This window comes from Lemur catta, chromosome X (genome assembly GCF_020740605.2).
Source record: "Lemur catta isolate mLemCat1 chromosome X, mLemCat1.pri, whole genome shotgun sequence".
NCBI lineage: Eukaryota > Metazoa > Chordata > Mammalia > Primates > Lemuridae > Lemur > Lemur catta.
Genome location: NC_059155.1, coordinates 10,248,623 through 10,536,980, shown reverse-complemented (window position 1 = coordinate 10,536,980; position 288,358 = coordinate 10,248,623). Strand labels below are relative to the sequence as shown.

Below are 288,358 nucleotides of genomic sequence, written 5' to 3'. Positions count from 1 at the left end.
CCTTGCTAGTTTGACATCCTCAAAATCCATTCCAACATATATTATCCTAATTCATGCTAGTATATATTAGCCAGTTCCTGTAGTTCCTTTGGAATACAAGGTATTTTCCACCTGTTTAGAGATTGTATCTTGCTCCTATCATGATACTTTGCCTTTGTCATGAGTTGGAAGCAATAAAAATGTTAGTGCTGGATGTGGAGTAAGACAAGCAACTTCTTTTGAAGTACTTGCTTTAGATGAGGTTATTGCTTTGTCTCTGGGAACAGGGAGGCTGCTCCCCAATAGCATGGGTTTAGGGGGCTGCTTCTGTCAGGCTGAGAGTTCAGGGGACTGTAGGTATTCAAGATTTTCACACTCATCACCACTTTAGATCTCAGGGTTCTAATCTTCCCTTATCAGGAGATATTATCCTGATATATATATATATATATATATATATATATATATATATATATATATATATATATATATATATATATGAGAGATATAACCATATATATATTAGACATACAATCATATATATATATATTTATAAAGAGAGAGGACGGGGGTGGGGCGGGGAGAGAGAGACCTGTAAATATTGTGCATGCAGTCTCTAAGCCTGATTAGAATCTGGGCCTGACATTTAGCAGCCTGCCTTATGACTAGAGATGAGTGTCTCCTTAATCCAATAGATTAGGGTGGATGACAGGTCAGGCTTTCCTATCAGACACAAACCTATGTTAGAGATCCAGCTTAGGGCAATCTTAGAGCCTGCTTTAACAGCCACTCAGGCTGGAAGGTGTCTGAATCCACACTGAGTTGGAAGGCAAACTCATCATCCACTTTCACACTCCAAATGTCATTCAATGACTCATTCAAAGAGGAGAAGAGATGCATGCCTGAGGCACACCTCCCTCCCTTCAAAATATGCCACAAGATAAATAACATCTCAAGAGGGATCAGGTGTCCAATCTTTGCCCCAAACCAAACAGACATCCAGGAACTCACAAATGTGAGGAAACCTGGGGCTCTGGTTTTCAAATTCAAGCAGTCAGTTCAGAAGGTTAATAAATATTTCTCACTACGATGATATAGTACATCCTAGTCATCTTAGAAATTAAATTGTCATCTGGGTCACAGAAGTCTCATCTTCTTTCTATGGCACCTGAAATCTATCCCCAGAACAGAGCTTCAAACCACACATCACTTGCTCTCCTGACTCACAATGTTATCTATGAATGAATGAATGAATGAGGCCATATAGAAAATATTAGAACCAGGAGATGGAGATAGCTCCACTGAGAAAACCAAAGGTGGGTAATATATTGGAATCAGAAGGACACGGTATTATAGTAAATAAAGTGTGTTTCCCAGGGTATAAAGGCCACATGTAGTGTGATGATGGTCTGTGTCAGTTACTTCATAGGGCCATGAAGAAGGTGTATGGATTCTGTACGTCTGAGAAGTACTGGTCTTTTTGAGGCAGGGTCCAGAAAAGCTTTTGTGGCATATGCAGCTTATAAAATTTGGTAAGCTTTCATTGAAAATAATACAAAATCAACCATGAAAGTGAGTCTTTATTTAGAATGATAAGACAGTTTTTAACAAGTGTTAAAGTGATGGTAACAGCAACAAGCAAAGATTCCAAACAAATTATATATATCATAATATATCATGTGTGTATACATATATTTTTAAATTTACAATAACATCACTTATGTAGCTACAATCTGAAGTATGATGAACTGAACATCTAGATGAAGGATATGATGGTTTTACTGCAAATCAAAACACCAAACTTTTGCAAATTTTACATAAACATGAAGCCATGGGAACACACAACAAGAGCCCAAGAGTGACAGTTGTCTCACTCTAAGAGGCAAAAATGACGTTTCATCTTAAGCCTTTAGCATTTTTTCACCTCAAGTTTTTAAAATTAACTTTTCTAACATTTACTCTCATAAAAAGTTTGCTTCAAGTTAGAATAAACCACTAATTGGCTTCAGACTTTTAACTATATATATTTAACCATATTCAGGTTAATTGTCATATTTAGCCAAATGAAGGCTTTTTCTGTGACCTATTTTCAAAGGCCCAGATTCTGGTCCATTTACTCCTTCCAGCACTTTGGAATGACTTACCACCAGTCATCATTTATATTACTGAAAAATATTGGAACTATTTCTATGAATAAGGCAGATGATAAAGCTTGCTTGGTTTGAGACAAACGACTATATATTTGGAGATTAAAGACTCAGAACAAAGTGCTTACTTTTTCTACAGTTTACATCAAACTATAATACATGGGCTCTTAAGCAGTCAGCCTGGACTCATAGGCCAAGAGTGGCCAGACTATGAATACAATGACTATAGCTGCCTTCCACACATGACCAGACAGCTATATTAAGAAGATCCACTCACTGTTAGTTATGAAGACAGCCAGAAGGCTGTTTTAAGAAACTATTCAGACATCGAAGGATAGACACTTCCAAAAATGGAATTTCAAGAAAGTGTAGAATGAACAATCCTGTTCAAGGCTGCCAAAATTATTTTCTGCATGCTGAAATGTTGTTTGCATTCATATAGACAACATGCAGATAGATAATCCATTTATTTTTGAATTTCAGGTTGTGTTATTGCAAAAGCAATTGTAGTTAGTTATACTATATAGCAAAGCATATCTATCTTTGGTTCTATGTCTCAGAGATTTTTTTTCCAAAAATAAATAGGCATGGCAGGAAAAATAATTCAACTATCTTAAGAGAAAACCCAATATTTTATAAAAATTAAGCAAAAAAATATAATCAATGTGTCTTTTAAACTTTTTTCTAACTATCTTGCTTAATATCTAGTACCAGTGCAACTTTAATATTAAAATAATTGTGCCCAGTGTATTTAACTATACAGCACAGACACAGATATGTCATAAAACAAAATAGTACTTTCTCTTACAAGTCACGTAGGAATTATGCATTCTCAAAATGTATGGGAAAGCAGAAGTGCTGAAATATGTTGACAAAACTGATTTTGAATAAGTGCAAGAAAAGGAAATAAAGATGTAGTGATACCCACAGATCTTAGAGATTGCAAAATAATTGAATACGTTACCTAAAGCCCTTTTTCAAAAAATATTTACATGTTAGAGAGAAACTTTCAGAGATTTTTTTTTAAAACTAGTATCTACGAAAGCTCCCTGTTATGCTTTCAACTCTCAGTAAATTTAACGAGCTTCATTTGTTAATGGTCTCCGTCTCTTTTCGAATATGATTTTTGAATCATATAATTCTCTTTCCCTGTAGCCTAAAGATGGTCCTTTTAGATACTTTGCTTCAGCTGCCTTGTAATCTAACCCATCAACAGCAGAGATTGAACAAATAATTGCTTCTGGCAGAAGAACTTCCAGGATAAACTTAATTTTATCATCTTTTATCCGAGTCAGCATTCTTTCATCTATTTGTTTGTAGACTTCTTGTAAATATTTCACCACCTCATCCAACTGATCTTCATCCTCAAAGTATGTTTCAATACAGGGCATGAACCTGTTTGCATTCAAAAATGATTTCAGCCATCTGGATCCTTTTTTGCCTTTTAAAATAGCCAGAAGATGGCTCTCTGTTCCCTTTGCATTCACAATGAAGTCCACTAGGTTCTTGTTAGCTCGGTCCCGAGCAGCCTTCATCCGATCAGGGAGAATTTTCTGGAAGGACATTTTCTTGGTCTGGGAAGTCACAACCATGGATTCCCCAGTATTCTCGTTATGGAGCTTTGGAAACATGCTCCTGAAGGTATCCTTTTTGATTACTTTCCTAAGTGGATAGCTAATGTCAGCAGCATAATACTCAAGGAAAGAGCCTGAAAAGGAGCCACAACCTATTCTAACTCTGTAGTCACAAATTAGTGAAATGCACCAGTCAATACTTTCACTGTACTCCTCCCTGGCTTTATCCACTAGTGTTTGTTTCTCTTTACAATCAAATTTCTTTAATCTTCTAAAAGTTACTCTAATGCCTTTCTTTTCAGAATTCATGTTTGCCTCAACAAAAAGCACACTCGCTTTCCTCTCTTTTCGTCTGATGCTTTTTACCACTGCTGGCCAAAATGGGTATTTTTGATATTTAAACCAGACTATCATTCCTGTTTCAAATGAACGTGGCTCATAACGCAAAAGGAAGCGTGGAAGTTCTTCATCTTCCTCACTGTCATCTAACAAGGAAGCATTAACAGGATCTTGAGGCAATGATGTGTCAGAAGCTTGAACTTCTTCCCTAGGTTCCTCAAAATCTGGTCTCTGAAGATTTCTTTCATTATTCGCCGGAAGTGAATAATCCAAGACAGGATTAGAAGCACTACAAGAAGGCTGGCTTTCCCATGAACAACTCTCAGTGGATGTCGCAGCACCCATCTCTGATTCCATGGAAGGTTGATTGTCGCTGGCATCAAAGCATGGATTTGAGGGACCCTCTCCAGGATCCTCAACATTCTCTGAGAGCACAGAGCATGGATTTGAGGGACCCTCTCCAGGATCCTCAACATTCTCTGAGAGCACAGAGCATGGATTTGAGAGACCCTCTCCAGGATCCTCAACATTCTCTGAGAGCACAGAGCATTCAGAGGAAACAGCCAGGGTCTCTGGGCAGATAGCTTGTGTATCCTCTTTCAAAGCTTTGGGCACAATGAGGATATCTGATGGTGAAGATGGAACAAACTTTTCGTCTTTAACACATGTATCCTCCTCTTTGACTGGGGAGTGTACAGACACAACTGTTGAGATACTAATCTTTTTCTTGTCTTCTTTCTCATCATCATCATCTGAAAGTGAAGGGAAAGTCTGGTACCAGCTAGAGTTTTGTGATGACTTTGTGTCAATTTCACCTGTAATAGTATCAACGGTTGTATGTACCTTTGATTTGTCATCATACAGGGAATCATCACTCTCTGAAGATATCAACAGGTATGGTGAGTTTTCACTCTCTTCAAGATACTTTGGTAAGTCCTCTTCATGCTTTCGATACTTTTTATGAGGGGGTGAATCAGACAGTTTTTGTAGTGCATTTTCAAACAGTATACTGGTCTCCTCTTCATCTGAAATGCTTGATTCACTCAAATTTGTTTTCTCATTCAGAATATCCAGTGCCACTTTTAGGGCTCTTCCATAGGCCGTTTCCTCTGCAGGTGGAGCACTGACCTCTGACTGTACTGCTAGTGAGGAGGCAATGGCTTCGATTTGAGATTTATTTAGGATCTTTGTTTCTGTGCTCTCCACTTTAATTTTTTCATCTAATGAGAGTATTTGAACTTCTAGGGAATATGCCTTTTTTCTCTTACTGTTTGATGAAATTTCAGATCTGGACAAAACTTTTGCTGGCCATAGTTGGTCTTTCCAATTGCATAGGACATACTCGGCATCCATTATGATTTAGATTTGTGTGCCAAGGGTTAGTATCAGAGGTTGAGGTGGCTAGCTATTCTTGTCACTGCTAAGGCAGGTCCTACCAAAACCAATACTTTTACCAAACCCCCTTTTGTCTTAGAACTACAAAGCGTTTACAGTTTGTGTGGTCTGTTCTCCTCCACTTCAATTTCCAAGGATGCTTGAGTGCGTTGTATGAGTAATACTGGAAGATACTGAGATAGGGAAAAGGAAAAGAAGAAAAGTATCAGCAAATAAAATCATTTTGCCAAAGTAAAAGGTGAGCAATTGCAAATAGAGAAGAGATAAAAGAAAGAACAATGCACAGTGGGGCATCAAACAGAGGACGGAAATGTAGCATAATGGGGGCATAAAAATTGGAAAAGTCATTTTAAAATACCTCAAATTCAAGAACTTGCCCTTATGATTGTACATGCTTATTAAGGAGTGAATATGTGTATATAGTGGCAGAGGTGGGAGAGCTTGTGGTGGTGTGTCAGGAATTCTATTTATCTTATTAGATACTTTGGTACTTTTGTGCCTCTAATATTATACTTACAGCACTGGGCCTCCAAACTTAGGATGCATCAAAATCATCTGAAAGATGTTTTAGATTTCTAGGCCCCATGCTGAGAGTTTTGTTCAGAAGGTTTGGACTGAATTCACAACTTTGTATTTCTAAAAAGTTCTTAAGTGATTCTAACGCTACATGTCCAAAGAACTTTTTGAGAAGCAGTGTTCTGGCTGAACACACAGTAATTTTTAAGCTGCAAGAGCAAGATTAGATTTCTAATGCTACATGTCCAAGAACTTTTTGAGAAGCAGTGTTCCAGCTGAACACACAGCTTTATAATTTTTAAGCTGCTATTTTTAGCTTGGCCACATTATTCTGGGTGAAGTGCTTTGTTCACCCAAAGCAGCCAAAGACAAGAGGATCTCTATCTCCTGGACCCAGAAACAATACAATGACCTTTTTAAAAGCATAGGCTTAGAAGGCAGAGATTCAGAATGGCTGCCATGACCACTTATTGGATAGTGTAGTTATCAAGGATTGGAGAGTCAGGCCATTGGCTGGAACCTCAGGTAGATACCTGAATAGCTTCTTGCATGATTTCTTCACAATGGTTTAACACATGAGATCCTTTCCCAAAACCAGAAGTTATGACTTTTAATTATAAAATGTCATGGCTGTAGAATAGGAAACAAAATGAACTATACCCCAAATTCTCAACCTAACATGATTTTAATAAGAACTGTGGCTTTTTTTGTTTGCTTTTTAAATTTTTTTTATTTCAGCATATTACTGGGGTACAAATGTTTAGGTTATGTATATTGCCTTTGCCCCATCTGAGTCAGAGCTTCAAGCATGTCCATTCCCCAGACGGTGCTCACCGCACCAATTAGGTGTGTATACACCCATCCCCTCCTTCCTCCTCCCATCTGCCCAACACCCGATGAATGTTATTGCTATATGTGCACTTGAGTGTTGATCAGTTAATACCAATTTGATGGTGAATACATGTGGTGCTTGTTTTTCCATTCTTGTGATACTTCATTTAGTAGAATGGGTTCCAGATCTATCCAAGGTAATATAAGAGGTGCTATATCACCATTGTTTTTTGTGGCTGAGTAGAACTCCACGGTATACACATACCACATTTTATTAATCCACTCATGGCCTTTATCAAAAAGTCCCCAAACAATAAATACTGGTATGGATGTGAAGAGATGGGAACACTCATACACTGCTGGTGGGACTGCAAACTAGTACAACCTTTGTGGAAAGCAATATGGAGATACCTCAAAGAGATATAAGTAGAACTACCATTTGATCCAGCAATCCCATTAATGGACATCTACCCAAAGGAACAAAAGACATTCTACAAAAAAGGCAACTGCACTAGAATGTTTATAGCAGCACAATTCACAATTGCAAAGATGTGGAAATGTGGCTTTTAATTTAAAATGCCATAGCTGCAGAGCAGGAAGCAGAATATGTTATTCCCCAAGTTCGTAAAATATTTTTAACGTGAAGTGTTTTGTGAAATGGGAAGAGTCTTACCTACTGTCACGCAGATCCTGGAAGGTCTGGCACTATGATCCAGCTGTCTTGATTTTTACTCCAACTGCTTGTCCAGAAGGGCCTTTATCCTGCTTGGCACTTCTGTGGTTGCACTGACTTTCTGAGGCTAACCTGGCATCATATGCAGATTGTCCAGGTCACGTGAATCTCTGATATTAACCTAGGCTGTCCAAAAGGAAGACAGAGAATCAAATCAACTAAATGGAAAAGGTGTGAAGAAATTTCCCTACCAAAGCTCTAACAGGCATGTCATTCTGAAACACATAAATGAGGCAAAATATCATCTGTGATGTAGATGCTATGTATATTTTCCTTCATGTTCTTATAGTATGAAATGCTCTCTGGGACACAGTTCTGTCATTTGGTTCATGTTGATATCATCTATCAGGAAAAGCATCAGGTGGATTAGGAGACAGGAGAGAAGGAAGTTGCAATTACCTTGTGTCTACTATGAGCCAGACTTTTAGATTTTTCTGTTTGAATCCTCACATCAGTCGTTACATAGATTTTTTCTTCTTTACACATATGTATTTTTTCAATGAAATAGTAGTTACAGTATACATGCTGTCTCACAGTCTACTAATACAAAATAGTTTCATTGCTTTGTTTGCCTGGTTCATAAAAATGGTCGCCTGAAGAAAATTTACGAAATTTGGCAAGTGCCATCTTGTAATGACAACCAGAACTGCAGCCTACCCATGAGTGATTGAGGCAAGACCTCAATCACTACCAGGTCCTTTTTAGGGGAGAAGGATGGGAACTACATCCAGACAGCCAGAAGCCTACTCAGGCTTCTAGAATTTTCTATGCTAGGTTTAAGGGTCTTGTTCTGTGGGATTATAATTGGACCATAATGCCTTCAACTACAATATTTCTGATTATGAAAACATCTAGAAGCTTATTAAAAATTAAGAAGATGCAGAAAAACATGCAAAAGAAAGTACAACTCTATACAAATAACCGCTATGAATATTTTCTATATATCTTTCCAGAATTTTTTATATATATAGATGGATGTATATTATTTGAGACCAGCTTCAGACTCCACTCAAGAACATGGCTTGAACATCATTCTACATAAATATTTTCCACATAATTTTTTATAAATTAAATGAGATTTTCCCCATGTGTGTAACATTGTATCTCAATATTTCCCTGAATATATAAGAAACAAACAAGTATATACTAATATTTTTTTAAAAATAAGAAATATTAAAGCCAGCTCTGTCTCTCCAACTATACAAATAATCCTGTTAATACTTTTGCAGATAATGTTTTTTCCAGATTTGGTTGTATATACTGTGGTAACATATATAGGTATACTAACATGCATATTTATTCTTAAGTGAGATCATATGATATCTACTATTCTATAATTTTCTTTTTTCACTTTATATTATTTCTCAGACATTTCTAAATCACTACATGTAGAGGTTCATGTTTTTATTTGCCAGATACATAGTATTTCATTGTATGGATGTACCATGCCATGTAATATTTTAAAAACTGCTTATGGACATAAACCAATTCATGTCTCACTCTTAAACTTAGATGATATAGAAAAAATGGTTCTTTCTGACCACAGCCCTATCTGTTGCCTGAAAGAATGAAATGCAAAGAAGACATATGCAGGGCTGTAGTTGACACAGCAAACAGGCTACCCATTTGATCAGGTCTAGGAAAATTTCCACTATCATCAAAAGACAAGGGGAGCATGGGAACATGTTTGTATGTTTATGTATTTGAAACAAAATGGGTATGCTGTTTCAGCTTTATTTTCCTGTCATGACTGTAAAAATAATCATTAGGAAATCTACTATAAAGATGCTGAAATAGGTTTAAAAAGTAACCTGACCACACAGAAGTGCTGAACGTTAACAAGGGAGTTTATTTTCTTCCAGATTTTTTTCCAATTATATATATATATATATATATATATACACATGCATATATTATGTGCAAGTAGGTAACTTCACTCAGCTACACATTTGATCCCTTCTCCATGCTCATGTACATGTGACACATACATAGTCTTTCCATGTATCAATCAACATATAGGAGTATTCTCCCCATGCTGTCAAATACTTCTAACAGTTATTTTGCTGTGTAATTTAATAGATGCTTACAAAATCAAGCAACAGAATGTCTAGCCATATAAACATGGAATGCCAAGTCAATAAATTAGCATGAACAGCCATGCTGCACTGAAGCCTTAATATAGAGGCTGTAATCTGATCACCCCTTCTCCTGTGGACTTATAAAGCATTGTAAGATACAAAAATTCCAGAGGATTAATTCCTTTAAAATGCCAGCAATTCTTTCAAAAGCACACACTGTTCCCACCACTCCAAGACCGCCATCCCTATTTGTCTCATCCATACTACAGTGCCCTGAGAAGTCACTAGAAAATAACTAGCTTTATGACAGCCATTACCTTGAAGCTTCTTGTCAGCTGCAGTCTGGTGAAAGGCAGCTCCTCCTCCAAGACTGGCCAGGCACAGCTCCTTTCCAAGGGACTCAGAGGAGGCTCCACCCCCTGGCTGTGATGAAGAGCAGAAGGCTCCTCCCTGAATTAGAGGAGGGGGAATTGTCAAGAGAAACCGCTGAAGTGTTGAAGTCTAGGGATGTTCTTTTTAAAAGAACTTTAAAGTGAAATAGCAACAGGTGTGTTTAATTTCCATTCAAACCCTCAGGGTACGTGATTGCTTGAAGAAAAGAGGTGGCAAATCACTTTACCATATAATAAAAAACCAGTTAAAATATTTTATATGTTTTTTTTTCTTCCTTTCTCTGGCATCTTACCTCTACAGCTGAATTTAAACCCCAACTGGTCAAGCTCCATTAAAGTGGACCACTAAGGATACTGACTGAGATTGCATCAAAACTGTACATTCTTTGAGGGAAAATTTGCTTTATAATTTTTTTTTGTTTGTTTACAGAACATGGTTCGTCTCTCCTTTTATTCCATTCTCTTAAACTCTTCAGGGAAGTTTTAGAGATATCTTCACATATGTGGTTATTTCTGACTACAGGCTAGAAGTCATTGGTTTCGCAGGAAAGTACCCATTTCATATACCCTTATCAATAATTGGCAATTCCTTCTTCTTATCTTTTGTTGTTTTTCACTTGGGCAACTAATGTGAGGGGAATTAATTTTTGAAATTTTACATGTCTTATTACTTGTATGTATGAATATATTTTGCACATTCTCTTCATTAAAATGCTGTGTTAAATTTAGATTCCTGATTTCACTAAGAAAGCAAATTTTAAGTATCATTAGTGATAATTTTTGGAAATGTAGTTTATTTGGCCTCTGTATCACATAATATGTAGTACTACTTCTACATATAATTTTTAAAAATCTACCTTTATATAAGCATTAATATTGGAATAATAAGTACCAATAAATTAATGAACATCATTTCTAGGCTAGTGTATTACTGGGGACTCTAACAATTAGAGTATGTAATGCTTTGTGCTATGAACAACCCCTAAATCTCAGAAGGTCAATCCTGGAAAACTTTATTTTGCTGATGTCAAAGTTCAATGTAGGTCATCATGTACCCAGAAACGGGCAGAGTTCTCTATTCCAAGCAGTCATTAAGGGATCCAACCTTCATCCATCCTATTGCTCTACTATCTTCCTGGGCCTTGAAGTCCTTTACTGCATTTTTTTGCATCTGGCTAGTAGTCTAAAGCAGAGGGAGGCTAGAGAGTCCTGTGGAAGGTTTTAGGGGCCAGGTCTGGCAAACACCACTGATGGCCACAGTCCACTAAGCCAGAACTCAGGCATGGAGCCCCAACTGCCATAGAGCCTGGGGAATGTAGTATCTCTATGACTCTAGGAGGACAATGAAACAGTTTGGTGAACATGTAGCACTCTTTCTGCCACAGGAAGTTTTCCCTTTCAATCTTTTATATACTACTGTTATTTGTTTAATGCTTTTTTACAACTGTACATGATATTTATAATGAATGGGACAGTAACTTCTAGTCGCCCACCTGAAATCCACTCTTTGCATTCCTCCTTGTTAGCAGAACCTCAGTTGTATTCAGGGTGGCAGTGTGAGCTCCTAAAATACTACTTTTCTCAGACTCCCTCACTATAAGCCATGGTCATGTGATTGGAATTTCTTGCCAAAGAATGCAAGCAGAAATTGCTGTGAAGATTCTACAGAAGTCACCTCCAAAGAGGGATAAACAGCCAGATTGGGCTTTTTTTTCACTTTCCTCCTTTCTCTTCCTTCCTAGTTGACCATGGTAGAGTTCAGGCAGCCATTCTGGACCAAGAAATGACTTAGAAAAAGGATGCAATTCACTATAGCTGTGTGATACTGAGCCCCTGAATAATGCTATACCACTTTACCATTTTCCAAACAAAATGCAAAGGAAAAGATTAACTCCATGGATAATATTTTATATTTCACTGTTTCGTAGGAGGAGGTGGACAATAATAACCAATAATAATAAATGCTAATACTATACTATTATTATAATGAAGATAGATAATATTATATATATATAATATCCAATACCTATAAAATTTTTCTATATGCCAGGCAATGTTCTCAACACTTGATATATTATCTCATTTAATAATCACATGGTTATTTTCTGGAGGAGAGGCTCATAACCAACTTATTCTGCATAACAACATTAATGTTATTCATAATACTGATGATGATAGAAGGCAAAAGCATTTTCTTACAATGTGCCAGGCACTCTTCCAAGTGCTTTATACATATCAACCCCCTTGATTCTCATAAAATCTTGTTAAGTGTATATAATGAGTATTCCCATTTTGTAGATGAGGCATTAGAGAAGTTAATGAACTTTTACAAGGAATCTAGAGAGTATTTTGCACATGGGGTTTGAATCCAGATACTTTGACTCCAGAGTCCACACTCTCAATCACTAAGATATACTGTACCTACCTCATTGCAAACAGAAAATGCTCTATAAATGTGTGCTGGATGAATGGGTGAATTAATAAATTTGCAATAGTTATGTACTGGGAGCCACTGGAACTTAAAAGAAAATGCTGTTCCTGGTTCTGCATCTAACCTTCCTCCCTCCATATCTCCCATTCTCTTTCATTTCTCTCTGTAGTCAGCTAAGACAGAGTGTAATATAACATAATGTAATCATGGGAGTGCATGACATGCCATCACCTTTGCCAAATTCTATTGATCCAAAGACACAGGTTTTGCCCATGCTCAAGGAGAAGGGGATTATACAAGGCAGTGGGTCACCTAGGGTGTGTCTGCCACATACTGTATGATTCCATTTATATGGCATTTTCAAAAAGACGAAAGTATAGCTACGGTGAAAACATAAGTGTTGCAGGTGTTATAAGTGGGGGAGGATATGGCTGTAAAGCACAAAGAAGTTGTGAGGGTGATGAAACTCTTATCTTCTGATGAGTGGTGGTTATATGAATCTACATATATGTTAAAATTCAGAAATACAAAAAAGGTCAAGTATAGTGTATGGTATTTTAAATCATGATTTTTATGTGTAGCAATTCAAATAATAAAAATTTAAATGGTAAAATGGAACAATAACCATTATACAAAAAGCAACTCATCATTTATGAATATGCTTTAGAAACCATCTGCTTCTTCCTAAAGCATATTTAATAACAAAAAAACAAAAGTAAGACCCATACATAAATTTATTAAAAAGTGCCAGTTCCACTTGCACTTAGGATATAAAAAGCCATGAGAATGTCGCCCATAACTTAATAATGATAAATCTCTAGATAACCTACAAAATCATAACTTTCCTTGAGCCCATCGGGGAACTGAGTTAAAGTGAATTCCAAAGGGTGACCAGCCCCTTTAAAAAGAGACAAGAGGTACGCATCATTTCACCTTTGTCAGAGCATGGAGACAGTAGTGGCTGTTATAAAAGCTGAGATTTTAATGAACTCTTAAAGGTAAAGCATGGGCTAGCCGTGTTAGTATGGAGTATCTGGAGCCCCAGAAACTTACACATTCACTGCCAAGTTCTTTCTCATGGTCCTTAACCAGAAGCTCACAAAAATGAATGGGGACAAAGCAGGAGGCCTAAAAAAGTCCATGTCACTGATTCAGATATGCAGGAGGCAATCAGCTGTTGCTGAGCGACAGACATACAATCCCACAAACTTCTATCCAAACCCTCCTAACATGAAGAGCAAAAGCCTTAAGCCATTAGGGGAGAAGCAGCAAACTCTTTCCTTCTGGACCCAGACAAAGACCCACTGCTTCTGAAGGAGTGGCAGAAATAAAACTCATTCACCTGGAGAGAAAGAGAGATAGGAAACTCTCCCAATTCCCAGACAAAAAAACAGAGATCCACTGTTGCTGGGGGAGAAGTAGAAGCAAAAACCCCCTGCCCTTGAGGAAACCCTCTCAGGTCCAGGCCCCTACATGAATAAAAAGCAGCCCCACTATTGGGTATCTATCCAAAGGAAAATAAATCAGTATATTGAAGAGATAATCTTCACTCTCATGTTTATTACAGCACTATTCACAATAGCCAAGATATGAAATCAACCTAAGTGCCCATCAACAGAGAAATGGAGAGAAAAGGTGGTATATATACACAATAGAATACTATTTGACCATAAAAAAGAATGAAATTATGTCATCTGCAGCAACATGGATGGAAATGGAGGTCATTATGTTAAGTGTAATAACTTGGGCACACAGGCACAGAAAGACAAATATTGCATGTTCCCGTTCATATGTGGGAGCTAAAATAGTTTATCTCATAAAGGTATAGAGTAGCATGATAGATAGTAGAGGCTGGGAGGAGTGGGTAGGGATGAAGAGAGGTAGGTTAAGAGGTACAAACATACAGCTAGATAAAAGGTATTGGTTTTACCATTTGACAATAGAATGACTATAGTTAACAACAATGTATGATACATTTAAAAGTAGCTAGAATGGAGGACTTGGATTACTCTCAACACATAGAAATGACAAATACTCAAAGTGATGGACACCCCAGATACCATGACTTGACCATTAAACATTCTATGCATGTAACAAAATATCACATATACTCCATAAATATGTAAAATATTATCTATCGGTAAAAAAAGAAAATGGAAAATAATCTAATAAAGTTAAGCCATTAGCACACAAAAAAATCACTGGTTAGCTATTGCTGAGGAAGGGGTAAGCAAATATCTCTCATCAAAGACCAACCACAGATACAAACCAGAGGTTAGCTGCCATGGGGAGAGAAAAGAATGCTGAGAAAACTCCAACTTCATGGTCCAGGTGCACAGGGCCTCCCTAAGGTTGAGGCTAGACAGGACAACAGACACTTCCTGCCTCACCATAAGCCTATCACCTAATAATAACAGCAGCCTACTGATATGAAATGGGCAAGAGCATAAAGATAGAATCTCCTCTGCTGACAAAGATATGAAAGGACTACTGAAAATTTAGGGTAGAGAATCGCAAGAAAAATCCTCTATCACTCCAGGCTCCAACTAATACACAGATAATTTAAGTTATGCAAGTCAGGTGACAATGAAGAGGGAAAAATCTCTAACATATTTTATACCACCAGCATTAACCTGATACCAAAATAAAAAACAAACAAGTAAAGAAAACTACCGGCCAGTATCTCCCATACACATAGACACAGAAATCCTTAACAAAATGCTATTAATCAAAACCAGGGATACAGAAAAAGGATAATATCTCACAACCAAATGGATTTTATCCTGGGAATGTAAGGATAGTTCAACATTGGCAAATCAATCAGCGTAATTCACCCTATCAACAGACTAAAAAGGAGAAAAAAATGTGTAAGTTGATGCAGAAAAAGCATAAACATTTCACAAATATTCATGATCAAAAACATTCAGCAAAGTAGGAATTAAACGAATCTTCCTCAACTTGATCAAGGGCATCTACCAAAAGAGAAAAAAAAAAACACTACAGTTAACATTATACTTAATGGTGAAACATGAAAAGCTTTTCCCCTAAAATCAGAAACAAGGCAAAATCACCACTTACATTCAATGTTATATTGGAGATCCTAGCCAATACAATGGTGTCTGAACAATAAATTAATGGCATACAGATTGGAAGTGAAAAAGTAAAACTGTATTTGGAGACAACATGATAATCTAGAAAATCCCAATGAATCTACCAAAAAAAAAGCTATGAGACCTGATAAGTAAATTTAATAACATCACCAGATATAAGATCAATATAAAATAATTGATTTTATTTCTATACGAAAAAATTTGGAAGTTGAAGTTTTTAAAAAAAAGTATAATGTATGTATAATATCATCAGAAACCAGGTGAGGATAAATGTATGCAAGATCCCTATGCTGAAGACATCAATATACTGAGGAGAGAAATTAAAGAAGACCTAAATAAATGGATAAATATACCAGGTTCTTTGAATGAAATACTAATTTTAGGATGCAGAATCTCCTTAAACATATCTCTAAAATCATTGCGGTCTCAATCAAAATCCCAGTAGGCTTTTTGTAGGAATTGAGAAGATAACTCTGAAATGTATATGAAAAAGCAAAGGAACTGGAATAGCCAGACCAATTTTGAGAAAGAAATATAAAAGTCAGAAAATTCACACTATGTCATTTCAAGACTACAGTAATCAAGGAAGTGTGATATTGGCATGGGATTGACCTAGCGATCAATAGAACACAAATAGACCAGCAAATATGGTCAATAAATTTTTGACAAAGGTAATTTAATGAAGAAATTATGGTCTTTTAAACAAATAGTGCTGGAACAACTGGAAATCATATGCAAAAATATTCACCTTGACCCCTTAGCTAAGACCATATACAAAAATGAACCCAAAATGGATTATTGACCTAAATGTAAAACCAAAAATTGTAACTTGAAGAAAACAAAGTAGAAAATCTTTGAGACCTTAGACTAGGCAAAGATTTATTAGGATACAAAAAGTATAGACTATAAAAATGTATACACTGGACATTAAAACTTCTGCTCCTCAAATAATAAAATGAAAGGAAAACCCACAAAGTGGGAGAAAATATTTTCAAAACATATGTCTGATAAAGGACTTGTAACCAGAATACATAAAGAACTTTCAAAATTCAGTAAGATTAACAACCCAATGAAAAAAGAGACGATTTAAATAGACACTTCATCTGAGAAGATGTACGAATGGCAAACGTGAAAAGATGCTCAACACTAATAACAATTAAGTAAAATCACATGAGACACCATTAACACCTTTATAAGAATATATGATATTGAAAAGAAAAAAAAATCCTGACATTATCCACTTCTGGCAATAACACAGAACTGGAACTCTCACACATTGCTGGTGCAAATGAAAAATGTCATAGCCACTTTGGCAGTTTCTTATGTAGTCAAACATACACTTACCATGAAATTGAGAAATCTCACTTCTAGGTATTTACCCAAGAGAAATAAAAACTCATGTACACACAAAGACCTGTTCTGGAATGTTTAACAACTTTAATCATAATCTCCAAAAACTATTAAATCTACTGGTGAGTGGATACTAAAATTGTAGAACATCCATACAATACAATACCTCTCAGCTATATTAAGGAATAAACTACTGATACTTGCAACAGGGATAAATATTTAAAAATAAACTGAGTGAAAGAAGCCAAATGCCAAAGGCTATATACTTTATTATTCCACTTATATGACATTCTGGAAAATGAAAAACTGTAAGGACAGAAATCAGATCAATTGTTGCCAGGAATGGGAGTGAAGAGAGGGGCAGAAGGGAACACCTTGAAGTTTTGGAAATGTTGTACAGCTTGACTGTATTGGTATTAATAGTTACATAATGGTATATTTGTCAAAGCTCATCAAACTGTATACCTAAAACGGTGAATTTAATTCTATGTAAATGACACCTCTTTAAACCTGAGTCTTAAAAAGGCATCCAATCAGAATACGACCTACATAAGACACTTGCATTTACTGTGAGAGTAATGGAGATAGATACAGGGATTTTGATTTGTATTTTGGATCAATGATAGCCAAAGAAGTTTACGGGTTCCACAGGTATGTGTAAAAATATCCACTGGAGTGTAGAAAGAATATATTAAAATTCAAATTGTTAATCTCTTTAATTTTTATTAACTTCCACTTCTAAATCTGCTTTAAAGCATGGGAGGAGCATCTAAGGCACTTGACTTTTGATGCAGTTATAACTCTTTCAATAAATATATATCTTCACTAAATTTCTCTTTCATTGAGAGTTAGCACAGGACAAGTATCAAGAAACCAGATGACATCAGCATCCTACACTGCATGAAATTTATCCCCATTGGGAGGATCTTCAACCACACTAATGTTCTCACATGCCACTCAACCACATGAATGGAAGGAGAGGAAGGAGGGAAGGAAAAGGGGAGGAAGAAAGGAGTAAAAGCCAAAATGCTAAAATCTGGAGATAGCAATCTGGTTACAATCACTGTCCCCAGTGATAAGCGGAAGCTGAGTAACATATGTGAGAGAGAGAGAGAGAGAATGAATAAATAAATGTCAATATTTTTACTATATAAGGTCCATATAAAAAGTAGAAATGGTCAATTAGAACACTCCCAAAGACCATGAGGGGGCCATGGGCATTGGTAAAACAAGGAAACTTAAGACATTTAATGGACATTCAAAATATTTAAGGACCCCCTAAGGCAGAGGCACAGACAAATAACAACTGAAACTGGAGGTAAACAAAGAGTTCAATCTTATTTTCGATGTCCACTGGCTGAATGTCAGCCCACCTAGAGAGGAAGAACATCAGAGGAAAAGTTAATAAGAATGAGAATCCCAAGTCCAGAAAAAGGCAATGCAGATAGTGAGTCACTGCTAGGGCCAAAGGGACTGCATAATCTCTGATCAAGTGTATATGAACATGATAGAGAGGGGGAAAAAGAAAAAAAATACCAACCAGTGACCTAAAGGTCACAAGGGGATAAACCTGCCACTATTAGAGATTTTGTATTTCCCAGGCAATGTTAAAATCTACACATACCAATGGATAAAACTGCTAGGAGTCAAGACTCAGGATTATGGGATGGGAAATATTTTAAAAGTAATAAAAGAAAAGGAAGTTTGATGAGGACCTCACACCCCCACCATTACAGTGCATAGACAAACAAAGCTCTACCACTCTCTGAATATTCAAGTAGAGAGACTAACCTGTTGTGTTCCTACTGGCATAAACAAGCAAAGAGGAAGACTTATCTGGGATCTGCCTTGGGGAATTTAAAGAAAAAAGAAGTCCTCTCCCCACCTCACCGTTCTGAGGTACCCATAGGAAAAGATCTAGGCAGGACCAAAATTATTCCTGTCACCACTTTAAATAAAGGTACTTATCGGTTCTTTAGTGAGGAGACCTGAGAAACTGTTAAAGATCCAATGTCTAAACCGCAGAGTTTCTCAGGCAAGTATTATGGCAAGGTTGTTAGGTGTTCCAAGTTCTCAAACAGAAAGATATACAGACATAGTTTAAGACCTAGTTCTAACTTTACTAGTGGACTGGAAGAACAACTGGTACTACCAGGTATCAAAAGATATTACAAGGTTAAAGTAATTTTTAAATCTCAGTAATAGTTTAAGTGTGTTGCAAGAGGTACATATAGACGCAGGAAAGAAGGGGAAAAGAAAAAAAAAGTTCAAAACAAACCATGTAAGATCTGAATATACACATGATTCACTGGTACATCTTGATACAGACTAGAAATTGATCAGTGAACTCTCAATCATCTAAAAAAAATCCTTAGGTCAATGGACTGTGTTTGACTGTCTGGTTTAATCAGAAAAGCAGTGATTTTAGAGGCCCCTATTGCCTTAGGGCTATAAACAGTTTTCTTCTTCAGTGGCTTGTTTATATTTCCCCCTAAACTCACAAGGAGGCTTAAATAAATAATTGTGAATGGGCAGTGAGAGGATACTCATTCAATGAAAAGGGAAAGAAAAAAAGAAAAAGCAAAGGAATTTTTTTCTGTGAAAAGAGAAGGAAGGTGGACAATGAAAACTGAGAAGATACACAAAAAGATGAATAAATACTGGGCACCAGAGAGAGAAACGTACTGTAGTTGGGGAGAGACTATATGAAAATTCAATAAAAGAGAAGTAGTTCTGTAACGCCCCAGTCTGTAGCTATTACATTTAGGAAATGAGTGTGTGTGTGTGTGTGTGTGTGTGTGTGTGTGTGTGTGTGTGTGGTGGTGTGTGTGTGTGTGTGTGTGTGTGTGTGTGTGTGTGTGTGTGTGTGTGGTGGTGGAAGATGGGCAGTGAGAGTTGCAGAGTGTGTTGGGGATACTATTTCTGCTATTGAATTTTTTTTTTACTTTAGGGCCTCTCAAGGTTTATTCTAGGGGAATCATTTTTTAACTCTTCTAAGCTGCCAGTGCTACCTTATCTATCCAAGGCAGCCAGACACAGATACTAAGGTCTGTGTCTCCTGGACTGACCCTGACAACAACACAATGACATTGTTCAGAGGATGAGCTAAGGTCTGTGTCTACTGGACCGACCCTGACAACACCACAATGACATCGTTCAGAGGATGAGCTCAGGAGGCAAGAGATTTGGAATGGCTGTCATGGCTACCCATTGGACAGGATTGTTTTCAAGGATTTCTTGAGAGTCAGGCAATTGGCTGGGACATGCGAGTCTTCCATAAGTAGACATCATTATGACTATGTGCATACTTTCTTTATAGGGGTTTAGCATATTCATGCTTTCCCAACTCTAGAATCTGTGGTTTTTAATTTAAAATGCTATGGCTACTGAGCCAGAAGCAAAATAAATTATATTTCATATTCTCAACTTAGCATGTTTTTAACATGAAATGTTTTGTGAAATGGGAAGACTCTTACTGTCATGTGGATCGTGGAGGGTCTGGGCCTGTGATCCAGCTGTCTAGATTCTCACTCCAGCTGCTTGTCCAGCAGGGCCTTTCCTCTGCTCAGCACTTCTGTGGCTTCACTGCCTTTCTGTGGCTCAACGGGCACCACATGCAGATTGCCTAGGCCACGTGCATCTCTGATACTAACCTAGGCTGTCCAAAAGGAAGGCAGGGAATCATACCAACTATATGGGAAAGGTGTAAAGAATTTTCCCTACCAAAACTCTAACAGGCATGTAATTCTGAAACACAGGAATGAGGGCAAATCTGTGATGTAGATGCCATGTTTATTTTCCTTTATTTTCTTATGATATGAAATGCTCTCTGTGTCACAGTTATGTTATTTGGCTCTTGATGAAATCATATCCTTGAGGAAAATTATGACATGCAGACAGGAGAGAAGGGAAATAACAATTGCCTTGTGTCTACTATGGGCCAGACTTTATGCAGCAGCATTTTTTTATGATTTCTGTTTGAGTCCTTACACCAGTTCTTGGGTGAGGCTTTTTCTTCCAGACACGTACAATTTTTTGAATGGAATTTTAACCACACTCTACATGCTGTCTCATGGTCTGTTAATACAAAATACGTTTCATTGCTTTGTTTGCTCACTTCATAAAAATAGTTGTCTGGAGAAAATTTAGGATATCTGGCAAGCGCCATCTTGTGACCAAAACCAGAACTGTCACTACAATGTCCTTGTAGGAGAAGGGTGGGAACTACATCCTGCCAGCCAGCAGCTTTCTCAGGCTTCTAGAATATACCATGTTCAAATCTCGAGTTCTGTTATGCATTACACAAAAAAATGGAATCTGAATGTCTTTATCTCCAAGGTTCTGATCATAAAAAAATAACTGCATGTTTACTGAAAATTGAAAATATGAGAAAGATATATAAAAAGAAAGTATAATTCAGGAAAGACATTATTTCCTGTTTATCTTTCCATATTTTTTCTTTACATAAATACATGAATCCATATCATTTCAAATCAGCTTTTTACCCTGATCAAGCTCGTAGTTTGAAGATTTTCCCATACCAATAAGTACAGGGTGTCCCAAAAGTCAGCATACATAGGGAAAATGGGAAACTGTAGGTAAATGTACCTTTATTTACAAAATATTCATTACAGAATTTTACATAATCTTTCCTTCGTATGGAGACTTTTGGGAAACCCTGTATTTTCAATGTGATTTTTCGTGAATCACTTCAAATGCAATTTTCCCCTAACTTTGCAACTTTTTATCTCAATCTTTTTTTCTGATATTGTTAAAATGACCATATATGTATTAAGGACTATTTTAAAATAGAGATAGTAAAGCCCATCCTGTCTCTCCAACCACATAAGTAACTCCATTCGCAGGCTGCCTTATATTATTTCTGATTTGGTTAAACATACTGTATTGACATAGTCTTTTAGGTTTAAATGACATCACATGATGCTTGCCATTCTGCAATTTGCTTTTTCCATTAATACTACTTCTCAGACATCTTTTCAAATTACTACAAGTTCATACTTTTATCTGTCAGCTATATAACACTCCACTGTATGGATGCAGGATACCAGCTAATACTTTTAAAATTGTTTATAGAAATAAACAAAATCCTCTGTGTTTCTGACTCTTAAACTTAGATGATATAGAAAAATGGTTCCTGCTGACAACACTGTACCTGTGGCCCCAAAGGATGGTTGCAGAGAGGACATACGCAGGTTTGTAGTTGACACAGCAACCAGGCTACCTGCTTAATCAGGTCCAGGAAAAATTCCACTATCAGCAAAAGGCAAGAGGGTATACTGGGAGTGTGTCTGCATGTGTGTCTATGTGTGTTTATGTATTTGAAACAAAATGCATACAGCTTCATTTTGTTCTCTAATTATGAAAATGATTATGGAATAAGGCAATTCTAAAAATGCTGAAACCACTGCAAGCAGATTTAAAAGACACGCAGTAATCTGAACACTCAGAGATACAGACTGTTAACACAGGAGTCTAGTTCCGTCCGTAAGGAAAATGAATATATATTCATTGAACAAGTGTTATCACTCAACAGCATATCTAAATCCCTGTCATGTACATTTGTATTTGTGTCAGGATGTGGCGTTCACTTTATATGTTTACGTTTTCCTCTCAGTTCTTTTTTGGGTAGAGTTAATAAGTGCTTAAAACATAATAAAATCTGTAATGAAGCTAGAAACATGGAATGCCACGTAAAAAATTAACATGAACAGCATGCCTCGCTTAAGTCTTAACTTAGAAGCTGTAATCTGATCGCCGATTCCCACACTGAGGACTTTAAAAATATCGGGAGAACCCAAAATTCCAGAGGATTAATTCCGTCCCAATAACAGCTATCCAACCAAAACCATATTCCGTTCCCACCTCTCCCAGGCGATCATCTCTATTTGTTTCTCACTTTAAAGGCCCGAAGAAATATCCAGAAAATAACTGGCTTTAAGACAGCCATTACCTTGACGCTTCTCCTCGGCGGCAGCCTCCTGAAATGCGGCCCCTCCCCCAGACTGGCGGGCGCAGCTCCCTTCCGAGCGGCGCACGGGAGGCTCCGCCCCCTGCCGGTGATGGGGAAAGCAGGGGGCCTTTCCTTCAAACAGAAGAGACGCGCCGCCAAGTCAAACTGACATTCCCTTAAAGCGAAAAGATGTTAAAACACTCGATTTATATGTAAAAAAAAAAAAAAAAAGGATTTTAAAGCACTTGACAGAGGAATGGCAACATGTGTCCCTTTAATTTACATTCAAACCGCAAGGGTAGGTGATTTCCTGGGGAAAAAAAAAACACAGAAATGTTTTTATCATATAATAAACACCCAGTGAAGAATATCTTTTACATGTTTTCTTGTCTATTCCGGCACCTTATTTCTACAAATGATTTTAAGATCCATCTGGTCAAGCTCTGTTAAAAAGCCCTGCTAGGTCCTTGTTTGTGATTGCAGTGAATTGATAACATTATTTTATGGATAATTAATTTTCTGCAATTTCAATACTTCTGTCCCTGGGACATGACATGTTTTTTGATTCAGGTCCTTCAGAAAATGTCACAGTTTTTCTCAACTAGAGTCATTTCTAAATATAAAACATCAACTAAAATCCTTAAAGAGATAAGTATTTGAATATGCCAAAATTGGAAACAAAAAGACTATGGTAAAAACACATTAAGTCAAATTTGAAAGCAGAAGAACAGACTTGACAAAAATGTTTTCAATGCAAAAATATCTCTAACCTCAGAAGTTTGAGGCAGGAGGATTGCTTGAGCCCAGGAGTTTGAGGCTACAGACAGAGAACTGTGATTGCTCCTGTGAATAGGTACTGTACTCCAGCTTGGACAACACAGCAAGACCCCATCTCCGGTTTTTTTTAAAAAATTGCTAAAGTGTTTTTCACATATTAATAAGAAATGGCAAAGTAAAAAAAATGGGCAAAGGACATGAATAGATGATTCACAATATTCTGAGGGAATAATTTTTCCCCACTCTTGCTATTTACTTCCTTGAGAGCAAGCTCATACAGTTCAGCTGCAAGTATTTCTGTCCTCTGTACAGTTGCAAACCTCTAGGCTGTTTGATCAGATTTGCTTAACTTTGGGATCTTGTTCAAAGGCCCATCTGATTCTCATAATAATCAATGACCTGCAACTTATCTTCTCCCTGCACTAAATGTCCTGTAACTTATCTTCCCCTTGTACTAAAGCTGACATTTTGGCTTCCATCTGCAACTCCATTTGTTTTATGTCAATTTATTCAATTTGTTCAGTGGAGAAAGAGAGTTGCTACTTATTGGGGCTTTTCAAAACCCAAACATTCAAAATAAAAGTTAAAACTGACATATATAAAAGATATTCCCCTTCCCTAATAATCACAGAGATGCAAATATAAACACCAATGAGATGTCATTTTTCTAATTTGACAAATAAGGAAAAAAATGATTCAATAAACAGTTAGTAAGGGAAAAAGGAAATGGGCACTCTCACTCATACCCAAGGTCACAAAGCTGGGAAGAGGGCAAGATAAAAATCACAGTCAAAATCTATCTGACTCCAAAACAGGAGATACGCCCTCTCACCACCAGTACTCATTGCCTCCTGGACTTGGAATCCTGTCTCTTTGATAAAACCAAAGATGAAGTTGTTCACTTTCAGATTGTGAGAAAACCGGTGAATAGAACCCCAGAGTAAGTATTGGCTTAGTCTCATGTCCTCTTCAGTGAACACACTCGTGAACTACAATCATCTTTGGTATTTACCATACTCATCCTTGAACTCTTTTCCATCTCTTATATACATCTAGATTCCTACATAAATTTAAAAATATTTTTGTGCACTATGCTTTTGCCCTGACCATATCTGCATGATAGTTTTCACTTGGCCTTAGAGCAATTATGTCAAGTCTCTTTTGTGTTATAGGAGCATGGAAGTAACTACCCTTTCAGAAATGGCTATTCCTGGACAGGGACTGAAAATAATTTGTTTACTCAGAGAAGTCCCATTTTCACTCCACTCTCACTTAACGATCGTCAATTTCTTGTTCCTGTGCTTTGTTGTTTGCAACTACCTATTCAATATGGGAAAATCATATTTCTACCCTCTTCTACTGAGCTTTTCTATTCATAAAATACTCAAGAAATTAAAATTAAAATTTATTATTTTCTATTGCCTTTAACATTGAGGTGTGACTTCCCAGGAAGCATTAAAAGCTATACATTGTGGTTGGATAATGATTCTGACAGGTCTCTTAATGTTATGCTAAGCTTAAAAGCAAAAATTATAAAACATCAGCAAGTAAAGTTGATGAGGCCCTCACAACCCCATCCGTTATCACAGTGACTATGTAAACACATCTTCTGCTACATTCTAATTATTCAGGTTAGAGAAACAGCTGTGCTATGACATAGCTTTTCCTGTAATGAAAAAAAAAAGGAGAAAAAGAAAACTGTCTGCATTGGGAATTCTAAAGAAAAAAAGAAACTATCATTCTTCCAGAGACCCATAACATAAGGGGCAAGCTGGGTAGAAATTATTCTGGTAACCAATCTGAAAAGGATGTCAAAGGTTCTTTGATTAGATACAGATTTGTTGACAGGACCCTTTAAGACTTTGTCATAGAGGCATTATTATAACAGACTTACGTTTTTGAAGTTTTCCAACAGATAGCCGGGAAGTCAGACAGTTGTGAGTTTGAAATCTTTATTATTTTATTAGCTCAGTAGAGACAAAACTTTCAAATCCTGGACAACTATACTACATTGTCATTTTCCACATCCTAGATAACTAGTTAACAAAGATGCACAGGTCTTGTGCATCTCTGATATTAATCTAGGTTGTCCAAATATCAAATATTAAGCTATATTTAAAGAAACAATAATAAAGAAGTTTAGCTGCCTGGTTGTCTAGAAAAGCTGTTTTTTTTGAAGAAGCCTCATTCTACGGACCTAGGGCTAGTAAATGGTTCTCACCTGTTGTATCCTTTTATTTCCCCCCCCCACCAAACTTCACAAAGTAGCTTGAATAAAGTGTTTTCAGTGGGTGATAAGTAGATTACATTAAGCCATGATAATAAAGAAAAGAGATGATAGGAAGTTTACTTTCTTAAGTAGCAAGAAGTTGGGCAATGGGAATGGAGATAAGATAAAAGCCAGAAGAATAAATTAGTGGGTATCAGACAGAGGGGGTCAGAGACATGGAACATATTTTGGGGAGGGAAACAAAAACAGAGAAGTATTATAACATAAACCCAAGACCCCATGCTCATTTTTTTCTGTTGTCTAATAAAAAAGAAATGTGTGGCAGGGCACGGTGGCTCACGCTTGTAATCCTAGCACTCTGAGAGGCCGAGGCGGACGGATCGTTTGAGTTCAGGGGTTCAAGACCAGCCTGAGCAAGAGCGAGATCCCGTCTCTACTAAAAATAGAAAGAAATTAGCTAGACAGCTAAAAATATATATAAAAAATTAGCCGGGCATGGTGGCACATGCCTGTAGTCCCAGCTACTCAGGAGGCTGAGGCAGGAGGATTGCTTGAGCCCAGGAGTTTGAGGTTGCTGTGAGCTAGGCTGATGCCACAGCACTCTAGCCCGGGCAACAGAGTGAGACTCTGTCTCAAAAAAAAAAAAAAAAAAAAAAAAAAAAGGGAATGTGTGTGGGATGGGGCTTTGGTGGTATCAGGGACATAATTTGTGCCTTTTGGACCCCAATGGATTGTCTTAAGTGAATGCTGTGTTTGAATGGTTTACTAAGTTGCTACTGCTGCCCTGTCTGCCCACAGCAACCACAGGAAAGCTCATGGACACAGTGGGGTTCAGCATCAACAACCTCAGTAAGAGCACAATCTTAGGAGTCAGAGATTTGTGATAGTTACTGGGAAAAAATTAAATGGGTTAAACTACTGCAAATTATTTTTCAAGAGAGTACAGTAATGCATTTCATAATGATGTTTCAGTCCAATAGGAACTACATGTATCATGGTGGTCCCACAAGTTTATAAGGGAGCCAAAAAAATCCTATGACCTAGTGACATCCATCGGAGCTGTCTTAACATTGCAGTACAACTCATTGCTCACGTGTCTGTGGTGATGCTAGTGTAAACAAACCTATTGCACTGCCAGCCATATAAAAGTATAGCACATACAATTATGTATGGCACATAATACTTGCTAATGACAATAAACTTGAAAATAATAAATGTTTTTGGTTTGTGCATTTATAATACTATACTTTTTTATTGTTATTTTAGAGTATATACCTTCCACTTATTAAAAAAACTGTTAACTGTAAACCAGCCTCAGGCAGGTCCTTCAAGAGGTATTCCAGAAGAAGGCATTGTTATCATAGGATATGACAGCTCCATGTATGTTACTGCCCATGAAGACCTTCCAGAGGGACAAGATTTAGAGGTGGAAGACAGTGATAATGATGATCCTGACCTTGTATATGCCTAGGCTACTGTGTTCGTGTCTTAATTTTTAACAAAAAGTTTAAAAAGTAAAAAAAGTTAGAAAAAAAATTTAAAAATAGAAATGAGCTTATAGAATCAGAATATAAAGAAAGAAAATATTTTGTACAACTATACAATGTATTTGTGTTTTATGCTAAGTGTTATTACAAAAGTCAAAAGTTAAAAAACTTTAAAAGTTTATAAAGTAAAAAAGTCACAGTAAGCTAAGGTTAATTTATTATTGAAGAAAATGATTTTCATAAGTTTAGTGTAGCCTCAGTGTACAGTGTTTATAAAGTCTACAGCAGTATACAGTAATGCCCTAGGCCTTCACGTTCACTCACCACTCACTCACTGAGTAAGCAATTTCCAGTCCTGCAAGCTCCATTCACAGTAAGTGTCCTATACAGGTGTACCAGTTTTTAAATCTATTATACTGTATTTTTACTGTTCCTTTTCTAGATTTAGACATGTTTAGATACACAAATACTGATCATTGTGTTACAACTGCCTACAGAATTCAGTACAGTAACATGCTACACAGGTTTGTAGCCTAGGAGCAATAGGTTGTAGCATGTAGCCCTAGGTGTTTAGTAGGCTATACCATCTAGGTTTGTGTAAGTACACTCTGTGATATTTGCACAACCACAAAATTGCCTAAGAACACACTTCTCAGAATGTGTCCTTGTTGTTAAACAATGGGTGATTGTGTACACATATCTAAGGAAGGTCGTAAGACATTAAGCAGATCCTAAGAAATCTTTGTAACTATGATGGTTTGTGGTAATGATAATCTACCAGAGTTGTCAAGAACTCAAGAGTCAGGACACTGGCTGGAACTTCAGGCAGACACCTGAATAGCCTCCTGCATGATTTCTTCACGGTGGGGTAATACATGAGGGTCTTTACCAAAACTAGAAGTTATGACTTCTAACTACAAATTTTATGGCCATAGAATAGGGAGAGAAATGAACTGTACTCCAAATTCTCAATGCAATATGATTTTAACATGAAATGTGGCTTTTAATTTAAAATGCCATGGCTGCAGAGCAGAAAGCAAAATGCATTATTCCCCAAGTTTGTAAAATATTTTTAACGTGAAGTGCTTTGTGAAATGGGAAGAGTCTTACCCACTGTCACGTGGATCCTGGAGGGTCTGGTCCTGTGATCCGGCTGTCTTGATTCTCACCCCAACTGCTTGTCCAGCAGGGCCTTCACTCTGCTCAGCACTTCTGTGGTTGCACTGCCTTTTTGTGGCTAAACTGGCATCACACACAGATTATCCAGGTCACATACAACTCTCATTATAACCTAGACTGTCCAGGAGCAAGAAAGGGAATCATCAAACCATTTACATGGCAAAGGTGTAAAGAAATTCCCCTACCAAAGTCTCAACAGGTGTGTCAGTATGAAACATGAATGAGGCAAAATCTTATCCATGATATAGATGCCATGTATATTTGCCTTCTTATTCTTATAACGGGAAATGCTCTCTGGGACATAGTTGTGTTATTTGGTTCATGCAGAAATTAGCTCTCTTAGGAAATGTATGCAGTAGAGACAGGAGAGAAGGAAATAACTACTGCCTTTGCCTTGTGTCTTCAGTAGGCCAAATTCTGTCTAACTACTTTAAAAAAAGCTTCTTTCTGTGTGCGTCCTCACATCAATCTTCATGTGGAGTTTTATTGTTATACATTTGCAATTTTTAAACAGAATTTCAATCACATTCTACATGCTGTCTCATAGTCTGGTAATACAAAATATGCTTCATTGCTATTTGTCCATTTCATAAAAATGGTTGCCTAGACAAAGTTTAGGAAACCTGGTGACTGCTATCTTGTGCCCAAAACAGGAACTGCAGACACCCAGGTATTTAGTGGTGAACAGTGGGAACTATAGCCTAACTTAGGCTTCTAGAATTTTTCATTCTCAGTTTAAGAGTTGTGTGCATATGTTATACAAAAATGGGATCATAATGTCTTCATTTTAATGTTTTTCATTATAATATATCTCATGCATATTGCATATCTTTCTTCATCTTTTGAATTTCCAAAGAAGAAAGCAAATCCACACAATAATGGTCAAAATATAATAGTTTGCTCTACACATTTCTAGATTTTTTCCTATAGATATTTATAAATGCGCATGTTTTTTGAAACTAGGTCTTTTATTCTTCTAGTAATATATTTTAACATCTTTCCATATCAATAAACATTTTCCACATAATCTTTTTGTGAATTACTTTATAAGATTTATCCATATTACTAAAATTTTGCCTCATTTTTTCATAATGAAAATCATTCAAGCTTGCTCTTTTCAAAATAAAATTTTTAAAATGGGTAGATATAATATATAGAAGGCTAAATTTCTCTGTTTCTGTATACTTACATTTCCAATTAATAAAGTAGCATGTATATTTCCAGATGTCTCTTGCATGTACTGCACTAATGCAAACACATTCTTTTTTGTAAAAGATGGGTTTATATGATAAAGAACATTTTGTAATTTGCTTATTTTTAGAATATATCTTGGACATCTTTTCTTATCATTGCATTTAGAGTTAGCTTATTATTTTTACAGCTGCGTGGTAGTCAACATTATGTATGTACTATCCTACATGACTATTCCTAATATGTTTTAAATATTCTGGATTCTTTCTCAAGAGTATACAGATAAATACCTTCTGCTTGACCCAGAGCTGGACTATAGCCTAAATATTTTAATTGCAAGAGAAGCACATGCAATCAGGTAATTAGCGTTCTCAGATCAGATCCATAGAAAAATCCAACTTTAGCTAAAGGAGATGGAATGTATGTGGCCATCTGTTCAAATGTCTATAACAAAATGGATTATTCCCTTTTCAGTTCCATTATCATTTCCAAAAGAATCTAAAACTACATAAAATCTAAAGAAGAAAATATACATAATCAGTCCCTGAGTTGTTTACTGCTTACATTTGAGTCTAATCCCTTTGGCTTTTTTCCTCATCACATATATGTCTGACTATGCCATTTGAAATTACATTTATTCACTCACATATTTGAACATATTTCCATGTTTATATATGTTTAACAGTACTTGGGGGAAGGTAGGTTGCCCCCCCTTGATTTTAAATTCCCATCTCAGTTTTGATAACAGTTTTTAGCTGACATAGGTGCTATATGCTAAGTGAAATATGGAAGAATGAAGTGGAAAATTTCCTCTTTTTTTCCCCCTTGACATCCTTTTTTACTAGATATATGGTTTGTTGTTTTTTATATTAAGATATATCTATTATTTTTACGATCTTTCAGATTTTTTATATTACAGTACAAATAGGAATATAGCATTCTCTTGATAGGCACAGATGTAGACAAAAATTGTCTTTTGCACATCATTAAAGCAGCAATTATATTAAGACATTGAGTATTCCCGATAAATAACCAAACTGCTAATTCTCACAGGTACTTGAATTTGCACAGTTACGTATTACTTTAGATTACTAAAAAAACTCCCCCAAAACAGTAATATTTGTTAGAAACACAATCAACACATCCAAAGTAATATAAAAAACGAATATCCCTACCTAACAACTTAATTTTTCATTCAGGATTATTACAACCTTTCCCCCCCCAAAAATAAGGAAGATTAATTTCACAAGTTTTCTTTCATCATTTACCTCAGCCACCACTGCTTTTTGATTGAACCATAAAGTGCTCTATTCAAAAGTTAGCTTTTGAAACCTTATGAAAAATTTTTTCCGCAGGTGTTCTGATCATCACCTCCCCCACTGTGGACTTTTAAAATATCTGAAGGAACACAAAATCCAGATATTAATTCCCTCAAGAGCCAACGACTCTCACAAAACAATACTCCTTTCTCGTTACTCCTAAGCAGCAGTCCCTTCTTTTCTCACCTTTACTTCAAATCCTCAAGAAATCTCCCCAAATAACTAGCTTTTACGACAGCCATTACCTCCAAGCCGCTTCTCCTCAGCGGAAGCCTCCGACGAGTGTATGTAGCGCGGCTCCTCCCCCAAGACTGGCCGGGCACAGCTCGCTTCCAAGCTCCTGGAGGATGCCCCGCCCCCTCCTCGTGATGGGGAAAGCAGGAGGTCGTTACTTCATCTAGAGGGAGGAGAATCACCAAGTTAAACCGAAATACGGTCAAAGGGAAGAAATCCTTCTCTTAAAGAACTTTAAAGCATAATGGTAACATACGTCTGTTTAATTTCCATCCAATACCCTAGGGTGAGTGATTTCCTGAAGAAAAAAAAAAAGAGGCAGCAGATCTCTTTTGCATATAATAAAAATGTGCTTAAAATCTTCCTTACATATTTTTTTCCTGGCCGTCTCTCTACTTTATTTCTGGTTAATTTAAGACCTACTGGTCAAATTTCACTAAAAAGCATGTTAAATATCTTAATTGTGATTGCAGTGAATGAATATTTTAGGTCCAATTAATTCTTTACAATTTTGAATCTAAACCTGGGACGTAATATGTCTCTCCTTTTATTCAAGTTACTTATACTTCTTTACTTAGGTCATTTCTAAAGAAAAATCCTCAAAATCTGATTATACTGAAGTGGGAAAAAAACATATATATATCAATGGTAAAATCACCGTAGACCAAAGTCAAAAATCAACCACGCACTTGGGAGTGCTTTTCGAGTGCCTTCGTTTATTCATATGATTTGATAAGCAAAAATATCCCTAAGTTAGCTCTTATATTTCAATAAGAAAGAAATGAACAACAAGGTAGAGAGAGGGGAAAAGGACACAAACAGTCAATTCACAAGGCAATTCACAATTCCCTACTCCTGATATTTACTTCCCTGTGAAGAAAGCTCAAGCAGTGCAACTTGAGGGCTCTCTGCTTTTATAGACTAGAAAGACACACTTCTAGGTTGATGCATAGTTTTGCTTAAGTCTGAGGTTCTGTTAGTTCCATTTCACTCTCACAATAAGCAATATCGTGCAATTTATCTTGCCTTCTTAATAAAGCTGACATTTTTATTTCACAGTTTGTTCATTGTTTTCAAGATATTACAATTGTAAACTTTTATGCACCCACTAAGTTACCTCAAAATGTTTCATAATGCAAAAATGGATAGAAATACATTATTGGGCAAGTAAGAAAATTTTTATTAGCTCTAACAAATGGGGAGAACTGGTAATCAGCACCTCCTAAAGCTCTTTTAATATACAAAGCATTTTTCTCTCTCCCAGATTAAAGTCTGTTTATTTTAGTCTTGTAGTATCTTATATGGTTTATCCCTTTTTTCTGGATTTATTGAAGTATAATTAGCAAATAAAAATTATATATCTTGAAAATGTACAATGTGATAATTTGACAGATGTATACATTGTGAAATGATCACCACAATCAAGCCAATTAACATATCTATCACCTCACATAGTTACCTTTTTTGTGGTGAGAACATTTCAGATCTATTCTTTTAGCACATTTCAAATATACACTACATCGTTATTAACCACAGTCTCCATGCATATGTTAGGTCTCCAGAACTTACTCATCTTGTAACTGTAAATGTGTACCCTTTGACCAACATCTCCCAATTTTCCCCAAGCCTAATCCCTGGTACCCACTTTTTAACTCCATGTTTCTATGAATTCAACTTTTTTAGATTCCACATCTAAGTGAGATCATGTGGTATTTGTTTTTCTGTGTCTGGTTTATTTCACTTACCATAATGCCCTTCAGTTTCAGTCATGTTGTTGCAAACGGCAAGATTTCCCTTTTGTTAAGGCTGAATAATATTCCATATATATATATATATATATATATATATACACACACACACACACACACACACACACACCACTTCTTCTTTATCCATTCATTCATGGACAGACACTTAGATTGTTTCCATGTCTTAACTGTTTTGAGTAATGCTGCAATGAACATGAAAGTGCAAATATCTCTTTGAGATAGTGATTTTATTTCCTTTGGATATATATCCAGAATTGGGATTGCTGGATCATATGGTAGTTCTATTTTTAATTTTTTGAGGAACCTCTATACTGTTTTCCATAATGGGTATATCAATTTACATTCTCACCAACAATGTATAAGGGTTCCCTTTTCTCTACATCCTTCTCAACACTTATTTTTTGATTTTTAGATAATGATCATCCTAACAAGTGTGAGGTGGTATCTCATTGTGGTTTTGATTTGGATTTCCCTGATAATTAGTGATGTTCAGCACCTTTTTATGTACCTGTTGATCATTTGCATGTCTCCTTTCAAAAAATGTCTGTCTTTTGCCCACTTTTTCAATCCGGTTATTTGGGTTTTTTTCTGGTGTTTTTTTTTTTTCTATTTAATTGTATGAGTTCCTTATATATTTTTGGTATTAACCCCTTATCAGATGCACAACTTGCAAATATTTTCTCCCATTTCATGGGTTGCCTTTTCATTTTGTTGATTGTTTCTTTTACTGTGCAGAAACTTTTTATTTTGATGTAGTGCCACTTGTTTATTCATATGATTTCTAATAGCAGGTTCTCTCAAGGGCTCTGAAAAAAATTTCAAAAATCAAATCTTCTCATAGTGTGACTCTATAAAAACAGTTTCTATTCATGAGAATCTGCAAAATTGTGCAACTTTGCTCATTTTTATCAAGTTCTGCTCATTTTTATCAAGGACATAATACTAAGAATCATTGTTCAGTGAGACATAGCAACATTAAGAACAGAGAAGTGATAAACTTTGTTTTCTAAAATCACAAGACCTTGAGAAACATTGCTAGTCAGAATAAAAAGGGTCTACTCTGAGGAGTTGCTTTTTAATTGTTGCTGGTATTATTTTTACTTTCTCTGGTATTAAAAAGGGCTTTTAAAAAAACAGTGGATGTAGAACATAAACATGCCAAAATATAAAACACTGAAAACACCAAATATTTGTGAGGATGAGGAACAACTTGAAAGTTCATACACTGGTAACAGGAATGTAAATTGGTACTAACATTTTGGGAACTGTTTTGGCAGTATCATCTAAAGCTGAATATTATAGAGGTTAAGAGAGAGCCATTTAGGGCTTTAAACAGCAGAGTGGCATGTCTACATGGGTAGTAGAAAAACGGTCTCTACAGAGAGCTATGGGTACCCAGAGCACACATAAGATGATCCAGTGGGGCATAGGAAGTAAATGTTTGAAATTTGGTGTTTTTCATTTTGATTTATTTTTATAAACTTCTATTTATAAATATGATTTTAAATGTACAAGATAAATTATTAATACTGTAGTACATCATATACTTTATAAAAATATTGAACCGACGGGAGGGTGTCAAAAATTTTTTAGACCGGGTACGCTGGCTCAGGCCTGTAATCCTAGCACTCTGTAAGGCCGAGGCAGGAGGATCGCTGGAGCTCAGGAGTTCAAGATCAGCCTGAGCAAGAGCGAGACCCTGTCTCTACAAAAAATAGAAAAATTAGCCAGATGTGGTGGTGTGCACGTGTAGTCCCAGCTACTCCAGGTCAGGGACTGAGGCAGGAGGATCGCTTGAGCCCAGGAGTTTGAGGTTGCAGTGTGCTATGATGACACCACAGCACTCTAGCCCAGGCGACAGAGCGAGACTCTGTCTCAAAAAAATTTTTTTTTTTACAGTGGTGATAAAAAATATGTGGAAATCTCTGCTTTATAGGACTCATGGCCCACATAGCCCTCCTACTTGTCTTCTCCCAGATTTGCATGGTTTGGAATCATTATCTTCTCGTAAAAGGACTAATCTGAACTTCCTAAATTTCGTATATACTGATTTTGCTGCTCAGGGAAGCTAACATTATTCCCATTAATGTTTGAGCTAATAATGAGAAATGGAATTATAACAAGCCATGTTCTCTTACAAAAGGATTGGTTCTTGCAAATTTCAGACAATGCTATAAAATATATGCGCACAGTTATTCCATTTGGATTATGTAAATGTTTTCACTGTAATATTATAAATTTTAATACCAACAATAATTGTGTTTTCCTTTAATGTCAACCTAAATTTAATTTCTAAGTTCTCTAATTGACTTTGAGACCTTGAAATTAATGAGTGAATATTTTTGGAATACTTGGAAAATTCCTAAGATAATCAGAATCCATAAACACAAAGCATCAAACATACCAAGTTGCAGTGCAGCACGTTTTATTTGGATTCTTACATATAAAAGTATATATTTTTATAAAGCTCAAATTGAAATAGTAAAGTCAATATCCTATATGTATCATCTTCTAATATGTTGTGAAGTTAATTATATTTTCAAGCTCAAATTTAAACCTTTTTATAATATGTATATGTATCTGGATCCAGATGTTTAAATATGCAATATAATGGTACATTAAGTAAGAGTAGCTTAGGGACAATAGAAAGGAGAGGATTAAATAACTAAAATTAAAAATAATCTTAGAATATTTAATCTGTCTTGAAAATGAAATTATATAAACTTATTTATTTTTCATATGTTCTATTATGATAGCAAAAATTTTAATATGCCTCACCTGCATGTATATTTTCAATTCGCAAAAGCTAACTTGTATCCTTCCATGCTGCATCTTATCGTGCTCACAGATTCTTCATTTATTTTTGTGCTTCTTTCTGCTATATTTATTTTAAATATTGTATTGTCACTATAGTTAATGAGGTATTCATGGATAAAATTGTTCTTTGCTCTTAGGTCCCTATGTTCTGATTTTAATTGAGCAGCCAGTTGCCCCTAATAGCCTCTTTTGTGATTTTCAACCCCCAAATCTGACCCTAAATTTAGAATAGTAAGACTTTCAAGGTGTCTCTTACACCTAAATCATCTTTGGCAGTTTCCGGATGGCTAGAAAGTAACACAAAAAGCATACACCCTCACTTTATAAAAGAAGGGATGAAAAATATACTTAAGTATATTTGGCGTGCTGTGTATTTTATAATTAGACCACAGTATTAAAAGAACTGCTGTCTTTTTCAGACATACATTATAGAAAAACTATCAAATCATAAAGAGAAAATCAACCTCTCCTAGATTAATTTTGTATAGTTAAAGGGCTATTAATATAAATGTGTTTCAGTGATTGTATCTTTTTGGGACAGATATAAGCATGCTTTTATTCATGTGCGCAGGCTGACACAATAACATTTCACAAATTAATACACAGTATAAGATTTCATTCCTAGGTTCTTATTCCTTGTTTGTTAGTGATAATTGTGGCCCACAGCTTATGGGAAGGTTTTTAAAGCCCTAGAGATTTGCCAATCACAGTCCTTAAAACATTCTTACACTTACTTATGGCAATTATTCCCTAAGTTCTTAAGAAAAGGTCATGGTTAGGTTCATGTGTTTATGTATTATACCCAATAGGGAAATCCATGCTCCTCCATCCTGATATATTCAATCACGCTAATAAATTAACTGAAACCTGTCAGTCTTGCATCTTCCCCACTCCCTGTCACATGACCTTAAGGGCATCTGTCACAAGCTGCAGGTCAAAGATTGGGTATTATGGAAGAAAGGTCTAAGAAAGTTAGCCATAGAGCCACAATGAAATGTATTGTACAAAGGCCCCGAGATTCAAAATTTCCCAGACTATTTCAACCCAAAAGAAGAGGACTTCAAGAGACAGATTTCTGATCCCAAGACAAATGGAGCAAGAATTGGTTACATGAAAGTAAGGGAGGACTGAAGGAAGGGATGAAAAAAATCTAATTGTGATTGTTTGCATGGGGATGTTTTAGGTATCGTGCTTGGTATTCTCTATTCAGCCTTGACAGACTTGACATTCTCATACTAGGACGTTTTTCTCTTTCTCTTTCTCCTCATCCTCCTTTCTAAACTCTCAAAATCACAAGCTAACGGGAATATCTCACTCTTTAAGTGGTATGAAATACATGTGATCTCAAAAAATTCCATGGAAGGAATATCATGGTATAGCACATATCATCTAATTTTAAGATGCAACAGATTAAATTCTTCAGAATGTTACAGTACATGGTATACCCCACCAAAATACAGAAACACATAAAATTTCCTATATGTTTATATTAAGAAATTTTAATGTAAAAAACACCATAAATATGAATATTTGAGGGAATAAAAAACTGGGATGATGACTCCAAGATATATAGGAGACTGTTCACCAGGCCCACTGTTTGGCCTTTATATATTATTCCCAGGAAGGCATATGGCAGGATGGGTATGTATTTGGTATTTTCAATATGACAGGTAGTCTGACAGATATGAATTTATTTCCCAGCTTTGTTGCTTATAAGTTATATAATCTTAAATAAGTTCCTTAACTGCTGTGTGCCTCAGTTTCTTCATCCATGAAATGTGTGTCATGTTAATACCTACCTCTAGAGTTGACAAAAGTAATCAAAACAATATTGTAGTTCACCAGAATCAAATTTGTATCTGTAACCGTGTCAGAAATGTCACAAAGGTAAAGCTACCTAATCAGAACTGACAAGCCTGCTACCAAAAAACAAGAACTGTACTTGATGACAATGACTGAAAAGACCTCTCAGGCCTCTGATACTTGCTCTGTTGCCCAAATAGTCCCTGTTTCACAGGTAGTAAGGAACTTTTTGTCTGCAGGTCAGGAGACTTAGAAATTTCAGGGGGACCTCTGGAAATGTGAGATTACCCCACAGTAATAGGTATTGCAAACAGATGGAGTTGAATTTCCTGGTCTTTATTCTCTACCTTTGGAGAAAATAGGCTCATAAAAATGGTAAAGGAGATTTCTGGAGTAATAGGGACCATTTAAAATAGAGCTTCGGATTCTTTTTATAATCTTGTGACAAAAGTTATCAGGGCTTGGTACTTTCTCACCATGAAAGGGTTGGTAACAATAAAATAAGCGGGTGTGGGTATGGTTGGTAACACTTAATTCACTTATGTAAATATATCAAGATATGTAGAAAAAGAACACACCCTAAAAGCCCAGATTCGTGGACAAAATTAATTTGTTACCATTAAGATTGATTTACTTTGAAATTTTATTTGGAAATTTTTCCTAGATATTGGAAACTGAGTTAAATAAATATTATAAATAAGTACAAACCTTGCCAGTAATCATGGTTCTAATAACAGTGTATAAAGTAAGCCTGTGTCTGAGTTTCACTATATTTAAAGTTACCAAAATGATTAATCAAACAATAACTTAAAATGTGAATGATTATTGCTTTTTGGGAGAGGAAACCAACAAAAGGGATGATCAAAAAATAAAAAAAGAAATGTCACCTAAGAAATGGGCAAACTGCATATTCTGCACCTTTGTTTTCAGTTTGAAAGAAAACCACTGGCAATCACTTGTTTTTTGGTGCTCTACTTCCAATCTCTACAGACTTGGTTTCATGCTTTCTCTTTAGATGTTTTTATTAGACACTATTGCTGAAGGATGAAAACTTTCAATCTCAAGCAGATATATTCTTAACATTTGCTGCTTAAATATGCTGTTTTTTGTCTTCTGACTGATAGCACGTACCATAGTGCCACATGCTTGCTTTGTAACAACTGGCAAGAACATTATGTCTTTAAGACTTTGTGAAAGGAAATTTTCTTAATTACTACAAAAAACTACTTGTTTATATAAGCACTCCTAGTCCCCAAATTTGTAATAATTCCGTTTCAACACCCTTTCTGACCTCTCACAATCTCTTTTAAATGTTTGTTATCTTGCTGCTTCCCCTGCTGTTTAGTTGATAAAATTTGATGCATGCTAGAGAAAAATTTGTCAAAAGCAAATTTTATCAGGTGATATACAAAGTATGTAACAACTCCTAAGGCATAAGCCTTGCCCAATATCCAATGCTGGCTGTAAACAAGCAATATGGCCATATGAATGCCTACTGGCTGAATGTCAGCCCACCTTAAGTGCAAAAGCAAGAGAAGAATTTACTGAAGTTGAGCTTTTGGATACTGAGAAAGGCAAACTGGTCAGTGAGTCACTACCAGGGCCAAAGGGGCCTGAGTAATCTCTGGTCAAATGTGTGGGAACAAGGAGGAAAGGGAAAAAGTGCTTTTGGTAAAGATAGATGAGCTCTCATGGAGAATTAGGCTGGTACACATGGCAGACAGGGATACAAGTTTGAGTTTGCCACATTTGGGGATTTTTTGCTCCTAAGTCAATATTAAAACCTACACACTGCCGATGGCTAATGATACTATGAGCTACCACTTATGGTAATATTATACAAAGATTTTTTTTAAATGTAAGTGATGTCGCTGAAGAATTGAAAACTGCATCCTCAGACTGTACGGGTAATGAAAAAAACAAAGAAACAAGCAATCAAAAAACTTCAGCTCTTGCCACACTCTGAGATCACAGGTTAGAGAGACAGAGCTGCAGTGTGACACGGTTCTTGGGATTGACAAGGAAAGAGCAGGACCTTCTGTGTTCAATCAATCATGGAAATTTTAAAGCAAGAAGAAGCCATCTTATTCCCTAGGGGACCCATCGAAGAAGGACCAGGCTGGACCAGAATTATTTCTGTATCTACTCTGAATAGAGGTCATCATTATTTTCTAGCAAGGATATATAGGAGATTGTTCACAAGGCAGGCTGTTTAGCCTTTATAAATTGTCAGGGAGGTATATATCCACATGGTTATGTATTTGATATTCTCAATATGACAGGAGGTCTGATAGATATGAATTTATTTCCCAGCTCTACCACTAGTTCTGTCGTCTTAAGTTCCTTAATTTCTGCATACCTTAGTTTCCTCATCTATAAAATATAAGTAATCTTAATACCTACCTCTAGAGTTGATATTAATAGAAGTAATCAAAACAATACCATAGTTCACCTGAAATAAAAATGTAAGAATTTCTAGGAAACTTCTAAAAAAGAAGTTTAAGGAGAGAAAACTAGCACTGCCATATATGAAGCCATATGAACAAAATTACAGTGATTAAAAATGTTTAGCATTAACCTATGTAGACATGTAGCAGGCAGCTAATGAAGACATAGTGAGAATGGGGGAAAGGGAAAACGAAATCCAGATGAACAACAGAGTATCTGAAGCTACAGGGTCCACTGATGTATAGTCAGACATTGCTTAATGACAGGGATACAGTCTGAGAAATTCATCATTAGGCAATTTCATCATTGCATGAACATCGTAGATTGTATTTAGACACACCTAGATGGTATAGCCTATTACCCATATAGGATATCTGGCATACCTGCCTGTACATCAGGTTACTGTACTGAACACTGTAGGTAATTGTAACACAATGGTAAGTATCTGTGTATCTAAACATAGAAAATGTACAGTAAAAATACAGTATAAAAGATTTAAAAAATTACACTTGTATAGGACATTTACTATGAATGAAACTTGTAGGACTGGAAGTTGCTCCGGGTGAGTGAGTGAGTACTTAGTGAATGTGAAGGCCTAGGACATTACCGTACACTACTGTAGACTTTATAAATACTGTCCACTTAAGCTATATGAAAATTTTAAAAAATATACTTTTCTTTCTTCAATAATAAATTAACAGCTTACTGTAACCTTTTCATTTTATAAATGTTTAAATTTTTTTAAACTTTTGACTCTTGTAATAATCTACACGTTTTGTTAAATGTAAAGCTATGTATTTCATTTACTTTGGAGTGATTGTAAATGATATTGTTTATTTTGCTTTCCACGTTTGTCATTAGCATGTATAATATTATTAATTTTTGTACATTGATCTTTTATGTGGAAACATTGCTGAACTCAAGGAGTATCCCTAGGAGTTTTTGTAGATTCATTGGGAATTTCTACTTAGATAATTAAGTCATCTGCAAACATGGCCAGTTTTCTTTCTTCCTTTACAGTATGTATGCCTTTTTTTGTCTCATCCTTGCTTCATTGCATTGGCTAGAACTTCCAGTGCTATGTTGAATAAGAATGGTGAGAGTAGACACCCTTGCTTCGTTCCTAATCCTGGCGGGAAAGTATTGTTTTTTTGTCATTAAATATGATGTTAATTATATGGGTTTTGTAGCTTTTTTTCATCAAATTGAGATAATTCCCTTGTATTCCAATTTGCTGAAAATTTTATCATGATTAGATGGTAGGTTTTATCAAATGCATTCTCTGCATCAATTGATATGATTGTATAATTTTTCTTTTCAGCCTGTTGAGATGCTAGAGTACATTGAATAATTTTCAAATGTTAAACCAGGCTTGCATAATTTAAATAAGTTCCATTTGATCATGTTGCATAAACCTTTTCACATATTGTTGGATTTAGTTTGCTGGCACTTTGTTGAGAATTTTTGCACCTAAATTCATGAGAGATATTGGTTTGTGTATTTTGTTTACTGTGTTTGGTTTTGATAGCAGTGGTAACACTAATCTTATAAAATGAATTAGAAATATTTCTTCCTCTTACTTTGTTGGGAAAAGATTGTGTAATTTTGTGTAATTCTTCTTTAAATGTTTGAAAAAATTCTTCAGCAAAAGCAGCTGGGCCTGGAGATTTCTTTTTCTTGTGCTTTTTAATTTTAAATACAATTTATAATGGTCACGGGACTATTCTGAATGCATATCTCATCTTAATTGAGTTTTGTTATTTTATGATTTTTTAGGAATTGGTCTATTTCTTCTTAGTAGTAGAATTTATGAGCATACAATTTTTCACAGTATTCCCTTATTATTCTTTAAATGGCTACAGAATCTGTAGTAATATCCCACATTTTGTTTGTGATATTGTTAGTTCGTGTCTTCTCCCTTTTTTATCTTTGTCAGTCTTGCTAGAGGTTATCAATTTTATTGATTTTTTTAAAGAACCTGCTTTTTGTTTCATTCATTTTTCCCCTTGTTTTCCTATTTTCAATTTCATTGATTCCTGATCTTTATTATTTCCTTCCTTCTGCTTGTTTTGGGTTTATTTTGCTCTTTTTATAGTTTATTGAGGTAGGGAATTAGATTATTCAAGATATTTCCTCTTTTCTAATGAAAGTGTTTTACACTATAAATTCCACCTCAGCATTGCCTTAGCTGTGGCTTAAATGTTTTATACATTGTATTTTAATTTTTGATTCCTCAAAACATTAAACATAGAATTATCATATGACCCAGCAGTTTTACTCCTACATATATACTCAAAAGAATTGAAAACAGGGAGCCAAATAAAAACTTGTACAAAAGTGTTCATAGCAGCATCATTCATAACAGCCCCAAAGTGGAAGCAATACAAATACCCATCAAATGATAAATGGATAAACAAATGGAATGTTATTCAGTCATAAAAAGAATGAAGTACTGATACATGCGTGGTACAACATGAATGAATGTCAAAACACATGATGCTAAGTGAAAGAAGCCAGTTTTCATTTTATATGAAATTTCCAGTATAGGCAAATGACCTTTAGAGACAGAAAGCAGACTACTAATTGCTAGGGGGTGGGGATAGGGAAAAATGGTGAGTGACTGTTTAACGGAAATGAGATTTTCTTTGGGGTGATGAAAATTTTCTGGAACTAGATAATGGTAATGGTTGCACAACATTGTGAATGTACTAAAAGTCACTGAATTGTACACTATAAAATGGTTAAAATGGAAAATTTTATGTATGTGAATTTTCACCCCCTCTAAAAAAACTCATTTCTTTATGCTTTTTAACCCTGCCACTATTGCTCTTGGCTGAAAAAGACATGCGTAGTAAAAATTAGCCTGTACTTGTCCAATCAAAAGCCTTACTAGATTCTTAGATTAAAAAGTGTAATCTATCATCACTTCTGCCCATGTAGATTTGAAATACACATACAGGGGGAAAATTCTGGTAATGAATTGCCCCCAAATAATAACCTTAATCCTGACCCCAAATATAAGCATGATTCCAATACAGCAGTTTCTACTTTTTCCCCTTTGATCCAGTGCCCAAAATGTCCTGCTAGTAATTTGACTTCTTATGAGCTACATACTTGGGAAAAGCAGAGGTTGCCCAGAGAAATATTTTCTAAAAATAAGATTTAGCATATTATTTTATTATAATAAAGACTAAGTTCATAATATTCCCTTTAAAATTATGATTCTTGGTTCTTGATGTACTTTTACTTTGACATATAAATTGTAGAATAGCTTGTCAAATGTTGAAAATAAGAAACCACAAGAAGGAAAAATATAATGCTATATCAACTTACAATCAAAGATTTTCAATATATAAAACAATGAGCAATAAAAGACATATCTTTATAAGAAAATAAAACATTACAAACAAAATTATGTAAGAATACTGATGGGTAGAAAACATAAGTATCAAATGTGATCTAATACAAATATATAGAACTTTGTATCCAGGAGAAAGATAATACACAGAGAATACACATGCTTATACATATGTATTAGGATATAGACAAAATTTGATAAGACATTTACAAAATATATCCAAAATACCAAAAGTTTGACAGCATCCAGTCTACCATTTTTGACAGAACTTGTAAATCAATTCTCAACCATGAAATGTGATCATTGAAAATTATATATATGGAAATGTAACAAAATAATATTTTAACACAGAGAAAATAAATTATATACACATACAAATAAGAAATATATAGCATATATTGTCTACAGCCCAAGTGATCATGAATTGGAACAGTTTAAAGAACAATGAGACTATAAATTCCAAAAAGAAGTTCAATAAGGAAAAGCAAATGCCCAAAGAGTGCAGGTAGTTTTCCTTTTTTACCTGTAAATATACTGCTAAATATTTCTTCTTCCAGAATATACAGGCATAAGCCAAGTGCCATAGAAAGTTGAATGTCATCATAAAGTTCTGATTGTTGTTAGATTTCTATGGATACTGCAAAATGTAAATTCATCCTTAGAGATAGGCCCTTAATATAGACATCCCCCATTTTTAGCCCTCCTTATCCAATTAATGAATTAGTAAACAAAATATTGGAGGCAATATCAGCAATTCTCAAAAAAAAATCATGGAATGAAAAAAAAACCTTTTCAGTGTATTACGGAGGGCACAAAGGAACATTAACAGGTTTGTCTTTCCCAACAGACACACCGACTGGGGTTTCAGTTCCTTTTCAGGATTGCCATAACAGGTACCTAGGATTGAACAGATCTCAAAATCCACAAAGCCCTAAATCTAATACCAACAATCAGTTGCCACAAGTGACCCCGAGACTCAAAGATGGAGAGAATGGAGGCATGTCTGAGACATATTTTATGACCTTTCCTAAAGGCCTAAGGTCTAAGTCACTTGCCATGGGGTATCAGGCCCTCAGTCTCAACCTCCAAGCAAACACAAGCACTAAAATCTGCAGATTGGGTCATTTGGGATTCCTAATATCAGATCTTGCTACACAGCAGATAATTTCAGTACTCAGCATCTGGGCATCCAGGCATAAATTACTTCATGCCAGGCAACATAAAGATTAAAATACACATGGGTTGAAAGATTAACACATTCTTTCTAGGACAACCTCAAAATTCTCCTGAATGCTACATATCCCTCCCAAAGTTAGAAGTGAATGAATGGATGAAGGAAAAGTGGAAAGGATAGAACCTGGAGATAGAGACAACTGAGGTAAAGAAGGAGACAGAGACATATAGAAAGATCATGATGAAGCTAGGATCCTTGAAACCTTAAATTCTGCCTATCTATCTTTGCCATTAGTAGCAGCATTTATACTCATGTCTGAGGAGATCAATTTCCCCTAGCAGAAAAAAACTTTAACAGCCTTACCTGGGGCATTTGCCTTGTAACACACTACTGATCCTCCTTAGGGACTAGCCACATCATGTATCATTGCTTTTAGACCTATAACCAGACACAAGTCCCAGTAGCTTAGAGAAGATGAGGTAAAAAGTAGCCTATAAGGAGGTGTGATACACATCAAAAGAACTGCGTTATTTTGCCAATTCATATTAATAGAAACCTGGGGAACATATGTGAAAATGGATACTGAAGTTGTCAGATTAGGATGAAAAAATATGTTGGATTGGGCCAAATTTATTGCTATGGACTCACCAAGCAGTTATTCTATATTTAATGTCAGCTTGAGTAGCTGGAGTGACACTAACAGCTTGTTTGGTTGGTTGACTGAAACCTGGACCCAAAGATATCCTATACTAAATGAAAATGCCAGAACTTTGTTAGAATACTGGAGATAAAGGCTTTCAAAGAGTTTGAAATGATAGAGTAGCTTTACCACATATGACCTTCTCCCACCACCCCACTTTTACCTCCAGAAAAGTCCAGAGTAGCGGTCCCCAGCCTTTTTGGCACCAGTGACTGGTTTCATGGAAGACAATGTTTCCCCAGACAGAGGGGAGAGGAATGGTTTTGGGATGATTCAAGCACATTACATTTACCGTGTAGTCAAACCTCTCTGCAATGATAATCTGTATTTGCAGCACTCCCAGCGCTAACATCACTGCCTCAGCTCCACCTCAGATCATTAGGCTTTAGATTCTCATAAGGAGCGCACAACCTAGATCCCTCGTATGCACAGTTTACAGTAGGGTTCACACTCCTAAGAGAATGTAATGCTGCTGCTGATCTGACAGGAGGCGGAGCTCAGGCAGTGATACGAGTGATGGGGAACAGCTGCAAATACAGACGAAGCTTTGCTTTCTTGCCTGCTGCTCACCTCCTGCTGTGAAGCCTGGTTCCTAACAGGCCACAGACCGGTACTGGTCCACAGCCCAGGGGTTGGGAACTGCAGGTCTAGAGGACACTCTTTTTACCAAAGCTGTCAGAAATACATTCATGAGGGGAGCTCTAGTATCACTGAAATGCTTCCTGGTGTATAATCTCTGTAGGGCATAAATGAGAGTGGGAACTGCCACCATCACATTGGACTTCCCGAATTGTGTTTCTTATGCGAAAGGAACTAAGGGGCAATATGCATTTTGCCAAAGGCAAAGTGAGCATGGTTACCCTAATAGGTGGCAGAACTTAAGTAGTACTAAGAATTGGCTGATTCACAGTTATCTTTGGCATTGACAAGTTGATTATGGTGTCCCTGGAACTTAAATAGATGGGAAGCTCACTAAATTCTACTTCATCTTCATAAATTAAACAACTCTAGGTGTAGTGAATGGAGGTCTGACTTGAATGACTACAATAAAGAGTCACAGCCCCTCATCAATTCCTATACATGAGCCACTTCACCCAGAGCCCCATGAACAAAGAGGAGGCCAGATCCTCTTGAAAAGGGACTCTGCTACCTAGCCAAAATAAATATTATAAATCTTCATCCTCACCTTCTGTAAAGGGACTTGCATTCACTCACCAGGGTGATGGTGCATTGGGGAATGATGGACATTATTAGACCTCTCAGGAATTACTAGACACTGACACTGAAATAACTGTAATACCTAGAGATTCAAAATGCCACTGTGGAGTTTGACTCAGGTTAGTGACACATCTCCTGCTACCCTATGTTATGTCCATTACAGAATGTCTAAGTGGACTACACATGCTCAAAAACTGAAAGAATGTACACATTGGTTTCCTGATGCACAGAATATGGGCTATTATGGTAGGGAAGGACAAGTGGAAATGACTAAAACTGCCTCTATCTACCAATATATAAATCAAAAACAATAATATATTCTTGGAGAGAACTCTAGAGATTAAAACCAGTATTAGGGGTTTAAAATATTCAAAGAATGGATATTTTATCGACAATCACATTCAACTCTCCTATTTGGCATGTGCTGGAAAGGGATGGATTTTCAAGAATAATAGTAGATTCTTTTAAAAATAGTTAGATGATTAATCCAACTATATATATGCTACTTAAGGTATGGCTATTTTGCAGGAAAAACCCCTAACACATCACCCCAGTACCTGGTATAAAGTTCCTTTTCTTCTCTATATTTGGTAGTAAAGTCCATATGAAGCAGGTTGGTTTCAGTTGGCAGGACCAGCAAGTTACCTTCACTGTCCTACTTCAGGGCTACATCGACTCTCCAGCCCTATGTCAAAATCTAGTCCTCAGGGAGTTTGATCATCTTTTCATTCCACAGGACTTCATGCTGTCCCATTACATTGATGATATCATACTATTGGACCCGATAAGTAGGATGTAGCACCTACCCTAGACACCTTGGTAAGACACACGCATGCCTGAGGGTGAAAAATGAATCACACAAAAATTCAGGGCTAGCCTCCTTGGTGAATTTTCTAGGGGTTCAGAGGTCTAGAACACATCAAAATATCCCTTCTAAGGGAAAGTACAAGTTGCTGCATCTGGCCTCTACTACCAGGCACAACACCTAGAGGACTTCTTTTCGTTCTGAAGGCATCACGTACCTTATTCAGGATTGCAAACCATACCCATTTACTGAGTTACCTAAAAGGCTACCAGTTACGAGTGGGGCCCAGAACAAAAAAAGGCTCTGCAACACACCCAGGATGCCATGCAAGCTGATCTGCAATTTGGTTAATATGGCCCGGCAGATCCGAAGGCACTAGCAATGACCACCGTGCTGTATGGAGCATTTTTCAGGCTTCTATGGGTGATGGATCTGACTACATTTCCTTCTAATGCTCATGGCACATAGTTTATTTGAGTTGACACTCTTACCCAGATAATTGTGGCACGCTAGCTGTTATACCTCCCATACTTTTACTATTTTTCAGAGTGGACGAATATAAGGTATTCTTACTCTGAAAATTCCCCATTAATATTTTCTTTTCCAATGTTAGCAATATAACTCCTTTTTTCTAATGAAGAGGTTAGAATGTTTCTCTAGATGCCCAGAGGAACATTCTGACAAGTTTCCAGCTTCTTTGTTGTAGCTTCCTTGATCTTCACTGTATGAAAAACTAAATTATAAAAACAGAAACTCTACAGGATTAGCATTCAATCTAAAAAAAAATAGAAATTCTTCCGTAACCTATCTCAGTCTGTATGTAATGGGGAAAAATCAAATAGGACGTTGACAGTTCAGGCCTGAGCGCTGTCAGAGAAGCAAAGTATTCTTAAGAAAGATTGTGCTGAGCATAAAGGGGCTCCTCCACACAGGGGTACCTGATCCAGCTGGTGGCAGGTAGCCTCTGGGTGGCTATGTGCACGGAGGAGAACTAGTCTTGATCAAGAGGATTTGTGCATGTGATATAGGGAGGAAGCAAGACGTGTGGGAGAGAGGGTGAGAGGTTGAGTGTGGGTAGACAGGAAGGACAGTTGCTGGTTACACTTTAGCCTTGCCTAGTTATTAGGCCCATCATTCCAAGCCCTACAGAGAGAGGGACTACAGGATCAAGCTGAAGAGGTTATTTCTGAACCAAGGGGCAGCACTGTTTCTCTGCTTAGGTAACAAAGTGGGACAGAGAATAAGGAAGGGGAAAGGGTAATAGAGAAAATATTTAAATTGGACTGTCTGTAACTCTTGTAATATTTGCAAGGTTCAGGGTAAGAGTTCATTTGGAGGCCTATATGCCATGTATAAAAATATATGAAAGGTTTAAATCAACTAATAGACTGTTAAATAAAATATCTTACCTTTCCTACCATGACAAATATACCTTCTTATCAACCTGAAAGGCCAGGATCGAATTTAGAATACTTAGTGTATTTTGAAGATTTTTTTTCTTAGTTTACTGAAGAAATTTAAAAACATAAAGCTGCCAATAACAGGTATGTATTAGGAATGGTTGGGTGATACACAAGACTATACATCCAGATACCTGAGGTCTCGAAAGCTGCTGAACCCATTTTATTAGTTTTCTACTTTTGGTAATAACAAATTACCAAAGGATCACTCTCTAGAAACATTTGGTGAAACAATAGAGTTCCTAAAAAAACACAAAAGGTTGTTGTCCTTAAGCAGTTGCAGCAGAAGCCCAAGGTGAAAGGAACTTATCTGAAAGAGATTTATGGGTGTGCCTTTTGGATAATGAAGTGAATCCCAATACGACTCATAGAAGTTTCAGAAATTAGATTTAAACTATATTAGCAGAAATTCCAACAGCATTGACCAAGTAGAACCAATATGAGGCTCTTCAGATGACACTATCTGTATAAATTCCTACTTGGACTCTCCTTTTACTTTAAATGATGATAAAAGACCCTGGCTTACAATGTGGAATTCTACCTTCTGCCTGTCTGAACTTTGTAACACTATCTGATAATATATTTTTAAATGTAAACACTACCTGATAATGTATTTTTACATGTCAACACTAGTGACCAAAAAGAGATGTGGATGCATTAAATTAACTTTGTTGTAACAGATATATATCAAGTACCTACTAAATGAAAAACAGAGTGCCACAGGAAAGATAGATAAATTCTTTAAGGTCCAAACTATTCAGAAATTACCCCCTACAGGATGGTGACATTGATACCCATATATGAACAAAGATTAAGTTATGAGATGTACTACCATAGAATACCAGGAAAGGTGTTAAAGTACTAAAGAGTACCCAGGAAGCCTTATGTAAATGTGGAAGGGGGCCTTCCACCCTCAAAGCCCTATCCTTTCCCCTTCTCTGATCCTGTACTTTGTTCACCTACAACTTCACTTTTTTGCCTTAAACAGATTCTAGTCATTGGGTCAATTTTCTCCCATTCCTCTGTTTTTTTCTTTTAATTAGGAAATATTGTTAACCGACACAAAAGCATAGAGAATACTTACATCCATGTACCCACCACTCAAGTAATATATTACAAATAAAGCTGAAGCCCACCATGTAACCCTCCCCTCCCCCTTTCCATAAGACATAGCCACTATTCTAAATAGATATTTATCATTCTCATACATGACTTTCTACATGCTGCATATGCAGGCATCACACTTATGTATTCATTTTAGTACATATACATGTGCTCATAATCAATTTATGGTAATTGTTTTGCATATTTTTAAACTTCATGTACATGGTATCATAGTGTTTATATCCTTCTGGAACTAGCTTTTTTCCTTTTTCCATTTTTTCTACTGCCACCACTCAATCTTTGCCCGTCTAGAAGGTCTTTGTCTGTGTCTCAGGCCTCTGAGAATTGTAGTCATTTCCCCAGTCCAGTATTTACTATCCTGTTTAATTTAACAGGAACAGTCTCAAGTCAGTGAATTAATGCTGGTCCTACCATTGGTGAGGCTCAAAGTTTTCCCATTACTCTAAACCACTGGTTCTCAAACTTGATTGAGATTCAGAATCAACTAGAAGACTTGAAAAAGTCTGATTTCCAGCCTCCCTTCAGAATTTCTGAATCAGTAGGCCTGGAATGGGCCTGGGTATTTGAAGTTCTAACAAGTTCCCAGGTGATGCCAATATAGCTCATCCACAGCAGCCCAGTAGCACCATCTAGCCTCCAGGCAAGCTGGGTCATCCATCAGCATTCAATAAAATGCAGCAGAGGCTGGATCTCCCTTTCTCTTTTTACATAAGTTGTTTAAATTTGCTATTTTAATTAATTGGGTGTGCCATAAAAGAGTTTCAAACATAATTGAAAGTGATCTCTTTCAATGACGTCAAGCTAGGCCAAAGCAATAAGAAAGGTACAGCAACAGATTTGAGCCAGTGTTATTTATCTAAAAAAAAAAAACCCTGCAGCTTATTATTCATTTCAAGAAACTTTTATTTTTAACTTGAACAAATACTGTCAGATATATCGTCACCTAAAATATAGAAGAAAAGTCAGCCATCAGTGGATCTGACTTTTTGGGTGATGAACTTTGGAACAAAACCAGTGTTGATAAAATTCCCATGTGCTACTGAAAATCAGAGAATCTCAAATCCTTGAAGAATAAACTCATAGTTTCTCACTTCATCCATGTCTTTCTATGCCATCGAACTATAGGAAGGAATAAGAAAAAATTACCAACTTTACAACATTAACATGAACCAATAACTTTCTAAAAATTCAATAAATTTCTAAAAATAAGAAAATAGTCTATCCTATATTTGTTGTCTCAACAGCAGAAATAAACGTATTTTCTATTTTAACCCAGACCCTCGGGTGTCAGTGTGCTTGTACATCATCTGATGTCTTCAATAATCTTATCACATCAACCTCATCTACTTCTTGTCAAATACTAAAAATGCCTGTTTTTCTTTTCCCTCAGAACATCCAGGAAAATAAATGTCTTTCCCTCTTAAAAAAAGACTGTGCTTTCCATAAACCAACATCTCTTAGCTCTCTAGGCCCTCAGGTTTCATAATTGTAAAAGAAGAGGGGGGAAAAGGATAGATGAAATATACATTGAATTAATTATCAATTCAGCAATAATAAAAATCTTATTATAACTAATTTTCTTTTCTTTTGACCATCACATGAAATATAAAAATTTAAAAGTGAATGGATACTTAGGCATCAATCATTAATTGTAATCTTATTTGAAATTCTTAACTTTTACAACTTTCTAGGTAGTCATATTCTCAAAGGCACTGTCTCCTACTTAGTATAGAATATCATATTTCTGTGGCCACCAAATGATGCAGGCCTATCTAGTGTATATTCCAATCACTTTTGCCACTTGTTGTAGTTACTGTGTTATAAAGCAAGTATTGGTCTCAGCTACCAGATCTAAATACATTTCCCATCTGAAGAAGTTGTACAGCTACAGCTCAAAGGACTTGTGACTGTAAAAGCGTAAATTTCAGAACATGCTGCATTCTATATTATCTAGTATACACATACATTAACATAAAAATGATTTATAAAACTAAATTTTAAAATATATTAGTTTACTGAGAAAAATGTAGAAATATAAAGAATAAATAAACAAATAAAAAATAAAAAAATGTAAGTCAGGAATAATTGGGTGATACTGAACCTTGGTTCTCCCAGGCCATCCTCTAGTGGGTCTGAATCTGTTTCAGGTTGTTCTTCTAGTTCTTCATTTTCATCCTCTTCTTTCTCCTCCTCACCTCTGGCTTCTTGGGCCTCCTCATCAAACTTTTTGAACATATATTCAGATGCTTCATTAATGAAGAATAATACGGACTTTGGAACCAGATCTTTACGGAAAAAATATCCCAATTTGTAATCAGTAGTGGCATCCAGTACTCCACCCTCAGGATAGAAGTAGGTAAAAAAAGAACGTCTGGGCACATCCCCACTGGTTGGTACAACACTTCCGTGGCCCTCACATTTCTGCTGTTTGATGGTATTCACAATGACATTTTTCCCCTCCTTCCAGTAGATCTCACATCCTGTGCTGCTGATGATTTTTGGCCCTTGGGAGAAGAAGGGGTCAGAATCATCTGGTTCTGATCGTACTCGGTATGTTTTCGTCAGAACTTCATTGAAAAAGTATTCGTTTGACTTAAAGACAAATTCTACGGTGAAGCTCATTGGTTCCTCAACCCCTGAAAATTTAATTTTTACGTCTTTCAAGTGCTCTAGTACAAGTTCATCATTTTCTGTAATCATCCTATCAAGAATTTTTGCATTTTTAAAAGCTGTCAACCAAAAGCGAGGTATGCCAGCTGTTTGCCCTTTGCTTTCATGCTCTTTTTCCATTTCCTCCCAAGCTGCTTCCTGAACACCTGCTTCCCACTGACATTCTCCTTCTGTGGGCTCACACGTTGCATTGATGATCTCAGATCTCTTATCAAACAGCGGTTGATAGAAGGCAGAATACTTTTGCTCAAGATTGTAAAGGTCTTTATAGAATTGGGCTTCCACTTGTGCATATTCTATCTGGAGTTTTTTGAGAGCACTGACCCGCCGCTCAACCACAGCAGGCAGGCGCTGAACATGGCCTGCAAGTGATCCAGATGCACCAACAGAGGCTGCAAGGGTTGGATGACTTTGCTGCCACTTGCAGGCCTCAGATCCCTCAAATGCACAGTCAGAGAACATTGCTGCATTAGTGAGGGACTCGTCCTTGTGGAACTTGGCCTCATCATGTTTCTCTAACTTCTGGGATGTGGACCCCTCTGCAGATTCCTCAGGCACTCTGGTTCCTTCTGCTGGGTATTCGCCCTCCACATTCTCTGCTCCCTGTACCATGTCTTCATCCTCCTGGGGAGTGCGTCCCTCTCTTGGGTTTTCTGGCTCCCCGGGACCATGCCTGACCCCCAGGTGGCCAGTGTGGGGCCGGACTAGGACACGGTGGTTATCGTAGGGACGGTATAGAAGGGAATGGATGTAGTCCCAAAACACGGAATGAAACTCCGCTGCAGGGAACTCATGGGCATTCAGAATGACTTCGGCACCTTCCTCCTGTACCTCCACGTCCTGGTCTTCCCCTTCATTCTCATCATCCTGTTCCTCATCGCCATAGTCCTGCTCCTCTTCATTTTCCTCCTCACCTTCATCCTCTTCCTGTCCCTCCCCAATGTGCTCCTCCTGCTCAGCTGGCTTGCCATCCCTAGCCTCCTTGACTTCGGGACAGGCCACCTCCTGCCCACCCTCTTCCTCGCTAAGGGCACGCGAGACTACCTGGGAAGCCAGAAAGGCTGCAGCCCCTACGACGCCATCCGACTCTTCTACAGGAGCCACGGGGAACCCGACTTGTCCGGGGGCCCATCCCGTGCGGCCATCAGCTCTGTCCTGGCCACCTAAGGTTGGGTTTTGCTCCTCTGTGGCAGACATCGCAGGAGGGACACCAGGCAGCGTCTCAACTGGAGCGGCAATTGTGGCTGCAGCGATGACGCTGGCGGATGATGAAGACGGCAAGTAACTGCTGCAGAGAAGAGGAGGGCCTTTGGCAGAGAGGCCTGCTGGGAAGTGGTGGGGGTGGCAACGAAGGAGGCTGCGCAGAGGAGAAGAGTCTGTGATTGGTGCCTTTGGAGGTCACAAGACAGGAAGGAGGGGAGAGCGGCCAGAGCACCAACCCACTAAGACCGCGACTGAAATGGCGGTGCGCAAGACCAGAAAGATTGACAAGGGCGGAGCCTAGAAGGTTCACCAAAGGGCCACACTTCCTTCTCACGAGCTCTAAGATCATTTGCTGAGAAGGAATGATTGACATGCCCTCTGTCCAATGAATGATCAAGGCCCTTTGGCTCTAATACTGCTCACAATCATCTTTTTCCTCTGTGGCCCTAGGGTCCTGAGCTACCCTTTAGTGCCACACAAGGTCTGTTCACTTAATTACACCATTGTCAGCAAAACTGTTTTGTCCTAATATGGTTGTGCCCCAAGGCACACACATTGTGATTCTTTCCCTGACTTCTACCTTAGATGGCTCATTCCAGTAGGGACAGAGTCATAAAGTAATTGTATAGCTCAGATGTCAGCAATGGTAAAAGAAGAGGGAAAAGAGCTACTCGGGGAGGCTGAGGCAGAAGGATCTCATGAGGCCAGGAGTTCAAGGCACACCTCAGCAATATAGCGAGACCGTGTCTCTAAAAAACTAAATAAATAAAATTAAAAAAAATTCATGATTTAGTGTTATTAAAACTACTTAGTAAAGAAGATATAAAGTTGAAATGAATACAGTCAGAACAGAGGGTTGAAGTTGAAGAAGTGTTAAAAACAGGCACTGGAAAGCAATGAACACCGCCTAATTCACATCAAACCTCCAAAGAATGAATACAGAAAGAGGGACACCTGTTAAAGGCAATCATGGCAAACATTAAAAGGACAGGCTTCCTAGGATGATCTGAGTAAACTAAGACTTTCTGTTGCATTCAGCTCCACTAAGCCAAGACCTCATGTGTAAAAAAGTTTTAAAATTATGGAGAGATCAAACACCTTTTTCATGTTTATAATGAAAAGAGAAATGTTTTGTAAATCTGAAAAATATTTTAGAAAAAAAGCATAGCAAATTAATTAAGAAATATTAATTTTAGAAAAATAATACTAATAAATCTCTACTATCATCCAACCATATTTAGATGTTATTAATTTTGCCTACTGTCCCACTTCAAGAAGGGAAAATGGTATTATCATAAAACATTGATTTAAATATTAAATATAACGTAGAAAGTGTAATTAATCAGATACAGAGAAAGTCAATGGCCCTGAGTGGACCAGACCAGCCTGTATCCACCCCACTTCCTGCACCTTCGATCAAAAAAACATTGTCAGGGACTGAGAAGCAGGTACCACAATCTCTGGAAATAAGGATCTCAAAGTCAGGGGAAAAGGCTGAATTTGAAATGGATTCATGGCTTAAGCATCTTTATAAGTAATATATTTACTACAAAAACTGTGCCATTGAGAGAATCAGAAGGGGTCATAGTGGGTGGGCTTCTCTCACGGAAGGAGGGAGTACTTAAGATGGACTTCAAAATAGGCTGCAGATCCTTGAATGGGAAGCACAGTTTTCACTTTGCCCACCTCAAAATGTGCTTTTTGTCTGAGAGTGTCCTTGACTCTCTGCTTATGGATTGCATGTTTGTGTCCTCTCCAAAAGTCATGTTGAAACTGAACCTGCAAAACAAGAGGAGGAGCCTTTAGCAAGTGAATAGATCATTAGGATCATAAATGGATTAATGCCTTATAAAAGGGATTGAGGGGGCAAATTTGCCCTTTCTATTCTTTCTGCCATATAAGGACACAAAGTTCATCCCCTCTGGAGGATGCAACAAGGCACCATCTTGGAGGCAGAGAACAGCCCTCACTAGACACCAAACCTGCTGGTGTCTTGATCTTGAATTTTCTAGTCTCCATAATTATGAGAAATAAATTTCTATTGTTTACAAATTACTCAGTCTGTGAAGTCTTGTTATAGCAGCACAAATGTACTAAGACACTCTCTGTCTCTCTCTCTATGAAGGTATTTATAACAGAGATTTGATCCTACCCTATCTTGAGAACTGGTAAGACAATCTTGGTTCAGCTGCTTCTTCAGAGTCTAGTGCTGATCCTCAACTCAGAAGACATGGGGTCAGGAAGGAAGAATGAATATAATCTGGGGAAATGTAGGGGAAAATGGAACATGCAAACAAGATGGAAATTATTTTTCTTTCACTGGAAGCCATGTTAGACTTTCTCCAACTTCAATCCAAAAAATTTTCTGTTATGCATGACCTGCAAGCAAAATGGAACTCTTACCACAAAGTCCCTCTTGAACCTGGCCCAGAAATTAGGGAAACTGGAGGAATAGGACCGTGGTAGACGAAGCTGTTGTCATTGCCAACTAGATGAACTAGCAGATGCACAAAAATGTGTGTGATCCACAACAGGGCTGCTGGCCTACATCATCCTTAGAAGAGTAAAACATGGCTATTGTTTTAATTCTGTTTTCCAAATGTTAGGCAGTTTCTACTGTGGACCACCCCAACCAGAAAATACAAAGGAAAGAATTCTTAGAAATGTAGTTCATCTTAGCCAAATTGACACATTACAAAGCTCCTACAGTTCAGCCTTCATTAACTTGGCACCTATGTACTTCTCCTTAATGCATATTTCACTTATTTTAACTAAAGAAAAGAGCAAAGCCATTACCAGACTTCAAAGTATGCTACAAGGGTATAAAAAGCAAAACAGCATGGTATTGGTACAAAAATAGACGTAGGCCAATAAAACAGAAGAGAAAACCCAGATATAAAACCACCTGCCTACAACCTACTGATCTTCAACAAAGCCAACAACAATGTACACTGGGGAAAAGAAGCCCTATGCAATAAATGGTGCTGGGAAAATTGGAAAGCCACATGCAGAAGAATGAAACAGAATCCATACCTGTCACTACTCACAAAAATTAATTCAAGATGGATAAAACACTTAAATGTACGGCATGAAACCCTAAAAATTCTAGAGGAAAATGTAGGGAAATCTCTATTGAAGCAGAAGTATTAAACTCTTTAACTATTGTTGGATTGTCTATTTTTCCCTTCATTTATGTCAGTTTTTGTGTTATATATTTTTGTTCTCTGTTTATAATCATTATATCTTCCGGATAGGATCACCTTTTATTATTTATAAAATGTCCCTCTTTAACTCCAGTAACATTTTTGTTTTAAAATCTATTTTTTCTATTATTAGTATAGCCAATAAAGCTTTCTTATGCTTCCTGCTTGAATGATATATCTTCTTACATACTTTTATTCTCAATCTGTTTCTATAGTTAATTCTACATGTGTCTCCTGAAGGCATCATATACTTGGATTTTACATTTTTATCTAGTGTTTTAATTGGAATGCTTAGTACATGCACATTTAATGTTCTTATTAATATATTTAGATTTACATCTACCGTTCACCTTCATTTTCTATGTCTTATGTAATTTTTGTTCTTCTATTCATGCTTCACTGCCTTCTTTTGCATTAAGTGAATATTTTCTAATGTAATATTTTAATTTCCTTAATGATTTTTGTGTCAGGAGCTCAGCCGAGCTAGAGAGAGTGTTGAACCTCCAGGTGGCAGAATAGCTAATTAAGGCAAGCCAAAATAAAAGTAACAGTCAAGCCTTTAATTGCTTACTGCAAGAGACTAAACCAAAGTGCCAACTCCCTCTAGTTCCATTTTTCTCTGTGGAATGGTACCAGTCAAAAATCAGGTGGATCAGTACACACATGGGGGTTGTCTCCCTGTTGAGGGAGTTCTGAACTAAAGGCTCCTGCAGTTTTATGGACCTGTGGGCCATGGAAAGGAGGGAGAGGGAAAGGCTAAGAGTGAAAAAGTACTGGTTACTGAGTCAGAGTACGGGGAAAAATAATTTTAAGTCTCATCCACTCTCCACCCGTCATAAGGAGGTTTTGGTTTGGTACAAGGGGAAGCCCCCAGTAAAGAGATCTCCAAATGAAGGTGGCTAGGCTAGGAATGCAGGTATGCATAACAGCATGGCTGGCCAAGTAAGCATGAGTCCTTGACTGGAGCTCCTTTCAGAGACTGCAATGCATTGGCTATACACCAAGTCTGTGTAGGGAGAACAGCTTTCTCCCATGAAGCTGGTCAGATAAAGCCTTTGTATCACCTATGGTTAAGCCTGAAAAATTATACATAGGTTTTTCACTAGGAGCTGGACTCTTCAAATCCACCCATTGGTTTTTTTTTTTACTAGTGAGAAACATGGGATATCCCATCGTGGGCCTAAATAAAGTAGACTTTGAATGGTTGTGATAATAATCTAATAATTACTTTGAAGACAACAGTGGGCCAAGGCCAGGCTCAAAATCGCTTTAAGCAGCATGATGAGGTTTGTATGGAGAATTGAACATAACCATGAGCCCCAACTGTTGTCAAGCTAGGAAAATATGTCTAATAGCCCATTAGAGTCCATGTTAGAGAGCCAGGAGGTTTCTTTTTAAAATTTCTCTATGATTTTGGTTTTTTTTTTTTGCTTTGGCTGAGGCATCCATTCAGACACAGCACAATTGTGGCAATTAAACTGAAGCTGACCTGAGTGGCTTCCAGGGCTGAGATGATGTCATGATAGTCAGGGTACATACATAAGAAATACAATCCCAAAAGGCACACATAGTGCCTCTGGAAACAAAGAGTTTACAATATTAGTTCATACCAAGTAGGACACATATTAATCAAGCAGTTAGGTTAAGAGAGCTTTCAATGTGGACTCACGTTGTAGAAACTCTTGCCCAAAGACTCCCAGTCCAGTCTGAATAATTTAGTGTAGTTCTTGCTTTTAGATGTATTGCCTGAGGCAGTCAGTTTTAAACAGTTTTGTTTGTCCATGACCTCAGTTTACCAGCCTCATGAGTGTGGACAACAATTATAGAGGTGTCTTTTCTTGGTGAAAAATGCAGGAGCTACAGTTGTCTCATAGTCAGCACTGTCAGGTATGATCATAGGCTCAGTGGTCAATCTGAAGCCAAAACACTCAGAGTACCTTGGAAAGGCAGTACTACCAGAGTTTTGTTTTTGTTTTTGTTTTTTTCAGGAAAAGGGGAAAACTTTCAGGAGCAGTTCTGAAAAACAAAGAGCATGTCCTTCTCCCTCCCCTGTACCTCTCTAGGTGTCAGGGTTTTGGTTTTTTTCTATTGTTGCAAGGGCATCTCATACAGTAAGCAAAACTTAACATTTTTTAAAAATCATTTTTAAAATTTGTATCTTAACTTTTTGTCCAGAAAGATTGTGTGTAAGAAGAACAAAGCATTTTTATAGAAAAACTTTTTTTATACCATAACCAGAAAAACATACCATGTTTAAGAATTGGGTAGCACAAAATTCTGAAATTTTAAAAGATTTTGAAATTCTTTCTCATTTGTTGCTGTTTAATAACCATTTTGATTTCCCATATATTTGGACTTTTAGAAAAAGGTAGAAGGGTATTGGAGGCCTTTGCAGGGCCTGCCACAGAGACTAAACTATCAATACTGTAAAAGAAGGCTGTACAATTGAAGGAAGGAGGAAGACAGTCTTATCAAATGTATAGCACAAATGAGAAATGCCCTTTAGAGAATTGCTGCATTGAGACTCCAGACTGCTCTCCTGAGATACATAGTCCAAGCTAGGGTTATCTTGTCCCATCTCACCAGCTGCTAAAACTTGTCCTTTAATTGTCCTTTAAATTGCTCAATCACCCTTGTGGCTTCAGGGTGATATGAAGCATGGAGAGTCTATCATATACCCTATGACTGTGTCCACTGATGGACGCAAAACTATAGTTTTGGTCACAAATCTGGAGACATCATTAGATGTAATGTGTTTGGGAAACCTGAACAGGAAACAAATGTAGTTTTGTGGGTTCTGAGTAGTGTAGTCCAAGTCAGTGGAACACACAGGGATGACTAAGACAGACACTGACAAAAGTGTCATCTGCAGTCAGGATCCAGTGAAACTGTATAGGTTTGTGATTAACCTGTTAAGAATGTCCTGGATAGTTGGCTTAGAGTATCTGCCCCTTGGTAGCATTTTTAGCCTTGGCCAGGGTTCGGCAGGAAGGACAGATTTTCCATGCTACTTCATCATTTTCTGACTACAGTAGTAGTCCATCTGGGTAGGCCAAGTCTGGGATGGTGTCTGAATTTTTATGCATCATCCTCTTGTGGATTCAGGAGGTGATCTGTCACGCATCTACTTGCTCTGGAGCAGAGGGCACTTTAGTCCCTGCATTTAGCTAATAGGCACAGTCTGCTTGTTGATTGTGTTTTCCTTTGTCAGCATAGAGGCCTTTCTGGTGAACACCTACATGGGTAACAAAAAGCTTATTAGGAGCAGAACTGATTTTTATCTAAATGCCTTGGCCCCACTGGGGAGCTTGTTTTATATGCCAATCTGAGGCTTTCCAATGGCCTGATCAAATGGCCATGACATTAGCTATAAGCCATGAGTCAGATAGATTTATAGTTTTCCATATGCCCCTCTAAAGTGGCCCTAACTGTGAATGCCAGCAGAGGTGTGCATATACAATATATCAATAATACACTCAGGCCCCACGCGCGCCCGCCTGCCTGCTCACTCGCCCCTGGCCCCGGCTCCTCCTCCTCCTCCTCCTCCTCTCGCCATTGCAGTTGGACTCAGCCGCCCGGCGTGCACCGCGTGGCTTTTGGGGGGAAGACACCCCCGCGGGCTGTGGCAGGAGGGCGGCGGTGGTCGGGGAAGGGGACGCCGACCAGATAGTTGAAGTATTGATAACACCAAGGAAATCTGTCACAGTTTGAAAAGATAAAGTTTGATTTCCCGACACTACAGAAAAAGGAGTAAAAATGCGTCCGATGCGAATTTTTGTGAATGATGATCGCCATGTGATGGCAAAGCATTCTTCCGTTTATCCAACGCAAGGGGAACTGGAGGCAGTCCAGAACATGGTGTCACACACTGAGCGGGGCGCTCACAGCTGTGTCCGACTGGATAGACGAGCAGGAAAAAGGCAGTGGCGAGAACGCCGAGTCTGACAGCATGGACGTGCCCCCGGAGGATGAGAGCAAAGAAGGGGCTGGGGAACAGAAGACTGAGCACATGATGAGAACCCTGCGGGGCGTGATGCAGGTGGGCCTCGTGGCAAAGGGTCTTCTGCTCAAGGGGGACTTGGATCTGGAGCTGGTACTGCTGTGTAAGGAGAAGCCCACGACTGCCCTCTTGGACAAGGTGGCTGACAACCTGGCCATCCAGCTCGCTGCTGTAATGGAAGACAAGTACAAAATACTGCAATCTGTCGATGATGCTGCCATTGTGATAAAAAACACAAAAGAGCCTCCGTTATCTCTGACCATCCACCTGACATCCCCTGTTGTCAGAGAAGAAATGGAAAACGTATTAGCTGGAGAAACGCTATCAGTCAACAATCCCCCGGACGTTCTGGACAGGCAGAAATGCCTTGCTGCCTTGGCGTCCCTCCAACATGCCAAGTGGTTCCAGGCCAGAGCCAACGGGCTAAAGTCATGTGTCATTGTCATCCTGGTCCTGAGGTACCTGTGCACCTGTGTGCCCACCTGGGGTCCCCTCCAAGGCTGGCCTCTGGACCTCCTGTGTGAGAAATCCATCGGCACAGCCAACAGACCCATGGGGGCCGGCAAGGCCCTGCGGAGAGTGCTGGAGTGCCTGGCATCGGGCATCGTGATGTCAGATGGTTCTGGCATTTATGACCCTTGTGAAAAAGAAGCCACTGATGCTATTGGGCATCTAGACAGACAGCAACGGGAAGATATCACACAGAGTGTGCAGCATGCGCTGTGACTCGCTGTGTTTGGCCAGCTCCACAAAGTCCTGGGTATGGACCCTCTGCCTTCCAAGATGCCCAAGAAACCAAAGAATGAAAACCCAGGGGACTACACTGTTCAAATCCTCCCCAGCACCACCTATGCTATCACACCCATGAAACGCCCGATGGAGGAGGACGGGGAGGAGAAGTCTCCCAGCAAGAAGAAGAAGAAGATTCAAAAGAAAGAGGAGAAGGCAGAGCCTCCCCAAGCTATGAATGCCCTGATGAGGCTGAACCAGCTGAAGCCCGGCCTGCAGTACAAACTGGTCTCGCAGACCGGGCCTGTCCACGCCCCCATCTTCACCATGTCAGTGGAGGTCGATGGCAATTCATGCGAGGCCTCTGGGCCCTCCAAAAAGACCACCAAGCTGCACGTGGCCGTTAAGGTGTTACAGGACATGGGCTTGCTGACGGGTGCGGAGGGCAGAGACTCAAGCAAGGGGGAGGACTCGGTAGAGGAGACAGAGGCGAAGCCGGCCGTGGTGGCCCCTACCCCTGTGGTGGAAGCTGTGTCAACCCCCAGCGCTGCCTTTCCCTTGTATGCTACTGCCGAGCAGGGGCCGATCCTGACAAAGCATGGCAAGAACCCGGTCATGGAGCTGAACGAGAAGTGGCGAGGCCTCAAGTATGAGCTCATCTCTGAGACCGGGGGGGGGGGGGGGGTCAGCCACGACAAGCGCTTCGTCATGGAGGTGGAGGTGGATGGACAGAAGTTCCAAGGTAGCACAATGAAGTGCCGCCACCCCCCAACCTTCGAGGGCGGGGACGAGGAGGGAACATCCAAGGGCGAGGCCGAGGGCGAGGATTTGGTGGCGCCAACCACCGAGGCTACATGAATGTTGGCGCTGGGTATGGAAGCTACGGGTATGGAGGCAACTCGGCGACAGCAGGCTACAGTCAGTTCTACAGCAACAGAGGGCATTCTGGGAATGCCGGCGGCGGTGGAGGCGGGGGCAGTGGGGGCTCTTCTGGCTACGGTTCCTACTACTAAGACTACAGTGGTAGTGGAGGCCAAAGCGGCGCAAACAGCTACGGCTCAGGCGGGGCATCGTACAACCCGGGGTCACACGGGGGCTACGGCGGAGGTTCTGGGGGCGGCTCCTCATACCAAGGCAAACAAGGAGGCTCCACATCACAGTCGAACTACAATTTCCCAGGGTCTGGCCAGAACTACAGTGGCCCTCCCAACTCCTTCCAGTCGTCACAGGGTGGCTACGGCAGAAACGCAGACCACAGCATGAACTACCAGCACAGATCAGCCCCCGAGGGGCGGAGATTTGTACCTTTTGCACTTACTCCCCATCAGAAGATCCAGTTTTATGCATCACAGTTAACATGTCAACCGGCCCCTCCAGGCCCTGCCCCCACCCCGTCCACGTTGCTGTGTTGTGAGGTGCAGCGGGTCGCCTCCGTGGCCCGTCCTGTGACCCATTATTTAGCCGTGTTTGGGACTCCGTGTCTTCAATGGTTTGTTAGTTGCCATGACAACTTTGTCTGGGTAGAGTTTTGCGTTCTGCAGTTCAGTATCCCTCTGTCTATTTACAATTGGTGTTCATGTTAACTCAGTTTGTCTTTAAATAGTTACAGAAGGGATACGTCATCTGTTAATGCTTTTGTGAAGTGAGTTAAATGAGCTTTCTGTATTTTAATTCTTTAGTGTTTCAGTTTTATAAGTGAAAATTTTATTTTAAAAACCAGTGGGAAAGAGTGGGGGTTTTTTGTATGTCTGGGTCATTCAGGCAGTACATCTGAATTAAGATGAATGTAGACAAATAAAGAAAAAGAAAACCGCGCCAAATAAAGAAAAAGAAAACCGCACCAAAATAATAATAATAATAATAATACACTCAGTAGTGGGGTCCATAAAAATAGAGGTTTATAGGGACCCACAGGAACCTACCCATAGTAGGGCTTGGGAAAGAGTCTTTGTGGTGGTGGCTTTAGACTGCAAACCAGAAGGTATTATCTACTTTGCCCTCATCTTGGTGCTAGGGGTTGTGAGGACCACAGTCACCTATGAAACAATACCTATAAGGCCAAGAAGTTTAACTGTTTCACTTTTCTATTGAATCTTAACCTTTGAATAGGGACTCTCATCCACCCTGTGGTCAGAAAGAACATTGGCTTAATCCTTAGTCTTGTTTGATTTTGAAAACTGGGCAAAAGCTGTTGGTTGTTTTGGTCTATCCCTGGACTTACAGGGAGAGGCAGAGGGAACAGGACCTGCATCAGTCACAGGGGCTGCCAATGTGCAGACCCAGGTGGGGTCACCTGCCTGGATTTGGCCATAAGTTTTCTGGGGAGAGAGAGGGAGCAGAGAATGGGTGGAGCAATGGGCTGAGGTGGACAGCTGTTTCTTGTCCAGGACCCCTGGGAGCATACAGGGCAGGCCTACTCAAGCAGAGTCTGGGCTTCCCTGGAGGGGGATGGCACCCAGATGGCTACAGCTGCTCTTGCTGCTGCTATTTGCATTTTGTTATCCTGGCAACAGCTGCTGTTGGGGCACACTAAAGAAGAAAGTTTGTGGTAACACATGCCACACCGTGACACTCGCCCTTATTAACTTTAGCAAAATTACCTTTGGAGAGGATGTGATTAAGTTTCTAAGGTCTCATCAGGGAAGATGGGAAAAGCAATCTTCAATCTTTCTCTTGAAGTTTCAACAGCTTGCTGCACTGCAGGGTGTTTATTGGCACCAGGTACATACTTAGAGTTAATCAGCTTGTGAGTGAGCCCCGACCTCCACCTCTGGTCCCATTGTCAGAGAGCCCTAAGCAGTGGCTAGGATACTTTTCCCTAGCTTTCTTTGAATTCCTCTGTTGGCTCCCCTGTCTGACCAACCAGGTGAGTTCAGCTGAGGTGTCAGGGACTAAAGAGAAAGACTAAAGGTCTCCCTTGGAATTGAAAAGTTTATATAAAAATCTACTAACATTTCCTAAGAATGTCCCATAGCTTCCTCTAGCACTCCCCAAGACACACATACATTGTTAGGAAAGTGCCCCATAGGACACTTAGACTCTTGCAAACAATCCACTAGCACCCTCCTGATATGCCCTATAGACTCTGCTCCTATCTCCCAAGGGGACTGCTATGGTTTGAATGTGTCCCTCAAAAGGCACATGCTGGAAACTTAATTCCCAATGCAATACTGTTGGGAGGTGTGGCCTAGTAGGGGGTGTTTAGGTCATGAGGACTTCTCCCTCATAAATGGATTAAGACTGATTATAAGAAGCTGCAAGTTTGATCTGGTGCTCTTTCCACATGATGCTTTCTGCCATGTTATAACACAGTAAGAAGTCCCTCACCAGATGTGGTCCCTTGACCTTAGACTTCTCAGCCTCTAGAACTATAGAAAATAAATCTCAGTTCTTTATAAATTACCTAGTCTGTGGTATTCTGTTATAGCAACACAAAATGAACTAATAATAAGACAGAAAATTGGCACTGAGAAGGGGGGCTGTTGCTATAACAAATACCTGAAAATGTGGAAGTGGCTTTGGAGCTGAGTAATGAGCAGAAGCTGGAGGAGTTTAGAGGAGCAGGATATAAAAAGCCCATATTGCCAGGAATAGGATGTTAAAGGTGATTCTTATGAGGGCTCAGAAGATGACAAGAAATGTAGTGAAATGTGGAACTTCTTAGAGATTACTTAAATAATCATAATCAGAATGTTGGTAGAAATATGGGTAGCAAAGGCCATTCTAATAAGTTGTCAGATGGAAATGAGGAACAACATATTGGAAGCTGGAGTAAAGGTCATCCTTGCTATACAGTGGCAAAGAACCTGGCAGAATTGTGCCTGTGTCTTAGGACTTTGTGGAAGGCAGAACTTAAGAGCAATAAACTAGACTATCTGGCAGAAGAAATATCTAAATAGCAAAATTTTCAAGGTGCTACTTGGCTTCTTTTGGCTGCTTACAGTAAAAGAGAAAAAAGAAAAATGGCTTAAAGATGGAATTTATAATTAAAAGGGAAGCAGAATGGAAAGATTTGGAAAACTCCCAGCCTGGCCATGTAAAGTAATAAAAAGGCATGTTTGGGAGAATACTAAGGGTGTGACCAAGTAACCATTTGCTAAAGAGGTTAATATGGATAGAAGGAAGCTAGGTTCTATTCATCAAGATGGGGGGAGAATGACCCCAAATGCATTTCAGAGATCTTCAAGGCAAGCAAGGACCTTGAGGGCAAACTTTCCAGAGAGCTGGCCATGGGACCTACGCCTTCATTCTCTTCCCTGCACCACCTTGGTGCTCCCCAAATTACTATGCAGCACCTCTTGGCTGCCACAACCATGGCTTAAGTAAGCCCAGATGTGGCTTGTCCCATCACTTCAAAAGTTACAAGCCATAAAACATTGGTGGCATCCACATGGTACTAATTCTGCAGGTGTGCAGAATACAGGAGCTGTGAGGACATAGTGTCCTCCACCTAGATTTCAAAGGATGTTGCAGACAACCTGGGAGCCTAGAAAAAGATTTGTCACAGAGGTGGAGCCACTACAGCCTGGGAGCCTAGAAAAAGACTTGCCATAGAGGTGAAGCCACTACAGAGAGTTCCAACTAGGGCAATGCCCAGTGGATCTGTAGGAGTGGGGCAGCCCCTGAGACTCCAGAATTGTAGGGCCATCAGTGTGCAATTTCATCTGGGAAAGCTAGAAGCATGGGGCCGGGCGCGGTGGCTCACGCCTGTAATCCTAGCACTCTGGGAGGCCGAGGCGGGTGGATCGCTCGAGGTCAGGAGTTCGAGACCAGCCTGAGCAAGAGTGAGACCCCGTCTCTACTAAAAATAGAAAGAAATTATCTGGCCAACTAAAAAATATATATACAAAAAAATTAGCCGGGCATGGTGGCTCATGCCTGTAGTCCCAGCTACTCGGGAGGCTGAGGCAGTAGGATCGCTTAAGCCCAGGAGTCGGAGGTTGCTGTGAGCTAGGCTGATGCCACGGCACTCACTCTAGCCCGGGCAACAAAGTGACACTCTGTCTCAAAAAAAAAAAAAAAAAAAAAAAAAAAAAAAAAAAAAGCTAGAAGCATGAGACTCCAACCCATGAGAGTTGCTGTGTAGGTTGACCCCAGCAAAGCCAATAGAAGAAGGACTGCTGAGGCCTTGGAGAACCAACTCCCACGCCACTGTGCCCAAGATGTAGGACATGGAGTCAAATGAGATTATTCTGGCATCTTAAGATTTAATATTGTTTTCCTTTTGGGGTTTCAGACTTACTTGGGACCAGTTACCTCTTCCTTCCTGCCTATTGCGCCCTTTTGGAGTGGGAATGTGTATCCTATGCCTGTTTCACCATTGTACTTTAGAAGTAGATAACGTGTTTAATTTCATAGGCTCACACCTGGAGAAGATTTTGCCTCAGGATGACTTGTGCCTTGAGTCTCACTCATATATTATTTAGAAGAGACTTTGGACTTTTGAGTTGGTGCTGGAATGAGTTAAGACTTTGGGGCTATTGGGATGGAATGAATGTATTTTACATGTGAGGACACAAATTTGGGGAGCCAGGGGTGAAATGGTATGGTTTGAATGTGTCTCCCAAAAAGCATGTGTTCAGAACTTAATCCCCAATGCAACACTGCTAGGAGGTAGGGCCCAGTGGGAGGTGTTTAGGTTATGGGGGGTCCACTCTCATGAATGAATTAATGCCAATTACAAAAGGGCTTGAGACTGTTTGATCTGTTGCTCTCTTTTGCCATGTGATGCCTTCAGCCATGTTACGATGCAGCAATAAGTTCCTTGCCAGATGTGGCCCCATAATCTTGAACTTCCCAAACTCCAGAACTATAAGAAATAAAACTCTGTTCTTGGGTTTTTTCCACATCCTTGCAATAGTGAATTGTGCTGCCATAAACATTTGGGTGCAGATGTCTTTATTATAGAATGTCTTTTGCTCTTTTGGGTAGATGCCTAATAGTATTATTGCTGGATCAAACGGTATTTCTATTTTTAGCTCTTTGAGGTATCTCCAAATTCTTTTCCACAGAGGTTGCACCAATTTGTAGTCCCACCAGCAGTGTAAGAGTGTTCCCATCTCTCCACATCCTCACCAGCATTTATTGTTTTGGGATTTTTTGATAGAGGCCGATCTCACTGGGGATAGGTGATATCTCATTGTGGTTTTGATTTGTATTTCTCTAATGATTAGAGATGTTGAACATTTTTTTATGTGTTTGCTGGCCATTATTCTGTCTTCTTTTGAAAAGTTTCTGTTCATGTCCTTTGCCCATTTATTGATGGGGTTGTTTGATTTTTTTCTTGTTGATTTTTTTAAGTTCTAGATAGATTCTTGTTATCAGCCCTTTATTGGATGTGTAGAGAGCAAATATTTTCTCCCATTCTGTAGGCTGTCTATTCACTCTAACGATAGTTTCCTTGGCTGTGCAAAAGCTTTTTAATTTGATCAGATCCCATTTATTTATTTTTGTTTCTGCTGTGATTGCTTTGGGGGTCTTCTTCAAAAATTCTTTGCCTAGGCCAATGTCTGAAAGGGTCTTCTAAACATCTTCTTCTGGAATTCTTAAGGTTTCATGTCTTAGGTTTAAGTCTGTTATCCATCCTGAATTGATTTTTGTGAGAGGTGAGAGGTGGGGATCTAGTTTCAATCTTCTGCATGTAGCTATCCAGTTTTCCCAGCACCATTTATTAAAAAGAGATTCTTTTCCCTAGTGTATATTTTTGTCTGCTTTGTCAAAGATTAGATTACCATATGAGGATGGTTTCATCTCCGGATTTTCAGTCCTGTTCCAAAGGTCTATGTCTCTATACTTGTGCCAGACCGTGCTGTTTTATTTATTATAGCCTTGTAGAACAACTTGAAGTCTGGTATACTGATACCTCCCCAAGCACCCGTCAATTCATGAGTGGATTATTAAAATTTTGCATATGTATACAATGGAATATTACTCAATTATAAGAAACTACAGTGATCTAGCACCTCTTATATTTTCCTGGATTGAGCTTGAGCCCATTATCCACAGTGAGGTATCACAAGATCGGAGGAATAGTCTCCACATGTACTTGCCATCAAATTGGTACTAACTGATCAACACTATGGTGCTCACATAGTAGTAATATCCTCCAGGCATTAGGGGGTTGAGGGAGTAAACTCACAACTGATGGACACGGACACAGTGAACATTGCAGAGGGGAAGGGCATGCCTCTAAACCTCGCTTGGGTGAGCCAAAGACGTAAAATGTAACCAGAAGATATTTGCACTTCTGTGTTTATTGCAGCATTATTCACAAAGGCTAAAATGTGGAATCAGCTTAAGTGTTTATCAAGGGACTAATGGATAAAAAAGATGTGGTATATGTACACAATGGAATATTATTTAGACATGAAAAAGAAGGAAATTTTGTCATTTGCAGAAACATGGATGGATCTGGAAGACATTATTTTAAGTGAAATAAACCAGGCACAGAAAGACAAATATAGCATTTTCACACTCATATATGGGACCTAAAAAGAAATTGATCGCAAGGAGGTAGTGAATAGAATGGTGGCTACTAGAGATTGTTAAGTGTGGTGGGAAGGGGTAATGAAGAGGTGTTGGTTAATGGGTAATACTGTTAAATAGAAGGAAAAAGTTCTAGTGTTCAATAGTGCAATAGGGCAACTATAGTTAACAATAATTTATTATATTTCAGAATAGCTAGAAGCTTTCAAATGTTCCCAACATAAAGCAATGATAAATGTTTCAGATGAATCATGTCCCAACTACCCTGATTTGATCATTATGTTACATGCTTGTATCAAAATATAACATGTACTCCATGAATATGTACAACTATTATGTATCAATAAAAAATAAAAATAAATAAAGATAGAAAAAGAAAAAAACCTCTGTTATTTATAAATTATTAATATCTAGTGTATGGTATTCTGTTATAGCAGTACAGCACAGACTAAGACAAGGACCGTGTAGGATCTGCAGACTTTTTGCTTTTCCAGAATGCCATTGTGGCTAATTGACCACTTGTCTTGCTGTGCCAATTTGTCAGGAGCTCAGCTGAGCTGGAAAGAGAGCTGAGCTGTAGGTGTCAGAGTAAATGCTTAAAACAACAAGCCAAAATGAAGGGAACAGTCAAGGCTGTAATCACTTGTTATTATACAATAAGATAAATAAAAACCTAATTTGCACAAAGTGCTGACTCCCTTCTGTTCCATTTTTTGCCCATGGAAAAGCACAGGTCAAGGCTCAGATGGATGAGCAGAGATGTGGAGGTTGTCTCACTAATGAGAGGTTTTGAACAAAATGTTCTTGAAGTTTTATGGATCCAGGGGCTGAGGAGTGGGAAAGAAAGAAGAGCTAGGAGTAGAAAGGTACTGAGCACATATTTGAAATAAAATAAAAGTAACTCAAAGGATCCTCCCTTCTCCCTCCACAAACAGAGATTTCAGCAAAGTGTCTGAGGAAGGCCTCTGCCAAAGGCACCTGAAAAGAGGACTCTAAATGGAGGCAACTTGGCTAAAAATGCAGCCACGTGTAAGAGCATGGCCGGCCAGGGGACCTGGTTCCTTGAAAGCAACTCTCTTCAGAGTTGCATTGATTATACAAACCTGGTGTGGGAAGAGCAGCTTTCTCCTGTGAGGTCTGCCAAGTAAAGCCTTTGTAATTGCCTGCAGCTTTCTCCCATGAGGTCTGCCAAGTAAAGCTTTCATAATTGCCTATGGTCAGGCCTGAAAGATCACACATGTTTTTAAGCAGGAGTCAGACTCCACATTTTCATTATGTTTTTTGAGTTTATTTTTTTGTTTTTATTGCTATTATTTTTTTTAGTGATTGCTCTGGGACTTACCATATACACCTTACCTTTTCAGAATCAGCTTCAGATTCATACTAATTTATTCTGTTAGATACAGAAATATTATTTCTATATAATTGTATTTCCTTTACCCTTTTTGCAGTATTACTGTTATGCATGTTTTATATATGTGTGTGTTACAAACTGAACAATACATTTTTATAATTATTACTTTATATAATTTTATGTCTCTGAAAGAATCTTAGAAAAGATAGGAGACTAAGTATGTATTTATACCTTTTGTTATATTAACCTTCTGATTCATCTTAGCTATTTTTCTTCATTTGTTCTTGCAAATTCAAGTTACAGTCTGGAGTCATTTCCTTACCTCAATATAGCTTTGCTCCCACATCTTTGTACTATCATTAACAAATATATTAAATCTCTATATGTAATAAGCCAAACAATATATTATATACATATTGTATTATACGATTGCTTTTTAAATAAGTTAAGAGAAGAAAAAATAAATATGTATTTATATAGTCTTTTATACTGTAATTACATAATTTCTCTTACTGGTGCTCCTTTTGGTATGTATGGATTCAAATTATCATCTGAGGTCACACACACTATCAGCTTGAAAAAAATTCCTTTATTATTTATTGTCTGGCAGATGGGCTACCAACAAATTCTGCAAATTTTTGGTCTTCTATGATATGTTTATTTTGCCTTCATTGTTGAAAGATCGCTTTGCTGTATATAAAATTTTTGGTTGATGAGTTATTTTCTTTGAGAACTTTAAATATGTTATCTCACTGCCTCTGGCCTCCACTGTTTCCGATGGGCAGTTAGCTGTTAATCTTTTTGGGATTTCCTTGTAAGTGATAAGTTGTTTTCTCTTGCTGATTTTGAGATTTTCTTCTGGATTTTGGATTTCCTCATTTTTACTACGATGTCTGTTTGGTAATCTCTTTGCATTTATCCTACGTTGAGTAAGCCGAGCTTCTTAACCATGTATATTAAAGTTTTTTAACAATCAACCATTATTTCTTCAAATATTTTTTCTTCTAATTTCTAATCCCTCTCCTAGCCTTCTAGCACCCTCATTAAATACATGTTGGTGCACCTGATATTGTTTTACATTTTTCTGAGTATCTGTTTATTTGTACTTATTCTTTTTATCTCTATTATGAGGATCAATCTGTGGGTATATTTGCTAATTCTTTCTTCTGACAGTTCTAATCTATTTTTGAGCTCTTCTAATGAATTTTTCATTTTAGTATTATAAACTTCAGAATTTTTAAAAATAATTTCTATCTCTTCATTGATATTTGCTATTTGAGGAGGCATTGTCATCATAACAACTTTACTTCTTTTTTTGTATGTATGTGTCTCAAAATTTATTTATTTACCATGTTATTTTAATAGATTTAGGGGGTACAAATTGTTTTTTGTTACATAGATGAATTGTATAGTGGTGAAGTCTAGGCTTTTAGTGTACCTGTCACCTAAATAGGGTACGTTATACCCAATAGGTAATTTTTCATCCCACGCCCACCACCACCACCACCCCATTCTGAGTCTCCAATGTCCATTATGTCCCTCTGTATGACCATGAATAACCATTGCTTAGCTCTTACTTAGAAGTGAGAACATGCGATATTTGGGTTTTTGTTCCTGGGTCACTTCACTTAGTATAATGGTCACCAGTTCCATCCAAGTTGCTGCAAAAGACATTATTTCATTCTTTATCATGGCTGAGTCGTATTTCATTGTGTGTGTGTGTGTGTGTGTGTGTATGTGTGTGTGTGTGTTTGTGTATCTCACATTTTTTATCAACTTATCAGTTGATGGGTACTTAGGCTGATTCTTTATCTTTGCAATTGTGAATTGCAAATGTGATAAACATACAAGTGCAGGTTTTTTTTTAATAACATGACTTCTTTTCCTTTGAGTATATCCCCAGAAGTGGGGTTGCTGGATCAAATGGTATATTTATTTTTAGTTGAGAAATCTCCATACTGATTTGCATAGAGGTTGTACTAATTTGCATTCTTACCAACAGTGTATAAGCATTCCCTTTTCACTGCATCTGTACCAGCATCTATTGTTTTTTGACTTTTTAATAATGGTAGATGGATTAAAGACTTAAATGTAAGACCTGAAACCATACAAAGATTAGAAGAAAACTTAGGAAAAACTGTCTTCAACATTGGCCTAAGTAAAGAATTTATGATCCAAAAGCAAATACAGCAAAACAAAAATAAATAAATGAGACTTAATTAAACTAAAAATCTTCTACACAGCAAATGAAATAATCAACAAAATAAACAGACAACCTATGGAATGGGAGAAAATATTCACAAGCTACACATCTGACAAAGGACTAATATCCAGAATCTATAAGTAACTCAAATAAATCAGCAAGAAAAAAACAAATAACCAAATAACCCCATTAAAAAGTTGGCAAAAGACATAAACATTTTTCAAAAGAAGAAAAAAATAACCAACAAACATATGAAAAATGCTCAACATCACTAATCATCATGGAAATGCAAATTAAAACCTTTACTTCTTTAATTGTGCTTTCTTCGGTTCTTTGAGCATACTTATAATGGCTCATTTGAAGTCATTGTTTATTAAATCTGACATCTGGTTGCTCTCAGAGGCAGTTTCTTTTTTTAAACATTATTTATGTTTTATTTCAAGAAAGAAGAAAAAAGCCCAGCCAGATGTCTTCAAGATAAATACATTTCAAATATTCTCATTAAAGTAAATTTATAGCATTACTTCCTACAAGCAAAATATCTTTTCTTGTGTAAAAAAAATCACTATTCTGAATTGCAAATACTTTGGATTCTTTTTGCAGAAAATCTACCACGATTTTTTTAATGAATAAGAATTTTTCATAAAACAAGCATGGTCTATAGGCTAAATTTTTAAACAGTTCAGTGACACAACATGCTAACTAGATACACAATAGATAATATAGTAAGAAAACACTCAACTTGATGGAAAGTTAAAATCTTCATTAATACACTAAAAGTTGACATATCTCATGCTTTGAGAATAAGCAATATAAAAGCTAAATGTTGTCCTAATAAGACTTCCTTTTCAAAAGATACACTTTAAAATTAAGCTGCATATATAATATATATAATAAGTTGTACAAATAAACCAATAATATACATTAAAATTAATGGACATACTCCTCAATTATTAGTTGTCCACCTTTAATTTCCAATACTGTACTTTTTTTTTTTTTTTGAGACAGAGTCTCACTTTGTCGCCCGGGCTAGAGTGAGTGCCGTGGCGTCAGCCTAGCTCACAGCAACCTCAAACTCCTGGGCTTAAGCGATCCTCCTGCCTCAGCCTCCCGAGTAGCTGGGACTACAGGCATGCGCCACCATGCCCGGCTAATTTTTTCTATGTAGATTTTTAGCTGTCCAAATCATTTCTTTCTATTTTTGGTAGAGACGGGGTCTCACTCTTGCTCAGCCTGGTCTCGAACTCCTGACCTCGAGCGATCCACCCGCCTCGGCCTCCCAGAGTGCTAGGATTACAGGCGTGAGCCACCTCGCCCGGCCCCAATACTGTACTTTCTTAACAAGCAAATAAAATATCAAACTTCTCTTTAGAAAAAAATGCCATCATTTTGACATCCTTTATAAAAAAATATTCTGAGCCTGAGGCAAGTTAATGCATATAGGATGCAAAGTATACTTTTATAAATTATATCTTCCATTAAAAAGCCTCCTCCAAAGTAGATTACATGCTACTATAAAAATATTAACCTCTTATGGTAGCTTCATTAGAGAGCCAAGCCTTAAAGACTATTTTCATATAGCACAGAAAACCTGCATGAGAGCATATTAACTTCATTGGTGGCTTTAGAGAGTGTTGTGCCTCAGGATTATTATAGGTATTTTTAGTTGCCAAGACTGTTACACAGAGTTTTAAATTAATTATAACTAAGAGTATAGGATGTACTACCAGCTCATGCAAAATAACTGAAAATACTGAGTTACTGTGCTCAATACATCATTCCTGGAGAAAACTAAGGGCAGCAGTCACTAAATCAAGCCCAAGATGTGGTCACATTCATTCTTCTCGGAGATTGGTGAGTACAGTGAAGTTTGAAGTATACTTTTATCCATTAAATTTGTGTCCCATGGCAAGATAATGCCATTTGGAATACATACCATCACAATGGTTTAAATATTTTAAGTAGCAGTCATCCATATATCTGTTCTAAATCAGTCTCTTGATTTTTTAAAAGATTTAACCTACAGTAGAATATTACAAAAACAAAACACAAATGCATGTTTTTCTAAATGAAATTTACATGGACTAAAAGCAGAGAATATATTTAAAACAAATATGCAATATGCAGGCAGACAAAGCACAAAATGACATTCAAATGCATAATAAAAATCAACTAATTCCAAAAAACTATGAAGGGTCCCCACTACAAGGAATACATAATGAAATTCTAATTTAACACAGGTCAAAAATGTAAAAAGGTTATGAAACACATGAAAAATAAAACAACTTTTACTGGCAATTTATGTTAAGATGAGAATCTTAAAGTAGCAGAAAAGTGGCCTCAAACCCACTCAGAGCACAGAACAGAGAGAAAATGCAAGTTAATTTTCATCTCTGTTTTATTATAAAATTCTGTTTAATGATGGTGGTAGAAACAGAAATTTTTAGAAACTGCAGATATTGTGTACATTAAAAAATTACTAGAGGTTGCACTCGTTCTAAAGACTTCTCCATTTTATGTCTTTAATCTGAGATGGATTTCTGTAACTATTGATTGTTATTGGACTCCAAAGAAGAAACACAAGACGGGGTATAAAATGAAAACTTTCAAAAGTAATGACACTATTTTTGTGTTAGTCACAAAGGGCCCTGAATTTTCTTTCCCTTCCATGATTTGACAAATCTTTGTGTTTAATCTGGTGACAGCAAATCATATTAAAGCAAAATCTGTCTCTGATATGAGGTCACATATCTATATTCAATTCTATAAGATTCTCCAGAAATGAAATCAGTTTAAGTTGTTCATTGACATTTACATCTATAAACCATCTTCTTATAGGGATTCCATTAGAAGTCTGATATGCAAGGTTTCGTGATGAGGTGTAAGTTATTATATTTTTATATAGTTTCCTTGTATACAAAAAGTTCACAGAAAGGCTTGTGCCTAACCAGTTGCCTTTTGAGTCTAATATGTTCAGTAACTTGTCTGCATACACTTTCTTAGAAGCAGTAAAAAGGCTTATACATCTGAGAAATTCATTTCAAGAATTCTCTGAATCGCAGTATTAATCTCTCATAAACCTGATAAATGGTATCTTGGAAAGGACTGGAAAATAAAGTGAAGTGGGTTCTTGCTCATTTAGATGGACTGCAGTGTAATAGTGTTTCATCCAGGTCTAAAAACAGGGAGAATTTTGGTATGCTTCTTGTTTTCAATAAAAGAGCAGATTTCCTATTTAGTTGTTTTTCTGTCAGTGATGGAATCTGCTTGATGAAATAACAGGGGTCAAATACTTTCCACTTTTATTCATAGGTGGCTTCTGCATGAGCTAATGAATAACCACTAGCTGGAATTACTGGTGCTTAAAGGGTGGAATGTTGCAATGAATTGTTTCTTCTGCTTCTTCTAAGCCATTATTTATTGGTAGCTTCACTTGAACTTCTTGACTTGAGTAAGGTGCTCCATTGGTTGATGCTGTAATACCTGTAGTGATTTCATCCACCTATTCTATAGCAAGTTGTTTTACTGTCCTTCAGCTTCCACAGCCTGTCCTGGAGAATCTGTATCATTTTTATTAACATTCCCTAGTGGAAAAAAGTCAAAGAAGGGAGAAAATATAGTTCCCAGCAATGTAGTCCTTGGGAGACTGCCAGAGAAAGGAGTATCTTCTAATTTTACATTTTGTTTTATGTACTGATTTATCATTTCATAACTACCAGCTTTCAAGACATTTGTTAGGCTTTCTCCTGCTCATGGTGTTGAGGTGATTAAATTATTATCCATATTATGTACAATTCTACTCTGTTTTGAAGGATTTTCTCTCTCTCGGGTGTGATTCCTTTAATGAATTTTTAAATTGAAGTCAACAAGCCAGTTTCGTTCTCTGGTGGTTTTTCTCCTCCTGAAGGTAGGCTATCATCAACCTCTAAATATCTTCTCTTTGTTCTGGCAGTACATTGTGTTTGGATTTGATTTAATTGCTGGGAACTTTTCCACGTTCTTTGCCTGATATTTTATGGGTGCCTCATGTAAAACTAACTGTGGCAAAAGAGAAGTGTCCTCGGGCCCCAGTGATGGTCCTAACTGCTCAATGTATGATATCTTTTCTGCTTAGCTTGCAGCAGTGACAGAAACAGCTCCCTCAGCCAGTCACAATTTCTCACCTATTACCCTGCTGCACTGTATGTACAGGGACTTCAACGGAAAGCCAGCTAATTTCTTTTGACCACTTTTATCCCAGTGTATCCAGTGTATGGGTCTGTATTGCAAGGCCTAAAACTTCATGTGCTGTCTTGACATCTTTTAGCCTCATATGGCCTCAAAAGCCTATAGCCAGGATTTCCTTTACTCTTTCCCCATATGTCTCCTATCCGGCAGGGAAGTCTCTCCACCAAGCTGGCTCCCCTATCATCCAGGTGATTGTAAACTAAAATTAAAAGCCTAAGCCCCCATGCCAACTGAATGGACCCCCTTTTGGCCAAGAGGACCCTAGAAAAACCTCAAAACTGATTTCCTGGCCATGAATAGAAGGAAGGTCAGACATGCCTCCTCATAACTCCTGCCTTTTGGAGTTTAGACACAATTGACCAGCATTAATGTGAAAACAGAGATCATAAGACTGACAAAACAGACTGTTTGTGACAATAGATACTAAACTATTAACAGGACCTAAGGCCATGCCTTAAAACCACACCTGCAGGCCATCAATTTGCTTAACAGATCACTTGAGTCTGTGGCTCCTCTCTGATTAAAATACTTCCTTAAAACATTCCTCGCCTTTAGATAAAGCTTTATTTCTTTACCCAGTTACAAATCAAAGAGTCTTCGAACCCACCTGTAAGCTGTAACACTGCCCCCACTTCAAGATTTGAAGATGTCCTGTCTTTTCAAGCCAAACCAATGCATTAATATACCTTCCATGTATGGTTATGATTTTACCTGCAATTCCTGTCTCCCTAAAATGTATGAAACCAAACTGTATCCTAACCATCTTGGGACCACTTACCCATGGTTTCTTGGGTATGGATCCCTGGACCAACGGTTACACATATTTGGCTCAGAATAAAGCTTTTTAAATTATTTTATAGAGTTTAGGTGTTTTCCATTAGCACCAGCTATACTCCACCCAGTCCTTAGCCTAAATGGCTTCATTTCCTTACAGGCTGAAAAATTATTCAAACAAACAAATCACATCTTCCTGTAAAAACTTGGGGTTACCTCAGTCCCTTTTACTATGAAGCCTGCCTCCATAGTCCCTGCTTGTTCACTCTGTTCCTGAGTGCAACCTTCATGTGGCCCTGCATGGCACGCTATGTCCTCCTCCAGGATTGTATATTTTACTAGGACTTCGGTTTGATTTCATCTGTCCAGTGTTGCGTTTTTGAGCATCTCTTACTATTTAGGGGGCAGGATCCTTCTGTTACCAACAGAGTGAATAGTAGATCAAAACCAGAGTTAGGCTTTCCTATTTCTTTTCATGAATCATAATTATTTGTGAGAAACTGCATATTTTAGACAATATATTGCAGCAACTCTGTGAAAGGGGCGGCCTCACAAAATTAACAGGAAAATATCTAATCCTGCAATTTCCTAATAACAGTTAATAACAATCCTATGAGTTCTCTCACTAATATGCACCCTGCAGGAGTTCTGTTTTGCACAACTTCTGAAAAGAGCTAGACAGATGGAAAAGAGATGTAAATCTTTCTTCTTTAAAATTGCTTTTCAGGATCTGTTTTTACAGAGTTCCTGAGTGAACAGCAGGGTGCAAGTTTCAGGCCTCTGCCATAGCTTGAGTGCAGAGTCACATCTCCTGCTCCCTTCTCCAAGGAAAGGCAGGAGAGCCAACTCTTGTACTTTGACATCCTGTTGCTGCTTCTGTTATCACCTTGCCACCAAGAAAAAAGAAAGGAGTGGATGCAGCAGTTTCTCACAGCAATCACTATGTTTTTTCTCTTTGAAAAACATAAAAACCGACCAGCCTCTTGGCTTCTGCGTGGGCACCTCTCTTCTCCTTTTAGTGCCTTGCCATGCAACTCCTCTTTCTCTTTTTTCCCTTTTTCCAGCCCTATCTCCACCTAGGAAAAAGTAAATAAACTTCTTCTTTCTATCCTAATCTTTGGAGAAATATTTCTCAAAACCCAAGTGCACTAGCTCTCCACCCTACACTCTGGGTGTTGGTTCTGCCCCCTCCCTTGGGACTTGTTACTGTTATTTGATTTTTTATTTGTTTAGTGATTGGTTGGATTATTTTCCTGACATCTATTCCCCCTCCTCCAAAGTGAGAAACCTCTGATGTTCCTCCTCAGAGAGTACAGGCTTGGGTATGCCCATAGTCACCCTGGGATGACAATGGTTTTGGCAGGGTTTCCTTTGATTGTCTTTTTCCCTCATCAGCTAATAATTTTCATTAATTGCTGGGTAGGGCATAAATTTCCCAACAGACTGATCCAGTTAAATTCAGCCTCCTTTAAAAGGATAGTTTTTTTAGGCTGTGTTTGAGTTTTATTCTGACCCTAAGAGAGTTCTTCTTAGTTGACTCTTTTCCTGGTCCTTTTTGGTAAACTAGCTTTTCTATGGTTTAGTTTTTACTCTAATCATTTTATAGACTTTCTCCTAATTGCCTTTAACCACAAACTCCATTATATTTGAGAGAGCCATAGGATTCAACTTCCTCACACTCCATTGTAAATGGATTCACTTCCTTTGGGAAGAGATGCAGAGGTCTCTGTTTTGTGGTCTGCTTTTTTTCCTGGGCAAAATCTCTGAGCTATTGATCTGGATCTGGGGACAATGGTGTGCTTCTCAATCAATAACACTCCTGCTTTCAGAGCTGGGCATTCAGTGCAGGGGGAAGTAGCTTCAGGCTTTCTTGGTTTGCCTCTCCTAGTGCGGAGCCTCTTGCCCAACTAGGGGCAAAATATTCTCAGCAGCATTGTGTCCAAGGTAGATCCTCCATCCTATGAGTGGAGGCTGCATGGAAAATGGGAGCCTGTACCTCTAGACTGAACTTAACTAGAACTCAGCCTCAGCAAAAGGTAGGTGGGAGAAAGATGATAAATTCTAGTGTTCTACCCTTTCTGGAAATACTACTCTAGAGCTGAAGTGAGAAGGAGCTCTCTTTTCCTGGCTACACCAGTCTGGAGTGGAGATTCCATTTTTCTGACATAGAAGTGAGTGAAGAGGAGACAGGTCTTGGCTCAACTACCACAGACTCTCACTGTTCTTACCAAGTTTCAGTAGATTTTCTTGAATAAATGTTTCTGTGCTTGCTGTATGCCCTAGGTACCATGTTTAGAGAATTTGATTGGTTGGGTTTTAAAAAATATATATGTTTTTTACCTCACTAGGTAGAGGATCTACAGAGCTCCTCATGCTATTATGCCAGAAGTATAACTTCTAGCAATTTTTATTAGTCAATTCATTAAAAGGCCATTATACCTCTTGAAAATGCCAGCAGCACAAGTATGAAAATGAGCAAGAAATGGTGATTGAATGCAATGTCTATTAGTGTACTCTTAGGTCTCCTTCACCATGAACAGTATGCCCTTGTTTGAGTGTGTCTTAGTTATCCCCAAATGTGGCAGAAATTGGACTCGACAACTACCATTATGTGGCTGGACTCTGTTGTTAACATAGGAATGGCAATGTCATAGCTTTAACAAGTTTCAATGCCTGTTAGACACCAGTAGTAGCCCCAAAATGGAGACAGAGAGCCCATGGAGTCCATTTGTCAGAAATGGGCCCTTCTGATTCCTTGAGCTGTATGGTTTAAGTATTTGTAATACTTCTGCATACTATAAGGGAAGTCTCAGAAGGAGAATGCCACACTTAGGACAATGGTAGTGGGACAAGTGCACAACCAGAGCCCATCTGGTTTCTCTAACCTAGTCATGTGGTAAGCATGAAGCAGCACAAAACATAAAGAGAGGACCCAAAAGCCCATGGAAGAAGAAGTAGACCAAATATTTAACATGGCTCACCTGTTAATCTTTGTAAAATTTGCAAGGTTCAGAGCAAGACTTCAATTAGAGGCCTACAGTCCATATATTAATTATTTGAGATATTTAAATCAACTAATAACTGTTAAATAAAATATACATCTCCTTCCATAACAAATATACTTTTATAATGACCTGAAATGTCAGCACTGAATTTAGAATTCCTGGACTGTTCTACCTTCTACACCATCAGTGTGGGAAGAGCTACCACCACCCCTCCAGGCCATGGCCCTGTACTCTCCTCTTCCCACTGTGAGTTTCATTCCTTACAATGAGAGGGTTCACCTGTGTGCATGTGGACACCCCAACCCATTCTTCACCTGTTTCTCATGTAGAGCCACTCCACAGCCAGCTGGGAGTACATACACTAACAGTACAATTAGTCTTCAAAAGGACAGATCCAATGTAGATAAGCACGCAGGTGCTGGAAGCAGGCTTGGAACCATCTGGGTAAAGAATTCAGGGGTCTCAAGTATCTTGAGAATGAACTGGAGTCGGTGAGAACTCTGAGTATGCATATATTCCTCTGGACTCACAAAGTGGGCTCCTGGCACTGTGGGAAGACATAACAGGAAGAGAACCAACAGGGGACTCTAAAGCATGAGTTTAGAACAAGGGCCTCTCTTGACAGGGTCTAAGAGAAACATTTAGGTTGGTGCAAAAGTAATTATGGTTTTGGACCATGGATTTTAAATCATTATAATTAGGCTCAAACGCATCTTTATTAATCAAAATAGGAACTATTACAATCAACACATTTTTGCCAACAAGAAATAAGTTTGTTTATGCCTATAGCATAAAAATCCATGCCTCAGGATTCCATGAACCCTTGGAAAGCATTTTCTGCATCCTGCTGGTTGTGGAAGCATTTTCCCTGCAAAAAGTTGTCAAGATGCTTGAAGAAGTGGTTGGCGAGAGGTCAGGTGAATATGGCAGATGAGGCAAAACTTCATAGCCCAATTCATTCAACTTTTGAAGCATTGGTTGTGTGAGCTGCAGTCGGGCGTTGTTGTGGAGAATTGGCCCCTTTCTGTTGACCAATGCCAGCTGCAGGTGTGGCAGTTTTCAGTGCATCTCATAGATTTGCTGAGCATATTTCTCAGATGTAATTGTTTTGCTGAGATTCAGAAAATTGTAGTGGATCAGACCAGCAGCAGACCACCAAACGGTGACCATGACCTTTTTTTGGTGCAAGTTTGGCTTTGAGAAGTGCTTTGGAGCGTCTTCTCGGTCCAGCCACTGAGCTGGTTGTTGCTGCTTGTCATATAAAATCTACTCATCACATGTCACAATCTGATCGGGAAATGGTTCATTTTGTTGTTGCATACAATAAGAGAAGATGACACTTCAAAACGACCATTTTTTTTTTCAATCAGCTCATGAGGCACCCACTTATCAAGTTTTTTCACCTTTCCAATTTGCTTCAAATGTCAAACGACCATAGAATGGTTGACCTTGAGTTCTTCGGCAACTTCTCCTGGAGTTATAAGAGGATCAGCTTTGATGATTTCTCTCAGTTGGAGTAGAATCTTTCTTTAAATGAGAAACATGAATCCAAAAGTCAACACCTTTTAGTTTAGCAGCACAGAGATTGGTAAGGAATACCTGATATGGACCTTTCCATTGAGGTTGAAGGAAATCTTTTTGCAAATGCCTCTTCCAACAAACAAAATTGCCAGGCTTAAGGTTGTTATGTTTGGTGTTTTCATCTTCTGGGAGCATAATGTGGAAAGATTGTTCTACTGGGGTTTAATTTTTGTCTATAGCCTTAACTATTCCTTTACAATATTGGAGAATGTCTCCTTTAATCACTTGAATATCAAAAGTAGAGGGGGCTAAATGCATTGGCCATCCAGTGATAATTTCAAGAGGTGACAATTTATGTTTCCAAAGAGTGCAGTCCTTAGATTCAATAGGACCAGAGGAAGTGCCTTTGTCCTGGGAAATTCTAATGCTTCCACAAATTTTGCCTGCTGAGTTTTGATAATGCCATATGTTCTTTCCACAAATCAGGAAGATTGAGGGTGATAATCACACTGAAAGTGTTGCAATATGGGTTAAACTTTGCAAATTTGTTTTATGACATGGCCAGTGAAGTGAGTTCCTTGGTCCCTATGTAACTCTGAAGATATTCCCCATGTAGGAATAAACTTTTCAAATAAGAGTTCTGCAATAGCTGTGGTAATGGCACATCAGCAAGGGAATACTTCTACTCAATGGGAAGACATACAAATTATAATAGGAAGACATTTATAACCTTGAGAGGGAGACAGCTGGATGAAATTCATTTGCCTAGCCTCTAAGGGTCAATTAGGCAGGTCAAAATGACCTGGAAATGTCTGAATTATCTTCCCTGGATTGAATTTTGAACAAATAGTACAAGACAGTTGTGCTTCTTGGGTGGCCCTTGAAATGTTTCTCCACCAATACTATTTCATAAAACTTCCAAGTTTATCTGTTACCCATAAATCATCTTATGTGTCATATTGAGTAGGAGTTTTATCATACATTTTGGTGATACTAGTTTATTATTGAGATCATACCATAAATTTGTTGTTGGGCAAAAAAAAAATGCAACCATTAGCCCAATAAAATTTTTGTTTATGTGGTGCTTGAGACTGAGCATCTTTAACATCATTTAAAGCCTTTTTGGGAAAATAATATTAGCTATATAGTTTTCACTCTAGTGGAACTCAAGAAATCTACTTTTGTGCATGACGAGCCAAATTGTTTCCTTTAGCCTCATTAGATTCCAATTTTGAATGCTCAGAAATTTTCTTTATGGCCAAGGCAGAAAGAACTTGAATTGTATTTAATAAATTATTTACAAAAGTTCTAATTATAATTTGATTCCCTCTTTGTTTCCAAAGCATAACAAAATCATGAAGAACCCAAAAAGCATAACAGCTATCAGTGTAAATATTTGCAGTGTTACCTTTTGTCAGAATACAAGCCTTGGTGAGGCATAACATTTTACTTGTTGGGCTAAAGTACTCATTGGCAGTGGGGCTGCTTCAACTACTTCAAAAACAGGGTGATAGCATATCGCACTATATTTTCCTTCATTATTTGTCACATACGATCCATCAGTAAACCATTAAAGTTCTGTATTTGGTATAGAGAATTTTTTATAAATCAATTCTAGGTTTTAGTAGCTGATCAGTTAGATTTAGACAGTCATGAGATGTCTCGTTATCAGGTGGGAGAAGGAGGGCTGCTGGATTAAAATGATTTCAGTGAGAAAGAATAATATGAGGAGAAGCCGACAGCAAGATCTCATTAAAAGTGAGTATGCTCGCAGAAAGATGGTAAGTATGATGAGAGCTGAGTAAAGCTTCTACAGCATGCAGAAATAGTGAGAGGAGAGCCCATGACTATTTCTTGTGTAACTTTACTTAAATCCACAGTGGCTGATAAAGCTCTCATGCAGGAAAGGAGTCCCTTAGCTACTGAATCTAATTGCTGGCTATAATAGCCAAGGGGTCTGTATTAACCTCCATGTTCTTGGGTAAGGACCCCCAATGTATTTCCTTCTCTTTTATGCACTAAAAGGAAGAAGAACAGCTTGTAATCGGGGTACCCTAAAGCAGGAGAACTTAGAAGTCCTCCTTTGAGTTGATAGAAGGCTATATGGGCGTTCTCTTCCCAGTCCAGGGGATCTGGTTTGTTAAATTTCAGAAGGGAATATAACAGTTATCAAAGAAAAATTAGGTATCCAGCTTTGACAGTACCCTCGCAGGCCCCAAAAGTCACATAATTGCCAGTCTGAGGTTAAGGAAAGTTTAAAATTCATTACATCTATCAAGATCCAAGAGAAGTTTTTGGTTTGATCTCAAGTGTCATAAATATTTGACATAGGCCTGGATAAATTGCAGTTTTTATGTAGAAACTTTATGGCTTTTGTCTGCCAGAAGTTTAAGGAGATGAACACTATCATATTCACAAGCCTGTTTAGAAGGAGAACACAGAAGAAGGTCATTAGCATAGTGCAAGAGAGTCGATCCTTGAGGGAAAGAAATATCTGTTAAATCTGCCTTCAGTGTCTGTGAAAAGTGAGAAGGGCTTTCAGTATACCCTTGAGGCATTACTGTCCAACTATATTACTGTCCTTCCACATGAAGGTAAATAAAAATTGACTCTCCTGGTCCACAGGAACGCTAATTTTTTAAAAAGCACTACAAAGATCTATCACCATGAAAAATTTACTTTCTATGAGGATGGAAGTCAGGAGGGTATGGAGATTTGAAACACCAGCATGTCGAGGAATGACAATGTTATTAACGACTCTTAGGTCTTGTACAAATTTACATCCCCGTCTATAAGATTTCTTTACAGGAAGGATAGAAGTATTACAGGGGCTAGTGCAAGGCACTATGAAAGTTTTGGCTTTATATTTTTCTGTAATGTGTTTAATTCCTGCAAGAGCTTCAGGGTTTATGTGGTGTAGTCTGATATTAGGAAGGCACTAATTGTGTCAATTTGAATCTCTATCAAGGGAGCTGAATGGATTTGTCCAATGTCTGTTGTGGATTTAGCCCAAAGTTCCTCAGGAACCTCTTTTAAAAGAGCTAAACTCAGCATTTTTGTTATTTAGGTTAAAGGCAAAAATGGGCAAGGGTGTTGAATAATTTTCACTGTTGTCAGTTAACCTCAAGAATGATCTCCCCCTTTTGGGAAAAGGAAATGGCAGCATTTTTCTAAGATGAGGTCCCTTCTAAGTAAGTAAACTGGCGCCAAGGGAACTAGTAAAAAAGAATAACTGCTCTGGAGAGAACCTAATCAAAAAAGCAAAGGTGAATATTTGCAAACTGTTAAAAGTATATTAGAAACTCCCACCATTTGCATTTTTATAATATTTCAAGGAAGACGTTGCTTGAGGATAGTGGGGATAACCACAGAGAGGGTTGCTTCAGTGTCCACACGAAGAACAAGAATCTCCTTTCCAATCATTGAAGAAGTTTAATTCCCAATGTCCAGGCCTTTTGCAGTAGTGGGAGACTCCTTTATAATTTAGTTTTATGATGTTACACTGCCATGTTTTATTATGGGGGTGGAAAGTTGTTGAAGCTGTAGGTTCATTGTTTCTTTGCCCTCACTTTTTTGGTCTTAGAAATTGTTTGGGCCAATTGGTTGGCCAGGTTAAGTAAATCAAAGGTGAATGCTGTTTCCCAATTAATTTGAGCCTATATCACCAGAATTTCAAAATCTTCACCTAAGCCATTTATGAACATAGAATTAAAAGACACTTTGTTAGATTTGGCATCTGAGGGGAATCAAAAGTTTTCCTTGAAAACAATTTCAAATCTATTGTAATAATCATGTACTGCCTAGTCTTCCTTTTGGATGCAGGCCTAAATCTTGTTCCAATCTACTGGTTTAGGGAATGCTGAAGGAATGGGTTGGTATAAGATTTTGGCTCTTTCTTGGTCTTTTTCCTATCAGGAAGCATATTGTGTTATAGGTCCATTAGAGGATTGTTTCAACCTGTCTTAGTCATCCAATTTTGTGCATGACCTTCTCCAATGAGCATATGTATTAATTAAGACCAGAGAAACCAGGTTTATAAGTTTAGATAACAATTTGAAATTCTTCAGCAAATATATGAGGGTCCTCAGTAACCTTAGGGAACTCTTTAGCTATAGCCCTAAGTTCAGCTTTTGTTCAGGGTGTATAGTAAATATTTAAGAGAGTGCCCTCATTATTTGGATAGAGCTTGAAAGAGTAAATTTGAACAGGTTTAGCAGAAACAGGGGAATCAAGGGAAATCTTGGGGTCAGAAGAGTAGAAGGGGAGTTCAGCAAATGTAGAATATAGAGGAGGGGAAACAGAAGGAGTGGGAGAATGAGAGGTGGGGAAAGAAACCTGAACCTGAAGGACTTTTTCTTTCTCTTTCAATTTTTTATTAGTCTCTGTGAATTTAGAGGCTGTTTTGGAGAGATGTAATTTTAGAGCCCTGAATGCATTTGGATGACTCTAAATGCCAATTAAAATATGCATCCCATTCAAGTTGTTTTGTTTTAAAACCATGGCCTTCTAATTTAGTTTGGGGAAAACCTAGTTTGGTATAGCAAAGGAACCTTAATTCGGCCATTGTAATTCTAAGGTATACTTTGTATAGAAAGTCCACTGTTCCAGATAAATATAAGTGGAGGGCCCATAATTTTTGAACATATAACCAGCTGGAGTCCCAGAAGGGAGACAATCATTACAAGATTTAAAATGAAAGAATACCATACTTATAATAATACTTACCAATAATAAAACTCCTAACCAATAGGAAAAACTCCTAACAAACTGGGAGAATTCTCGCAAAGGCTGATAGCCTGTACCAGCACAAATGGAACAACCATCCCCAAATTCCCAAATAAAGGCTTTAATCTCAACCAAAGGGAGGGAGGTCACAGCCTGAGAGGACTTATGAGAGAAGATCCTGGAAATCTGAGGCCCAAGGGCCTCCTTATTGTAGGTACCTCACCTGATTCCAGAGTACACTGGTCCACTCCAAGGTAAGATCACTTCTAGTTCCATTCTGACATCAGCTATGTTAACCAAAAAAAAAAAATAATAATAATAATAAAAATAATAAAATTTAATTTAAAAATTAAAAAAAATACCAGATTGACACAGAGGTAAGAAAAAAAATGGCAAAATTGCAATTTGGGCATACTGAATCAGGGCATCCCTGAATAATGTCCCATAAGGCAAGTGTAGGAGAGGTTTATAATGGGATATTTCCACAAAAAAAATTTGTTTTCAGAGGCAGTTCATTGGCTGTGCAGAAATCCTAAATCATAAACCTGTTCTGATTGGTTACTTAATTAGGGGACTCTCAGCTGAGAGATGATGGAGGCCAGCAGATACTGACTTCCATTGTTTATGTAAGACTATTGGAACATTCTGTGGTTGATCTTTAGCAGGTATGAGTACAATCCTCTGGAAATCTCCTGACTCCACTTTAGAACGCCTTAGTCTTAGTTACTTCATGTTCTTTCACAGTCCCATTCTTGAATAATTAGAGAGAAGCTATTGATTAGTCTCTTGGGCCTTTAGAATGAATCCTCTAATTTGGCTTTGGATGAGTCAATTTTTTCCCAGGTACATGGAGCTTAAGCACTTATTCCCTGGCTGTGTTAGAATTCATACTTTGTCTTTAGTCAAGGTTTTAGATAGGATGAGACATGATGCAATTGTATTTAGGGTATTAACCACTTGTCTAAAACATTCTTTTAGTCACCCAGTTTATGGTATTTTGTGTTGGTGGCTAAAACGGACTAACATAGATAGTCCTTTTATCCATCTTTGGGTGTCGTTTATTCTTCTTCTGAATCTCCTTTTGACATCCTATAACTTGTATACTGTCATACAAAATTAACTACAATTAACACATCTTATGTAAATAGGAAGTAATAAGGGGAATAGGAAGGTAGAAGAAAAATGCTTAATATAAAAAGAGGTATTTTGATATCAGCAAAAGAAAGAAGAAATACTCATAACTATTATAATATTGGTTTTTGTAACTAGCCACAAGGTCATAATTGGTGTTTTTAACTACTTTCTTCCTAACTACCTTCTTCTACTAATCCATTCTATACTCCCTTTGCCCTCAATAAACACCTTAGCTGGTTGAGTTTTCTTGCCTGGTAGAGTGACCCAATCTTCATTTCTGGAGTATCTGAGTGACTATTGGTACTGCTTGTATGGGTTGCTATAATTTCCCATTGGCTTTAATCAAAAGACCTGGGAGTACTAAGAGGCACATCCCTAGGGAACACCTGGATTACAGATTCTCATTTTGTGTAGCAGTGAAATTTCCTCTTGTTATTCAAGTTACTATCCCTACAAGTACTGTAGCTCTCTTCCTTTTCTATTTATTCAGTGTCATGAATTGCCCAAAGTGGCCAGGTGTCAATCTCAGTTGCAAATTCAGTGAAACCATTTTTGCATCCCATAGTAGAAGCATTCAGCCATTTGAATTAAGACTCCTAAATGAAGAGGACCTAGGTCACAGGGATGGGAAGCAAGAAATTTCCTGGTGGATCAGTAGGGGAATAATGAGTGGATCCACACCCAGTTTTACTCCTTGATCTCCTAACCTGTGATTCCAGGTTATGGGAGAAACAGCACCATATTTTGGACACTGATTTCGAGCATATACCACATGGTAGAGGACATGACTAAGCTCTTCATGATATCACCTACCTGGTTCGATTACTGACCCATCAAAACCATTCCACTCTCTATTGGCCAACTGATTTAGGGTGATGGAAAACATGGTAAGGCCAGTGGATTTCATGAATATTGGCCCATTGCCACACTTTGGTGTGAAATTAGTTATTTGGCCAGAAGAGACTCTATGTAGTATACCATGATGGTGGATAAGGCAGTTGGTAAGTCCTTGGATGGTAGTTTTGGCACAAACTTTGCAGGAAAGGAAGACAAAGCCACATTTCTAGTCATTGGATATTCTCTTGAGAGCAAAACAATTCCCCTTCCACAATGGAAGTGGCCCTATGTAATCAAGCTCAAAATAGGTAACTTGCTAGTCATCTGGGGAATGGTACCATATTGTAATCTCAGTTTTAGTGTCTTCTGAATCTGTAGCCAGGTTGACCTTGATGTGTGGAGGTTCATGGTTCTGAGCCCATGCATAAACTTCATCTTGGTTGGCATGACCACTTTATTCATGAACCCATTGAACAAAGACAGGAGTGTTTAGGAAAGAGGCTGGCTGACATCCATAGAATACATCATTTTATCTGGCTGATTATTAAACTTCTACTTTGCTGAGGTTGCTTTTTGGTGAGTATTAACATGGAACGTAAATATCTTCACACGCCATGCCCATTTGCACAGGTCGCCACATATACCTCTTTCCCACACCTCTTTATCATCTATTTTATAATCATGTCCTTTCCAAGGGGCATCCAGCCAAACAATTAACCAGTGTTCATGAACTAGGGTAGATCCATCCCTCTGTCCCCATGTCTCCTTCCAAGCAAAATGAGCAAGGTTCTCTGGCCTTCTTTAATTTTGGGTAAAAATCATACCCTCCATTAAATGTCTTTTATGTTAAGGTTATTCAGCAGCAGTTACTATTGTTTGAAGTCAAATACTGTAACTGATACTGACATTGTTAACAGGAATTAGGTTTCATGCAACAATATTTAAGGAAATTGTGGAAATTTGAAGTTCCACAGTTCTGGCCTACTAGGGCTAAAGGCAGTCGAAAACTCCATTTGTGTTCTAGAAGGGGATATGGAAGCCCATGGAATGAAATGACATATCAATTAATTAAATGTCCCCTGAAATGTAGAGCCTTTGAAGGCATGCATTTGGAAGACCTAATTGCTGCCACAGAAGACTCTGAAGGATGTAAGTAGTTCCAAGATTGTGGAGTGAAGTGGATGCTTCTGATGGCACTAGAAAGCTTAGAAAAAGAAGGACATGCTGAAAACCCTAAATTTTTGACTCAACTGCTCAAGGAGTATACTGAAGCCAGACAACATGAAAATAGAATTTCTTGAAATGTAGCTGGAGGGCTAAGTTGGCCATAACCTATGCTCAACATCTGAACCTGTGAATTACCAAAATCGGTTGATTTCCTAACATTTATAGCTCATTTTTGTCAAAGTTATTCACTGAAATAAAAAGAGTAAAAACTCAAGAATAGCAATATTGGGAGAATTAAAAGAAACCTCAAGCCCAAATGCCTACTGAATTTCCCTTACTAACAGAGTAGTCCTCTTTGTCCAATGAGGCTGTTTCTCTTTTGCTTAAAGATCCAGTAATCTCCCTGCCTGTGAGACTTAAATTGTAAGAAGAAGCCAATTTTCCTAATGCCCCTGTCCCACACCTATTATTGTTTTCCAACCTATAAGTAAGATTGCATCATATCCCCCAAGACTGGGGTGAAGGATCAAATATCAAGTCAAAACAACAAGAAGAGTGTTTACACACTAAAAGAACTGTGGAACTTTGAATATTTTAAAAATAAAATATGTAAAATTTGTGTGGGAGTGGATTTTGATAGTGTTCATCCAAAGAAGGAAATACATAATTTCAGATCTGACTGAATTTGTTGATACAGTAACACTTCCTAGAGAGTCTTTGTTCAGTGTTCTAGCTCCAGCAGCTTTACACAAGATTGAAAATGTGTGCTAAATATAAGCTTGCAAGAAGAATTTAAACCTTATCAATAAATTGCATATTAGTTATCATTCATTTGCATAAAGCAGAACTGAACAGCAGTGGGGGTTTGGGATGGAGCCAGGGACCACGGAGACTTGAGGTGAGGGAAGAGAATCAAGATAACAGACGAAAGGGAAGAGAATTAACAGTTGCTGGATCCTCACTACATGCTGGGTACTACTATAGGAGCCTCTGGACACCACCTCTAAATTTCATGTGATAGTCCCACTAACCACATGATGTGGGGATTTCTCATTTTGAAGGTGAGAAAACTGAGGTTCAGGGATATTAGGTAACTTGCCCCAAATTGCACAGTTTACATAGCAGAATGACAGAAGCACAGATCTAGTGCCTATGATGCCAGAGGACAGGGGAGACTGCAGGGGGAAGGGTGCCTTTCTCATATGTCAGAGACAAGCCCTGCAGTTACTACCTGCTAGCAAAGCTCAGCTGAATTAGAAGCAGCAGAAAGCAACCTGTGCCATTGTCTGACTATGCCACCAGAGGGCACAGGTTTGGCAGTTTTCTTTTTAGATAGTCTTTTTTTTTTCTGTTTGTTCTGTAGAAATTTGCTGTAGATGAGAGAGCAGACAATGTGTCATCTTAGCGGGATTGAGCATGGACTGACCTCACAGTCTAGAGACCTGAGCTTGCCACTGTCTTTCTTTGGGACACATGGACAACTGACCATCCCATATGTGAGGTGTGCCCTCTTCTATTCAATTTGGGCAGTGTGTGCCAGTTAAAAAACCCCTTGGATTCAGGACTGATATTTAGCATTCACCTCTGAGCCCCCAGTGCTTAGTGTGGTGCTTTCTACATACTAGGAGCTCAGCGTATGTTTGGTTGAGAAGAAATAATAGTACATAGAACCATCGTTTACTGCCTTGTCAAAGTCCCTCGGTGACTTCCCAATGTCCTCAAGATAAAGTCTGCACTATTCATCCTGATTTCCAAGTCCCATCATAGACTGCATCTAGGCTCAGCTCAAATTAGCCCCTGTTCCCTGCCTACCTCCCACTACTTAACACATACATTCTTAATGTAGTACCGAAGCCAGCAGTGTCTGGAATCAGATGCTTCACAGAATGACCTTCACATGGTAAATTCCCAAAAGCAGAAATTGCTGTTACTACTACTACTACTAGAGCTAGAAACTGGCAGAGTGAAGTTTGAACTGAGGACTTCTGACTGAGTCCAGTTCTCTTTGTTCTCCTTGCTTCTTTGCGCGTAGACAGTACATGGTTAATACTGGACAGTGGAATCTTTTATTCTGATCTCCTTGGCTCCTTCTGCATTCTCTTTCAGAGTCCTATGGCAAAGGGAGGGTACAGGGAATTTTAGTGACCAGAAGACAGGACTGGTTTTTCCCCTGAGCAGTCATATATGTGTGCAGCCTCAGAAGTCTAGCACTGGAAGCTACCTTTGACATCATTTCCTCTGCCAATGCATACATAATTTTGACAGCACCCCTTAGGCTCACACAACCTCTGCCTGCGTGCACATTTCCCTCAAAAGGCAGCCAGTCCCATCACTTTTTGGCTAATGCTGAGAACTCTCTCCTGCTGCCTCTTGGCACTTTTGCCCACGACTCTCATTCTGCCTGCTGAAAAGACACTTTTCCTAGCGTGGACCTGGACCCCTCCAGCTCTGACGGTCTTCTTTCTCTTTTGTTTTAGATGACGGATCTGGCAGTCAAAGCAATCACCCAAAGTTCAAATCTTATCATTTTTTGCTTTGTTCCTCTTGGCCTTGGTTTTTACATCAGCTTTGAAAATATCATCCCATGGTTAATGCTGGGGTTAATCTGTAACTAAGAGTGCTCTAGTTTTGCAATACAGGACATGTTATAAAAATGGAAAGGTGTTTCTTTCTGAGAGATGCAAGTGGCTTCTTGGGCATGTGCTGTAAGTACTTTTTTTCTCTTTGGGGAACTTTGAACATCTCTATCAGCAAGTTAGAGTCCCAAATAACCAAGTCAGCAAGTCAGAGTCCCAAACCAGATTTGTAGCTCCCGGGGCCAAGGTCTAAGTGTGGTCATCTGATAATTGATCTTCTACCAGCCTCAGTGACATTTTAAAGAAAGAGAACTCTGGTGACAATATAGAGATTGGATTTAGTGGTGAAATAAGGGAGGTTGGGGTGGAGGATAGAAAAGACCTGCTAGGAGCTGATGCAGTAGTTGAGGCCATAACTGAGGCAGTGACAGTAAGAATAGACAGAAGGGAGAAGTTTTGAGAGGTATTTAGGAGGTAGTATTCCTAAGACATCAAGACTCATTAGATGTGGGGAATGAGAATGAAGGAAGCCCCTAGGATGGCTCCCATGTTTCTGGCATGAGTGTCTCCATAGACAGAGATACAATAGACTGAGATGTAAAATGGAGATGAAGGAGCAGGCTTGAGGGGTAGAGAAATGATGTGCTTACATTTGGAAACTTTGAGATTTCCCTATTGAGACTAAAGTATGTGTGGACCATCCTGGTGGATGTATCCAATAGACAGGATAAATGGCTAGGAACTCAGAAGAGCAATCTGGACTAGGGATATATAGTTTGTGAGGCAGCAGTTGAGTGCCTAGGATGAGATCACTCCAGAAAAAAAGATGGAGGGCTGAGGAAGGAGCCCTGTCCTGACTCCATAGATCTCTTCCTTCTAACCACTCATGTCCATGGTCATTAGGATTCCACAGCTGACCTCCTTACTCTCCTTCCTTATACCTCCAGGCTCACAGAAACTTACACAATATTTTTCTGACTTCCTCTCTAATAATTAAAAGTAACATGCATGGGTGTAAGAATATAGTGTTAAGATGTTATACAACCTAGAAATGAATCTTTAAATGTTACTAAGATGGATAATGACAGAAATCTAAAATGTATAAAGTTATACTTTCATTTTCCTGATGTTTGAAAATACTCCTGTGACTTCCATACATTGCAAAAATGCATGAATTGCGAGTCATAACCTTGCACACGACTCCACAAACCACCACCCATCCATTCCAATTAATCATATCTTGTACACAGTATTCTCATTTTGTCTTTTAGCCAAAGAAAGTGCAGATGTTCTCTCAACTCATCTCACAGATTTTATCTTAAGAGAATACCAAATTAAAAAAATACAGTCCAAAATTCTAATCAACAAAGAATAATGTAAGCAGAGAGAGTACTATTTTTACCTAAGGATTCCTCCCTCTCCAAAGGCTGCCTCTAGTTGAAATAAAAGGTGATTCAATTTCCACAAATTTACTTAACTCACAGCATTTTCATGATGTCACTATTACATCTGAATGAGAGTCCACGGTATTATTTCTGTGGCCTCAGCAAGCCACTTCTACTTCCTGCCCACATTAGATGCATCATCAGTTTTTCAGAAAAGAGAAATCTCCACCTAGCTCCTGGTGAGCATATAATCAAATATTTACTATTGTTTTATTAATTAAAGTGAGGTGGGCAATTATTATATGTCTTTGGCTCAGAGAGTGTTTCATCCAACTAAGCTCCACCAATGGTTCTCTCACTTCGTTTCTTATAGATTACCTTCCTTCCAAAATGTCACTGTTCCTCTATCTGATTCTCTTGGTACTTGGGCTTCATGTTACAATCCATTGTGCACCACCTAACAGCTCTGACGGCAAAGTAACCACCTGCCATTCACCCCAACAAAATGCTACTCTCTATAAGATGTCATCCATCAATGCTGACTTTGCATTCAACCTGTACCGGAGGTTTACTCTGGAGACCCCAGACCGAAACATCTTCTTTTCCCCTGTGAGCATTTCTGCAGCTTTGGCCATGCTTTCCTTTGGGGCCTCCTCCAGCACCCAAACTCAGATCCTGGAGGTCTTAGGGTTCAACCTCACAGACACTCCACTGGCAGAAATCCAGCATGGCTTCCAGCATCTGATCTGTTCAGTGAATTTTCCAAAGAAGGAACTGGAATTGCAGATGGGAAATGCTCTCTTCATTGGGAAGCAGCTGAAACCACTGGCAAAGTTCTTGGATGATGTCAAGACCCTCTATGAGACTGATATCTTTTCTACCGACTTCTCCAGTGTTTCTGCAGCCAAGCAGGAGATCAACAGTTATGTGGAGAAGCAAACCAAAGGGGAAGTTGTGGGCCTAATCCAAGACCTCAAACCAAACACCATCATGGTCCTGGTGAACTATATTCATTTGAAAGGTAAGACTCTGAGATCAATTTCAAGTCTAGGGTTCAGATACTTTGGTGGAGCGCTGGGGGGAGCTCATGGTCTCTTATTACTGGCATCAGTAGGTGTCCCTCATGCCACAGTGATCTGCTCCATTGGACATAGCTGTGCATAGTATTGGATCTTCCAGGAAGGACACACAGCTCTGTGAATGAGCCCAGGAAATTTCTAGGGAGAGCACATTTTCAGAGAGGTGGGTGACAATGGTTTGAACATCTTGCTTATATTTGGTTAAAGAATAATGGTTTCCAAAAGATTTGGTGAGATGGGACAAGCTTGCACTTGGCAAGTAGACATATATGTATTTAAACTCTATTGTGACCCTTACTTGCTGTGCACACTTAGGCATGTTACATAAATACTTTTATCATGTATTATGACTCCCTATGTAGCATGTACTGTACTACATGTGTGGTTTACACATTGTCTCATTCAATCTTTACAAGTGCCCGTGTTCACACAGTTAAAAAGTTTCAGAACTAATATTCCCAGCCAAGTCTATCTGACTCTAAGGCTGGTACTTGTAACAGCAAGAATCATGTGACTCTTTTCTGAAGGTGCTGTGCTCAAATTATTTCTCCTGCTTCTACAGCACATGTCAGGCACATTTGGTGGAGGAGTGAACAATTGGTGGCCACAAGCCATGCACATATAAATGGCTAAAATGGCAGAACATATCTGTTGTCTCATTTTACCCTGTGTGTTGGATGTCATACTTTTTATGGATGAGGAAACTGTGGCTCTGATGGGTTTAGTGTAAGTATGGTGGTTTTGAAAACAGACCATGGAGCCCAACAGCCATAGATGTGATTCCTGGCTCTGCCACCTGCTAGCTGGGAGAACATGTCAAATGACTTTCTCTTCCTGATCGTCAGTTACTTATAAAACTGGTCGACTCTAGGTACCTAACTCTAGTGGTCTTAATTACTAGATGAGATGACTAATGAAAATGTTCTTGTTGGTACCAATACTGTTTAAAACAAACACCTCTCTTCTCTCTGTATTTTAAGCCCAGTGGGCAAAACCTTTTGATCCATCCAAGACAGAAGACAGTTCCAGCTTCTTAGTGGACAAGACCACCATAGTGCAAGTGCCCATGATGCACCAGGTGGAACAATACTATCACCTAGTGGATATGGAACTGAACTGCACAGTGCTGCAAATGGATTACAGCAAGAATGCTCTGGCACTCTTTGTCCTTCCCAAGCAGGGACAGATGGAGTGGGTAGAAGCAGCCATGTCATCTAAAATACTGAAGAAGTGGAACCGCTTGCTGCAGAAGGGGTAAATGTCTCAGAGGATGTGAGAGGTGGAGCGTGTGAGCATAACAGTGCAGGTGAGACCTAGTTCAGCAAAGATCTGGAGGCAGAAGAATCACCCTGAATCACCTAACAGCTGTGTGATGATCACTAGAATATGCCGAGAACATACCATGTCCAGGCTCTTTGTCGGACACTTTACACACTTTATTTCATCTAAGCACATCAACAAATCTACAAAGAAGGTGGTATCATTGGAATTTGTCAAATTCGGAAGTCATGCCTCGAAAGATAAAATAAGCTCTCCAAAATCATCCTGGTAGTAAATTGATGCCTTCCCAGAAATCATCTAGAGCATAGGGGATGTTTTGGATTTTGATGCCAAAAGGTGGGTGGGCAACAGTTCAGGACTGGTAGCGCAAGATGGAAAACCATGAAGTTCCTGGGTACTACCCATTGACCTTCTTGCCACTGGCTCCCCAACCTTGGCCATCACCCTAGAGATGTATTCTTTTGATTATAAAGGAGTTACATCTCCCTACTCCCAGCGTTACAGCATAGCATTGGCTGAACCAGAGTGCATTCCTTTCAAAACAGTTTCTGTGATTTGGTGGTTGCTAATACTCAGGGGAGAAGCAGAGTCCAGTGTAATACCATGATGAGCGAGAGAGAAGGAGGGAATCATAAGCTTGGTGTGGTGATTGCCATGTGTCCCCTTCCTCTTTCCCCACAGGTGGGTTGACTTGTTTGTTCCAAAGTTTTCCATTTCTGCCACATATGACCTTGGAGCCATGCTTCTGAAAATGGGCATGCAGGATGCCTATGCTGAAAATGCTAATTTTTCTGGACTCACAGAGGACAATGGTCTGAAACTTTCCAATGTAAGTTGGTAGATTAGAGTCCTTGAATGTATGAGTTGGAAGGGCCATTGGAAGTCAATTAATTCAACTCTCTTATTTTACTAATGAGGAATGTGATGCGTAGAGAAGCTGTGTGACTCCTCCTAGGCTAGAATCACTCCAGGGTCATTCCCCATTACCCCAAATAAGCTCTAGCAGTTCCTTCCATCCCTGACCTTCATGTCCTAAAATGACGCTGACAGAAGAGTTTAATGATCAAAAGTGACTTTGGTGAGATAAGGTTTTGGAGGAGGTGGGCAGCATGCTTAGGAGGTGATTACTGGAGGCAGAAGGCTCTGAAGAATTAGGTGGCTCCCTAAGAGCTACCACTAAAATCACCAGAGATTCATTAACTACACTTAGCCAAGAAGCCACACAGTACAGCAAAGGAATGGCCCCCATCCTCCCTTTTCCTTTCTTACTTCTAGCTCCTCCCGAAGACTGTTCCTATTTGTTCAGGGGACTGTTAGTGTTTGTTTTCTCCCCACAGGCTGCCCACAAGGCTGTGCTGCACATCGGTGAAAAAGGAACGGAAGCTGTAGCTGTCCCTGAAGTCAGACTCCTGGAGCAGCTTGAAAAAACTCTCCTTCACCCTATTATCCAATTTGATAGATCCTTCATGCTGATGATTTTGGAGAAAAGCACCAGGAGCATTCTCTTTCTAGGGAAGGTTGTGGACCCAACGGAAGTGTAGTTAGGAAAGAGGCCATTGGGGTAATTGCATGTGCATATTGCAATGGGAAATAAATGAATAATATAGCCTGATGTGATTGATGTGAGCTTGGACTCGCTTTCTCTTGTCCAAAGGTGGAGACTGAACCCTGAAAGAACTGCATTGGCTGTGGAAGAGGCCAATCCTGTGGCTGGACATTCAGAGAGTCAATGAGTGGCTCATTATTATCCAAAGCACAGGAAGGTTCTATGTTAGCATATTGCTCTTTGCCAGAATTCCCCTCAATTAGTTTGCGCTAAGAAATTTGACAGGGCTGACAAATTCCTCCTTCTTTGCCCTCTGGGGAATAGTTAAAATGCAAGTCAGGTCCTCATATCCCCATATTCCAATAATAAGATCAATGAACATAAAACAATGTAGATACAGTGTCTTATATGTAAATTCTCAACCTCCTTCCCTCCACCCATTAGAAGGATTCTCTGTGTTCTTCCATAACTGCCATTGGTAAGTTGAACAGAGGTGTTTCCACTATAGAGCTGAGTTACAGACTGAGAGCTTACTGCTAGAGATTAGCTTCTGTAAACTAATAAACATGTAACAATAGAGCAAGAGAGAGATTTACTCCGCTCACCCCCCTAAAATTTCTATCTTACTAATTTATGAGCTGAGAGTAGAGAAAGTCATTTATTCACATCATACCTCACAGCCCCCTTTCTGTGTCCTAATCAGACTGTTTTCCAAATATTACACCCTTGGCCCACTTGTTCAATAGGAATCTCCTGGTTAGTTTTTTGTTTCTACTCTCACTGAAGTTTGGTACTTTTGTATGCCCAGATCCTTCAACAGTCTCCCCCGCATGTACATGCCAACTCACCCCCACCCACCAGACTAGATTTTATCTCATACAGTAAGTATTAAAAGCCCTAAAATTAGAATTCGGCCTATATAAATAGCACAGTGAGTGTTAATGATGTAGAATCTGAAATTCTAGCCCTAAGCTGAAATCCTTCGGTGATGGCAACATAGTAACAAATACTTAAGTGCTGTTGCAGATGTTGTGCTTCCCACCCCCTTGACAAACACACCAATTCAAAAATACACAGAAAAATTCCCTTTCTGAGTACACCTGTTATGGAAAACAGTATGGAGCTTCCTCAAAAAGTCAAAAATAGAACTACCATATGATCCAGCAATCCAACTTCTGGATATTTATCCAAAAGAATTGAAATCAGGATCTCAAAGAGATATTTGCATTCCCACATTCATTGTGAAATTATTTGCAATAGCCCAGATGTGGAAATAATCTAAATGTCCATTAATGGATGAATGGGAGAAAGAAAATGTGGCATGTATGTACAACGGAATATTATTTAGTTTAAAGAAGAAGAAAATCCTGCCATTTGTGACAACATGGATGAACCTTAAGGACATTAAGATAAATAAAATAGAGTGCAATGTGCACTGTCTGGGGAATGGACATGCTTGAAGCTCTGACTCAGGGGGATGGGCGGGACATGGGCAATATATATAACCTGAACTTTTGTACCCCCATAATAAGCTGAAATAAAAAAAAAAGATAAATAAAATAAGCCAGTCACAGAAGTACAAATACTGTATTATTCTGCTTATATGAGGTATCTAAATTAGTCAAACTCATAGAAGCAGAGAATAGAGTGGTAATTGCTAGGGCCCGTGGAAGGGGGAAATGAGGAGTTGTTATTCGATGTGTATTAAGGTGCTGGCAAATTCTGTTTCTGGTGAGGGCTCCCGGCTTGCAGACCACTTTCTCACTATGTTCTTACATGGCCTTTCCTCAGTGAGTAGAGGGGGAGAGAGAGAGACAGAGAGAGAGACAGAGAGAGAGACAGAGAGATAGCTTTCTGGCATCTCTCTTTATGAGGACACTAATCCTATCACATAAGAGAGCTCCACCCTTATGACCTCATTAATTACTACCTTACTCCAAATATAGCCACTCTGGGGGTTAGGGCTTCAGCTTCAACATATGAATATTGGGGGTACACATATGTTCAGTCTATAACACTAGCCTTACTCCAAGTTATACAGAAATTAGTAGCAGTAGTGGGTATGTTGCAAGTTTGATTCTCTAGGAAGCAGACCCTGAAAGAGAGTTTATTATATAGGATGTTTATTAGGGAGTGCTCTTGAGATTAATGCCTCTAGAAGGGAAGGGAAGGAAGCAAAATGGGGCAGAGGCAGAAGTCAAGCTGAAATGCAGGCCCAAACAGCAACAGCCTTGACTGACTGCACAAGGAAACCTGGAGCTAAAATGGCTGGTTAGAGTTGTTCTGCATTAGGTCGAAATGGCTGGGCCATAACACATCTACTTTGATCAGTCATTGAATATGAACTGACCAGAAAAGGGCATGATCTAGGGCAAGGCATCTCTGCAACTGAGGCAGCCCCTGAAGGACCAAAGACTGCCTATTGACAGGACTGATAGCATTTAGAACAAGCTCTTTCTAGAAGAGAAATTTGTATGGCATACCTCCATGTCCAACATGGTCAACTTCTTGTGCAGCTGAAATCTACTTCATGTAAGTATGGAAAGCAGCTTCTCTGGAAGGAGCTCTGGTGAATCTTCCTGGGAAAAGCTTAGAAGAAAAATATTGATAGAATGATCTATAGCTTCTGCTTCTGCAGCTGGTCCCAGTATCACAGCTGATATTCTTCATCTCCCTTCTCCACTATCTGTTCTAGATTCCCCTTCCCCTTCAACTGGTCTCCATGGCTCACCTGATGACATGACTGAAAACCACATCCATGCCAAGTATTGAGCACTATATGATTGATTGTAGTTCCAGATTTTTCAGTTATCATTATCGTATGGTATTTTGTTGTATGAATATATCACATTTTATCTATCCATTCCAATATTGATGGACAGTTAGGTGATTTCCAGTTTATAGGCTATTATAACTAATGCCTCTCTGAACATTCTTATACAGGTCTCATCATGAATAAATGTATGCCTTTCTGAGGATATAAACCAAGAGGTAAAATTGCTGGGTCATAGGGTTTGTATATGATCAGTTTCCATAGACATCCTTATGTCTAGGCCTGGACCTGGATTGTCAGCATTAGGTGCATTCTGATTAGCAAGTTTCTCCTGGTAAAGCCATTGCAAATTTACCACTCGCTCCAAGTTTTCCAAATCTTGCCACTTAGGTTCTTTAACACCTCTCTTTCACCAGTTCACCACTTCTCCCGCTGTCCCCTAAGGAAAGTCTTAGAAGACAAAGACTTAGGAGTCCCCTTGAGAAAGTGTGTGGAATTCCATTCTGCTTTTCAGAGAGATTTCTACTTAAGTCTTTAGCCTCCCTCCCTTTTCAGCTTTGGAAATCAGCAAATGTCTTGAGTGACAGGTTCTGATTGTGTGTTTGAGTCTCACCAGATCTTCAAACTCACCACTTCATTTTCCTGCTACCACCAAAAGCTCACTTGGTTTGCCAATTCCCCAGATGCCACCCTCAGCCAGAATTGGCAAAATCTCCCTGGAAAAAAAAGAAATTTCATATCTTCAATACAGCTTGGAAAGATTTTATTCTCTCCAGAATTTTTTCCCTTTAGTGCCTCTACAGTTTTCAGATGCCTTTAAAACTATATTTTATTAAATAGTAATTTATCTGGCTATTCCAGTTGTTCTCTATAGGAGCATTGACCTACTACGAACTACTCCATCTACATGAAATGAGAAATGCTTATGTGTTCTTTAAAAGTTTCCCAGGTTATTGAAATGTGATAACCACCAATTGTTGGACTCTATTGCTTTACTAATGTTTCTCTGGGGCACCATTACTAACACAATGAGTTGGGGGACATTTCCCTGAAGTAGTTTATGGAAGCAAAAGGAAAATATTGCTCTATTTTTTGATAACTTCACCAAACTTTTGACCACTCAACCCTTTTAATAGCACATCAATTTATCTAGTCACTTCAAGGCAAGGTCAGTAACTTATGAACATTTTCTCTCTCTTTTGGGTAAATACATGGCCTACCTCCAAATACAGTCACATTGTGGTTTATGAATTCAACATGTAAATTTTGTGGGGACACAATTCAGTCCATACCAGTGTACCTGCAAGGTTTAAAGTGCCAACTACCACTATAGTCGAAATAGAAAGGATTCAGTCTGAAAATGTCTTTGAGCCCAAAGGATCATTAAATCTCGTCAGTTAGTGTGAAAATGGCAGAATAGAGAACTCCAAAATCCCGTTTCTTCACAAAAGCAACTAAGAAACTGACAAAATATGTCACAATCAATTTTATCTGAATTCTAGAAACTAACCAAAACTTGCAGCAACCAGGGAATACTTAATCAAGAAAAAAATAGTTGAATCTGAGTAGGAAGAGAGAGATTTGTAAAATTTTAAATTACCTTGTTCCCATATCCCATTTCCTAACTTGATGGTGGCCTTGAAGACAACAGCCTAAATTCTAGGTGGAGATAATGATGGATGGTACTAGGGAAAGCAGAATGGACCCTTTTCTCAAAGGATTGTGGTTGTTTGCTTTGATGTGCCTGGTGGCTCCCTGGAAGACAGGCTAAAAGTCTTGCCATTATTTCACCTAACTCTCTCACTGCTGAGGTGACTACCCAAGGAATATTTGTTGAAAACATTCCAAGGCAAATGACTTAGTCACTGCTGCCTGAGAAAATAGAAAACAGTTGGAGCAAACAATAAACTAACCAAAAATTGTAGGAATAAAGGCTAGGGTATAAGAAGCCTTCAGGAATAAGGACTTTCAAAAGCTCTGGCATATTCCTTGGAATCTATAAGTTCACATACTTCCCGGGGTTGAGTGCATTCTCCAAGAAATACCTGAGGACCTAAGCCTTAGCTCTGGTTGATCATTCAGCTCTGTGCAAACAGGAAGTGAAATCTAAAACAGAGCTGTAAATGTCCATGCTGAGTGTAGAAGACATGCCATAATGTATACACAGAACTCATTTACAAAGACTTGTTTTTAGTTCCAGGCATATAAAGAAATCTCTGTCCATTTATTAGCAGATTTCTTTATCCTGTGGACAAAAAAGAATTAATAGAAACTGTTCTGATGGAACCCAGCCATTAGAATTACTAGATAAAGTCTTTAAAATAACTATTTTAAATATGCTTAAGGAGCTAAAGGGAATCAAATAATAAGAATGAGAGGAAACCATAAAAATGATGTTTTACCAATTAGAGAATATCAATAAAGAGAAATTATAAAAAGAAACCAAAGAAAAATTCTGGAGTCAAAAAATACAGTAATTTAAATGAAAAATTCTCTAGAAGAATTGAGCAGACACAAAAGGAAATTGGCAAACTTGAAGATAGGTCAATTTAGAGTCAGAAAGAAAAATGAATGAAAAAAGCTTAAGAGTCCTGTAGTACATGATCAAGTATCAACATATGCATAATGGAAGCCCTGGAAGGGAGAGGGGAGTAAAAGGGTCAGAAAGAATATTTGAAGAAATAATGACTGAAAACTTCCCCAGTTTGATGAAAGACACGATTACACATCCAAAAAGCTTAATGAATCCCAAGTAGGATAAATTGAAAGAGATCCACACTGAGACACATTGTAGACAAACTATCAGAAGACAAAGACCAAGAGAATCTTGAAAGCACCCACAGAAAAGCAACTCATCAATTCCAAAGACTCCTCAGTAAAATTAACAACACATTTTCATCAGAAACCGTGGAGGCCAAGAAGCAGTGGGATGGCATATTCAAAATAATGAAAATTGACAAAAAAGAATTCTATAACTATCAGACTAATCTTCAAAATGAAGGAAAAATTAAGCTATTCCTAGAGTGAAAAAAACCAAAAGGAGTTTACTATTAGCTGACCTTTCCTACAGGAACTGCTAAAGGGTTCAGGCTGAAATCAAAGAACATCAGACAGCAACCCAAATCCGCATGAAGAAATTAGGAACAATATTAAAGGAAACTAGAAAGGTAAATAAAAATTTAATGTTAATATATTTTTTATTTGTAACTTCTCTGTTTTCCTATATGATTTAAAAATAATTGCTCAGGGGCCCGGGCGCAGTGGCTCATGCCTGTAATCCTAGCAGTCTGGGAGGCCGAGGCCGGTGGATTGTTTGAGCTCAGGAGTTTGAGACCAGCCTGAGCAAGAGTGAGACCCCGTCTCTACTAAAAATAGAAAGAAATTATATGGACAACTAAAAATATATATAGAAAAAATTAGCCAGGCATGGTGGCACATGCCTGTAGTCCCAGCTACTCGGGAGACTAAGGCAGGAGGATCGCTTGAGCCCAGGAGTTTGAGGTTGCTGTGAGCTAGGCTGACGCCCTGGCACTCTAGCCTGGGCAACAGAGTGAGACTCTGCCTCAAAAAAGAAAAAAAGATAATTGCTTAAAAAAATTATAAATTTATGGTGATGGGCACACAATGTATAAAATAAAGATGTAATTCATGACAATAATATTATAAAGAAAGGGCCAGAGCTATATATTAGTAGAAACATTTTTATACTATTGTAAACAAGTTGGTATTAAACCAGATAGTTATAAATTAAGATGTTAATTGTAATCCTAGCAACCACTAAGAAAACAACTAAAAATCTATATAATAAAAAAATGACCAGAGAATTAAAATTATATCTAGAAAATATCTATTTAACACAAAAAAGGCAGTACCCAAGGAATAGAGGGACTAAAAAGGTATAAGACATAGAAAAACAAATAGCAAAATGGCATATGTAACTTATTTCTTATCAGTAACTACATTATATATAAATGGATTAAAATCTCCAATTAAAGGTAGAGATGGACAAAACAGATAAAAAGTCATGATCAAATATTATGATATCTACAAGAGACTTAATTTGGATTCAAATACACATATCATTTGAAAGTAAAAGGATGGAAAAAGATATTCCATGCAAATAGTAAACAAAAGACAGCTGGTATGGCAATATTATGAGACAAAATAGACATTAACATAAAAATTGTTACAAGAGAAAAAGAAGGATATTATAAAATGATAAATTGTCAATCCATCAAGAAGATATGGCAATTGTAAACATACATATAAACCTAAAAATAGAGCTCAAAATATAGGAGGCAAAAACAGAATTGAAGAAAGAAATAAATAGTTCAACAGTAATGTTGCAAAGTTCAGTACTCCATCTTCAATACTGGATAGAACAGCTAGGCAGAAGATTGGCAAGGAAACAGAAGACTTAAATAATGCTACAAAGCAACTAGACCTAAGAGATACATATGTATAAAATACACTACACAAAAATAGCAGAAGACACATTCTTCTCAAGCACTGATAGAACGTATTCTAGGATACGCCATGTGTTAAACCACAGGGCAAGTCTCAATAAATTTTAAAACATTGAAATCATGTAAAGTATTATCTCTGACCTCACAGAGTAAAATTAGGAATCAATAACAGAAGAAAACGTGGGAATTAAACATCACAGTATTAAACAACTGCTGGGTCAAAGGAGAAATCACAAGAGAAATTCAAAAATTCTTTGAGATGGATGCAAATGAAAAACACAACACATTAAAATTTATAGGATGCTGCAAAATCAGTGCTCAGAGGGAAATTTATAGCTATATTTATAGCTATAAACACCATATTGATAAAATGAAGAATAAAAGCAATTGCTTGAGCCCAGGAGTTTGAGGCTGCAGTGAGTTGTGATCATGCCACTGCATTCTAGCCTGGGTGACTGAGTGAGACCCTGTCTCCAAAAAGAAAAGCACATTATCATCTAATAGGTGAAGATAAAGCAGTTGACAAAATCCAACGTCAATAAGCAAGGAAATGTCCTCAATTTGATAAAAGGCACTGTGCTCAAAGATGAAAAACTGACAGTATTCCCTGTAACAGCAAGACAAAGGATGCTCACTTTCACCACTTCTGTTCAACATTGTACTGGAAGTTCCAGCCAAAGCAATAAAGCAAGGAAAAGAAATAAATGGCATACAGACTGTAAAGAAAGAAGTAAACTACCTTTATTTGCAGATGATATGATCGCATGTAAAAAAAAAAAACCCTAAAGAATCCACAAAAATACTATTAGAGCTAATAAATGAGTTCAGCAATGTTGCAGGATAAAAAATCAACACATGAAAATCCACTAGCAATAAATAATCTGAAAGGAAATTAAAGAAACAATTCAATTTACAATAATGTCTTTTTTTTTTTTTTTTTTTTGTGAGACACAGTCTCACTCTGTTGCCCGGGCTAGAGTGAGTGCCGCGGCATCAGCCTAGCTCACAGCAACCTCAAACTCCTGGGCTCAAGCGATCCTCCTGCCTTAGTCTCCTGAGGAGCTGAGACTACAGGCATGTGCCACCATGCCCGGCTAATTTTTTCTATATATATTTTTAGTTGTCCACATAATTTATTTCTATTTTTAGTAGAGACGGGGTCTCACTCTTGCTCAGGCTGGTCTCGAACTCCTGAACTGAAAGGATCTTCCCGCCTCGGCCTCCCAGACTGCTAGGATTACAGGCATGAGCCACTGCACCTGGCCTACAATAATGTCTTAAATATTAAAATAGGAATAAATTTAACAAAGTGCAAGACTTGTACACTGAAACTACAAAACATTGTTGAAAGAAATTAAAGAAGCCCTAAATAAATGGAAAGCTACCCTGGGTTTATTAATTAGAAGACTTAATACTGTTAAGATGACATTACTCCCCATATTGGTCTACATATTCAGTGCAATTCCTATCAAAATTATAACTGCTTTTTTTGTAGAAATAGAAAAGCTGATCCTAAAATTTATATGGAAGTGTAAGGAACCCTGAATAGTCAAAAGAACTAAAAAAGAACAAACTTGTAGGAAACATACATCCCAATTTTTTAACTTATGAAAAGTTACAGTAATCAAAAAAGTGTGGTGTTTGCACTGATAAACATGTAGATCAATGGAATAGAATTAAGGGTCAAGAAATAAACCCACATATCTATAAAGAATTGATTTTTGACAAGGGTCCTAAGACCATTCAATGGTAAATAATAGTCTGTTTAACACATGATTCTGGGGCACCTGGGTATCCTCATGCATATACAAAATTCACTGCAAATAGGAAAAGTTCAGAATGAAAGGTCTTTGAATAAAAAAGTCTTGTCAGTTAAAAAGAGACTCAGTTCTTCAGCAAATATCAGATTAAGGCTATTCCCTTCTCACTCAATCCAACTGGTTCAGATGGCCTCTATTAAGAAAAGAGAACAAAAGGATGAGAAAGCAAAGAAATAAGGCAGACAATAATGGCGTTAAGGAAAATAGTTGAGTGTCATTGCTGGCACACAGGACTGGTTGAATGTAAATAGATTGAAAAGTTACTGACTTTTGAGATAATTGTACTGCCAAAGAAACCACTAACTAGATCTAAAAGAGCCCACAACTGCATAGCAATGCCCTGGTCTCCAAGCCTGTACCAGCAGGAAGAAGGCTGTGGAAAATTATGTATCCACCAAGGAGAGAAAACTCCCCCAAACCCACTGGTGTTATGGCCATGGAGAGCAATGGATAAGGAAGTTTTCCACAGAGAGAAGAATGAGGATCTAATCAGGGAACCTCCCCCACTGCCAAGGCAAAATGTCTTCAGAGTGTCTGACCAATAAGATTCCATTATTGTTATGGGCCACCAATCACTGTATTTTTCATTCTTCTGTTTCTTAATTAATGGGAGTTTTTACTGAGGTTTTTCTGTCCCTGTTCCACCATTGTACATTGTGGATTTGGAGGAGGCAGATAACTTAACTTTTAGTTCAATAGGAAGCTGATGGATATTGAGCTGAATATAGTAACTGGATAGAACATTGGCTCATCTCCCTTGGCGAGGGAGGGAGTGTATTCCGGGTGTGAGAAGGAATGTGCATACAGATATTTGGTGGCCAGAGGAGCAAGCAGGGATAACTGTCCTCTAAATTTCTGTGCCTTACCCTCCATGGGATAAATATATTTTTGAGAAACCGCTGCCTATCCAGGGACTGTATTTCCCAGACTGCCTTGCATCTAGAAAATATTTGTAACTTTTTCTTATCAATGTAATATGAGTGTAAGTGATCTGTGTTGCTACTGAGCCAGGGAGATATATCCTTTCCATCATCTCTTTCCTCCTCTTGCCAGTTAGAAGCAGGATACTCCAAAGACCAAGGGTATGAAGGAATCATAAGACATGGAAGAGCCTGGCCCTCTGAATCACCATGTGGAGGAAACCACACACCTATCACTAACAACTGCTTTGGACTCTTAGGTGAGAGTGGAACAAACTTGTAATTTATTAAGGCATGGTAGCATAGGGTTTTATTTGATAAAACAGTTAGCATTACCCTTATCTAGAAATGTACCAATATTATCCCCAATGTACCATTGTACAGATAAGGAAATAAAGGCTCAAAGGGATAAGGAACTTTCCCAAAGGTGCATGGCTATTTAGGGGTGAAATCAGGATTCTCACCCAGGCTGTCTCACTCTGGGGCCTCTGGTTTTGGCAAGGACCTTACTTGCCTCCTGGGAAATGGTAGGAACAAAGGCAGTAAAAGCAGCACTGCCCTCTCTTTGAAGTTACTTCCTGCTGCAGCAGGAAGCCACCCACAGATAAATACAATAAATAAACAAAAGCAATAAACAAAAGCAGCAGAAAGCTTTACCAGTTTTCAAGAAAGAGCCACAAGTTTCCACAAGAAGCCAGTTGGAAAGTTGAAGCTGCATATTAGAGCCCTAACGTCTCCATCAGAAGGGGGCATCACAAATTCTCTTGATGATACATTCATTTACACATTCATTCAACAAACATCAATGGAGGGCCTACTATGTGCTAGGGTCTGCTCCTACAAGAAAAACCAAAAATCCATGGAGCTGACATTCGAAGTGTGGGGAGACAAACAGTAAACTAAGAAAGTAGAATATATCAGATGTTGCATGGTTATAAATACTGTGGAGGACAATAAAGCAGGGAAGAAAAAAAGTACAGTGGTTCAGATATAATGGTTTCTTTCTGCAGGCTGGAGAAACAAGGGTTACTCTTTCTGTTTGATGCACCACGCTTCCCAGAACCTGAGATGAAACACCCCCACAAGGTCTAAGTTGATTTTTGCTGCCCCTATCACGTGTTTGTTTCATGTCCCTACAAATTATTAACTTTGCAAGGTGAGATTTTGTAAGGGCTTGTCTCAGCCTGCATTCCCCTCCCCGCACCCTGTTGTGGCCACTTTCTTATCTACTTTCCATCTACTGCCCAAACAGCAGGCCTGCTCTTCCCTGATTGTGGACTTGCTACACCAACAACTCCCTCTGATGTTGCTGCACTCATTTCCTGCCTCCTATTTCAGTCCATTACTATTTTTTTCAAGAAGCCAGACTAGTATCACAAATGTAGGTTTGAGAGTCAGAGATACCTAAGTTCAAACCTTGTTTCTACCATTTACTGGCTATGGGAACTCTTGCAAATTACTTAATGTCTGAGTAGCATGAAATGGGTATCATTCTAGGGAAACATCCTGGAGTCGTTACCGAGGTTAAGAGGTTGGCACCAGAATGTAAATCAATGCAACTCTTCTCAGGAAGGACACTCAAGGGCTCAGATCTGCCAAAAATTAAAGTTGAGCAATGAACCTCAACAGCTGCGGTGCTAGTCAAAAGAAAAGTGGATATTATATGAGGAGTAGAGGAAGGAAGTCATAAATACTGAATGTGACCTCAAGACCAGTTACAGTACTGAGGACTTTGGTGTTTACAAATATGTCCTTTCTTTCTGGTCATGGATATATATCTATATATTTTAATTAACATGTATTCTGTTTCTTCCTAATCTGTACATAAACTGTGATTATGGTGCTAAGTTTAGTCCATAGAATGAAGAATATCTAAATATAATCACAGTGGATCTGGAGGAGGAATGAATATTATCCACAGATCCTGGGATTAAAGCTTGATGAAGTGACTGATGAGATGTTGGGAAGTGACAAATTTGCATTATACATGAAATAATTGTATCTTTTTAGGCAGAGGAATTTTTGGAAGAAAGTCTATGGGAAGAAGGTGTGTAGATACTGGGCAGCCATAAGCATGGATTCTAGTTGACATGTATTGCTTTTTGGCAACTCGAGCATCATTTTTCCCTTTCTAATGGTGCTCCAATTTCCTTTTAAATAGCTACTCCTGGACCCTTTATATTAAGTCAGCTTAAATCAATGACACTGTTCTTCTCTAACCAAGAGACAGGCACGTAACCTAAATTAGGATAATCTAATGCTCTGTGGCTAGATTTTGAATCTTAGTTGTAGGGATAAACAGATTGAAAGTGTCTGAGGTCTAGGCAATTAATGTGTCAGTGTCCTAATCAGACCAATTATTCTACAACACCACTTTTGTTCATTCTTAGCCTAGTTCTCCAGTTTCCTGTTGATTCTTGAGCCCTAAATATCGTTATAATATATTCACTCTTGCTTGAGTTTGCCTGAGTTGTTTTCTATTTTTTCCTAACTTTCAAAGAGTTTCAATAGAAAGGCCATATATAATATACCAATGATGAACATGCATACTCGCATCAAAACATGGGTTTGAATTCTGGCTCCATCACTTATTTATACTCTCTTGTCCTCAGTTTCCTTATTTTGGAAAAGGAGATGACAAAAATGGTATCTACATCCTACAGTTATTGTGTGGTAAGTGCCCAATAAATGATAACTTTTAGTATTATATAATAGTGACTAAATTTTTCAAAATTAAATGTTCCTACCCTTTCCTCCTTCACTACCATGTTAAAAGGAGGAATCCCCTGTTACATGGGCAGAACCCAGACGTGAGGTTTTATTGTGCTGATTGGAATAATGAGTAGAGTAGCAGAACTGAAAGGCACTAAAAACGTCAGCTCAGTTTACATAGGAAAGGGCTAGGAGCTACTCCTCGGGAAAAGGTGAATCTTTAAATTGCTTTTCAATGATTTTTGGCTATTGACTTGGAGTCTTTTGATTATAACATTGTAGCGTAACTGACAAGACACGACAAGCTTTACTTTGTATTAATATTAATTAATATAAATTAGGTGTGTGTGCAGTGGAGGGGGTATTCTCTGATTGGTTCTGAGAGCTTGAGCTGAAGCATTCTATCTTGCCCTCTCCCTTACAATTTCTTTTCCAGGCGATGCTGATCAATACTTCTTCTTTATGTGCTTATTTTCCTATTGTTTTCTGTAATCAAGTCTTTATTACCAACACATATATAGATAAATTTTTGACCGGAATAGTCCCTGTGGTTCATAAAATTCCCATTGGCCTGCTTGGGAGTTCTAAAGCATTTTATCAGCATTATTTAACTAGTGTTTACTTTGAAAACTCTGAGGACCTTTAAACTTTCCCTATTAACCACATTCCCTTTTGCATCTGACAGCTCCAAGTTTTGCTCCAGACAGGATTCAAATACCTCTTTCCCTGGTGCTAGAGCAGGACTACCAGAGAAAAATCTCTGCTTTTAATAAAAGTAACTTTAACTATTGGGAGGACATTTTTTCCAGTTGCTTATTCTAATTTATAGTCCCAGAATCGGATAAATCTGTGGCAGCCTGGATTTATCCATCCATGGATCTTTCTCTTTGTAGGAATGTAGCCCTTTTACTTCTCAAAAAATGCTGTCTTTGTAAAGAGAGGGTTAAAAATCAACTACATTTTTGGTGTGCAGACATACATACAAAGCTATAATATTAACAGTACTTGGCCCTGAGTAGAGGTTAGCAGAGGTGGAGGTGGAGGTAGTGGTGTGGACATTGGGCATTTCATACACTTCATTTTTTTAAATAAGAAGCATGTGAGGATTTTACAATTATACATTTTTAAAGCTATAGATCCTTCCCTTCTGAAGGCATTTTTATAGAAAGTCCATTAAAATAGTCTGTATATCTAGATGTTTTATCCAGCTCAAATTCCATAGTCAATCATTATAACTATTTTCTTGCATATGCCGTCACTCTCTTACTCTTCTCTCATTTTGTCACAATTACTCAGGAAAGCTGTAGCCTTGACTAAATCCAACTTTCTTCCATGCCTATACCTGAGAACTGATCATGACAGGAGAAAAAATGCACAATAATAAAGCAATGGCTACACACTTGAAGGAGGCTGATAACACTGCCAGCAATATCTTATTATTTGTTCCTAATCCATTAAATCTCCCATTTCACACCTTGTTCTCTATCCTCAAACCTCCAATACTATTTCCCCCATACTGTCCCTCAGCTGATGACTTTGCTTCCTACTTTGCAGAGAAAATTAAAAAAAATTAAAGGAAAATTTCCACAGACTCTTATCACTACTGTTACCTACTTAGTAGCATCTATACCCATATACTGTAACTTCCTGCTTGTTACGAAGATTAACTTTCTTTACTCTTCTCTAAAACCAACTTTTTTGCACCAGATCACATATCCTTTTGCCTACTTTTGCCTTGAGCCCCAACAATTCTCCCTTCTCTCTCTTGTGAAATTATTTTGCTTTTTGCATGTCAGTGGGTCATTCCAATAAACACATGAATTCCCTATTTTCTTCCATCATAAAAGAAACATTTCTTGGTCTCACTTCCCTGTTAACTTATACCACATTCCTTTGCTCAACTTGCACGGCAATACTTAAAAATGTATCAACACTTGAGTTCTCCAATTCCCCTCATTCCATTCTCTATCTCCTGCACCTCCATCTCTCTCTGTCTCTCTCTCCTGTGCACACGTGTATGCGTTTTAGTAGAATTTACATAGAGTGAAATAATTATACTGAAAGTGTACAGTTCAGTGAATTTTCACAAGTGTATACAGCCACAAAATCCATCCTCAAATCAAGATATAAAATACTTGCATCGATCCAGAAAATTTCCTCATGTCCCTTTCCATCCTTACCTCAAGCATATATTGTTTCCATTTGTACAACCATAGATTAGTTTAATCTGTCCTTAAATTAAATGTAAACGGACTCAATAGTCCATAGACAGATTCTTTTATGTCTAGCTTCTTTCGCTCTGTGTTGTAAAGCCTAAATTCCATGTGATGCCTTGACGTTTTTGAGCCTCACGTGGCTCCAAAAGCTTAGCTGTGAGTTCCCTTGCTCTAACCAGGTGTGCTCCTCACTCAAGCAGGAAAAGCTCCCCACCTGGCTAGTCCTCCCATCAGCTGGAACAGCTGCACCCCACCCAGTGTTCAATCTAAAGGGTTTCATTTACTTGCCAGCCTGTAAAACTATTCAAACAAGCCAATCAGACCCTTCCATGAGTACCAGCGGTTACCCCGTCCTCCTCGTACTAAAAAGCCTCCCTTCCACAGCCCATTCTGGTCCACTCTGCTCCCACATGCAACCCCCATGTTGCCCTGTATAGTATATGGTGTCCTCCTCCCCTAGGATGTGAGTATATATGACTAATTAAACTGCTGTCAAACACATCTGTTGAGTGTCAGGTGTCCTGTGTTTGGCTATTCCCAGAACCTTAGGGCATGACTCCATCCCTCACTGACAGGATGAATAGAAGGTAATCAAGCGCTCAAATTAATGTTTTTGAAATCTATCATATTGTTGTTCGCATCTACTACCGTATTCCTTCTATTGCTGAGTAGTATTCCATTGTATGAATATACCATTATTTATTCATTTCCCTATTCATGGACATTGGGTTTTTTTTCCTTAGTATGGGGCTACTATGCTTCAAAACTGCTACTAAAATTCTTGTACAAGTCTTGTTGTGGATATAGGTTTTTATTTCTGTAGGGTAAATACTTAGAAGTGGAATTGTTGGGTCATATGTTAAGTATATGTTTAACTTTATGAGAAACTGTCAAACTGTTTCCCAAAGCAGCTGTACTGTTTTACATCCCACAGTCAATACATGAGTTACATTAGCTCCACATCCTTGCCAACATTGAGTGATGTCAGTCTTTTTAATTGTAGTTATTTTAGTGAGTGTGAAAAATTGTCTCGTTTTGGTTTTATTTTAAATTTCCCTGATGATTGGCCAGGCACGGTCGCTCACACCTGTGATCCTAGCACTCTGGGAGCCCGAGGCGGGAGGATCGCTAGAGGTCAGGAGTTCGAGACCAGCCTGAGCAAGAGCAAGACTCCGTCTCTACTAAAAAATAGAAAGAAATTATCTGGCCAATTAAAAATATATATAGAAAAAATTAGCCGGGCATGGTGGCGCATGCCTGTAGTCCCAGCTACTCGGGAGGCTGAGGCAGGAGGATCACTTGAGCCCAGGAGTTTGAGGTTGCTGTGAGCTAGGCTGACGCCACGGCACTCACTCTAGCCCGGGCAAAAGGGCGAGACTCTGTCTCCAAAAAAAAAAAAAAAAAAATTCCCTGATGATTAATGAAGTACTCAGGATGTGTGTGTGTGTGTGTGTGTGTGTGTGTGTGTGTGTGTAATGTTTTTAATTTTTATGAAGCCCAATTTATTTTTTCTTTTGTGGTTTGAGCAAAACCGACCTAAGAGCTCTTTGCCCTGACCTTCTTCTAGACGATTTGTTGTATAAGCTATGACATTTAATTCTGTGATCCCTATTTAATTAGTTTTTGTACATGGTTTGAGGAAAGGGCCAAGGTTCATTTTATTTTCCATTGAGTTATCCAGTTGTTTCAGCACTATTTGTTGGAAATCATGTGACTGTGTAAACATGAGTTTGTATCTGGACATTCTATTCTATTCCATTGATCCATTCATCTATCCTTAAGCCAATACCATGCCCTCTTGATTCCTGTAGCTTTATCTTAGGTCTTCAAACCAGGTAATATAAGTCCTCTAATGTTTTTTACATAAATAATTTTTCTATTCTGTGTTCTGAATTTCCATGTAAACTTAAGGGTCAGTGTATTGATTTCTATTAAAAAGCCAACTGGTATTTTCATTGATATTGGACTGACTCTACAGATCAATTTAGAAAGAATAGACATCTTAATAATAGTCTTCCAATCCATGTACATGGCATATCTTTCTATTTAATGAGGTCATTTAAAAATTTTTATTAGCAATGTTTTGTAGGTGCTAATGTAGAAGTCTTTATCATGCTGTTAAATTTATTCCTAGACATTTGATGTTTAGAGATCTTGTTGGGAATGGCATATGGTACTTTTTTTCATTTTGAATTGTTTGTTGCTATTATGTGGAAATACAATTTATTTATATATATTGACCACAAAATTCTGTGACCTGGGAAACTCATTTTTTAGTTGTAGCAGGTTTTTTTTCCCCCTTGGGAAGTTCCTTTGACTAAATCATGCGATTGTTGAATAAAGAGAGTTTTCTATTTCCTTTTCAATTTTTGTCTTTTACTTCTTTTTCTTGCCTTGTTGCACTTGTTATAATCTCCATTATAATAATGAATAAATGTATCAATAGAGGATATTCTAGCCCTATTCTTAATCTTAAGGGGAAATCATTTACTATTTCACTATTATGTCTAACATTGAGTATAGGATTTTTACACATGCCCTTTATTGAATTGAGAAAGGTCCTTTCTAGTGTTTTCATGAATAAATATTGATTTTTTATCAAGTACTGTTTTTGAATCTATTGAAAGGGTAATGTTATTGTCCCACTTTTTTGTTTATGTGATCACTTATATTAAATTATTTTTAAATGTCAACCAACCTTACATGCCAGTGATAAAATCAATGATGTATGATGCTTTTTATATATTTCTGGATTCCATTTGCTAATATTTTGATAAGGGGTTTGTATCTATGTTCATGAGGGATATTTGTCTTAAGATTTTTTTCCCTTTCAATGTCCTTATCAGGTTTTGGTATCAAGGTTATGCTGGCCTCAAAAAATGCATTGATATTCTATTTCTTCTGTAAGTTTTGGTAAGTTGTATCTTTGAAGGAATTTGTCTATTTCATCTAAATTTTGAACATACTAGCATAATGTTTCTTATAAATTCCCTTATTATTCTTTTTATGCCTATAGGATCTGACGTGCTGTCTCCTCTTTTATCTTTGATATTGATGATTTGTGTTTTCTCTCCTTTTTTCCTTGATAAGTCTTGTTAGGAATTTATTGATTTTATAAATTTTTCCAAATAGACAATTTTTAACTTTGTTGATTTTCTCTATATTTTCTATTTCCCTGATTTCTGCTCTTTATTATACAATTCCTTCCATTTTCTTTACTTTGGTTTAACTCAGTCTTTTTTTTAGATTTTTAAAGTGTAATCTCAGTTCACTGAGATTCATTTCTTCTCTAAGATAAGCATTTAAAGGTATAAATTTCCCCTGAGTACTGATTTTGTGGCATTACAAACATTTTTGCTGTGTTTAGTTTTATTTTTATTCAGTTTGAAATATTTTCTAATTTCTCTTTTGATTTCCTTTTTGACCCATGGTGGTTTAAAGTGTTTTGAGTAATTTGCAAATATTTGGGTATTTTCTAGATAGATTTTTATCATTCATTTCTAACTCAGTTGTAAAGTAATCAGAAAATACATACTGCATTATTTCAGTCCCCTTGAATTTATTGAAGATTGTTTTGTGGAACAGCACATTGTCTTCCTTGGTAAAGATTTCATGTGTCCTTTCAAAGAATATGTATTCTGCTATTGTCTTGTGTACCGTTCAAATAATGACAATTAGGCTATGATTATTAATAGTGTTGTTTAATTCTTTTATGTATCTTACTATTTCTTGTCTATGTTTTCTATCAATTACTTAAAGAATATGGTTAAAATTTTCACATATGATCATGAATTTGCTTATTTCTCACTTTAGTTCAAACAATTTTTCCTTCTTATATTTTTAAGCTGGGTTAATAGGTACATACACGTTTAGGAGTACTATGTATTTCTGATAAATGTGTTTTTTATCATTATAAAATGTCTTTCTCTAGGTCTGTTAATATCTCTGGTCTTGAAGTCTATTTTGTCTGATACTAATATAGGCACTTCAGCCTTCCTATAATTATTTGTGTAGCATATTCTTTTTTACTCCTATATTTTTAATTTTTATTTAAACTGTGTTTCTTAAAGGTAACATTGAGTTGTATCTTGCTTTATTATTCACTCTGATGATACCTACCTTTTAATTAGAGTATTTAATCCATTAACATTAATGTAATTATCAATGTGGTTCTATTTAAGTCTACCATTTTGTTAATTGTTTTTTGTTTTTCCCGTTTTGTTTTTCTCTTCTATTGCTTTTTTTCCTGCCTTAGTTTGGACTAATCAAGATTTTTTTTTACTTTTAATTTTGCCTTATCTGGTTTTTCTTTTGTTTTTCTTTTTCTTTTTTTTTTTCTTTTTTAGCTCTACCTGTTTGCTTTATTTTTTAATGTTTGCTCTAGGGACCTAAATATGCATCTTTATCTTTTGACAGTATATCTTGAAATAATATTATACCACTTTAACACAATGAATGTGAGTTGTATTTAACTTAGGCTAGTTTTGCCCCTGGGGCCAACCCTGCAGTTGGTTCGTGAAAATCTTACCTGTTGATGTTCTTATTGTTACAGTTAATTTTGGCAATTTAATTCTAAAAATGTGAATTGTGTTGCATATAACTCATGCACAGAAAACAATAAAAAAATGACAATTAGAAAGGATAATTTTGTTTTAATAAAACACCATGGCCCCAGGGAAAAATTTTTGTTTTCTAGCGTGGCAGTCAATGTGTTAAATACAAATGTTTGAACCTTACAGAAGTATACTTTTAGTTATTTCACTTTCATCCTTTTCACAATTGGTACTATACTTTTTATTTCTACATATGTTATAAACCTTGAAATACTTTGTCATTATGTTTGGTTTATAAAGTTCTTGTAAGTCCAAGTTTCTATCTTGATCTATTTCACTTCAGGCTGAAGAACATATTTTTAGCATTTCCTTTAGCCCTTCTTTTAATACAAGACTGCAGGTGACAGATACTCTTCAGCTTCATTTTATCTAAAATATTTTTATTTCACCTTCATTTTTGAAAGATAGTTTCACGGGATGTAGAATTCTAGGTTGGATTTTTTTCTTTCAGCCCTTTAAATACATTATAGATAGATCTATATAACCATAGATATAACCATAGATATCTATATCTAAATAGATATCTATGTCTATTAATATATCTATAGAGCAATTTTAAGGAATTGGATCACAAGAATGTGGGGCTAGAAACTTAGGCAAGAGTTAATGTTGGAGTCTTGAGGCCAAATTCTTTCTTTTCTGGGATACCTCAGGTTTTCTCTTAAAGCCTTCAACTGATTGAATGAGGCTCACCCACATTATTGTGGGTAATCTTTACTTAAAGTCAACTGGTTGTAAATGTTGGTCACATTTTTAAAATACCTAAAAATAACAACATTTAGACTAATGTTTGAACAAACAACTGGGCACCATAACCTAGCCAACTTGACACATAAAATTTAACCATCATGTAGGCTCTTTAAGCACTCTATTTTATTCTGAGGGAGCTTTTTAATAATTCTAGACTCTCCAATGATGTCACCTCTCTCATTACTGTTATTGGTAATTTCTGTCTTCTCTCTTTCATTCTCGATCAATCTGACTAAAAGTATCTTAAAGAACCAGCTTTTATTTTCGTTAATTTTTCCATTGTTTCTTGTTTTTTTATTTATTTTTATTTCAGGATATTATGAGGGTACAAACATTTTGGTTACATTTTATGTCTTTGCCTCACTCAAGCAAGGATTAGAGGCATGCCCTTCCCCTCTACAATGCTCACCGCGTCCATTAGTTGTGAGTTTACCCCCCCAACCCCCTAATCCCTGGAGAATATTACTACCACGTGAGCACCATAGTGTTGATCAGTCAGTGCCAATTTGATGGCGAGTACATATGGAGCCTAGTCTTCCGGTCTTGTGATACCTCACTTTGGATAATGGGCTCAAGCTCAGTCCAGGAAAATATAAGTGGTTCTAGATCACTGTTGTTTCTTATAATTGAGTAATATTCCATTGTATACATATACCAAATTTTAATAATCCACTCATGAGTTTATGGGCACTTAGGTTGTTTCCACATCCTTGCAATACTGAATGTGTTGCCATAAACATTCGGGTGCAGATGTCTTTATTATAGAATGTCTCTCTGATCTTTCTTTTTTCTGCTTAATTTGAGGTTAATGTTTTCTTCTTGTTTCTAGTTTTTAAGGTAGAATTTGAGGTCATTCATATGAGACCACATAGTTCACAAAGGGCCAGATAGTAAATATTTTAGGCTTTGTGGGCCATATGGTCTCTGTTGCAACTTCTCAACTCTGCCATTGCAGTGAAAACACAGCCACAGATAATACATAAATGAATGAATGTGGCTATGTTCCAGTGAAACTTTATTTATGAAAACAAGTGGAAAGCTGGATTTGGCCCATTGGCTGTATTTTACTGACCACTAGTCAATAGGTTAGATTAAGGGGATGATCATTAAGATTCTTCTTAGAGTTGAAGGTGGGGATAGCTACACCTTTAACTAAATTGAGTTAATCTATGATGAGGCCAATTCCCAAATCTTGCACCACTTCCACTATTTTGATTTTGTCAGTATTGGATTTATGAGGGGTTTAGGCTATAGTTTCTAATATTTCTGGTTTCCTTTTGGATCCAGATTTGCACAGCCCAAAATTCAAGCACTGTAGGAATTTAATTAGTGTTCATTTTTTTGTGTCTTCTAGCAGGTCTTCCACTAACATCACCTGCACAAATATTCAAGATGTGTTAGGGAAATGAATTATTGAACCAACAATTTCTTTTCACATCTGGGACTTGTCCAGTTTGCAATATATCATTACAGTCTATGCTGTTGTTTAAGATCTTGCCCATTTCTCCTTGTCTTGGCAAAACCTCTTCATCTGTGGAAGGCCTGATCCTTCATTCTCCTTTCCCTATAGCAGCCACCTGCCTTCATATATGGAAACTGCCATGGCTCTCTGCTCACCCATGAAAGGATCATTGCTCTCTAAAATTCAGTATATTTAGGCTTCCTGTGATGTCCTTTGCTAGTTCCAGGACATTGAAGACCTTGCCCGTTCTTCTGTTACCCTAACAAGAAACAGAAAAGCCATTCTCCCAGAAAACTATTCCACACTTTCTCTTTTATCACTTCACTAAAACTGTTTTCATAAAGGTCACCAATGGCCTCTATGAGGCTAAATTCTATTAAATTCTCAATCTTCATATGAATCGACCTAGCAACAGCATTTAACACAGTTGATTACTATGTTCTCTTTGATAAACAGTTTTTGCTTGATTTCCAGGACATGGCATTATCATGACTTTTCCCCAACCTCATTGATTGCTCCTTCTCACTGTCCTTACTAGTTCCTCCTGTTCTCCCTAAACTGTTAATATGGGTTCATTCCCTGTTCCTCTTCTCTGTTTATACTCTATTTATATCTAGTTACATGGCTTTAAATACCTTCCATGTGCTGAACACAACAAAATTTATATCTTCACCACACTACTCTCCCAAACTCTGGATTTGTATATCCAACTGCTTCCTTGACATCTCTGCTTGGATGCCTTTTATACATCTCAACCCAGCTTACCCAATGGAATTCTTTTTGTTGCTTTGCGGGTTTTGTTTATTTGTTTTGTTTCTTTGAGACAGGGTCTTACTATATTGTCCAGGCTAAAGTGCAGTGGCATCAAAGCTCGCTGCAACCTCAAACTCTTGGCCTCAAGTGATCCTCCTGCTTCAACTTCCCAAAGTGCTAGGATTATAAGTGTGAGCTACCATGTCTGGCCCAAATGGGATTCATTCATTTATTTATTTATTTATTTTTTTTAAAGACTAGTCAAGTGCAGTAGTGAGGAGGGGGGAAAGTAGTAGAACAAGGAGTTCAATCTGTAACTGACTGTGAACAATCAAGTGAGATAACTCACTACCTTCGGACCAGCCTCAAATGGGATTCTTAATCATCTACCTGATACTAGGTCCACCTGTAGACTTCCTCATCATAGTTCATAGAAAATCCAAACCATGAAGCTAATCATTGGCTTCTTTTTTTTTTCACAGCCCATATCTAATTCATCAGCAAATTCTGTGGCTCTAACTTCAAAATATATACAGAATTGAACTATTTCTCACAACCTACACTGCTACCACCCGGTCCAAACAACCACTGTCTCTTTCTGGGTTACTATAATAGCCTCCCAACTAACTCCTCCTCCTTTCACCTTTATCCACTCACCCCCAGCCACATATACAGCCTATTTTTACTGCATATTCCAGAGTAATATTTTTATAATGCAAATTACATTGTGTAACTAACTCTTCTGCTCAAAAACATTCCAGTAGATTCACATTTAGCTCAGAGGAAAACACAAAGTCTTTACAATTACCCACAAATGCCTTTACCCACAAGGACCTTCATGTTCTGTCTATACTACCCACTGTTTTTATCTGACCTCTTCTCCTAGTATTACCCTCCTTTAATCTCTCTATTCCATCCACACTGGCCTCCTTGATATTCCTCAAATATGCCAAGTATACACTCACTTTAGGGTCTTTGCTCTTCACTTTGACTAGAATGATTCCCCAGACACTTGCTTAACTAAGTTTTTCATTTCCTTTAAATCTTTGCTAAAAAAATCAACTTCTCAATGAGACATCATAACTAAACTATTTAACGTTGCAAACTGATTCCTCCTATTGGCATTTTCGACTTAAAAAATCAACTTTGATATGCTACAACATGGAGGCACATTGAAAATATTATGTTTTGTGAAATAAGCCAGTCACAAAAAGACAATTACAGCATGAGTCCACTTATACAATGTATCTAAAGCAATCCAACTTAGAAACAGAGAATAGAATGAAAACTGCCAGGGGCTGGAGGGAGGAAAAAAGGGGAGTTGTTACAGTGTTTCAGTTGATACAGAGTTTCAGTTTTGCAAGGTGAAAAAATTCTAGAGATTAGTTGCAAGCAATGCACATATAGTTAACACTACAGTACTGTACATTTAAAATTTGTTACAATAGTAAATTTTATTCTGTGTTTTTTTTAAAAAGGGGGGAAAATCAACTAAAAAACCTAATAAAGAGAAAAAAATCAACTCTGACTCCTGTTTTTAGCTCTTACATGTAAAAAGCTTCAAAATCATCATTTCCATACTTACAAAAAGAAGAAAGCTAAACAAACTGAAAACCAATGACTTTTCTTGATCTTAACCAGAGACCTGGAGACACAGGAAAATCCAGAGAGTCACAGCCAAGTTCTTCTAACCTGGAGCAGAAGCCATTAGAACTATAAACTTGCAGGAACACATAAATCCTAATTTTGGCATTGCAAAAGCATAAGAGTCTTAGGGGTGCCCTACACTTACATAGGTTTTACCTCTGGGTATCCCATTAGCTTATCACAGTGAAGATCCAAAAAAATTCAATCTTGACTCTGGCAGGAGGGGAAAAGTAATCATTGTCAAGACCTACTCTCCAAGGGAACAGACTTTACCAGAACTTTACCCCCCTGATGAAAGAGCATTTGCCCTCCTTCATCCCCTCTGGCCTTCCTGTCTTACCTAAGAGGGAGAAAGCTACAACACTTATAAAGGTCACAGCCCAGAAATAAAGGCCCACTAAAAAATTTATATTTAATCATAAGATTATAGAATGCTATTTTTTTTTAGTTTTTTTGAGGAGCATCCATACAGTTTTCCATAATGGTTGTGCTGATTTACATTCCTACCAACTGTGTTCAAGGGTTCCCTTTTGTACACATTCTCACCAACACTTACCTTTCATCTTTTTGATACTAGTCATTCTGACAGTTGTGAGGTGATATCTCATTGTGGTTTTAATTTGCGTTTCCCTAATGATTAGTGATGTTAAACATTTTTTTCATTTATCTGTTGGCCATTGGTATGTCTTCTTTTGAAAAAATGTCCATTCAGGTCTTTTGCCCATTTTTTAATCAGGTTGTATGGGGTGTTTTTTTGCTGTTTAGATGTTTGAGTTCCTTACACATTTTGGATATTAACTCCTTACCAAATGATCCAGCAACCCCACTTCTGGGTATATACCCTAAGGGCTTGAGATCAGCATGTCAAAAGATATCTCCACTTCCATGTTCACTGCAGCATTGTTCACCATAGCCAAGATATGGAATCAACCCAAGTGTCCATCAATGGATGAATGGATAAAGAAAATGTGTTGGTATATACAATGAAATACTATTCAGCATTAAAAAAAATAAGGACATTCTGTCATTTGGGAAAACATGGATTAACCTAGAGGAAATTATGCTGAGTGAAATAAGACAGGCACAGAAAGACAAAAACTGTGTGTTCTTACTCATAATTGAACTCATAGAAGTGGAGAGTAGAATGGTAGTTAACAGGCTGGGGGCTGGGGGAAAGTATTTGTCAAAGCTTAGAAAGTTGCAGTTCAACAAGAGGAATAAATGATTAGTTAAGGTGATGGATATGTTACTTAGCTTGATTCAATCATTCCACATTTTATATATATCTCATAACATCACTGTGTGCCCCATAATTATATATGATTATAATTTTCCAAAAAAATTAAAATAAAAAATAAAATATTTACTAATAACTTAAGAAAAAAAGACTTTATAATACTTCTGTTCTCCGATACCTTATCATCATACCCACAGTGCTACCATATAATAAACATGGAGTATAGCTGAAAGAGCTGTAAGATGTAGACTCTTCCTAAGGAGGAGTTCTTAGGAAAGCCCAAAGGAAACAGGAGAGACAATAACAAGGACATCAGAGGAATGTGAAGCTTCTGACACCTGCAGATATTGCAAATATTAAATAAAGCCAAACTCTTAACCAGATTAACATAAAAAACGCACACTAAAGGCTTATTTATATGTATACCATGGAGTACTACTCAGCTATAAGAAATAACGATGATACGACATCTCTTTGGTTCTCCTGGAGAGAATTGGAACCCATTATATTAAGTGAAGTATCCAAAGAATGGAAAACCAAGCATCACATGTACTCACCAGAAAACTGGTTTCCCTGATCATCACCTAAATGCACATCGGGGAAGGATACCAACTGGATATCAGACTGAGATGGGGGGTGGGGGAGGGGATGGATGTATGCCTACATGATGAGTGCGTTGCGCACCGTCTGGGGAATGGCCATGCTTGAAGGTGCTGACTCGGGGAGGTGGGGGGTGGGGGGAGAGGATGGAGGTATGACTACATGGTGAGTGCCAGGCGCACTGTCTGGAGAATGGACACGCTTGAGGCTCTGACTCAGGGGGATAGGTGGGACATGGTCAATGTATATAACCTGAACTTATATACCCCCATGATGAGCTGAAATTTAAAAAAAAAGGCTTATTTATTTTATTTCCTATTATTTGAGATATCATGTTGAGCTTTCAATAACAACAACAACAAAAAAAAAACCTTACAAAGCATGCTAAAGAGGAAAAATGCACGATATGAAGAGACGGAGCAAGCACCAGAACCAAATTGGATATGATACAGATTTTGGAATTATTGAGGAATTTGAAATAACTATGATTAATATATTACAGGCACTAATAAAAACAAGGCAATGTGCACGTACAGATTGGTAATAAGCAGAGAGGTGGATTCTTTAATAAAGAATCAAAAGAAAATACAAAAGTAAACTCTATCAAAGAAATCAAAAGCACTGCAACAGAAATGAGGGATGCTTTTGATGGGCTCATCAGCAAGCTGGGCACAGCCAAGGGAAGAATCAATGAGCTTGAAGATATGTCAATATCAGCTTCCCAAACTGAAATGGAAAGAGAAAAAAGAATGAAAAGAAAAGAACATCCAAAACCTGTGGAATAATTTCAAAATGTGTAACTTACACATAATTGAAATATCAGAAGGAGAAGAGAAGAAATATAAAAAATATTTGAAGTAATAATGACCAAGAATTTTTTTAATTAAAGACAGATAACAAACCCCAGATCCAGGAATCTCAGAGAACAACAAGTAAAGACAAATAGCAAAAAACTACACTTTAGGCATATCCTATTCAAACTTCAGAAAACCAAAGACAGAGACAAATTCTTGCAAGACATGAGAGGACAAAAAAGACCTTGCCTGTAGAGGAACAAAGATAAGAATTACAGTGGACTTCTCATCATAAACCATGCTTTCAAGAAGAGAGTGGAATGAAATATTTAGGGTATTAAAAGGAAAAAAAACCCATCAATCTAAAATTCTATATTTAGCAAAATTACCCTTCAAAAGTGAAAGAGAAATAAAACTTTGTTCAGACAAACAAAAACTTAGGGAATTCATTTCCATAGATTTACCCTGCAAGGAATGTTAAAATATTTTCTTTAGGGAAAAGGAAATTCTATAGGTCAGAAACTTTGATCTACATGAAGACAGGAAGAGTGTCAGTGAAAGAATAAATGAAGATAAACTCTTTTATTTTTCTTATTCTTAACTGCTATAAAGGCAAAAATTTCTTTAAAGTCATAATAACAAAATGTATTGAGAAATTATGGCATATGAAGATGTGAAATGAATGGCTACAATAACATAGTAGATGAGACTGAAGAATAGGAAATACTCTGTTATAAGATACTTGTGCTACAGTGAAGTGGTATAGTGTTATTTGAAAGCAAATTTAGATTAGTATTGTAAACTCTAGGGAAACCATGACAAATACTTAAAAATAAATAAAATTGATATACTATAAGAAGAGATGAAATGACATCACACAAGAAGCTCAATTAAAACCAGAGAAGGCTGAAAAACACAGGGAAAATAAAGAACAAGTGCAATGAATAGAAAACAATAACAAACATGGTAGATAGTAAACTATACCAATAATCACTGTAAATGTGCCTAGCTTAAAGACACCAATTAAAATACATAGATGATCAAAATGAATAAAAAACAGGACCTTGGCCAGGCATGGTGGTTCACGCCTGTAATCCTAGCACTCTGGGAAGTGGAATCCTTTGAGGTCAGGAGTTCTAGTCCAGTCTGAGCAAGAGCGAGACCCCGTCTCTACTAAAAATAGAAAGAAATTAGCTGGACAATTAAAAATAGATAGAAAAAACTAGCCGGGCATGGTGGCGCACGCCTGTAGTCCCAGCTACTCGGGAGGCTGAGGCAGGAGGATCGCTTGAGCCCAGGAGTTTGAGGTTGCTGTGAGCTAGGCTGACACCACAGCACTCTAGCCTGGGTGACAGAATGAGACTCTGTCTCACAAAAAAAAAAAAAACAAAAACAAAGAAACAGGACCTCACTAAATATTGTCTATAAGAAACCCACTTTAAATATGGAAACTCAGGTTAAAAGTTAAGGAATGACAAAAGATACACACTAATGAAAAGAAAGCTGGACTAGTTATTAATTTCAGACAAAGCATATGAAATTTTGAAAAACAAGGAAAATTATTGGGAATAAAGATAGGCATTGTGTATGATAAAGGGGTCAATTATCCAAGAAGACATAACAAGCCTTAATGCATATTGACCTAACAATAAAGCATCAAAAATGTGAAGCAAAACTGATAGAGCTAAAAACAGAAATAGACAATCCACTATTATATTTGGAGACTACATAAAACTCTCTCAACAACTGCTAGATCAAGCATGCAGAAAATCAGTATGGATGTAGTACATCTGAACAGCATAATCAATCAACTCGCTCAAATTGACATTAATGAAATGCATCCAACAACTGCAAAATACACATTCTTCTCAAGCTCACATAGAATATTCACCACTATAGACCACATTCTGGAGAACAAAACACACCTTATCAAATTTAAAAGAATAAAAAACATACAAGGGCAGACATGGTGGCTCCTGCCTGTAATCCCAGCACTTGGGGAGGTTGAGGTGGGAGGGTCACTTGAAGCCAGAAGTTTAAGACCACCCTGGGCAACATAGTGAGACCCCATCTTAAAAAATTAGTTGAGTATGGTAGCTACTCAGGAGGCTGAGACAGGAGGATCACTTGAGCACTGCAGTTTGAGGTTACACTGAGCTATGATCATGCCGCTGCCCTCCAGCTTAGGTGACAGAGTGAGACCTTGTCTCTTAAAAATAAAAACATACAAAATGTGTTTTCAGACACAATGAAATTAAACTAGTAGTAAATAATAGAAAGATAGTTGGGGCCGGGCGCGGTGGCTCACGCCTGTAATCCTAGCCCTCTGGGAGGCCGAGGCGGGTGGATCGCTCGAGGTCAGGAGTTCGAGACCAGCCTGAGCGAGACTCCGTCTCTACTAAAAATAGAAATAAATTATCTGGACAACTAAAAGTATATATAGAAAAGGTTAGCCGGGCATGGTGGCGCATGCCTGTGGTCCCAGCTACTCGGGAGGCTGAGGCAGGAGGATCGCTTAAGCCCAGGAGTTTGAGGTTGCTGTGAGCTAGGCTGATGCCACGGCACTCACTCTAGCCCGGGCAACAAAGTGACACTCTGTCTCAAAAAAAAAAAAAAAAAAAAAAAGAAAGATAGTGGGAAAATCCCCAAATATTTGGAGATTAAACAACACCCTTCTAAGTAAAACATGGATCAAAGAAGTCTCAAGAGAAATTTTCAAATATTTTTAACTTAATTAAAATGAAAATAAAATTTATCAAAATTTTGGTATGCTGTGAAAACAGTGTTTTGGAGAATTTATATCACTGAATATTATGAAAGAAGAAAGATCTAATATCAGTAATCCAAACTTCTACTTTAGGAATCTGAAAAAGAAGAACAACTTAAGCCTAAAGCAAGTAGAATAAAATAAATAATAAAAATTTGAGCAGAAATTTAGAAAAAAATAGAAAGAGGAAAACAGTAGAGAAAATCAAAAAGTAGTTCTCGAAAAGATGAACAAAAGGATAGACCTCTAGCTAGGCTAAGCATGAGAAAAAGAGAAAACACACAAATCACCAATATTTGAAAAGTAAGAGAGGTCATCACTACTGGTCCCATGGCTATATAAGGATAACAAAGGAATACGGTGAACAGCTCTATGCCCACAAATTTGGTAACTTAGACAAAATGAGCCAATTCTACTAAAAACATAAACTGAAAAAGCTCACACAAAGGGAAACAGATTGTCTGAATAGGCCTATGTCTATTGAAGGAATTGAGTCAATAATTAATACCCTTCTCACAAAAGTCACGAAGCACAGATTTTCCCTGGTAGAATCTACCAAACATTTAAAGGAGAGATAAACCAACTCTCCACAATCTCTTTCAGAAAACAAAAGCAGAGGGAATGCTTCCTAAGCCATTCTGTGAGGCTGGCATTGCCCTAATACCAAATGAGATAAAGATATTATAAGAAAAGAAACTACAGACCGATATCTATAACAAACGTAGATGCAAAAAGCCCCAACAAAATATTAGCAAATTAAATCCAACAATACATAGAAAGAATTATACACCACTGCCAATTAGGATTTATTACAGGCATACAAGCCTGGTTCAACAATCGAACATCAGTCATGTACTCCACATATCAACAAGCTAAAGAAGTAAAATTATATCATCATATCAACTGATAGAAAAAAAGCATTTGACGACCTCCATCACCTATTCAAGAAAAAACTCCCAGCAAAGTAGAAATAGAGATAAACTTCCTCAACTCCATAAAGAACATCTACTAAAAACCTACAGCTAACATATTTTATGGTGAGAAACTGGACCCCTTTACCCTAATATCAGAAACAAGACAAGGATATCCTGTCTTACCATCCATATTCAACATCATACTGGAGGTCCCAGTTGGTACAATTAAGACAGGAAAAGGAAATAAGAGGCATATATATTAGGATGCAAGAAATAAAGCACTCTGGCCAGGCGCGGTGGCTCATGCCTGTAATCCTAGCACTCTGGGAGGCCGAGGGGGGTGGATCGCTCGAGGTCAGGAGTTCGAGACTAGCCTGAGCAAGAGCGAGACCCTGTCTCTACCAAAAAAAATAGAAAGAAATTATCTGGCCAACTAAAAATCTATATAGAAAAAATTAGCCGGGCATGGTGGCACATGCCTGTAGTCCCAGCTACTTGGGAGGCTGAGGCAAAAGGATCGCTTGAGCCCAGGAGTTTGAGGTTGCTGTGAGCTAGGCTGACGCCACGGCACTCACTCTAGCCTGGGCAACAGAGTGAGAATCTGTCTCAAAAAAAAAAAAAGAAAGAAACCACTCTTCATCCACTAATGATATTATTATCTATGTGAAAAACTCCACAGAATTGACAAAATCCTGGGAATAAGTTGGTATATCAAGGTCACAAAATTTATGGTTAATATACAAAAAATTAATTGCTTTCCTATATACCTGCAATGAACAATTACAATTTGAATATTTAAGTATAGAAGGGCAACAGAAGGTTTCTTTGTGTTGTTGAAACTATTCTGTATCTTGACTGTATCAAGATCAGTATCCAGGTTGTGATACTGTAATGTATCACAAGGTGTGACCATTGGAGGAAACAGGGTAACACAGGATCTCTCTCTATTATTTTCTCTTGGCATTTTAAATCTACCTTAATCCTATTCTATGTCTTCTTTTTTCTCATAAAACTTATTACATTCTAACATTCTATTTAATTTATTTACTTATTATATTATTGTTTATTTTCTGCCTCTACTAGACTATAATCTTCATGAAAGCACTAATCTTTTCTATTTTATTCCTGATGTATTCTAAGTGCCTATAACCATGTCAGATTATATTAGGAGTTCAAAAATATTTACTGAATAAAGTCAAGTAAAGATTATAAATGGTATCAATGCATTTCTCGATGGTCTCCAGTCTGAAATGAGCTCAAGTCTGAAATGTGTGGTGTCGCTCACATTCCTTTTGTTGGCAATCAGGTAGCACTTCTAATATTAAGACAGCTCAGAGTGGGCCTACCTATCGGTGCTATTCCTAGATTCCCTCCTCTCTTGAGTATCTCCGTGGGAATTCCTAAGAGTAGTCTTGCATATAGTTGGCACCACAATCTTAACTTTTTCCCTTACTCAGCATTGGCTGCCAAACACTCTGCCTCGCACAAAAGTTGCTTGCTGCCTATTTGAAAATAAAGCATGGGCATATTTTCTTGACTCCCGAGTTTTTCAGTTGGCCCTCAAATTGACACTTCTCCCCCCAAATACATAAATTTTCCTCCTTCAGATTTCCTAGGAAGCTGTATTCCTGTTCAACCCATCTTCTAGCATTGACATCCTCAAATTATAAGGCTATATAGATGGCGGTTAAGAAACAAGAGCATTTTCCCATTCTGCTTCTTCCAATCTCCCAATATACAAACTCTGCCAAAGCTGTACTCCTATTGGGTATCCTATTTGCACAAAAAAGTGTTCTATACTCACTGTTTCTGATTCCTCTCCTCCCATTCTCTCTTGAACCAACTCCAATCAGATTTTTGTCCCCATGATTCCACTGAAAACACTCTTGCCAATGTTAGTAATGACCTCCATGACACTATCCAATGATCAATTTCAGTCTTCATCATACATGATCTGTTATTATTTGACATAATTGCTACTCCATCCTCCTGGAAATACTTTTTTTTTACTTGACTTCAAGGACACCACACATTCTTGGTTCTACCTAAGTCCCTCTTGTGTTTTTCCTGCACAAAGCCCTCTAATGAAATCTAATGACATCCAGGTTCTTCACCTCCCTCATGGTCTTTTTTAGTGTTCTTTTTTGTTCCTCCTGCCCATTTGAACCTCTACAGATTAGAGAGCCCCAGGGCTCAATTCTTAGACCACCTCTGTTCTCTATCTACGTCACCCCCTATATAATTTTACCTTGTCTCATGGCTATACCATGTATACAACTCTTCGGCTGCCTGCTTGACATCTCTCAGATGTGTAACAGACATTTAAAGTTAATATGTTTGAAACCAACTTACTGATGTACTCCTAACAAACAAACAAAAAACCAGGAAAACAGATACCCTGCTGCACCTTTGGCTTTTTCCATTGCAGTTCATGACAGTTTAATCCTTCTAGTTGCAGAGAACAAAAATCCTTGGAATCATCCTTGACTTTTCTCTCTCTTTTTTTTTTAACACTTTGAATATAATTAATCTGGAAATCCTGTTGGGCCTACCTATATTAAATATTTCAAACTTCTGACTCCCTCTAATGCTACTACCCTAGTCCAAGCCACCATCATCTCTCAACTTGTTCATTGTAATTGCCTTCACCTGCTTTTACTATTGCTCTCCTACATGTTATTCTCAAAAATCCAGAGTAATTCTTTTAATATATCAGTCTCTTGTGTGTTTCTTCTGCATAAAGCCCTCTAATGACATACATCTCACTTAGAATAAAAGCCAAGTCCTTCAAATGGTCTAGAAGGCCTTACCTTTCTGACTTCCTCTTCTACTATTCATCACCTTAATCAATTACAGCTCCTCTGAGCTCCTTGATCCTTGGAAGAGCTAGCCATGGTCCCACCTCAGAGTCTTTGTACATGCTACTTCCTCTCCATGTGATGTTTGTTGCTCAAATAGGCTTTTATCAAGGATGGTACTGCTGACGTCTGGTCAACAGAGGTCCAGGCTCCTCCACTTACCTGTCAAATATGCCTAGGAAGGTGTGTAACAAAGTAAAAGCAGATTTAGTTTCAGGGAGTCAGGATGTTTTTATCTCAGGAAGATTGCGTCCTGGCAGTATCAAAAAAAATTAACCCCTGGGTTCTTTCTTCAGCTATATATAGGGAAATGTTGTTAGGGAGACGTCACCATAGATTTACAGACTGCATTACACTGTCTGGGAAATCAGTGTTCTGGTATAGTCGATAAGGTCTGAGGCCTGACTGCATTCTTAGCCTTAAAAGTTCTCCATATGAAAAGTACCTTATTCCTATAATACTTGGGATTAGGATCTTCTGCAAGTGACTAGAAAATTCAAAATTTCAGTTGCTTAACTACTTTAGATATGTATTTTTCTCTCATGTAAAACTCTGGAGCGCCACAATTCAGGGGTAATATGGCAGCTCTGATCAATGAAATCCTTGAGATTTCATCCTTAAGCTCCTCCAGCTCATTCTCCATCGTGTTGAGTGTGGCCCTCATCCTCAGGTCTAAAACATTAACTGCATTCCAGGCAGCAGGATAGAGAGAAAGGTGAATAAAAAGGCACAAAGTGTAAAGTCCAACACTTTTATAAGGAAGGTTCTTGGAAGTTGTCACATAACATTTCTACTTTTATCTCATTATCTAGAGCCTATTACATGTAAGGATGTTCAGAAATCTATTCTTTATTCTGGGTAGCCACATTCCCAGCTAAAAATGCTATTACTTGGGTGATTGAATCTAAGGGCCAGTGTTATGGTTTGAATGTTTGTGCCCCCTTCAAAATTCATGTTGAAACTTAATACCCAGTGCAACAGTATTAAGAGGTGGAACCTTGAGGAGATGATTAGGCCATGAGGGAGCCCTCATGGATGACATTAGTGCCATCAAAAAGGGCTGGACAGAACTATCTAGATCCTCTGACCTTCCATTTCTTCTGCCCTGAGAGGACACAGTGTTCTTCCTCTCCAAATGATGCAGCCACAAGGCACCATCTTGGAAGTGGAGAGCAATTCTCATCAGACACCAAATCTGCTGGTGCCTTTATGTTGGAATTTGCAGCCTCCAGAACTGTGAGAAATAAATTTGTATTGTTTATAAATTACCCAGTCTATGGTATTTTGTTACAGCAGCATGAACAAATTAAGACAGCCAGTAACAGGCTTAAGAAGAATGGAGTAGTCTCTGCCACAGCCCTTCTCAACTAAGCTACTTTTCAGTCACATATATGTGTAAGACAGCATCTGTGTATGTGTGTGTGTGTGTGTGTGTGTGTGTGTTGTATCCTTCAGGAAGAGGCAGTATGGAATGAGATAATAGTTAAAGGATGGACTTGATTCCACTCAATGTTGCTGTGGACTTAAAACTGTTCTAAAAATGAAGTCTAGCCAGATGTGGTATTTCATGTCTATAATCCCAGTGACTCAGACTCAGGAGGCTGAGGAGGGAAGATCACTTGAGACCAAGGGTTTGAGACCAGCTTCTGACCCTACCTCTAAACAAAATGAAAAAAATTAGCCATGTGTGGTGGTACATGCCTATAGTCCCAGCTACTCAGGAAGCTGAGGCAGGAGGATCCCTTGAGCCCAGGGCTCAAGGCTGCAGTGAACTATGATCATGCCACTACACTCCAGCCTGGGTGACAAAGTGAGACCTCATCTCAAGCAAGCAATCAATAAAGTCTATTTTTTAAATTTTTTAAGTGTAGACCTCAGATTTAAACCCCAATTCTTCCATTTACAAGCTCTGTGGTCTTGGGCAAGTTGTTTCATCTCCTTGAATCTCAGTTGCCCATCTGTGAAACAGAAATAGTAACACCAACTCCTGGGGTTACTGTACTTCTGATGTCAGTTATGTATATATATTGCTTAAGCACAGTATTTGGCACATAGTAAGTTCAACAAATAGAAGCTTCTATTATTATTTTATTATTTATTTATATATTCATGATTTTCACATAAAAGCTTCCCCATGTGTCCAGATAGAAGCTGTTCTAACGACATTCAAAATTGTCATACCATTGTGTATGATTTTTCAAAGACAGTGTGGCTTTCTGGAAGGGCTCTAAAGGTAGCAGAGCCAAGTTTTAACTCGGATGGCCTTGGGCAATTCACTTACTGTTTTTTTTTTTTCTTATTTTCCCTTTCTTTCTCTCCCCGTTTCTTTTTCCTTTCTTCTTTTCTTCTTTTCCCCTTTATTCCTACTTTGTATTGTGGTGCCAAGGATCAAGTGCTCCCCTCTTTAGCATCCCTGGCTCTTATTCACTGGATGACTGTAGCACCACTGACTACCCAGCTGTGACAACTGAAATTGTCTCCAGACATTGCCAAATGTCCCCTTGGGGGCAAAATTGCCTTCTGTTGTAACCACTACTCTAGACAATAAGATATTGAAAAATTAAATAATAGAGCTATCAATTATAAATGTAAACCATTTAACAAAAATTGTATTAAATATGATATAAACTTCAGGTATTTTTCTTTTCCAGTTGTGTAGTATATAAAGTATTATATAAACTTGCAGTAATCACAGAAGTGTAGGGAAATAGCAAATGAAATGCAGGAAGCTGGAATTTTAAATAAAAAGACAGCATTCTATAGTGCTGCAATTGTTGTACAACGTATAATCCTACAGTTGTGATAAATACCATGGTATGAAAAAGAATAATGAAACTGAGTGTCAACTATGTATCTCACCCCCTAGACCTTCTAAATGACCACAACAGCCCTTCAACATCCCAGCTTCTAAAAATCCACTTTGAACAAGGGAGTAAAATTTTAGAACAGGAAAGGAAATAATACTTTTGTAAACTGTTAAAAAAAAATAAAAGTACAGATTCCGAGCACTCCCCCCGCCAAAAAACGAAAGATAAGGCCGAATTTTTGTCGTTATTCTTGGAGAACGCTAAGAATCTCATTATATCAATTTCCATAAAATAAATAAACTCATGCCACACGTTTCTCATACTTGAGCCTAGAGCTCCACCTAGTGGCTAGTATGGTTAATAAGCGAAGCAGGTGTAAATGGTTTTCAGTGCTTTAAGTGGTTCTCAATCTAGTAGGAAAATAAATGCTGTTTCTATCTTCTGACTTAGCTACAACACCTAATTAAAATAATCAAGTGCAGTAGAACTATAATCCAACTATCAAATAGTTGTAATTTCATTGAATCTCAGGGATATAGCATCGAAGGCCTAAAGCCAATTATCCAGGTGAGGAAACCCCTTTTCTCTCTTATCCTGCCCTGTTCTACAACAACAGTAATTAGACCAAAGAGGAGTTGTCAAAGGAAGAGGGACAGCTGATAATAGGATAAAGAAGGTTTGGGGTAAGGAGCGTGGTGACATCCAGACATGCCGTGCAGAGCATTAAAAAAGGCTTTTAGGTTTTTTTGTTTGTTTGTTTTTTGGGTTTTTTTTTTTTTAAGGTAGAGGCCTTTATTATCATTTTATTGTTAAAGTGATACATGAACATTACAAATAATTCAGAATTTTATTTTATTTTTATAGATTTAGAGGGTAAAAGTGCAGTTTTGTTACATGAATATATTGTGCAGTGATGAAGTCTGGGCTTTTAATGTAACCATCACCTGAATAGTGTACATTGTGCCCAGTAGTTTTTCATCCTTCATCCCCTTCCACCCTCCTACCTTTTGGAGTCTGCAATGTCTATTATTCCACTCTATATGGCTATGCATACCCGTTGTTTACCTCCCACTTATAAGTGAGAACATGTGGTATTTGATTTTCCATTCCTGAGTGGCTTCACTTGGGATAATGGTCTCCAGTTTCATGCAAGTTGCTGCAAAGGACATTATTTCATTCTTTTTTATGGCAAGGGCACAGTTATATTAGGTACTCTCAAGAAGTAAGGAAAAGTGGTAAATGAATTTTGTATGGGATGGAGTAGGGACAGAAGTACAAGAGCTTAGGGGAGAAAGGGAGACTCACCAGGAATGGGAAAGGATAGGAGAAACTATAGGCATGTCCACTCAGGACCCATGGAGGTAGAAGGACTACAGTGAGTATGACCGTAGGTATCTGTGCTCCCTGCCTTGACAAAGATTTCCATGGCCACACAAGCCTCAGAGGCCCCAGAGCCACTGCAAGAGACTAAATGAGCAATAAGTCTATCAATGTGGGCTAGTGTAGACTATAGACTAGTGGAGCACCCCTGAATTTTCTCACCTGTAAAAGATACCTGGGACCTTTTTATAACCCCAATGGCTGAATGAGGGAAGCCCAAATAATGATTAAGATTAAATGTCCCCGAAGACTGACAGGATGGAAGTTGGAGTCCAAATAACCATTTTTGTTTGTTTGTGTTTTGCACATTTAAGTTTGTGAAGTAAAACTCATAAATGCTTTTTACAATGTCAAATTAAGTCCCTATTTTCCCAGCTTGTCATATAATTTTATTTGTAGAAAGAAGCTTTTCATTTTTGATTAGTTTAATTTGCCTTGAACTTCATTACATTCATTACCAGCTGTCTCAACTTGTGAGACTCAACTTTATGGTGTTAACATGAATGCTTTTTAGATTTGGCTAGATGGTCACATTTGACATATATTTTAATGGCTACCTGTCCACCTGTAAGTCAGACAGACAATTTCATTTGCGAAGAAAGTGCCTTCAGGGAATGCCTGGGATCTATCTAGTTATGGGAACATAATTTAAAATTTTTGTTTGAAAAAAGTTTATGCTTTAAAGACCCTTAAATATGTCTCAGGATGCTACAACATAAAGAGTTAATCTTGCCAAAAAAATCACATTATATAAAACCGCCAGTTGAATGGCTTTTTTATTTTTTGTGTTGTTTTAGCATTATTAAACAATCTTTGTCATTACTCATGAGTCTTGGATCATAGTAGCCTTAAAGATAAAATTTAAGAAGGATTAATAAAATGTGGTATACTATGGAGGTCAAACAATGGTGATCTAGCACCTCTTGTATTATCCTGGATAGAGCTGGAGCCCATTCTACTAAGTGAAGTATCCCAAGAATGGAAAAACAAGCACCACATGTACTCACCATCAAATTGGTATTAACTGATCAACACTTAGGTGCACATATGGAAGTAACATTCATTGGGTGTCGGGCAGATGGGAGAGGGGAGGAGGGGATGGGTATATACACACTTAATGGGTGCGGTGTGCACCATATGGGGGATGGATACGCTTGAAGCTCTGCTTCGGGGCGGGGGGGGGGAGGCAATATATGTAACCTAAACATCTATACACCCATAATATGCTGAAATAAAAATAAATAAATAGATGGACTCAATTATTCTATTAACCTGTTTCAGGTTTGTGGGACAAAATCTTTTGAAATTATTGAAGATAGGTCCTGATCTTTTAGTCACCAGAACACAAATGGTACTTTCATGAAACAACAAATGGATTTGTGAATTTTAAGTGGTTGTAAATAAAATAGCACTAAGAACAATTCAGGCAAAAAAATGGCCCATTTCTCCCCTTCAGTTCTCATTTTTATTGAACGTTTTCTGTATGTTAAGCACCAAACAAGGCACTTTGACATACGTGGTGGCAAAGCTATAAGAAATGGTTAATCCCCAAACTGATTTTGTATTCATCTGCAAAGTAGGCTGTGGACTAGCTTCTGAAAATATAAATCCATATAGAATTAATTTTACTCCCTCTGGAATGATACTTTTTGAATCAGTTTGACATAGTTTTGAATAACATAAAATATGACACGTGCCAGTGCTTTCTGAAACATGTTTGACCTGAATTCATTAACTGCTACCATTCAATTTCTGGAATTAAAGAGTAGCCACATTCAATGGTTTTGTTATCTTTAGGAACCTAAGTATCCTCAAATCAGGGGTAAAGGCTCTAAAAATATAAAATAGTGCTGTTAGATTGGATGGCAATTAGAGTTGGAAAAAGATTCAGTCAATAAATTCACAGCATTGGAGTCTGTAAACCCCCACTGTTCCTATTGTGAGTGATAAAGTTATTAATAGCTAATGACTAATGACTCCTACTCATGACCGACCCTGCCCCCATGCTTTGGTAAAGGGTCCCCAGGATAAAACTTTCTCTCAGACTTGGGCACCTCACCTTGTCCAAACTAATTCCAATTTGTGATGATACTTGTACTCCTTGGCTCACAACGCTGTTGCTTAAAGTAGTTGAAGTCATTGGGCCCTATAATAAAATCAAATGAATCAATTTTTGATTGTAATGAAACATTTTGAATTGAGCCTTTGAATATGTCCCTTTATAACAGGATGTGCATGCCTCTAACGCTTCACTGCTGGAACCTGCTGAGGGAAGTATTGCACTTCTGGTCTCAAAGGAAGGACTCAACTTTCTTGGCAACCTGCCATGATTACTCCATCTTCCGTTTTCCACCATCAGCCTGCACTAAACCATTTTTTAAATGTAAAAGACTAGAAATATTTACTTCTCTCTGTGGATAGGGTTCCTCCTCTTTCCTCTCCCCTGGACTTGAAGATACTGGGGTGGGATGGGAGGGAGGGCAGAATTAAAACTTGCTTGGGTTTTACCCAAACCGTGTGAGTCCGCGTCTATGTGTAAAGTCCCATACATTTAGAGGAAAATTAATCAGTTTCTAATTTCACCACTGTAGCCAGAAAGCTTTTCTTTAATTGGATTAATATACCCCTCTTTGGCCAGAATTCCTAATGCCATGATAAGCAGAAGCCCTAACATATTCCAATCAGTGCATTACTACATAATTTAAAGCAATCAATAGTCCTCAAATGAGTCCTAATTCCAAGACATTAGACAAGTATATTTCAATAATGACATCAACCATGGATTTTTAAAAATTTTATTTTGAGAGGTGGAACAAGGATTTGTTGCAGATTTTCTGATTAAACAATTAGCAGTCTTGAAGATTGTTTCAATATTTTCTAGAATACAGATTGAATACAAATTGATTTAAGTAGGCACATTTCTTGAAACAAATTAAAGAGTACTTAAAAGATCCCATTAAATTCATGTGGCATTATTCCTAGTTTTATGGATACTGTCTCAACTAAATGAATCCTAGCAGAAAACACTTAGGGATTAATTTATCTAGAAACTGATAGCATTGACAATATTAAAATGTATGCATTCTAATGATATGTGCGCGCGTGTGTGTGAGAGTGCACGTGTGATTTTGCTTTGCTTGTTTTACTATCTTAATGATCATCCCTTCTTACTGTTTCCTCTGAGGATCTTACCTTACTTCAACTGACATAATCACTCAGAAATTTTCTCATCAGCCCTTTTCATCCACCATTTTCTGATTTTCAAATACTTACAACAATGCCTTTTTATTTTGGACAAGGGCTTTGGTGAAAAAACTAAATTACACCAAAATAAAGCAATACTCTGTCCCCGCTGCTGCTCATGACCTGCCACCTGCCAGAACTTTCATGCTTCCAATCACAGGAATAGGGAAACTGGCTAGTCAGAAGTTCCCCTCCACACTTCTGTGATGGGCTGGGGCATCCAGGCACTGCTGCTTTACGTAAAGTGTAGATATAATTTCTTTTGTCTATTACAAAGTGCACTGACTATGAAATTTCATTTATGCCTTTACTTTCTTGTTTCAGCTGGCAAAAGATGTAAAAGATTCCAGATGGATTTATATCTAAATTGTAAATATTCATTGCCTATGAACCACTTTAAATATTTTCAGTCCTTTCTATTTGGCTACCCAACATTTCAATCTCCCTTCTTTATATGTGCCCAGCTTCCTTTCTTTATTAACACTTATCATTTAAAGCTCAGTTACACATTTACAATCTCTCTTGCGTGGCTACTTTGGGATCTCTTTGTAAATTCAGTTCACTGTTGCCTATGTTTACCGGAATAACTGCCACAGAGCACAATGGGAGTTGACTTGCTAAAATAGATTACTGTCTTACTGCTTTAAAAATATGATTTTAAGATAAAACTTACTTTAAGCTTAACTTTGAGTAAATATGAAGAAAAAAATGAATTCTTAAAAGACTTGATTCTACACACTACTTAAATGAGAAAATTTTCTGAAATTCAAACATAGCAAGCTCCATTTGCTCAGCGATGAGGTACTTGCACAAAGTTCCCCATGGCCTTTTGGTGTACAAATTTATAATAATGAAGACTACTTCTAAGGAAATAATTTGACATAAAAGTTTTTCTTTTTAAACTACTGCATTTAAAAAGTCATTTGAGTTGTAAACACTCAAGGATAAGCCAGTTTTAGGATCACATTATTGTGTCACAGTAACAGAAATGTGAATCACATTTATTTCTTTAATTCGTGGATTCAGGTTCTCCTAAATTCTCACTATTGAGCTACTACACTCTTGATATAAGTTGTTAGGAAAATCCAAATCTTCATTTCTGGCACCAAGGGCCAAGAAATGATGTGTGCTATCATGAAATCACACACAGTCAGCTGCTTTTGTATTTTGGTTAACCAGGTAGTTTGAAAATGATTATCCCACTAGTACTGTCTTCAGATTTTAGAAGCAGAACTAGAGGAATTATATTGAGGTATACTTTGTGGTAGTTCTGTTGCTTCTCTATTGCCCCAGAACTAACCATGGTATTGAGGATGGATACGCAGAAATTATACTTTTTACCAGGTAGAAGTTACCATAGGTGACCAAACATCACCTATCTTTGGCGTCTATAACTTATTTGGGTGATGGACTAGAATGACTTTCACTACTTTAATTTGCAGACATAGAGAAATGATAGAAGCTGTATGTTTTGAAAATCTTTTCCTTTTTTTCACCTATAACGGTAAGCCTCTACATCACTGAAATATTTTTAATTTCTGATTTTACAAAACTAGAAACATGAAAAACATAGGTATTAGCAAAGTTTTTCATTTGTTTTATTGTTTTTGTTTAATAACTGAAGGGAAATTTTTATATAGTTTAATCTGGGATTGGGCAAATATTTAATGTTTTTTGATGGTCACACTGTTGGCTAGATAATAATTTTGATAAATCAACCAATCTTCTTATGGGGGTAAAATTTGACGCCTAAAGTATTAAAAAAAAAGAATTAATTCTACAGTACATGTGTATAGGAGTTCAGTCCTGTATTCAGGTATGCAAGTGTATTATTTGGTGGTTTATAAAAACAGCTATTGCACATCTTTGGGGGATCTGAGGAAAACCAAACATTTGAGGCTTTCTTCCTTTCTTCTCATTGGGAGAAAACCAGCTTAACTTGGGGTGAAAAGAACACAACTGGTCTTTAACTGTGAGCTTAACTGTCACGAAGCAGTGAGGAAAATGGGTGGCATTTTCCTCTTTATCACTGTGATTTTCTCTGGGCATGCAGGTTGTTCAACCTTAGTCTGGGATATAACACAGTCCATAAGATTTTTGTTTCATGATCTAACCTTTGGTTCTTTACATGACTTTGGAAAAATCACATATGGTTTTTCAGTGTTTTTCTTTTTCAGAAAAATCTTACCCAGGGCCAATTCTTTTGAAAGCTGCTTGTAATCTCATTCATAACAAGATTCTTTACTCCGTGTTGTAAAATCTGAATACAGATACTGTCCAAAATGTCCAAAGAGCAATGTTTGAATTCACAGTAACAAAAGTTACAAAGTTTGTGCAAAAGACATTGTACACCATTGCAGTACATAGAGCTTGCTATAGTTAATTTTATATATAAAGCTGCATTTCTCATTAAACTATTCTGTGCTACATTAAAAGTTAAGTTTCTGATTTAATTTTTCACTAAAAATAAAACTGAATGCTCATTTAATCTCAGAAATCTGAAGATGCAAATTGCATACATGTGAAATTGGTAAATGTTGCAATAAATCATTGGAAGCTTTTAAACACCATCGTTGCTTTGGAGCTCTTCAAGTTTTCCAAGGGTCATGAAGTAAACCCGGCTGTGGCGATTGCGCAGGATAGAGGTAAAGAACAGCTTTAAAAAGAAAGAAAGACACCATCAGATATTTAAGACATTGTAACCAGATATTGGATATAACTGTAATTTCAATTTATCTGTGTATGCTAATTAAAATATTAAGCCATACTGGTTTTTTGGAAAAGATTTTCTTCAAATTAAAGAATGAAAGTTTAAATTAGTTTGGAGTTTAAATTATACATTTAAAAATAACCTTTTATCATATTCTACATAATGGTAATTTTTACAATTTAAATAAAATTAGGGTTTTTTTGTAGGTGGCATTCATCTGCTGAAGTTCTTAGTTTTGGGTTAATGATTCTTTGCTTTTTAAACCAATAATCTACTTTTACTCAAGCTGGCTTTTCTTTAAATATAAGGAAACAAATTATTTAGATGTTGTTTACCATTGCTGCTTGTGTTTAAGAAGCCACTGAAATTTTCTACTTGGTGCAATTTTCTTTCCTTTTTTCATTACCTTAAAAAATTTCTTTAAAAATTTTAAAAATTGATAGATAACATTGTAAGTATTTATGGTCTACAATATGATGTTTTGAAGTCTATACACATTGGGGAATGGTTAAATCTAGCTAATTGACAAATGCCATTACTGTACATAGTTTTCATTTTTGTGGTGAGGGCACTTAACATGCACTTGTGTGATTTTCCATTTTGGGGAAATGGACTGACATCAATAGGTTGATAAAATGAGAGGGACACAATGTGTAGATATAAGCTGTGCCATAAAGAAAATTAGAACAGAACATGGGCATAAATATTAATATCAAAGAGGCCTCATTGTTAGGACTGAGGCTTTTGACATCCACAACAGTTATACTTGGAAGGGTTGGACATAATAATGATGAAGGTAAGATATGGTAGCCACCCTTGACTTAACACATTTTATGTGTCAGGCCATCTGTGAGATATTTATTCTAGACACATTATCACTCATTTTCATGACTGTTCCCAAAGCAGTTATTAATATTCCCATTTTGGAGATAGATGAAGGAACCAAGGGTCAGAAAGATTAATCAAACTTCTCAGGTTCTCAAAGTTAGGTGGCAGAGCCAGGACTGCAGCCTAAGTCTATCTTACCTCAAACACAGGTTCTTGCTGTTGCATCTCTTTACATTGCAAATCGGCACCTTTCCTTGATGCACGTAGGGTGCTTTACTCTGACTATTCTAATATTAACTTGAATCCTCTGCAGTCTCTTCTAAACGTGAATTTTTCCTAATCTTATTAGGATTATTTCTTCACACTAATTTTTATTTCTCATAATATGTAAGAATGGTAATGACTTTATACAATGAAATTTTTCATCTAAACTATTTATATTGGTAAAATTGATCAAATCACACAAATAATTTCCAAATCTGGATTTTATTTTTCTTTTCTGCAAAATGGACATCATAATACCCATTCATGAAGACAAGTTGAGATAGCTGTTAAAGTACCTAGCACAAGGCCTACATGTAATTAGGTGCTCAGCAAACTGAGTACTTTTTCCTTCTGTTATTGGATTACACTGAAAGCGATGAAAGGTAGATTTGCTCAAGCATTTTGTTTAAAAATATCATTTTAGCATGAACATAAAAGAGACTATGGATCTAAGACAATAAAGTATTTTGCACTAAACAAAATAATGGCTAAGCTTTGCCTATGACATAACTGGAATTTTTACTTTTTTTTCAAAATGGGTTTTTTAAAAAAATCAAACTTCATCACTTATCAAATCAATGTTTCTACTGCAAAATGTAAAATTCTTTTTATCAATAGTATGCCGACTTGAAAGATATAACACAAATATATTTATGGCCAGAGGAAAAGGACATACATTTCTTTAATTTTCAATAGTTACTTTACTTTTGCTCTAACTGGAGGGTATAAGCTATACCTTGTCACCTCGGGTACACAGAAATCTCAGCTTCTTAATTGACCTGCGCTTCAGCTCACTTTCCAGAACCCTTGATTGCAACGAGCGTACTTCAATGGCCTTCTGGCCCCATCCTGTGGTTCGCTGTGTACACTCTAAAGCTATAATACAAATGAAAAAATCAGAAAAACAAACTCTTTCCAGCAGTCATAGAAAATTATAACCATAGTCAACATGTTATTATTTTTCATTATTAAGAGGCTCATTATTATAGTTCAGGTTAACATTATTATAGTTCAGGTTAACACATCCTTTTTTCCCCTTCTATAGTCAGTTATCTGGCCATTTTGCTACTCAGGAGTGGTGCTCAAACCAGCTATTTAAAGGGTCCTTGTGAACAACACTGAGTTATAAGATCTCCATTGATTCTTGTATTCATAATTCTCTAAGACCACAGAAAAAGCTAAGGATTAATTCTCCCCTGTTTATATAAATTTAAATCTACTCAGAGCCATTCTTTATTTTATAGTCTAGGTGAGGTACAGTGTTCCTAATAAGGGTTTATATTAGTGCTCAAGTGACATACATAGAAACCTAACTCTCAAAAAATCAAAACTATTAAAAAATGACTTGCTCAAACAATGACTGTAGCAACACTAATGCAATTTAATAAACTACCATGTTATAAGCAGAACTAAAGCTAATTTGATACTGTTAAGGCTCAGGAAATTTTTATTAAGACTTTAACATTTCTGGCCCTGTTTTATAATACCTAGTGGCAATATAGCTTATGACAATAATTTCCTTAAACCTAATTACGTAAATAGCCAGACAGAGGGCTGGCGCTGTAAGGTAATTTCTAACACAGGGAGCATCATTATCATTAAACATTTAACTTTCAAGTTGACATTCTTTATGTACTTTAGGGGGAAACATTCCATAAATGAACAAATTCTGATATTTAAAATAACATCAAGATTTTAACTCGAGCTGAAGTAGTCTAGAAAACAACAAAGACAATTTTATTCCCATATTAATATGATTAAAATCAGAATTTAAATAATTACTGACTTTTTATTTTTTATTATAAAGAGAATAAACTCTGTATTGATATAATTATAAGATAGGTTTTTAAAATTTTTTCCTTATCTTAAAAGTTCTAGGATACTTTTGTTTAAACCAAAATTTACCTGGCCTATATATGTATACATTAAATGTGCATAAAAGGACTCATGAATGAATTATGAAACTTTTATAAAAGTGACTTTTCATAGGCATAGTGTGAGACATTTTGAATCCCTCAACCAAAACTTACCAATCATTTATCTCCTGCTTCCTTTTATACTACAAATAAAAATATTTATGTGTATGAAACTGACATCAAAATTATAATTAAATTACAATCATATTTTGACTCGAAAAACAACTGTTCTAGAAGAAGACTTTATAGTCCAATTTCAGACTAGAATTAAAATCATCCCAGATATAAGGGAAATAAGGAGAATCAGTGGCCTGAGAGATGTGAATAAGTAACAGACTTAGTCTATCTGGATTTGATTTTTTTCACCTATGTGACTATTCATTAAAAATGGTTTTTTGTCAATAATCACACAGAGCAAAAACTTCTAAACTTAAACCAAAGGTAATTGCTGAGTCCAAGTATGGCTCATATGGCATCACATAATTTCCACCTTAGTCCTTAAACACATAAATCTGCCACTTAACCTGGCTACTGAGTTAGCTTGCTTTCTGAGATGCGACCCAATAATTTGGAAATGGGAACACTTAGTAATACTAGCTGTGATTGTTAAATCTCTATATATTTGTTTGGAAATTCAGAGCAATGATCTTATTCTTTTTTTTTATTTTTTTTTATCTTATTCTTGAACACATTTATTATAGCTCAAGGAAATGTAAAATTTTAGATTGGAGAAATTTACCTCTGGGATAGTTTTAAATAAAGCAGTTGTTTTTAGACAGAAAAATAGAGTAATTGATTTTCTTAATATCAGTGTTATACTGCAGTCTTCAGTATATTCTCAAAATATCCTTAATGCACAAACTAAAATATCATGTTCTTATAGTGCTATAATTTATTTTAATTATAGATGTTTTTCAAATTCTAGCAACTTAAAATAGCTTTTTGTTTTAGTTCAGAAGTTGTCCTGCCTAAGGACAAGAGCTGTACCAGATGACTATTTAAGATCCCTTTGACTCTTATGATTGTCTAATGGCATAAATATAGCAGTCTGTTTAGTTTCCCATTTGAGCTGAATTTCCTTATTCACATTTCTGATTAACATATCGATCACAAAAGTACCACCATAAAGGCTAGAATATGATTCATTATTTTTACTTTCTTTTGCCCCAGATCTGTCAATTATACTGTATGTATTTACCTTCTGTCACTTAAAATGGTTTTAAACCCTCTGTGAGTTCTTACCTGTTTGTAGAAATTGGAGCAGGTTTTCAGGACAATCCTTAACACTGACTATGTATGCAAAAAAGAAAGGATTCTGCAGATGCAGTGCAAAATGCCATCATCCCATATAAAAAATGTTCATTAAAAAGCAGTTCTTTCAAACTGGTTCTTAAAGCCACATGAGGATCACATTTAGTCATCTTATAGAGATTTCAGAGGCTTTTGGCTTCTCTCTTAACAGACCACCTTCCTCTCACTCTACATAGACACACACACACACACACGCACACACACACACACTGCTGCCTTTCTCCTTTATTTGCTCCATTAAACTTCTCCTCCTTTCAGGAATAGCTATCCTCCATCTAATCATTCTACTCTCTTTCATATTTTTACTTTTCATATGCATTCTGTTCCCTATCTAGAATTACCCCTGTAGTCACCAAGCCTCAGAAAACTACATAAGAATCTCAAATTATTTGGATTTCCTAGCTCAGGAGTCCTGCATTGGTTAGGAAGAAAAAAATGTCCCAGTCTGATGAAGATGAAAAGGAAGTTTTCTTTGTTGCCAACTGGGTGGTACCTAATAGGCATCCCAGTCAGTCATATCTATCTCTTCTCTAAATGATTTGATTCTTCACAGGAATCACTCACTAAACAGAACACTATTGACTACACAAAATAGAAATATTTTGCTCTTCTTTTACAACTATTTGGCAGTCTCCTAAGATAAAGGTAAACCTCCAAAATCAATGTGGTGAAAAGAAGCATTTTCAACATCTGTGTAAAGTCTGCAAGCAAAGGGAGTTAAAACAAAATTACAGATTATTATGGAAAGGAATTAGCTCCTGTTTCAATTATATAATATTGCAAATAAACAACTCAGACAACCAAAATCAGTCTCTTTGTGGTCCTCTCATGAATTCATTAAACATACAACAAACACAGGAATCAATTTACTAGGGGAATAAATATGCAGGATTCCAAATTAACCCTATGTGTCTTGAGAAAACGTAATAAATATTTCAGGAAATCTTTTCTTAGGACACATTTTTTGCCCTTGAAAAGTTTCTCTCAGATCATATGAAGGACTAAGAAATTTTATACATACCTACAGAAGATGGTATGTCTCGCCACACTTCAAGGATCTTCTTGAAGAGTTGTTCATTTTCTTCCACTGAGAGGGCTTCAGCATTGAAAGTGAGCATCATGCCAATTCCCAAACAATCAGGCAAAATGATGATATTCTGTGGTATAATGATTTCCAGGGGCTGGAATTATGTTTCATAAAGATTTATATGTCCAACATTTTATCACTACTACTTTAATCAAAGCAGCTTGGCTGAGCAATAAAGACCAAAAGAGGTTCAAAGCAGAAGGAGGAAGAGAAACCTCTATTTCAAATTAATAAGCACGCTATCCAACACTTGAAAAGAGCTGCTTCCCTTATGTCATCAGGTCATATCTGTTTAATGTTCTCCTTTATATTTAGGAAAAAGCCTTGTTTTTAAAAAAGCAGAGATATATTTCTAACACAGAGGAATTTCTTGAAATTTCAAAAGTATTATGTATAGTGATAGAAGAAACATTACATGTTACAGACTTGAATTTAAGATTCATTTCAGCACATTAACAAATACTTTAGTAGTGAATGTGCAGACCAAGTAACAAATACACAATCCTTGGTTATCAGCCAATTCATTCAAATCAGAAACAGAAAATTAACCTAAAGATAGCTTGAGCTTAGAATCCTTACAAGGAGTAGCTTTATAATATTCTTCATAGCTTGAAATATAACAGTCATCTCCCTTTTGCAAAAAAAGGTAGGATTACTTATCCAATTAATATAATTTTAAAGTATATTTAATACACAAATTCAGAGATGTATTAGGTGACATAATATGAAATAGTAAGAAATACCTAAGCATTTCTAAATTTCATGATACATAAAATAATGTGACAAAATGTGTTTAAACTACAGATATTGTCACATCAACAGTGTTTCCCTGAGAAATGAAAAACTGTCTTCCTCTATTGTTTCTCCAAATTAGCAAGTTACAAAAAAAGGTCAGAAACTATACTTGCCAAACCCAGCGTACTCAGGCCAAGTGCTTGAGGCCATGTCTCAGCAACAACAATCCTTAAAACTAAAATGGGGATCCAGAGGCGAAAAGCAATTTTAATGCGTTCCCTGGGCACTTGCATGAGCAATTGAATCAGAAAAGAGATGAAGAAAGAGGGTAAAAGAAATTGCAAGAAAGAAGGCTGTCTCAGTAAAATCTGTTTAGAATAAAACTAAATGGCTACAAATCCAGACAGCCTCCGAGGTAATTCTCTTGCTTCTCAGATGATTCCTGAAGTAACCAGATATTCTTTAGCACACGTAGTTCCGTTGTAGCATTACAGCTTTTGTAATCTAGCACTCTTGGAAAAATATTATTTTTAGTACATTCTGTTTCAGAAGACACCCTCCCCTCCCTGATATAGCAGTCCTTTCTCTTTTAGTGGGTCAAGACACAAGAGCATTTAGCTAAAACTATTTTTGAATGTATACAGAAAGTATCCTAATTAGGTCAGAAAATGATTTTTAAAAACTCATCTCTCATTCTAGCTTCCAGTGTAATTAATGGATTGCTTCAAAAGGAAATAATTTTCCTTGCTTATTAGTCAGGTGGAACACAACGTTCAACCTTCTTGAATAGCTTTACAAATAAGTATAAACTTGGACCAGTGCTGCAATGTTCAATATTACACCTGATTCTAAATAAAGGCCATCTGACACATTAATAAAATAAAGATGCAGAAAGCTATGGAAGACAATCTAACTGAAGAGTAATATAATATTTGTATCAAAATTAACCTAACCTCATATCTAAGTGGCTTTGGCTGGGATTAGTTCAGTATTTTCTACATTACCAACAGAGTGATTTCTATACAATCATGGGCAACAACTGGATGATCAGCTAATGATTGTTAACATGACCAAAAGACTTAAAAAGAATGTTTCCACTAACATCCTGATAATCAGTTTAAGTAATTTGTTAGAGAAGTATGAGATAATTCTGAAAGCTGTTCAAAATATCACACAACTACAGTGATTTAAAAGTACCTAAAAGTTTTCTCCCGGACATTTTATATAATGCAAAACTGATAAATTTTGGTTGTATACAAATTGGGGATTTAAAAAGGATAAAGCAGAGAACTGCTGGCTCAGGCCTTCCTTTTAAATATAATTTTTAATAGGACAGACATCATTTCTACCATCAAATTTTAGATACAGTGGAATTAAATTTTGTATGGGTGCGTGCGTGTGTGTGTGTGTGTGTATTGGGGGGATATTATATTTGAGCTCTTTATAGAAATGGTGTATATAGTATTTTTCTCACTATCCATATTTTAGATGCTATGCTATATTTTCACCATATATAATTATTTAAGAGTTAAGAGTCGAGGTACATTTGCTTTTAAAATGGTGAATCCTTTTATCAGAAATTCGAACTATAATTGATATGATAAGAGAACATTTTACTATAATTTCCTGTATGTCACAGTTACAGTAATACAATAAAGAAAGAAGATACAAATAATAATGCTGCAGTACTGGTGTTGTACTTTTAAAAAAATCTGTTAATGCATTATGGGGTGCAGAAGAACTAAAGCAAGGACTACAAATTCAGACGCCTCATACAGCTAGTTATTATAAGTGCATAAAAATGGATGAATAGAGAATATAGCGCACATATCCCACCTAAAAGGAGGCAGGCATGCATCAGTTCCAGTAGATAATGGCCTGATATTGTCAGGTTTTCTGGTTTATCAATAGAAGTCCAGATTTTAAATGTAAACTTTATTCATTAAAAACAAACAAAAAAAAACACCCTACAATGCTCATGGATTGGTAGAATCAATATTGTTAAAATGTTCATACTACCTAAAGTGATCTACAGAATTAATGCAATCCTTATCAAAATACCACCATCATTCTTCACAGATTTAGAAAAAATAATTCTATGCTTCATATGGAACCATAGAAGACCTCGTATAGCCAAAGCACTCTTAAGCAAAAAGAACAAATTGGGAGGCATCAGTCTGCCAGACCTCAAGCTTTACTACAAGGATATAGTAACCAAAACAGCATGGTACTGGCGCAAGAACAGAGATGTAGACCTTTGGAATAGGATTGAGATCCCAGATATAAAACCATCCTCATATTGTCATCTAATCTTTGACAAAGCAGACAAAAATATACACTGGGGAAAAGAATCTCTATTCAATAAGTGGTGCTGGGAAAACTGGATAGCCACATGCAGAAGATTGAAACTAGATCCCCACCTCTCACCTCTCACAAAAATCAACTCACAGTGGATAACAGACTTAAACCTAAGGTGTTAAACCTTAAGAATTCTGGAAGAAAATGTTGGGAAGACTATTTTAGACATCAGCCTAGGCAAAGAATTTATGAAGAAGACCTCCAAAGCAATCACAGCAGCAACAAAAATAAACAAATGGGACCTGATCAAATTAAAAAGCTTCTGCACAGCCAAGGAAACTGTCATTAGAGTGAATAGACAACCTACAGAATGGGAGAAAATATTTGCTTTCTACACATCTGATAAATGGCTGATAACAAGAATCTATATAGAACTTAAGAAAATCAACAAGAAAAAATCAAACAACCCCACCAATAAATGGGCAAAGGACATGAACAGAAACTTTTAAAAGAAGACAGACTAATGGCCAGCAAACATATAAAAAAATGCTCAATATCTCTAGTCATTAGGGAAATGCAAATCAAAACTACAATGAGGTATCACCTAACTTCAGTGAGAACGGCCCTTATCAAAAAGTCCCAAAACAACAAATGCTGGCATGGATATGGAGAGATTGGAACACTCTTACACTGCTGGTAGGACTGCAAATTAGTACAACCCCTGTGGAAAGTAATTTGGAGATACCTCAAAGAGCTAAAAATAGAAATACCATTTGATCTAGCAATCCTACTACTAGGCATCTACCCAAAGGAAAAAAAGACATTCTATAATAAAGACATCTGCACTCGAATGTTTATAACAGCACAATTCACAATTGCAAAGATGTGGAAACAACCCAAATGCCCATGAATACATGAGTGGATTAATAAAATGTGGCATATGTATACCATGGAATACTACTCAACTACAAAAAACAATGGTGAACTAGCACCTCTTATATTATCTTGGATAGAGATTGAGCCCATCTTGTGAAGTGAGGAAGCACAAGGATGGAAAAACATGCACCCCATGTACTTGCCATCAAATTGGTACTAACTGACCAACACTAATTTGTTCACATGGTAGTAATACTCATTGGGTGCCAGTAGGGGTGGGGTGTGGGGGTGGTAAATTCACAACTAATGGAAGTGGAATGCACTGTATGGGGGAGGGACACACTTGTAGCCCTGGCTTGGGCAGGGCAAACAGCAGTACATGTAACCAAAATGTTTGTACCCCCATAATAGCCTGAAGAAAGAAAGAAAGCAAGAGAGAAAGAGAGAAAGAGAGAAAGGGAGGAAAGGAGGAAGGGAAGAAGGGAGGAAGAGAGGAAAGGAGGAAAGAAGGAAAGAAAGAAAAACAAAAAGAAAAGAAACACTGTGCCAGACAAAATCTATCTGCCAAATAGATTCAACTGTCAGAACAAAGAAATCATCAATGATATTTGTTTATACAAGATCACTTTCTGGCACTCTACACTTACCTTTTAGGTCTCAGTTCCAGTATAGATATTGCTAATCATATTTCTAAACCTTTCAGTTTCAACAGTTGGAAAAATTCAGATAGTGGCATACAATCATTTCTAGGGATCTGAAGGTATTATCTTACGTTATTCGGCAGGGTCACATCAGACATAACCTCAGATTCTGCATCAATGATGTGATATCCATCTGCTGAGCTGAAGAAAACCTTTAGTCTTTTCTCAGAACCAACTGACAGGTCAACTGTCACTGGCTTATGACCAAGTGTTGGAAATACCTGTGAATATAAAACCAAATGTGGCCAAAAGGCCAAAAATGACATTCTAACTAAGACAAAAATTCCCCATTCTTTTGCCAGGTTTACAAGTTTACAAAACCCAGGTGGATTTTTGTTAAATGGCATATTGTATTTAGAGACCTATGTATTACAACTTTTCTTAGGTCTGTTACTACAACAAAGAAATAATTATATTCAGGTTCTAAATATTGAGTTTCCCTTCAAAGGTCAAATTGGCTATGATCATAAGAGCTCTGCACTGTTGCTGTCTTTAAGTTCCTTGCCTTGAGCTTCAGCAAATGAAGGAGCTCATCTGGTCTCTTAAACCGGTTCGCTGGATCAGCTGCCTGTATTTTTGCCAGTATTCGTATATAGGCTTCATAGGACATGTAGTCTCCTTCGGAGTCTGCTGACTGATCAATGCATACTTGGTAGGGAATGAAAAGGGCCAGACATGTTAACCTACCATAGACTAGGTGTACTCTAGGCTCCTGTGGTTTCTAGTCCAAGGAAACAAAGGGCCAAACAGGATTCATTGCCAAGATTCGGTCACGGTAGAGCACTGAGCATCACAGGATTCATCATACTGCAGTCATGAAGTGGGATTCAAGAACTGGAGTGAGGACTTGGACCATGAACTGTGTATCAGGCTAGACAGAGTGTCGGTACTTATCTCTTTGCTTTCCAGCTCCATACCAGGCAGCTCTGACCAATCAGCAGACACCCAAGAATAAACCCATATCCAAATACTAACAGCTGAGCCAGGACCCAATTTAGGGAGATCAGATAAGGGATGTAATTTGTGTCAGGGCAGACCCAGACTGTATACATAGTAGTCTGTGCTATTTATAAAAGAACATAGTTATTTTGCAAATAGACATGGAGAGGCAGCTATAAGAATTAGCCCACCTTTACTGCATACATGTGATGTTTTTCCTACAAAATATGCCGTGTAAACAGATCCTGACCCAAGATACAAAAGTGTCTCATGAATACCTTGCTGACTTCCATCAGGATGTGTCCATGTCGGTGCTTTGTAAAAACCTATCCATGGACCAACCAATTCAATATCACCTGAAACATTTGCTAAAAATATAGGTTCCCAGGCCCCACTCCAGACCTACTAATTCAGCCTGCGGTTGGGTCTGAGATCTGAACTGTTAACAAATGCTCCAGCTGATTCGGAGCTACTAGATTAGGAGATTAGGAGCTACTGGACTTGAGAGAATGCTGCCAGTTTATTAACCAGCCCTCATTACTATGGAGTAAATACAAAATAATCCAATTTAAGTGGAATTCTAAAGTATTATACATGTTACTCTAGATAAAAAAAACAGTCCCCACTTTATGAGATGTGATTAAAACAAATCATCAGCAGCTTAATTGTTTGAGACACTAAATGGTTACCTTCAGTGGCTCATCCATAGAAGTTCAGTTAAACCATAATAAAGGTGGAAAGAGTACTTTGTGAGCCTAACCACCATGCCTTGAAATAGCTCTAGAAAGAAATGTGTTTAGAGTTCCAGCTTGGAAAGAATATAGACCCATCCAGTTCCTTCCCACCCTCACCTATTGTAGCCATGGTAACTGGAGCAAAAAGGCTTTTTCTTCCCTTCGTCTTCTTCCAATGGGGTTACCTCTTCTACCTTTGCCACACTTTTCCTTACCTTCCCTCTGATCTCCACCCCCCACTAAGAGAGAACAAGGACTTTCTGAGCTTCAGGGTATTGTGGATGGAACCCAAAGCCTGGGTTTGGGCTCTAGAAGAGAAGGTCTTCATGTTGACTACAGGAATTGGAAGTGAGGAGCTGGTGGGGAGGTCCTGTAAGGGGAGGGGTCAGGGATTTCCCTCACATTCTCCCTTACTGTGGTGCCTGTGAATTGTCTAGAAAAGGGTTAAACGACAATTATTGACATGGTATATTCAAATTACATTAATTGTAGAAGAATGGTATACACTTCTGCATCTGTATTCCAAAATACTATTCTGTTTACAATTTCTTCTTAAAAGAAAAACTGTATGGTCCAAAGGAAAAGGAGATTACTTACTTTAATAGCAGTGTTTTCATCAAAGGACTTTGGTGCCCATGCATAAAGGTGAATTGATGATTTCAAAGCAATTGCAATATATGTTGTTTCTTCATGTTGGACTACAATGATAAAACACAAAGATGTAACAATGCCATGGAGTTAACAAGAACACTCAAGTGTTTGTATAGGTCATCAAAAATGTTATAACCACAATGTAAGAGCACAGACAGCATATTTTTAGAAAAGCTACTTGGTTACAATCTGATGCCCCCCAAAAGGTGGCAATATTACTATACAGTTTTATGGAGTGTATGCATTAGCCTTCAAGAGCACTCTAAATTTTATACTGAAAACTACAGAATATTGATGAAAGAAATTGGAAAAGACCTAAATAAATGGAAAAAATTTTCCATGTTCATAGATTGGGTATAGATTTAACATTGTTAAGATAGTAATACTATCCAAAGAAATCTCTATTGATTCAATGCAATCCCTATTAAAATCCCAATAGCCTTTTATTGTAGAATTGGGAAAGCTGATCTTTGATTTCACATGGAATTGCAAGAGCCTCTGAATAGTCAAAACAATCTTGATAAAGAAAATCAAAGTTGCAGGACTCACACTTCCCAATTTCAAAACTTACTACAGGCTACAGTAATCAAAACAATATGATACTGACATAAGGATAGGCATATAGATCAATGGAATAGAATTGGGAGTTGACAAATAAACCCATACATCTATTGCCAGTGGGGGTGCCATACCATTCAATAGGGAAAGAATATCCTTTTCAACAAATGGTGGTGGGACAACTGGATATCCACATGCAAAATAATGAAGTTGTACCCCAAACCTTGCACCACATACAAAATGAATTCAAAATGGATTAAAGACCTAAATATGAAAGCTAAAACAATAAAACTCTTGGAAGTAAATATAGGGATAAATCTTGATGACCTTGAATATGGCAATGGATTCTTATATTTGACACCAAACGTATAAGCAACAAAAGGAAAAAAGTTAAATCGGGCTTCGTCAAAATTAAAAACTTTTGTGCATCAAAGGAAACCATCAAGAAAGTAAAAATGCAACCTACAGAATGGGAGAAAATATTTGCAAATCATATTCTGACAATGGCCTAGTATACAAAATATTTAAAGAATGCTTACAACTCAACAGCAAAAGGATAAACAAACCAACTAAAAAATAGAAAAAGGGCTTGAATAGACATTTCTTCAAGGACAATATACAAAAGGCCAGTAAGCACATGAACAACATTAATCATCAGTGAAATGCAAATCAAAAATACAATGAGATCTCACTTTACACCCACTAGGATGGCTAGAATCAAAAGACAGACATATACACAAGTGTTCACAAGGCTACAGAGAAGATGGAGCTCTCATATATTACTGATGCCAATTTGAAATGGTGCGGTCACCTTGAGAAACAGTCTTAGCAGTACTATCTAAGAGAAAAGAAAACATATACCCACATACAAACATGTGTGAAAATGTTCATAGTAGCAATATTTTTAATAGCCCACAAGTGGAAAGAGTGCAAATGTCCACCAACTGATATATGGATAAACAAAATGTGGTATAGCCATACAATGCAATGCTACTCAACAATAAAAAGGAAGTAGTGATACATGTTATATAAGTTACAACATTCATGGACCTTGAAAACACTATGCTAAGTAAAAGAAGTCTGTCACAAAAGACCATATAATGTATGGTTTCATTTATACTAATTGTCTAGAAGAGATAAATCTATAGAGAAAGAAAGTAGATCAATGGTTACCTGGGACTGTGAGGAAAAGAGGACAAGGGAAGAGGGATGGGATAAGGTATGACTGCTAATGGATATGGAGCATCTTTTGGGGGTGATAAAAATTAGATTATGGTGATGGTAGCACAACTCCATAAACAAACTAAAACCCACTGAATCATGTACTTAAATGGGTGTATCTTATGGTATGTAAATTATTTCAACAGGGCTATTTTTAAAGATAAGTTTTAAAGTATAAAAAAGTATATGCTCAGCTAGCCCTTCTGGTTCTTATGGAAGCTGACAGATTTATACTTTGCACTGAAACTTCTCTTCCTTGGCTGGGTTATTGCTTCTGGAATCTCTAGCCAGACCCTCTCTCTATCCATCTCTCTCCCTCTCTCCCCCTCTCTTTTTCTCTTTATCTGAGTCTAGCTTACTCTTTCATTTTCTTTTCTATTGCTCACAAGCAGGTCAAAGGAGCACGATTAATAAACCCCCAACAAGCAAAGGAATACTGTTAGGCAAACATTTCCTGTATATTTAATACAGTGCAGTAATTGGTTCCAGTTCATTGTTTTGTGGATCTTGGAAGGCAATGAAAATAGGAGGCGAGTATGCCCTGTTGCTGTCCTCCTGTGTGAAGATGCTACTGTTCCATCTGTCAGTTAGACAAATGGTTTTTCGTTATCCTGAGAGCCGGGGTAAATTGGAAAACTGAACTTAACTAGTCCATGCCCTTACTAACAGCATAGATTTTCAAGATGACTACCTTTATATTAATCACTGTGTCTTATTGTACTAAAGATGTACAAGTTAGCAGGAGGTAGTTTTCCTATATAAACTGGATTAACATCTAAGGATATCTTTCACCTCTGGAGATATCAAATTCGCATAAATGATTTGGAAGGAAGTAGTGAAAGTAGTGTATTTATTTAATACTTAAGTTACCTGGGTACTCATTTCCCCCTTTAATGGTACATGTGTACACATGCACACCCACATGAAAACCTATCCTCAGAAAGCCACTTTATATGCAGAACAAAAATGGTCAATCAGGATAAAAATATCTGGTGGTAATTCATATAATATAATTCTAGCTATCTCCCACCTATGTCACCAGTTCTGTCTGAAGGGGCAATTAAACGAAGATGGAAAGAAACAAAAGAAGGCTGAAGGTAGAGTGGGATTTGCTTCCGAAATAGAATAGAATGGGCTGACATTACTTCACAGTTGTTGATAGCTACAGCAGGATTCTGAGTCGCTGTAGTTAAACCATTTCACAGTGGATGGTTGTGGAGAGATAAGGGATATGAAAACATGCTAATTGGACAGAAAATATTTAGTGATTATACTCATGAATATCAACAGTGGGAGCAAGAGTCACCAGGTCATAGAAGAATTTTCCTTTTGATTAATCACAAAGTTTCCTGGTCAGTATTAAGAGGATTCTATTTTACTGTTGTTCCAAAGAAAGAGAGTATCACATGAATCTCTGCAGGTTTGTGAAGATACATAAAGATCATTTATATAGTTGAAGCTATGTGCAAATTTGATAGCCCCAGAGGTGAAAGATATCCATAAATGTTAACCTAGGGGTTTATAGAGGCAGGAAAAAAATCAGTTTATTTGGAATATTCAGGGGACTAGGAAGGGAAGAAAGGTGAGGAAGTAAACCAAACTTAAGTTCAATAGCTATTTTAGTCAATCAGTATTTTCTCAAAAACAGCCAAGACTGTATTAATAACATAAAAGACCTGGATGATGTCACAATGAAATTCACTCATGTTTTTATTTGACGTTGCAAATTCTTTCCTTTCTCTACTTTGACTTTCATAATTATGTACTTCACCAAGTGAAAGGAAGCAAAATTTATATAGCTATAGTTAACATGAAATATGACTTACGGACACTGAAGTGTTCACAGCCTGTCAACTTATCAATAGCTTTGCAGGCTTCCTCTGTCTTCAGCATTTCCTCTTGCCTTCTTTTACTTTCTGGATCATTATTCAAAATCTTGTTCTTTAGCCAGCTGAGATGGTACATTCGAAGTCTGTTCTTATGGCCTGAAAAATAAGAAAAAATATAGTATTTCAATTCAGTCTATCTTTCTTTTCATATAGTAGAAGAACAAAAGAGTAAAAGTATTTTGTCTTTTTAATCAAATATTTTCATTAAAGTAAAAAGAATTTTTAACACATTAGCTGCCCCATGAGTTGTATTTAACTCACACTAGTTTTGAGCCCAGGGACCTCATGAAGCATGTGTAACTCACCTCTCTTCACCTTGGGAGCCATGAAAACTATTTTTCAAGTTGCATATAACTCACGCACAGAAAACAATGAAAAGTAACAAATTTTTCATTGAATTAGAAAGGATCATTTTGTTTTTGAAGTTTTTATCCTATTTTCATAATAAAACACCATGGCCCCAAGGAAAATAATTTATTTTCTAGTGTGACAGTCAATGTGTTAAAAAACTACATTGCATCAGAATATTCCCTTCAGAGTTTGGAAATGTGATAACAAAGTCTACCTTAGCTTCTCACTTCTAAGAGATAAGTCTCCATCAGCTATCTATGCACCTGTCTTAAGTGGATCTAAAATAATTCTTTGGGACAGGATAAGACAGCCACCACGCAGGCAACAGAATTACAAATTCATTCATTCATACCTTGGCTTTTCAATAAGTCATGACTCCTCTGAGGTGCAGAGTCCTAGAAGCTGTCACCGGTAGTGTGTGTGTTTAAGAGGGATGTCTGAGTATGGACTCTTTAGGCCTTTAGGGCCAGCAGAATGGGTCTTTTTGTGTTCTGTCTTTGCAGCATGCTTACAAAATAGTTGAATAGTTTTGTTATCTTTTTCCTCAACCCAATTTATCTTTCATATTAATTTCCTAATTGCAAATCCCATCAACTTCTTACAATTCAGATAAAAAACACAGGCCATTAAAATCACACATTTCTCTTCCTATCTAGTGGCCTTATATTCCTTTTTCTCTGTCACTTTTAGGATTTACTATTTCAAGATTTCTAGGACCAACAATAAGATTCTTATTTAAGTGATTGATAAGTTTTTACACAACATTTTTGAAGCAGTACTAGGGTACAGATATCTATGTCTATGACCATTCTCTTCTTAAATGGTAAAGTAAATTTGTCCTTCAAACTATTAAGCATCCTCCTATATTGAGGTTCTCAGTACTATTTGATGTAAAAACAATCCACATTTGAGAGAAGCTCGAGTATTAAAGAAGGGCATATTTGGGTTACAGAAAGCTGGATAAAAAGTAAAAAGTCTGTTATCCAGATATATAGTCTCTAAGCCACCCAGATGTTTTCAAAAAATAAATATTACTTCTGTGTATCTCAGTTATAAAACAATTACCATAAAACATGATAAAAAAATTCATGAAGTCTGAGCATATACTTATAAAGGGTTTTCTCCTATAACCAAAACTTAATGCAAAGTTAATCATTTTAGGAATATACATCATTAGTGTGCAATATGGCAGTCTGCACATGAATTATACATATATATTTTTATAAAAATATATAAGCTCATATAAATGACTGTGATTAGCATCATTTTATTCAATCACCAAACTGTATTAGTTTTTTCTTTTCCTCTCCTTTTGTCAGTCATCTTTTGTCTACAGTCAGCTTTAATACTAGTGCTTTCCTGATATTAAGCCCTGCTTAGTAATCACAATCACTTTTAACCCTCATTTATTTGATCTCTGGTATTCAAAGGTTCAGGCTCTGACTGATCAAAACTAAGAAATTCAACTATGGTGTGGGAAAAGTGTAGAGGTCTTTAGGGGATCTATTCTTGTTACTAACTCTATCTGTGGGCCCCTACGATAGGCTGTGCCAGGGACAAGTCTCTTTTTAATCTGATTATTGTACACTTTGTTCTTCGTTCCTTGTAACACAACACAAGAAAGGTATTTGGTGGATGTTGGTGTGATCTTGCATGTATGAATGAATGAGAATTAGAGCTGTGAAGTTCTAGGAGGCTATTCTGGAAAGAACCTGCAAGGATGCAAATGGTGTGTTTTTTCCCATCACTGACCTAGGTCAGATTCATTACAATCGAAGGAAGTCAGTTTAAATTGTAAATAGATAAGAAAATACAAGTAGGAAAATCTGGTGTCCCAATTAAAGGTTATATTTAAGGTGTTCTACTAGGAACACTTTCACCTGAGAAAGTCTTTAACCCAGTTTGCAGCCTAATTAATCTGCATAATTACTCAGCTAATTTTAGTTCTTAAACAAACCTGAGATGGTAATCAGCAAATTGAGTGGCTCTACGACTTGAATCTGGCGGAATGGTCTTCGCTTTATAAGTTTAATAATGTTTGCTTTCCCACTTCTGTCCATCAGATACAGATTAGATCGGGTTCCCAACAGCAAATTGACTCCTGTTCATACATAAAAAGAAAAGTGCTATATTAGCTCAGATTTTTTTTTTTTTTTGAGACAGAGTCTCACTCTGTTGCCTGGCTAGAGTGAGTGCCGTGGCGTCAGCCTAGCTCACAGCAACCTCAAACTCCTGGGCTTAAGTGATCCTACTGCCTCAGCCTCCCAAGTAGCTGGGACTACAGGCATGCGCCACCATGCCCGGCTAATTTTTTCTATATATATTTTTTAGCTGTCCAAATCATTTCTTTCTATTTTTAGTAGAGACAGGGTCTCGCTCTTGCTCAGGCTGGTCTTGAATCCTGACCTCGAGCGATCCACCCGCCTCGGCCTCCCAGAGTCCTAGGATTACAGGCGTCAGCCACCGCGCCCGGCCCAGATTATTTTTTGTAACTGCATTTATGTAACTATTTTTGCTATTCTGGTGTGCTGATCTATGTAAAGGTGACTTATTATAGGCTAATGCTAACCTTGGACTCTACCAACAGAATAAATTTCATTTTAATACAGGAAAATATAGAAGATAATTTCCTCTGGCAATATTCCACTGGCTGGTTTCTGGTGTGCCATCTCACAAATAGGACTTTATATATATCTTTTTACATACCCTTTAGTAGTGGCCCAAACTTTATCAGAATGAATCAACCTTTTTGAAAATTACCATTAAACATCCTTAGTCTAGCACATACAAAGAGATCAATCAATTCAGTTCATTTCTCATTTCTAACCGTAACTAAAGATTTTAATGCTTTTGAGATAACTATATGTAAATAATTGTTTTTATATTGGATGAGTCTATGTTCACACATACATTAAAATTTTTACAGTTCCTATCCTACATGTGTCTAAATTTATACACTCTCTTTTATTTGTTGGCTGGTTCAGTTTGTTCAAATATAAGCACAAACACCAAATAAGAGAACTGAAACAGAAGATAAAACTAAGGTTAAATTATAATTCAAACTACTGTGGCAGCTTTTACCCATAAACTGATATAGGAAATAATCAGCCAAGTTATGTAGCAGAGGAGAAAACTTCAGAGTCTTCATTTCACTTGGAGGCTACTTGTGCTCTGGGGGTATAAGGAGAAAAGACAAGTGTTTCTGCTTGCTTTCATTTTCCCACTCTATCCTTTACCAGTTCTCTAATTCATAGCCAATGGCAGGTTTAGAAACTACACCTTCTTCTCACAAGGGACTCAGGGAGGGAGGGCAAAGTGTGGTCATTTTTTAATTAAAATCTTTCATTTTTCAAAATATAAAATCACAAGTTATAAAGACCAGTTATTAGACATTAACTACATTTCTGGGTAGTTGCCCGACTGAAGTATTTATGCTTTCTTGTTCTCTGGTACATTAAATTAGCAAAACTTTGAGATCATATGTTTTTTCCTAAAGAATCCATATAATTATAATCTCTGCTACCCTGTTCTATTTTTAATTTAAAACTCTGTCCCTTGTTTCCTCAAACATTAAGCAAAATCTATGAAATTGCAAGTCAGAGGTTGGCATTTACTTTGGATTTCTGCATCCTTGCATTCATTTATTCTGTTTCATTTATGATTCAGATGGGCTTCGGGTAAAATATTGTCTCAGCATTACCAATGTGGTTATAATTCTTATGAAACAAATGACTGAAAAATGTCTACCAAAGTTAAGACATTATATTAATAAAGGGAACTTTACAAATTTTCAAGACTTTCAAAAACACGATTCTGCAAAAATCTTTCTTGTAATATCTTATTAGGTATCATATGCTGAACACTACCCTAAATTAAAAATACTAAGCTTAAATTTTCAAATAACTATAACCTAGTCTAGTTTTATATGTTAGCCAAGTTAATTCAGGTTAAAAAACATGGAATAAAAAGGTGGGGACACCAATTCAAACATCAAACTGCATTGAGTGAAAAAAAAATCAGCAAAACCAATTCTGAGCAAATTAAGGTAAATACATTTTTATTTTAATTAATGATTTGGTAATAGTAAACAAATGTTTTATATCTATGATTTTCATAGAAACCTATGAAACCTACATAGATGAAAATATATTCTTTGAAAAAACAACTCACTTTTAGGAAATCAAACTCACCCCACAAAGAACCACAGCAGATTTCAGAAGTAAATTCCTTCTCATACATGTGGATTAGTGGTTTCTTACACTCAGTGGTTGCATAAAGTGGGTTAACATTGACTTCAGAGGGTTGCTTAGGTGATTCCTCAGGCACTTCCTCGAATCCAGAACATACTGCAAAGAAATACGGGGAAGATACTGAGAGAAATTTCAAGTCTGCAAACCATATGTGCTTGAGTGTTTCTACAATTGAGACACAGCTTAGAAAAATTCCTTTTCCTTCATTGTATTTAATTTTCATTTATTATTTTAGCAATTTTTAAACCATCAGATAACACAAATTCTGATGGTTAAAATACATTGCTGAATACGAATATATTTTAAGTTACTGTGATTAGAACACACAAAAAATCCAGATAAGGGACTCAATTTCTCAATGGTAGCTCAAATTTAGGTACCATAAATATTCAGCAAAGAGTAGACTTTTTTAAAAGCATATATCAACCTGAATTTTTGTCAACTAAAAATCAGAATGATTTGATTCCTATCTGATCATGAACCAGTGGTTAAATACTATTTAATATGTGAACAGACAGCAGCATTTAGAGATTATATTAAGCACACTCACAGGTGGCACTGGCAAAGTCAGCATCAGTAACCCTCCCAGAACCTTTAGAAGGAGACGAATGGAAGGCAGAAAAATCTGATTGTATTGATAATTCTGATATGTCCTTATTGTCATTTCCATCATCGGGTGCTGCATTTGAGGCCTCACTTCTACCACCTGGCTCCTAAAAGAAGATTGAAAATCAATTTTTATTTTATTAGGAGGTTGGCAGTGGGAGAAATATTCCTAGGGGCAATTTGAAAAAGAAAATGCAAGATTTGTAATATCTACATTCTTCTAAAATCCACATTTACTAGAAAAACTCAACAATTTCATCAGAAGAGACAGAACTAACCTATTACTGAGACCACTGATATCAGAGGAAAAATGCAAGGAACTTTAAGTCCCCAAGTGTACAAAATGGGGCCTAACATTTGTGGAATTTTTACCATGTACCAAGTACTATGCTAGGTATCTTATTTACATATCTTCATGAATCCTTATCATAACCCAACAAATAAGTGTAATTATCTACAATTTACTTATAAGGAAACTAAAGTTTAGAAAAGTTAAATAATTTATTCGAGGTAATAGTGCTAGTAAGTAGGGGAACCTGAGTTTGAAGCCAAAGCCTGTTTGATTCCAAAGCATACATTCAACTATGCTATGCCAAACAGCCTCTTGAAAAAACTAAAAAGCACAGTGTGAGGGTATCTGTTCCACTGCTTTAAGGTACCTTCTCAAAACCGGGAGCATGAAAAACCTGCAGGGAGAATTTGCAAATGACAGAGCAAACGATGGAAAATCAACCAACACAAATTCAAGAGTGTGAACCTGCCTCACTGAAAACCTACCCTGCTTCTATTAACTTACAGTAAAGATACTCAAAAGATAAAAGCCACAAAAAGTGACAATTTATGTGGAATGCCATATCCTGTGGGAAAACATACCAACTAATTTTTATAAGCTTGTATGTCGATAAGATCTTTGTGTCTAAACAGTGATTCTTGGCAGCAAGAGAGTTGTACAGCCCCATCAAAGACTGGTTTTTATGACCTTTCCAACCACAAAAGCCTGGTATGGCAGCATGTCCTTTTTAAATTAAAATGAAAGGAAGATCCATTCACTCTACAAATTTCTAAAACATTTCTTAAGATAACTAGAGATACCCAGGGTTGCTATGAAACCTATGTTGGGACATTCTGTTTTAATGTCTTTAATTAAGACAGATAGACAGATAGATAGAGAAATAAAGATAGATATTTTCTCACTTATACTGCTTTCCCATTGGAAATCATTCAGGGAATGTCCTTCTACCTTTTTTTCTTTTTTTCTTCCTTTATTGATTTCTTTCATAATTATTGTACGCCTATCATAGGCCATGTCCTAGGTTAGACCCTGAGGTTGAGTGAGTTGGAAGAAAAATAATTAGGGGTGGATTAGATAGAATTTCTTCCTTTTAAGAGTTCATAATCTAGTGTAGCAGACAAACAAATACACAAATAACTAAACTACAATGTCATAAATGGAACTATGGGCAAAATCTCTGCAAGCACAGTGGAAGGGGTACACAATTCTGCCTTGGAAAGTCAAAGATGATATTTGAGTTGGATCATGAAAGATGACTAATTCACTAAGTAGAGATGAGGTGAAGGGGCAGCCTTCCAGACAGAGGGAACAGCTCATACAAGGAACACTAATGAAAGAGCATGACATCTTCAAAGCCAGTTTGTGTGAAAGGACAATAGGCTGGAAAAGTGGATTGGCATGATCTTTCCTTTGTCTGGAGTTCCACCTGTGTTTTCAGATATTCAGATACTCCCCATTTGTCAAGAATTAGTTCAAATATCACATGCTCCAGCAAATCTTCTCTGTGACAATTCCTATTGCTTTAGCATCTGTGAGCTACTTGAGTATTTCAAACCTATTTATAAAGTCAATAAACATTTTTTGAATGACAAAATCATTGTCTAAACAGAGTATATTACTTCAATTAAAATTGTACATGTGAAAAGTTTCTGAAAAAGTTAAGCATACTTACTACATGACACAGCAATGCCACTCCTAGGTATACACACAAAAGAGCTGAACACAGGGACTCAAACAGATATTTGTACACCAATGTTTACAGCAGAATTATTTTCAATAACCAAAAGGTGGATAGAACTCAAGTTCCCATCAACAGATGAATGAATAAACAAAATGTGGCATACATAAGATGGAATATTATTTAGCCTTAAAAAGGAATGAAATTCTAATACATGCTACAACATGGATAAACTTTGAAAACATGCTAAGTAAAATAAGCGAGACATAAAAAGACAAATATTGTATAATTACACTTGTATAAGGTATCTAAACAGAAAGGAGAATAGAGGTTACCAGGGGTTGGCAGAGGGGAAACTGGGAATTGATTGTATAATTGTTTGGGATGATAAAATATTCTGGACATGGATAGTAGTGATGGTTGCAGAACACTGCGAATGTACTAAATGCAACTGATTTGTACACTTAAAATGGTTGAAATGGTAAATTTTATGTTATGTGTATTTTACCACAATAAAACAAAAACTCCCCAGAAACAAAAAATTGGCTCTTCTTGGAGTGACTTCAGCAAGATGGCTGATTTGAAGTGACTGGTGCTTGTCCCTCTTACAAAAATGAACCAAAATAATGAATAAGCAGCTAAAATTTGACCAAAGTGTCTGAGGGAGAGCGCTGGAGTGCAGTGAGAAAGTGGCAAGGTCTCCGTATGGCATGGAAGTCCAGGATGCAGTATAGGGAGGAGAAAAAGGAGTCCTGCTTTTGTTGTCCCATCTCCCCCGTCAGGATCAGCTTGGAGCCAAGAGGGACTTCTCCTTGTAGGGAAAAGGTAAGCAGAAGTCCTCCATCAACCCTAATTGCCATAACAGACACCTGAAATCCTTGCTACAGGAGAATCTCACAGTCCTCAAGCCCTGAGCCCAGTATGGGCATGTTCCAGAAATTCACGTGGCTGCATTGCTCCAGATTAAGAGCAAAAATTGTGTACTTCACCCCCCACAATGACCCAAGCTGCTGCAGCCTGGTGCTATATTGAAACTAGAGCCACTGCTGGGGTGCACCATGCTCTGGGGGCCAGAAGACACTGTGATAACTCTCCAGTAACAACTTCCCCCAAAAGGAAACATATTAAGTGTCAGAAAAATTCAAAATAATGATCTTAAAGAAACTCAGTGAGATATAAGAGAACACAGATAGTCAATCAATTAAATGAGGAAACAATTTGTGATCTGAATGAGAAATTCAACAAAGGTATAGATATCATAAAAAAGAGCAAAACAAAAATCTTAGAGCTGAAAAATTCAATGAATGAAATAATAAATACCATTGAGAGCTTCATCAACTGACAAAACCAAACAGAAGAAAGGATTTCTGAACTTGAAGACAAGAGTTTTGAAATAATGCAGGCAGACCAAAAATATATATAATTAAAAAATTAAAAAAAACAATGAAGAAATCCTACATGATTTATGGGAAACCATTAACAGAATAAAATTTGACATGATAGGAGTTCCAGAAGAAGAAATGAAAAAAGGAGTAGAAAACTTTTAAAATGAAATAATAGCCAGAAACTTCCCAAGTCTTGGGAGAGATATTAACATCAAGATCCAGGAAGCTCAAAGATCACCAAATATATTCAACCTACATGTTGGCTTCTTGGCCTAGGGGTATGATTCTTGCTTTGAGTGGCAAATATATTCATCCTAAAAAAGTCTTTTCCAAGGAAAATTATAATAAAATTGTCAAAACTCAAAGACAAAGAGAAAATTCTAAAAACAGCAAGAGAATAGCATCAAGTCACATATAAAGGAATTTCCATTAGATTAACAGCAGATTTCTCAGCAGAAACCTTACAGGCCAGGAGAGAATGAAATGACATATTTAAAGTGGTTAAAAAAGACTACAAGCCAAAAATACTATACTCAGCAAAGCCATCCTTCAGAAATGAAGGAGAAAAAAAAGTAATTCCCATACAAGCAAATATTAAGGACTTCATTACCACTAGACAAGACTTTCAAGAAATGCTTAGGGGAGTCCTACATCAGAAAGCAAAAAAACAATAACGATCATCATGAAAACATGTGAAATTATAAAACAAACCAGTAGAGCAGATACAGAAAGGAGAAAAAGGAATCAGACCTTATCACTACAGAAAGCTACCTTAACCATAAAGTTAAACAATAAGAGACGAAGAAAGGATATACAAAACAACCAGAATATTATTAATCAAATGACAGGAGAAAGTACTCACCTATAAATAATAACCTTGAATGTAAATGGATTAAATTCTGTGGTTAAAACATAACAGATTGTATGAACAGATAAAAAAAAACAAGAGTTAACTATATGCTGCCTACAAGAAACTCACTTCACTTGTAAAGACACACAGACTTAAAATGTAAGGATGGAAAAAGATATTCCATGCAAACAGAAACCAAAAGCAAGCAGGAGTAGCTCTACTTATATCAGATAAAACCCATGTTAAGTCAAAAAACGTAAAAAAGTGACAAAGAAGGAGATTACATGATGATAAAGTGATCAATTCAGCAAGAGGATATAATAATTATAAATGTATTTGGACCCAACACAAGAGTACCAGATACATAAAGTGAATATTATTAGATCTAAAGAGAAGACAGACTCCAACACAATAACACTTGTGGTCTTCAACTCTAAACAGAAAATCAACAAAGAAACACTGGCTTGGAACTGCATCGTAGATCAAATGGACCTAACAGACATTTAAAGAACATTTCATCTAACAGCTGTAGAATATACATTCTTTTCATCAGCACATGGAACATTCTCCAGAAATGACCATATGTCAGGCCGCAAAATAAGTCTCAAAATTTTTTTTTTAATTGAAATCATATCAAGTATCTTTGTTTACCAAAATGGAATAAAACTAGAAATCAATAACCAGAGAAACATCCGAAGCTGTATAAATACATGAAAATTAAACAACATGCTCCTCAACAACTAATGGGTCAATGAAGAAATTAAGAAGGAAATTCAAAAATTCATTGAAACAAATGGATACAGAAACACAACATACCAAAACTTATGTGATACAGCAAAAACAGTATCAAGAGAAAAGTTTGTGGCAGTAGATGACTACATCAAAAAAGTAGAAAGATTTCAAATAAACAGTGATGCATCTCAAGGAAATAGAAAAGCAAGAAAAAAAACTGAACTCAAAATTAGTAGAAGGAAATAATAAAGATCAGAGCACAAATAAATGAAATTAAGACTAAAAAGTCAATACAAAACATCAACAAAAGAAAAAGTTGGTTTTATTAAAAGATAAATTGACAAACCATTAGCTAGAATAACTAGGGAAAAAAGAGAAGACCCCAATAAATAAAGAAATCAGAAACAAAAAGGAGACATCACAACTGATATCACAAAAATACAAAGAGTCTTTAAAGACTATTATGAACAACGATATGCCAACAAATTGGAAAACCCAGAGGAAATGGATAAATTCCTAGATATATGAAACCTCTCAAGATTGAACCAGGAAGAAATACAAAACCTAAACAGACCGATAATGAGTAATGAGACTGAATAATGAGTAAAGAGTCCCGCAACAAAGAAAAGCCCAAAACTGGATGGCTTCATTGCTAAATTCTCCAAAATGTATAAAGAAGAAGTAATATCAATTCTTTTCAAACTATTTGAAAAATGTGAAGGGAAGGGAATTCTTCTGAACTCATTCTACAAGGGTAGCATGATACCAAAACTAGATAAGGACACAACAAAAAAAGAAAACTACAGGCCATTATCTCTAAGGAACATAGACACAAAAATCCTCAACAAAATACTAGCAAACCAAATATAATAGCATATCAAAAATATTATACATGATGATTGGGTGATATTTATTCTAAGAATGCAAGAGTGGTTCAAAACATGAAAATCAATAAAGGTGATACATCACATCAACAGAATGAAGGACAAAAACTACATGATCATCTCAAGAGATGCAGAAAAAACATTTGATAAAATTCAACATTCCTTTGTGATAATAACTCCTAACAAATTAGGTATAGAAAGAATGTATCTCAACACAATAAAGGCCATATATTTCAAACTCACAGTAACCATCACATTGAATGGGGAAAAGCTGAAAGTCTTTTCTCTAAGAACTTGAATGAGACAAGGATGCCCACTCTCACCACTCTTATCCAACATATTACTGGAAATCCTAGGCAGAGCAATTAGACAAGAGAAAAACAAAAAGAATATCCAACTTGGAAATGAGGAAGTCAAATTGTCTTTGAAAATGACATAATATTATGTATAGAAAAACATAAAAACTCCACCAAAAACTCTTAGAACTGATAAACAAATTCAGTAAAGTGGCAGGATACAGATCAACATACAAAAATCAGTAGCATTTCTATACACCAACAACAAACTAGGTAAAAAAAGAAATTATGAAGGCCAATGCATATGCAATAGCTACCAAAAAAATAAAATACCTAGAAATAAATTTAACTAAGGAGGTGAATGATCTCACAAGGAAAACTACAAAACACTGATGAAGGAAACCAAAAAGGACACAAAAGAGGAAAGGCATTCTGTGTTCATGGAGTAGAAGAATTAATATTGTTAAAATGACCATATTATCCCAAGTGATCTACAGCTTCAATGAAATCCCTATGAAAATACAACGAATTCCTTCACAGGAATAGAAAACACTATCCTAAAATTCATATGGAACCACAAAATACCCCAAATAGTCAAAGCAATCCTAAGTCAAAAGAACAAAGCAAGAGGCATCACACCAGATTTACTGGTACACACTACCAAATATACTACAGAACTATAGTAACCAAAACAGCATGGGAGTGGCACAAAAACAGACACACAGACCAGTGGAATAAAGAACCTAGAAATAAATCCACATATTTATAGCTAATTGATTTTTGACAAAGGTGCCAAAAATACTCATTGGGGAAAAAACATTCTCTTTAACAAAGGATGCCAGGAAAACTGGATATCCATATGCAGAAGAATGACACTCAAACCCTATCTCTCACTGTATATAAAAATCAACTCAAAATGGATTAAAGATTTATATGTAAGACCTGAACCTATAAAACCACTATAGGAAAACATATGGGAAATGCTTCAGGACATTGGTCTGTGTCTGGGAAAAGATTTTATGAATAGAATTTCAAAAGCACAGCCAACAAAAGCAAAAATAAACAAATGGGATTATATCAAACTACAAAGCATATGCACAGGAAAGGAAACAATTAACAGAGTGAAGAGACAACCTGCAGAATGAGAGAAATTTATTGTAAGCTATTCTTCCAACAAGGGATTACAATCCAGAATATACAAGGAACTCAAAAACAACTCAACAGAAAAAAAAAAGAAATAATCTGATTTAAAAATGGGCAAATTATCTGAATAGACGTTTCTTAAAGGAAGACATACAAATGGCCAACAAATACATGAAAAAATGTTCAACACGTCACTAATCATTAGGGAAAAACAAATCAAAACCACAATGAGATATCATCTCACCCCAGTTAGAATGGCCATTATCAAGTAAAAAGTATAACAAATGTTGGTGAGGATGTGGAAAAAAGGGAACTCTTACATATTGTTGGTAGGAGTGTAAACTATTTGGTAGGAATGAAGAACAGTATTGTGGTTCCTCCAAAAGCTACAACTAGAACTACCATATGATCCAGCAGTTCTACAACTGGGCATATACATACAAAGCAAAGGAAATCAGTAAGCTGAAGAGATAGCAGCATCCCATGTTTATTGCAGCACTATTCACAATAGCCAAGATAAGGAATCAGCTTGTGTCCGTCAATAGACATGGATAAAGAAAATGTGGCTTTTATACATAATGGAATACTATTCAGCCATAAAAAGTAATGAAATCTTGTCATTTGCAGCAACATGGATGAGCCTAGAGAACATTATTTGAGTGAAATAAGCCAGGGACTGAAAGATGAATACATGTTCTCACTTACATGCAGAAGTGAAAACAGTTGATCTCATATAAGTAGAGAGTAGAGTAGTGGTAATTAGAGCCCTGGAAGGGCAGGGGAGAAGGGACAGGGAGAGTTTGTTTAAAGGATACAAAATTACAGCTAAATAGGAGGAACTGTAGTTAACAATAATTTATTATATATTTTCAAATAGCTAGAAGAGAGGATTTTGAATGTTCCCATCACAAAGAAATGATAAATATTTGAGGTAATGCATATGCTATAATAAATACCCTGATTTAATCACTATACATTGTATGTTCTAAAATATCCCTCTGTAACCCATAAATATGTAATTATGTGCCAATTAAAATTTTTAAAAATATTTTTTTAAATTGTACGTGTTAAGAGACTCTACCTCAAATGTGTTCTGAGTAATAAAGGCAAACAAATAAGAGATTTTTGTTCCTAGAAATAAATGGGAACCATCCAAATTATAAGTAGTAAAGATCTACCTATACATCTATAATTAAAAATATTTGCAGCTTTGGGGTATAAGGTTAAAATATATTTGGAACAGCTGGAAATGCTACATGTCACATGAAGAAACACATTCACAACGAGAGGAGTTCATACTCCTTTGTGCATTACCTCCTGTTGATGTTCAAAGTCCCAGGATGCAAGTCTCTCCAATCCTGGACGGTCTGTCTCTGAGCAATTTTCTCTTCTATTCAGTTTAAGTGCTCCGCTCTCTTCATTGGTTCCACTGACTCCCTTACCTCCATTACCCCTGCTGCTTCTTCTTCCACTGCCTATACTGGCTTCATGTCCTTCCTGGTCTCCGATGGCAGCACTGCTCCCAGTGGCTGCACTTGCTCCATGGCTTCTATTGGCTTTATGGCTTATATAGACTCTGTAGACTTCTTTTCCATTATTTCCATCAATACCGTCTTGCTTCCAGCGTCCATCTTGGCCATAGCTTTCCCTGATAACAAGCTCCAATTAATGAAAGAAAGCCACCCAATAAAAACACATTTGAAAGTTAATAAGTAAATGTAACCGAATTAGGATGTGCCTTACATATATATCTACCATGTCCAGACATGTCTTTGCTATTTGGCTACATGTGAACACTATTGGTATGATATAGACAATAAAAATGCCCCAATGGCCTGTCAATCTTAAATACTGAATTAATATCATAGCTGATGTCAATTTTCTGGCTGCATTTGAATGGCAGAGGGAAGAGAACTTGCATTCTTTGTTAGGTATATGTGTTAGGTTAGTAGCAAGAATATGCATTTTTTTCCTTAAATAATAAGGCTACTTCATGCATTAGCAACTTTATAGCGACATGAATGATCAAGCTTACATTTTAAGCTCAACCACAAGACATTTAAATAATTCTTCCTGCAATATATCTAGTTTGTATTAATTTTAAAAGCTGCCCTGATTTTCTAACGTGTATTGACTACTTTGCTATAGAATCCCATTGGTCTAATAGTTCACCAACAAGTTCAGTAATATAGACCTCATATCTTATAAAACTATGATAGTCATTTAATTAGTTGCTAAAATTATCAAGCTTAATAAAATGTCTCAATGCCCTCTTTTTACATAAGAGACATTAAACCAATGCGCCTTTGGCAATTCCAAAAGTAAATTTATTTGACAGCAGAATTCTTGGTAGATTTTTTTCAGTTGGAAAAAAAAAGAGCTCTTGGTAACTTCTCTATCAATTAACCAGATAAATATTATCTTAAATTTATTATACACATGGTGATATCTTAACTGTTGGAGAAAAGCATAGCTATGTTTGCAAATACCAGAGCTTCATCTGACAGTTATTAAGTAGCACACTTCCTTTGTTGCCCCACTTCTCACAATCACTGTGGTTTTATAGGGTAAGATGATTCGGTGACATTAATTTTAACAGAAATATCTAGACAATTCCAGTTATTAAAAAACTAATAAATATTAATATTTGAATGCTAATTTTAAAAGTATACAAATAATGCAAAATTAGATGCTCTACATTGGAACAATTTAAAATCTATTATTTAAAATCAAACCATTTAGCAATAAGCAAGTGAAATTTATTCACCCTCTTGGTAGTAAATTTTGAAAACAAACCAAAGATGCAAATAGTTCTCAAGTTATAAAACATGGATAGTACAAGTAATCCAGAAAAACCAACCTTGGCCAACTAGGCACATCATCACGATTATTGTCTGTGTCATCAACACAATCATCATTGTTGTCATCATCATCACAATCTTTACAGACATCACTAGCCTGATAAACCTGGTTATCCAAGTCATCACTGCCATTGGCAAGGCCATAGGTATCTTCATAAGCATCATGAGTATCATCATCGTTATCACCATCAGTATCAGCACCGGCATCATAGAGTTCAACATAATCACCATCCTCTTCAGGTGGCTGAATGACAGGTGCGGGAATTAACCAATCATTCCGGAAGATTTCAGAGAGTGCATTATAGCCTACCCATTCATTTGTCAAGTATACGGGGGGTGATATTTTTCCTACTTTACATCCATTTGGAACCTGTGTGCACAAGAAAGGTTAATGTAGTCTCCAGTAGCCTTTCATTTTCTACCAGACTGGAAAGTTTCCAAGCTGACAACATTTTAAAATATATTTTCAATTGAAACAAAAATGTTCACTCACTAGATAGAGCCAATATTTTAGTGAGGATGAGATGCTAAAACTCAAACATCAGGCTATGATTATTAGTGGCCTTTCTGGATCACACAGGGCAAAATTTACTCACTTTTTTTTATTACCCCTACTTGTCTGCTGAGGAGTTGACATTTGCCTTTGATGCTGGAAAGTAGAACAGGTGATTTGATGCTCTAAAAATACAGTCACTTTTTCCTTTTGTTTTATCCCCTGACATTGGGATTATCACATAGCTCTTGAAATTTGTATGTTAATTTCACAGCTCTGAATTCACATGTTGAAGTTGTCTTAAAGCATTTTAAATGCTTCTAAAAAGCAAATTAATATAAATCTACCTTTTAAGTACCATATGTGTTATATAACTCTTGGGCAACCTAGAAGGGATGTGTGTATGGTAGCGTAAGGGTAATTACAAAATAAAATAGAATGATCTGAAAGCACACTGCAAAAAGAGTCGGAAAACTTTTTTAATTATGCAATCAGTACACATTTTATTTTTTACTAAATGTCTTATTTTTATACATTGCCTTATTGCCCAAGGAATTCTATTAAACAAAAATTGAGCATCTAACCTCTTAATCTGAGATTAGCTTTTACAAATAGCTCTTTACCACTCCTCTCTGAAATATGTTCTGATTGACACAAAAAAGTGAAAATCAAATATTGTCTGATTGGTTAAGGGTTTTCAATTTTAATTTCTAGATTTTGTATTCTCTACGCTCACATAGCAAGGAGAATCTACCTTTAAAAGATTAATTTAAAAAACCCTAAACTCTTTAATTTTTTTTCCTTTAGTGCAGATGAGAATGTGTAAATCAAAACAAATGGAAAAGTGAAAAGAATGGGCATAAACGTGTTAAGATGGAAACCTACGTGGATGTCAATCAGCAACTTCTGATCAATCGTAGAGTAAGGTGGTGATGACTGAGATCTCCTCCTGGTCACAGGACTCTCTTCCTCAGAAGAAGATTCTATGGAATGCCAAAAATACATTAGTAACAGAGGTAATTATAGCCACTGCCTTCATTTGTATAGTGTACTAGTTCAATCCCTTGTTATTTTTCTCGTAGCCTCTGTGATTCTATTCAGGAAATATCACCTGACAAATTCCCACAGGGCCAGGATCCTGAATTCTATTTTCAGTGGTAGTAGTAGGCTCAAATTTTGTTCCAGCTATAGACCTACGTGGCTATTCTGTTTTGAGTAGTAAGTGTACACTTGCTAAATATTTCTCTCTACCTATCTAAGAAGATACACAGTACAACGGGTAGCCAGGTAGACCCATTATTTTTAAATGTATCAAGAATAGAAAGGGCTGGCCTCACCTACTAACCAATAGAAAAAGAGCCCAACAATGCATTAGGAGATAACAGGCTATGCAAAACTCTCAAAATGAGAGTTGACTCTGAAATATTAACCCCCCAATTTCTATCAAGTGATATATCCTGATGTATTTCAATATAGTTAAGGAGTGAACTACTGAAAAGAGATAAAACTTATACCTTTTTATACAGCTGGGAACTTTTCTGTAACAGTGAAATACAATAGAACTTTCTGCAATGATGAAAATGTTCTGTATCCACACTGCCTAGTACAGTAGCCACTAGTCACACGTGACTATTGAGCATTTGAAATGTGGCCAGTGTGTCTGAGAAATAGACTTTTTAATTTTATTTACTTTTCATTTTAGTTTACATTTGAATAGCCACATGTGGCTGGTTGGCCATATTGGACAGCTCAATTCTATAGTGTAAATATTTCTATTTAAAATACAAATTTATCTGGTTTGGAAATCCAGACCTTGATATTGAGTTGTGGTACAGTAAACAACACCTGTGGTTGAAATCCAGTAAGAATATTTAACAGGATCAAATATCAGATCTTAGTGAGTGTACTTAGAAAAAGCTTCACTGCAGACAGGAACAGTCATGTCCCTGTTTATTGTTTTTGTGTCTTGGATTTTAAAGACTACTGCCTTTCTTTTATTTTCAGTCTTGGTATACATAGCCAAAGTATAGACACTACAATTCCAAAAAGCATGTATTTGTAAGACTGTTGTCTTTTAAGAACATTTCACTGAACACATGCCAAAATTTGTGTCCTCATCTTCTGGTACTGTTGTACTTTTGCTGTTTATTATTTTTCTGCAGGAAACCATTTCTCTGAAGTCTTTTGATGTGTTAGCAGACCAAACAAGAAGTCCAGGTAAAAGTTTTGAGATTTTGAGACAAATCTGTAGTAAGGTGCTCTGATTTCATGTTCCTGTCATCTCATGAGAATATCAAATAGCACATAAAATAAAACAAAAGAATTTTGGAACTGAAGACATGTAAGATGTTTCGCTATTATCTGCACAGATGCTATCCCCCTTCTCTCGCCCATCAACGTCCTGACTGCTTTGGAGCCTAATCCAGAATTTCCTTATTTCCAAAATGAAACATGAACAAACCTTAAATTTTTAGTTGTTTGCCCAGTATTAGCAAAACCAGCCCAAGTCAAACCAGAAGAAAAAGATTCTGGGGGAAAAAATTCCTAAATTCACTCTTTACTTAGGCTCATCTTATTTCTTACAACATAGTATTTGTGCATGAGGGGACACTACTATTTAAAAAAAATTCTGCCATTATGTAAGTCTCTTAAGAAAAATGGGTTTTTTAAGTTCAGATCCTCACATATTCAATTTTCAAAAACAGAGGTATATCTATATCCTTTTTATTATTAACATTTTACTAAAATCTGTATGCTATATTTTTAGAGATGACTCACACACTCAATTAGGCATTTTCCCCTTGCTTAAACTTGCCTGGATTGCTTAAAACTGGATAATGCTAGATTTCATGATCTAAGGCACAACTTTTGGTTTTGTTTATCCTAATATTTCACAAATCTATAATTCATTTAGTCTCTCTCAAAACACATCTGAAAATAAAACACCTGTTTGAAATTCATATCAGTTCTCCAAGTTATCTTCTATGATTTGATTGATTAATTTTTCATGTATTCTGAGTAAAATCATCAGTTTGTAACACTTAGGGATATTTATGAGATACTGTAATATCTTGGGAGGTGAAATAACAAACTGATAAATAAAACACATGCTCACAACTAGTGCATCCAATATTCTAAAGGCTGTCTATAAATTTTAGCTTGTTGGAGAGGCCTCTCCCAAGCTCCTTTCCCATATCTTTCTTACCTGGTATAGAAACTAAATAAAATTGATTCTCCCCGCCTTTCTAGACACATTCCTAATCACTACCCAAGTAAAAGAAGAAACTTCAGAAAAATTATTTTCCATTTCTCAAAGGTCACCCCTGACCACCCAACTGCCAAATCCAATGGCATGGCCTTCTGGTCCTAATCCTGACCTCCCTGATACTTTTGATTCATTCCTTCTTGAAATTCTTCTGTCTTGAATTCTGAAATATAAATTGTTAAACATTAGCTCTGTTTTTTCACTGTTGAAACTTTATACTTTGAATCACCTGATGCTGCTGGGCAATTTTGAAGATTTTGTGAACTCCTTTGTCCGATGTCAATGGGCTTCTGAACTTGTTCCAAAAGAGACCGCTGAAGAACACTAATGAAAAGACAGAAAAGCATGTGCTATATCCTAACATTCATAAGGGGAATGTACAACTCAACATAAAGACTAACAAAAGTTTTGCTTAAATACATGGGTATATATCAAACTGAAAAGTAGACCTTAAGTAATATTTTCCAATTTCCATTTTCCCCCAAACCTATTTTATCTAGAACCGAGAAAGAATTTCCAAAATATAGCAATAAAAACATTTTTCCATATAGTATATGTTTCCTTCATATATCATATTTATTTCTAAAAATTCCTATAAACCTTTTTAAACTAATATTCAGACAATATTATTACCTGAGTAACACAGCAATAAGCATGACATTATAGTGTGCTTATTTTTAACATGATAAACAAAATAAGTTATTGTTATGTCAAATATTCTATTATTATTATCCTGATTTTAAATGCTTAAAGTTCATGTTTTTTAATGTCTTGTTCCTGATTTAGATAGATAGATAGATGGACATATAGGGCACTTTCATTCTTACTATTCAAATTCAAAGAATATTTAGAAAGTTGCTTTGGACCAGTGATGCTAAATTTTCTAGTTACTTTGGTGTTTCTATATGGGAAAGACTTTGGTTATTGATTTAGGCCTAGAACAGACAAATCTTTTTACTTTTTAAAAAATGTTTTATTTTTAATTATTATGGGTACATAATAGTTGTATATATTTATAGGGTACATGTGATACTTTAAAAATAACTAAGAGTAGAACTGGAATGTTCCTAACAAATGATAAATGCTTGAGGTGATAAATATCCCAATTACCCCCATGTGGTTAATACACATTGTATGCCTGTATTGAAGTATCACAAAAGTCTTTTCTATGGTGCCAATTTCAGGAAAGATTCAAGGTTCATTTAAATCAATTTTATAAATTTAACCTTATTTAAAAGCAATGTGTTTGCTATTCATAAACTCAAAATCCTTTTGTAAAGTGAACAATCACTCCAAGTTTAACACTAAGTTTGATTTTTATATATTGGATTTTATTAAAGTTATGTTCCATGACACCAAAAACAACTACTCAAAACTGGTTTCTTCCCTTTGAGGTCAGAAGGACCATGACAACCCATTCATTGAGTACAGAGAAAAAGAAAGGTGTTCCAGTCTTGTTTTTCAATTTTTCAAGACTTCTGCACAAGAATTAAATCTAAAGACATAAATGTATGGGATTTTAAAAAAAATGAGATAGGAAGATACATACAACACAACATCAACTCTATGCATTCTGACCACACTGTCCAGAAAATACTGAGCGCTCAATAAATATTTACTGAATGACTGAGTGAATCAACATAGGCTAACTTCTCTCCATTGTAATTTGGGGTTGGAGGTAGTATGATTGTCAAAGAAAATCTACTTAAAATTTGGCTTTAAAATATAACAGATTGCACACAACATCTAAGATATGGAACATAATCTTAAAAAGTTACTGAAGATCATCAATATTACAAAGATCAAAAAATAGAGTGACTGGTATCAATATTATATATGATATTTTATTGATATAATATTGAGTCTAAGATTTGATTTTCACTATATGTTATTTTCAGGCTTACCCATTCTGTGGCATTAGCTTCTGAGATTAGGTTTAATCTGTGCGTGTGTTTTATCATGTAGTACATACAAGACAGAGCACTTGAAATTTCATGTCTTTTTATCATCAACTACTAATTGAACACTGTCAAAGAATGCATTGTTATTGTCCCTCTCTTTTTAAATCACGATCTTGCCAGCTAATTATCAAACTAAATAATTAGTTTGCAGAGACTGCAGTATGCCCAAATGTCAAAGATCTAGTCAATGGATCACTGCAGTTAAGGTTTTAAATGCAGGTCAATGATACCAGTGGTGATGATGCAGATCATGTAACCAAAAACTCTCATTTTATTGTTGAGGGTTGGTATTTCAGTTTTGACTTCACACAGAACATAGTATCAAAGAAACAAGCTTTAGTTTTTCATGTGATAATTAATCACGAGTAATTTGAATATAGAAATCAAAGACATGTACCTTGAAGAGAGCTTGACACTGTGTGCATGATCCTGGTTGTAAAGCATACTAGGTCTGTCTTGAACCTTAAAGACACAATGGAATACTTCAGTAGAATTCTTGATCACCAATTCATTTGGGTAATTTATTTATGGTAAAATACCTTTTATATCTATTTTCCTAAAAATCCAGTTTATAAAATATGGTTTTAATAAATAGATCCTATTTTCATAAATGTTACAGTATAACATTAGAATTGCTTAACCATAATTTCTGATGATAACTTAGAATTTTAGTATAAAAACAGATTCTGGAGATCATATAATCAAAAACCCTCATTTTATTGTTCAGAAATCTGTAGCGCTCAGGAAAAATAACTTTTGTAGGAATTTTACATGAAGTCAAAGGAACATCTAAAATCAGAATGTAGGCCTCCCAACTCCTAATTTTTAATGTTCTTTCCATGTTACCACATTGCTTTTTATATCAAGTGCAAGCTTCTCACTCAGAATTTAAAAATTTAAGTTCAAATTCTCACTCATTCACCCTTTTAAACTAACCCTAGATTTTCAACAGTTGTCACACATATAAACAAATCATTAAAATTTCTCAAGAGTCAAAACTGCCCCATCTTTAAGAAAGTTTGTTTTTCCATTTTACAATTTGACTGTACTCTCATAATTAGTGTCCCAAATACTTTTTCACCTCTAAATAAATTAATTTGCATTTTACTAATTATGCACTCATCTAATACAACAAAACACTCAAGAAAGGGCACATATGAGCCGCTTCCATCAATGAAGCAGCAGATTTATTTTCTGCCAGCATTGGTAGACAGGGCCATGGAATGTTGCCTTGACTCATTTAGTTTTATATCACTAGGTTTCTACTCACAATAGTTTTTAGCTCCTCAAAAAATAGGTCATTCTGACATGCAATGAGCCAGTCACACTAGATTCTTTTTTGTGTGTGTGTGACAGAGTCTTGCTCTGTTGCCCGGGCTACAGTGAGTGCCAGGGCATCAGCCTAGCTCGCAGCAACCTCAAACTCCTGGGCTTAAGCAATCCTACTGCCTCAGCCTCCGAGTAGCTGGGACTACAGGCATGCGCCACCATGCCCGGCTAATTTTTTTATATATATATATTTTTTTAGTTGGCCAGATAGTTTCTATTTTTAGTAGAGACGGGGTCTCACTCTTGCTCAGGCTGGTCTCGAACTCTTGAGCTCAAAGGATCCACCCGCCTCGGCCTCCCAGAGTGCTAGGATTACAGGAGTGAGCCACCGCGCCCGGCCCACACTAGATTCTTTAGAAAGGAAATTTCAACATGTTACATTTTTAAAAATCTAGCATTTTCATGCTGGTAAACTTATTCTATAGTTTCTAAAAACTATAGTAGCCTTAGTACACTATTATTTCTTTATGAAGTGACTTATCAAGGCTGTCTTTACACTCTAAGAGACAGATAAGTGAGAAATGAAAAATGTTGTGAATCTTTCATGTTTTGCTAATGAGTGTTTCCAAATATAATGAGATGCTTGGCAGTAAGCATCTGCCTAACTCTTTCCACTGTCAATTCAAATAGCTGGCATCATATTGACCCTGTCTAGACTGCTTGGTTTATGAAGTTGATCTTAGGAAGTTTACTGACATTAGTAAACCAAAGGCCCAAATTTCTCAAACTAGAATGGCCCTAAATAAAAAAGACAATGCCTAATATGAATTGGCTGTATTTAATCTGAAAATGATTTTCCTGTTTAAGTATCATGCTTAAGGTAAATAATTACTACCTGAGAGTATGAGTAAAATCCTTTAGTAAGGCAGAGAAAAAGATATATTGCTTCTTCCAATTAAAGAATACAATCCAGCTTATGTTCCTTCTGCCAGCGGTTAATATTTATAAAGCAATATTCTTTGTTGCTCACTTCAGAAGACTGTTAGTATCAGGAAGATTGTATTTATTTATTTATTTATTTATTTTTATTTCAGGATATTATGGGGGTACAAACATTTTGGTTACATGTAATGCCTTTGCGTCGCCCAGGGCATGCTTGTAGAAAGATTGTATTTGAAAAGGAGAAATATCCATAAAAGACTTCATGGTAGACTCCTGTGAAGCATCTTGTGCTGATTATCATCCATGTGTTGATTAGGAACAACAATGAGGCTCCTGACCCACTATCAATAAGGCAAGAGTTTGAGCTCTTCACACGCTCACCTAATCTACCTTAGTCAAAAATATTTTTTAGATGGCTGGCTGTTAGGAATACTGGCTATGATGCTACCTTGTCTACACAAGAATTCAACCTACAACTCTGGCATCACTAATACACATGCTAAATAGAATACTACCAATGTAGTCATGAAAATGGATGCCAACCTGGACACTGTGACTGAATTATCCCCATAATTGTAAGAAAATAAGCCACAGATTAAATGACCCAGACCCTGTCACGAACTGCATCCCAGAACAGAGACAATCAAGGAAAAAAACGTGTCATTATTTTACAAACTGGACTACCAGCACTTTTCATGGGCAATATTTTTGCTTAAAGAAAGACTGACAAATTATGATTATTCAAACTATTTGGTATTTGGTAGACATTTTATTGTGAATGAATGAAGTAAGCTTGTCAACTCAAGGAAAAAAAACCCCAACTGACTGTTATTTATTAGCAATGATAAAATTTGAGCTTTCAAGGGAAAATTAGAATTTTTAAACCTGCATCTACTACTGAGCACTTAACAGATTACCAATACCCAATAGCTTATATGATGGAATTGGTGGAGATATTAACAAATGCTGTTTTTTGCTATTGTATAATAAAACAGGTAAACATTTGGAAAGGTCTACATACACAATGAACCAATATTTTCCAACTGACCAATGCATGAAGTTAAAAATCATGCATAAGCAAAACATCTATTCATAGCACAACACAGACCAATGGGTTTTAATATTAACAAGGTATACAAAATTTCATTGATATGGTTTTAGATTCCATTTCTCTAGTTTCAGTATATTATCAAAGGATTTCCACAATTATCTGAAAAATCTACAAAAATTCTCCCTTTCCAACTGCTTATATGTAAGAAGCCAGTTTTTATTCATATACTTCAACCAAAACAACATATGGCAACAGATTGAATGCAGAAGCAGATATGAGAATCCAGCTGTTTTCCATTAAGCAAGATAGATTAAAGAGAGCTACAAAAATATAAAATGTCATTCTCTCTAAAATTTTATTTTGGAAAATATAGTTATTTTTCTTTAAAAATTTGTTTCTTACACACATGCAATAGTTTTATTACTTTGTAAGCGAATTATTCTTAATTGTTTTCAATTTTAATTTCTAATTAGTTAGATGTTAAATAACACAATTCATATAATAAACAAAAACTTTTTGGGGTCCTCAATATTTAAGAGTATAAAGGAATCCTGAGGCCAAAAAGTTTAAGAACCACTGTTTTAGGCTCTTACTAATGTCACAGCAACTCATGTTGAGAAATTTACCTCATTTCCTCTGGGATTTGGAACGTATGGCTGCAATGGTTCTATTTGGACTTCGGCCTGAATGGAATGAAATACCTCATCATTGTCTGATGACTCATCTTTGTCCTTTGAAACAAAAAGGAAAATATGTATTTTAATTGTTAAAATGCAAGTAATAAGAAAAACTGCATCATCCTAATATATAATTTAAAAGCATAATTTCTCAATAGTAAAAATGATTTAAACTAGTAGTTTCTAATAGTTTTTAGTTCTGGATCCCTTTCAGAATCTGCGGAATGCTACAGATTGACCTTAGAAAACTGCATACAGGTACACACATTTGCATATATCTTTAAGGAGATTGCTGATCTCTTCAAGCTCATCTATGGGATCCAGGTTAATCTCTGGTCTTAACGTTGATTAATAACACCAAACTGCCACATTTAGTAAGCTAATATAACTCCCAAGTTTGGTCCTCCTGAGCAATGGAAGATCTACAATATAGAGGTGCAAATATTTCTCCCGAATAGAGCTCTAGGAGTTTAGAAAACTGTATTCCCTTTTAAGCCAATCAATATTATCTCTTCAACTCAAAATAAAAATATGCTTTTTTCCTGCTGGTGAGTTGAAGCACTAACCTATGTCTCCAAACGCTAATAAAATTTCAGGTATTTCAAAAGACCTATGACTTTGACTATATTATCAATAATTTTCTTTTCCTTTATGTTTTCTTTAAGGATCATACATAAAGAAAGATAAGAATGGCTGTATAAGAGCCTAGAGTCGTGGGATTGGTAACTATTATTTATTGACTGTTTTTCTATTTTGGAATGGCTTCCCACATAAAAATTTAAAACAATGAATGACACTAAGTATGTGCCATGCTGATAATACTATGAGTCTTCCAGGGATAAATAGAAGTCTTTTTCACAAATGCAAAATCCATTAGATCTAATTGATTACTAGGGCTCATTGAGAATAGTCATTTTCATTTTAGGTGCCCTAATTTTTGCCAAATATGACCATTCTAGACTTATACCTCCCCTTCTCCATCTGGTTTCTTTTTCTTTGTATCTCCCTCTTTTTCTGGGAGCTAGACACCCATTTCCCCCTTTGGGTCTTGCTTCTCTTGCTACTTTTACCTCTTCTCATGTTAAACGTGTCAAATTAACATTTATCAATTGGCTCAAGTGCATGAACCAAAAGAATTCCTTATCTAATCAGACAAGATTCACCTGTAATTATTACATCAATTATTATTAGGTAAATGGATGTGGATCACAGGGTTTAATTCAGGATCATTACAATGATTCTTTTTATGTAAATGGATGCTGTCAAGTATTAGAAAACAACTGTTCTCCTAATCTTGTCTAGCCTCATTAATTTGCTAATCAAGTCCACAAATTCTTCATCATCAGATTAGATTTGCCAGATTAAATTCAATAGCTCCAGTCATATTATACCTACTTTACGTTAATGGTTTTCGAAAGAATGACGTTTTATTGGCTGTTCCTAAATAAGATAGAATTTAATACATTGTTTCAAAATGATGCAGAGACCAACTTGTAACTTGTTTCATGTTCTGTGAGGTCATGTCATTGATTATGTAAAATGGGCAGCAAATTAGTGAGACGTCATAAATATGGTAACCATATACAAAATGTTTTGGAAACTGCTTGTCTCTCTCATGTTAACCTTGATTTAAACATCCTGAAGAACAAAAATGAGTATAATTCACTCAAATAGTAGAGCTCAGCATTCTATGGGAAGAAAAAGCAAGTAAACTAACACAGAGTTTAGAGGAAAAAAAAACAGATTTGTTTTGTGTTCATTTTTAATGAGTTATCTTTGAAATTTTAAATAATGAAAATAATTTTTAAAGATCCAAAATAATAATTTTAAATGTGCATATTGTTATCTCTTTCTTGGTTAAGGGAATAATCTGTAGAAAACTAATAATTAAAGCTATATTTCAATCAAGATACATTAAGCAATTACCTACATCACTTAAGCAAAAGGTTTTTCTCATATTCAGTCACAATTATCTTTAAAACTCAGGATAATTTATTTGAAGTAAAAATTAGTAAATCTTCTGTGGAACACAAGGAATATTTATTTCATTTGATTTTATAGAGGAAAAACATCAGCATAAACTAGCACATTTTCTCTGCATTTTTGACTCAGCATAAAAATATCAAAAACTCTTACATTTTCAACTTGTCTAAATTCCTCTTCATGTTGATTAAAGATATCTTCCCATCTGCGTTGGCGCCTTTGCCTGCCGGCTTCTAAATCTGAGAGTTCAAGCTCTTCAGGTCTCCGTGATGACTTTGCCCTGAACCTCTTTGGTGACAGTCTTTTTGCCAGTGCCTGCCTTAGACTAGAAACTTTTGATTTTTTCTTTCGTGCCTGTTCGGGTTGAGAATAAAACATGTTCGATGCCAGGTTTTCCATCAGGGTTTGCAGTGGACCAAGTGGCTTTGAGTTATGTGAGTTTGGTGCTCGAAGCAAGTCTCTTGATAGTCCCTCTATCAGTGCTTGAACTGAGCCAATAGCCTGTGGGTGCTCCAGTGCCCAGGCCTGTGCCCTAGGTGATCCTTCGGTTTGGCGCTCTACAGGAATGAGCACCTGAGTATCCAAATGTAGTGGCAACAGCACATGGTGGTTCTGTGACAGTAGGGGCAGGAACACCTGGGCATGTACTCGCAATGACTCAGGCTCCTCTGCCTCAGTCTCTGCCTGCCCCGGGTCAGCAGCCTCTTCCTGTACCTCTGGCTGTTCGGGTGCTGGGTTCTGCTCCAGCTGCTCTTCTGGTACCTGGTTTTGTCTCGGCTGTTCAGGAACCTGGCCCTGTCTTTGTTGCTGTTGGGGTACCTGATCTTGCCCCTGAAATTCCTCTGGCACCTGGTCCAGATCTTGGGGCTGTTCTGATGCCTGGGCCTGGGCCTGAGCCTGCTGCTTTTTGGGTACCTGTGCCTGTGCCTGTAGAGGCCTAGGCGTCCTACCCTGTGCCTGTAGTGGCATGAGCACCCGGGCTGCCCTCCGTAGTCGTGGAGGTGCCTTAATCTGCATCTGTAGAGGCCTAGAGGCCTTAGCCTTAATTTGAGCCTGTAGTGGCATGAACACCCGAGCTGCCCCTTGTAGTCGTTGAGGTGCCTGAGCCTGAGCCTGACCCTGTAGAGGCCTAGGTGCATTGTCTAGAGCCTGTAGTGGCATGAACACCCTGGCTGCTCCCTGCAATTGCTGAAGTGCCTGGACCTGTGGCTCTTCTCGATCGGGTAACCACCTCGGCTGAGAGGGTTCTCCATGCAGGACTCTAAGTGGTCTGCATCTGCTGCTGGTTGGCAATCTCAAAAGCTCGTGAGTGCAAGAGGGTCCTCTGAAATAAATATACAAATGATTGCCATATAATTAGAATTTAGAATTTTTCAGTGGAATAGAGCCATTCAGGGCAATTGCTTTTATTTTAAAAGATAGACATTTTCTGCAACAAAGATATTTTCAGTAAATCTTTCTGGAATTATTTCTGTAAAGTCTGAAATATCCTGCAGGTAACATGTATTACTAATATATTCAATTATTAATGGAGTCTGATAATCTACTTGATCATTCTATTGCCAGATATTAAGGAGTTTTGGGGTAGTAATAAAAAGTTCTCCTCAATATTTCCGCTCAATATCTCTTGAGAGCAGAGATTTGTTATTTGTTGTATCAGAAAGGATTAAGTCATTCTGAGTCAAAGGCGACAGCATGAATTAACCGCCTTAAGCAAGTTGCTATCATCAAATTATATATGCAATTTGTCTAACACACCTGAATCTTCTCATGGTGTACTGTTCCTTAATAGCTTCTTCTCTTTCAAAGATCAGAGGTATCCCTTTTTAGGAAAGAGAAAAACAATGCATAAACAGCAGAGAAGCATGTAATCCACTTTAGTCACTTTGTACCCTCTAACGCTCAGGATGTGGAGTTGAAAGTATCCCTTCAAACAAACACGCTTGAAGCTCTGACTTGGGTAGGGCAAAGGCAAGACATGTAATCTAAAAATTTGTACCCTGTAATATGCAATAAAAAAATGCAATTCTCAGTGAACACTGATGAAACTATGAAAAAAAAATAAATAAAATATGTAAATAAATAAACGTGGTTGGTGATGTAGACAGTGTTCTAGTTTCTAGGCCCACTTTTGCAGCACAGTACAGCTATTGCATGCAGATTAACTTCTCTGGGCATGGGAAAGAAAATTAGCAATCTGATTGCTGCAATTCTATAATAAAAGAAAGAAAAGAGGATGGGACAAAGGGAGAACATAACAAGAGAAATTCTAGACGGTTTGTGAGCATGGCTTACAGATTTGGGCTCTAGATGTCAACCTTCATAACTTGGGATTGATCTTTGATCTTTTCAATTGACAAGGTAAATTCTTAATTCTGGGTTTTACACTTGTCACATTGAAAACATTCAGCTTCTTTCTTATCGGCTGTGCTGTTAGTACTGAAATACAGAATCTTACAAACAAGAGTTTCCTTTTGAATGTCCTATTTTAAAATGTTTAGGGCAACTATATTTACTTTAGAGTGACCTCCATATAAATAGGAATTTTCCTGCAGGTAACATTTTGGAAATCTTGCAACTCTGGAAAGTAGCAAATCATCAAGTAGATGTGTGGTTTTCCTGTACCCATTTGAGACTGGCTGGCCTCTGTGATGTTGGCCCAATGAATTCATCACCATAGGTAAGTAAATTAATTCCTGCTGTTCCTCACTTCAAAACGGAATACATATAGTTATGCAGATGGAATTAGCTCCACTGTAATCAATCCTGCAGCTTATCTGAGGATGCCTGCTTTTTTGAGTTCCCCCTTCTCCACTCCATTGTTACTCTCAACCCTGCCTATGGTCCCCAAAATTAAATGTGTAATATGCCAAGTAACCTATAAAGTTAAAAATTCCCAAGTAGTTTCCTCTGGGTTTGGTGAAAATCCATCCTGTCATTTTTAATAGATAGAAGCTTACTTTTATTTGTCTATATTAGTTTCTTTAATAACATATTATAGTTGGAGTTCAGTATATAAAATAAGCTTTATATGGTACACAAACATTACTTCAAAATTATTAGTTAATAAATGGTTAATTACAAATCCACTTATCTCTGTAGAGTCAAAATATCAGCTGAAAAAGAACAGTAAGCTATAGATTTTGTTACCTTTAATTTAATATATTTCTTCAGTTAGTTTACTTAAAATTCACACATCACAAAATTCCATGTGAGACTTTCAAGGTCTTTGTAAATATGAATACTTGCCAGTTGTAACTGGCAATAATGAATAGCCATATGTGTGTGTGTATATATATACATTTATATATGTGTGTACACTCAGGCAAGAGTTAGTGAACTGAATAACAGCACATGGCACATTATTGGAAAAATAAATATGGAAGGCCTCAGAATTTTTATTTTCAACCTAGTTCTTCAGCAAATATTTTTTTCTAAAACCAATAAATGAATAAATTATTCTCTCATCTAACTATTCATTCCGGTAAAATGAAAAACATCACAGATTCTACCTTTTTTTTGTCTTTTTTTGATGATTCCAGTAAGATGCTTTGTTAATGACTCAACAACATGGCGTTCATTTTTTATATCCCGAACAAATGGGTGATGGAGCATATGCTCTGAAGTAGGACGAATCAGAAAATTTTTTATCATGCATTTTTCCATAAAATTGTGGAACTTGCGGGACCTAAAAGAAATGAGTCAAAGACATAAAAGTATTTTCAGGCCTGCCACACCTCTTCCAACCCCACCCACATGCCACTCTGAAAAATCATATTTTTGGTAAGAGTTGGCTCTAGCTACAATTGTCCTTTCAACTGGCAAATACCGGGCAGTTTGGCAATATACATTATACAGTGAGGCCATTTAAACCTCAGAAAAGAAGCAAGCGTCAACAGCATTTTCTGCCCAAATCACAGTAGAAACTTCAATAAGTTTAGCTGTATGTACAGGTAAAAATTCAAGTGGCAATATGACAATTAAATGGTTAATGTGATATATGTACTCTGTGAGACTAGATTGGTCAGCCCACAACAGTCACACTCTGAATGTTTCATTTGACTATATGCAGTTTTAACTACAGAGGCCTGGATATAAGGATCCAAAAAGAGGGTGTTAATAGCACCATAACTAACTAATCTTTTAAAATGGCCCATGAAAACAGATGTGGCCAGAAAGCCTGATTCTATGGAAAGGGTTAAATTGAATTACCATGAAGAATGCCAGCAATCAAATCACAATCACCACTTCTCCCAGGGCAAGCAGTACATACTAAGAATAAACAGGAATTTAAAGTACTAGATCAACAACCTTCAGAGAGGAGGATTCCCAAGTTCAGCTGGCCTGTAGCACCCTGGGAGAACAGGTTTATACATGTTCAGTTTAATCGACCAAGCAACAGGGCTATATATCACAATTACAGACTGCCTATTCAGGCACAGTAAGAAATTTCACAAATGGTTGCCATTGGTCCATCTTATTACTTGAGAAACAACTGAATATGTTTATTAACTAATGGCAGGACACTAATATCATCGTAATATATTATGCTATAGAGGATATTATTTATTTCTAGTTGGCTAGCTCGCTCTTAATGAAAACTGGTGATTTAGACCTCCCAGTTAAGATATTGCATTTTAGGGAATATTGCCAACAAGGATAGAGAAGCAGAAGTGACCAAATGAATTAAAATTTCTTTGCTACGTAAAAATGTCAAGTCGTTGTGTTTAGGACATTAAGACATTCATCTTTACCATCCGCTGGATTTGACTGTAGGAGCAGATTCCCGCAAAATAACAAAGAGGGCTTCCAGGGGCTGAAGGTTACACAGAGCTGCAAATGGAAATAGGTAAGTTTAGAAAAAAATGAGAAAAATAGCTACAGAGCACACTTCTCATTCCAGAGGGGATTCTCAGTGTTCTTTCACTTATCATGTTGAATAGACACTAAGGGATAAATAGATACAAAAGAATATAGTTAAAGGAAGAGCTCATTTTAACACAAACAGTGCAATATGTGAGATTCTAATGTTCCACCATCACTGTGTGTGACAAATCATTAATAAATTAAACTAGATAAAATTTTTGAAATGTATGGTTGATATTTATATCTAGAAAAATTAACTTAAAGTAGAGACGAGCACTCTTCTGTGTTTCTGTGTTGCAGATATTTACAGTTGTAAAACTGGAATATGGACTTAAAAAGTCAGCCAGACTACTAGCTAAGAAAATAATATAGAAAGAAAAATTATTTGGTGGTCTAGAAAGCTGAGAAGAATCTGTTTTGGAAGCTAAGGGTCCTAGGAAAAGAGGTAGATATACTGCAACCACTAAAACCACACCCTCTAAAGTAAGACCATCTGGGTTCTAATCCTAGCTCTGCCTTTGTGATTTTGAGCAAATTACTTAACCTATCTGTACCTCAGTTTCTTCATCTAGAAAAACAGGAAATGTAGCAGGAATCCCTTCAAAGAGTTGCTGAGAAGATTAAATAGCAACTTATAAGTAAAGGTATCTGGCACTTCAAGTCTGTGCCAAATTACCGGACTTTCATTCTCTCTTTCACACACAAAAGCATACAAAGAAAAGCCTATTCCAATATATGCTATATAAATCAATTACCTCATTGGTTTGGGAATTCTGGGTTTTTCTACAAGTGTTTAAATATGTGTCTCACTTTACTTATTTCCTCTTATGTTTGTTTTATTTTAAAATATTAAGGGAGTACAAATGTTTTCGGTTACATGAATCATTTTTGTAATGCTTGAGTCCTGGCTATAGGTGTGCCCGTTACCCAAATAGTGTTCATAGTACCCACTAGGTTGGTCTATACCCCTCCTCTCCTCACCCACCCTCCATAGTTGCTTTTCACTGAGTTTTACTTCCCTCTGTGCACATGTATGCTCATCAGTTCTAATTTAATAGCGAGTACATGTGGTGTTTGTTTTTCCATTCCTTTGGACACTTCACTTAGGATAATGGTCTACAGTTCCATCCAAATTGTTGCAAAAGGTATGAATTCATCTTTTTTCATGGCTGAATAGTACTCCATGCAGAAAGAAAGAACAGCTTATACACTGTTGGTGGGACTACAAATTAGCATAACCTCTATGGAAGACAGTGCGGAGATTCCTCAAAGAACTAAAAGTAGACCTACCATTTGATCCAGCAATTCCACTACTGGGTATTTACCCAAAGGAAAAGAAATCATTTTATCAAAAAGACACCTGCACTCAAATGTTTATACCAGCACAATTCACAATTGGAAAGATGTGAAATCAACCCAGGTGCCCATCAATGCATGAGTGGATTAACAAAATGTAGTATATGTTCACTAGGGAGTCCTCTTATGTTTTGATTAAAGAAAACCGTCAGTGCAAAAAATCCCCAATGGAGGGCCACAGTGTAAATTTCATCTACCACTACAAGCATGTCATTCATGTGAGGACAGTTTGATATTAATGACTCTTGATAGAGGCATTCTTCCTCTCCCCAAATGAATCCTCAGAAAACCTGGAGTGCCAAACTGCCCTCTCATAGTAGTAGAAAAAACTTCTCAGGGTGATTTTTATCAGGATGATGCAGAGGCAATTGTTCAAAGGTCAAATTTTGTTCTCAATTACATGGGTATAAATTAATAGAAGGTGCATTTTTATAATCGAGGGCAGAATTAGTTCCAAGTGTAAAAGATCAGAATCATATTTGACTCTTTTCATTCCTTTACTGTGTCCGATCAGTCACCAGGTTTTGTCCTTTAAACATGTTGTGAGTTTGTACAATATTAAACAGTTGTCATTTATTAACATCTGAGCATCATTCAGTCAACTGACAACAGCTTCAGAGGTCAAGAGCTGGGACACAGACTAGGTAAGTTTTCATTAAAGGAAAGGAAAAGTTCACAAAGGAATGGAGCATAGGGTGGGTGTAAGAGCTATGTCAACAGCAGCTGTGGATAGTTTCTTATATGGTCTAATGTTAGGAATGTAGGCAAATGCCCCCTCTGGCCCACATTTCATAACACTGCCTAAATGTTCATCATTAGAAGCTCATTCCTTTGAAACAGCAAACCACCTTTAAAAAACACATCTTTTGGAGGGTTGGACACATATTAAACTGAGCTTAGTTTGAATTAGGTTAAATAATGTGGTTTATTCCTTATCTCCTTCCTTCGGAGATCTGAAGGAATCTTCTGAATATTGAAGAAATGGGCCTCTTGATGGGACGGGTATATTTGAATCAGGAAGCACTCAGGTAAAGATTGGCATGGGGTGTGAGGGAGGAACACTACAAGAAAAAGAAGTAAGACTATAAAACAAGCATCATTGATAATGTGAAAAGTAATCTCTACAATATCAAGGAGAATGCCAAAACAGGGAAAGATACGGTCCAGATTAAGGTAAATGGGCTGGTGTAGACCTTTGACAAGGAAAGGGAGTCAGAGTAAACTGTTGACCCTATCCTGCTTCTTCTCCAGACAAAGATTCTCTTTTCTATAAAAAATAAAGAGGCTAAGAACCACATCTATTCAAAATACTCTGGTGTTTTGAATGACTACTAGCGATGTTCTGGCCTTGGATTAAAGGTCCGTCCCCATACTGTTTGAATTCCTACCCAGAACCAAAAGACTGAAGGAGGTCCTGGTGTGCAAGGGTCTATTTCTTCTCTCTTTTGGGGGCCCCCTTTCAGTGAGAAGAAATTACTCTTCCTCTCTTTACTTCTCTGGGAGAAACTCACCAGAGAAAGACCGAAGAGAAAGAGAATTTTGTTATCTGGATCTCAGAGGATATTTACTATCAGATATTTGTCACTTTGGAAGGCCACCTCCTTTGAGAAGATAGTTATCACAACCTGGAGGATTTCTGCAGTTAAATTGATGACAATAGTTTCCATGCAAAGAAAGGATGTCATATTCCAGGCAATAAAGGAGGCTGGTTAAAGAGAAATGTTTTAGTAGGGAGGCTATCTAGAATTGCTCATGACCAAAGTTGTACCGTTCCAATTACTTATCTAGCCAGGCTGGTCCTATTTTCCCTCCCTGTGAGTTCAGAATCTCCTGTTCCTCACTCATCTTCAGTATACAGCTTGCCATTTGTGTACTCTGTGCAAAACGCTTTCTCTGCACTCCTTCTGTAAGTTTGCTCATCACCCCTTTTTTTCTCCCATGACTTAATATTTGGAATGACAGAAAGTGACACAAAAGAAGGTGAACCAGGAAGTACAAACCTGTAAAACATAGAAAGCTGTTTTTTTGAAAAGACATGGTGATGAGCACTCAGAAACAATGGAAAAAGATACTATTTGATGCAGGCATGTATCCTAACCAAATCTATGCATCAATAATAATATGAACTATCACATTGTGTATTTAAAGAGAGAGAAGAGAGGAGAGAAGGAGAAGAAAGAGAAGCAGTAGAAGGAGAAGGAGAAGGAGCTGCTGCTGCTCAATCTAACATAATCTAAGCATGTTTCCCAAACAGAAATAATCAGATGATGAGGAATAGTTCACATCTCCCCAGTCTTATTGCAATTTCACATATGCATCATATATAATTTTTTACATTTTAATCTTTTCCATCGTTAATTTTTTATTCACTCAACTTAAGTACTTTGCAGTTTTGGGGGGCAGTAGAAAAGAGGTAGCAGCAACCTGACCTCCATATCTGTCCCAGCTTTATCCCAGCCCACATTTGCTATTCCAGGGGACACCAGGAATTCTCAACAATTATGTCACCATTATTTCTACTTCTTGAAATTCCTCTCATTGGCCTTGAAACACAGTGCTAAGATAATTAAAGCTTATAAAGCTTGGTGAGTGGACATGGTGCAGACAGGAACATGGGAACCTGGAGGATCTGCTGGGAGGGGGAGAGCACAGCAGTCCCACCCACAGCCCTGAGGCATTTCTCTCACTTCTCATCCAATGATACCCAGAAGGTATTGTTATTTTACATTTGGATTTAGGTATTGAGGACAGCAAATATGCTATGCTCCAGCATCAAAGATTAGTTGGTTATCAATCATCTCTATCCAAGTTCACACTCCATTTTTACTTTGCTACCAGAAAGCAGTGCCTTGAGAGAACAAGATGCTGACAGGTCATTGAAATGATGGGGAAGTGGGGGAAATAAGAGAAAATAGTTAAGGGCACTGGTGTGGCTGAAAGGAGCAAAGAGAGCACCAAAGGTGAGCTGGATTGACTCCAAAGGAAAAAATAATGCTTATTTCCCAACATTACTGAGTATTGGCTCAATTTCAATGAACCCGTGGAGGATTTTCTCAACTATCACAGCCTGAAGCAGTAACACTGTGTGACTGTAAATGTTCTGGAACCTAAATATTCCACCAGGCAATATAGATTAGTATGCCAAGGATTTTGGTTGCTTAGGACTATCAGAACTGAATACTACTGAGGCTAAATTGAAACAACACTCAGTCAGCCTAAAATAAGATACCATAAGAAAGAAAAGCAAAGCACAAACAGTTTTTATATATCCATAATTATCTATTCTGACAAAAGTATTTTGTATTCACTGAAAAGGCCACCAGTTGCAATTTGGCACATAGTGTGACACCTGTGTGGCCAGTGAAAGCTGACAGACAACCTCATCTCCCACAGAGACAGATTCATAGAGTACAGTTCCCTAACCTTTAAAAATAGAAAACATTTTTACTCACGAGGAGCTCCTTCTGCCATTTCAATAGCAGTGATTCCCACAGACCACACATCACTCTGCGAAAGAAAAGATGGCACAAAAAAAGTCAGTTAAAAATGGGAAATTGGTATTATTTAGAGTCTCAAAACAACCTTTGGCTAGGGGTGGGAGTGTCAATACCAGAGCCATTTTATGGGTTTTCTATAGTGAAGTTTCATTACAGACTGACATTAAAGGAAGACATTATCTGACCTTGTGACCAGCCAGTACCTCACTACACAACAGGCTGATATGGAATGGGGTTCAGTGCTAGGAAAGTCCATCTTGGAGGTATTGCTACCATTGCCTTACCTGAAATACCCAAAGAAACTTGCCATAAAGAAGTCCTATTACATACATCCACCAGTAATGTGATCTTGGGCAAATTATTTAACTCTCTGTACCTTGAGTTTACACTATGTAAAATCGTGATAATAATAGTATCTACCTCATAGGACTGGTGTGTGTGTGTGTGTGTGTGTGTGTGTGTGTGTGTGTGTGTGTGTGTGCGCGCGTGTGTGTACATGTTTCAGCAGTTCCTGGAATATAGTAAACTGAGGCTAGAATTGTAATAAGGCTCTAGAAAATTATTCTACTAATATTAACTGTACAGCACTTTGTTTTCCAGAGTGTGGAAAGGGTACAGGACTTGAATGATTCTTAAACAAGCTAATTGAATTCTTAGAACCCCACTTTATAGATCTCTTAACTTCAGTTGTTGTGAAAGCCTTAAACTTTCTTTCAACTACATGGGGCTAAAAAATAAAAATAACCAATACAGGTGAAAGTCCTTGGAAGACTGCAAAAATATATATATAGCTATAAAGCATTATTTTTACAGCAAGCCGCTTAAAAAACTCTATGCTTCCTTAGTCTCCATAGCTCTTAACATAGCACATATAATAGGCTCTCAGTAAATAATTATTTTGCAAATCATGCAGAGGGCATTTAAGGAAAACGGAAAAGAGATGAAACTTAAATTAATGAGCTTCAAGTATCGAGTCCTAGGTTCCACATAGGGAGACCACAACGAATTGTTTGGATGACTTATGATGTGGAGAGAGAGGTTTTTCCACTCTATAGCAAATGAAGAGTTTTCTTTCCACATCAGCTTTTTGAAATGTGTACATGGATGTATATTGTCCAAATTGCAGCTTCAGTGGAAATTTTAATAAATAGCATGAATTGTTACTTAATTTGTCTATTCCACTGATTTTCTGTGGTTTGGGAGGTGAACCATGCCAAGGATTTTCTCCATTACCCTGAGTAATCAAATTATTTTTTTTCTTTTTGGAGCTAAGTTACCGTAGGGATTAATAATTAGCTTTACATTTATTCATTTTTAAGTTTACAAAGCCCACTGCCCCTGGAAGTTGGATTTCCATATAAAGCCACACAATATAATATTTTTACCAAGAAATTGCAAGCAACATATACTAGACATTCTGACTCAAATCTGGGTAACTCCCAATGGTCTACTTTGTCTACATCCTCAGAAAATATTATTTTTATGCATATACTCAAACCATATATAGGAATAGAGGCTAGTAGTTCCTATTAGAGTTTTTTGTGAAAGAAGGGGTTGCCTGCTTTTTATTCTTTTATTTTGTCTTTAAAATAAATGTTAGTCAAAAATCCTTTCCAAATTTTGCTTCCCACTGTCTGAATCCTCACACTCACTCTGTAATCATAGGAGCGTCTTGGGTCCTCATCACAGTCAATCACCTCAGGTGCCATCCAGTATGGTGTCCCAATAAAGCTATTTCTTCTTCCATTAGTTCTGCTCACCTGGGCACTCACTCCAAAATCCACTGCAAAATTCAGCATATGTCAAAATAATTACTCGGGGACAAAAAGCTCAATAAGTTATTGCTTGAACTTGGAAAGCCAATACAAAAGCCGCAATGGATAATAGATTTTCATTCCAGCCCAGCAAACTTCACCATGAAGTCTACTCCAGGAATATGGGAAATAAGCTTTTGCTGCTATTTATGTTGGAATGAGACTCAGCAGAGCTATTATAAATCTACAGTAGGTTTGGCTGAATGTTTACCATGAATATTAAAAATAAAGTTCCATCAGTACACCCTGAACTTCTGAAGTGATAACATATGTAGTGTTTGGACCTGCCACCAGGCTGGATGAAGACCAGTACCATAAGCAACATCTAAGAAATCTAAAACCTATTAGCAGTTTATTAGTAAGTCTCACTCATGACTTGAGACAGTCCTATCACATTGATAAAAATGAATTTTATGCTAGAATTTAGTTTAAGTTCTTACACATATCTTCTCTATCAAATGCAAACATTTACTGTGGTATCCATATCTTAGCTGAGACTATAAGTTCAGTTTTCTATTCATCTGTGGGATACATTATAAGAAAATATTTAGTATGGTATCCTCAGAAACAGAAAAAAAGTCTAAAGCAGACTGGAGTTATTTATTCCAGAAAAAATAAGACAGGGATGAAAAATGAAGCAGATTTTCTAATTTAGAATGGTTTCCAGGAATCCAGAGGATGGTGAACAAAATTGTCTGAAAACCAGCTTGAAGAATTTAGGGGAAGAAATGGAAAAGGAAAAAAAAAAACCCAAGAGTTTAAGGCAGTCTTTAAGAAGTCTCTAACAAAAACAACAACAAAAATTTCCCACATATTGCAATGATCATCATTAGGTGTTGTACAATCTCATTAGCTAACTATACTTTTTTAGAAATACGTTAAATCATAGCTCAGCATTCTCACTGTCCCTGAAGGCCAATTTTAAGGGCCAAGAAATACCCATGAAGCCCATAAGATAATATATGACACACATCAGGGAAGAAAATGAAAGGAAAAAAGACTAGAAGAGTGATAAATGAAAGAAAAGGAAAAAGAAAGAAAGAAAAGCTGAAAATTAGATAAAAGTTAGAGATGAAAACTCAACAATCGCATAATTTAACCTTTCTTTAATGACCTCAGGGACTGGAATATGAAGATTATTGAGCAATTGCAACTGCAATATAATCATTTTCCTGTCTCTTCCCTTTCTGTCACTTCCTTTGGATGTCATTAGCTTTGCCTCCTGCAACCTTCTCCTTATAATATGTTGCTTAAAAATAGCTATGATCTGAGAAATCTAAAACAAATCATATAGGGATTATGTGTAAAATAAGCCTGATTAAGTTCTAATCCAATACTAAAAGGTCTCTCCTCCAGAGTAAAATCCGTGAGCGTTAGTGCATGGACATTGTGACAGATATTTCAGTGGCTTTTTGTTTATATACAATTTCTCTTCTGTGTTGCAAATGTTCAGGTTGGCCAGCAACTTGACCCAAGTATATGGGAGTGTTGCTCTATATGTGAACATAGCATTTAGCCTTGTGATGGACTATCTATCCTGCACATTTTAAATGTGAAAAATATATGACCCTTGTGTATTTCAAAATTGTGTTTCTAGCCTTGTGACTTTTAGACACAAAAGAGATAATACATTTTCTTTAAACTACTTTCACTTATTTCAAAAACAATTGCAATGTGATGCTTCTCACACAAATGTTCCAAAAAAAATGTTTTCAATGGATGAACAAAATCTCTAGTCTCTGGTTCTATCTGTTTAGCAAGAAAATGGGAAATATCTTAACATTGACAGATATTTTAATGAAGAGTTGATATAATTAAAAATGATACAAGTTATTTACATTCTATATCAATGGGGTTATCTGTCATTACGTAGTACTGACATTACTTATATGGTAATATTTAAAAACTAATCATTGATGTTTATTTTAAACATTAAAGGATACAATATATTGTTCCCCATGTGCTTGAAGAAACAACATGTGTGGTTATTTTCAAATAAATTATTCCACTTTGAACCCTGGAATAGAAAGCCAGGGACTTTCTGGTCTTTTGATTTCTTATTCTGAATTTGATTTGGATATTATTGGAGCATTATTTCTGATCAATGTCATTTCTTTAAATATTTGAAAGAAAATCCCAAAGAAGCAGTTCATGCTCATATAATTTAAATGTTTTTTGACATTCTTTGGAAAATATGGCTCTATGATATAAAAGAGAAGAATTTTCTTCTTCTCTTTTTTTAATCCCTGCCCATGGCACCAAAACTTGCACATGGTAAAAATTCAATTGTTGAGATAAATATAATAGCTATCTCTAGTAGAAGGTAAAGCAATGACCAAAAAGAAAGTCCCCATTATAATTTAAAAGTTATTTTAGTCTACATGATTTCAAAGAAGCAATCCTTTTTCTTTTGCCCCACCTCCCTTCCCAAACAAATTTTCAAATTTTGACTGGTTTTGCAGGCAAGGAAGATGTAGATCAAATAATAGAGGATATTGGCAGGGACATGATAGAAAGCACAGTTATCTTAAAGGAGTTTTCTACATTAAGATGTTTGGGCCTCACCTAAAATATTGCAAAAATAAACTTACCCAGTTTTACTTCAGCATTATGAGTCAGTAGCACATTCTGACCTTTGATGTCCCGGTGAATTACTCGGTGTGCATGAAGATGAGCTAAGCCCTGTAAATATACATATATATGTTTATTTTTTTTTTTAAAGCCACATCAGTGTATGCTTTTTATTCCTTTTTTCTGGTACTGCTCTTAGTATTTTTGGAAAGACTTTTGGTAAGAGAAACAGCCTAGATTTGATTTTTCAGACAAAATTCTTTCTTTAGGCTGGAATTACTATAACCAGTTCCCAGAAATATGACTTTTGGCTCTAAGAGAAGAAAAATAAATCAGGACACCCATGAAAGAAAAAGAACACCAAAAGGTAATGTCTGTATACATTGGGCCACTTTACCTTCCTTTCTAGCCTTCATATTTCCAACTAACCATAAGAGTAAAGACCTGGACATCTTAAATATCATAGATCAGCCATTGTTTTGCTCTATTATTCATCCAACCATTTGTTTAGTCCAAAATATTTTCTAATCAGCCTTCTAGGCTGATTATTTGGAGGACTGTGGAAATGCATTTTAAAGCATTTGCAATTTGTGTTGGCTTACCACATTGGCTACAGCTCATTCACCACTAAAACTAACCTGTGACCTGGCTAAACCATGACATGGTATGCAATGTTAGGCTGCAGTGAGATTGCTCCAAACACTAACTGGGGATCTGTAATTGAAGTACCAATAAAAACAGCTAACATTTATTGAGCCCTTATTCCTTGCCAGGCACTGTGCTGAGTGCTTTACATGGAGTAAACAATGAATTCCTCACAGCAACCCTTTGAGAAAGATGTTAATATCACCCCATTTTATAGATGAGAAAAGTAAAACTTGGAAAAATTAAGTAACTGGACCAAGGTCACACAACTAATACATGGTGAGTCAGAATTTAAACTCAGTCCAGAGTTTTCACTCTTGACCATTTATGCTATTATCACAGGGAATCTAACCAAAATGGAGGGAAGGACATTCTAACATTGAGTGGAGCTGTTCAGTTCTGTTAATATCCTTTTGTTAATATGCACTTAAGCCATACCACAAAAAAACTGAGTTTGGGAGATCAATAAGATTGTTGCTCTCATCCAATTGGGTGTAGGAAATAAAGAAAATTTTAAAATGGGGCAACATTAAAAGAGGATGTCTGTCTATAAAAAGGCTGCAAATGGTTTGGGGCCATTCTGTAGAACACTGACTTCTCCTGGCTCATCTTCATCATAACCTATGAGGATAGTGCTATGTGGTTGTTTTAAAGAACTCTAAAAACCATAATAACATAATAAATAATCCAAGTGGTCATTTCCATGATCCATTGAACACAGTAGTCTGAACCTGACAGAGCCATTGAAGGCCATGATTTGAAAGGTCTTGGTTACCCAGCTTGTGGTCTACCTTAAAGTTTAAGGACATCACCTGAAAATCCTTCTCCAAAGTTTTTTGTCCTTTTTACATATCCTGATCCAGAGGTTATATTTAGAATTTAGAATTCCCAAACAGTCAGATATGAGCAGGTATAAGGTACTTTGTACAATTTCTTTCAAGATCGGGGAGAATGACTATATGAAGACTCACCTGAAGGATTTCTCGGCAGATATAAGCAATCCAGTCTTCTTTTAAACTCTGATTTCTGGTCATTCTCACTACATCAGTGACTGAGCCTGCTGCACACAACTCCATCACCATCTGCAGGGAAGCCAGAAAAGTATCAATAATTAGAAAGTAATTCTCTGAAAATATCTGGAGAGTTTTAGTCCATATGGCTTGTATTTATATGTAATGTGTAGAGATTAAGGCACTGCAAAGACTGGCTCAATTGTCTGGTGGAAGACTCCAAAGGCTAGGAGAATTAGAAAGAGTTGGATAAAACCCAAAGATTTGTGGAGGGAGAGAAGCCAGGTATCACACTAGGGATATTTAACTAGGAGGTAGGATTTGAACTAAGCCTTGAAGGATAGGTAGTGTTTGGATATGCTTAGAAGGAATGACATTCACTTTGTGGAAAACAGAATGAACACATGCCCTTCGAAAGAAGCTTGTGCAAGAAATAAGCCTGAGTGATGACTGGAGTAGAAAGGAAAGGATAGTTGAGGGATCAGTTTGATTGGGGGTGGAGAAGCAGGATATGGAGGGTCTCAAAGGACTTTACATTTCAACATTAAGACTGGGGTTGGTTTTTGTTGTTTTGTTTTTATTTTCAAATTCCAGATTATTTTCCCCAAGATACTGGCAAATTACAACTCCAAGGGGGGATTTGTGAATTGCATTCCTGTGGGATAATTTCTTCCAAATGGGGTTACTGCTAAGGAAAACCTATTTTAAGGCTTATGTCTTTGACAGTATTTCATTCAGATTTTATTGTATTAATAAACTCAATTTCTCAGGAAGTTTATTTTTGCCACCTATGAATTAAGTGCCAAACTAGTAAATTTCCTTCCACATAATATTAGCTAACTAGAGGACAGACCCATGTAAAGAAGAATGTAACTATTATAATCATCCTAACAAACTTTTCTTTAAGTGTAGGTTTATGCATTACTGCCCACATCAAAACCACTTTATCAAAAGAGGAAAACTTTAAAAACTCTAGGCAAGTTAATTATCACCATAGATGAATGGAAGCAAAAGGATAAGCCCAAAATCATGACTATTCAAAAAGTCTACCTTATTTCCTTTTGGAATATTAAGGTTTTCTTTTTAGAAAACTACTCCCCTATAATTTATAGCTGTTCACCCACTGATATTATTGCATGTCTTTCTCTTGAGTATACTCTCATCAAAAAGAAGAGGCAGCCAAACAAAACTACATACAGATATACTCCAAAAGGTTGATTTTCATGTAGAGAATTAAGCATTGACTATATTGAATGGGCACAACATATACACTGTGGTAATGGAAGTAAAGAGGCTCATTTCAAACCATGACACACCTGAATTAAAGCCATTCAACTAAGATAACCCTGAAAGATCTTACTAATATTATGTAAGTCAGAAGAGCTCAACTACAAAAGGAATGTAAGGCATTCTCATTTTCCTAGCTTTGTAAGCACGGTGCCCAGGACATATACTTCATAAATGATAATTATTTAGCTATTTACTTACTTCGTCTTTGTTTTTCTGATGTACATGGGCAAGAAAGTGTGAATGGTCTCATGAAAACTCTTATCATCTCCACAAATAATTTATGCATTAAGTGCTTATTCATCCTTCAGATCTCAGTTTAATCTTTCACTTTCTGAAGGAAGAGTTTCTCATTTCCCAGCTTACTTTAGGTTCCTTTGTTATCTACCCAGATAGAGCCATGTTATTTCCCTTCTGACCAATTACACATTCATTTATGTGATTATTTGATTGATGTTGGTCATTCCAAATAGACAGTAAGCTCCAATGGGCCAGATGTATGGCTATTTAGCTTACCATTGTATCCCCAGCACCTAGCAGAATGCCTGGCAAATAGATCATTTTCAATTAATATATGTTGAATGACTGAATGAATTAAGTACTACTAATATATATTCAATATGAAGACTGCATCATTTCTCATAATTTACCATACTGTCAAGAGGAAAACAGATTTTTAAGTGAAAATACATGAAAAAGACAAATGGTGTATACCAAAAAAATAGTAACTAAGTTGTGCAGTAATATTTAATAAAATCTCAACAGGAATTCTCAGAAAATAAAGGATGCAAGTTAACCAGTCATTTGGGATAAAATAGGGTTAAGTTGAAGATCTCTAAATTTGGTTGTTCCCAAAGTATGGCACTTAATTAACCCAGCAGCAACAGCATCACCTGTGAACTTAGTAGAAAGTGCAAATTCTCGTACCCACATCCCAGACATACTGAATCAGAAACTCTTTGAGTAGTACCCAGTAATCTGTGTTTTACTGGGCTCTCCAGGAGATTCTAATGCACGCTAAAGTTTGAAAACCACTGTTTCAATTCAACCCCTTGTTGAAAATCTTTCTATAATGTCCACTCTCCTACTTCCTCAAGTCCTTTATATACAATGTAACAGCATCTTTCATTGACACTTGAAGATCCTGAAAATTTCAGTCATTATTTTGAAACAGTACTGTTATTAACTTGGACTGGAAATGGAAATGTAGAAAGTGTAGAAATTAAGTGTATATTGACCCTAGCTTATGTTCTAAATATTCCTTTTTTAATGAACACATCCTTGACCAAAGCTCATTTTCTTGTGATTTAACTATTTCTCTTATAGTGGAGGGCAGCAAAAATTCTGGTAACTGTAGCTTAGGTAGCATAGGTTCCAGTTAGCTTCTACAATTTATGTCTCATTGATCTGGAATTTGTGATACTCTCAACATACTCTAGGAGTTATGTTTATAAGTGCATATATTTTTGAAACACTTAAAATGCACCCATATGCTTATGTCAAGTGCTAATTAGAATTAATCCTTATCCAGTCATGATTTACTATTCCATCAGGTAGTCACTATACCAGCAACAGTGATAATTACACAAAATTAAAAGCAACAAAGCCATATTTGAAAAAAATTATGTTAGATATTTCCAGATTTCCAGCGTTCATTGGAGTCCTCCCCCATCACACCAATAAGACACTTAAGTAATTTTTCCATATTTTATCACTCCCAACTCCAGGAATTAGAGTACTTTATTTTTGATACAGGGTCTCACAGAGTACATTTTGCCATACTACCTTGAGCCGTTGGGTGCTTATGTTTTCCTGTAGGTGCACAAAAGTAACATCTCAGCTCATGAAAACATATGTCCTTGGGTAAGACTTATTCTTATAGAATAAGATCGGGGTAATTAGAAACATACCCAAAGTTGGTGCCTCTGGCCAGGGGGACTCAGCTTGAAAAATGCACCATAGAAGGACACAATGTTTTTGTGGAAAGAGTACTTCCTCAGAAGGTTGAGTTCAGTCCTGAGATCTTCTTCTTCATCCTGTGGAATAAGAACAGACAGCAAAGCTCCTAAGCTGTGTAATTTAATGACAATGGGTCCCGGTCCCCAAGATCAACAAAGGAGAATTCTATGGCAACTCATTATATCCCACAGCAATTTACAATAAAATCCCAATTGGAATTGTCAATGAATGAAGATCTCTCATTAACTGGGAATTTGGGTGAAAAAAAAGGTAAAGTGAAGATCTTTTCATTCAGTGTGATTCTCAAAGTGTGATCCCCTGGCCACTGTATAAAGTTTTCACTGGATGGAGTCATTACATTTTTGTTTGTTTTGTACCAGTTTCATTGAGGTATAATTCACATACCATACAATGCACCCATTTAAAGTGTAAAATTCAATTGTTTTTAGTACATTTACAGAATTGTACAATCATTACCACAATCAATTTTAGAACACTTTTATCATTCCAAAATGAAATCCCATATCCTTTAGCTATCATCCCCATCCCCCAATTTTGCCACACACACCCCAACTCTAATCAATCAGCAATGCTGATCTTTTTAAAAGATACATTTTAAATCACTTATTTTCCTAATCACAACAGTGGTACATGCATATAAAGTATATATAAGTATAGATATAAAATATGTAAGTGGTCTACTCTCACTGAACATGTTCCCCAACCAATATTAATAGTTTAGTGTATATTCTTTCAGACATTTGTATATGCTAATGTAGTAGCTAGAGAGATGACAGAGATAAATGGATAAAGATATGATCAACATATATATATATGTATATCAAGAGAGAGAGAGAGAGAGCACACAAGAAAGAGAGATGGCATTTTAAAAAATCCAAAGTCATATTATTCTCACTAATCTGCAACTTTCATGCTTTAACCAATATATAAAGCATATCTTTCTATATTAATAAACAAATGCACATCTTTTATATGGCTGCATAAGATTGCACAGTATGGAGATATGAGTCTGGTGCTTAGGGGACAAGTCATGTCTAGACGTATTGTTTTTGAGAATTATCTATATAGTGATAATTGGAACCATCTGACTGGATGAGATCACTGAGGTACAATACATAGTTTCAAGAGAGCTCTAGCAGAAGACAGTGTGGTGCTAGTCAGAAAAGAGCACCTATCCTGTGCATTAGGACACCTAGGTTTTAGCACTGATAACTCAGAGTAGGAAATTCACTTAATCTTCTTAAGATTCAATTTACTTTCAAAAAAATGATGGAAGATAGCAGCCATTACCTATCTGCATGAAACATTAGTGGGGTCAAATGGGATAATATACATAAAGTTCTCTGAAATCCTTGGTAGAAAAATGCTATAAATGCAAGGTATTATCACCAAGTGTCTTCATTACTTGACTTCTTATTTGAATTAGTCAGAGTGCTATCAGAACTATACACCTCTCTCCACTGTTTACCTAATCTATAGGCATCGGCCCCCTTCATTCCCAGAACATTTGTTGTAGTGGAGTGAAATGGGAAGCAATTCTCTCTCCCTAAGCTTCGGGTATGTCTGCGTGTACCATGACAACCAAGTGATTTTGATAATCCTTCTGTAACTCTTATTTCTCAGCCAATCTAGAAAAAGCTCTTCACTTCTTAGTGATTTTTTAAAAATCAGGCTTTAGCGTATACAGACCCAATTCAATAAAGAAAAATATCTTAAAATATTAACTTACAAAAACATAACTTGAATCATTGGGAATTTTCAGTGAACACAGCATTGATTTGTGCATTTCGGTGATACAGTCCTAACTTAAAGGAACTTACAGGGAAATAAGAGTAAAATACATGAATGAGATAACCAATGATGAATACAAAATAGTGCATAATGAAGTCAAAGGTGCTGTGAGATGACTCAGGAAGTGATTCTGCACTTGAAAACTGCATTCACCACTGGACTCCTTTGAATTCCTACTAGCTTTAACTTTTATTTGCTTGTAAATCTAAAAAATCTCTCCTGTGGCATCTATAAAAGTTCAATCTATAAAAACTTTTTAGAAATATTCTTATTGTCCAAAGTGAAATATATTTGTAGAACGGAAAGAAAGGAAGACGTTTGAATTAAAAATACAAAGATTTCCTGTTCTGAAATTCAGTGAAAAAGGATACATTTGACTTCTTTTGGGCAATGAATTAGGAAAGGGCTAATTGACATGAAAACCAATTAAAGGGTTAATTGCCAATTATCTTTAGTTCTCCCCAGCATTTTCCTCAACTACTCTGACTTAATGACCTGAGGGTAAAGGGAAATAAATCTCTTTGCTAAAATGAATAGGTAAGTAAATAGATCTACTCAGTTATCACCTTCCTTCTTAGCTTATTCTCGAAGACCCAGCAGAAAACATAGACAATTACGTTTTGTATTTAGCTAATTTAGGTATATTGTGGCTAGGCTTTAAAAATACTTATGAAGTAAATATAAGGTAATGCACTAGGCTCTGTAGTGTCTCCAAGCTGATTTGGTTTTTACTTCTAAATTACCTTTTGTTGCCTAAAATGCCCAATATTTATAATATATTTTGAAAAAAATTTTGAAATCTCCGAGAAATGGCTGGCAGCTGCAGAACATTCTTTAGTATTTCCTTAGGATTTTCCAGTGGATTTACCTATAAACATTCAACTACTAGAAAATAAATCTCTAGAAACCTATTTGTCTTATGGGAGAAAAGGATGGAGCCCGATTTGTCCAGTTGAAAACCTCAATGCCAGCTTCCCTCTTTCTATTTATTGTGTAATAAAAGCCTGAACGAATAAAATAATCAACTTGTAGCGTGAGAATTGCATGGAAGCTCCCTCAGTCTCAAAACAGCCTCCCAACGAAGATCAGTTAGTAAGTTTTCTTCAAATTCCCTTAACCTGTTTTCTAGAAAGGTAAAAGTTGATCCTGTGGCTTTCATTCTTGTCATGTAAAACCCTTAAACTGTCTGATTCCCCTATGATGTAGCCCTCCTTTGAAATGGTAGCAGTATCTGGCACCACACAGAAATAAACCACAGAGACTAGTGATTCTGTACACACATAGGCACTCTCAGTTTCTATTAAGATACCAAGGTTCTGCTGAGAGGAATATGAACTCATGAAGGGTACAATAAATAGGGAAGAGATGATGATGTGAGGTTAAGAACGCAAAGAACAAGTTAAAGAGAAGCAAGACTGAGTCCTTTCACCTGTTTGGCAGCCTGATGTCAAGAAGCTTCCTTCTCTTTCCATGTTAGAAAACTTACCTCTCCAAGCAAGATCAGGAGAGGGGGGTGGCTGGGCAGTAGGCAACTCTGTAGTTGCGATTGTGATGTCACTTTGCCTGTGAGGTACCTGAGGCTTAGAGAGGCAAGAAGACCACTTTCCCAAGTACTTTTTGACTATTTAGTGGTAGACTTGGGATTTGAACTCATGTTTCTGGACTTCCACATTATTGCTATTTCCATAGACCCCTGCCCTGGCATCTAAGAGGTATGTGTGCAAGTCACATACTTTTTATCCCAAAGGATTCCAGATGATTTAGAGATGCTAACTGGATGATTAGCTAGCAGTTATTTTTCTTACTAAAATACATAATCAGGGAATTCAAAGTTTTTGACTAGAAAAAACTTCTAAGAGTGGGTTTCCCACATAAATGTAAACTCCCCCAAAACAAATAAATGAAGATCAGATATGTTTGGAAAGCATTAGTGTGTTTGCCACTCTCAATTAACAGGAAGCTGAGCTTGTGAGAAACACATAAGTACATTATATCCATCAGGCCAAGTGGGTAATTTAAAACTCTCACACATCTCCCAGTAATACGATGCTACATCATTTCCTGGCTCAGGGCCAGTTGATCCCAGACTGGCCTGAATACCCTGCTTTTTGTCAAGAAGAGGCAGTTCAAGGATGCCAGAACTTCCTTTGTAATTTCAACCAATTCTAGAATCAAAATCCTTTTCTTTATGGAAAGAGCATCAGACAGGGTTTGGGGCAAATTTTTAAAGGAGTTTTATTAACATGAATGTTTGATGAAATCAGGATTGATCAAATAATTATATTTTTCATACCTTATCTTTTGTGGCTACTTGAGCTACCAAAGCATGACACTATCTGTTGTAGGTCTTTGGACATACTTTGTCTCCTGAGATACATTATAAATACAACAGGAGCCTAGTATCATAAATCATGAAGCTGTTTAGCAATATCTTTTGAATAGTAACTACAAAGTTTCTGAATGTGATTGTGTTAGTGGAAAGGGTTATTTTTAATGTGTCTGAGAACATATTTATTAAGGCAAAAAAGGTTCAAAATGTTTGAATCCTACATAGTCGACTGCAGGGTAGGGTAGAAAGTAGGAAAAATATATCAATGAATTATATTGATAAGAGCAGGTGACCTGCTTTTAGGCCCACACAATACTTTTATAGATCACCAACATCTACTGAAAACGAGGAATTCTCTTTGCTTGATCTTATTCTAGAGTTGGTAGTGAACTGTTGGGATCAGAGAGACTGCTTTGTAGGGCAGTCAAAAAGATGCATATAGAAAACATTCTTCACACTCCATGCATTAAAGTACAGGGCCAGCTGTCTAAAGACTATTAGGCTGCGTAGTCTGTTGGTTTGCTGTCTGCTATTGTTCTTACCATTAAAAAAAAGGACAGTCCTCATTTGGCTCATATACAATGGTAATGTTTGTTGGAATCATAATGGGGGAAAAGCCATTCAGTCCAGAACACCATGTAAAAGGGTGTGAAAAGGACCTTGCCAAGGCCAATTTTAGGCAAAATTTGTTGCCACCCAGCCAGAGGGCTCTATGCTCTGTAGATTTACTCAATTCCTCACCTGCAATCAACACTCTTCTGTTCAAGGGACTATTTCTTCTAGGCTCCGCTCTCTGATAGATGCTAGTGTTCAAATATTATCATATTGAATCTATGTGAATATGTTAAAATATATAGCTATGTTATCACTTCCAGGCAAGAACACTTATTTACTGGTAGCCTTCTAGAGATAATGACACAATACAAAGGGAGGTGTTTGTTTAGAGCTGAAAATTAAAGGAAAGACTATGTGGGTGCAATAAGCATAATATACTAATGGATATACTCACGCTGTATCTCCACCCAACAGACTTTTGATACTTATTCACTCTCACTCGCCTTCCTATTTCTGGTAAAGGGGTCTGCAAAACCAAGAATGAAATGTTATTAGACTTAGTGGTCCACTCTGAAAATGATTTATGCTTAAGTACTTTATGCTCCTTTAGCAATAAATGGAAGAGTAAGATAATATTCCTCTTTCAATTTTCACTAATAGTTTTAATAAAAAGAATCAGATTCTTATACAGAAACTTGGCAACAAATTCATGGAATAGATTTAATTACCACATTAATGGGAAAACTACATTTTGATAGTAGTAAAGTGCTTTTTCCCCCCTTACAAAATCAGGTAATTGACACTAACCATCTATGGGGTGAACATGATTTTTAAATATTTTAAAAGGGTTTCTGAAATGTAGATTAGATGTGGGTCAAGGTTTCTCAAGTTAAAACAAGGAAATAAGTATTTTAAAATGAATATTTTAAAAGGGAAAGTATCTGAAATGTAGATTAAATGTGGGTCAAGATTTCTCAAGTTAAAACAAGGTAATAAGTATCTTAGAAAGTCTCACTCAAAAAGCACAAGGTTGATTATTTGGAAACCATGGTTTATAGGGCAAGATAAATCCACAAAACCTCAAAATCCCTTGAAATTCACATGGGTTTGCAACATTTGACATTCACTGGCAAAACAAAAAGCACACGACTCTTTAAATAGTTTCAGTAATTCACTTCCTGCACAAATTGGAAAAGAACAGTTTATGGCATTGACAACAGTTCAGTGAATCTGTATAGTTTTTTCAAACATAAATTTTCCTTTAGGGTATAGTGAAGTGAAAATTTTTTGACCTTTGCTGTGTTCATGCTAATATTATCTTGAGAAAGTGAAGTACTGATGTTAAAGAAAGAGGACAGAAATCAGTGCTAGCAAATCCTATGAGAATATGTTATGAACCGTGACACAACTTTATGAATGTTAGCAGAACAGTGCCAATTAAACTGTCTCTCTTGCTCATCTGTCAAAAAATACATGAAAAATGTGCAAGTTTCTTCCTTCTACCTGTCATTGAAAATCTAATGGCCTCAATTCTCAGAAAGGGTTGTTGGAGATGGAAAAGAATATGCTAGAACACAGCAGGATTAACACGATATCAGAGGAAATCTCTTCTTTGCTGTCCCTGGAAACAGATAATCAACTAGAAACAGAGAGGAACACAGATACCTTCCCCATTGTTATAGAATATCAAAATACGTGCAACTTTTTGCTGTAAGTGAGCATTTTATGTGGAAATATAATAAATCAATAAGAATAATATACTAATGGATATAAATATTAAATGGTAAATAAGTCCAGATTAACATACTAATTATTATACAAAATAATTATTTAAAAATAAATATAATATTTTTAAGCTGTTTATCCCAAGAACACAGTCCATTAAGGAAACAGAATATAAGCAGGATATAATATTACCTTACGAGCATTCATCACTTTAACAGCTGTAAATGCACCAGTCTTCTCATGAAGTCCCTGAAACACAGGATAGTGATAAACATCAGCTGCTGGCTAGATAATCCAGCTATCAAGAAGCAAGCAAAGTTGAAAATATTAAAATTAAACAAAGTCAAACACATTACACATTATGAAATATAAAATGTCATATACAAATGAAATATATTATATATAAAACAGAAATATTACATCATTAACATTTTAAAGAACCCCCAACCATTTCACTCAAGAAACTCAAGCAGGCCAGCCAGGGTGGCTCATGCCTGTAATCCCAGCATTTTGGAAGGCTGAGGTGGGAGGATTACTTGGGGGCAGGAGTTCCAGGCCAGCCTGGGCAACATAGTGGGATGCTGTCTGTATAAAAAACTAAAAATAAAAAAATTAGCCAGGCATGGTGGTGTGCACCTGTAATCCTAGCTACTCGGGAGGCTGCGGTGAGGGGATCACTTGAGTTTAAGAGCTGGAGGTTACAGTGAGCTATGTTTGTACCACTGCACTCCAGCCTGGGTGACACAATGAGACCAATGGATGCAGTGCGCACTTTATGGGGGAAAGGCAAGCTTGTAGCCCTGGCTTGAGTGAGGCAAAGGCATTATATGTAACCAAAATGTTTGTACCCCCAAAATATTCTGAAATAAAAAATAAAAATTTAAAAACAGCAAAACAAACAAAAACCTCAAGCAAGTTTATGGAGTAGTTTTGCTTTTTATGTTTGTATAAATGTTAAGGAGTGGACATAATTGGCCATTTAAAGTGATTGCTTAGTGTCTTTAGTTTAGGTTTGTATGGCACCAAAACAGTGAAAATTTTCAATTGATGTTCTACTAAACATTTTTCCAGCTGATTATGTATTAATAGTACTATGCAGATATATCTTTCCACTGGACCTTTCTTCACACACATATGTTTCTCCATAATGATCACTAGTAAGTGATTTATAATTAATTCAATAGCCTGTAAACTGTTTAATATGTCCTGAATGATATGAACCAAAAATACCCATGAGGAATAAGTTCTAACAGGATCTTTCTTATTGAAAACATGATGAGTTCTAAGAACTTAGTCTTACCCTAAATGAAAGTACAAGTAACAGATTTATAATTATTAAAAATGAACATAAAGGTTTTGAATCAGAGCTCTTATTTTATGGCTTGCACCTTTTAAATATATTTCAAACTGTAGTTTAGAAAAACTACAGTATTACTATGAGTAACTTAAACAGAATGCCTTATCTGATAGTTCTCTAATAGAAGATTTTATTTTGGGGCTGTAGTGGGTTGAACAGTGTCCCCCCAAATTCAGGTTCACCTGGAACCTCAGAATGTGACCTCATTTGGAAACAAGTCTTTGCAGATGTCATCAAATTAAGATGAGGTCATACTGGATTGGAGTGTTCAACGACTGATGTCTTTTTAAGAGAAAGGGGAGGGAGATTTGAATGCAGGGATACAGACACACACAAAAGAGAAACAGCCATGTATTAACAGAAGACAGGAAGAAATTGGAGAGGTCTAACTAGAAGCCAAGGAATATCAAGGATTGCTGGCAATGCCAGAACCTAAGAAAAGGCAAGGAAGGATTCCTCTCTAAAGCCTTCAGAGAGAGAATGGCCCTGCAATTCACCTCAATTTCAGAATTCTGACCTCTGGAATTGTAGAGGAATAAATAAATTTCATTAGTTTAACCCATCCAGTTAGTAGCAATTTGTTACAGCAGTCCTAAGAAACTAGTGCACAAGGCTAGAAGGATGAAAACTAAGCAAGGGAATGGGCGTGACTTGGGATAGGGTTCAAAAACTAGTGATCAAGGTACAAGGAAATGTCTAGAATCAGGTGAGCAGTTTAGGGTGGAGCATGCCAGCCACCAAAGACTAGAGTTTTTAAAGGAAAGGAAAAAGTTACAGGTTATTGATTGATCAGGGGAAAGTAGGAACCCAAGATCAAGACTTCTCTTTTAAACTAAAATCCTGGGGAAAAAATACCAAAGGCAAAATAAGGATTATGTGAGAAATGCAAATGAGACAGAGTTTGTAAAAATCAATTCATGAAACAATAGCAGCAGGGTCTAGGAACAATCTTCTCTTTTCTCAGAGAACAACCAATTTCTTTGCAACCTCTTTAGCCTGGGTGTCATTTTTAAAATTTTCAAAAAAGCACGAGCTTGCATTATCTTCTGTCACTTTTCTTAATTTGGGAAGCCTGTTTGAATGGAGTGCGATTATTTTTCCTGGACAGTTAAAAAACAGTTTACAACTGTTCTTTTTGTAGGATTATGACAACACCTTAACTTTAGCTTAGTTTATAAAAATTAATGAATATGTTGCAAACCCTTCAAATTTATTTACATCCCTGGGAGAAATTATATATTAATATTTTATTTATTTAGCCCTTATCATGACTTAGAAAGCATTGTTTTCCTAATTATTCATACAAACACTTCCTAGTAAAATTTTTCCCACATCCATATGCACAAATACAACATGTTGGAATCTGGTTCTCACACACCCCTTAAAGGAGTTACAGTATGTCCTCCCTTGATTCTAATAGGTTATTTATGGGCCAAACTACTATTCTGTGCAATAAAAAGTATTTGGCACATTAGCAAAGATATTAGCCACACATTATCTGATTTGACTAATGATCAGTAAAATACAAAATTCTTAAAGTCTGAAATCCACAGCCATCATACTTATGACACACATTAGTGAGATAACTGAATGTCATTAAAAGGTGCCAACCATGGCCATAGAACAGAAAAAAATCAGCTTGGTTCTACCCTCATTATCTGTGACTGATTTGCATTTAAAATTGCACAAAATTATTTTGTCAGACAATGTATCTTAATGTGGGGTTTGAAAAATATGCTCATTGTGCCTACAGAGGAATAAAACTCCAGGTCTTGGAACCATGTACCAGGTTAATATGCCAAACCATTATATAAGCTTCCATAGAAGTCTCGTATATACGGATAATAGATTATGGAAATTTGCTGCTGTTAAGATAGCATTTCAGAGACTTCCCTCTGTATCTTGACCTTCTAAAATTTTTATTTTGAAATAATTTTGGACTTTGAGAATAGTTTCAAAGACTGTACAGACAGTTCCTGTATATCCTTTACCCAGCTTCTTCTAATGTTAACATCGTACATGACCATGGTACAATTGTCAAAAGTAAGAAATTAATATCAGTATAATATTCTTAACTAAATTATGGAATTTATTCATATTTCCCCAATTTTTCCACTAACATCTGCTTTCCTGGACCTAAACCTGGATTCCTCATTCCATTTAGCTGTCATGTCTCCTTAGGCTCCTCCCATCTGTGACAGGGCCTCAGTGTTTCCTGTTTTTCATGACCATAACACTTTTCAAGAGTACTGGTCAAGTATTTTATAAAATGTCCCTCAGTTTGGGTTTGGCTGGTGTTTTCTTGTGATGAGACTGACGTTATAGGTTTAGGGGAAGAATACCACAGAAGTGAAGTGCTCTTTTCATCCATCATTTCAGAGGTACATGATATGACCATGACTGATCAATGGCAATGTTAACCTTGATCACTTAGTTAAGGTAATGTCTGCCAGATTTCTCAGCTGTAAAGTTACTATTTTTCCCTTTCATACGCTATACATTAGAAGTGACTGATGTTGGAGGCATAACACCATTCTTTTTTTTTTTTTTTTCCTCTCTCTCTCTCTCATTAAACTTTGTTTTAATGGGTCTCAAAATTTTGTGACAGATTTTTGGTCAAATTGTTTCCATTAAAAAATACTGATTTTAAAAACTAATAACTTAAAACTGTCACACACAAAAAAAAAACCAAAAATGGTCCACAAAACATTCTCCTTTCCTTTTGAAGGTCTTATGATGCATTGTCATCTATCTAGAGAACCAAGAAGTCATCCTGAGATAAGCTAATCTCAAGATGTTCAGTGGTGCCATCTTGTGGCTCACTGATTACATGGAAGCTATTTTGTGATCGTAGCTGAAGGCTGTGTTGTCATAAACACTTTGTCTCCCTGAATGAGATACTGAAGTAGGACCTCTAAATTCAGTTTTTAGGATGTGTCTTTTTTCAATCGCAATGTGTGTTTTATAACAAATTAAGTTAAAACACTATTTGTTTTAAACACACATAAAGAATGCTAAGAAAGGATTCTAGATTGAGTGTTAAATAATCTCAGAATTGTCATTGGCCTTAGTGAATATTATATAAGAAAATCACAAGGAAATCCTTAAATTATTTTTTAAAATGTGGATTTTTTTGGTCTGTTTTCCCTACCAGTAATATCTATAATACAGGAGCCACTAGTTGCACTAGATTAAAAATGCTCTCTTATATAGAGTTTGAGTGCAAAGGATAACATTTTGAAATATTTTAATTGATAAATAAAAATTGTACATATTTAGGGGTATAACAAGATAGTTTGATATATGTATACATTGTGGAATGGCTAAATCAAGCTGATTAACATACATATTACATCATATACTTTTTTGTGGTGAGAACACTTAAAAATTTATTAATACTATCTTAGCAATTTTTAAATATACAATCTATTAACTATAATCACCATGGTGGGCAATCGATCTCTTGAACCTATTCCTCCTGTCTAAAGGACACAAATTTTGTGTCCCTTGACCAACATCCTCAATGCCCTGTCCCCCCCCTCCCCAGCCTCTGGTAATCACCATTCTACTGTTCGCTTCTATGAGTTTGGCTTTTTATATTCCACATATAAGTGAGATCATCTGGTATTTGTCTTTCTGTGTATGGCTTATTTCACTTAACGTAATTTCCTCCAAGTTCATCCATGTTGTCACAAATGACAGGGTTTCCTTCTTTTTAAATAATTTTCAAGCATCACAGAGCAAGGAGAAGAAAATTCTCCTAGCTCTCATTTCTATCTTTTGTATAAGTTCATAGGCTCTCTCATATTTGAGGTACAGAAGATGACATGTACTAACAATGCTTCATAGCCATTCCTGACTCTGGCTCAAGCCAACTGACATTCGGAATCAAGAAGTTTACCATCTTCACTTCAGGTCACTCTTTGTGTCGTCATCAAACTCATTCCACTTATTCAAGTTTAGTTATTAATACAGAAAGCTCATATGTTATGATTTTGGGGTCAATGGAAGGTCAACTACTCAAAAAAATCCCCCTGCACCCCACAACCCACTCACTACAAAGTATGAAATCGTTCATGAAGTCTTGTCCTCCATTTTATTAAGATAATGAAACTCCCTGATTATTCAAATATTAGCTGAGGGAAGAACACACGAATTTGTCATTAACATTTTAGCATGAGTTGAATTATCAAATGAGGTAACTGCAACAACGGCAATGAACAGGTGTTGACAAAAGGAGAAGGTGGAGGAAGGAGGGCTGGCGTCTGAGGAGTTCCAGGAGAGGTTTGTCCTCAGCCATAATGACGGTAGCAGGCGCCTGGAGCAGGGAGGAGGGAAATGGTGAGTGAGCAGGTAATTTCAACGAGTGAAGGGAGTTTTTTTTAAAAAAGAGGAGGGAGGAGGATGAAGAGGTGGAAAGGTAGACTGTTCCAAGTCACAATTTTATTGGAAGAATTTACAGTTTTAAGATGTATACACCTGAAACAATTAGAGAACAGAACCAAATGCAAAGACTAGGTATTAACACAAATGCTTGGATCCCAAATACGGTCTGTTTAAAGGGTTAAAGAGAATGAATATATGCTACCATGTGAAGGACTTAAATAAGGTCCTAAAAAACATTTCTGATGAATTTATACTCTCACAACTAACTCTATTTTCAGGGGTTGCATTCTAAAATATATTAATTAGGATGCATGTGTATTCTTTTTTGTAGGACCATTTGAAATTATCCAGGAGAGAAACACATATCCCTTAATGTGTTGATTTCAATTTGGCAAGGATTTGTGCTCTTAATTAATTAATTTAGATAATCAAATAAGCAGAATTATTTAGTCCACTTTCCCCACGAAAAACAGAGTTTATTACTGAGCTATTTCTCTTCAATGGATCCAAGCTGAATCTTTGCATTTTAAATCTGTCCTGTGAACAGAAAATATTGTATGTCACTGAATTTAAGATACTGGTCACATATAAAACATTGCTAAATGGTATATGTACCTGTTTTAAACAAAAACCAATGCAGGAAAATCCTGATATACATAGCAAAACTAATGAACAGTAATAAAAGAATTTTCCAGTTTACAAAAGGACTTGCACTAGTATTCATTAAACACCAAACTCCCCGAATTTATATCTCAAAAGTAATAAATCAAGGTTAACTTATGCACTAGGGATCCAGAGTCAAATATAGATTATGCAACGATTGCAGAGGAATGTTATAAATTGCCCGTGTCCTGGTCATCTGAGACTCAGCCTTGATGACTTCTAACTGACCAACCATCCACCATAGTCCTTAGCCCATACTTTCTTTTGGCACACAGCATCTAAAGATTTCTATTTTTGTTTTATAGGTCAGTCCTCTGCCTTTGGACCCGCTCAGATAGAGGTAAATAGTTCTTCCAGTTACTCACTATGCTTTCTCTTAGCAAATTTAGGAGACAGACCTAGATGTGTGGGGAGGCCTGAGGGAAAAGGGTAGTGGCAGGGCAGGGAACAGGTGATGGCCCTGAGTGGGGCCCAGTCTTCTCAAATGAGAACCACATTCACAATATTGAATAAGGTACATGGGTAAATTTATTAAATCAGAAAATGATAATAGAAAAATACATTAAGGCAATAAAGCCCAGTTGTCAAGCACATGACTATATCAATCAAGGATTTAGTCCCTCCATCAGTAAAATCAGCTGATACAGAAAAATTCTTGAAGTCTGGTAATACCAGTGCCTGGTATATGAGACTCTTTTAATAAATAACAGTTGAGTGAATGATGAATAGAGTAACTGGGAAGGCTTCAAGGAAGAGTCAGAATGTCAATTGGTCCGTGAAGATGGCATAGCATTTCAATAGAGTCAGAAGTAGAGGGTGGGACATCATAAGCAAAAGCTATGAGGTAATGCTGAGTAGGAAGGCACAACCACCAAATAAGGAAAGAAAAGGAAAAAGAAGGAGTGGCCATATAGAGAAGAAAGATGAAAAGGAGAGAGCGCAAGAGTGCATCTGTTTTTGTCACACCAGAAATTTCAGTGTAAATTTTTTTAAATGAAATCTTGTTTAAAAGAAGACAGAAGTCATCACTGAGAAATGAGCCATTAGTAGTTTAGCACTTTATGACTGGCTTTTGTTAGTTAATGGTCTAATGCAAAGCTCAGTGTTGTTAATGCACTGAAAAACCAGCATTGAATTGCAGTAATGATCAATTTCTTGGGGATTACACATTTTAAACCATAACAAATGATTTAAAATAGCAGTTGTGACAGCTGTGTTGGGAAAATCCATCATTCTGTAGCAGTTAATTACCATGTTTTTCCCCAGAAAGAATACAGGACAGTCCTTGATGGCCTTGTAATTTTGATTAGGCTAAAATTTTTTAAAAAATCATGCAGCTAAAGAAATTGTTGTGGAAAGACTAACAACACTCAGCAGTTCATACATAGTCCTACCAGTTATTTGCTTTGCCTTCTTTTGGCAAATCTAAACCACATAATCCCCAGGGCATTCTTTCTTTCTTTTCAATTGGTTTAGAGTGGTGGCGGAAGGCCATGAGGCACTCACTACGCTCATGTCCATTCTGTAACCTTGTTTTTCATTCACACAATTTTGTCCTTCTAGTCATTTATTTGGATGCCAGCTTTCTTGTAGCAAACAAACGAAGTGATCCTTCAAGGCCACCAAGAGTACAACTGTAAACAGCATCTGGGAGTACTTGGTGCTATGCTGTGCTGTGGAGGGATGTGACAATATGGATAACACAATGGTTTTTGTCAGCATCATGTCTATGCAGAAAAACAAAGACATGAGGCTGGAGAGGACTTTAAAGGGTTAACATGCCCATATATATGCCCCCAAGAAGGGCCTTTCCTTAACCAGTGCTTGAGATGGGAAGTAACAGTGGTTTGGTTCTTATTTAGAAGTCTCTCTATTTATTTTCCCTTCTTAGTCTACATCACCACAGACATGCTCAATGAGGCCAGAAGGGCTCAGACCAGTCAGGGTTTGGAGGTGTGGCTGAGATTAGAGAGGATCTAGCACAGATCGGTAGTAGTGGTGGGGGGACAGGGTTGGGGACAAATGAGGGAATGTGCCAATCACCCTCTACCTCATACCTTATCAATCAGGAAGATTTACTTATTTCTAATAATTGCCAAAGGAGTATCTGTAGCCTGTTTGGGGAGATCCTCAAAACAATTTTACAAACTTCAACTTTGGATTTGTTTTTAGAAGCTTTAAGGAACTCATAGATGTGCAGATGTTTGATAGATGCTATTTAGTAATTGACAAGATAATTAAGATTCACACTTATTTTTAACTCCCACAAAGCCTAGTATATACTGCTAGGCCACAGACTGTGCTCATTAGATTACATTGAGGGGCAGTCAGTTAGCTATCAAAGGGCACTAAAAAGAGTCTCTGATCTGATATTTGTGTGAGTTCCCCAGCATCACAAAGGTTTTGATACAGCCCAGAGAATCAAAGTTGGAAAATTCTTCCTAGGTGTGACTTTCTCCTTTTGGAGAAAACTCAGAATAGACAGGAGTAGATATTTTTTGCTTTGGGCAAATGATACCTGGAGTTGAATAAATACTATCTTAACCTTGACACCTTAGCATCAAAGGCTTCTATAATCAAGCTGCTACAACTTTCAGGGCAAACATTGCAAGTTAAGGGAAAAGGGAGAACAGGAGCACCTCTTCCTTCAAGAATAGTAACAAAAAGATTATTGCTAGACTTTACAAATATTGCTAATGACACAACTGTCACTTTTAGACTACTATAAAGAAGTGCCATATCTTCACATTTATCATGAGGGTAAATCTGCATTCAAGTTTTTTAGCAACATAAATAAAGCTTACATGATCAGATGGTATTTTATATTCCTACAGCCTCATAAATTCCTTTTATCTAATTAATCTATTTACCTATTCATCTCTTCTGCTAGAATGGCAGCTCCCTAAGGGTAACTTTCCTCCCTAAATATCTTTAGGTCTAGCACAGTGTCTGGCACATCATGGACACTCAGTGAATGTGTGTTGAACTGAACCAAATCAACTGCAACACAGAGCTTTAAATAGGGGAAGAAATGCATGGGCAGAGGTGTATATGTATATGTGTGTGATGGTTGAGGGCACAAAGATAATTTTTATGCCAATGTGCTCGATGATTCCCTGAAGCAACTGACAAAAGCTGTGAAATGCTGTAGTGTGGCAAAGTACTCCAGGAATTCAAAGGCCATTATTTGCCCATAGGTAAATTTCTTTTTCTTGACCCTATGGTCATCTTTGTGGTTCAACAATGAGGCCACTCAAAGTTCTTCAAACTCTCTTCAGTCAGAGAGCCTCAAGGGAGAAGCTAGTCAAGGTCAGAGGGTATAAGCTCATAAAAGTAACAGAAGTGTCAAGGCTCTTGCCAAATTAGCACAAGTTTGGTTTGTCAGATAACATTACCTAATGCTCATCCATGCTTCCCCTAACCTGTGGCTATTACTATGAAATCTTCTTCACCAAGTATCTGAAGTTTATACCCTTTGTGGTTATCTCAAGTACGGAGGCACGAGGTGGCGAGATATCCAAGTTCTTCACCTCTTTTTTTTCCCTTGGCAAACACCTAAATTACTCAAACCTTGGCTAGATGTAGTCAAAGGATTTGTCTTGAAACAGATTTTGTAGCTGAAAAGCTATGGAACCACCAGCATAATCCAAGAGAATAATGTTTTTCCTCCTCCAGAAATCTGGGACAGTCATGGTCATGCTTATTAGAACTGTGAAAGGAGTCGGAAGAGGGCGTTGGCGGTTTCAGTGGCTTTGTAGCTTAGAAACTGCCCTGTAATTTGAGGCAGTTATGTGTGCTTATACAGCAGCTTCAACTGAGTTTTATTACCCTTGTTATTACTCCTGCAGGGAAAAATAGGTCAAAATATGTAGTAACATCATTTGCAAATGGAGCTACTCTCTATTGCGATACAGCACTCAAATGGCAAATTGCACAAAATGGACAATAAAGTTCAATGTTCTTGGCTGCAGGATATACACATTTGCTGGAAATAAATGAACAGCTACTAGTAGGCAACTAAGAAAAGACCTCAATATACTACTATGTGGCAAGCCAGATCTACAGGGGACAAAAGTACAAAGCCATTGAGGTTCGCTGTTACAAATGGGTGATATCATAAAACCTTCAATGCTAGTCATTAATTCAAATTTAAAGTCACAAGCTATAACTGCACATGCTGAAGAAACTATAAAGGAACTCCATGAGACTAGGGCCCGCACTATCTCAAATCCTCTGACAATACTTCCAAGCAGCTTTATTTATCAAAGTATAGGGAAATCATGGCCAAGCAAGTGATGGCTATTTAGTTCTCCATGTATGAAGCTTCCCCACAATGGCATTCTTTTTATTTCCTCTGAAGGACCATCCACTACAAAAATAAAAGGAAACTCAGCTACCAGAATTCACTTTTGCATCCAGATATTTTCTTCCTCTCAGTTAAATTTTCTTCCTCTCTCACTGATTATGTACTTCTTTCCATTAAGATTTGTCTGGGCTTAGCCACAGGGCAGTGGGTGAGGGCACGTACAAGGGCAAAGAAACAAACCCTCTATAAGCAAACAGGTTTCAGTGCACAACAGATAAAGCTTCATTACAATGTCACAATGTTTTAACACATATTGCTTTCTTTATGCAATGCATGAATCAGTTAACACTCATGCAAAATGCATTCCATCTGCTCAGACAGATGTAAGCTGCAGTGTTTCCAATTCTATCAAATGGCACAACTAGTTGAAAGAAAAGTACTGAGACAGATGGGTGATGAGTGAGGAGAGGGGCTCCACCAAAAGAAGCAACTTTGTCTTAAAATGTACCCAATCAAAATGGGATTCTTAACTTTCCCAGGTACCACAGAGGATACAGCCCTCAGTATAAAGCTAAGGTGGACAGGGTATTGATGCTTTTAAAAACAAAGTCTTTATAAACGGAATTGTCTGCACAATCTACAGCAGTGATTAGCAGTTTTTAAAGACACTTCAGAAGCACCTAAACTTGACTGGGATTGATGCTAAGACTAAGAGAAAAGGCCAAGAAGGAGAGAAAATGGAAAAGGAAGGAGTAATGGGGAAAATAAGAAAAGAAGCAGGGAGTAGAAAAAGATTTGAGAAAGGAGATCGTGAGAAGAAAAAGATGTCTTCCATTGAAGACAGGCCAAGAAACACCGACAGCCCTCAGTGGCAGTCAGTGCTCTTAAGTGTAAAGAAGGTAAAGGACATTTTCCATCAACATCAATTTGGTAATTTACCACTAACTCCAGGCCCTGCCAGCCTCAAAAAGCTTGAGAATCTTCATTGTAGCCCCTAAGTTGACTTAAAACTACTTCTCTATGTAGTCTGTCCCTTGAATTGACCTTTGTGGGTGATCCTCCATGCCCCAGATGCTCCTTCCCTTAACATTCCACCCTGTTGCTTCCTTCAGCATCCTGCTCTGGTCTTTTCAAAGCCAAAGCACTAGCTAACCTTCCCTTATTCATGTATTGCAAAGGTCTTGTCCAGTGACCACTTTTCTCACCAAGATATTACATGTGCATTTTAATCGGTGCTATTGGCTTTTTTTAAAATTTGTGAGCTTAATTTTCTTTTATTTAATGCTTTCTTTGGTTGAGTGTTTCTAACTCTAAGGAATTACCAAGGCTATGGGAATTTCAGCACATTTTGGCTACTATAGTGCTAGATTTGCCCATGACAGGCTATTTACCTCAAGCCTGCAGAAATGAAATCTGAAGAGTGTGAAATCAACTGAAAGGTTCAAAGTTAAACCCCTCAGTATATCCCTCACAGTTGTGTGGCGGACAGAGGTGGGTGTGTGGAAAGGATGGTGGGGTATAGCCACCCAGAGAATGCCAAGCCGAAAACTGAAATATGATTAAAGAAGAATGGTGCTGGTGCACTGGAAAATAGAAACCAAGTACAGGAAGTTCTTAGTTAAGGCTAGCAAGAACAGAAAAATCACTGAGGCAGGCAAGTCAAATCTATCAAAGCAAGATGGAAGATTAAGGCAATCATCCAGAGATGAAAACATCTTTATATGAACTCTATGGTTGTTTCAATAAAATGTGTGTGTATGTATGCATGTATGCAAGCATGCAGCAGGAGTATGCGGGGGGAGCAGTGTGTGTGCAGCAATGACAATTCCCAAATTTGGAGGAAAGGAAGGAAAAACGTCTAAAGGATCACGGGAGCATGTGGAAACCAATTTTGCCTTGTTCACAATTTTGACTTTTTTCTTTCCTTCTTCAAATAGTTTTGCCATTTTTACTGCCGAATTCTGTACCACTAATTCCCCAAATTCATTGATCCCTACTGCCCAAAGGCATAGAGTTAGTAGCAGAGCCAAGACTAAGCCCAAGACTTTCTTCCCATAGTGGTACTCTTTTTACCCTTTCACACTACCTCCGTATTAAGAAGTATTATTAGTAATAGTAATATTTATTACCTATATAAATACCACCTATATACTAGGCAATAAACAAGACAAAATGCAGATTAGTTACAGCTTTTACTTTTAAGTATCTTTTAATATAGTAATAAAGGTGCACAATCCATTATAATGCAAGAAACAATCGGGTAATTTTCATAATAAGGGTACAAATGAAAAGTTACAAGGCCTTTGAAAGTATTAGAATTATATTTAAGATTTTCCTATCGAAAATATTTCACAAATCCAGGTCAGAATTCTCCCAAATCAGTGAGATTCTAGTATATTTGACTATTTTCAAATCCTCAGTATGTATTTTAATTCACACATAATAGCTACATTTTGTGAGGTCATAGGGTCTGTAGGGTCTCATATTGATTCCAATACCATATATTACTGCTATAATCATAAACTTCAAGATGGATCCATGATTAAGTCCTATGGAACAAACTGCTACTGTTTGGAGGATATAAAGAAAATAACTAGTATAACAAGCTGATTGAATTTTTTATGTTTTAATTTCTATCCAAATAGGAAGAAAGAGTTTCATCTATAAGTATGTCTGTAAATTAAGACACAGGCATAAATGCACTGTCTAAATAACATTTTAACCAAGTGTTTCTCTAACAATGCTGGGACTTAATAAATTACAGAAATATGTCTGATGAGAGTTATTTTCAGGTTGGCTTGTATTAATCAAGGATTGGAGCCTAATTCTTAGTCTGGAATTAGGCATAAATTTAGGAGGCCTATCTATAATCTTAGCAAGTTCACCCTGGCGGATCAGTAGATTCTTTCAAAAACCATGTTTTCCCTCTTGGCTTGGGGAACACAGCATAGAGTCCAGAGAAGACACTGCACCTGGACAAGAGAGTATGTATAAGATGTAGCTTTGAGACTTTGTCTTTTTGAAAATATTAAACAATTATATTATGCTTCATTTATTTTGCAGTGTTATCAGGAAGGTCAATCTAAATTAATTTTAAAATCTAAATTGAAGCAACTTTAATACATTGATCCTGGTTGCCTAATAGAGAACTTTAGAGAATCTACTTTAATGACTGAGAAAGAATGATTTTCAATTAACTCATCAGGACTATACTCAGGTTTTCACTATTCTCTACCGCAACCAATCCAACAAAAATTAATTGAATGTCTGTTTGCAAAGCACTGTGTTAGGAAGTGTGTGACAGAAAATCTAGTGCTGCCAAAGGACTTGAAAAAAATTTTACTGAAATAGATTAAATAATATTCTTATAATTTTGTCTATTATATTAATTTGCTTAACAACACTTTCAGAGCAATCAACGAGTATTCATGAATTATTATGCTCTTGGTTTACTATTATTTGATGTGCATAGGAGGTCCAAAACACTATTTTCCTCTTTAATTGAAAGTATTGGATTAAATATATGAAAAATAAATTTACTGAGTTTACATTAAAATACTCATTTGTCTATAAATTATTTAGATTTTAATGCATTCAATTTCTAAACACATAAGGATTTTTTGTTACCATTTTGTTGTTGCTTTCTTAATTGCATTGAATTTTGGTCAGAGAGTATGTTCTGCAGAATATGGATTCTTTGGTATTTAAGATTTTCTCTATAGCCAAGCACATGATCAATTTTCCAAAATGTCTTTTATGTGCTAGAAAAGAATATTTAATCTGTAATTTTTTATTGCATAATCCTACATATTTCTAACAGACCCAGTTTGCTAACTGTATTATTATTAGGGTTTTTTTTTGCCAACTGGATGTATAAAATTCTGAGACAAATGTCAAAGTATTCCATTGTGATTGTGGATGTATCAGTATCTCCTTGCAATTGTATCAATGTAGCTTCATTTATTTTTAGGGTATATTTTAGGTGCATATGCATAGAAGTTCTGATATTTTAATATTTTAACAATAGATTTTTATTTTCATCTATGCAATCAATGTCTTTAATCATTCAAAAATTAATTTGGGCTAAGAAAAATTATTCATTTGAGACTTTATAACAAAGATTAAAACCTACCCATGAAAGAAATCTGATAACTTTTATTATTTACTTTTTGCTTTGTTTTGTTTTATGCACATGAGTTACATTTTTTGAGAGGTATGCCACCTAGAGTATTCCCGAGGCTATGCAGTGCTCCTTGGGCTAAACCTTGAAAACAAAATAACTGACTGAACTGGTTTTCCCCTGAATTGACCGACAAATGGCTGTGTTGGCAGAATCTAAATGAGGAAGGCTGTAAGACCAATATCTTTTTCCTAAATAAGTTTTTGGCAGATACAGAAATAGAGCTAGAGGCCTGCAAAGAAAAGTGGCAAAGACAGATGGCTTATTTTCTTTCTTTACTCCAATTTTATTTATTAATACACAAAATCCAATTTCTTTCAGGCCCAAATTACGATATTTACATAAATAGCAGCTCAGGAGCCTTCACTACTTGTTTGGGTTTAAATGTTTGTTGCACCCCTTAACAACTGCTGAAACACATTGCAGGGTTTTTACTTCATCAAGACAATAACAACAAAAAAAAAAGATCCCACTATCTCTCTAAGCCTACATCTGAGATTTCACACAACCAACACAACCAAAGTACTCTGGCTCCAAGGGTCTTCACTGGTGCTATGGTCATGAGTCACTGCCAGCGTGGTAGTTTAGAGGTTGCTCTTACATATCATACACTATACATGTATTCCATTGTGAACTACAAGAAATCAGAAAATACCTATACCTTCATGGGCACTACTTGAAAGAGTGTGAGCTCATGGGGGCTCCTTAAGGAGAATTTTGTCCCTGGCTAAATTAAGTCATCCCTCCACTACTTCCTTTCCCACTATCCCCAACCCACCACCCCAGGTGTGGTCTTAGGAGATAGAGATTGTTTTATAATCGCCTTGCTGGAGTGGAACCCCTGCAACGTGTTTTCCTGTTTTGGCAGCTGCTAAGAAGTGCAACAAGCATTTAAATGCAGGAGAGATTCACAGTTTAAAACAGTCATCAAAGACAATCCTGAAGGGGCAAAACATCTCCCAGGAGGAACCTGAAGGGGAACACAGAGAGCTGTGTATAAGGACAGAGACCTAGATCCATACATTTTGGGTGACGCTAAGAGTGCTGATGGGCTTACTTGGTGTAAGCTGCCTTCCTGCCCAAACTGTTGTGGGGGCAGGGATGCAAGGAGAAAAGAAGAGAAGAGAGGAAAGAGAAGAGAATGACTCATTCTGCTTGCGTGAGTGACAAAATGGGGTGGGGCTATGGGCTTTAATGGATTTAACTACATTTAATTAAAGCAGGGTTTTAATTAACATCAGGAGAATGGATGAACTGCAAAGCCAGAAAACTTAACTGACTAGTCCTTTTCGTCTGAAATATGTGAAGTTTACTTAGTATCTCAGCAAAATTCAGAAGCCCTGAATGATGTAGTTTTACTCTCCCAAATTAACTCTGGCCTAAGTCTTGCCTTACAGAAAGTCAAATGAAAACTAGGCTTTTCTAACCTGACAAGTTTAACCACAAAATTAAATCAATAAGATTATTCAAGTGTTGAGAATATACCTACGTGTACGTGTGTGTGTTTCACTTAAGATGTATATATTCATTTAACTTTGCATGACTTAATTCATCCTTGCTATTGGTTAAAACAAATGGTGATTTTCTGGAAAGATCTGATTTCTTCCTCTACTTGATATATTTGATGATTTCAGAGTTTTTCTGCTAATATTTCATATCTTTTAATTATAAAAGATTTAGAAACTTCCAGCTCAAACAATATGAAGAGATTTTCCTCATAAATAAAGTGAGTTAATTTGCAGAATTGGCAAGTTATAACTGGGCAACAGCCCATAGATGTCTCAACATCTTTTCTATGTTTACGAGGTAACTAGATGTAGTACAAAGTATTACATGTTAAATATCTGTGTTTTGTTTGTGTCTCATTTAGATTTTCATATTAAGCAGCACTGAGAATTGTGGGAACCTTTCTATAAGGATTTATAACTGTACACTCTGCCTTTCAGATCTATAAATTAAACTCAGCATCTCTGCAGCCTACAATTCTAAATAAAATCATAGCAATAGAGAAAAAAAGCCTTTTAAATCCAATTTTTAAGTATCCATCCAAATTACAACTTGTTATTCATGACACTGAATAACTTTGGATAAGGGAAAGCTTAGAAGATTGTCCTTTTGCATAAACTGACCTTAAGTCATTCTCATGGGTTGATGATCAAATTGACTCCAACAGCAAAAGCCTTTGAGAACTGCTTTGGCATAAGCCCTGCTTATATAGTTTTCATAAATTGCTGCATAAAATGGTGAAAAATGACAGTCTAAAGTATGCAAGTCTCCTAGATACAATTCTGAGATTGTTAGGCTCTCTCTTTTATCTGAAAAAGTGTAGAAAGTGCAGACTCTCCTGAAAAAACTCTACTTAAGCCAATTTGGACATTATTACCTATGAAGGAGAAGAATGTTCTTTTACAGGGAATAACAGACATGATTGAAATGATGGAAAATGAATCTTTCCAGGAAAGTTTGGAGGCATTAAGTTGTTAAGCTGAGAGAAGAGAAGGTTCACTGGCAACTTGAAAGATTGTGTTCTAATACACAGAAGGTCATGGCTGCTGCTGTGACTACAGGAAACTGACAAAAAAGAAATAGCCTTTAATTAAAGTAGGAAAAGTTTTGAGTAAAGATCAGCATGAATTCCTTGACAATTAAGATGATGACACATGGGAATGGGTAACTTCCTTTTCACAGAGACTTAAAAAAATTGTGTGTGTGTGTATGTATGTGTGTGAAAATATCTAACCTAAAAGTTTGAACTCTGGCCAGTCTAAATAAAGGGTATTAAAATAAAACTCTCTATTCCCCTATAGTAACAGTATTCAATAATACAACTGACTTCTTACCTTTTGTAACTTCAGCATCCTTAAAATCATCCCTAGTGTCTTCACAGTGACTTCCTTTCTTGCCTTTCAGGAAATGCAATCAATGTGGTACAAAAGCCTGGGCTGAGGTTTCATAAAAATTGTATACCATACCACCCCATGGCCTAACTATTACTCTTTGTCCGCCATTTATACAATATTGTTTTTTGTTTTTCCCAAGCCTATCCTGGAGGATAAATGGAATATAACCTCATTTGCTACTTTCTAACTTTTTAATAACTGAGATCTTAATTCTCAAACCAGCTACTCACCATATGGAAGATTTAAGAACAGTTAAAGTATGAATTTGCTAAGCACTAGGTGGGGCCTCTCTGCCACAAATGTATTGCCCACTGGAAACAAACTTAATCAGCTTGCAGAGAAGCACTGAGGGGCACTATAAGCACAAGCCCCACCACCCTGGTTTTAACATTTGTCACTAATTGCATCCATAGCAAATGTTGATTTAGGAAAGTTAAAGTTACAAACACACCCCTTTCAAAACCAACTCCTTCTCTCCCCCTTATAATTTGTTTGCACATCAAATGATCCATATCATAGTATCAAAATATATTCCCTCGCCCATTGCTATTCTTTGAAACAAATCTCTGGATAGTTTCAGCCAAAGGAAAATCATGTGGAAGAAAGAACTTTGGAGACCTGTAAATTTATTTGTTCCTTTTGGAGATGGGTGACAACTGTCCTGTTATTCTTGTTTTTCAAAATGTCTTATAATTAGGTTTTATTTGTGTAGCATAATTACATGGCTGGCTTTTCTTTTCCTGTTTGAAATTTTAGTGGCTAAGCAGTAAGAAATTCTTCTTGGATTTAATAGAAGGCAGCCAATGATGACATTTATATATTACCTTATTCAAAACTAGCTCTTGGGTAATCTATTTCATAGTTAAGTTTAAACCATAGTAGAGGATAATAATTTATTGTAATGAAGACCCAAGTATATTTATTTTCAAAGTTATAAACCATTCACTGTTGCTTCCTTGATGACAAAATTCTTTCAATAACTATTTTACAACAAGTGAGCACAATTTGTATCTTATCACTGTCTCATTTTGTGTGAAGTTCAAATAACCTAAAACAAATTCATGGCAAGCACAGTTAATAATAATAACCTTTGATAATTTGATGAAAATAAGTTAAATAAACTTTCACTTTATATTTATGGTCAATTGACTTTTGACAAGAATGTCAAGATAATTTGATGGAGAAGGATTAAGTCTTTTAACAAATGGTGCTGGAACAACCTGCAAAAAACTGAAGTTGTGCCCCTCCCATCTACCATATACAGAAATTGACTCAAAATGGATCAGCTACCTAACTATAAAAGTTAAAACTGTAAAACTCCTAATAGAAAATATAGGAGTAAATCTTTGTCACATTAGATTAGGTAACGGTTTCTTAGCTATGATACCGAAAGCCCAAGAAACCAAAGAATACATAGATAAACTGAACTTCATCAAAATTAAAGTAAAAAGACAACCCATAGAATGAGAGAAAATATTTTTAAATCATATATCTGACCAAGGACTTGTATTGATTGGCAAAACATTTGATGAGATAGTTATCGAAGGAAGATATTCAAGTGGTCAATAAGCATAGGAGAAGATGCTGAACATCATTAGTCATTAGGTAAATGCAACTCAAAACCACAATAATGGGAGGCTGAGAGAGGAGGATCGCTTGAGCCCAGGAGTTTGAGACCAGCCTGGGCAACATAGTGAGACCCCATCTCAAAAAAACAAACAACAACAACTAAAATCACAATGAGATACCTCTCCACACCCACTAAGATGGCTATAATAATTTTTTTAAATGGAAAAGAGTGTTGGTGAGGGTAGGGAGGAATCATAACTTCATACACTGTTGGTGAGAATGGAAAATGGTGCAGTCATGGTGGAAAACAGTCTTGTGGTTTCTCAAAAATTCACAGAGTTACTGTATGACCCAGCAATTCCATTCAATCCGATAGGATTGAAAACATATGTCTCCACAAAAACTTGTACATGAATGGTCATGTCAGCATTATTGGTAATAGCCAAAAAAATTTGAAACATCCCAAATGTCCATTCAAATTGATGAATTAATAAGCAAAATGTGGCGTATCCATAACAATGGAATACTCTTTAGCTGTAAGAAAGAATAATGCCCTAATTCATACTACAACGTGGATAAACTTTGAAAACAGTATGTTAAGTGAAAGTAGTCAGTCAAAACTGTCACTTGTCCCTTTATGTATCAATCCTGAGCATCTTTCAAGCACCAGCTGAAGAAGTAATTCCCCTGTAAAGCTTTTGCTGACATCCAGGCATTAACTATATACTCCCTTGTGCTACTACCATGTAATTATGTCATTGTCTTTAAGCCTTGATTTCCTCAACTGTATATTGAATATGTTTTATGGGATTATTATGAGGACTAAAAGAGATAATATAGGCAGAGCATTTAATACAGTGCCTGATATACCAGTAAATCATGCATAATAAGCACAATTATGTATAGTATTATTATATTATGGAACTTTTGTACTCTTACATATTTTTTAATTCACCTGTCTTTACACTAATAGAATATGAACTTCTTCAGCGTGGAGGCCAGATCTTTATCCAGCTCTGTATGACCAGGGATTGGCACACTGCCTGACATAGAGCAGGTAATTTGCTAAATGGCTACTGAGACAGAATCTATAACATAAGGAAAGTCTGTTTTTCCAATATTAATTCTAACTGTTTATCCTTAATGACAAATAAATTAAATTTTATGTAAAAAAAAGAAAGCAGTTAGTCATAAAAGGTCACGTACTGTATGATCCCATTTATGTGAAATGCCTAGAATATGCAAATCCATAGAGTAGATTAGTGGTTGCCAGTGGCTGTGGGGAGGGAGCCTGAAGAATGACCACTAATGGGTACAGGGTTTCTTTTTTGGGTGATGAAAATGTTCTGGAATCGAACAGTGGTCATGGTTGCACAGTTTGTGAATATACTAAAGGCTACCAAATTGTGCACTTTGGAAGGATGACCATTAGGTGAATTACATCTCAATAAAGCTGGTATTTAAAAATGAAAATAAGTTAAATAATGACTGTGGGATGTTAAGTATGAATTTCCTCTAGTCTTAAGAGAACAGTTTAGCAAAAGACACATTTTAATAATAATGACTCATATGTTAAAGGGCCACATTGATGTATGGTCAATCTCTTTGGAAACTGAAGCAAGCTCTGGTATGATAGAAAAAGCACTTTGGCCTTTGAATTCCAGCTATTCACCATTACCTAACTATGTGACTATTAGGCAAGTTATTTGACCTGAGTCTCAGTTTCCTCATCTGGAAAAGGAAAGTAATAATACCTTCCTCACAGGATCATTTTAGAGATTGAATGAAATGACATACAAACATAGTAAGCACTAAAAAAATGCAAAACCAAGCAGAACAAATTCATTCAAAGCCAAAGTTCTGGATGTGAGCTTCAAAAACAAATTAAGGCAAAGACTTCACCTTCAAGGGATCATTTGATGTGCAAACAAATTATAAGGGGGAGAGGAGGAGTTGGTTTTGAAAGGGGTGTGTTTGTAACTTTAACTTTCCTAAATCAACTAGGCTATTACTAAATTACCATCGATCAGTTTTATTCGCTTTCTGTATGGCAAGGGATTCCCAGCTACCCATTTATATCCTCAAAAAGTTTTTCACCCCTCCACCCCTCACTGTCACACATATGATTAGGGGAACATCGAATAAGGGAGTGCAAAGAATTTTATTTATGTGTGGTTGTTAAGTGAACACAATAAAGCAGTCATCTGTGATATGTTTTCCCAAAGTATTACACAATAGAAGCCCGGCTTCTATGCGCTCTGTTGAGGAACACATTCCAGCATGTTTTTGAGATATATGCAGACTTCTCAGCTGCTGCTGATCTCTAGGTTCAAGTCACATATCATCTTAACCACACCCTTCTTGGGTTATGAGTCACTAAACTCATGAGGATACTGGCTATATACAATGATTTAGCAAGTCACTAACGTAAGAGTAGTCTAATTTATTACTGGAGAAACTTATCTGGCAGTTTGCATTTATTGATGCTCCTTGTAGGTTGAAGACAACCAAGGTCGACTATAGAACGTGGTTTGCCTTGGCTCTTTTTATTAGTCTTTTTCAAAATCATCATCTTATTCAAGTTTACTATTTTATGTAGGTCTGTTTGTGCTTGAAAATGGAAATCTAGCTCTCCCTAACATAATCAGGTTATATTATATAGCACATATCAATACTGCTAAATGAACTGCTCTTTCCCATTCTATACTGGTGCAATCAATGATCCAGGTTTTTCTCCTTTCTCTAATTGAAAGAGGTCTATTTGAGCAAGCAATTCCAGGAAAGCAAGACAGTAAAATATTCAGAAAATAATACCTACCCATCTTAGAGGCAATCTTTACTCTTTCAAGATGAGTAAAATTCTCTTACACCGAGAATAACTTTTCATTAATTCACTTTCCCTCTTCCTCTACTAACTCCAAAAGAACAATTCCCCAGAAATTAAAGAAAGTGAAAACAATCCTAAAAACTATAAAACTGATAATAGTCTTTTTTTACACCGGCCAAAACATCTTGGGTCAGCTAGATTCTGATTTCAGCAACCTGATACATCACTTCAACCCAGGTGGCTCCATCTTGACCCAGACACTGCTATAGGCGAACAGATGTTTCTCAAATTTCACATGACATTATCCATTCCACCTGTTTTTGTGACAGATGATTTACTTTCTGACACTTAAACAAATCTCCCTAACCGCCCCTCCCAATCTCCCCCCAAATCAGACCACCTCAACAGAGAATTGCCTGAACTTAATCAGATTCTAGCCCAACCCCTTAAGTCTATAGAAGCAGAAACAAACTTCAGAAAGGGAAAGTAACTTTACTAGTGTCACTTGTAGGAGGGAGTATAACCAATGGTGTAGCTGAGCCTGAAATTATGCCTCTGAGGTCTTAGTCTCAGTGCTTTTGTATAACTACACAAGTTTATCTCTACAGCATTTTGGTTATCCATTCATCCATCCACATATCTTTCAAATCCTTCCCTTTATACCACTGAAAAGAAAAAAATAGCGATGAACATTTTTATCAGGTTTATTGAGGTATAATTTACATCAGAAAAATTTGCCCAATTTAGTGTGCATTTCTATGAATTTGACAAACACATGTAGTCACGTAACCCCTACCACAATTGAGATATAGAATAGTCTCCTTTTCCCAGAGAATCCCCTTGGGTGGCATTTTATTCTTACTATATTGATAGTGCCTGTAATGGACTTATGAGTTAATGGAAAGTTCCGTTTGACTAAGTTAGTTTAGCTTAACTGAGAGGCAACCAAAAAACACTTTCGGTCCCACTTTTGCTGAAAAGCTTTCTGAAATGCCTGAATTCATTTGTTGCCTTATTAAGGTAGAAAAGAGAAAGGTAAGAGATAACAGCCAACTTGCTTGGTCAGGTAGGATTCCTCAGGTGGCAGGCCTGGGAAATCAAGGGATGGATACTAGCAAACAAACAAACAAACAAACAGACATGCTTGCGTGCACATGCAAAATAGAGAGAGAGTGAGAGCAAGAAAGAGAGAGCAAGAGAGAGAGGGAGAAATTAGGAAAGAGAGAGAGGGCAAGAGACAGAAAGCAAGAGAGAGAGAGCAAAAGAGAAATAAAAAGAGCAAGAGAAAGAGAGAGGGAGAGAGAGAAAGAAACAGAGAAAGAAAGAAAGAGAGGAAGAGTGTGAGAGCAACAGCAAGAGGGAGAGCAAGAGAGATTTATCAAGGATAAGAAAGAGAGGGAGAGAAGTGGGAGGGGAGAAGGCAAAGGGAACTTTGCTTATGGGTACATTTTGCAGAGTTAGTCTTGACTACTGATTATGGACACAAAAGATTTGTGAAACCCTGCTGAATGTGTGTCCACCTGTTTGCAAATAGGTTTTTAAACTTGTTTTCTTATTTTCCTAATTGTACCACAACCTATATATGTAACAAAATGCCCAGCAAATTAAGGGTCCTTAATCAAGATATAACTGCAAAAACATTTTAGATTTTTTTTGAGACAGAGTCTCGCTCTGTTGCCCGGGCTAGAGTGAGTGCTGTGGCGTCAGCCTAGCTCACAGCAACCTCAAACTCCTGGGCTCAAGCGATCCTCCTGCCTCAGCCTCCCGAGTAGCTGGGACTACAGGCATGCGCCACCATGCCTGGCTAATTTTTTCTATATATATTTTTAGTTGTCCAGATAATTTTTATTTCTATTTTTAGTAGAGACGGGGTCTCTCTCAGGCTGTTCTCGAACTCCTGACCTCGAGCGATCCACCCGCCTCGGCCTCCCAGAGGGCTGGGATTACAGGCGTGAGCCACCGCACCCGGCCCCATTTTAAATTTTTTTAAGAAATATAGGTTCTCCGTAAATTCATATAAATGCCATGATAGTTTTAGGATATTTATTTGGCCTCAAATGCCAGGTAATTCTCATCTTTATTATTCAAATGAACTCATTTTCTTGTCTTAGATTCTTGGGATAATTGTCTTTATTCTTCTCCTAATTGGTTTCTGTTTTCTCACTTTGATCTGAACACTACATATCAACATTATAAATTGCCTCAAATCTTCTGACAAAAGGCAGAGTTTAATTTATAAATTGTTTACGTCTGGTTGCTTGGTAACTGGCTAAAAAGAGTAATATGGAACATGAATCTGTAGCAACCTTTTGCTTCTTAACTGATAGCCCATATGTTAAGAGGAGTGTGATTCTAACTAAAGATTATAGAGTAATACTATTTTCTTATTAGTAGAATAGAACAATAAAAAATAACCATTGCTTAAGAAAGGAAATGAATCAATTGAAATTTCTTCAATATGCTGGTTATTGTCTCACAGTTAATCAACACAAAGAGCCATTAGACTCAAATAACTAATAACAATGGTAAAAACAAATAAAAAAAAATTTAGATGGCTTATTATGTTATTATAAGAACTGTTACATATATAAACTCAGTTAATCTTCACAACTACCCTATAGGGTAAATAGTATTATTTTACCCACTTTGCAGATGAAAATATTGAGAAGTCCCTGCCCAAGATCACATAGGTACTTAAGTGGCAGAGCCAGGATACAAATCCAGAAAATCTGATTCCAGATCCAATGTTTTTAACCATTATACAATACTTTCTTTCACTATATATTAGATCAAATAACTTTCTTAACTGATCCCAAACAACCCACTCACTGACCAAATCTATCTGATTTAGCATCTATTTGAAATAGCCTCGTATATATGGATAGTTAAGTTTAGATACCACTGTATCTAAGAAAATGAGGCCATTTCATCTCTATACACAGTCCTGAGCTCCCTATTTCTGTCCTTAAACAGTCAGTCGTCCTGTGGCAATGGTATCCTTAGCCTGGTGTATTATGTTCTTCTCCTTTACCAAAATTAGAATGGCCTACAAACATAATAAATATTGATATTGTTTTGTGCCGTGGTTGCATCCATGAATATTTTGAAGTAACTAGCATGCACACTGGCAATATCAATGTGTTGCTATAACATTCAAATGTCAAATATCCAGATGTTTAGCATCTTATGTGCATGAGCACTAACCCTATGACATGATGGACTAAAATAAGATTTTTCATGGCATTCCTGGAGCATTAGTGCCACGTTATTACAGACTGTTTTACATACCATTGAAGATCAAGTGGCAAAAGTGAAAAATAAGCAGGGCCTCAGAATTTGGAATACCTTTAAGGACAGTGAGATTCTAGTGAGAGTTCTTTGTTAGGTACCTAGGCACTTTCTCAGCAGAGTTTTCTCATAAATTTCTTGGTTTCCAAATTTGTTGTAAGCAACTGTTAATGTATCTAAATAACAAATTTAGATATATTTTATAAGATATCAATTAAAGACTTTAACAAAACTGTCCAAAAAGATTTGTTTAATCAAAGAAGGAAAGATTTACAGGAAATTGATCAGTAAAAGCAATAAAAATGTTACAATTCCAATTTTCCTTTTGAGTGTGGTTGATAAACACAAAAATTGAAAAGAAATAGGTTAGGTAAAAATTATTGTTTTTGTGGATCCAATGGCTCACAGGAAAACTATTACTGTTGTTGACTGACTAATAAATATAAAGTGACTATTCATCCTACTGATCCTTAGTTTACTTATTAAATTCATTGTCCCCTTAACGTTAGATACATTAGAGTGGTGTTAAAAAGTGAAGCATGAGTTGATACCTTAATTACATATTTTAGCTTCCACAAAAAATTATGGTATCTACAGTGGTGTAGTGGATCTCATGTTATTTTCTATCTGTTAGCAACAGAGCAAAATTTAAAAATATTACTGTCTCCAAAAAAAAGCGAAGCATGAATATCTCTAGGTCCCTGCTGCCAATAATTTTCCTTCATTCTTTTGTTTTGTAAGTTAGATAAAGATCGTCATTCAGGAGATAGTCACCTGAGGACATAATTGTATGCTGCAAATGCAGACTTGCCCCCCAGCTAGAGGAGGTGAGAGGTCCTGAGGAGAAAGCTTCCCAAAACTCCCCACCCCCAATATTCTCAATCAGAATAATTTCAGTGCCTCTCCCTCTTTCTCTCCCACACTGTCCTTTGTAGCTCTCTTTATAGTACTTATTACAGAATGCATTGTATTACAATTATTTCTGCAGGCTCCCCTAGTTCAATTATAAAGCTTCCCTTCTTCTCCCAACTCTAGTTTTTAACTTCTTCCCTCAGAATTCTGTACTTCCATCTTACCAGTTGGTATTGTTTCCTCTATTTAATCAAAAATCTTTTTTATCCTTGTTATTAAATCAGAGCACAAAGGGACCAAGCTCAGGCCCTTCCCTTTCTCTTCTCCTCTATTCAACAACTTATATATTACCCATATGCACAGCTCATGGTTGACCAGGCAGAAGACAAACAGGAAACTTCCTCCAGGTCATTGGCACAACTTCCTGTTCATGCCTCTTAATTAAGATTAGATTCTCAAGTACAACTAAGTCCTTTTCTCTGCAAGGGGATGACTAACATGTGCTGAGTATTTCGTAAATACCCAGTACTGCGCCATGTGTAAGTATTATCATTCTTAATTCTACAGATAAGAAAACCTAGGCTCAGATAGGTTAAGTAATTTGCCTACGGTCACACAAAAAAGTGGAGACAGTTAAGGTTAAAATCCAGATTCGAGTCACTCCAAAGCTCATGCTTTCTGTAATACACTACACAGTTCCCCAAGGCAATCCAGGTTTTATTGATTTAAAATAAAAATAAAAAGAGCTAATACAACTGAGGATTCCCTTGTAAATACTGAAATCCAAACTCAGAGAGAAAAGAACATTTATTACCTGACATATTTGCTTAAAATGTTATGTACCAGATCATAGTGAATCTGAGTTCAGTTAACTTGGGTGCAGGTAAAAAGAAACTTAGGTGAAATGTACTAGACTATAAAAAATTTGGTACTTCCTGTGACTCAAATGATTATGTTTTATCCAAAGGCCATTAGCCAAATATAAAATTGTATTCGTGTGGCTTGCAGATGTTAGTATTTCCTCAGTTTCTTACTAGGAATATATCAAACTTAGGCTGTCTTGAGGCTGTATGTCTTCAATGAAATAATCAGCCAGTGTAAGTTAACCAAGAGTTAAATTAGTCAAACGACTGGCTTGACAAAGTTTTTTTTTTGTCTTAAAACAGTACTTTTATTATTTTGTTTATTTACAAAAATAATATATAATTATCATAAAAAATAAATGTGGAATATAAACAGTGGAAGTCTCCTATAAACAATTCCCTCACTCCTTCCCAGCCCATAGTTAGCAATTATTAACAGTCTAGTGTACTTTCCCTCAGTTTTTTTCTATGAATATAGAAAAGGTTAAGTTTTAAACACAAACTGCTATACTATACAACTTTTTTTCACCTAATGCATTAGAACATCTTTCAATGTCGATATGAATAGAACTATTTCATACTTTTTTGTCCAATAATAGAGGATTTGAATGCAATGACAAAATTTATTTACTATTAAATTGATCGACCAAGTGGACTGGAATAGACCAATCTGTTTGGCAGCAAAATAACAAAAGTCCTCAAATCATCTGCAAAGTATTTCACTATGTAAATCCTACCAGGAAAGAGGATCATACAACTCTCTATATCACCATCCTCAACTTCTGCCCTTTCTGAGAAATCTTGCCCAGGTTTCCAGATCTGAAAGTTCTGCAGAAACATTTAACAAATTCTAAGCCGTCATCACGGGGGAATTTACTGCAGAATGCTGTTACAGTACTCCAAACCATTGCACTAAGCCGCCATCACTAACTTGCCAAAAAAGAACTTTGTGAAGACAGCCCCAAAATGCTACTCGACTGTGTATTAAGATGTAAGGAACAAATTGCTTAAGTTTCCAATCCACTAACAGGATACATATGCAAAGCAAGGAAAAGTAACTAATTCTATAATCAAAACCAGGGCTACATGTATTTCTAAACTTTGAGGGATTTGTGGTGTGGGAGTAGAAGATTCAGGAGATTTGCTTTTATCAATGCCCACAGACATGCTTTCATAGTTTATAGTTTATTTTCATTGTGAAAGAGAGTCTTAAATACCTTTCTCAAATCCATGTATTCTAAGAACTTAATCTGGAGGATAATCTATATAAATTTACATGCCTGACATGGGGAAATTTTGCCTGCGTCACCCATTTCCTGGGATTTGCCCAGTGGGAGAGAGATATTCAGTTCACTGTACCCTTGCTGGAATATTCAAGTAATGATGAATATATTTACCTCCTAACTTTGTGTGTGTGTGTGTGTGTGCGTGTGTGTGTGTGTGTGTGTGTGTGTATACATTCACACATGGTGGGGGGCAGGAATCAGTGTTACCAAACCACGTTGAAATCCAGTGAAAATGTGATTTTCTTCTGTTAGTACCTGGTTCTAAGTGAGAGTAGTATGTGCACTAGAGGGACAAAGGGTCACCTTCAGGGCAGTGACTCTCCAACTTGGTGCACACATCAGAATTACCTGATCTGTTAAAACACAGATCGCCAGCACCCCTAAGAGACACATCTACTCCAGAGTTTGAGTTTTTGATTTAGGTGGTGGCTTCCAAGAATTTGCATTTCTAACAAGTTTCTGGGTGATACTGGGCTGGTCCAGGGACCAAACATTTAGAGCCACTATACTAAGGGAATTAACATGTGAACATAGAATCTGTGAATCAACCACTCCAAAGGGTCATAAAACAAAGACTGAAGAGCCATTCCAAGGATGATCAGGACATGGCACTGAACTTTACGGTAAGAAACTAGCAAGCCAGCGGAGGGGGGAAAAACCAACTAATTTCATTACTTGGCTGACAGATTTGAAGTTCACAAGGATGTAACAGGGTATTCAAAAAGTTTTTAGGGCGGGGCGCGGTGGCTCATGCCTGTAATCCTAGCACTCTGGGAGGCCGAGGCAGGAGAATTGCTCGAGGTCAGGAGTTCAAGACCAGCCCGAGCAAGAGTGAGACCCCCATCTCTACTAAAAATAGACAGAAATTATCTAGACAGCTAAAAATATATATAGAAAAAAAATTAGCTGGGCATGATGGCACATGCCTGTGGTCCCAGCTACTCGGGAGGCTGAGGCAGAAGGATCGCTTAAGCCCAGAAGTTTGAGGTTGCTGTGAGCTGGCTGACGCCATGGCACTCTAGCCCAGGCAACCAAGCGAGACTCTGTCTCAAAAAAAAAAAAAAAAAAGTTTTTAAAAGTTACTGCATCCCACCTTCCTTTGCCATTAAGACTGTTAAGGTCTTGGGGGTTGGGGGAAGTATGAGCAGATTTCCAGTAAATCTATAGTGACTAGATTTTAATTCCACTATATTACCTGCCAAGACTTTAGTCCTGGCCCCTGGGCTTCCATTAGGAAAATGGTCCACACTCATGCCACTTCAACTGGCTTCCTTAATTGAAAACATTGGTGCTGCTTTAGGGAATAGAGTTCCCTAAAGGGTTAGCAAAGAGGGTAAGAAAAAGAGTTCATGAGTTTGGCTTGGTTTAAATCCTGCTGCCTAGATTTGATATGTGCTTTAATCCCTCTTTTACACAGCCAAATATAAAAAAGAAAAAAAAGTCCAAGGCTTAAGTTATCCGACCAAAGAGCAACTGGATGATCCAAGAGCAGATGAATGAAAACCACAGGTTTTAAGGGAACATAGTCTCTTAACTATCTACTGCTCTGAGACTATCTGGACAAATGGGCCTTGTTGATATCTAGAAATACCAAAATACCAAAACAACTTTCACAACCCTGACTGTAACTTTCACAATTTCCCTATTTGTCAGTTAACTTAAAACAGCCAAATCTGTGTAACCATTTCCCCCATCCCCTCTGTCCTGCCTTCAGCCTAGGTTACTGTGCTTGCCACCAGTTCAACATTTTCAACATATTAAAGGGTTCTGACAATATTTGACCCACAAGTCAGTTCCCCTATCCACCAGTGGACTTAGAAGGCCCCACAACTCTGGCTGAGATGCAGGTGAGCAAACAGAAAAGAGCATTTGCAAAAAGACTAAAAAAGTTGTTTCTCCGTGGGTCTAACATGGTTTAACTGTTTTCCCAAATAAACTCTAACAGTTGCTTTGAATGTATGGTGTGTGTTTTCTCTTCACTGAATGGGGCCAAGTCAATCAGCTGTTTTAATACTGTGTAACCTAAATGGTATTAAGTCCCTCCAGCCTTTCTCCTTTAGTTGCTTTGCATTTAAATGAACCGGGGTCAGTGGAGGGTCATTCTAAGCAAGAGAGATTTGAGCCTGTAAGAATGAGAGAAGCAGGCAACCTTCATGAAGGGCAACTGGATAATGCAAAAGTGCGCTTTCCCTTCATCGCCCCCACCTCCCCCATCACCTACCAGTAAGACTCTCTCCTCCTACATAGGTGTTACATCTGGCTTTGCTTTAGTTGAGAACTCCCCTTATTATAAAACTCTCCCTCTCAACTCTCTTACAGCCATCAAGAATAATTTACCTGCCTTGTGCCTCATTTCCCTTTGGATTAAGGTGAGCCCTAATCTCATCTGTGCTAAAGTATTAATTAGTGGTTTAATGCATTATTTAATTTATAATGTGCACACGAACAGGTGATGTCTAGTAAGAAGTCCAAAAGAATGACTCTCTAATAATGGGAATTTTGAGGAATGTGGCAGACTGGTCTATGGGACATCTTTTTTATCTGGGATATCTTTCCTGCAAACCATGCCATATTGAGTCAAATCTCTACCTTTTCAACGCAGATGTTTAATTTTTCCAACTGTCGAAAAAAGTAATAAACCCTTTCCTGAGATTTTTAGTTTATACCTAGAATCTCAAGTTCAGCTAAGCAGTGATTCTCCATAGGAATCTCTTAGGGTGGGTCTTGAGCATTTGCATTTCCAAATGATTCCTTCAGAGGATCCTGGTGTCCACCTGTACTTAAGAACCTCAGAAATACAGAAATAAGGGCATTCTGTTCCATCAGAGGGCAGTAAGTCCAGGCCTGCTATTATCTCTGCTCATACTGTTGCTGAAACAGTTTCTCAATTCATGTCAAATTGTGGGTTACCCTGGAAAGAATGCAACATTGAGAGCGGTGATCTATTATATATTCTTTCCTTCATTCTCCCTCCCTCACTGCCTCCTGCCCTCCACGTACCTCTAATATTAGCAGTTATTTTACCTGCTACAGGGCCATATACGGAACAATACAGAGAGACATTTTAAGGCAAGGAAGGCCAGGTCTTCACTCAACTCAGTGCTTTCAAATACTCATCACCATCTAATATACCTGGGAAAAATTCCTCAAAATTATATATAATAATACAAAGCATATGGAGATAAGCATGGTGGAAACTGATTCTGGAAAGTTAACTAATAAATTTCTTTTACATATCTCCAGATTCTGTCCAAAAATATTGAAGAGAATCATAGCAGTGAAAGTTGTCAACCACACTTAGAATTGTTACTACCTAAAGAAAAGAATAAACAGGGGAGATATAAAATTAAAATAAAGGAACTTGTCAAGGCAAAGAGACGTGAAGTGGGGCTGATGTGAACAGAAGATAGAGAATGCATTTGTCAGAGGGTGCAGTAACTTAAGGCTGATTTATGAAATGTTTTTCTACTTGCGTTTTGATGAACATCAATAAGACTCCTTAACATAAATTGAATAATATCCTTTACTCATAGCTGTGATTCTTAAGATTCTGGAGGTATATTTGAATCATCATCTCTTATTTTAAAAACATTAGTTCCACTGGTATAAGAATAGCTATTACTATCAACCTGAATTACCACAATTTTGTTCACAATCTGGTATGAGAGGGAAAAATAATGAGATATTTCATTTCCAGCTCCCCAAGAAGTGGATGACTATCAAGAAATTAGAGTATTAGTTAACATCTGGGAAGACTTGAATGAGTGGACGTGTGTTAGCAAGGGAGAAGAACATGGTATTTCTACAGCAAAGTGAGGCTCTGCATCTTTATTTATTTGACCTTAAGCAAGTCACTTCCCCTCTCAGGGCCCAAGTTTCGTTATCTATAAAAGGGTTGACCTATGACCTATGACCTCTAGGGAGATCTCTCTCCTCTAGGGAGATTCTTCCTCATCTGCCTCAGCTCTCTGTACAGTGAATATTAAAATAAATTTTGTATTAAGGAAAGGCATTCCTCTAGCAATTTGTCTACTCTCAATGCTGATGACATTTTATGCTGCTTTCAGTATTGATAAAAAGGTGTTTGCATGGGATAATTACAGATACATTGCATAATGGGTTTTATTGTCCCCATTATTTTTGTGAAACTGAGGCTTGGAGAGTGACACACTCTCTGGTCACTCACCTCATGGAACCAACAGTTAAATTCAGATCAGTGTGACACCAAAGCACATGCTACCACTGTGGCATGGCAGGGGACTGGGATGACTTAATTATATAAGGATGGAAACTGCATACTCCAAACTTGTGTCAAAATAAGTCTCTACATGAATTTTTAGCTGAATGCTCAGAACGTATTCTAGAAACCTAAATGGATACCATCCTGGTCAGGGCTTTCATCAAAGGGATTAGTCTTTTAAATAGTATGTGTCTACTGTCTAGTTTTTTGAGAGAAGAGCTTTCCCTCTTGAAATTGTATAGCACAATATCAATAGCGTGTCTAATTTATTTCTGTTCTGGTTGGTTCCAAAACCTATATTGTACACTGGGCACTTTGCTGTTGAAAGATTTTACATAAAATTTATTTTAAAAAGCTACTCTCAGTGAGAAAATTTAATTGAATCCTTCTTAAATATTTACTATTCAGAACAGGCACTTCTTGAATGGCTAATTAATTTCTCATGTAGTTTCTAATGTTCCCCATAAAATGTACCATGTAATTTGGCTTTGTCAATTGACTGAAAAGATAATTCTTTAATTCTCTCTTTCTTCATCAGAAAGGCTCTTTGAGACTGGAGGAAAACAATAATGCTACTGCAACTAGAAGAGTTGTATACACTGTAGCCTCATTTGTAAATGCTCCTTGGGAACTTGGTGGAACCACTGTCTAGGTACTCACGGATCTGGCTATATCATGTAAAAAGGCACTCCTTTTTGTACTTAACAATTCTGCTGTAGTTTTACATAGCATTGTTAAAAGTGAGGGCTTTGCAGGCCAGAGAGATCTCATTTCAAACCTGGCTCAGCCACTTACTGCACAACATGACTTTACACAAGCTATCTTACTTTGCTATGCCTCAGTTTCATATACAATATGAGAATAATGTTTATAAAAACTACTTTATGGGGTTGCTATGAGGATGAAATGAGTTAATGTCTACAAAGTATATAGAATAGCGTCTGGTATGTAGTAAGTACTTAAATAAAAGTATCTTGAATTGCTATTGGCTAGAATTCAAGACTTATTTATTTTGTATCTATAAATTACAGCACATGGTCTTCCCCACTTTTTAATTAGGAACTACTTTTCCTGGAGCACTAGAAAGAGAGTTGATGGTGGTAGAAGGTACAGTAAATGAAGTCCCTGAGAGGGCTGGGAGATGGTGACACTGTTTCTGGCTCTATTTCTCTCTCCACTGGGACTCTTAGCAAATCCAGAGAGAACATAAATAGCAATGTCACATCAACTGAGGACCTACAGTGTATTGCTGCCTCTTTTGGAATCTTTTTAGAATCTATAGAAGCACTATTCCTTTGCAGATTGTTAGTTGTCCTTGAGGGAACATTATTTATAAAATGGAGTAAATAGTACATTCTCTGGGTCATGTTGACAGAATTAGGAGCAGGGTGATATGACATTGAATTTAAGCAGTTCTGGGGGCAGTCTGCCTCAATTTCACACTATACATTGACCATTCATGCCCTACGTATCCTTCCTTAAGGTATACTTAATACCATAGGTCAAATGTGATTTAACTCACAACTCACAGAAATGGACCACATGCGATGGGGTTCTGAATACACAAATGGTCTTTTTGTGAGAAATCTGTAGATTGAAGCCAGTGATAGCCTGGTCTGTGAAACAGAAGAACATAAGGACTTTCACCCCCCCCCAAAAAAAGTCAACATCATTGATTAAATTGCTTGCGATCGTTCTAGGGGCTGGCCCCATATTACAATAAAACTGGAGAGTGACTAAGTAAGTCACCAGCCCAGAGCCCTTCTACTTTTGGAGTAAGAAGGAAAAAAAAAAAAAAAACCAGAGTGACCTTGATTCTGTTCTCCAGCCTAGGGGGCTGAGCAGGCAAATGCTCTCCTTGGCATGTTAAGGAGAAAACCGTCCTTCTTTCCTTTGACCCAGCCTCTCAGTGAGGAGAGAATTACTCACCTGTACTCAATGGCCCCTGCAGCTGCCAGCAAAGCAGCTTTGCTGTGGAACTCTGAAAGCAGCACAAAACATTTGCCACAAGAAGCAGGGAGGAGTAGCAGCTGTTCTAGGACCAGAAGACCACCCCCTCCCCACCCTTTGGCAGCTTCTTAGATAGGCTGATCCGACATTCTCTGCCACACCACAGCAGGTGGGAGTCAGTCTCCCTCTTGTTTCTTAGGACAGGGTTAGCCAGTGGCAAATCTGTGACCCAGGTAAAGTTAGCTCCATACGAGTTTTGCAGAGAAAGTATAGAACACGCTCAGTTAAATATGAATTTCAGATAAATAATTTTTTAGTATAAGTATATTCCCTTGGGAAATACACTAAAAAATTATTCATTTTTCATCAAAATTCAGATTTAACTGGGCATTTTGTATTTTTATTTGCCAAATCTGGCAACTCTAGTTCTAAAGTCTCTCGTATCCTTCTGTTTCTCCCCTCCCCACCCCACCATCTATATTCCTTCACCCCTCTATCTGATCATCAGGGCTCTGGAATATAAGATTTGAATACATAAAACCACAAAATACAAAATGAACCAACAAAAGTTGATTCAACAGAGATCTACTGCAGGAGATATTAAAGAAGAAATGAATATTATAATTATCTAGTTCCTGCTCTCATAGCTTTTCTTAGAATGAAGTTTGATTGGGGCCAACTAAAGTTGCTTGTGTCCACATCTCATTCTACATGTTTTAATGAAAATAGAGGGCAAGTTGCATTGTTAGAAACTCAATGGCTTTTGCTTCCATGTAAACCTAGGGACACATCCTCGGGCACTAAATCTGTTACTGGAATTCATTCAAACTGAACTATAGTTTTCTACCAAGTTCATAATGATATATAAAATGGGAGTAAATGGCAAGATAATTCACAACACCAACAGAATTCAAAAGATACGAGCACTCGGTGGTTCTATGGTGTAATGGTGAGCACTCTGGACTCTGAAAAAAAGATACGAGCACTTACAAAGGAGTTGAGAGCACATTACTATACAAACCAGCTGCTATAGAGAAGCAGATGCTTTGCCTATTAAAAAAGTACAAATTCTCCTGTTTTGTAGAGAGTGAGGGAGGCTTTACAACTCAGCCTCAATGGAATCATGAAAATAGTTACTTTGCTATTGATTCCTTTAAACAAATTATCTTGTATGAATTAACCAGATATATTCTAAGGAATTTCTCTAAACCCTCTCCTGACCTAACTCACTCACCACTCGTACCACTGCCAGATTCAAAATGCTGGAGAGAATGGGGAGAGGTCTACCTGGAAAGTTCTGGCCTCATACCAGGGCATCCCACCTGAAGGGCCTCAGGGAGGCAGGCTGACAGTGAGTTATGCTTCTCTAATCTCCCTCTCTTGAGTCCAGGCATTCAGATCTGCCTGAGAAATCCCTAAAAGCATCCTGGATGCAAGGTAAAACATCCATTTTCCATTTTAGTAAGGCTATGTGTACCAGATGCCAACAAACATTTTGGTAATTTCCATCAAATAACCAGTTAATTAATTCTGTCTGTATATATTTTTGGGAGCAGTAGTGGTGGCAGTGAAGAAATCAGTCAAACCAATTTTCATGTTGCACTGGATGGAGTAAACAGAATCTGCTTCCTACTAATATCACCACTCTGTTTTACGCTTCTCTTAAACCAGTTGGCACCTTTCAATTCATGTCTGTTACTTTTGCCCTGAGTGTAGATGAAGGGAGGATACCACTACTTCTTAATGAGTACAATATGTTGTTCAAGTATGACAGGCATAAATCAGGCATATACATACGGGGTGTCCCAAACTGATAGGAGTTTCCCAGGACGTGGGACTGGAAAAGTACCCCCAGCAAACCAAGATGAGTTGGTCATTGTATGTATTGTATGTGTGTGTGGGGGGGGAAGGTGGGTGTGTATATAATATATATGCATGCAGTGTAGAACCTGCAAAATACACATTATTAAAGCTTTTAGAGTTTAATATTTTGAGCCAATTAATTTTTTTTGAAACTCACTAAAATTTAAGGTAGTTATAAAACCCATTACAGTGACTGGCAAGCATGGGTAGAAGGCTAAGAGAAGCAAGGGCATTTGTAGGCTGTTATTTATACGTGTTTTTCTTTCTAACAGCTGCCAATCTTCCAAGTCAGGAAATATTTGCACATGTTCTAGACATCTTCCTGAAGGTATGAGGCTCTCTTGAAACCATCCTTATACTTGACCATGCCAACAACACTACAGCAAACTACAGTACCCCCCCCAAAAAATATACTCTTTCAAGCTTCCTAAATGACTCATTCAGCAGAAAGTAATAAAAAAGTAAGGCTAATATTTCCATCCTTTGGAAATATTTATCTCTACACAGTGCCACCTTTTTTAATAGTCAGAATAGAAAGTTACTTAGGTGGTATAATTTTGAAAGGCCAACCTGTCTCCAGCATTGGCTTAATAGGGTGTCATTAGTCAAACCTTTCCATCAAGGCACATCTGCAGAGAGCCCCTGTGAAAATATGTCATTTAGGAAGGGGTCACTTTTGCACACATCTTTTTAGTTCCAGAAGAATTTGTGCCAAGCATCCATATGTATAAGCTATTGTGCTAGTCCCAAAGATGATTAAGATAGATTTTTTGGAAACAGCTAATGTTTTTCGTAATATCTAGTTGTAGAATGCCAACACTGATAATAAAAGGAGAACATGAGTGTGGGCAACAGAAAACATACTAAGAAGTCTACATTGAGATTTTTCTTGTCATTTCTGCCTGATGCTCTTGTGCCTAATATGTGCAATGTACTTTACTAAATGCTCTGAGAGTAGAGGCAAAGTGAAAAAGTCCAGGTTCCTGCCCCTGAATAAACCTGCGAACTTGTTTTAAATACTAATGAATTCTTAGGCATCCACTCCAAGCCTTGTAGCTGGTTTTCTACTGTCGTTGCAACACTTTATTTAGTGGCAAGGTGAGAGGAACTCAGCTGCTTGCAAAACTCTTGTAGAGGTTAACCACCAGGAAAGCCTTAAGCTGTAAGTTCTGTTGAAACCTGCATCCTCATCTGATGGGAACAATATAAGGATAATTTCAACTCATCTCAATGCCAAACCCTTGCTGTCACCATCCACCTGCTCGACTCTCTTCCTCTGCCACCCTCTAACCTTCCAAGCTATAGCCACTTAGCTTGACATGTAATGTATTCCAGCCCAGATTCTGGGAGAAGTTCTGTGCTTAGGCAGGGAACAAACGAGGGTTCCCTAAATTTTATGTATTTTAATCCTCATTCATGTTCCTAGAAATGCATCTATTAGAAAATACACAAATTATTTTCTTTAATTTGTTAATTTTTAAAATCCCCACCAATCAGAAACCAATCATCTACAAGGGAGGCTTTAACTTGCAACAATCCTACAGTGTCTCCCTCTTCCTGGGGGCTCTCAGTAGGAGCAGTAAATGAGGAGAAATACTTGGCCTTGGAGATGGGGACCTGCCCACTAGAATAGAGTGAAGAGTTTGACAGCCAATACCTCTCTACACTCCCAGGGTTCCCAGGAGTCTGAGTAGGAATTTAGTCATGAGCTTCAAGTGTCCTATAAAACCTATCTGCTTGTCCCCATCCACTTCTGAAATTCTATTAAGTTCCAGAAAAAGACCTTTGGTCCAGACTGTCTTAGTGCCCATCTTGACAGAAACAAATATGATGGAGGGACACATCATTAATGATCTTCATTGCTGACCTCAGCTCATCAGTTTCCTGTAAACTTTTGCACTTGGACAGATTTTTTTTTTCCACTGGCTGATCTAGCTGAATGCTTTTTGACTGTCTTATACATGCTAAGCTGAATATAAGTATAGTCAAGAGCACAGACCTAGGGGCCAGGCAAAGTTTGGTTTAACTCCTGACTGCACAATGTATTAGCTTTGTGAACTTATTCAGTAACTTAAGCTCTTGAATCCTATTTCTTAGTTTGTGAGATGGAAAGATGGTGATAATAATGATACCCATCTCACAATACTCTCATGACATGTAAATGATATGATGCAAATTAAACACTAGGTACAATGTAAACACTTAGTAAACATTACCCATTTTTAGGACATTGAGGTCACTTTCTGTAATGCATCTAATATTTAAATCCCCATCTTTTTCCTTACCCAATTTTTATACCAAATAATTTTATTTAATTTTTTTTTTTCAGAGTCAAGAAAAGCTAGTCTTCTCTGAGGACTCTTGTCCTTTTTGATCATGGTGGTATTTTTGTTTTGTTTTGTTTTTTTCTCTTCAGAGTTAATGATTTATACAAAATGTTACTGGCAGTGCTTAGAATATAATCAATCTTCTTTTCCCTCAGGGGACCCTGAACAATCCAACCTTCTTTTTCTAGTCATAAAGAGACTCTGCCTAAAAAGGAAAAACCTAAAAGAAGCTTTTTTATTTTTCTAACACAAATTACACATAAACCACCACTGTATCATTATTTCTCCAAACGAAAGGACACATAATTCATACCTAATTTTCCCCCTCTTTCTCTATGCTCTAGTGGAGGGAGAATTTATTATAACTTGGGTGTAGCTTAGCAGGGAAAATTAAGACTGCGAGATAAAGAACTGTTTTTATCTTTTGATATTCTTTGATATTTTAATTTGATCTTACTGATAGGCTTCTTTGTAAGAGCCTGCCTTTAGAGTAGCCGTAGCAATGTAACATTGCTAGAGTTTCCCCTTTTCCTTTCACATCCCCAGAGAGCTACAGTGGCACATTAGTTTCCAAACACAATTTTGGTATTGTCCACAAAATTACCTTAGACAGAGATACACAAATATGGTAGAAAGTTGGAAAGTCCTAAAATCAAGTTAAGACTTACTCTTATTTCAAGAGTAACAACTGCCTAAATGCTATTTTCCAAAGTGTCTATTTCATGAAATGTGGTGAGGACCTAGCTAACTGGTCTTTGGTGGTCAAGTACTAGAGGATAAAGGAAAGCAAGAAACTTCAACCACTTTTACTTAATTTACTCTGAGAATCTGACTATAATTTATATATGTGTGTCTGTGTGTGTGTGTATGTAAAAGCAAAATAAAACAAAACTTGTTTTATAATATATTAGACAAAGAGTACATCAGTGTGTTTCTAACACTGCCCCACTCACCTGCACCACTCTTTAAAGTGGTTTATAAAATCTTGTCTGCATAAATTTTGTTAATACTAATATATTAAAAAACAGCTTTAAGTATATAAGCCACGCATCAGGTAGGCACTTATGTATGTCTGTTTTTAAGTAACTGTATTATTTCTCCCCACAGAGATTTATATTTATATTTTACAAAGATTTTTATAATTGGAATATTTTTATCTGATTGACCAAAGCCACCATGATCTAAAGTGTTTATTAGTCTTGGCTTTTGTTTAGAAATGTGTATTTGCCTCCAAACATTTAAATTTATCTTTTCTGTCCTTGGAATAACTTTATAACAATCAACTAGATGAGAATCTGAAGAAATGAGATAATGGTTTTTGTGTTACCCCAATATAACAAATTTAGAATTTGAATTGCGCCTCTCTGTGTTTGTGTGTGTGTGTGTGTGTGTGTGTGTGTGTGTGTATGTGTGTGTGAGAGAGAGAGAGAGAGAGAGAGAGAAGATATTAAACAGATTAGAGTAGTTGTGAAAATGTTCAATTATGGCCTGTTGGGAGCAGAAATCCCACACATGACTTTATTTTCCCCTTTTGTTCCTATCATGCTAGTAACTTCTTCTTCCTCCCTCAAGATTTATTGGGAGGCAGAAGTAAATTTTGGTATAACACAGAAAGGAAAAGACAAGCCTACAACTCAGGGGCCTGGGTTATATTCCACAGTTGGAGAGATGTCATGGCCAAGATAGAAATATTCCATTTTCTCCAAGGCCTTTAAGCCTCAGCACTTTCCACTAATTTGGTCCCCTGGGTCTCAATTTATTTAGCTTACGCTGGCTTTTTTCACCCCCATTGCAAATATTCAACCTCTATTCTCTTATTGAGGAAAAACTTGTTCCTGGAGTCTTGCTCATTAGAAGCTTCATTAGACTTTCTATATCCACACACACAAAAAAAACACCACAACTTTATTTCCTTCTTTCTATTTTCCGATCTTCACCCGGTTCTCATCCTTCCAGTTACCCATTACTCCCTCCTCAAATGAAGAAGTCACAATCACAGGGAAAATACTCCCTTTTTTTATCTCTACAAAAACTAAATCAATAAAAACAATCCCCCTAAAAATGAAGGCAATATATATAACCTAAGCATTTATACCCCCGTAATATGCTGAAATAAAAAAATTTTTTTTAATGTTTTCTAATCATTCTTACTAGCATCTAGTACCTAACACAGTGCTTGGGACGTAGTGAGAATTCAATAAACATTTTAAAAATTTTTTATTATGAAAAGTTTTAAACATTCAAAGCAATGTTGTTATTTAATGGATAAATTTAATGTTTCCTATGCTACAGCAGCCTGAGGGTTACTTAAGAAAGACCAGTACCGACTTTTGAGGCACATTATAACAAGGGGGCAATGTCACAGGAAGAAGGTGGGATCAAGAGATGGCTCTGGATTTGTGGCACTGCACTATGAAGGCACAACAGCCTAGTATGCCTGTGGCCTCGAGTCAGTTTCAGCTTCAGCTCCTTCAGAGGTTTGCAATGTATAATGAAATGCACAGTGTTATGTGCTTTATGGGCGCTCAAGCAATATTTGTTGGCTGACTTAATTGAGCTATATTTGCAAAATGGCAAGGATGTGAGGAAACTTTCCGACCTAAAAAGAAAGCATTCACAGTGCTAGACATTTGGTAGGCAAATAAACAGTATAATTTCAGCCTAAAAGGAAAAATACTCAAACCCCCATCCAATAGGCCTAGTGGCTAGGCAACCCAAATGTCAGCACCATGTTTCTGAAGCTTAATTTAAAATATCATAAATCGTATGTCATCAACTTTGAGGACATTTGTTTCCTTCCTTTCCATTCCCATTCCCTGCCCCAACTTTAAATCCAGAAAATGTAACTAATAAACCTAAATCTCACCTGTCTGGTGAGGTTTGCAAGTAAAAGCAATGTAAAAGCAATGTGTCAAGCAGTGATTTAAAAAACCAAATTTAAGAGTGATGCATTCGACAGTGTTTTGAAAAGAAATTTCCATATTCAACGGTGCAAACAATTCACTTCCAGAGTGCAAACAATTCAAGAATTTGCTCGTGACTGCAATGCCACACTTTGACTTAATCTGCTGACTACCAAGGGGCAGATGACTCCTCTAATCTCTCTCAAGGGCAGAAGCTTACTTATCCCCAAGGTGTGTTTTTCAGTTTTAGAGCAATAAGGAATTTGGGGCGGTCCCTTTCTTCTACCACCATTTAATTCAGTTCCAACTAGGCATCAACATACTTGGCAATCAGGCTCTAGACACAACCGTGGAGGTTTACTCTATTTCAGGTGAGTTTTTCCTTTCCTTGAAATGGTTGCCTCAAATCTTTTCCCCTTTATTTTTCTGTCCTCACCACCTGCAAATGGCAATGTGGGAGTAAGTAATTGATGTTAACTGTGCAGTCAAGATCTTATGAAGGTCAAGGCAAACTTGTTCATTCTGGAAATCCAGTTCATTGTCTTGCCTCACTAGTATTATGTTTAACAAAATGGTGTTAGATAATAGCAACATATAATGAAGCATACCTGCCTTCCTAATACACCTGCTATCCAGTTTTACATTTGCATTGAGTGTCATAGTACCTACTGAGCTAGATATCAGGTCTTGCTATTAGGTGGTAAAGTAGAGAGAAGAATAGAAAACCATGATGAAAATCATTTTGTTCGGTGAAATGTGGAACTACTCCAACTAATAGCCAATAATGAACTTCTATTGTTACAAGTGGTGATGGGACTATAGCATTATTATTATCATCATTCTGACGACATTTTCTGACGACTGTGCTAGGTACACTATCTCAGAGCCAGAGGAAACCCAGGAGATGATCTATTCTAATACATTTATTTTATAGTTGAGGAAATGGGCCCAGAAAAGTCAAGTGACATGTTTAGTGTCAGGTTGCCAACTCCAACTGTGTCACCCTAAAGGGTCTTGGTCTCTTTCTTAATATTTCGTAAAAATAACTGTGGTCTCTCTGTGTAAAGTGCTCTTTGGGAAATTGTTTTTTTAATAGTGTCATTAGAAAATGAGTTCCAATCTATTTTCTTTTAGGCTTCCCCTGGCCAAATACTAAATAGCCCTACAATTCAAATAATGACCCATAAGCTATGAGACTAGCAGCTAATGGTGAGGGGAAACCACATTCTGTAACTCTACTAGAAAAAGAAAAGGAAGAGCAGTACTTTTCTCTCCTAAAAAGAGACAGAAAAAAAACCCTGCAATTTCAAGTGAGGTTTGTACTGGCAGGAGGTGGGAGAGGGTGGGAGGATAGGTATCTAATTAGAAGAAAGAGAAGGAAAGGAAAAGGGTTACAATGTGAAGTGTGAGACTCAGCCTTCATTTCATTTCAACGTGCACAGACTGCAGCAGACAGCTGGAAAGCTGCCAGGGATCGAGGCCTTGGAAACAAGCTGGAAGACATTGGAGAGACTTTAACCAAAACAAACACCAGCAGGGGATGTGGTTGGCAGCACTGAAAAAGCAAAGGACTCTATGAGTCACGCTGACATTAATTTTGAATGGTATCATGCTTCCATTTTGTTGTACAGGTTATTTATATAGCATTTGGTACTGTCTAATACATATATACATACATATATAAAATATATATATAAAATGCACACACATATATATGTTCTTTACCTAAATAATATAATATTACAGCCATTAGAAAATATAGAACAGAAAAAAATATAGAATGGATAAAAAACACCCAATATCTCACTGTTCTAATCATTTAATTCACCATTTTCATCTGCATGTTTTAACATAGCTGTAATCAGGGCATACGTATAATAAGGAATACTTAACATCTTAAGCATAATTCTATGCTGCTAGATAACTTCATAAGTACTGCTTTATACTGCAATGATATATTGACTGGGTATAAGGTATAATGATTTATTTCCATCTTACTTTTTTACTATTTAGGGTGTTGCTAAAGTTTTCTTTTTAAAAGTAATGGCAACAATAATAAGTATTTTTTATATAGTGTTTCTAAATTTTATCAAACCTTGCAAGGTAGTTATTATTAACTCCATTTTATAAATAAGGAAATTTATACTCAGAGGTTAAGTGACTTGCTCGAGGTTATAGGCAATTAATGGCCAAGTAAGCATTGAATCAGTTCTCCCTGGTTCAAAGCGGGTCCTCTTTTCAACACAATATGCTACCTTTCTGCTGCAATGAATATCTACATGTTTTTTCTGCATTTGGGATGTTTATTGTAGATTTCCAAAGGTGGAATTATTGGTGTAAAGAGAATGAACATTTTGAAAACATTTACTACATACTCCAGATCGTTTCCCATGAGGTTGGTATTAATGTATAGCACAACCATCCCAAACCTTTTTACAGGAGGAAATTAATTTGAAGCAGAATAAAAAGAGGTCAAGTCAATGAGTGGCAGAGAAAAATCTTTCTGGTGTATACAAAGCTTCTGTAAGCATCAACATTTTGTAACACAGAGGTTTGTACTTTAAAGATCTGATGATAGAAAGTGTTCTCTATCTCTGGATATGAATAGATACACATAAAATTCTTAGAAATTATAAATGTGTATAGGCCGAACATACGGTTAATGCTTCATGGAGAGTCAGTTAACAGGAATTAACATGGACTTCTCACTTCTGATGAGGACATACATGAAAGCTAGAAAGAGTGCCACTCCTACCCTAACAACAAGAAAAAGCTGAATAATCTACAAAATCATAACTTTTCTTGAATCTGGAGGGAAGTCTCAAGGCAACCAACTAGGCTGAAGTCTGAAGAAAGACAAGCACCTTCAAGGAGAGACGGGACATGAGCACTAGCTCACCTGTGGCTGCAGGGGAAAGACAGGATCACCATAGAAGCAGGTGTAAGAATCCAGCTAAATTTGTTTAATGCGTTGTTAATGAGCAAATGTGGCCAAGCATGAGAATACAGAACACCTTGGGAGCCACAGACAAAAGAAGAATTTATACACACTCACAGGCTGTTCCCCACAGATTTATGGTACAGACCTGGTGGACAGGAGAAGCCACCACAGAGGAAAAGGCATGAAACCAGCTCCAGTTCTTTTCCCTCTTATGAATAAAAGTCTTAAGCCCTAGCGGAAGGCAGCAAACCATTCCCTGCCCCAAGTTACCGATGAAGACCTACTGCAGCTAGTGAAAGGTAAAAAAATAAAGTCATCTATTTCTGGAGGAAGGGCAAGAACTGGTTGTGGGTGCAAATGATTAGAAGTATCCTACCACTAGGAGTAGAGGCAGGATTACTAAGAAAGTCCCACTCCCATGACCCAGAGGCACAGGATCTGCTAAGCCTGAGGCTGAAGCAGAAAACCAGAGAACTCCTCCCTGCCCACACCACCAGGCTAACAGGAACTCAGTAAGAAGCAATAGCAGTACCCCACTAGGGGAGGGTAAGAGCATGGTGAGAGAACCTCTCTGAGGCACAGATGCACTGGGAAGATCTAAAGCTGAGGGTACAGCAGGGATATTGAGAAAAACCTTCCAGAAAACCAATCCCCGCATTATGCACAAGGTAACAGAGGGATCTGAAGCTGGTAGTGAATGGAGGGTAACTATAGCAACAACATAACCCGAATACAGTCTGTCTCATTAGATTGATTCAACCTCCCACATTAACAACCTAGCTGAACAAGTGTGCCCCTTTAAGGGGATAAATGCTGTCTACTTCACTCTCTACTAGTCTACATACTGTGTCTGGCATTCAAAAAAAAATTTTGAGATGTATAAAAAAAGCAAGGAAAAAAAAACACTCTCAAGAGAAAAAGCAATCAACATAACCAGCCTCAGAGATGACTAAACTCCAGGCATTTCACATCTAAACTGATGAAACACATACACAAAGAAAAAAATCTTAAAATAAGCCAGAAAATAAATACAGTGGAGTAAAGATAAAAATTATAGCAGACTATAGAAACTATGCAAACCAGAGGAGGGGCATCTTTATACTGCTGAAAGAAAAAAAAAATAACTGTCAACTCATAATTCTATACCCAGGGTAAATATCTTTCAAACGTAAGGGATAAATAAACACTTTTCACACAAAATGCAGAGAATTCACTACCAGCAGCCCTGAACAATAAGAAATGTTAGAGGAAGTTCTTCAGTCTTAAGTTCTTCATACCATATATTAATAGAAACTTGCATCTGTGCAAAGAAATGAAGATTCCAGAAATGGCTAAAATGAAGATAAATATAGGACACTTTTCTTATTTTTAATTGCTCCAAAAGATAATTATCTAAATAAAAAATAGTAGTAGTGAGTATAGGTAAAAGAGTGAGTGTAGTGAATATAGGAAAAGTATAGCAGTACTGTGGATTTATATCATATGTAAAAGCAAAATGTATGACAACTACAACCACAGCAACACCAGTTGGGACACCACACAGTGACGAGGTAGAATATCCCTTGAATATAGACCATAATTAATTTAAGATGTATACTGAAAATATTGATTATGGTGGTAGTTACATGACTGTATTCATAAAGCTGTATACTTAAAAGAGTGAATTTTACCAAATAGATACTTTAGCTCAAGAAACCCTGAGTTTTAGGAAAGGAAATTATCATGCAACACTTACCTTTTTACTCTCTTGACTTTTCTCATTTTAATGGCATCTTTCTTCTATCTGATGAACGATTATGAGAAACCATCGAAAGATGGTTACAGTCATCCCTCAGACTGTGTTGCCTAGTCTTACCATTGCTTCTTACCTTATATGACTCTGAGATTTTTATTTCTAACATCTAGTGGTGGAAAAGGCTCTATACCTTCGAATCAGAAGAAGTATACAACACCCACCCACCCCACCCCCAACACACACTTACACACACACCCCTCAGGAGTTAAAATACATATAGAGACACAGAAATCATAAATGTATGATAAACTTTCTGTCTGTGTAAAAGGTATAGGTATAAGGTATGAAAACTGACCTAGATCACACAAGTGTTAACTAATCATTCACTGGGGGATGCAAATGAGGTAGCGTAAACCATATACTTGGGTCTGTATCATGTCACTGTCTATAGCTTATTGGTCCTGTTAATGGGTAAGGTCAAAATAGTTTGAAACAACTTTTGTCACGAATGCTGGCATTCTCTCTGTTTCCTATAGTCGCCAAGGTTATTTCTGCTTTTAAGAACTGTCTATATGCTATTTCTACTACTCAGCTTGCATGCTATAGGTGCTTTCGTGCAAAGTTTAAAAAGCATCTCCCCACTCCAACCTGGGTAGATGAGTAAGAAAGGAATATAGATGGGGCAGATGTAGCCCCAAAGGTGCAAGGACTGGCAAGCAGAGGGAGCTCTTTTCTGAACTAGAAAGAAGCCCCTTCCTCTGGGCCTATACCAAGACACCTCTACACAACCCATACTAGAGGACCTGAGATCAGTCTGTAGTGAGGATCAGCCTCTGGAAGGACAGGCCTGGGAAAGTGGAACACTGCGTTTTTATAGAACCTTAAACAAGATTGCAAAAATGTCAATTCCCCGTTTTAGAGACTGGGAGAAGGGTGCCTGATCAAGGTGATAGATAGGACTACCAAAGCACTTCCAACCCCAAGCCAGTCCTTAACACTGGCACTGCTTCTACCTAGAATGTATTAACATCATTCTCCACAACCACCCTTTGCTTGGTTACCTCGTATTTATCCTCCAGGTATCAGTTTAACTATCAATTTCCAGGGAGTGGGAAGTCAACACTGACCCTTCAATCTAAATTAAGCTCTCTTATTTTTATGCTTTATATCACTAAGAATTTCTTACAGATCATGTATTACAATTGCAATTACAGTCAACCCTCAGTATACGTGGGGGTTTGGTTTCAGGACCTCCTGCAGATACCAAAATCAGGGTTTTCTCAAGTCTCTGATATAAAAATGGCATAGTATTTTCATATAACTTATGCACGTCCTCCTGTGTACCTCAAATGATCTCTAGATGAATGATCTCTAAATTACTTATAATATCTAAGACAATGTAAACGCTATGTAGTTTTTATCCTGTAGTGTTTAGGGAATAATGACAGAAAATGTCTGTACATGTTCAGGACAGACACAATTTTATTTTTAATATTTTTGATCCGAGGTTGGTTGAATCCACAGATGCGGAACCCAGGGATACTGAAGGACAACTGTGTACAGTTATTTATGTGCTTACTTATGTAATGTATGTTACTCTCCCAACCACCCCCCCAAATAAACACATACTTAATTACTTACACATTTCTAGGCTATAAGCCCTGGAAGAGAAAGGACCTTGTCTGTTTTGTTCATCACTTTATTTCCAGACACTGTCACAGGGTCTGGCACATACTTAGTGCTTAATAAGTAATCATTAAATAAATACAGAATTTTTCTTGTTAGATTCTTCAGCAAACTTTATTGTATACATGTGCACACTCAGGTACACACTATGGATATAGAATGTTATGAAAAATTTCCTTTTTATGACATTCAGTTCACGACTGAATGAATGATTAGAATGGTGTGGGTGTATAATATAAAAAAGTGATATTTTTCTTTGGGTATATCTTATTTGAATTATTTCCCTTTTCATGGATGACTTTATTAATTTTCTGCTAATAATTTTTACATCTTATGTTTGGTTGGTTGGTTCACTATAGATTCACCAATCCATTCCTTTTGTAATAATAAATAATAATTCTTATAGATGTCACTGAGCTATCTTAATTTGATTCATATCTTAAAGTGAAATGCCATGTTTTGGCATTATTTGGCAGTGTGGAGGTCTGACTCATAATTATCATTATCACTAGAAAATGAAGAATGAATAAATAATCTAACTCCACTTACCAAATAGATTCTGCCGTAAGTACCAAGGCCAATGGTTTTATCTAGTGAGAATATTCCAGTTGGATCCTGAAAAAAAGTAGAAAAACAACTGTCAATCTTGAGAAAATAGGCAAGCATTCAGCTATCTTAAACGGTATTTTCAGTCTGCCTTGTTCCCTTAAAATTTACATGGGAAGAACCTAAATGTCATTTACCAAAAGCACAGATGTCACAGTCTCCCTGGACTGAGTATAGTCATTTATAAAAAAGAAACAATGGTATGGATATTAAATACTTGTGTAAATAATTGTCATAAAACTGTAAAGTGCATACAGTTATGTAATGCTAAGGCATATCCATGATGTAATTAGAAAGATAATTAAAATAAAAATAAATTAATTTATTTGTAATTGAAGTACTCTTTTAACATCTGTCTTCTGTATGCTAACCAGGCAGAAAGTTTAACATACAGCAATGATGATTAGATGTTGGATACAAAGGCTAGATGGCTTATTTGTGTTATAGCAACACTTAAGAAGAAATATTTTCTCTAAATATGAATAACAAAGCAACATCATGGCATTAAAAGAGCATCATTTTTTATTTTTTTTATTTTATTTTATTCTTTTATTTTTATTTTTTTTTATTTCAGCTTATCATGGGGGTACACAAGTTCAGGTTATATATATTGCCCATGCCCCCCCCATCCCCCTGAGTCTGAGCTTCAAGCATGTAAGAGCATCATTTAAAAAAAAAAAAACTAGAGTGTTCTTTTGTTTTTTTACAGTTATCTTTGCATTAGCTGAATACCTTTTCGTGGCACAAATTGATGTTTTCTGTGGCTGAAGCCTAAATGTGGCATCATAGGAAACAAAATATAACATGTTTAAGGACAGAGTCCTAAGGCTTCCACATTCATCCTCAAGCACTGTTTCCTTACCTTTAAACACGGGCATTTCTTTCTTGTTCACCACAAAGCATGGTTTCTTGAATTTTATCACTGCTTGAACTTTTAGCCTAGCAGCCTATTTTGCTATTTTAGCAAAACCTACATGAGGCATGAGTAGATGCCAATGTATATTCAAAATGGTAGGAACATTGACAAATTCTTTGAAGTTCACTACGCCTTATATAAAGCACATTTCATATCCACAAACTTTGTTTAATCCTGTTTGAAAACATTTTTATCACTGTGACAAATGTGAGCTAAACAGAAAAACTATTGAACATATGCAACATAGAAGAATGAAATTATAGTCTCCTTAAGACTGCATGATATCTGTGTATTCTAGCAAAACTGTCATAAGAAAATGACCCAGCTCTGGGATTACTTCAATCGACAAGTATTCAACTGGACAGAGAGTCAAGAGACTTGAGTTTTAGCCCCAGCTCTGCCACTAATTAACTATAAGACTCTGAGTAAGTTATTTACTCTCTCTCGGATTCAGTTTTCACATATATAAAATGAAGGTGTTGTGTTAGGTAATTTTCCCAGCTCTAAAATTCTATATAGGAAAAAAACAGATTCTACCGTTCTAAAATCCAGATGTTTCCACTGGATTGATACAACCATTGTCACAGAAAGCAGCAGCCCAGCAGCCTGCTTTCTCAAAATGATCATCAAAATTTATGTCACAGTAGGCACAGTTATCATTATGAGCAAACAGTTCAGGGAACATACTCAAAATGAAAATACTCAAAAAGCTACTTAAAATGATCATTTTTAGGATTAAAAAAATAAAAGTAGATTGCTATAGTGCTTTTGATATTAAGCACTTTTGTTATTACTCATTGACAAATGTATGGGGGGAAGCAAACAAGTTACTAAGGACAGCTTGAAGACTTTATCACTTTAGCATGTTTCTTTGAAGGATATCATTGAGGGATTTACTTTAGATATTATTAATTCTGGAGAAAAAGCCTCTGGCCATCTGTCAAAAGAATCAAACATGTTAGCTGATTCCTATTGGTAAACCATTCCTTGTTATAGTTAAGGCTGCATTTTAGCTGAAAAAGATACCATATATTAGAGAATCATTGCATTGTCCATACAACCTTTATTTCTGAATCTTTGAGCACAAACTGTCTTAAATTTCTCTAATCTGTTTTCTAGCCTTCAATAATATAAGTACCTTACTCAGATTTTAACTCAGGTATCTGATTACTCCAAAGAGACACCAAGGAAACAGACCGGGATAATAAAATGCCTATGGAAATTCATGGAGGCCTTATTTTATCTATATTGATGTTGTCAGGAAACTTTTTCCTGCTCACAAATGACCAAACCAGCTTATTTCTTTTCCTGCTCACATTTAATAAAAGAACATTTTAAAATTTCCTTTGCTCTTGAAGGCAGCTCTACCTAGTATTCACGTTAACCTAAGACTATATTATTTTCATTAGTCATATGTGATATTTTGTTCCCCATCTCTATGCTATTATCATTTAAGGTTAAATATTAAATTGAGAAAAAAGAGGGGAAGGACTATGCTAATTATTAGGTTCACAATACCCAATTTCTTATATCATGCTTTCCACTTACGGTCAGAGCAAGTATATTCTGGGCTCTCAAGGAAGCAAACATTGAAAAGGAACCCCCTTCCTGGTCACTGTGAAATTAAAAGGTCCATATCAGAGGGGTCTCCATAATTACTTGGTCCTCTCCTGTGCCCTGCCATCCGGAGATAAGAAAACCAGAAGAAGAAAAATGTTCATCTCTACGACTGCTATATCAATTTGGAGATTATTTGGGGGTTTGTATGTTTTCGTGTCCCATTTGGGTAAATAAAATGTGCAGGAAAGAAGAAACTCTAATTTCTAAAGCTTTTTTCAAAAGAAATTACTAAAACTCAAAGTCTTAACACATTTTTGAACCATAAACTGTAAAACAAATACTTTATACTTTTGTTATATCTTTCTATGTGTCTAAATTACCTCCTGAAATTTAACAGCCCTACTCCAGCTGCCTGCTGAAACCCAGAATTTAGGGAGTTGTTTCTGTCTTGTGAATTCAAAGGAGCGGGGAGATTGAGTATCCTGATAGCTAATTTTAATAAAAGCCAGGAGTGGGGGTAACAGGAAGAAAACGAGCCACTAGAAGGCAGTGTTAACTGGTCAAGGGAGAGACTTTCAAAGCAGAGAGAGGCTGATCGACAGAACCAAATATGGCAGAGATTAAGAAGAAAAGGGAATTGAAAATGGTCAACATGTGTAGCAAGAAATTTCAAATTTAGGATAGTAAGGAAGAAGGAGAGAATGTGTTCCAGTGGTCAGGCTGCAAAAGGAAATAAAGAGATTACACAGTACTAGAAGGAGATAGCAGATGCTTTTCTTCTTTTGTTTTAATATAAGAAACAGCAATTTTATATAAAAAGTTTATGAAAATGGTGGATATGACAAGATAAGTACTCGAGTGAGTTTCAGAGACCATTGGAAGAATGGGCTTCACAATTCAAGTGCAGAGTTTAGAAAGGAAAATCTCTTCCTCCAGACCAGTGCTTCTCATACTGTGGACTGCATAGACTCTCCTTACATGAAAATCATTTGTGAAATCTTGTTAAAAATACAGATTCCTTGGGCCTACCATGCAATTATGAAATCAGAAGTTCTGAGGATAGGTCCCCAACATCCCGAGATGATTCTTGATTCTTGTGCACTATTCTTGTTCACTAACATATGAAAACCACTGCTGTAGAAACTGGGGGGGAAAAGATGGACAAAGTAGATTGAAGTACAGTGGTATACTGAAGCGATGCTCTACATGTATGGAGGACGTGCTAAATATATCAATCCTTGTGCACTTGAAGGTAAAACTGCTTCCAAACACGGGCTAAGGGACTTAGTAAAGTGGGAAATTTCTCATGACCAAATGTGGAAAGTAGGCTTGGTCTGGGTGGTCGAAGGCTGGAGAGCTAGCAGTTGTATTTAAATATAAACCTAATGTAATTCAAATATAGTGTTTGGATCATGTGCTATTTCAGATCACCTCTGCCACTACTGTCCTCAAGGCCTGTCTAATCCTGACCCCAATATAGATTAGGACTACACATGGCAGTGTCAAAATACCAAGGCCACAGCCGTGAGGAATGTCATTACCATACTGGGCACAGAAGGCAAAGGGGACAATCATAGTGAAAGACATGCCAGATTTGGAGATGAAGAAATAGTTTCCAGTCTCGAGGACGCAGGCATACTAGGAAAAAGAAATATATTAATATATATATATATAGACACCCCCAGGTATTGCTGGTGGGCATATACATTCATATTACAAGGATATATATACAGACATAAGGCTTCGTAGTTCTCTTTTCAGAAAGGAAGCACAAACCACAAATTTCTGTACTTTCTTTTTTGATTTATCACCTATAGAAAATATTTATTCAATAGAAAATCAGACAAAATTACCTTAACCCACTAATTAACAAACATAATGGAGGTGGCCTATTGTTTGCTGGTAATTATGTTGGTTCTCTTCCGTCTCTAACTTTAGGCCATTACACTAAAAAAAAAAAAAATGTTATATAATTATACAAAAGTTAAATTTTTTAATTTTAAAAGTTATATAATTTTCTCCCCCTTTCCTGCTTCCCCTCATTTCATTTCTGCTTACTACTTTAGGTTTAAAAATAATATTTATCTAATAATAAAAATATCTAATAAAGTTCTGCCACTGTCTTTAAATCCCAATTTGCACAGCAAGCCTGTCCTCTTGTCAAGGGTCTTTGTCTTTGGTCATTTAGCTTGGCCAGGCCTACAAAGAACATACTTTATCCATCTTAAATTAGACCCATATTTTAACTATTCTTCTATATTCTGCAAGATTCGTTTTGCTCAATTTGAAACTCCAAGGTTTGAATCTCCCCTCATTGTCTGGCTGTTGTCAAATTGGTACACTTGGTGTTGACGGATGCCAATTTTCTGACCTTTGCATATGTCATATTGAGGATAATTATTGCAAGGGATACCACTATATGCAGATTTCTTCGATTGCTTTATCAACTCTATTTTGCATCAAAATGTAAAGTTCAACACAACTGACTTAGGTGTCTCTTCGCCTCTTCATTTGCTTTTACTTCTTCAAAAGGTCAGGAAATAAGTTTAACGTAAAGAAACCCCAAATCACTGAAATATAACTCAGTGACCAAAGCAACAACGACTTTCCCACCCCTAAAAATTTGATAGGAAAGGAAATTCTAAAGGGTGTGCTGTTCTTCTGCTAGATTTCTTAGGGTTCGGATCTGGGTGCTTGGGAAGAGGGGAGAATTCTGCATAATTTGCTCAGATAATGAAGACCTCCATGTGAGACAAAATGGCTCACGTATAAAACTTAGAAATTGTTAGAAGCTGAGGATTTTAGGAGACTTTCATGAAGTCTGTAAAATGAGGCGAAGCATCAGTGCCCCGAGGTTTGTGTCGTCTCCCTACTCTCCCTACATTAAAAACCAACCTTATCTTTCTACCCTCCCCACATGCACCCACACCCTCCAGAACACTAATACTCCACTGAACTGCCAAGTAAAGATTTCAGCCTTTCCTCTTATCTCCTGGGCTCCACCAAACACCAAATTCTTATGTCCCAGGGCCATGACCAGGTCAGTTAGTCTGGGCCATTTCCCCCCATTTTTCTGCGGCAATAAAACCTTTTCTTTTTCTGCTTGGGTTTGGAATTCCCTGCCCTATCATTTCTATGAGGTCTTTCCCATTCCTCTCTTTAGTCATTTTTAGAAAGGAGTTTATTTCAGTTTGCCCATGTGTGGTTTCACATACCTGCCCTAGTTTGCTTTTTTCTTCCCCCCCCCCCCACCATACAGAGAATTTGGAGGGCGGTAACATTTCATTCCTTGATTTTACACTTTTACTTGGGAGCATATCTAGCCTGAATATAAAAGTTCTGTTCAGAAAGGAAACCACCAATTGAGGCCTCCATATTCCAGAAATCTCATGCATGCACACTGCAAGGAAGAAACTTTGGGTGCACGCGGGGTGGAAAAAGAATTAATTTTTACAAGTTCTGTGACTTTATCTTATGAAGCTGCATAAATAATCACAATGCTAATATTTGTAATTCAACACGTTTGTGTTGTGGATTTATAATGGCAAAGAACAATTTGCTAAATTGTTACCCATGTGCATCATCTTCCCTCCCCACGTACACCATTCTAGTGTAAAATTATATAGGTGAGGCTTTGGGAATGTCCCATTTTTTAGGAAGGCAGGCGTCTGTCGTCATTAAAAACACAATCTTTAAATGCCAAATATGTCTAAAATTAAGTCAGTGCGACTTTGAAGAGTCCTATAACCTCAAGGTTAATATTTAGCTTTTCCCAAAGCAAGCAGGCCACTGCCCTGAACTACAGTCGCCTGGCGACCATTCCAGCACCGTGCCTGCTTATTCCCTGTCGGAGAGTCCAGGGGCCTTTTGCATTCAAGAGAGGGTGCGAGTGAAATGCCAATCTAAAAAGGGAACTTGAAACACGGATTTGGGTGAGATCCAATATCAGCCCAAAACCAGATGCCAATGAAATAAACGGCGCTGCTAAAATAATAAGTCTACTAATAACGACGGCGATAATAGCTCACCAATCAATTACAACTCTGGAGGAAAGCTGGGCATTTGGGAAAAGAGAACCCACAAACGAAAACCACAAGGAAAAGATAAATCTGGTTAGCCAGGGAGCACGATACATTTAAAAAAAAAATGGGGGTGTGCAGAATTCACTCCCCCCCCCAAGAGGCGTCGAGTTCTTTCACTCCTGCAACACTTAATCGGGGACATTGCCCTGGCAAGAGTAAGAAGGTTTTAGAAAGTGCTATTAGAAAGTGAGAGAAGTGAAACTCTCACGGTTTAATTTTCTAGCCTGTCGTCACCTAAAAGTAAAGGTCACCCTATAAGTAGGCATCTCCGCTGGTAAAAGAAGCAGCTGACGACGGGGTGGCGGGGTAACAGGGAGGAGTGCTCTCAGGAAGGCACGCGACGTCGCAGTTTTTGGCCTCTCCTGGAGCTGGGCTAGGACAGGTACCAGAAAGCCGCTAGACAAAGCGGGCCACATTTAGAAAATAGCCCGCTGTTTAGGGGCCGCAAGCACCCCCCTGCCACCTCTTCTCTCCCCCGACACCCCATGCCTTGGCCTTCCTGCGGAGTTTGGCGCGGCCCCCGGCCCGCCCAGGGGGCGCCTTTTCCGCGCGCGCTGGCTCCCAGGGTCCCCTCGGCGTCCGCGGACCCGTCGAAGTCCCGGTCTAACCCGGCTTGGAGGGGGGCCGCTTCCTCCCCCAGCGCTCAGATCCCGCAAAAAGAGAGCACTCGGGGGCGATGGGCGTCCTCTACTCACCGGCAAGTGTCCCAGATCCGTGACCTCCTTGTCCCTCCAGCCCCCAGGTCCCGCCATGGCTTCAAGCCGAACGGGAGCGGACGACCGAGTCGGGCGGGCGCGCACCGGGAGTTTGAGGTGGAAGCGGACTAGGAGTTGAAGGGGGTGGGGGGGGGGGAGAAGGGAAGGGAGAGGGCGGGAGAAAGGAGTGGGGGGTCGGGGGCTGAGGCGCGGGAGACAGAGGAGGGGAAAGTGGAGGGCAAAGAGCTGGGAGTGGAGGGAAGCCGGAGTTTGCGAGGCGGGAAAGCAAGTTCGGCCGGGGCAAGAGACGAGCCTGAGCGTCCGTCCAGGAGACGAATAAGCTAGAGGGGTGCTCCGCGGCGAGAGCGCAGCGTCTGTCCCGGCAGGGTGCGCCTCTTTCAGGGTGGGGAGGGGGGCGGCGCAAGGAGAGGGGGCCCCGGGCGCTGCTAGAAAGGGATTGGTGCAGCGTCACGTCGCCAGGTGGGCAGCCGCGCGGCGGGGAGGCAGGCCAGGGGGGCCACCGGCGAGGGAGGTGCTGAAGGACTATAACGGTTTGCGAGCAGGCCCTGCGCAGCCTCCCCCCGCCCCGCCGCCCCCTCCCACGTCCACTGCTGCGCCCGCCGCCCCCGCCCCCGCTGGCGAATGTTCCACAGGAAACTTTTTCGAGGCAGCTGCCAGCCCCGGAAAACCGGTCCCGCTCAGCGCCGCTCCCAGTCTGGGCCCCACAGCTCTGCCACAGTCCAAACAGCCCGCGCCCTAGTCTCCCCAAGAAACACTTGTGACTTTTCTAGTTGTCTATTTTCTCTTTCTGCCCCTCTGGTTTTATCGCTCCATTTATTGCAAAGACCCACCAAGTTAGAGAAGGAAATGACTTGCCTCCGGGTTAAGGGATCAGACCCAGGCGAGCCCCTGTGCAGGCAGGCGGAGGAGGGCAGCGAGCGCGCCCCAGGGCTGCTACAGCTCGGCCCTTCGAAGAAGCCACTAGCCGAGGGCAGTGCAGAAGGGGTAGAGCAGCCGCAAAGTCCCCTCCAGGCGGGCCGCATCTCTTCTGGCTCCAGGCTAGTTAGTGCCGGCCCAGGCCGCTCTCTCGGAACCGCACCTGTTCTCAGGTGCTCGGTGTTAAGAGACTGACTCAGTCGCTGAAGCCTTGTCTGCCCTGGGTCCTAAGTTTGCAGACGCCGGCTTCGCAACCCGCAGAGAAAGTGCCTGCGTCCTTTCCAGTCTTCCAGCGTTCCGGCCGGGTTTCATTCATTTCATTCATTGCAAAATATTTCCGGGCGCCCAGGTTGTTCGCCTCGGGTTTCCCCCAAAGCGCAGGGGGTCTGACACAAGGTTTAAAATAATCTGACAAACGTGATTCAATCTTGAGAAGTAAGGCGCCCCGTAAAGCATTTATGGGAAAGGGAGTTGGTGCGTAAAACTAACCGCATTCTAAGTTCTTGCACTGCAAAGAGCACTTTAGAAAATGTCCCGAAGCTGCTTACTTTCCCTGGAACTCGCAGAATGCGTTCTGCGTTCCCGAACTGCGGGGTCGGAACGCGACGTGGGGGCATTTCTTTCTTGTTTCTTTCTTTCTTTTTAAATTAGGAATTCCCTACCTTCTCTAAGAAGATTTATACGAATAATTCTTCCCACTGACCTCAAGCTTACCATTTCTGACCCACTCTTCTAATTTCTGTGATTATTTTCTTTATATGTTGGTGGATTTGGTTTATTTCGTGTCTGTTTCCTGGCCAAAGTTTGACCTCTTTACATTCCTTAACCTCCGAGCCTCGGTGAGCTGTGTAATGACCACAGCCTGTCTGAGGAACCGGGTCTCGCTAAAGAAAGAAAATTCTCTGTTAACGGGTGCGGAGAAAAGCAACCACCACCTACCCCCAAAAAACAAACCCGGGTGTTCTGGATCGAATTTTTTCGTTAATTCAAATGTGATATATACTACTACAGAAATTACATTTTCCAATCATTCAAATCTTGACAACTCCACTACACAAAATCTTGTCCTTTTAAAACACAGTTTAAGAATTCCTGGATGATCAGTAAAACGCTTCTGTAGCTCTCTAAATGTGAGTCTGAAATTAACATTTCAGAACTAGAGAAGGGCAGCTGAACTAGTTAATAGAAAGTTACACTTTTATATACACATTAAATTTTTAGAAATAAGTCAGAGTGAAGAAATACATTTAAAGGAACTCTGAAGACAATCTTTGCTAAAGGGAAGAAGTGTTCATAAGTTAAGACTTTTTTTTTTTTTAACAATGCGGTTTGCTGAATGTAGGGTGTGGGGAAATGCCCCGTGGCCCCCGATGGCAAGACTGTTTTAGCCTGTCTAAGGGGCAAGTCCAGACCGGGCAAAAGAATCCAGGCTAGATCATTGGGCTCTCTAGTTGCAAGGCTCCGCGGGAGGCTAGCGGCTTCAAGACTCCATAGGGATTAGCCACAACGCTGGGTGGGACCCCCCTGGATGCGGGGAGGGGAAGCTAAGTGTTTGACCAGAACTTGACAGAGAACGTATACATTTTTAAAGTTATTATTTTCAAGGAAAAAGTAGGCATGGAAGAGACTGGCTTCTAAGCTGGCATTATGGGGTTTTTTTTGTGGCCGGCTTGGGGAAGGTCAGCACCTCTAGCAGACCAGAAGACAAATAGATGGCCCTCAGGCATGGGGCTCAACCTTGAGCACAACCTTGAAATAGGGCACTTGTTTTGTAACGTCAGGTCTTCTTTTCCCTTCACCCCACAGCCATCACCTCCCCTCCTCCCTTCCAACATGTTCTTTTTTTCTTTCTTTCTTTCCTAACCTCAAACTGCAGAAAAATAACCCTTGTCTGTCCAGGGTCCAGTAACTTGTCAGATTGTGTTTTACCCAGAAATGGTCTCTCTGCCAACTTTATGTGTCTCACGTGTATTCCATCCCTTTCTCTTCTGATCCATTCTGTTATATTAAAACCTTGAGCTCTTTGGAACTTAAGATCGTTAGTATTTTTTAAAAGTTAAAATTTATTGAGTGCTTACTGTATGCACCAGACTAAGGGCTTCACATATATTATCTCATTTAATTTTCTCAAAAATTCTTCCAGATTTTAAATTATTATCCCCATTGCATAGTCAAGGAAACTGAGGCACAGAGAGATGAAGTAACCTGCCTGAAGCCTCACAGCTAGTAATTGGAGGAGCCTGGCTTCCAACTCAGGCAGTCTGACTCCAGAGCCCACTTGTCAATGATTGTTGAAGGGCTGGTACATATTTTGAGACTGTGTGAAGAGGAGCCAAATTCAAAAAAGCTTCAGGGTAAGAGAGATCAGATGACATTAGCTAGGCCCCTGAGCTATTCAGTTCCCCCTTCCCCCTTTCAGCCCTCAAGCCCTCCAAACAGAAATAACATGGGCTTTATAAAAAGAAATGGAACCCAGTCATAGCCTAAGAGTAGCCAGTGACCGCCTGAGTGGAGATGACCCAGTGGATCACCTCACGGGGCCAAATTATGGATTTCAAGCTTAAGAAACTTCCAGAAAAAAAAAACAGCGATTTTCAATGCTTAAAAAAAAATTAAAATCCATTCCCATTCCTTCCAGAGAATTTTTTTGGCTGGGAACAAATCTTATTCAGTAAGGACCTGAAGGAGGCTGTGTTTATGAGCAATCGTGCTTAACAGACCTGAGATGCTAAATGGCAAGGTTACAGCCAGTTAGCTCAGTTGGTAGGAGTACCATAAACATGGTGCCAAGGGCATGGGTTTGATTCCCCAGAGGGCCAGTGTGCATCTCCCTGCTCTTTGGCCCTTGGTAGCACCTCCCTGCTCGCCAGCCAGTGTGCCTTTTACTGAAAAAAAAGTCAAAAGTCAGTACTTCCATCTTTGTATACAAAGAACCACATTTTTTTTTTTTGAGGTAGAGTCTTGCTTGCTCTTTCACCCTGGCTAGAGTGCAGTAGCGTCATCATAGCTCACTGCAACCTCAAACTCCTCGGCCTCGGCCTCCCAGAGTGCTAGGACTACAGGCGTGAGCCACCGTGGCCCGACCCACATATTCGTTTTTTTGTATAAGTTGTTTATCACCATAATCTGAAGGCATTATACTGCAAGAGCATGTATGTGTTATGAAAAATATTTAAAAGATTCTTGGTTGTTTTTCTTCTTTTTTATTTATACATTTAAGATTGGTAATATATATCTTAATGGACACTTATTTAAAAACTTGAATCACATAAAACACTTTATTGAAAATTTCAAGTACACAAAAATGTCTGTCATTTATTGGTTTTCCTCTACTCTGACACCTCATGAAAATGAGTCAATGTCTTGCAAACCTCTGTTACATTATCGGGTCCTGGGTGAGAATGGTGAAATAAGGTTCCATAGCAATCTTCTTGAAAAGAAGGGTCATACATCTGTGATTCCAAACACTCTAGGTCCAATATCTTCTAATATAGCTGGGGCAGCCTATCTGACAGACCCTCAAGACATCCAAGAGAGGGAGGAAGCTTCTGTGGGAACCGCTGGTGAAAGGATCTTCTGGAGGTTTCCTTTCTTCTTTTTGGAGACACATTTGGAACTGCAGGATTTCCACCACAGTTCCTCACACTCTTGCCACTATTACTTTTGATTTTTCCTATGTGCCACTCCTCTGGGGACAAAGCAGAAAGCCACCTAATGTTTCTTAGGCTAAAGGTCATGAAATGTGCCTTCTGACCATAGTTTGTAAAGCTCGTGTCGCTTGTCATGGAATGCTCTTAAGCTCGGCATGATTTGAGCTATTCTTGTTTCTAAAATGGGGCCCTGGAAACCTGATCCTAGCCGAACACGGGTCTCCTTGCTATTGAAAACTGGAATGCTACTCTAAGAACAGACAATTGTTTTATGAAGGGAACTAAAACAGGGAAATTAAAACCAAAAGTCAGATAGATTTCTGAAGTTGGTAGGGAGGCTTCCTTTTTTTCTTAGTCTTTTCCATCTTTGGAGAGGCCATACCATCCTCTTCCAAGAATTCCCAGTCCAGCAACTTCAGGCTGCCCATCCTTCCTCACCCGGCACAAATGCACACAGAAATATGTTTACTGTGACACTGATGAAGCTTAAGCTTCAAGGCCCCGCATTTGCACTTCCAAGGCCCCAGGAGTTGCTCTAGTAATTCTGTATTGCTAATTTTATGTTCCGTTTTTTGATGTGGGCTTCCCAAATTATAAAAGCTTCAGATCCAACAAAACTTGGATTTGGTCCTGAATATATAACATATAGAGTACATAGTAAACTTGAAATATATGTGTGTGGGGGGTTGTGTGTGTATGTGTAATCTCCATTATATCACTGAGGCTCGACAAAATAGGAGTTGCCACTAGCATTCCACACTAGAGAACATGTATTTTTAAAAGAGAAAAAGCCCAGAGAAGAAAAGGAGGAGTAGCACTGAATTTTAAGAAATTATCAATCTATGTAGAAACGAGTATATCATATAAGCAGGATGGAAATCCTTTTCATTGAGAAGAAAGGGGAGAGAGGAAACAGAAGTAATATTGTTATGTGTGTACATTATAGACTGATGACAGGAACTATATGGGCAATGTTTCCTAAATCCAGTTCATAACACTGTGGAGGAGAAAGTAATAATGACAGAGAGCAAATTTTTAGTGTCTTATTTGATTAGATTAGAAAAACTTACAAAATTAATATATGCATATTGTAAAAAGTCAAAAAAAGGCAAAAGTGAATGCAGAAAAAGGTAATAGTCTCTACCTCCTCCATCCAATCATATACCCCCACCACCACTCCCTCCACCAAAATAATCAATGTTAACAATTTGGTGTATATCCTTCTACATCATTCTCCATGGCCACAAGCTTTATGTAAACTCACACACACAGTTCTCTCTCCCTCGTCTCTTCTCACTCTTTTTTATTTTTTTTGACAAAAATGGGACCGTACCATACATATGACCTTGCAACTTAACACTATATACCAACGATATCTTTCCAGGTGAAATATATAGATATAATGCATTCTAAAATTACTCATTTGGATTGTTTTCTAAAAGAAAACAGAGACTGGGTGTGGTGGCTCACGCTTGTAATCCCAGCATTTTGGGAGGCCAAGGTGGGAGGATCACTTAAGGCCAGGAGTTCAAGACCAGCCTAGGCAACATAGAAAGACTCCGTCTCTACAAAAAAAAAAAAATTAGCCAGGTGAGGTGGCATATGCCTTTAATTTTAGTACTTGGGAGGCTGAGGCAGAAGGACGGTTTGGGCCCAGGAGTTCAAGGCTGCAGTGAGCTATGATTGCACCACTACACTCCAGCCTTGGGTGAAGGAGAGAGACCCTGTCTCAAAAGAGAGAGAGAGAGAGAAGCTGATAAGCTCTTAAATTGCCATTCTAGCAATTTCATGTATTAGAAGATAAGGCAAAAAAGAGAAAAGCTGCTACTCTGGATTTAATTCTGAACAATAGATGCAGACTGTATATATATTTAACATATAGAACTAATGTTCCCCTGACTGATGACATAAAGAATCTCAAGTTTCTTAAAAATACTAAAATGCTGGGAAACTAACCAAAATTGTTTGATTGTGTGTGTGTACATACACACTATGTGTAAAACAAAGCCATGACCAAGAATAACACCCCTGAGGTAGACATACAGTATAGTGATAATTGATCACATGGAGTAGACAAAGTGACTTAATTCCTATTTGACTTCCTTTACATCATTGAGAATAATATTCCAATTATAAAATGTTAACCAAGCACCATTAGGAGGAATTGAGGCTCAAGATCTGAGAGAATATTCATTCAAAAAAAAATTACTGTGAGGCACTACACAATGTTTGGCCACGAGAGCAAAATGATACAGTACCCAGCTGTTGTGCTTAGGGGCAAATCTCCAGGCTCAGAAAAACAACAACAAAAACAATAGCAAAAAAACATCTGCAGATGTGATTGCAGTAATCTTTGTGACATAGTAGAAGGGTCACAAGTTTGGAACTAGGCAAAATTCCAATTTTTAAAACAGGACAAAAAGATAGATTCCAGAAAGTATAGATCAGTAAATTTGATATTGATTCTAGGGGCAATTCTCACAGAGTATTATATAGATGGCTCTTAAGAGATGCTTCCCAGGAAAAAGCAGTGGTTCACTGAAAATGACTCATGACTAACTAGCTCATTTCTTATTTTGAGTGGTACGCTATCAAACCTTTGATGTAACCCCCAATGAGCCAGAGGTGCTGGTATTCACCTTGTGTGGTCTCCCCCCACGTTGAAGCAAGGCTGGCCCTGTGTGGCTAATAGACTATGGAGGAAGTGATCATGTATGATTTACAAAGCTAGGTCATAAAAGGCACTGAAGCTCTTGGCTAATTCTTTGAGATTGCTTAATTTGGGGGAAGCCACTTGCCAAGCGTTGAGGACACTGAAGTAGCCCTGTGCTGTGGCCTATGTGGAGAAGAACTGAGGCTCATTCCAAAAGCCAACACCAGCTTGCCAGTGAATTACTTTGGAAGTGGATTTCCTACCTCCATTGAAGCCTTAAGATAGTAGCAGTCCCAGCCAACATCTGACTGTAACTTCATGACAGACCTTGAGTCAAGCCACTCCCAAATTTCTGACCTATAGAAAACGTGAAAGAGAAGCCAAGATTATTGTTTTAAGCCACTACATTTTGGGATGTTAACATGGCAATAAATAACTAATCAGGTGGGTTGCTCATCAGGTAGGCCAGGGTACTATTGTAGTAAATGTATCTTTATTTCAACAAAGAATTTTATGATATCCTTTTGGGTGAGGTATGAAAATGTATGCTGAATACAGCAAAGATAAGCACATTCATGACTAGTTGAACAAAACAGTTGACTAATGAATCAATGGTGAAATGAAAAGAACTGCAATATTGATATAAGGTTATGCTGGCATAATCAAATAGAACTTTCTATGGTGGTGAAAATGTTCTATATCTAAATCATGTATCTATGATAACCAGTAGAAACATGTGGCTGAGTACTTGAAATGTGATGACTTAGGAACTGAATTTCTAGTTTTATTTCATTTTAAATAAGGGAAATTTAATATAGACATATACAGCTAGTATACTGCATATACTGCTGTATTGGCCAATGCAACTCTACAACTTAAAAAATCATATTTGTTAAACTTTAGAGAAAAAATAAATAAAAACCTAAGGACAGACACTCTGAAAGGAATGTGGTACAGATTTTCTGTCCTTGGCCTGGTGTTTGACTTATTTATCAACGTTTTAGGTGACAACATAAAAAACATGAATATAACTTTTGTTGATGAACTCAAAATGGGAAGAACTATTAATTTATATGTTGGCAGTATTTTTCCTGGGTCTGGCACTCCAAGGTCAGAGCAAGAAGGGAGTAGAGCTAGGGAAGTGATTGGGCTGAGACATAAGGTAATTTTTAGGGTTAGTTCAAAGGAAAGGGTTCCAAGGCCAGAACAGGGTAGAGAAGACAAGCAATAAATTGGGCACAGGTTTGGGAGGCAGCGAAGCAGACAAGCTGAGAAGATAAAACTAGGGATGAGACTGGGGCTGACAGGAAGCTAGAATGATGTACGAGCAGGGGGTTAGGAAAGGGAGGCAGGGGGCAAACTGACATGGATCAAGGAATCAGCACAGATGAAGGCCAGTTCATGCTGGCTTTTGGCTGCCTTGTTCGTCCTGTTGTTTTTGCGTATGGCTTTGTGCATTCCCTCTGGGCACGGGCTAGAGCATTAAAGCAGCAGGTCTATTCTGGAGAGAATTAGATTATGCAAGAGCCTGGAATTCAATAATTCCTAAACCAACCAGATGACATTTTACAGAGATAAGTGTAAACCTCTGCTGCTAAGTTTTAAAAAAACAATCAATTCCATAAGCATGGGGTGTGAGAAATCTAACTTAGAAAGCGATGTTGATCCAGTGTTGCAGCGATACCAGAGAGACCAAGTAAAACATCCAAATCAAGGGCAATTGTCTTAACTGCACCGTATGCCAGGTAGACATCTGATGAGGTATGACTATTTCAGAGTATTACATTTTAAACAAAATAAATCATTTCCAAACTAGGAAAAGTGGTATGATGGCGAATAATTTAGAAATCATGGCATATTTGGAAAGTTTGAGGAACTGGTGGCATATAGCATTTGGAGGAGAAGGCTTACAGAGTAGCTGTCTTCACATATTTTTAATAGGAAGTCACAAGGAAGGAGGATCAATGGATAGAGTTTATTAAAAGGTAAAATTCAGAGCAATTAAAGGAAGAACATTCTACCCATTATAACTGTAAAGAATTAGCTGCTTTCTAAAGGAGAGAGTTCTCTCTAACTTGAAATATTTCATGCAGAAACTAGATGACCATCTGCCCCAGATTTGTATCAAAAAATTTGTGGATTGGACGACAGAATGAACTAAAGCAAGTCCTTTCCAATTGCAAGAAACTGTGCAACTACTATTTTTTCCTCTATGTATTGTGGTCTCTGGCTATTTACCCAGAAGACACTGCTATTCCGTTTCCAACATACGGGCTTGTACTTAAGTCACACCCATGAAACTACATTTTATATAAGGTCACATAACAAATGCTACACTTGATTAGAATGCAAAGGCATAACTAGCTATTTTTATATGTAGAGCAAGTGCCAAGCAATGCAAACATTGCCTCCACTCCTTCCCTCTCCCCTTAAACCCCTCCCACCCTTAGGCATTACCAGGCAAAGTGCACTCTCATCACAATCTGCATTCCATCTCCTCTGTTTTTCTCTTTGTGATGTTGTAACATTAAGGAGGGTCTTCAAGGTCAAGTAGTGTACGTGTGTGGGGGTGGATGGGTAGTTGTTACCTCTGGGAATGTATCTGAGTGACTGTGCTACTCATCCAACCATAAGTTATGGGACATAGTCAATCAATTATTTCTCTTATAGTGCTTCCAAGGGGAGTGTGTGAGAGAGGGTGGTTCTTGCCCTGTGTGATATACATTCACCTCCGAGGAGGAAGATGAAAGTATAGTGATGATATTCTTTAAGATTTTCCCCTTGTTTGGATTTTTTAAAAATTACAGTAGTCATACATACTTGTAACATGTCAAACCATACAAGGATATGTAAAGAAAAATTAATAAACTGCCTCCTCCCATATTACCCCACAGAGTTAACATCAACAGTTTGAGTTTTTATCTTTCCATAGCTTTATATTTGCTCATACAAATATTATGCAAACATACAAAAACACATTCCTCTATTTTTCAAAACAAGAAGATAGGATCATACTATACTTATTATTCCCCAACTTGCCTTATTTCACTTAATATTTTATATACATCAAGACATATTGATGTAACTTACTGCTTTAAGAGCTGCAAGAAAAGACTGAGAAGTTTGATCACATAAAAATTAAAAATATTCAATGGACATGGACATATATTTGCAACACATATGAACAAAAAATGGTTATTATCTCTAACAGACAAGAGCACCTACAAATTGATAGTAACTATCTAATGGAAAAATGGACAAAAGAAATGAACAGGCAATTCACAGAAGATATATAAGTAGCCAGTAAATATAGGAAAACTTGCTCAACTTAACTAGTAAAGAAAAGCAAACACAAAGAAAAAGCAAATTTCATTAAAATTACAAAAGTAATAAAGCCTCATTTAAAAATACAGAGTAATTGTCAAACTACATAGGGGTGTATAAAGAAAAACTTAATAGTCTCAACTTTGCACCTGCAGTCTCTCTCCCTATGAGTTACTCACTTGCTATTTACCACACAATTCTCTATGCTCTTACAAACATATACAAACTCATAACAAGGGTTATTTTAAATAAAACTGAGATTTCCTATATATATTGCCTTGCAGCCTGCTTTTTTCATTTAGCAATTTTCATGGACATCTTTCCTGGTCAACATGCAAAGATCCAGTTATTTATGTTTTAAATAGCTACATAATATTTCACCATATATATCTATCACAATTAAGTCAACCCATTGGACTTTCAAGTAGTTTCCAGATTTTATTTATTTATAAAATAAAAATGTCCTTATGCACATATACTATGTACTGAAGCTTTTATTATCTAGTAGGGATTTCCAAATTTCTAGATCAAAGGATAAGTGCCTTTCAAATTTTTAATAGCAATCACCAGATTACTGTCCAAGATGTCTGGTAGCAAACATGTTCCCATCAGCAGTTTGCAAGGATTCTTACATCTCCACACTTTAGCTCCAATAGATGTTGCCAATCTTCTATCTTCTTCCCTGCCCTCCTCCCCTTCTCCCCTTGCCCCTCTTCCCCCTCCTCCCTGTTTTCCCTCTCCTCTTTCTTTAATTGTAATAGGATTTCCATGCTGCTTGGTTCATGAAAAACTATTAATATAAGCTTACCTGATTGTGGTTAATATTTTACAATGCAAAAGTTTGGCTAATTCTTCTGATATTAAAACTAAGCCAACAATAAGATATATGTTATTCAACAGTATGTACTTAAATCATTTTGCATGAGCTCAAATCTTTTGATCTTTTGCTTTCAAGTGTATGGGTTTGTAGGAGGGAGTGGTGATGGTAGATAGAAGTGTTTAAATATAGTAAAATATTATTATACTGAGGCTTGTTACTCATTTCATTTTTTCTAACTCTTCAGGATTCTTGTTTTCAGCTTGTTCCTTGGTGTATGACTTGGCCTTAGCCCTCTGGTAGATGGATAAGACTTTCAACTAACACTGCCAATGTGCCAACTAAAATTAAAAGTTGCATTTTTTGCACATCACCTAGCCAGTCTAACATGATAATCATCATTTCCCTGAAGAATTGAGTTGTCATTGTCGTAGTATACTTTCATGGACATCATTGTGGAAATTAGCAACCCACTAAAAAGATAGTCCTGATGCTAAATTTGGGCTAAGAGAAAGAACAGAAAATACTGAACAATTTTCCAGATTTTAGTTTAGAGCTGCTTGGTCAGATGTATCTTCATAAAAACAACAGACCTGTCACCTAAGACTTTTACATGGTCCACACAGCCAAGCAGTATATCTCAGACCCAGAGAAAATTCTTTGTAATAGACTTATTGAATGCTTAAAACATGTGAGGAACTGTGCTAATGTTTTACCTTCATTAACTAACTCATGTGAATTCTATGAGGGTATTATTAACATCTCCACTTTTCACATAACAAAACTGAGGCTCACAGAAGTTAGGTAATTTGCTCAAGGCAGAGTGGAAACTTGAACCCAATTCTGTGAAACTTCAAAGTTACTCTGTGGCAGAGGTCAGCAAACCTTTTCTGTAAATGGCTAGATAGTAAATATTTTTGCTTTGCACACCACATAGTCTCTGTTGCAACTGCTCCACTCTGCCATTGTAGCACAACAGCAGCCAGAGACAATATGTAAACAAATGAGCATGGCTGTGTGCCAGTGAAACTTTATTTGCAGACACAAATTTGAATGTCACATAATTTCCCCGTGTCATGAAATATCGTTCTTCTTTTGCAGCCATTTAAAATTGTAAAAATCATTCTTAGCTTGTGGATTATACAGAAATAGGTGGTGGGTCAGATTTGGCATATGGGACTATAGTTTGCCAACCCCGAACCTATGGCATCTCAAAGGTTGCAGAGCTGATCAACCACATAATTGAAGGACTTCATCAATCATTCTATTTTTTCCTTAATAAGTCAATATGGGTCAGTCATTCAGGCATGCATCTGTGCCTTTTTTGGAGCTATTTGTCTATTCAATACCATGTATGTACTGATGTTATCTGGTACAAAATAATCCTTTTCTAAGGATCCATTCAAATATTCTAACATTCACTGAACAAGCCTGTATTTATTTATTTTTAACCTGGCTCCTCTTTATTTCACATACCATGCCAAAGACTTGCCCACCTTGCCAACATTTGTTCTATAACATTTTCATCCTCCAACAGCTTAGGGGCATCTTCTACACAACAATTAATGACTGTCATAAAAATAACAAATATGTAACTTTTTAAATATTAAGAGTGATTGAAGGATTATACTATTGTCAATGATTTCAACAATGTACAACCTTACTAAAAAGCTCTTAGACATTGCAGTGCATTCCAAGAGATGCCCTTTGTTTCCCGATATCTTCAAACATTATACTGTTGCCCTGCATTCCTCAATATAGAGATAATGAGATCCATGATAGCAAAAGTCTTGCTCACCAGTACCTGGCACAGTGTCCAACACATAGTAGGTACTCACTTATTGAATGACTGAATCATTAGGCCTCCCTGGTTAGCTGGTAAATGCACACAGCCATCAGAAATCATGAACCCTGATGATTTGAGGGAGTCACAATATAAGGTAGTCAGTCTTTTGAAAGAATTTACAGATCCCCAGCATTACATAAGATCATGGATTTTTTGGAAGCTTTTAGTAATAGAAAAATAGATGTTTTCTAGGCTTTTTCTTTGTCAGAAGAATCTCTGGTAGGCCAGAAAACTACTTGAGAATGGTACTGCCTCATCTTCCATGACTTCTGGTGGTTGATGGGGTGGAGGATCTCTCAAGCTAATCTATACCTTGAAGATCAGGAGTTGGGCCAGAATTTCCCTCTGGCAAGGGAGTTGAGTAAGTCATTTCTCAGTACCTGTGGGCTTGTCTTTGTGCCTTGTATGTTGTGTCATGTGAAGAAATGTTTGTGTGCTGGTGGTGGGGCAGGAGGTTAATAAGATAAAAATATAGGTATAGTTTCCACGTGGGCCTTTTAGCTTTTGCTGTGTTCCAGAATTGCAGACTTCAGAACTAACCATTAATCAACTTTATGGTGTAGATATGCCTTTCCTCACAAGATGAGCAGAAAGAGTGTGTGTAAATAGTTCAATACAAATCTCTCACCACTACCTCAAAATGAGTTCAAAGCCTATGTCTCACTTGTGATAGTGGATCAGAAGTGTCTTTCACCTTGGAAAAGATTTCCAAAGGGAAATAAAATGTAAGTGGGGAGTGAGGGACAGTTATTATTTTAGTGTGCAAAATACCGATGCTATCTGCAATATCGCCAGGCATGGACACACCAAGGCAAATAGGAAAAGGTCATAGAATGATATTTGACTTTCTTGGAAAGAATTGGGATTCATTAATTTAAAGAACATTTATGGAGCACCTATTGTATGCCAAATAGACAAGCAAAATAATTGTTTCTTTTGATAAGTGCCAGAAAAATAATAAAAAGGATATGAGAGAGAAAAGTAATAAAGAGGACTGCATTATATAAGGTAGTCAGATAAAGTCACAATGAAAAGGTGACATTTATCTGAGAATGCTACCTGCTAGCTATGCCTCATGCTTCACTTTACCCTTATTCTAAGCCCAAATCTTTTACTGGGGTGGAGAGAAGCTTTTCTAAATGAGAATTTTTTCCCATTAAAGGAATAATCTTCCCTAAAAACTAAAGAGCAGTTGGTTTGGTGCAGAAAGGAAGGGAATTGACATTTATTGAGCATTTGCCCTGAACCAGACCCCTTACACGTATCATTTCATTTTATTTCATTCTTATAATAGCCCCATAAGGTCTGTGTTATTATTTCCTTTTTGTGGATGAATAGACTGAGATTCAAGAAGGTTAAATAACTTGCCCAAAGTAACAGAGGCACCTGGGATTCAAAATTAAAGTTGTTTTGGCTCTGAAATCCATGTTCTTGTCATTACACCAGCAGTGTAAGTTAATTCATCAAGAACGCTAATTGCTACCATTATTGAGGAGGTACTACACTAACAGCTTTAGGAACATTATGTCACTTAATTCTCAATTAGTTACTGGAGGAACTACTAACCCATTCTATATATGAACAAACTGAAGCCTGGGAAAAGTTAAGCAACTTTCTCAAGTCACATGGCTAGTCAATTACTGATACCTGCATTCACTGTGTGATGATTTTGAGGAGTTGATCTGCTTTTCAAGTTTTAGACTTATGACTTAGTCTGATGCTCCCAAAGTGGCTCTATTCTGAAGTCAGTTTGGAAGAAACACTAGTCATTCAACTGGATCCTTATATTTCTTCAGAAGCTTCTCTGGGACCAAAGTGAGGCAGTAAAAGCAAGGTCACTCCTCAAATGCGAAACGAATGGAATACGACAGAGGATACTGCTTGTATTTCCCTTTTGCCAGAGAAAACGTCTTGGAAGCCAGAGGTCACATGAGAGTCTCAGCAAAGAGTCAATTAGACCTACTATGAGATGTAAAATGTTCATCTGTGAGCTTCCCTTCCTTTTAAATATAGCTTTCAATAAATTGTTTCTCCTTATAGACATATATTTGAACACTTTTATCATAAGGACAGAGGTTTTGCAGTTCCACTTCATTAACTGATTCTCACAAACCTGATTTGCCCAAGCAGCTGAAGAAACAGAAGGGAGAGAGGCTGGGCCCTGGCAAACTTGTGTGGCTGAGGGTATATTTTAGGTTCTGTGTTGTTTTTCATGCACTCCCTGCCTTCACCTGGAGTGGAGGTACTCCTGCTGTCACACACAGTCTCCTCAATAATCTAGGGTCTTCTCTGCATTTTCACCTCCTCAAGACCTTCTCTGAGGAAAGAAACTGCTAAACTCTTCAGAACATGACTGATAAAGCTGAATATAATATGTTTACTCTCTCTGGGGTGGTTAGATTATAATAGCACTAATAGATAACATATACAGTTGACCCCTGAACAACATGGGTTTGAACTGCCTAGGTCTGCTTATAAGAAGGATTTTTTCAATGCAAATTATATCAAGTGTGCCTGCCTCTCCTACCTCCCCATTCACCTCCTTGACCTCTTATGCCTCTGCCAGCCCTGAAATAGAAACAGCAATCCCTCCTCTTCCTCTTCCTCTTAAGTCTACTCAACATGAAATCGATGAGGATGAAGATAGTTATGATGATCTACTTTCACTTAATGAATAGGAAATATATTTTCTCTCTCTTAGGATTTTCCTAATAACATTTTATTTTCTCTAGCTTGCTTTATTATAAAAATACAATATATTATATAATACATATAACACAAAATATGTGTTCATCAACTGTTTATGTTATCGGTAAGGGTTCTAGTCAACAGTAGGCTATTAGTAGTTAAGTTTTGGGGGAGTCAAAAGTTATACACAGATTTTTAACTGGGTGAGGGGGTCAGCATACCTGACCCCCACATTGTTCAGGGGTTAACTGTACTGTTAACTTACTCTACTATTGGTACTGTGCTAAATACATCATCTCATCTAGTCTATGTGATAATCCAGTAAGGTGGTATTAGTAACAGTAGTATGCTATGATTTGAATATGGTTTGTTCCTACCAAAATTCATGTTGAGGCTTGGTCCCCAATGTGGCAGTGGTAGGAGGTGGTACCGTTAAGAGGTGATTATCTCATTAAGATGGATTAATGTCCTTCTTATGAGACTGGATTAGTTTCCTTGAAAATGGGTTGTTATAAAGTGAGGTTGCCTCTCAAAGAGACCTGTTTGGTCTTCCCCAGTCTTCAGAATCAGGAGCCAAATATATCATCTCTTTTCTTTATAAATTACCCAGTCTCAGGTATTCTGTTACAGCAACACAAAACAGAGTAAGACCTAATATCACCCTCCTTTTATAAATTTGGGGAAATTGGCTTAGAGAGAATCAATAATTTCCCCCCAAGGCCACCCAGTTAATAAGTGGTATAGATGTGATTGGAACACAAGTTTGACTGACTCTTAGGCCTGTGTCCTTAACCAATTACTGTAGTATCTTAAGAAAAAAGGATAAATCTATAACTAGGAAATTTAGGTACTAGCAAGCTGGATGAGTGAGGTTTTTGTGGGGTGATAAGCAAGTTGGAAGGAGACTGATGATGTCTTCATGATATCCTCATAATCACACCATGAATTAGGCTGCCTATTCCACTCACTACTCATAATGATAAAGAACAGCTTTTACAGTCCAATGTCTTTTAGTTTATATCATTACCAAATGGGCATAAATATGATTTTTTTATCCTATTTGTGAATTATCCTAGCTGGTTCTATTGTTAAATATTACCTTTTCAGAGAAATGGGGAAGAAGAATCTCTTTTCCAGAAAATTACTAGCATATGTTCCAAGATGTTTGTTTGTTTATTTATTTATTTATTTTGACACAGAGTCTTACTCTGTTGCCTGGGCTAGAGTGAGTGCCGTGGCGTCAGCCTAGCTCACAGCAACCTCAAACTCCTGGGCTCAAGCGATCCTCCTGCCTCAGCCTCCTGGGTAGCTGGGACTACAGGCATGCGCCACCATGCCAGGCTAATTTTTTCTATATATACTTTTAGCTGTCCAGATAATTTCTTTCTATTTTTAATAGAGACAGGGTCTCGCTCTTGCTCAGGCTGGTCTCAAACTCCTGAGCTCAAACAATCCGCCTGCCTCGGCCTCCCAGAGTGCTAGGATTACAGGCATGAGCCACCACGCCCGGCCCCAAGATGTTTAAATCTGTATACTACTTGATACTAACTTTTGATTTATTAGCATCCTTTGAAAGTGAATAAACATTCCTCAGTGGTGTGTTGCAGAATCCAAAAGTGTACTCAAGTCTACTTTTCTTGCTTTGTGGATTCTACTCACTTTGACCATCACACCATGATCAGTTTTTGGGTGAATGAAATAGGCCTAATTCCAAGAAGAAGATATTAAATTCTGAATTGTGTGGTGCAAGCTTGAATTTTGTGATCTTAAATTGAGTTGGTCTTGCATCAACAAGGGGAAAAGACATGGGCTTTTTCTTCTCTGTGGGTCTACTGACAAAGAATATTGCAAATATACTTGCCATTAAATAACTACCCTTACTTTAGAAAATGGTAATTTAGGCCGGGTGCTGTGGCTCACGCCTATAATCCTAGCACTCTGGGAGGCCAAGGCGGGCGGATTGTTTGAGCTCAGGAGTTCGAGACCAGCCTGAGCAAGAGCAAGACCCCGTCTCTACTAAAAATAGAAAGAAATTATATGGACAGCTAAAAATATATATAGAAAAAAATTAGCTGGGCATGGTGGCACATGCCTGTAGTCCCAGCTACTCGGGAGGCTGAGGCAGAAGGATTGCTTAAACTCAGGACTTTGAGGTTGCTGTGAGCTAGGCTGACCCCACGGCACTCACTCTAGCCCGGGCAACAGAGTGAGACTCTGTCTAAAAAAAAAAAAAGAAAAGAAAATGGTAATTTAATAACTCATTTCTCTCAAAATCCTCTGTTTATTTCAATGGATTCCCCCCCAAAGAATTTTCATAATAAGTTCTCTGTTTCTCGTTTTCTCCAGTATTCCCCAGTGGACAGGGCAAATTGGAAGAGGAGGGCCTTAATACACTAATCATATTGTATCCTTTGTCTTCTTAATCTCCTTACCCAAGACAAAGCTCTAGGTCTCACTCATACCACTTACTAGTCATTTGGAATGGAACTCCCTTTTCATTTGTGCAAAAGTAGCCTTTCTCACAATATTTCTGGGTTTCTCAGGATGGCTGTACATATACCTTTTCCTCACCAGATTAACCTGAATGCTCAAAGCTTGTCCCACACATCATGGCATTATTTCTCAAGTAACACTGGTCCTTAGAGGTTTTCTGTTTACCTTTATAAACACACACACAGTGAATTGTCCTCTTCCTTTGGGGCAGCTCTCAGCAATACCTTTTGCACAGTCCTGTTGACCAAATTGTTTTTGGCTTATTGGGCTAGGGTTTGGCTTCCCTGGGTCTATGCCCTTGGCTTGGAATTCAATGTCTACTATGTAAATGAGGACCTCAAATAATGAGAGTTTTTCTGTTTGGAGCTAATATTCTTTAAATATTTTAAGTTTATAAATTAAAATAAAAAATGTAAGTAATATTATCTAAATATTTTTAAGTGTCTTCAAAACAAATGACTTTGCCATAAGAATAAACTCTTCCAAGTTTTTTAATACAAACACTATATTTTGTTGATTTCTAAAGGACAAAAAGTGCCTTCAGGTCCATTTAATGGCATATAGTGTCCATTTTATGAACTTTCATTGTCATTGAAGGGCCAAGTGTATTTTTATACGATGTATACATTGTTATAGGATCAGGATAAACCAAGTTGCAGCAAAAGGAAAATGCTCCTTAAATATATTCCTTTGCTTTTCTCTAAACATAATTTGAACATATCACCATGGTGTCTAAATGTTTTCTGCAGACATTCTGGTAGAAAAAATGTCACTCTAGCCAGGCGTGGTGGTATGAGTCTGAGCCTGTAGCTTCAGCTACTTGGGAGGCTGAAGTGGGAGGATCACCTGAGCCCAAGAGTTTGAGACCAGCTTGGGCAAAGATAGCAAGACCCCATCTCCAAAACCTTAAAAACAGTTACCGTTTTTATTTTCATCTTGAATTGAGAGCTTTTAACACTTTTTTACCATTTCTATTTTTGTGTCTGTGTTTGCTGCCATTGCCACTTTCTATGTGAACTATGTGGTCTCTTGGCTGTCAGCAGTGTGATGGCAGCGATTTTATGATCAAATGGAGGTTCATCTGGATACCTACACATGGGTAGCAAGCTGGTCTTGGAAGAAGAAATGAAAGACTTAGTTCTCTCATAGGGGACACCCATTTAAGGATGAGTAACACCATGTAAATAAGTACTATGTATTTGCTACATCCTGGGTAACACCCTGGTCCTCTTGGGCAAAGAAGTTGCCTTTAATTTTCAAGGCTCTCAGATTGATTCATCCTCATTTCAATATCTTGACCTTTTTATAAAAAAAGGTTATCATTACTGTTTTTGTATTTTTTAACTAGAAATTCAAGCCATATTTTTTTCAGTTATCTATGCCCAATGATAGAGAGATCAGTACTTGAAAGGGTTTGGGTGAGTATAGGTTGAGAAAGTAGAGTGAGAAGAACAGTGTTCCCGTGTTTGGTGGCATTCAGACTGGTCCCTTACCTTGAAGCTGCCCATTCATAGGTCCCTACTCCCAGACACTCTTTTTTCTGCAAATGCCAAAAAATGTCTTGCTGGGGATAGGAGGTGGGAAATCTGTGTTATTGAGGGTGATCTCTCCCTCCCTCCCTCCCCTCGTCTCTCTTCTCTCTCAAACCCTGATTAGTATTAAACCTGTTAAGTTCTTGCCTAGTGCAGTCCTTGAAACACTATTGTACTGTTGTGTTTGTTTTGTTGTATAGTTTATCAAATTTAAAATTTCCCTGTTTCTCAGCAATTTATACACTCAAAGCAGGAACATCACTATATATATGTAGGCCTCCATGGTGTGAACTGAAAGGTGCAGTTGCAGAAATCCCTCCCTTCCCCCAGTGGCTTTCCAGTCAGCTTGCACCAGTGCCTGGAATTCCCACCATGAGAGTACCCTTTCATCCCTTGCATTAAGTCTTTGTTAAAACCTTCTGCTAAAATGTGTGTATATTTGGGGGGTAATAAATTTATCCTGTGACTTTAGTTCCCTAGCTTAAATGAATTTACCAGATTATATTTAGTATAAAACAGGCTACTAAAGGAAAGACACATAGGATAGGGAAGTTTTACTAAGAAGAAATGGAGGAGTAAAATGTCTTGAATATTTCTGGGGACTGAGGAGCAAACTGGAAAACCAGGTTGGATAAATCCAACAATTTTGTCAATTCATTCTAATCCAAAGCACACCCAAGTAGCACACCCTGCTGTGTGGCAAAACATTATGTTAAACATTGTCCATCTCAGTGGTTTCTAATGTTGTTGACGTTCTTATTTGTTCTTATTTGACATTTTCTTCCCCCTTCCCACTTTGCAAACTTTGTTGGAGGTATTTCTTTCTCTTCCCTCCAGCCCCAACCCCTCGCTTTAAAAAAAAAAAAACTCATTTGGATCCTCTCCTGAAAGCCATTTAAATCTGTTAAATTCCTCTTCTCCCCAAATAGTTTCTAACTTTGTATAGGGAGATGAGGTTGGAACTTGTTTACTGATAGGTTAGGGCACTCAGATAAAAATTGAGAAAATTACTCTGTTTTTAAAAGCTACCTTTTAGCAGTGTTTACAAGCATTCATGGACTAGCAGTGAATTTTCTTAATTTTCTCTTTTCCTCTCAAACAAGAGAAATTCTATCTGTCTGCTATCCTCTTAACTCACTGAAGTGAAAAGCTGTAGGAGACTTTAACCATCTCTGCTCAAAGGTTAACATCTTTCCCCCAATCAATAGACCTTACAATAACCAGGCTTACATTGTAGTTTCCAATTTCTCACCTTTCAGGTCATGGTGGTCTCCTTCCCAAGCTTCTTGGGTGGCACTTTTAATGATGGTTAAGAAATGAGAGTAAGTGGGCAAAAAGAAAAAGGAAGAAGCAAATTGAAACGCAGAGTGCACTGGGAAGAGTACTTTTCACAAGGAATAGAAAGTAGTATAATAGCAAGAGGCAAGTACGTGGAAATTCCAGTAATAACTTCTAAAGGATTTTATGTTTAGATTTGAGTTTATTGTTGAATATGATAACACTTGTCTCAGGTTATTGTGAGGGTTAAAAGAGATGATGTATATAAAATTGTTTTGTAGTAAAGAATCATACACATTATTCTAAAAGTCAATCTGCCAGGCTCCTCTCTCTCTCTCTCTCTCTCCCTCTCTCTTTCTCTCTCTCTCTCTCTCTCTCTCTCTCTCTCTCTCTCTCTCTCTCTCTCTCTCTCTCTCTCTCTCTCTCTCTCTCTCTCGTGTGTGTGTGTGTGTGTGTGTGTGTGTGTGTGTGTATGTCTCAAAAGAAGCCAGAGAGAATCTTTGTGGTTCTTTCTTCTTTGGCTGAGAATCTCTCAGAGTGAGCATTGGTTCTGTAGTGAGGCTGTCTTGGATTTGATTCTGAATTCTGTCACTTTCTAGCTGTGTATTTTCATTGGACCAGTCATTTAACTTCCGTGGTCCTTAATTCCATCTCATATAAAACAAAGATAATAATATCTACCTCACAGAAGTATTAAGACATTAAATAAGATGATACACGAAAAGCACATGAACAGTGCTTGGACCCCAGTAGGTACTTAATACATTGTACACTAGTCCTACTGTAGGTGCTGATTTAAGGCACAAAGAAAATGTGCCCAGGTAAAACCTCCACTTTGTCCTACTTACCAATTCCAATCTTTTCAAAATGACAAGATCTCCTTTGTACCTTTGTCTGGATTTTGTATTTGGTTATGATGATGATTACAAAGGCAGGTCAATTTACACTGGAAGCTGGACTAATGAGACTCTGCAGCACTGGTCAGTTCTCCTTGTGGGACACTTGTGGAACTGCACAGTTGTTGGAAGAAGTTGACCTTCAGAGAGAAAGGCCCGTGTTCTTTGGTTAAGATTATGGGAACAGCTGTGCACCCCTGTGAAAAACCTCCAAATAAATGAATTGGCACTTCTGATAACCTTTTCTCAGCATGTTGACATTTCTGTTGGCTTTGAATAGCCCTTGATATTTGAATACATTTAGGCAGAATTGGTAAGCCATTTTCTAGCAAAGCGGGACGTCGCTACAACAGAGCCTGGTGGTTTCCATATGTG

The 288,358-nt window shown here is 37.3% G+C and overlaps 4 protein-coding genes, 1 long non-coding RNA gene and 1 pseudogene across 6 annotated transcripts; 3 read left to right on the top strand and 3 right to left on the bottom strand.

Annotated features, from left to right (window-relative positions):
- Nucleotides 1-1,559: 1,559 nt before the first annotated feature.
- PWWP3B (PWWP domain containing 3B) lies at nt 1,560-5,571 on the bottom strand. The gene has a single exon (XM_045537667.1). The coding sequence runs from the start codon at nt 5,390-5,392 to the stop codon at nt 3,203-3,205; it is 2,190 nt and encodes a 729-aa protein (XP_045393623.1). The 5' UTR covers nt 5,393-5,571; the 3' UTR covers nt 1,560-3,202.
- A 55,019-nt stretch (nt 5,572-60,590) lies between these two features.
- Nucleotides 60,591-63,344, top strand: LOC123628391 (annotated as a pseudogene). Its single transcript, XR_006731622.1, has 2 exons — nt 60,591-62,676; nt 63,122-63,344. The product of XR_006731622.1 is annotated as an interleukin enhancer-binding factor 3-like (transcript).
- Nucleotides 63,345-92,846: 29,502 nt separating this feature from the next.
- On the top strand, nt 92,847-98,110 carry SERPINA7 (serpin family A member 7). The gene is made up of 5 exons (XM_045537541.1): nt 92,847-92,882; nt 94,512-95,159; nt 96,198-96,471; nt 97,180-97,327; nt 97,836-98,110. Exons 1-5 carry the CDS (start codon nt 92,876-92,878, stop codon nt 98,037-98,039), a joined length of 1,281 nt encoding a protein of 426 aa, XP_045393497.1. The 5' UTR covers nt 92,847-92,875; the 3' UTR covers nt 98,040-98,110.
- Nucleotides 98,111-114,743: 16,633 nt separating this feature from the next.
- LOC123628331 lies at nt 114,744-122,957 on the top strand. Its single transcript, XR_006731606.1, has 3 exons — nt 114,744-114,786; nt 115,798-115,864; nt 122,942-122,957. It is a non-coding gene; the product is annotated as an uncharacterized LOC123628331 (long non-coding RNA).
- Nucleotides 122,958-140,351: 17,394 nt separating this feature from the next.
- NRK (Nik related kinase) lies at nt 140,352-198,684 on the bottom strand (the record flags this gene model as incomplete). Its single annotated transcript, XM_045537807.1, has 22 exons — nt 140,352-141,432; nt 143,315-143,454; nt 146,827-146,962; nt 151,574-151,723; nt 153,773-153,873; nt 157,432-157,590; nt 159,803-159,946; nt 162,036-162,191; nt 162,646-162,808; nt 171,276-171,609; nt 172,822-173,192; nt 174,201-174,298; nt 176,810-176,904; nt 178,939-179,003; nt 182,430-182,534; nt 184,617-185,787; nt 186,222-186,285; nt 187,976-188,151; nt 189,218-189,296; nt 194,138-194,192; nt 195,835-195,965; nt 198,588-198,684. Coding segments are annotated over 22 exons (4,086 nt in total), but the record flags the coding sequence as incomplete, so codon positions are not given.
- Nucleotides 198,685-198,751: 67 nt separating this feature from the next.
- LOC123628408 (nik-related protein kinase-like) lies at nt 198,752-266,226 on the bottom strand. The gene is made up of 7 exons (XM_045538114.1): nt 265,871-266,226; nt 258,561-258,626; nt 210,082-210,138; nt 208,619-208,690; nt 203,420-203,545; nt 200,184-200,294; nt 198,752-198,878 (listed from the first exon to the last, which is right to left on the bottom strand). The coding sequence occupies exons 1-7, from the start codon at nt 265,925-265,927 to the stop codon at nt 198,801-198,803; spliced, it is 567 nt and encodes a 188-aa protein (XP_045394070.1). The 5' UTR covers nt 265,928-266,226; the 3' UTR covers nt 198,752-198,800.
- Nucleotides 266,227-288,358: the final 22,132 nt, after the last annotated feature.

What these genes read in the sequence shown, in the direction of transcription:
- PWWP3B (XM_045537667.1), bottom strand. Translation starts at nt 5,392, where the DNA reads ATGGATGCCGAGTATGTCCTATGCAATTGGAAAGACCAACTATGGCCA.
- SERPINA7 (XM_045537541.1), top strand. An exon ending in AACCGCTTGCTGCAGAAGGG is followed by an intron (nt 96,472 to 97,179) that starts GTAAATGTCTCA and finishes CTTTCCCCACAG; the next exon opens with GTGGGTTGACTTGTTTGTTC. An exon ending in ATGGTCTGAAACTTTCCAAT is followed by an intron (nt 97,328 to 97,835) that starts GTAAGTTGGTAG and finishes TTCTCCCCACAG; the next exon opens with GCTGCCCACAAGGCTGTGCT.
- LOC123628408 (XM_045538114.1), bottom strand. Translation starts at nt 265,927, where the DNA reads ATGGCGGGACCTGGGGGCTGGAGGGACAAGGAGGTCACGGATCTGGGA. An exon ending in CTTACGGCAGAATCTATTTG is followed by an intron (nt 210,139 to 258,560) that starts GTAAGTGGAGTT and finishes CCTGTGTTTCAG; the next exon opens with GGACTTCATGAGAAGACTGG. An exon ending in TCTGCCGAGAAATCCTTCAG is followed by an intron (nt 198,879 to 200,183) that starts GTGAGTCTTCAT and finishes CTTCTCTTAGAG; the next exon opens with CCAAAAGTCATATTTCTGGG.